The sequence below is a fragment of the Pelobates fuscus genome, chromosome 3 (genome assembly GCF_036172605.1).
Source record: "Pelobates fuscus isolate aPelFus1 chromosome 3, aPelFus1.pri, whole genome shotgun sequence".
In the NCBI taxonomy this organism is placed as follows: Eukaryota; Metazoa; Chordata; class Amphibia; order Anura; family Pelobatidae; genus Pelobates; species Pelobates fuscus.
The window spans coordinates 288,108,025-288,396,382 of NC_086319.1; the positions used below are offsets into that span (position 1 = coordinate 288,108,025).

The window sequence follows — 288,358 nt, forward strand, 5'->3', positions numbered from 1 at the left end:
AGATTGGAAGTTAGCGAATGTTGTGCCCATTCACAAGAAAGGTAATAGGGAGGAGTCGGGCAACTATAGGCCAGTAAGCCTAACTTCAGTAGTGGGGAAAGTGATGGAAACCATGTTAAAGGATAGGATTGTTGAACATCTAAAAACACATGGATTTCAAGATCAGAGACAACATGGGTTTACTTCAGGGAGATCATGCCAAACTAATCTTATTGATTTTTTTGATTGGGTAACTAAAATTATAGATCAGGGTGGTGCAGTAGACATTGCTTACCTCGATTTCAGTAAGGCTTTTGACACTGTTGCACATAGAAGGCTTATCAACAAACTACAATCTTTGAGTTTGGATTCCAATATTGTTGAATGGGTAAGGCAGTGGCTGAGTGACAGGCAACAGAGGGTTGTAGTCAATGGAGTATATTCGAAGCTTGGGCTTGTCACCAGTGGGGTACCTCAGGGATCTGTACTTGGACCTATTCTCTTTAATATTTTTATTAGTGATATTGCAGAAGGTCTTGATGGTAAGGTGTGTCTTTTTGCGGATGATACTAAGATATGTAACAGGGTTGATGTTCCAGGAGGGATAAGCCAAATGGAAAATGATTTAGGTAGACTAGAAAAATGGTCAGAGTTGTGGCAACTGACATTTAATGTGGATAAGTGCAAGATAATGCATCTTGGACGTAAAAACCCAAGGGCAGAGTACAGAATATTTGATAGAGTCCTAACCTCAACATCTGAGGAAAGGGATTTAGGGGTGATTATTTCTGATGACTTAAAGGTAGGCAGACAATGTAATAGAGCAGCAGGAAATGCTAGCAGAATGCTTGGTTGTATAGGGAGAGGTATTAGCAGTAGAAAGAGGGAAGTGCTCATGCCATTGTACAGAACACTGGTGAGACCTCACTTGGAGTACTGTACACAGTACTGGAGACCCTATCTTCAGAAGGATATTGATACCTTAGAGAGAGTTCAAAGAAGGGCTACTAAACTGGTTCATGGATTGCAGGATAAAACTTACCAGGAAAGGTTAAAGGATCTTAACATGTATAGCATGGAGGAAAGACGAGACGGGGGGATATGATAGAAACATTTAAATACATAAAGGGAATCAACACAGTAAAGGAGGAGACTATATTTAAAAGAAGAAAAACTACCACAACAAGAGGACATAGTCTTAAATTAGAGGGACAAAGGTTTAAAAATAATATCAGGAAGTATTACTTTACTGAGAGGGTAGTGGATGCATGGAATAGCCTTCCAGCTGAAGTGGTAGAGGTTAACACAGTAAAGGAGTTTAAGCATGCGTGGGATAGGCATAAGGCTATCCTAACTATAAGATAAGGCCAGGGACTAATGAAAGTATTTAGAAAACTGGGCAGACTAGATGGGCCGAATGGTTCTTATCTGCCGTCACATTCTATGTTTCTATGTTTACAACAGGCAGGGTTAATCCTAGATGGACCTGGCACCCAGACCACTTCATTAAGCTGAAGTGGTCTGGGTGCCTATAGTGATCCTTTAATGTTTATAATAATGGAACACACATGACCGTCAATAATAAAAATAAAACATGAAATTACTAGCCAGCTTTAAAAGTAAGTCAATATAAGTCACATAAGCTAGCCTCCCACAAAGAACAGACAAATTATTCCCTTCAGATTTTCGATTAAACAAAGGGTCACTGCAGAAGCTGCAGCTTTGGGGAATTTTCTGACAAAATTAGAGGTGAGTATAAATTATTACTTTTTTATATACTTGGAGGTATTGATAGAAAGAGAGAGTCCATTACCGCGAGCAGAGTAAAGTATCTGCAGATCAATCCAAGTATAGACGAAGGTACAGCAGGCCTTGGCGGACTCTGGAGAGTTAAAGGGACATTATAGTCACCAGAAAAACTACAGCTTGTTTTATTTGTTCTGGCGAGTATAATCAGTCCCTGCAGGCTTTTTAATGAAACACTGTTTTTAGAGAAAAGCCAGTGTTTACATTACTGCATAGGGATTCCACCACTGGCCACTCCTCAGATGTCTCCTAGAGTTGTTTCTTGGGGCAGCAGCACTGACAGTCAGTGTATCCACTCTCGGCATGGAGACACTGAACTTTCCTCATAGAGATTCAATGATTCATTACATCTCTCTGAGGAGATGCTGATAGGCTGATTCCTATGGGAAAGCATTGTGATTGGCTAGGATGATCACTTCTGATGATATCAGCCAAGGAGGAAGATCAGGGGCAGACCCAGCAACAGCATACTGGAATAAAGATAGCATTTTACTATATTAAGGGGGGTCTAGATGGAGTTTTTAACACTAGGGGTCTGGAATACATATTTGTGACCCTATATTGTTCCTTTAACAGTGAACTCGTCTGTTATTCGAGAAGACTGTCAAATTAGACCAAGGTACAGTTGGGATTAAAGAGATCATAGTCTGGAAAACCGAGCCAAAGTCAGGAACCGGTAAAGCAGAATCGGATCACTTTGGAGAAACTGGAACAGTAGCTGAAATAAGCAATGAGAGTTCACAGGCACCACAGACAATGGTGAAAACTCAATAATATAGTTATTACTAGATGGAGGTCTGGGGTTTAATTTAGGAATTATGGGTTTGTACCTGAGTAAAATTAACATTTTATGGAGATATTCTGACAGCAAGTTATTAAATTATAATTTTTGCAACATTTAGTATAAATGACAAAACTGGTAATTATTTTTGAATGTAAAATCTTTGATATTATGAATAAATAAATGCTAAGCACTGTTGATGATTCATGAATTATTATGCATTTCGGCTGTTTAGATTACATTTTACATGCATATGTATTTAATTATCCTACTTTATGTCCTTTAGTACAGCAGCTTTTGTCTAAAGCTACTCTATATCACAGTGTTATTTTACTTAGCTTATGTAAGCTTTGAGATGCAAAAGTACCACACACTTTGACTTAAATTTTGTGAAAATATGTATTTTCCATTTAATGTTTTTGTTAACATTTATATAACCTGCTTATGATTTATTTCAGAATGACTGCTATTATCATGGTCATGTTTTAGAATCACCAGGATCCTCTGTCACTTTGAGAACGTGTTTTGGACTTCGGTATTTTATATATTTATTTTTTCATATTTTCCAGTTAATAACATATTTTGATGTACACAAGTTTACATAGGGATGAACACAATTTTATCACATGACAGGAGGCTTCATATTTTGCATTACTCTTTACTGTAAAATCCAGCAGCACAGATCATAACAGACAACCAATCAGAAACAAGTTTCCAACTCTATAAAAGGCCCTGCCAGCCAGAGCACTTCCTCTTTGTTTGCTGCTCCAGTCTGCACAGGTCAGAGTATTTTACTTTGTGATTCTCTTACTTGTTGCATGTCTTCTATACCTTATTTGTTTGAGTTTTTCATTAGTAGCTTTATTAAAAGTTATGTACTATTGATAAGGCCAGAGACTAATGAAAGTATTTAGAAAATTGGGCAGACTAGATGGGCCGAATGGTTCTTATCTGCCGTCACATTCTATGTTTCTATGATATTAATGCGATCTGGAATCTAGGATTACTTACCTGCTGCAAACGTATCCTGGAAACTCCTGCAAAGTGCTCCTCATTCTTACCAGGTACATGCTTCTGAACTGGAACTGTCCTATATGGTGAAGTTATTATTATTATTATCGCCATTTATATAGCGCCAACAGCATAGCGCTTTACAATAATATGAAAGGGGTATTTTACTATAAATAGGACAATTACAAGAAAACTTACAGGAACAATAGGATGAAGAGGACCCTGCTCATAGAGCTTACAGTCTATAGGGTGTGGGGTATAAAGCACATTAGGACAGAAATATCAATAAAATAAGCTGGGAGTGAAGCAGAGTTGGAGGAGAGAGTAGAGTGCTGCCCTTTAGGAGAGAGCAAGCGACAGGTGTTTAAGGTAGAAGTTACTCTGCGAGGCCATAAGCTTTCCTAAAGAGATGGATTTTAAGGCACTTCTTAAAGGATTGAAGACTAGGGGAGAGTCTGATGGGGGTAGGCAGGCTATTCCATAGGAAATGAGCCGCCCGCGAGAAGTCCTGCAAACGGCCGTACGGGTGCGAGCAGTACGGGTGCGAGCAGTGGACAGGAGAAGGTCACGGGCAGAGCGGAGGGACCGAGAAGGGGCATGCCTATGCAGATGTAAGAGGGGCAAACCATGAGAGGACATAGTCACAGAGACTGAGTGATTGAAGAGTTTGAAGAAACATGACCAACGGTTTCAAAGGCAGCGAGAGGTCAAGAAGAATTAGTATGAAGTAGTGGCCTTTGGATTTAGCTGCGATTAGGTCGATAGTAACTTAGTAGTCTTAGTAGAGTGGAGAGGGCGAAAGCCAGACTTAAGAGGGTCAAGGAGAGAGTTGGAATTGAGGAAGTGAGACACACGGGCAAAGACGAGTCTTTCCAGAAGCTTTAAGTAAAAAGGGAGCAGGGATATGGGGAGATAGTTGGAGGGAGAGGACAGGTCAAGAGATATTTTTTTCAGGATAGGTACTACAGTGGCATGTTTAAGATTTGCAAGGACAATGCTAGAAGAGAGAGAGCAGTTGAAGAAGATGTGTGTTAAGGAAGGCACAAGACAAGGGGAGAGAGACCTGATGAGGTGAGATGGGACGAGATCGAGCGGGCAAGTGGTGGGGCGAGAGGAAAGGAGAAGCGCAGCCACCTTTGTTCAGTAGCCAGGGAGAAAGTCTGAAGGGTAAGAAAGGCATGATCTATGTGTGGTTGAGAAGGAGAACGGCAAGGTGGGGAGAATTCTTTCCTTAGCTGTTCAATCTTGTCGGTAAATTAGCATGCAAAGCGATCGGCTGTATGGTTAGTTTGGGGGATGGTCACAGCAGGGCGAAGAAGAGACTTAAACGTGTCAAAAAGACGCCTGGGATTGTGGAAGTGCTTTATATATACCTGCACAAATACTGTGTGACATACCAATTACTGGGGATTTAACCTGATTACACTCTACTGAATTAGTTTATCATACAAGTCACTGTGCCAAAGTTGCCATATGTGGGTGTCCTCTGTTTTACATGGCACACCACCTGGGGTGAGCCCCCAGTTATCTACGAGCTGGACTCTGCACAGGCAGACGCTACAGGGGTGAGCCCCCTCTCATGGTACCCATATAACCCAGTTCAGCAAATGCTGTCTATATATACATTACTTGTGCCTGACCACGGAGGTACAACTCTGACTTACAACTGGGGTGAACCCTCTTTTCATACACGTCACCTGGCAACTCTACAGAGGTTGCAAACCTCAGTGGTACCACCTCCCAGGCCAGTAGTTTCAGGGGTATCCCCCCTATATATATATATATATATAGAGAGAGAGAGATATGAGTAGAGATGTCGCGAACATAACATTTTCCGTTAGCAAATGGCGAATGCGAATTTCCGCAAATGTTCGCGAACTGGGCGAACCGCCATAGACTTCAATGGGCAGGCGAATTTAAAACCCATAGGGACTCTTTCTGGCCACAATAGTGATGGAAAAGTTGTTTCAAGGGGACTAACACCTGGACTGTGGCATGCCAGAGGGGGATCCATGGCAAAACTCCCATGGAAAATTACATAGTTGATGCAGAGTCTGGTTTTAATCCATAAAGGGCATAAATCACCTAACATTCCTAAATTGTTTGGAATAACGTGCTTTAAAACATCAGGTATGATGTTGTATCGATCAGGTAGTGTAAGGGTTACGCCCGCTTCACAGTGACAGACCAAACTCCCCGTTTAACGCACCGCAAACACCGCAAACTGTTGTCAGAGGCAGACACACCAAAAAAATGCCATACTGCTGAGCTCTGCAATGACGGCATTCTGGTGGTGGCAACAGCATGCGTTGATTGGCGTGCTGTCTGGCTGACCCCGGGTGCCGATGCATGCTTTCTGACTGTGCCACTAGCTCCTTGCGACAACCTCCCCCTGCTTCCAACTTGTCTCCTCCTCCTCTCTGTCTCCCCATCTGAACTTTCCCCCTGTTCTTCTTCTCTTCTAGCGTGCACCCACGTGACATCCACGGACGCATCGTCATCATGAACCGCTTCATCAACCGCTTGTATCTGACAACTCAGCAAAGGAAGCAGCAGCGGGTACAACATCATCATCACACCGTACGTCCATGTGTGTAATGCTGCCTGACAGAGACATATCCCTGTTATCTACATCATCTGGCAATAATGGTTGCGCATCACTCATTTCTTCCAACTGATGTGTAAATAACTCCTCTGACAGATCAAGTGAAGCGGCTGTGGTGCTAATGTTGGTGGTGGCGGCAGGCAGGCGAGTAGTAACTTGAGAGGTGCCCGAAGCTAAGCTGGAGGAGGATGGTGCATCAAGGTTCCGAGCGGAAGCTGTAGAAGATTGGGTGTCCTGTGTTAGCCAGTCAACTATGTCCTCAGAACTTTTCGAGTTCAGGGTACGTGGCCTCTGAACACTGGGCATTATTCTAGGGCCAAAGGGAATCACAGCACCACGACCACGATGGCCCCTGCGGGGTGGCCTGCCTCTGCCTGTAATTTTTTTTTGATTAGTGGTATTATGCGTACAAGCTACTCTGACAACAGATATGAGTGGCACTGTGCACTGGCAGAAGTTGGCAGAGTAGACGCTGTAGGTCTGACACACACGCTTGCAGACAACTAACTTTCCTATCAATCTATTACAGTCAAAATTGTATTTTTTTTTTTTTTTTTTTAAATGTACACTACTGTTACACCAGATATGAATTGCACTGGTGTGACACTGTGCCCTGGCAGACCCTGAAACGCACACGTGTGAAGGAAACTGACTGCTATTATATTACAGTCAAAAAAGTTTTTTTTTTTGTTTTTTTTAAATGCAAGCTATTGTGACACCAAAAAAAAAAAAAAGCAGACTGATGTTCTAGCCCTAAAAAGGGCTTTTTGGGGTGCTGTCCTTACATCAGAGATCACATGAGTCCTTCAGGACTGTAGTGGACACTGAATACACTAGCCTAGCTATCGATTTCCCTATTAAATCAGCAGCAGCTACACTGTCCCTCCTCTCACTAAGAATGCAGCTTCCGGGGGGCGGGGCCTAGCTGTCATGGAGAAAAGACGCACTTCGTGTGAGCTCCCTCAATATCTCACTTTAAGCAGCTATCAACAAGCGAATTGCACCCCAGAAGGGGATGACCCAGCAATGTTGCTCCTACCTGACCGACCCGACATGCTTAATAGCGGTCAGCAACTCGATAGAGTCTTACCTCCGCGTGGCAAGTGTGGCCTGGTGCTCACCGGGCGGGAGAGGCAGCCAATCTCCCGATCCCGGGATGCCCAGGAGCAGCTACTTCCCGGCAGGACCGGTGGGGGTTATCCCGGTCCACCCCTAAGAGGCTGTCTGGAGCTAACGGACGCACAGAGCACAGCCGCCCAGGCTGACATACTCATCTGCGACTCTCCCAATATGGCGGCAGCCGCGTGTCCTCCTGGTACCAGCAAAGCATGGCAGGATATTGAGTCTAAGCTGGACAGACTCTTTAATCAATTTTGGAAGCAAGTAACAAGCAGGAAGCCCCAACAAGCTCCACCACAGCCCCAACAAGCTCCACCACAGCTAAGCGAAGCAGTCCCCATTAAACTCCACCAACGGAAAAGGCGTCGAAGACGGGACAGGAGGCACAAACAGAAATGCAGAGCCTGCCCCACGTCAAGCACTCGCCTCCACCTTAAGCCACCACAATCCGGCACCGGACGTGAAGCCCCACCGGGACAGATCCAACCACCCGACAAAACAAGCTTCCACCACCTCAAGCCGCGAACCCGGCACTCAGCCAGAGACTTGCCTTTGTTGTTCCAGGTATCAGGGACTCCCAGGGTCTGCACCTGGCGCCCAGAAGGGATCGGATGAGCACAAGCAGTAAACAGCAGCCTGCCAACCATGTCCCACTATAGCCGATCCTCCACACCATGCCTTTGATCACATGAACTGCTCTCTGCACATTAACTAATCGTAAAGTAGCAAGCGTTTAAACATGTCATTATTTCACCTCCTAAAGAGTTTATTGTCGTAGTTCCTTACATGCCTTTACCTTAACCGTTCATGTATTATGTTATTCACTAGTCTCATCTCATGGGGCGACTCACACTTGATTTATAACTAGTGGTGGAGCTGCTGATATAAATACAGTTGATAACGTGCAAGCTACACCCTAAACATGACAGCCATCTTTCACAACAATGTGTACTGCTGTATACTCATACCCTCAGTGCAACTAGCCATGATATACGCACGTTCAGCCTAGCATGCTCAAATATAACACACTTCTGTCTAAAAAAAAAAAAAGAAGCATGCAGCTTCCAAATGAATCTAAAATGGATGCTGTCCAGGAGGTGGGAGGGTCTGCTGCTGATTGGCTGGAATGTGTCTGCTGTCTGTAAGGTACAGGGTCAAAGTTTACTCAATGATGACGAATAGGGGGCGGACCGAACATCGCATATGTTCGCCGTCCTTGGCGAACGCGAACAAGCTATGTTCGCCGGGAACTATTCGCCTGCGAACTATTCGGTACATCTCTAAATATGAGACTTCCACGTATCCCAGATCACGAAACCCTTTTCCGTACATTAGAGAGTGAGCCTCTCTCATATTGGCACTGACATCTAGGAATTGTCACTGAGTGACACCCAACATTGACCAATTTCTGGCCAAGCCCCAGTTGTACCTGAAGCCTGGCACCCCATGGCGTGTATTTTATGCATATAACTCAAGCCCACTGTCTGTCACTGTTCCCCAACATGATTACTCTCCCAACATGAGTTACACCCCCCCACCGACGCAAGACCTACAGGCACTGATCAAAGCCGGTGTAGCCGCCGTAGAAAAAGCTGTCATGAAGGTGCTGCCACAAACCTCAGACACGGTCAACAGACAAGGAAGCCCTCACAGAACCGGAAGCTTCCAGAGAGCTGGCAGGTCCTAAACGCCATTGGAAAGGGACAACTTACCTAGCAGCTAGAGTTAAGGGCAAAGCTCTGGTAAAAAAGAACCGAAAGACTTGAACCCCCCTCCAGTCCACTCCTCAGACGAGGACTCCTACCCATCACCATCATTGGCAGTGGTGGATGAATGGCAAGCGGAGAGATGCGCCTCAGAAGGTGAGGATTGGTAGGACTTACCTCAGTCGGATTCCTGTTACGTGAGGAAATAGTGTTGGGGGACGACTTCCGAATGACGGTTATACACGCCCGACAGACCAAGCGCATGGAAGAAGATGTCTTCTTGACCCGGGTGAACCTTTGTTCGATCATCGCACCATCAGACACCCTAGGTCCTTGGAGTGCACATTTAGTGCAGTGTGTTGACTAGCACAATTAGTGCATTTTTTGCTGCGCAAACTCAGGGCCAAATGCCCTCGACCACTCCTTCCCGACAAGGTCGCACTCACACCCGAGTTCGATACAGTTGTGGTGTTTATGTCCCGATCAGGCTGGGACCCACGTAAGGGCATCGAGAAAGGCCTGAAGTCGGCACAGGATAAGCTACTAGACCTACTCGACCCGTTGGCAAACTATGTTACATTTCGCAGACTCAAGGCACTCAGTTGGATCCCAACAACAGGTACCATTGGGCTCAACGTGCCATATGCATGTTGGGAAACACTAATGCAGCGCTCTGCTCAGAAAGACGGAAGTCGGCACTACTGAGAATCAACTCCAAATTATTGGACGTAGACTCCAAGGAATTGAAACCCCTCGTGAATTGCCTTCTTTTCACAGAGCCTTTCATAGCGGAGTTGAAGAAACACGTAAATTTATTCACCACCTTGAACAAGGCACAAACTTCACTCAAGCAAGTCTTCCGCTCCACTCCTACAAGAGGTGTTTTTGGGTGCCGAGCCACCAGCCATTTTTCGTCCATGGGCTGCAGGTCCTATCCGCAGTCTTCATCATTCTTCCCGACTTCCTTGTCAATACCCTCATTCCACAGAGGCTCGGAAAGAGCGAGAGGTGCTAGAGGACGAGGCCATGGTCGCTTCTCGACAGGTGAGCCTTGCTTTGTCGGCTCCTGTTTCTACTGTTACTGAAGACAAGTTGTCCCTCTTTATCCCAGGTGGTCCTGGAGACCGTTCAAGGATACACCATTGAATTTTGTGTGCCACAGTCCCGCCCTGTTCCTCAGACTTCCCGCCATCCTCCGCTACAAGAAACACAGTCATCTGTGGACAAAGAAATTCGTTCCCTCTTCGACAAAGGTGCTGTCCAATTCGCTCCAAACAGAAGTGGATTCTTCTGCAACATCTTCCTGGTCAAGAAAAAGATCGGAGACTATCGACCAGTCATCAACCTTCGTCAACTCAATGGTTAATTGGTCTACCGACACTTTAAGATGGAAGTTATCCACCTGCCTCGAGACCTCCTTCTGGCCAACGACTGGTTCACCCGACTCGACCTCCAAGATGTGCATCTCTCGGTGTCATGGTACCTGCCACTCACACCTCCTTCTCCTCCAGCAATTTCGGCACTTTGGACGCCGGCAGCGATAGCCCCGCCCCCTTTTATGACGCGGCGCAACTCCGCCGACGTCATGACGTCAATGACGTCACGACCCGCGGGAAATCTCAAACCAGGACGTTCTGGGGACGTGGATATCAATTAAAGAGACAGGGTATAAAGGGTACTCACTTACTGTGAGTCATTGCCCTGTCGGGGTTTCAGCTTGTCTGTTCCCTCAGTGCGTTTATATCTCTTAGTGTTCTACGGTTTTGACTTGGCTTGTTTCTTTACTTTGCTTCCCTCTCCTACCCTTGTACTCGGCTCGGTTTACGCTTACCTGTCTTCTCGTTCCCTCGACCTCGGCTTGTCCCTGACCATTCCTTGTTTGCTTGACGTTAGTCCGGCCACTCTAAGGTCCGGTATACGTCTTTATAGTTTTATTACACTGCGTGTTGGATCCCTGTCTTGATCCTGACACTCGGTGCCTATCGCATCAGAGAGTCAATGATTTCTACGGTTCATTTGTTGGCGCCTGGCTTGCCAGTTCATGTGTCTGCCGTACGGCCTCAGCACAGCTCCATGTTGCTTCCCAAAGCCGGTCGTGGAACATTTTCGAGCAAAAGGCATCCGTTGCCTTATTTCCTTGGTTGATTTGCTGATCTTCTGCGACGCAGTGTCCAGACTGCGCTCTCAGATGCAATTTGTCGTTCACTTTCTAGAGTCCTTGGGCTTTGTCGTGAACAGATAAAAGTCAGCACTCGTTCTGTCCCAAATTGTTCAATTCCTTGTTTTTGAGATTCTCTGTGAAATGCGTCCTACGCCTACCAACCTCAAAGATTATCTTGATACGGAAGAAATTACGCACAGTGGTACGCAAGGATTTTGTTCCTCTGCGGCTCCTCATAGTGTGCCTCATCTCCTCCTCGATTCAAGCGATCTTTCCAGGCCCCCTACACTACCGGCCATGCAATGGTTGAAGGCGACTTACGTTCGGTCCGACCACTCTTACGACCATTGGATACTCCTGTCAGAAGAGGTACGGTCAGAACTCCGCTGGTGGTTACTACACATGCAAGCTTGGAATGACAATGTGATATTTGGCTCCTCTCCGGACTTCGTGGTAGAATCGGACGCCAGCCTCTGGGACTGTGGTGCTCACTGCTCACACCGCTCCATGGGGGGCCCCTGGTTGGACGAGGAAGCAGGGTTACACATAAACTGCCTGGAATTGATAGCTGGATCATTCGCCAATCGCAGCCTCTCCGATTGCTGCATACTACTTCGCATGGACAATATTTCGGCAGTACAATAAATCAACCACCTCGGTGGAGCCCCATCCCGAGCCCTGACGTAGGTGACATAGGGCATCTACAAGTTCTGCCTCTCCCGCAACATCACCCTTCAGGTGGAATATCTGCCTGGGACCTCAAGCCTCATAGCGGATTGGTTCTCTCGCCTCTGGCAGGACACCAGTGACTAGATGGCTCGATTTTCCTCAGAGGACTGCTAAGGGTCGATCTATTTGCCTCCTGGACCAACCGACAACTTCAGAGGTACTTCAGTTGACTCCCGGAGCCTGAATGTGAGGCGGTGGATGCATTCCTTCAACCTTGGCCGAATCAGGGATCCTATGCCTTCCTACCTTTCTCCATGCTGGCAAGAGTACCCCACTACACAAGGCTACACAGAGTAACCCTACTACTCATCACTCCACTGTGGCAGAGCCAACCGTGGTTCCCGGATCTTCTGGAACACTCTTACGACCATCCACTTCTACTACCCTCGTTTTTCTTTCCCCTCACGGGACCCTGCGGGAAGCCACACCCTCGAATGGTAGAGGAAAGAATGGATCTAGTGGCTTGGACGATTTCTGGGGATCCTGGTTGGTCCACAGATTATCGCGAGCAGCATAAGACCTTCTTTGAGACCCCTGTGCTCCCGGCACTAGGAGATGCTACATCTGTGCCTGGGTTGCTTGGTGTAGTTGGTGTTTTAAGAGGGATTCCGATCCCTTTACAATGCCTATCCAGTCGTACTGAACTACCTGTCTCACCTGTTTTCCTCAATAGATCGGTAAGACCAATGTCTTAACGATCAATTAATGGGGTACACTCTGCTATTTCGTCGGCTCATGTTCCACTCCAAGGCATTCCAGTGGAGCAAGAACCCCTGGTGTGTCGCCTTCCAAGAAGCATTATGTTGACCAGACCTCCGGCACCTAAATATTCTTGTCTCTGGGATGTGGATTTAGTTCTACGTTGCCTAAAGGACTATAAGCTAAACTGACACTTTTGTTGTCGCATTTCGTTCCATCAGATTTAGGACGTTCGACGTTAACAGTTTTTTCCTTCTAGCTAGACGGCGTCACCTTTTCTATTTCATGACGTACCAAGTCCGACTCTAATTCTGTTTTCTATCTGTTTTTCCGGGTGACTCTATCTGTTTTTCCGGGTGGCTATGCGTTGTGGGTGCTTTATTTTTATTTTTTCAATTCTTTATTTTTGTAGTGCAAAAGATTACAACAAGTTCACAATGCCACAACAGCCAATGCAAGCACTTTGAAATAGACAATGTTTAGGCATTTGATATAAATGCACATTTTTATGCTAAATAAACAGTGAGATTGAAAATGTCGACGAGACTGCACATTTTTGAAGCATATGGTGCATGGGTGAAGCATGATTCAGCATATGAATCGAAAAGGTTTGGCTTAACACAATCAAGTTAAATCTTATAGTTAACATTGAGTAGCGTGAGTTTCTTGTAAGGCTCCTTTTATTTTCTATTGAGTGGGAAAGGGGAGAATAAGCCAGGAAAATTAAGCTAAGTAGCCTAAATAGACTACGGCTGGCCAGACAGCGTGTGGTAATAGAGCACCAGAACAAAAAACAAATATTCAGTTCTGTCTTAAATGCTGTGTGTGGGAGATGGTGCCTGGAATTGGAAGGGATCGTTGACCCTCGCGGTTCATACCCTAGATCCAGTCAGCCGATGCCTGCTACGGGCACCACACAGTCCTGCAGCTCTGCTAGGTGTTTCAAGCCTTTGGGTACAGGTAGGGTCTTGCGGAGCAGTTCAGTCCCATGGGTAGGAGTTCCTGGGAGTACTGTAGACCTTCGGAAAGGTTCTGCATCAGGTGCCGTCGGCTTTTGTCTTGCACTGGGCTGAGGTGCGTGGCCTGTTCTGCTTTCCCCATAAAACCCTCTTCTTAGCTACAGGCTCGGGGGGCTTCATAGTGCATGGAGAGTGCCGTTCAGGTGAGTGGCTGCTGGTCTGCGGTAGGGCTTGTTGAAGTGCCAGGCTTTCCAGCTTTAGCCAAAAAGCAGCAAAGATAGCTTTCAGCTTGGTCTGTAGCACAGTATTGTAATTCTGATGTCAGAGGAGGCACGTGGTGTCCGCTATGACTGGAGAGGCGACAGCTGAGTTAGCAGGTGGTGTGCTTGGGTTCGCGTCTCCCCTTCTCCGGGTGAGTGTAGTCCTCCCGGGTTTGACCATGATTACCCCCATCGGTCAGGGGGTTGGGGGTTACGGGGTGTCTGCGTCACTGAAGCATTCGCTGAGTAACTTAGGTGTGGAGATCGGTCGCCTCTCCCGCCCAGTGCACACAAGGCTGCGTTTTGACACAAGCGTAGCGATTCGCCTCCCAGCGGGTCTCCGACCCCTGCAACAGGTCCTATCAAGGTCAGGCGACTGAGTGGGCTCTAGTTGCTGCTAAAGTCAAGTTGTATGGGGCCTCGTAGTGCGTTAAATGCCAAAATTGTGGAGGAGCTCAAGAGAAACACGTCTTTCCTCCATGACAGTTAGGCCCCGCGGACGCTCTTTTGAAGTACGTAGTGATTACTTCTTCGCTACGTACTACACCATCAGGACAACTTCTGATTTCCTATGTTAAGCCCCACAAACCGGTCATGACCATGACTTTGGCTAGGTGGATTCGCTGGTTGTTGACGATGCCTGGGGTAGAACCTTGTTTTGGTGCCCACTCGGTCCGCGGTACAGCTGTGTCGCAGACTTTTTCGGTGGGTGCATCTCTCTCGGACATTATGAGATGTGCGGATTGGACATGGGAACATACTTTCCTTGTTTTTTACTTTAGACAGTCTTCTCACGCTTTTTTCACTTTTCTAAATTCTCTGGGTTAAAAATGCAAAATGTGAAGCCTTCTGTCATGTGATAAAATTGTAGATTATGCTAACGTAGTGTACCTATAATCTTAATTGTATTAATGACAAGAGGCTTTATTTATTGCACTGTTCTTATTGTCAACACTAGTTGTCATTTATGGTTAGATATATATGTACATTAGGAATATCAGTCAGTAAGGGGAAACTTGAAGGTTAAATCGATTTAAATTAGTACTGTAATTCATTATGGCACTTGAATTTATTATGTTAGTTATTAATGTGGACATCTTGTCACTTCAGATGCCTTTCATTTCTTTTTGTTTCTATTCAGTGTAATCGACTTCTCCTCGTGGCTGGATTCACGTTTTGTTTCCGGGCATCTATTTTTGAATTATAGATGTTATTGGCTTGTTCTAGACTGTGTAAATTAGTTCGCTACAAAGAAAGAGGAAGTGCTCTGGCTGGCAGGGCCTTTTATAGAGTTGGATACTTGTTTCTGATTGGTTGTTTCTGTTATGATCTTTGCTGCTGAGTTTTACAGTTAAGAGAGTAATGCAAAATATTCGCCTTCTGTCATTACTAAAATTAAGATTATAGGTACACTACGTTAGCATAATCTACAATTTCCCATCAACCTACAAAACGTAAAGAATTGGCATGTCACCTATGACTACATTTCCATTTTTTCATTCCTTACTGTAAAGGGTCATCACTTTAGTGTATACACAATATTTCTTTATTTTTCTTATTGTATTTGAACTAATGTTTTGATTAGTCAGCCTGCATGTTCCATTCCTGGTCTCCTCATGACAGTTTTTGCCAGCATTATGCTAGCTTCATGCCAGCATATACACATTTATTAATGCCCCGCACGTTTTTTTATGGTTATTAAACTGTAAGACAAGATGTGCTGAAAAGGCACTGTTTGCATGAAAATGCCTGCAGGAAATGATTATATTTACCAGAACAACTACATTTGGCTGTAGTTGTTCTGGTGACTATAGTGTTCTTTTAGGCAAATTCTTTGTTTGTTTATGATATAGTAAATTAAAGTAAAATGGATCATTACTACTTAGTACGAGGCTGTAAAGGCTATTTGCATTCATTAAATGTAATTTTGTGTCCTGTATCCATTTGCCTGTATTTCCAGGGGGATACTGGAATTTAATAATGAAAGTTTCATTATTCAACCTTATGAGCTTGTTTCTGGATTTCAGCATCTGGTTTCTAAAATTGAAAGTTATAAAGGCATAAGCATAATATCAGATAACGATACTGATCTCAACAATCAACACTATCAACAAAGGCTTCTTCACCAGTTTAAGTCTGCTGCAAAGGTATAAGAGTTGGCTGTGTAGTAGATTAGTTGATAGAATTGTTATTCTAGACTTGCCATGTCCTAGGTAAGAGCATATTTGAATTCAACATAACAGTTATTACTCTCTTTATAAATTATGTAAATGTGCATATCAGCATGTATAAATATATACAGTGCCTTGCAAAAGTATTCACCCCCCCCCCCCCCCCCCCCTTGACATTTTACCTATTTTGTTACATTACAGCCTTAAGTTCAATGTTTTATTAATCTGAATTTTATGTGATGGATCAGAACACAATAGTCAAAGTTAAAATATATAGATAAAACTATTTTTTAGAAATAGAAAACAGAAAATTGGCATGTGCGTATGTATTCATCCCCTTTGTTATGAAGCCCATAAAAAGCTCTGGTGCAACCAATTACCTTTAGAAGTCACATAATTAGTGAAATGATGTCCATCTGTGTGCAATCTAAGTGTCACATGATCTGTCATTACATATACACACCTTTTTTGAAAGGCCCCAGAGGCTGCAACACCTAAGCAAGAGGCACCACTAACCAAACTCTTCCGTGAAGACCAAGGAACTCTCCAAACAAGTAAGGGACAATGTTGTTGAGTTGTACAAGTCAGAGTTAGGTTATAACAAAATATCCAAATCGTTGGTGATCCCCAGGAGCACCATCAAATCTATCATAACCAAATGGAAAGAACATGGCACAACAGCAAACCTGCCAAGAGACGGCCGCCCACCAAAACTCAGAGACCGGGCAAGGAGGGCATTAATCAGAGAGGCAGCACAGAGACCTAAGGTAACCCTGGAGGAGCTTCAGAGTTCCACAGCAGAGACTGTAGTATCTGTACACAGGACGACAATAAGCCTTATAGAGTTGGGCTTCATGGCAGAGTGGCCAGAAAAAAAGCCATTGCTTTCAGCAAAAAAAATGGCACGTTTTGAGTTTGTGAAAAGGCATGTGGGGGACTCCCAAAATGTATGGAGGAAGGTGCTCTGGTCTGATGAGACAAAAATGTAACTTTTCGGCCATCAAAGCAAACGCTATGTCTGGCGCAAACCCAACACATCACATCACCTAAAGAACACAATCCCCACAGTGAAACATGGTGGTGGCAGCATCATGCTGTGGCGATGTTCTTCAACAGCAGGGACTGGGAAACTGGTCAGAGTTGAGGGTAAGATGGATGGTGCTAAATACAGGGATATTCTTGAACAAAGCCTGTACCAATCTGTGCGTGATTTCAGGCTAGGACGGAGGTTCACCTTCCAGCAGGACAATGACCCCAAACACACTGCTAAAGCAACACTTGAATGGTGGTTTAAGCGGAAACATGTAAATGTCTTGGAATGGCCTAGTCAAAGCCCAGACAGAAAATCTGTGGTCAGACTTAAAGATTGCTGTTCACAAGCGCAAACCATCCAATTTGAAGGAGCTGGAGCAGTTTTGCAAGGAGGAATGGGCACAAATTCCAGTAGTAAGATGTGGCAAGCTCATAGAGATTTATCCAAAGCGACTTGGAGCTGTGATTGCCGCAAAAGGTGGCTCTACAAAGTATTGACTTTAGGGGGGTGAATAGTTATGCACATTGACCTTTTCTCTTATTTTGTCCTATTTGTTGTTTGCTTCACAATAAAAAGATAAATAAAAAACATCTTCAGAGTTCTACGTATATATACGTATTCTATGTATATATTTATGTAAAATTTTTACATAATTAGGTCATTGTATTAATTACAATTTGCGGGACCTGCCTGACAACCCAGGCCGAAAGTCCAGGAAATGTAATTTGTTAGCACTATATTTAACCCTGAAACTTTCCAAGACACTATAAAACCTGTACATGGGGGTACTGTTTTACTCGGAAGACTTCACTGAACACAAATATTAGTGTTTCAAAACAGTAAAATGTATTAACATTGCCTATCAATGGTTGTTATCCACTTCATCTATATATAAATTGTAGTGTGTCTTTAAAAAGAAGAGAGACAATACCTAAAGGTTTGCTAATCTATATAGATCAAACATGCGTAACAGAAAACACAGCTAGAACTCAAATATTAAAACTCGCACTTACTACCCGGAAAATGCTAAATATCAGATTGGCATTTTAATGACAGGGGTAAACTTTGAATAAAGTTGCATTCACAAATAAGTATCTGCTTCATTATTTATCCAGTGCATTTATTTATATTCTCATTTAAATCGACAAAGGAAAACTAAATTGTATAAATAAAATCTCTCCGTCTTTTTAAGTCACGTAAATGGTTATCATAGCATTAGCCACACTGCTAAAACTCCAGGAGTCTGAAATGTTTCTAAGATGTCTGGCCATATGTGCCACAAGCAGTATTGTACAGCACCACTCATTCTTAGTGTGTACTTAATTGTGTAATTGAATAACTGATAACTAGCTAAAATGTTAAATTAATGGTAGTGCGGTAAATATGCAGTTCCTTTCAGTATGTTATGATATTTAAAAGGGTTTATTTGTAATAATTGCATATTGCAGCCAAGAATATCCATATTTGGACCAAGGCGACACTTGGAAATTGCAATATTTGTAACAGTAGAAGTGGTAAGAAATATTTTCCATTTTCTCCTTTTCTCAATAGCTTTAGATACAAAACGATGCTTAGCTACCTTAATAATAACATAGCCTTTAATGTTATAAAATGGTACTCATCCTCAGCCACAATGTGCTTTTTTTTTTTTTCTTTCTCTGGTTGCAGTATAAGGCACTGGGTTCCAGCCCATCAAACACCATTTCAAAGTTCACCCAGTTGTTTAGCTATCTTATACCAGTAAGTAATACAACTGTTTAATTTTTAGTTTCTATTATCGTTTTAAAAGTAAAATATTTTGATAACAACGTTATTTATAAACTTAAGTTGCTTCTGTATGTTTTCTTATTCTAAGTTTCTTAAATGGAACCACCCGTGTTTATGTTTATTTATTTATTTTTTGTTTAGAAATTTGTGCCATTAAACCTACACAGCTTTTTAACTCAAATCAATATCTGGACAGTGTCAGACTTTGTACCAGAAGAAGAAAACCTTAGTGGTACATTAGAGAAATTTGTCAATTGGCTATCGGAAGTGCCTGCTCATTTAAAAAAATATGATATCCCTTTATTAGTAGTGTAAGTATAAAATAAGAGAAAATGCAGTGTTTAATATAGTGTTTATTTATTATGCAATCTAAGTGTATTGTACTTTCATAAAGTGTGTATTTACCAGCTGTTACACTTGTCATTGTTATTTCTATATTCTGAATTGCTGCAAATTTGAATGCAAACTAAAATACTAAGGCTAAAAAAGGCAATATAACTATCACTGAGATTAATATTTCTAGTCTTAAGTTTGCAATTTGGATTTTAATTATCTGCCATTCTAAATAATACATATATCTTTCTTATCTTTTGCACACAAAATAATTATTATAAATATTACTATTATATTTTCAACTCATTATCACACATTTATAGAAACATATTCAGTGTTTAAAGGGTTACTCTAGGCATCATTGTTAGTTGCACAAAATTGGCATTAGGACTGGGCTGGCTGATGACACCCCTATGATGCTGCAAGAGATTTAGTAACATCTCCTGCATTTAATGGGATAATCTCTGTATGTGTAGCATTTCAAAGTCAATGTAAATTATTTGGAATTGACCAATGAATTACACATTATCTTAGTACTAGAAATGTGCTTCCTGTATTTAACAATATATATACCTGTCTACCTCAATAATATCATCAATCAGGCTCGGACTGGCCATCGGACAAACCGGGCAAATGCCTGGTGGGCTGCAATGGCCATGGGCCGAGGCGGGCAGGAGAGATCAAGGAATTTCCTCTGCAGGGCAGCAAGGCCGCCATCAGGGGGTGACAACCATAATGGTTGTCACGGGCCCGGCGGCCCTGGGGGGCCCGGCCCCACGTGTAGCGGTGGAACTGCCACCGGTGCAGTTGCACCGGCACCCGCACGCTGATGGGGCCCATCGGGTGGCCCATGCACTTAGGGCCACCCGATGGGCCCCATATCTTCAGGGGCCCGGTCAGCGCTGCGGCCGTGGTATGGCGCGACCGGGCCCCTTTAACCCCTTAAGGACCAAACTTCTGGAATAAAAGGGAATCATGACATGTCACACATGTCATGTGTCCTTAAGGGGTTAAAAAAAAAATGCCGCCGCAGTGCAAGTGCTGCTGGGAGGAAGTGGTCACTTCCTCCCAGCTCACTCCGCGCGGGAGGAGCGCCCGCCCGCCAATGAAGAGGGAGAGCCAGCCGACTGCCAGTCCCATCAGCCCCAGCCAGCCACCCTCCTGCAAAGACAAGGTAAGAAACAGGAGGGTGGATGGAAAATGAGCTGTGTGTATGTATGTATGTCTGTCTGTGTGTATGTCTGTCTGTCTGTCTGTGTGTATGTCTGTCTGTATGTATGTCTGTCTGTGTGTATGTCTGTCTGTATGTTTGTCTGTATGTCTGTCTGTGTGTGTCTGTCTGTCTGTGTGTATGTATGTCTGTCTGTGTGTATGTCTGTGTGTGTGTATGTATGTCTGTGTGTGTGTATGTCTGTCTGTATGTGTGTATGTCTGTCTGTGTGTGTGTTTGTCTGTGTGTATGTCTGTGTGTGTGTTTGTCTGTATGTATGTCTGTGTGTATGTATGTCTGTGTGTGTGTTTGTCTGTATGTATGTCTGTCTGTGTGTATTTCTGCATGTTATTATGTGTGTATGAATGTCAGTGTATGTATGTCTGCATGTCATTATGAATGTGTGTATGTCTGTCTATGAATGTATGTCTGTATGCATGTATGTCTATCTGTATGCATGTCATTATGTGTGTATGAATGTCAGTGTATGTATGTCTGCATGTCATTATGAATGTGTGTATGTATGTATGTATGTATGTCAGTGTCTGTATGAATGTATGTATGCCAGTATGAATGTATGTATGTAACTATGTATATCTGTATGTATGTCTGTATGCATGTCTGTATGTCTGAATGCATGTATGTCTATCTGTATGCATGTCATTATGTGTGTATGAATGTCAGTGTATGTATGTATACATGTCATTATGAATGTGTGTATGTCTGTATGAATGTATGTTTGCGAGTATAAATGTATATCTGTATGTCATGAATGTGTGTATGTATGGATGTCAGTGTCTGTATGAATGTATGTCGGTATGCATGTATGTATGCATGTATGTCTATCTGTATGCATGTCATTATGTGTGTATGAATGTCAGTGTATGTATGTCTGCATGTCAGTATGAATGTGTGTATGTCAGTATGTCATTATGAATGTGTCTGTGTCTGTATGTCCTTATGCATGTGTGTCTGTATGTATGTTAGTATGTGTCTGTCACTATGTACGCCTGTGTGTCTGTATATGTGTGTATGTCTCAGTATGTGTGTGTCAGTATGTATGCCTATATGCGGATCAGTATGTGTGTCTGATAGTATTTATCAGTGTGTGTATCTGTGTCCTTTTGTATCAGTGAATGTGTTTGTGTCTATGTGTGTATTCCTGTGGGCGGGATTTGGAGGCGGTATCTGTGGGCGGTTTTGGAGGCGGGCCCCCAGGGGCCCAGTCCCTGAGCTCAGTTAGGGCCCCCAAAATTTCTGGTGGCGGCCCTGCAGGGCAGCACCGGCCCTAGTAGGGAGTTCCAGCCCCTCATGGGCCAGTGGAGGGGAGATTGGACAGTGACCACCACGCTCCGTGTATGCAGGGAAATCAGCCTGTCTTCTCGCCAGCACCTATATTAGCAGAGCGTTGCCATAGTAACCCGTGGCAATGCTCTGAAAAAAAAAGGCCCCCACGAGAGACAGAGTACCCCTGCTGGCTGGATCACCAGGGATTATCTTGCGGCGTACCTCTTCTCATTGGACAACCAGGGATCTGTGTACTCCCTCTCCCCCTGCAAGTTAATAAGGGGAAGGGGGGGTAAATGTGATTTTAATTTTTTTTATCTTTTTATTTTGTTTATTTTTTAATTATTACATTATTACATAATTATTTAAGCCCCTTTCCTACCAACTATATACACACACCCTTACATTCTTACACACACTCTATACCCCTACATACACACTACAGCCCCTGCACTATCACACTACACACACTCTATACCCACACACTACAGCCCATGCAGCACTAACACACAAACACTCTATACACACTACAGCCCCTGCACTAACACAGTACACACACTTTATACCCATATATACCCACTACAGCCCATGCACTAACACAAAAACACACTCTATACTAGACATGTCCGAATTGCTGATGTTCCGAAATTACCGAAGTGCCGAAGTTCCGAAGCACAGTATTGCCTAAGTTCTAATATACTAACCCAGTGAAAGAAGAAGAATGTTACATTGTATACAATTTTAAATAAAAAGTATACAAACATAGACAGGATTCAACTGTAAGCATTTGCAACACTTACAACAATCAAGTAACATACATTCATATAAAAATGTAAGTTACTTGGCCAGTCAGTTTAATGACAGGAATGAATAAGTAGATAACTCCCTAATTCCCACGGTATTAGGGAGCTATCTACTAAAAGGCTGAAAGACCTAAATTGGTCTTTCAGCCAAATTTACTAATACTAATTAAAGATTACTTAGTATTAGTAAATTATGCCCCTACTCGCTATAGCGCGAGTAGGGGCATGTCTATTAAACAGTGAGCAGCCTATGGCTGCTCACTGTAACCAAAAAGAAAAATAAGCCCACCCCTGAGCGGCGGGTGGGGGCCCTAATGTAAAATAATAGGGGGGGATCTATTGTCCTCCCCCCGGGCCCCCACCCCTGAGCGGTGGGTGGGGGCCCTAAATCGGAATAAGGGGGGGACCTAATGTCCTCCCCCCGGGCCCTCATCCCTGAGCGGTGGGTGGGGGCCCTACATCAGAATAAGGGGGGGGACCTAATGTCCTCCCCCCGGGCCCCCACCCCTGAGCGTTGGGTGGGGGCCCTAAATCAGAATAACGGGGGGGGACCTAATGTCCTCCCCCCGGGTCCCCACCCCTGAGCGGTGGGTGGGTGCCTAAATCAGAATAACGGGGGGGGGGGGGACCTAATGTCCTGGCCCCCACCCCTGAGCGGTGGGTGGGGGCCCTAAATCAGAATAAGGGGGGACCTAATGTCCTGGCCCCCACCCCTGAGCAGTGGGTGGGGGCCCTAAATCAGAATAGGGGGGGACCTAATGTCCTCCCCCCTGGCCCCCACCCCTGAGCGGTGGGTGGGCGCCCTAAATTATAATAAGGGGGGGACCTAATGTCCTCCCCTCTGGCCCACACCCCTGAGCTGTAGGTGGGGGCCCTAAATCAGAATAAGGGGGGGACTTATTGTCCTGGCCCCCACCCCTGAGCGGTGGGTGGGGGCCCTAAATCAGAATAAGGGGGGCCTAATGTCCTCCCCCCTGGCCCCCACCCCTGAGCGGTGGGTGGGGGCCCTAAATCAGAATAAGGGGGGGACCTATTGTCCTCCTTCCTGGCCCCCACCCCTGAGCGGTGGGTGGGGGCCCTAAATCAGAATAAGGGGGGGGGACCTATTGTCCTCCCCCTGGCCCCCACCCCTGAGCGGTGGGTGGGGGCCCTAAATCAGAATAAGGGGGGGACCTAATGTCCTGGCCCCCACCCCTAAGAGGTGGGTTTTGGCCCTAAATCAGAATAAGTGGGGGGACCTAATGTCCTCCCCCCTGGCCCCCACCCCTGAGCGGTGGGTGGGGGCCCTAAATTATAATAAGGGGGGGACCTAATGTCCTCCCCCCGGCCCCCACCCCTGAGCTGTGGGTGGGGGCCCTAAACAAGAATAAGGGGGGGGATCTAATGTCCTCCCTCCTGGCCCCCACCCCTGAACGGCGGGTGGGGGCTCTAAATTGGAATAAGGGGGACCTAATGTCCTCCCCCCGGCCCCCACCCCTGAGTGGTGGGTGGGGGCCCTACAGTAAAATAAGGGGGGGACCTAGTGTCCTCCCCATGGCCCCTAAATACTAATAAGGAGGGGGACCTAAGGTCCTGGCCCCCACCCTTGAGTGGCGGGTGGGGGCCCTAAAAAATGTCCCCTCCCCCCAGGTGACTAGGGGTCACCAAACCCCTAGTCACCCCCTCCCCCCCAATAAAAATTATCCCCCTACCTACCCCCCTCACCCTAAAAATAATGAGGGGGGCAATTATTAAATTATTAAAAAAAAAAAAAAAAAAGATCGCCCAAAAAAAATCCATCTTCACCCATGGAGGGCTCCGCGCAGACTGAGCTCTGCAGGGCGGGGGAAGGCTTATAAAGCCTTGCCCGCCCTGCAATTAGGCTCAGAGCACTCTGATTGGTGGGTTTAAGCCATCCAATCAGAGTGCTCTGACAGGTAAATGAAGAGACTGACAGGTAAGTCTCTACATTTACCTGTCACAGCACTCTGATTGGTTGGTTTGAAATCCACCAATCAGAGTGCACTGTGTAATTTTACACAGCGTGGGAAAGTTCTTTGGAATTTTCCCACGCTGTGTAATTTGACTCATAACTCTCTGATTGGTGGATTAAGTAACCAATCAGAGAGTTATGAGTCAAATTACACAGGGTGGGAAAATTCTAAAGAACTTTCCCACACTGTGTAAAATGACACAGAGCACTCTGATTGGTGGATTTCAAACCAACCAATCAGAGTGCTGTGACAGGTAAATGTAGAGACTTACCTGTCAGTCTCTTCATTTACCTGTCAGAGCACTCTGATTGGATGGCTTAAACCCATTATTTTATTTGCCCTTTTTTGGGGCTGAAAAAAGAAGATTTTAGAAGAAAGAAAACATCGAATGGTAAGTTTTATTTATTTTTTTACAGGTACTTAGTTAAAGGTCCCCCCCTCATTAGTTTTTAGGGTGAGGGGGGTAGGTAGGGGGATAAGTTTTATTGGGGGGGAGGAGGTGACTAGGGGTTTGTCACCCCTTATTAGGTCCCCCCTTATTAGTTTTTAGGGCCCCCACCTGCCGCTCAGGGGTGGGGGCCAGGGGGGAGGACATTAGGTGTCCCCCCCCCCCCTTATTAGTATTTAGGGCCCCCACCCGCCGCTCAGGGGTGTGGGGCCGGGGGGGCACTATATATATATATATTTCTTTTTAAAACAGTGAGCAGTCACAGGCTGCTCACTGTTTACTAGACATGCCCCTACTCGCGGTATAGCGAGTAGGGGCAAAATGTACTAATACTAAGTAATTTTTACTTAGTATTAGTAAATTTGGCTGAAAGACCAATTTAGGTCTTTCAGTCTTTTGGTAGATAACTCCCTGATACCGTACGAATTAGGGAGTTATCTACCAAGCGGCTGCAAGAGAAGTCCCGAAGTGCTGAAGTTCCGAAGTTGCCGAATTTCCGAAGTGCCGAAGTTCCAAAGTCTTGAAGTGCCGAAGTCCCGAATTGTGAAAATCACGAATTTCGGAATGCCGAACTGAACCAATTTTTTTTCCCATGCCTACTCTATACCCTATATACACACTACAGCCCCTGCACTAACAAACAAACACACTATATACACTCTATACCCTTATACACACACTACAGCCCCTGCACTAACAGAAATACACACTACACACACACTATAACCCTATATACAAACTACAGCCCCTGCACTAACACACTCTCTACCCCATTTACACACTATATCCCCTGTACTAACACAGAAACACACATTCTACCTATATACATATATACACACACACACTAAACACACTCTATAGCCCCTAAACACTACAATTCCTGCACTCACACACTCCATATGCCTATAAACACACACATTACACCCCCTGCACTTACACACACTCTATATCCCCTATGCATTCACACAATATTGTAAGTTAGGGCCCCCACCCTCTGTTCATGGGTGGGGGCTGGGGCGGAGGACAATAGGTTCCCCTCCCCCCTTATTTTCCTTTAGAGCCCCCACCTGCCGCTCATGGGTGGGGGCCAAGGGGGACCCTATGTCCCCTGTTTAGTTGAATAGCCCCCACTCGCGAACCATGGGTGGGGGCTCGGGGGGGCCACTGGCTACTCACTGTTTAGTAAAGATGTCAATCTCTCTTATGCTATTATGGGGGTCATATTGACCCCCAAAGAGTGAGGGAGGACATTGGGGCTTAGGAAGTGGTGGGGATTACTAATTGATCCAACACGTAGAATTGTATCACACCTAGGACTAAAAGGTAACGTTTTACGGGGCCTTAGAATGGCCGGACTTAATGTACCAAATAATAGTCAGAATACTTGCCGAGGTCGGGGACACAGAATGGGACACAACGATAAGCCAAAAGTCACGGATACCAGAATACAGCAAAGTCAAAACGAAGCCAAAGTCAATAACCAGAAATAAACGCTCAGGAACACACTCTCGGACAACCACTAAGGGAAACCACAACAGGGCAATGAGGAAAAGGCAAAAGGAGTTTAAATAAGCCTCCTTCAAATCCCATTGGCTGTACCTGACCTTTGACCCCAGAACGTGTGTGCGCGTCCTTTGCGTGACGTCACATACACGCCGACGTCGTCAATGCCGTGGGCGGACGTGGGGTTACAAATTAGTGTGGATCCGCAGCGGCCGGCGTCCACCAACATGCTTCAGGAGTCAGACACATTGATGCATGGCGGCTGAACGGTACTACTGCTTTTGTTAGCAAGGCAATTACTGCAGATACCGAAAGGTGAGGATTAATATGTTACAGGAGCTGCGCGCCGGTAGCTCTCTCCTTGTAATAAACTAAACAAATTAACACCGATATTCAGTGTTTGTTCGTCTGACATTTCTATTCATTCGTCTTTCTGAGGAATGAATAGATGAAATTCGCGTTCGCATGTCCAAGTGATTAACTTGACATGCGCGGGAATTTCACAGCGCTATCTAGTGTGGGCAGATGACGTGTCCTACAGGGACTTCATCTACCCACACAAAGATGGTGGCACCCAGGACCTAAGTCCTGGCAGAATATAAAGATTAAAAAATAGGTAATATGGTAGGCTTAGGGGCATTTGGAGGTGACCAGGGGGACAATTAGATGTAGTTGAGTTGGGAGGGGGGGGGAGTTAAAAAAAAAAACAAGGAGGGAGCTGTCCGGATTACTAATTGATCCAGCACTTAGATTTGAATCACACCTAGGACTAAAAGGTAAGGTTTTACCGGGCCTTAGAATGGCCGGACTTAACGAACCAAAGAATAGTCAGAATACTTACCGAGGTCGGGGACACAGAATGGGACACAACGATAAGGGAAAGACAAAAGTCACGGATACCAGAATACAGCAAAGTCAAAACGAAGCCAAAGTCAATAACCAGAAATAAACGCTCAGTAACACACTAAGGGAAACCACGACAGGGCAATGAGGCATAAGGAGTTTAAATAAGCCTCCTTCAAATCCGATTGGCTGTACCCGACCTTTGACCCCAGAACGTGTGTGCGCGTCCTTTGCGTGACGTCACATGCACGCCGACGTCGTCAATGCTTTGGTCGGACGTGGGGTTACAAATTAGTGTGGATCGGCAGTGGCCGGCGTCCACCAACATGCTGCAGGAGTCAGACACATTGATGCATGGCGGCTGAACGGTACTACCGTGTCTGTTAGCAAGGCAATTACTGCAGATGCCGAAAGGTGAGGATTAATATGTTACAGGAGCTGCGCGCCGGTAGCTCTCTCCTTGTAATAAACTAAACAAATGAACACCGATATTCAGTGTTTGTTTGTTCGTCTGACATTTCTATTCATTCATTCGTCTTTCTGAGGAATAAATAGATGAAATTCCCGTTCGCATGCCCAAGTGATTAACTGGGCATGAGCGGGAATTTCACAGCGCTATCTAGTGTGGGCAGATGACGTGTCCTACAGGGACTTCATCTACCAACACAAAGATGGTGGCGCCCAGGACCTAAGTCCTGGCAGAATATAAAGATTAAAAAATAGGTTATATGGGAGGCTTAGGGGCATTTGGGTGACTTGGGGGACAATTAGATGTAGTGGAGTTGCGAGGGGGGGGGGGGGGGTTAAAAAAAACAAACCAGGATTCTCCCATGACAGTGCCGCTTTAAGATCTTATGCATTTTTTTTTTACTTTCCTTTGACAGTCTGTAGTCTGTAGTCTTTGTGGATAATCTCCTTCTGTCTTAATGTATCCATACATTTTATATACTCTAAATATAATAGTTCTATCATAATGTTTCCACTATGCTTTCTCTTTAATTTAATATAAATGGCAACATAAGTACACCTATTAGCAGTATATAATTACAATATAATTCATATGAGATGATTATTAAATATAAAGTTAATTTTACCAGTTAGTTTGTCTGTCTACACTTTATATTGACATTTTACACCATGTTTTTGTAAAATAATTAATGTCAACTTTCCTTTTTTCTCTGTTTTGCGTTAGTGCTGGCCATCCTTCAGAAGTTGGTACAACTTATTTTGCACGGGTGTGCTCTTCAAGTAATGGAGCAGTGGTGACGGTATAAAAGTTAAATTCAGTTTTTTAAAGGGAACACTCATAAGACAAAATCTGTTTGTTTTTTTTTCAACATGCATTTAGTGTGAGTTTATTTGCTTTGTTGTTTTAACACATTCCTCTTGTCCCTGCATTTACACCCTGTTAAAGGGGAGCACTAAGCAACATAAACACTACAGGTGATACTTGAAAAATTAGAATATCGTGCAAAAGTTAATTTATTTCAGTAATGCAGCGTAAAAGGGGAAACTAATATTTGAGATAGACGCATAACATGCAAAGCAAGATAGTTCAAGCCGTGATTTGTCATCAGTGCGATGATTATGGCTTACAGCTCATGAAAACCCCAAATCCACAATCTCAGTAAATTAGAATATTGTGAAAAGGTGCAATATTCTAGGCTCACAGTGTCCCACTCTAATCAGCGAAGTAAGCCATAACACATGCAAAGGGTTTCTGAGCCTTTAAATGGTCTCTCAGTCTGGTTTAGTAGGAATCACAATCATGGGCAAGACTGCTGACCTGACAGTTGTGCAGAAAACCATCATTGACACCCTCCATAAGGAGGGAAAACCTCAAAAGGTAATTGCGAAGGAAGTTGGATGTTCCCAAAGTGCTGTATCAAACCACATTAATAGAAAGTTATGTGGAAGGGAAAAGTGTGGAAGAGTGTGGAGTGAGTGCATCAAGAGCTACCACACACAGACGGATCCTGGACATGGGCTTCAGATGTTGTATTCCTCTTGTCAAGCCGCTCCTGAACAACAAACAACGTCAGAAGCATCTTTCTTGGGCTAAAGATAAACAGGCCTGGTCTGTTTCTCAGTGGTCCAAGTCCTCTTTTCTGATGAGAGCAACTTTTGCATCTCATTTGGAAACCAAGGACCCAGAGTCTGGAGGAAGAATGGAGAGGCACACACTGCAAGATGCTTGAAGTCCAGTGTGAAGTTTCCACAGTCTCTGTTGATTTGGGGAGCCATGTCATCTGCTGGTGTTGGTCCACTGTGCTTCATTAAGTCCAGGGTCAAAGCAGCCATCTACCAGGAGAATTTGGAGCACTTCATGCTTCCTTCCGCAGACGAGCTTTATGGGGATGCTGACTTAATTTTCCAGCAGGACTTCATTTTCCACTGCCAAAAGCACCAAAGCCTGGTTCAATGACCGTGGGATTACTGTGCTTGATTGGCCAGCAAACTCGCTTGGCCTGAACTATGGGGCATTGCCAAGAGAAAGATGAGAGACATGAGACCGAACAATGCAGAAGAGCTGAAGGCCGATATTGAAGCATCCTGGTCTTCCATAACACCTCAGCAGTGCCACAGGCAGATAGTTCCCATGCCACGCCGCATTGAGGCAGTAATTGCTGCAAAAGGGGCCCAAACTAAGTACTGAGTCCATATGAATGCTTTTACTATACAGAGGTCCGATATTGTTCTATGTACACTCCTTGTTTTATTGATTGCATGTAATATTCTAATTTACTGAGATTGTGGATTTGGGGTTTTCATGAGTTGTAAGCCATAATCATCGCACTTATGACAAATCACGGCTTGAACTATCTTGCTTTGCATGTAATGCGTCTATCTCATAGATTAGTTTCCCCTTTTACGTTGCATTACTGAAATAAATTACCTTTTGCACGATATTCTAATTTTTCGAGTGTCACCTGTACATATAGAATTCCAAAGTGCCATTCAGGGGTCATTTGATAAAACAAAAACAGTTGACTGTCTGTATCTGTCTATCTGACACAAGGGAAAACTCACATATTTTAGAGGAACAAATCACACTGGGATTTAGTGGTGACTAATAAAGGTAATTATTTTATCCATCTCTTAGATTGTAAGCTCATTTGGGCAGGGCCCTCTTCACCTACTGTTCTAGTATCTCAATCATGTTTTGCTAGAATTCAGTGTCTGTTTTGTTTACCTATTGTATAGCGCTGTGGAATATGTTTGGTGCTATATAAATTCTAATTGTAATCCAACCTGTATTGTTACAGTTCTGAGCCAACTCAATATAAATATAACTTGCAACAAACGTACACCTGTTAGCAGTATATCATTGCAATATAATTCATATTAGATGTTATTAAACTTAGCTAAAGTTATTTTTAGGTAATAAGGTAACAAGAGAGTTGTTACCATTTTTAGAAAATGTATTATACGCTTTTTTACAGTATTACACTGGGAGACCTCTTCTTGCAGTGTAGACGATACCTTGTGTTGACATGTGACTTGTGAAAGGAAAAGTTTGATTAACTTTTGTAGTCCAACTATGTGCACCACTACGCCTGGTTTTATTTGTGGCTGTTATCTATGTCTCATATTTCCCCAGCGATAATTTACAATTACTAAACTATTAGTGTTTTTGCTATTTTATCTCTTTTGAGTATATAGGGCAGAGGTTCCCAAAAGGTAAGATCTCAAGATGTTTTAGGACTACAGCTTCCATGATGCTTTGTCATTGTAAAGGCATTCTAAAGGCATGCAAAGCATCAAGGGAGTTGTAATTCTACAATATCTGGGGATACCTTTTGGGCACCCCTACTCACCATATACCATATAGGAGAACTGCATCTATCTTTTGTATTTTTTTTAATTAGCACATGAATAGAACTAACAGATTCTACTGCTGACCTAGGAATTTATTTATCTTAATATTTCTTTTTAGGGGTGTATGCTCTTTTTTGAGTATTATTTCCCAAGTTTTACTCAGAGATAATTTCTGTTAATATTTTATTATCTGACTTATTATGTTATAAGCATGTATGCATGTATATAGTAGTAAAAACTCGTTAAGAGGTCATACTAGATTTAGTGTTAACAAATGGAGATTTGGTATCAGATATTACTGTAAGTGAAAGTTTAGGATCCAGTGATCATCAGTCAGTGTGGTTTAATATAAGTACAGTGACTGAGTCACACCACACAAAAACAGTGTTAACAAAAGTGTTAACAAATGGAGATTATTTAAAAGTCGCACTGCTGAAGGAAACAGAAATTTGCATTAGGCTTGTCAGTAAAAGCAAATAATTCAAGAAACCACTGTGGTACTCTGCAGATGTGGCCAAAATAGTAAAAAACTAAAAGTTAGCATTAAGTAATTGTAAAAAATGATTAGTTAGATTAAAAACAAAAGAAAGTCTTTGTTCAGTATTTACAGATGAAAATTAAGGAGAGGGGCCTCAGTTAGGAAAAAGTGCAAATGAGTAATTTGTTACATGTGAGTTTACAGAGGAAGAGGTTCTATTTCAACTGTCAAAAGTAAAGACAAATAAGTCAATGGGACCCTATTGGAATACACCCAAAGTTATTAAAAGAGCTTAGTGGTGTACTAGCAAAACCATTAATAGATTTATTTAACCAATCATTGTTAACAGGAGTAGTCCCACAAGATTGGAAGTTAGCAAATGTTGTGCCCATTTACAAGAAAGGTAGTAGGGAGGAGTCGGGCAACTATCGGCCTGTAAGCCTTACTTCAGTAGTGGGGAAAGTAATGGAAACCATGTTAAAGGAAAGGATTGTTAAACATCTAAAATCACATGGATTTCAAGATCAGAGACAACATGGGTTTACTTCAGGGAGATCATGCCAAACTAATCTTATTGATTTTTTTGATTGTGTAACTAAAATAATAGATCAGTGTAGTGCAGTAGTCATTGCTTACCTAGATTTCAGTAAGGCTTTTGACACTGTTGCACATAGAAGGCTAATCAATAAACTGCAATATTTAAGTTTGGATTCCAATATTGTTGAATCGGTAAAGCAGTGGCTGAGTGACAGGCATCAGAGGGTTGTAGTCAATGGAGTATATTCGAAGCATGGAATTGTCACCAGTGGGGTACCTCAGGGATCTGTACTTGGACACATTCTATTTAATATTTTTATTAGTGATATTGCAGAAGGTCTTGATGGTAAGGTATGTCTTTTTGCTGATACTAAGATATGTAACAGGGTTGATGTTCCAGGAAGGATAAGCCAAATGGCAAATGATTTAGGTAAACTAGAAATATAGACAGCGTTGTGGCAACTGACATTTAATGTGGATAAGTGCAAGATAATCCATCTTGGACGTAAAAACCCAAGGGCAGAGGACAGAATATTTGATTCTAACCTCAACATCTGAGGAAAGGGATTTAGGAGTGATTATTTCTGATGACTTAAAGGTAGGCAGACAATGTAATAGAGCAGCAGGAAATGCTAGCAGAATTCTTGGTTGTATAGGGAGAGGTATTAGCAGTAGAAAGAGGGAAGTGCTCATGCCATTGTACAGAACACTGGTGAGACCTCATTTGGAGTATTGTACGCAGTACTGGCGACCGTATCTCCAAAAGGATATTGATACTTTAGAGAGAGTTCAGAGAAGGGCTACTAAACTGGTTCATGGATTGTAGGATAAAATTTACAAGGAAGGGTTAAAGGATCTTAACATGTATAGCTTGGAGGAAAGATGAGACAGGGGCGATATGATTTAAATACACAAAGGGAATCAACACAGTAAAGGAGGAGACTATATTTAAAAGAAGAAAAACTACCACAACAAGAGGACATAGTCTTAAATTAGGGACAAAGGTTTAAAATTAATATCAGGAAGTATTATTTTTATGAAACCAGGGGGCTGCACTCACCTGAACATGCATAAATGGGGTGCTGCTGGGGGCCAACTTATACAATACACATGATCCAGCGCACTCACCTATCCACTAAACAGCAACTTCAATGTTGACAGATTTTTTTTTTTTTTTTTTAAAACACCTAATCTAGGCAAAAATAATGGGGGTTTAGTTACATCATATGATCATACATTGCATAATCCTGCTACAATGTCAATGTACCCCGTCCCTTGCAGGTCCTAGCCAAACAGCCTAATGTCTGCTCTCATGAGATTAAACCACTTACTTGGGGGAAAAGATTCCATCTTACCTTACTGAAAGGGTAGTGGATGCATGGAATAGACTTCCAGCTGAAGTGGTAGAGGTTAACACAGTAAAAGAGTTTAAGCATGCGTGTGATAGACATAAAACTACCCTAACTATAAAATAAGGCCAGGGACTAATGAAAGTATTTAGAAAATTGGGCAGACTAGATGGTCCGAATGGCTCTTATCTGCTGTCACATTCTATGTTTCTATGTCATATGGCTGAAACCAATATATCTTTCACAATTTTATTCCTAGTTCCCTAAAGGACTGTCTCTAGAAAAATACTCCAACCTTTTTGCACATATCTTGGGTCACAATCTAGGAATGTTACATGACAACTTCAGGGAATGTAAATGTCCAACTCCTGTTTGCATAATGGACACGCAGATGATGTAAGTTTCAGCTCATGTTTATTACAGGTTATGTATATTACCTGTTTATGTTAAAAAGGAATAGTCTGCAGCCAAATGGATGGCTGTCCACGTCATAAAGGGGGAATACATTGTCAGGGTTATTCAGTAAATTGAGCATTGTCAGGAGTTCAAAAGGGATTTAACATTTTAGGTCATTATTGCAAAACTGGAAAAATTCTCCATGTCAGCTATACTTCCAGTTTGTGCTACTTCATAATTTTGAAACTCACTTTGAATTCCCAACAGATCTCACTTTAGTGCATAAGTCTATTTATCTTCAAAAGCCTTCTGTGACCTTTTAACATGTACACAGTGTACACCATGAACGTGATATGAAAAAAATCAGTAATAGTGTGTAAAGTCTGGATATATTAGATATAAGCTATACAAATTAAAAGTAAAAAAAATAAATAATATTTTATAGAACAAAATGAGAAAACACAGAATTTCCAGAGCAATACAGTTGCTCTGATTTTAAATGCTTGATGGTGAATAATCTCAGTGGGAGGTGCTAGATCCACTTATAGATGCTGGAAAACCTTCACAGTTATAAACAGGTTTGTGTTTAAAGGGACACTATAAGCACCCAGACCACTTCAGCTCATTGAAGTTGTCTGGGTGCAGTTTCCCAGATCCCTTAACCCTGCAAAGCTAATTATTGCAGTTTTTAATAAACTGTAATAGTTACCTGCTAGGGTTAACTCCACCTCTAGTGGCGGTCTACCAGAGAGCCACTGGAGGGACTTACGGGTCGAACTGACACTGGATGTCCTCATGCTATGCATGAGAACTTCCAATGTCATGTAAAACCCCATAGGAAAGCATTATACATGCTTTCCTATAGGGGAAGTACTAATTCCAGCGTGGCTATTTGCTTGCATGCGCATTAGCTCTAAGCCAGCAGGGGAGGAGCAGAGGCAGTCCCGAGGGATATCGCCACTGGACTCAGGTAAGTGACAGAAGGCATCTTTAACCCCTTTTGCACCATTTTGATTTCAGTCCCGAGGGATATCGCCACTGGACTCAGGTAAGTGACAGAAGGCATCTTTAACCCCTTTTGCACCATTTTGATTTCAACGTTATAAATGTTCGTATTGTATAGATCTTGCAGTGGATAATGTGCCCTGTAAAATGTATATTCTTGGACAAATTCATATTTGAAAACTCTAATTATAGATTGTGCAGATTATTTTGGCTAAATGTTGTTTATTTTGTTATAGGGCTTTTGCTGATGTGAAAAGCTTTAGCAGTTGCAGTATCAAGGATTTTGAAGCATTAGTTATGAAAACTGGTGCTAATTGCCTCGTGCCACTACCATATAAAAAGTCATTTGCTGACCCTTCCGTGTGTGGTAACAGAATGTTGGATCCTGGGGAAATCTGTGATTGTGGCACAGAAGCTGTTAGTATTCTAGAGATATTATCTTTATGTATATTGTTATTTTTTCGGTAAAATGGGAAACCGTTTTCATGTTTACCGTGCATCCTCATGTTTTTTTTTTATTTGGGAGGGGTGGGCAAATTAAGGTTTGCTACAAACCTTGTTAAAAATTAATCACTCATACTGAAAGAACACTGCTGTTACATTCTGACTGTAAATGCAAATGTACGTTCCAAATAACTTCTTCAGTTCCTCTTCAGCGGTAAAGAGATGCTCATCAGTAGTCTTAGCTTTCAGTAATGACTCGCATATAAACAATAATGATAATAACACTTCAACCTGTGTGGTGTAAGAAGATAGGCAGAATCCAGGGCCATCATCAGGAGTTAATAGCCCATGATGCGTGAAGAGCCCTGACAGCAATATGCAAGAGCCTTCAGTTGTGGTTTTATGTGACTGGAGGGACTGGGCCCTGGTTGCCAACCCTTTGATAAATAATCAAGTTACCTTCTCTTCTGGCAAGTTAATGTCCATTTTGCTTCATTAGGCCGTCAATTTGCATGTTAGTCCTGCATAACACCACATAAAGTAATATCTTGAAGGTAACAATAAATCTGACTGCCTCTGCCTTTCTAATTTGAAATTTGTGTTAATGTGATATGACTGTGTAGGCACTTTTCACCCAGTGAGATAGGTGTCCCTTTATTTTTATACCCTATTTCAATAGTAAGGATATTTATGACTGAGCTGTCCCTGACTAGTCATAATTTAGAGGACTTACCCCCAGTGGCATGTATGATGTTAGTCAAGGGAAAATAAAATCCCCCTTATAGTTATTTTTATACCCAATAATGCACATTTTTAATTATTATTATTGCCATTTATATAGCGCCAACAGATTCCGTAGCGCTTTACAATAATATGAGAGGGGGGGATTTAACTATAAATAGGGCAATTACAAGAAAACTTACAGGAACGATTGAATGTAATAAACTGTGTTGGCTGTTTGGGGGCAAAGTTGTGGTTTTGGAAGGAGTTGATTCGTATGGTAAATTTTATTAGTTAGCTAATTTAATTCTCAATTTTAAATACATTTTGCTTATTGACAAAGTTGATTTATTTTCCTTTAGAAATTTATTTTTTGTTTTAGGATTGTGTAAATGATCCGTGTTGTGACCACAAGACCTGTTCTTTGAAGTCTGGTGCTACTTGTGCACATGGGCCGTGCTGTGCAAACTGCCAGGTATAAATTACATACCTATATAAATTACAAACCTTTATATTTCATTCTGTTTATATATACAGGGAATGTAGCCCATTTTCAGCTCGTGCTCATATAAATGTAGCTGATGTTTTTTTGGTAAATCTATAATGTTTTAGTGTATATAAATGAAATACTTTATATTAAGATATATTCCAGTTCCATTTGTTATTCATAATAAGTGTAACAGAAGCCAGAATGTGTTGATTCTGCTTGTTCTCTAATTGGCTAGTATAAACATTGCTTTTCTTTAAAGGGACACTATAGTCACCACAACAACTACTGCTTATTGTATTTGTTCTGGTGAGTATAGCTTGTCCCTGCAGGCTTTTTGCTGTAAACACTGCCTTTTCTCTTTACATTCCAGCCTAGGAACACCACTAGAGGTGCTTTCTGGGTAAGTGGCGCACAGTGTGCAGCACTGATGTTTAGTGTCTCCATGCTCTGCATGGAGATGCTGAACTTTCCCCATAGAGATGCATTGATTGAAATAGCAAGTGCTTTATGTGTTTAGAGTGTTTCTTTAAGGTGCATCCATGTAATATATAGTCAGTTTTACATCCACACGTATATATTTTAAACTTGGCTTTAACCAGCAAATTCCCATCAAGTATTGCTAGTTTATTTGGACAAGTGGTTGAGAATTACTAGTGCACAAAATTACAAATAGCAAATTCCCATCAAGTATTGCTAGTTTATTTGGACAAGTAGTTGAGAATTACTAGTGCACAAAATTACAAATAGTGAATGCTGTTGAATATTGCAAGAACACTTTAACTGTTTATTTAAATCACATAAAAATCACATTTAAAAAATGGTGGAAGACATTAAGATAAGAGATGAGTAGGAGATGGCTTGAAAGAAACTGAAAAGGGGAATGTTGGAGACACATATAATCTTATTATACTAAAGCACATGCTGCAAAGTTACGCTGAAATTAAAACAACACATATTTTGCACCGTTCTCCATCTTAAAAGAACACTGTGGCGGTCTGTCAAGGTATCACCGCCATGAATACCATTTTCCCATAATATTCATACGCCAGTTCACAGGTTAAAATATCGCCGGTGTTGCATAATCCCCCACACATGAGCCAGGTAAGACTCATTTTAATGGAGAGCAGGCAAGAAAATGTATACAGTCAGTAAACTCCTCCTCTGAGCCTGGGAGATAATTGAGTCAGAGAATGGACTAAATTCAATTATCTCCAGGTACAGAAAAAGGTACAGTATTACAACACCCCAAAAATACCCCCAACATACATGGGGACCTCACAAAAGTAACATCCCTGGGTAGCCTGGATCTGGGGGAACAATATATCCGAACAATTACCCAGATCTGTTAGGTAGTTTGTGATTGTCATTGCAGGGATAATTTGACCGGTGTGCCACGAGGTCGAAGCCCAGAAATAGTTCCATGGAAAGGGTGGCAAGAGCCGGTCTCCATTTGTGGGGTTTTGCATGAAAACCAAATAAGATGTAGTCAAGCTGGTTCGTGGAGAATGCTCCCTGTGTTTGGTATTCTGGAACTCCTGAACGCCGTTCGTCTAGGTGAATGGAAACAAGAACGGAGAGTAGATCAATAGAGACCGGTGTTCGTAAGAAAGCCTGGTCGAAATGAGTTCCCGCTGGCAGCGTTCAGAAGACAAGTTGGACGCCATCCATTGTCCCAACCACGTGTATTCGTATGCACGAAATGGCGGCCACCCAGTGGAGCATTCTATTAATGATTTCCTCTGTGGTTTTCGTACAAGATACATTACGTTCCATGTTCTAATTGGTCTCTGGGGTGGTCTCGGTTCGGGAACTGAACAAAATAAGGAACAAAACTGATGTTAACATAATGATAAAACATAATGATAACCGAAGGTAAATAGCCGAAAAGTGATGGGGTATTCCTTCACAAACACCATAAGCACTTTAACATCTTCATCTTAGTAAGTTGTTTTGGTGCTCGCCACACTGTCCTACTAACCAAAAGCCAATATTAAACTTTCAGCCACGGCTCCAAGCCCTCTGCGTATGAGAGCCGGGAATCTTATTTCCTGACTCTCATATCGTAGCATACCGTGACGTAACAGTGATGTTACGGTCACAATAGAAAACAATTTTCTTTTTCTAAAACAGTTGGGGGGACCTATTTGACCGGGGCAACAGAGTGAAGTGTTAAGAATACAGTTATGCAGGTATGCTACAGTGTTCTCTTGAAGCTTCCTCCTCTTTCCCGCCACTCCCATTCTAAAATGCTTCCTTCTTGCTTCTTAATGTATCTATGTACAGCTCTCTTTCTGTTCCTCCTGTCTAAAATGCAATGTCCACTAACTCACTCACTAACTAAGTTGTATATTTTATCAAGAAGTACAGCAAAACGTTTGTTTGGCTTGTAGTACAATTACCCACTTTTGAAAGTAGTAAAATGATACAAGTCCAAACTATGCTGTGAGCAGAAATTAGATTTTGCATAGAGAGCTTGAAAATCTTCTAGTCAGCATCCCATTGTGTTTTAACCCTTGCTTTGCTTAGTTAAACATGTGTAGCAGGCTCTTGATTTATCAAGCTTCTTCCTGAAGTGGGGATTTGCACAAATGAATGCACTTTAAAAGTGTGTATATATATATATATATATATATAATATACAATATACACAAACCAGTGCACTCGCTTATTAACTAAACAGTGATTTCAAATCCTACATAGTACTATTTAAAAACACCTCACCTAGGTAACAATTAATGGGGGTTTGGTTACATTATATGATCATACATTGCATAAGCCTGCCAACTGCATCAAAGTACCCCATTCTTGGCAGGTCCTACTCTAGCAGCCTAATGCTTGCTCTTATGAGATTAATCCACTTACTTGGGAAATGTTTCCTTACTGGGACTCTCTGCAAGTCAAGGCTAAATAGGATCCTGGAATGAGACACCTGTGGCAGGGAGGGGTGCAAAACCCAGGGGTTGGCCTAGACCCCTATAATTATAAACAAGGTCAGGAGGGCTGCACTCACCTAAACATGCATGTATTCACGGATTTATATTATACATATATATACAGTGAGGGGAAAAAGTATTTGATCCCCTGCTGATTTTGAATGTTTGCCCACTGACAAAGAAATGATCAGTCTATAATTTTAATGGTAGGTGTATTTAAACAGTGAAAGGCGGAATAACAAAAAATAAATCCAGAAAAACGCATGTCAAAAAAGTTATAAATTGATTTGCATGTCATTGAGTGAAATAAGTATTTGGCCCCTTCGACTTAGCACTTAGTGGCAAAACCCTTGTTGGCAACCAAAAGGTCAGACGTTTCAGGTTTGCACACATCTCAGGAGGGATTTTGTCCCACTCCTCTTTGCAGATCCTCTCCAAGTCAATAAGGTTTCGAGGTTGACGTTTGGCAAATTGAATCTTCAGCTCCCTCAACAGATTTTCTATGGGATTAAGGTCTGGAAACTGGCTAGGCCACTCCACTACCTTTATGTGCTTCTTCTTGAGCCACTCCTTTGTTGCCTTGGCTGTGTGTTTTGGGTCATTGTCATGCTGGAATACCCATCAACGATCCTTTTTTAATGCCCTGGCTGGGGGAAGTATGTTCATACCCAAGATTTGATGGTACATGGCCCGTCCATCGTCCCTTTAATGTGATGCAGTTGTCCTGTCCCCTTAGCAGAAAAATACCCCAATGCACAATGTTTTCCCATCCATGTTTGATGGTGGGGATGGTGTTCTTGGGGTCACAGGCAGCATTCCTCTTCCTCCAAACACGGCGAGTTGAGATGATGCCAAAAAGCTCGATTTGGTCTCATCTGACCACAACACTTTCAACCAGTTCTCCTCTGAATCATTCAGATATTCATTGACAAACTTCCGATGGCCTGTACATGTGCTTTTTTGAGCAGGGGACCTTGCAGCCGCTGCAGGAATTCAGTCCTTCACGGCGTAGTGTGTTACCAATTATTTTCTTGGTGACTATAGTCCCAGCTGCCTTGAGATCATTAACAAGAACCTCCCATGTTCTGGGCTGATTCCTCACCATCCTCATGATCATTGAAACTCCACGAGGTAAGATCTGCATGGAGAACCAGACCGAGTGAGACTGACAGTTAATTTGTGTTTCTTCCGTTTGCAAATAATTGCATCAACTGTTTTCACCTTCTCACCAAGCTGCTTGGCGATGGTCTTGTAGCCCATTCCAGCTTTGTGTAGGTCTACAATCTTGTCCCTGACATCCTTGGACAGCTCTTTGGTCTTAGCCATGGTAGATAGTTTGAAATCTGATTGATTGCTTCTTTGGACAGGTGTCTTCTATATAACGAGCTGAGATTAGGAGCACTCCCTTTAAGAGGGTGCTCCTAATCTCAGCTCGTTACCTATATAAAAGACACCTGGGAGCCAGAAATCTTGCTGATTGATGGGGGATCAAATACTTATTTCACTCATTGTCATGCAAATTCATTTATACCTTTTGTAACAGACCGTTTTGCTCACCAGAGGTTAAAACCGTTTAGGCGATATTCCCCTTTCCAGATGCACAGGCAGCAACTGTAAGCACCAATCTCCCGAACTGCAAACTCTACGAATCCTGGAAACAGCCGAACAAGAAAACCATACAAAAGTGTTACACTCCTGGCAGTCTGCATACAATCCAATTCCCCCAATAACGAGACGACACTTCGTTTTGAGGGTTAAGCAGAATCTGACTGTCCTGGCACATACAGTCTCTTTTATTCCCAATTCACAACCATAGTACAGCCCACAGGGTTTTACAGAACAACCAATCAATTCATACAATACACACAGACACTCCCACACAAAATCCTCCCCTCTGCCTGTGATATAATTACTGAACACAATGGGTAACATAATTATCACAGGCAGAGAAAAACAGTTTTTACACAATATTTATAACTTCTAAAATATACATGTCACAAACATAAAACACATTTTCATAATCAGCATGCGAGAAATAAACACATACTCAAAAATCAGGGCAATCGGTTCAGGGGTTAAAAAGTTAGGTGGAAGTCCTTTATGACCGACGCAAGCACATTTTCCTGCCCAAAACAGTTCCATAGATTTTGGCTGTGCGGTCGGTCTATTTCAGGCTGAAAAAATGATTAAGTCCCATTCGAACGAGCGTTCGAATCTTCGAACAGGACTTAGTCTCTGCGGCTGCAAAATCATTGTGGGAGAAGGTAAGGCTCAGTGGTGTTCGCGGAACTGTGTAGCCGATTTCAGTTCCATGAATTTGGCTACACATACCGCTGACCGCATAGACTGAACCAAGATGGCCGCCGCCACGTGTTCGTTTTTTGAATGGCGGCCACTTCGACTACTTTGGCACTTCGACGGCATTCGAAGTGCCAATTTAAAAGTACAAACCCTTTCTCGGGGAGTTAAAGGGCCAGCAGCAGCACAACAAAAATCCATTATGCCCAAATCTGCTATTTCAAGGGCCAAACCTCACAGGGACCATAATCACAGGGCAAGAGGCTGGCAAGCAGTTCTCTCCAGACACAAGTGGCGGGTCTGGTTCCGCCACAACTTTTTTGACATGTGTTTTTCTGGAATTTTGTTTTGTTATTCTGTCTTTCACTGTTAAAATACACCTACCATTATTGTCATCATTTTTTACATCTGATGACTAATACTCTTTTTTCATATAGCAGTGAACTGCCTAATCTTTTACCACTCTGTATCTTATAATAAATGATTTTAGATGGTTCCTGCTGGTGTGGTTTGTAGAACAGCTGCAGATGAATGTGACCTTCCTGAATTTTGCTCTGGAATGGAAGCAGCCTGCCCTGATGATGTATTCCAGCAAAATGGCAATCTGTGCAATCAAGGAATTAATATTTGTTTCAATGGGAAATGTCAAAGTGCTGATTTACAGTGCAAACACATTTTTGGTCCAGGTAAGCATGTTAATCCTTTCCCGGCAATAGGATGTTCCATGCCGTACTACACGGAGAAAGCTTTATTGCCGTTAGTACGGCATGGAATGTCATGCAGATTGATACCTAGGACTCCCCTCTGTCACTTGGGGCTCCGCTCTGTCAGATGTGCTAAATATTAGAACACTGAAGCTGAGTGATTGCACTCAGCAACGATGAGCACAGATCACAGTGTAATCAGCTGAGAACACAAAAACTATAGCGTAAATCCCAGTCCTGCACCTACACCCTGGTTTACTCCAAAAAAATGGGAAATACAGAAAAAACATGCAAAATTGGTGTGGTATACTGCACACACGTGTTAAAATCACCAACTAGGTGGTATACATATGAAGCAAACAAAAGTTATATACACACTAAAGAAAGATATTGGACATACGTGAAAACTAAGTGTTCCCAGGTGTACCTCACGGACACCTAACTAATGAGTAAGAAGCAAAGAAAGTGGAACCAAACCACCCAGTACACGTATAAAAATTAAATATAACCTGGGGAAATTAACCAGGATAATAAGATCAATGGAGATCTATAATAATGATAAACGTAATACAGTTACAATAAAAACGGAGTGAATGGTGTTTGGTATTGAACTCACAAACATATGAAAAAAAACAGAGCTGGTAGATCTCAGCATTGGAAATCTTCATAAATTCCTTGGGTAAATGGAGGAAAGAGAACCATACATGGGGAAGTACAGTTAAAATAAAAAAAAAGATTTATTTAGATTGCACTTACAAGCAGGTAGACAATCTGGGCATGTCTCCACACAATGTGGAACCAGGTAGCAGCATGGTAGATTGGTTGTACCAAAATACAGCAATAAAAACAGAAACAAATGGACTATAAAACAAATAAAATTTAAAAAGTCCTTATAGAGTCCAAGGGGAGTTGTCCAACGCGTTTCGTCCGATAGGGGACTTCCTCAGGGATCTGTGGTGACTCTGCTTTGAAGAGACTTTTTATAACGCTAGAAATTACATCCATTTGCTTCACCTGATGGCGTTTCACCCGTGGAACGCACTGATGTATACTCTGTGCGCCTCAGGAAAGGGTAAATGACGTGGTAATAAGAGATCATTATACGAATACGAGCATGAAGTATGTGCACATGTGTGAAGGGAAAATACCGAACGCCATGCGCACGTACAAAACGTACAAATTATAAAATCCAAGTAGAAACAAGAATAAACAGGCGAACAACCGTCTAACGTACGAATTCAAACGGGACAAGATATAGATGACACATATTGAACAATACACTATACTGAGGGGAAGATGAATAACCCCGAATGAATTTTAATTAAATTAAATATTAGAGATAGAGGTCTTTGCAAGTTAGTGTAGCCCCAAATATAATAAGGGGAAAGTTAATATAGCCCCAAATCTAATGATTATATATATTATATATGATTATGTATATATATATATAATCATTAGATTTGGGGCTATATTAACTTTGCCCTTATTATATTTCCCCTTATTAATATATATATATATATATTAAGCCCAATACTTAGTTGTTTCTAAGATTTACATCTTTTCAGATATATCAATGAGTATATAAAATGAAAATTAAAATTAATATTTATAAATAATGGTGCAAAAAAAGCTCCAGAGAATTGCCAATTTAGTATATGTTTATACATGTGTCATATATTGACATATATATATATATACAATCAATCTACATTATTTCATCTATAGAGAATTGAAAGGAAAATGATGTTATAAGAGACCCTGGAGGTCTATTTCTGCATTTAGGCCTTGATGTAAAGTTTTTAGGTTATAAATCCAGAAGGCTTCCTGACGCACGAGTTCTTGTAGTTTATTACCTCCCCTCCTACCCAAATCAATTTTATCTATACCGTATGCCAAAAAATTCTCCCAACAAAATTAAGGACAAGCATTACAATGCTGTGGGACATTATGATCAATATTTTTATAATATGGGCTTGTTGAAGGAAAATGTGATCATCAGTACAATTTCTTCTTAGACGAACCAATTGACTTTTGGGGATGTTGGTAAGCCAAGAATGATGGTGGGAGCTAGAGTGTTCTATGGCAGTGTTACAGTCGTTGGGTTTAAAATACGTTTTTGTTTTTAGTTGATTCTGATCAATGTAAATAGTGAGGTCTAAAAAATCTGTGGACGTTATATCTGATTTAAAAGTAAAATGTAAGTTATATTCATTTTGATTAACCTCTTTAAAGAAATTATTCAGACCCTCAGCATCGCCCTCCCAGATCAACAACACGTCATCTATGTAGCGTCGCCATAGGACCAGTTTGCCCCCCGTATGATATCCCAGAGAAATAGGATGTTGTTCCCAGTGGGATACATATAAATTGGCAAAACTGGGGGCAAACTTAGTACCTATGGCGACGCCACACAGCTGGAGGAAATATTGTTCATCAAACCAAAAAAAGGTTTTGAGTAAGCACAAAATTGATGCAGTCTATAAGAAAATGAATTTGTATATCTTGCACGAGTTCATGTGAATTGAGAATATTTTTTAATACCATTATCCCTTTATGACGCTACATAGATGACGTGTTGTTGATCTGGGAGGGAAATGCTGAGGGTCTGAATAATTTCTTTAAAGAGGTTAATCAAAATGAATATAACTTATACTTTACTTTTAAATCAGATATAACATCCATAGATGTTTTTAGACCTCACTATTTACATTGATCAGAATTAACTAAAAACATATTTTAAACCCACCGACTAATACTGCCATAGAACACTCTAGCTCCCAACATCCTTCTTGGCTTACCAACATCCCCAAAAGTCAATTGGTTCGCCTGAGAAGAAATTGTACTGATGATCACATTTTCCTTCAACAAGCCCATATTATAAAAAAACGTTATGCAGAGAAGGGTTATACTCAAACTAAATTGCAAACTGATGAGCAAATAGTTTTGAAAACGGATAGATCCCTTCTATCTTCAACAACATAATAAAAAAATCTAACAACAACAGCAACAATAAATTTCAATTTGCTTTTATAACACAATTTAATGCGCAAGCCAAAATAATTTAAAAAGTTCTTAAGAAATATTGGTACATCTTGAAGAAGGATGATGTTCTTGGAGAAATTATACCAGAATTTCCAACAGTAATATACAGACTAGCAAACAATCTCAAGAATAAATTGGCTCCCAGCCTTCTTCCTAATAATTCTCCAGCTTCAAATAATTGGCTTAAAACTCCTATATGTGGCTTTTTTCGTTGTGGTCACTGTGCTACATGTAAACATCAGAAAAGAAAAATTGAAAATGTTATTGGTACTTACAACAACAAAAAACATACAAAATAAAAAAGCATATTCAATGCTTGCCTTTGTAATTTATTTATTGCAATGTGGATGCGGAGCCCAATATGTGGGTCGCACCACACGCAAGCTCCATGTTAGACTTTCAGAGCATTTTTATAATATCAAAAAGGGAAAAATTGATCATAATGTCCCAAAGCATTGTAATGCTTGCCCTCAATTTTGTTGGGAGATTTTTCAGCATTCGGTATAGATAAAATTGATTTGGGTTGGAGGGGAGGTAATAAACTACAAGAACTCATCCGTCAGGAAGCCTTCTGGATTTATAACCTAAACACTTTACATCAAGGCCTAAATGCAGAAATAGACCTCCAGGGTCTCTTATAACATAATTTTCATTTCAATTCTCTATAGATGAAATACTGTATATTAATTGTATATATATGTCAATATATGACACATGTATAAACATATTCTAGGTCAGCAATTCTCTGGAGCTTTTTTCTCCATTATTTATAAATATTAATTTAAATTTTCATTTTATATACTCATTGATATATCTGAAAAGAGATGTCTCCTTCTAATACCCCTGTATATCTTAGAAACAACTAAGTATTAGGCTTAATATATATATATATATACATTAGATTTGGGGCTATAATAACTTCCCCTTATTAGATTTGGGGCTACACTAACTTGCAAAGACCTCTATCTCTAACATTTAATTTAATTAAAATTAATTTGGGGTTATTCATCTTCCCCTCAGCTTAGTGTATTGTTCAATATGTGTCTTGTCCCGTTTGAATTCGTACGTTAGACGGCTGTTCACCTGTTTATTCTTATGTTTCTATTTGGATCTTATAAATCATGTTTTGTACGTGCACTTGGCATTCGGTCTTTTCCCTTCGCACATGCGCACATACTTCATGCTCGTATTCGTCTAATGATCTCTTATTACCATGTCATTTACCCTTTCATGAGGCGCACAGAGTATACGTCATTGCGTTCCACGGGTGAAACGCACGCCATCAGGTGAAGCAAATGGATGTAATTTCCAGCGTTATAAAAAGTCTCTTCAAAGAAGAGTCACCCCAGATCCCTATCGGACACAATGCGTTGGACAACTCAGCATTGGACTCTATAAGGACTTTTTTAAATTGTATTTGTTTGATAGTCCATTTGTTTCTGTTTTTATTGCTGTATTTTGGCACAACCAATCTACCACGCTGCTACCTGGTTTCACATTGTGTGGAGACATGCCCAGATTGTCTACCTGCTTGTAAGTGCAATCTAAATAAATCTTTTTTTGATTTTAACTGTACTTCCCCATGTATGGTTCTCTTTCCTCCACTTACCCAAGGAATTTATGAGGATTTCCAATGCTGAGATCTACCAGCTCTCTGATTTGTTTAAACCCCTAGTGGGGTGAGAAGCCTATTTACACCTTATGTTTGTGAGTTCAATACCAAACACCATTCACTCTGTTTTTATTGTAACTGTATTACACTATGTTATGTTTATCATTATTATAGATCTCCATTGATCTTATTATCCTGGTCCATTTCCCCAGGTTATTTTTAATTTTTATACGTGTACTGGGTGGGTTTTGTCCCACTTTCTTTGCTTTTTAGGTGGTATACATACACTGGTATTGAGTCTCCTGGAACGTACTGGTGTAACAATAATCCCAGTTTGGAACAGAAATTTTCCAGCTTTAATCACTTAAAAAACATAAGGAACATAACAGTGTAAAAATATACACAAAAACTTACAGAATGACAATATAAAAAAAGAGGATCTTATTGCAGTCAGTGGCAGAGTTACATAGTTGCATAGCTGAAAAGAGACTTGCGTCCATCAAGTTCAGCCTTCCTCACATATGTTTTTGCTGTTGATCCAAAAGAAGGCAAAAAACCTAGTCTGAAGCGCCTCCAATTTTGTAACAAACTAGGAAAATATTCCTTCTTGACCCCAAAATAGCAGTCAGATGTCTCCTTGGATCAAGCAGCTATTACCCCACTAATTAGAAATTATATCCCTGTATGTTATGTTTTTGCAAGTATTTATCCAATTGCAGTTTAAACATCTGTATAGACTCTGGCAAAACCACCTCTTCAGGCAGAGAATTCCATGTCCTTATTGCTCTTACTGTAAAAAAAAACTTTTCTTTGCCTTAGAGGAAATCTCCTTTCTTGCAGCCTAATTGTGTGACCTTGTGTCCAATGTATAGCCCTGTTTATGAAAAGATTTCCAGATAAAGGTTTGTACTGGCCCCGAATATATTTGTATAATGTTATCATATCCCCTGTCAGGCGCTGTTTTTCCAAACTAAACAGATTTAATTTTTTATTTTTTTGTGTAAATTCTTTATTTTCAGTCGTTTTTCATTATTGGTGTTTGGTGGGGTACAGAATGTAGGAAAAAAAAAAGGGAGGGGGGTAACAAGCATTACATTGTCAATCGTACATATAAACAACCAGTAGTATTCTATAAGCAGTAACATTTGGCTTAATTTGCCTTGGGTAGCCACATTTTGAGTTAGCGTTGGAGTTGTTTAGAGAGTGCTCTAAGACCTTTGGGGTTTAGAGGTGTTTTTCGGTTATGCCGGGTTGCGGGGTGTAGAGTGGGGGGTTAGGTTTCTTCTGTGTGAGCAATGGTATTGTTGTTTTGTAATGTTGTGTTGTTGGTGGTCTTGGAGTGGGGGTTGTGAGTTGATCTCCTTAGGGTGAGTGAGTTTGGGTGGTGGGTGTCATTTCTTTGCAGGAGTGAAGTTTGTTGGTACGTTTTGCTTGTCATGGTTCAGCGTGGGTCGAAAGTGGTGTGTGTTGTTGATGTGAGGGGTGAGAATATTGTGTCAGGTGCGGGATGGGTTGTGGGAGGGGGGTGGGATGATTGTCCCTGGGGAGCAGGGAGTTGCAGGAAGGGGGGTCTGGTGAGGTTTGGGTTGCGAGATCTTGTGGGGGGTGGGCAGAGGGGGTAGGTGTTCGGTGGGTGAGCTGTTAAATGTGGGACTTTTTAGTTGTGGGTGAGATGGTGTATGACCCATGGGCAGGGCCAGTGCAAGGATTTTTGACTACACATGCAAAGATAAATTTTGGCACCCCCCTCCCCGTCAAATTTTTCTTTATCTTAGCCTGTGTGTCTTTTATCCCCCTTTTGACTAACTTACCCCCTTTAGTGTTTTATATCCCATTTTGTATATCTTGCCCCCCCTTTTATCCTGTGTGTCCCCATTGCTGTATTTTATCTCTCCTGTGTCTCTTACAACCCTCCTTGTGTATTTTTTACTTCCCCCAGCCCCTTTGCCTTTCTCTTTCTTCCCCCCAGCCCTTTTGTGTGTTTTTCGTCCCCCAGCCCCATTTGCCTTTCTCTTTCTCCCCCAGCCCTTTTGTGTGTCTTTCGTCCCCCTGCCCTTTTGTGTGGCTCTTTCTCCCCAACATATTTGTGCGTCTTTTTATCCCAGTACCTTTGTGCATCTCTTTCTCCCCCTAGCCCCTTTGTGCTTTGTTCTCCCCCACAGGCCCTCTGTGCTTCATTCTTCCCCACAGCCCCTCTGTGCATCTTTCCCCCAGCCCCTCACCCTTATGTGCGACTCTTTCTCCCCTAGCCCCTTTGTGTTTGTCGCCCCTCAACCCCACTGTATGTTTCTTTGTGCCACCCAGCCCTCCTGTGTCTTTTAATATTCTCCCGTACCTTTTATTGCCCCCCCCTCCCCTCCTGTACCTTTTATTGTCCCTCCTGTACCTTTTATTGTCTCACCTCCTCCCCTCCTGAACCTTTCATAGTTGACCTTTCCCTCCTGCTTCTTTCAATGCCCCCGTACCTTTTATTGTCCCCCCTTCTTCTTCTGTACCTTTCATTGTCCCCCCTCCGGTATCTTTCATAATCCCCCTAATGTTGCTTTTACTGTCTCAACTCCTGAACCTTTCATAGTCCCCCTCCCTACCTGTGCCTTTTCTTGTCCCCCCATCCTGTACCTTTTATTGTACTCCCACCCTCCTATACCCTTTCCCCCCTCCTGTCCTGTATCTTTTATTGTCCCCCACTCCTCTATTCTACCTTTTATTATTGTTCCCCCTCCTGTACTGTATCTTTTTTTTGTCCCCCTCCCATTTTGTACCTTTTATTGTTGTCCCCTGTATATTTTAGTGTCCCCCACTCCCCTGATCTACCTTTTATTATTGTTCCCCCTCCTGTACCTTTTATTGTCTTCCCTCTTGAACCTTTCATAGTCCCCCCCCCTTCCTGTACCTTTTATTGTCCCCTTACACTCCTGTTCCTTTTATTGTCCCCCCTCTTCTCATGTCTCTTTTATTGCCCCCCATTCCTGTATCTTTTATTGTCTCCTTCCTCTCCCCTCTGCACCTCCATCCATGTGACTGAGCTGGAGGTCCGCGGCGAAGGATCCGTTTTCCTGTTCTGGTCTGACAGGAAGCAGTTTGTTGCATTTCCTGTCAGACCGGGTAAGTAGCGTTCCGCCCGCTCAGCCACGCACCACGCAGTGACAGACAGGAGGGGAGCGATGCGAATGGCGTTCTCCTCCTTCTGTTCACCAGAGATCGCGCCCCCTGGACCCGCGCGCCCTAAGGCGGCCGCCTGGGCCTCCTTAGGGGAGCGCCGGCCCTGCCCATGGGTCCCATATCTTGTTGTGATTGTGTGTAGTATCATGGACTAGGGCCGAGAGCTTGTCCATTTCTTTGGTGTCTTCCATTTTATGGAGCACGGTCCCCAAGGTGGGTATATTTTGATTACCCCATTGTTCCGCGATGGTGCGTCTGGTGGCCAGTGCTAGCTTTGCAAGTAGTTTGTTTTGTGCTCTGATTAGGGGGGCGTGAGGTTTAGAGAGCAGCCAGACCCACGGGTCTAGGGGGAGGTCAGTGTGTAGGACTTTAGAGGCGAGATCCGTTACTTCGGTCCACAGGGGAGATATGTTAGGGCATTCCCACCATGAATGGATGTAGGTGCCTTGGGCTCCGCACCCCTTCCAGCAGGCATCCGAGGTTGCGCAGCCCATCTGTTTGAGCCTTAGGGGCGTTAGATACCAGCGGAGGAGCGTCTTGTACGCCTGCTCCTTGTGGTTTACGCAAATCGTGAGGGATGCGGTTGCTTCCCAGATATCGGCGGGGTCCGAGGGGGGGCCTATATCTTTCCCATGTCTTGGTATATAAGAGTGCTTCTGCCGGGGAGGCAGAGTTCAGTTGTGAGTATATGGAGGAGATTTGGCCCTTATGGATAGGGTTGTGGATGCATCCGTGTTCAAAGTGGGTCAACGACTTGGTGGCTGTGGTGATGTGTCTGGGGTCGTTTAGGAAGCTGCGGATTTGCAGATATCGGAATTGGTCAAAGGTGGTCAGTGGTGAGTGTCTGGGCAGGTCCGGGAGCTGGAGAAGTTGATTAGATCGAAAGAAGTGGAAAATTCTAGCAAGTATATTATCTTCAAAGTGTGCAAAGTGTTGGGGTGTCATGCCTGGGGGGAATTGTTTGTTTCGAAGGAGTGGGGTGAGTGTTTATGAGGGTAGTCTTGCAAGTGATTTTGTCCCACACGAGAAAGGACGTTTGTAGGGCTGGGTTAGTCTGTGGGGTTTCCGGCCTGTTGTGTTTTGGGAGCCAGAAGAGTAGGGAGGGGTGGTCCCCGCCAAGGAGGTCACGCTGAGAGGGCGAAAAGGAGTGGGGATAGGGGGCATCCCTGTCTGGTACCGTTCTGGATCGTGAATTCTGGAGGTTTTTCATTGGGTATAAGGAGTGTGGCTCTCGGATGGTCGTAGAGGGTGGTCAGGGCCTTGATAATTTTTCCAGGGTGGCAAAGAGAAAGGGCCAGAGAAGGCGATGAAATGCCTTCTCAGCGTCCATTGAGAGAAGGAGGGTTGGGATCTTTCTGTGTAGGGCTGTCCATATTAGGTCTATTAAGCGTCTAGTATTGTCACTTGCTTGTCTGGTTTGAATAAATCCTACCTGGTCAGGGTGAACTAATTTTGGGTGGTGTGGTTGTATGCGGTTTGCCAGTAATTTGGTAAATATTTTGATGTCTACATTGAGGAGGGATATGGTCCGATAGTGTCCAGGGTCTAGATGGGTTTTGTCGGGCTTTGGGATAAGGCAGATGTTGGATCTTAGCATGTCTCCGGGTATTTTTTCTCCTTGTATTAGTGAGTTGTATAGCGTGGAGAGGTGGGGTAGGAGGGTGTCCGAGAATGTTTTATAATATAGGCCTGTGTAGCCATCTGGTCCTGGGCATTTATGTGGTTTAATCGCCTTCAGTGTTTGAGCTATTTCTTCTGTTGTGATGGGGGCAGCTATTTGAGCTCTCGCCGTGTCTGATAGTGCTGGGAGGAGGATATCATTTAGGTAGGCTTGTGTGTCCTCTTGTGTTTGTTGATGTCTTCGGTGTTGGCGGGCCTCTGGTTTGTGGTCGTATAGCTTTGTAAAGTAGTTGGAGAATGTTGTGGCTATTTGGTCTGGGGTGGTATAGGTGCTCCCTTTGGGTGAGTTGATTTTGTGTATATGCTTGGCTTGAGTTTTGTGACGGAGTTTGCGGGCTAGAAAGTAGTCTGCTTTGTTAGATTTGTCATAAAAGAGTTGCATGGTCCATAGTAATGCCTTTTGGGAGTCTTTGGACATGAATGTTTTAATGGCTTGTTGGTGGGTTTTGATTTGTTGGAGCAAGTCGGGGGTGAAGTGTTGTGAGGTGTTGAGTATGAGGAGTGTGGGTTCGAGTAAAATGTGAAGTCTGGTGTCATGGGGGGCTGTAGCCTCCAGATGTCCTGTAGGCCCGTAAGGTTTGTAAAGTTCGAGAGCGATTTATCTAAAGTCATGGGGTGGGTTATATTCCTAGTGTTGTTTTTTTTTGTTGCGGTCCACTTTGGGGGCCATTACTGCGTTAAAATCTCCCCCCAGTATTATGTGGTGGGAGGTGATTAGCTTTAGGTGGGCCCTAATGGTTGTCCAAAATTGTGGATCTGAGGTGTTAGGAGCGTATATGGATGTAATGGCGTATTTGTGGTTACCCATGTGGCCCGCAATGGTCAGGAATCTGCCTTGGGGGTCTGCTATAGTGCGTGTGAAACGGACTGGGCAGGACTTGGCTACCCCGTTGTGTTTTCCGTAATGGGAGTTAGCTAGATGGCATGTGGTGTAGTTTTGTTCTTGAGGGGGTGTCGTAGTGTGTCTCCTGGAGAAGGACGAGCTCCGCTTTTGTGCGGTTTGCCCATCTGAGTAGTTGATGCCTTTTGGCCGGGTTATTAAGGCCTTTGCAGTTGAGTGTCTGTTAGGCTTCTGGTGTCTCTGGTAGGTCTTCTCTGGTAGGTCTAGGGGATTTCGTCTAGCCGTTTCAGATACGTCTATGTGGGTTGTTCAGTTGGGTAAGGTAGGCGGGGGGGGGGGGGGTGGAGAGGGCGGTCGTGGTCGTCAAGAGGTTAGTATGTGTACCCCCCTCGTAAGGGGGGGGGGCATTTTTCCCCCCTCCCCACCCCCCCTTTTCTTTTTTTCTTTTCATTATTAATTGTAATAAACGTTCGATATGGGTACTGTCGGTGGTTTGTGGGGTAGGGGTCTGTTGGTCTGGTCCAATTTATGTCTTGTTGCGGGTGGATGGATGGGGGAGTCTGGGGGGTACCTCTTCATCTCCCATGTACCTGTCTGGTCGTAGGGGTTGTGGGTGATAGTGGGTTGCCCCTTGTGGCGGGTTCAGGTTATGGTGAGTCCCAAAAAACGTCCATGGTTCTCGTTTGAGTGTCCCTGTGTCCTGGGGGGGAGTTGTAAAGGCTGATAATGATCTTGTCCCCCTCAGGTGGTTGGTGGAGGATGTGCGGTCTGGTGGCGTCATGTTGAAGGGTATCCGATGATGCCCGCTCTTTGCAGGTGAGTTGGGGATAGCCAGAGGTGGTTGGTGAGTACTTGTCTGGTCCCTTTCTCCTCCAGATGGAGTACTTGCTTTGCCCCCTTCGCTCTTGTGGGTGCATGTTGTATGATACTTTTCTAGGAGTCCTGGGAGGAAGCGGGGAGAGGGCCTGAGGGTTCCTCCGTCGTGTCCGGAAGGGTAAGTCCAAAGGGCTCGGTTCGGGAGTAAGTGTGCATGGGGAGGTTTGTGCATCTCTGTTCGGGAGAGTGATAAAGTAGAAGAGGGACACGGCTATGGGGTGTGAGTGGGAATGTTGCCAGTGAGAGGAGGCCTGGTTCCATTGTCGGGGACGCAAGATGAGTGCTTGATCATTAGCTGTTGTAGGGGCAGAGGTGAATGTCCGCAAGGTGTTTAGGCGTACCTGGTGTTCCACGGCGCGCCGGGATCAACTTGGTGTTGCGCTCAGTGTTCTGTTCTGGAGTCGGCAAAAGGGTGTCAGGGACAGGAACCAGACAGAGACAGAAGTAGATGCAAACACACCTTTAATAATAAATAACAAATAAATAACAAAAGCAAAGTCCAGAAATCAAGCAGGGGTCAGTCACCAGAGCGGGTAGTCAGACAAGCCAGGATCAGGAGCACGGAGAGCAGCGGAGTCAGGAACAAGGCCGGAGTCAGGAACCAGGAGCAAACAGGAAACACAGGAACAAGGAGACTTCTGGGAAACAGGAAACCCTGACAAAGGGCCCATGTCTGCGGTCGACAGCAGGACATGGGTCTTGTCATCTTTTCTAACTAGCAATGTGAAGGGGTATCCCCAGGTGTATCGCAGGCCTTGTTGTTGGAGGGCTTCAGGTCCTGTCTTTTCTTTAGTGTTGATGGGGCCAGGTCCTGGAAAGAGGTAAGAGGTAAGGTGGACGGTCCCTGGCGGCATGTAGCAGTTTTTCTTTAGCCTGAAAATAATGTAGCCGGGTGATAACATCCCTGGGGGTGGACAGGTTGAGATTCGGAGGCCTTAAGGCCCGGTGCGCCCTGTGTGTTTCCCAGTCCCGTTCTGTGAGGTCCGGCACTGCTACTTTGAAGATGGCTTTTAGAGTGGGGACCAATTGTTCAGTGAAAACTGATCTATTATTGAGATCCTCCAGTGCAGTCATCCGGCCGTAGAAGTAGGCTATTTCTTGGGTGTGTGCTGTGGTGGTTGCTGTCAACGTGGATATGTGGGTTTCCGTTTGGTCAGTCCGTGTGGATAGTGCGGTCACGTCCGCTTTGAGGCCTGCTAGCTGTTTATTGATTTCGGACGCCACATGGGATTTTATGTCGGCCGTGGCTTCGGTTAACATTCCTCTCAGGATCCCTATGGTGAGGGGGGCCATGGGGTCTGATGTGTATGTACCTTCCTCCGGACCCGAGTCCTCGTCCTCCGTGCGTTGGGAGTCGCTGGGCCTCTGCATGGATCCCTGCATGCGGAACATGGAGGCTACCGATGGGGTTTGTTCTTTTTTTTTTTTTTTTTTTTCGCTGCGAATGGTGCCAGGAGCCAGGTACGTTGCGAGTGCGGATACTTATGTGTTAAGGGCACAAAGGATATTGCGGATGTTAGCAGATTTTAGTGCTTAGGGGAGAGGGAGCTGAGGATTCGAGCGTCCATCTTTCCTCGAGGTCAGGCTCCGCCCCCAGATTTACATTTTTTAACCGTTCTTCGTAACTAAAATGCTCCATTCCTTTTATCAGTTTTGTATCTTGTCTCTGCACTTTTTCTAGTGCCATGATATCTTTCTTTAGAACGGTTGTCCAAAATTGCACAGCATATTCAAGGTGTGGTCTTACCAGCGATTTATAAAGAGGCAAAATAATATTTTCATCCCGAGAATTTATGCCCCTATTTACACATGACAAAACATTACTGGCCTTAGCAACTGCAGATTGACATTGCATATTGCTGTTTAATTTGTTGTCTATAACAATTCCTAAATCCTTCTCGTGTGTGGTTATCCCTAATTCACTACCATAAGGGGGGTAAATTGCTTGTGCGTTCTTAACCCCGAAGTGCATTTCTCTACATTAAATTTCATCTGCCATTTTAGTGCCCAGTCCCCCAATCTATCCAAATCCCTCTGCAGCAAAGCAATATCGTGCTCACATTTTATTACTTTACAAAGTTTTGTGTCATCTGCAAACACTGATCAATGCCTATTTCAAGATCATTTATAAATATGTTAAATAAAAGTGGTCCCAAAACAGAACCCTGAGGGTGTTTGTGAGTGCAATAATACCCTCTTTTTATATATTGTCATTCTGTAAGGTTTTGGCCGGGATCCAGTCGAATCCAGTCGAATCGGTGGGAGGGGATGGAGGACGGCCAAGGATTTCACCAATCAGCAGTGGGGGCGGGGACCTCCTGCGGTCAATCACTGAGTGGTGTGCTTGGAGAGATGGACCTGCCCATCGGATTTAAGTCCAGCCCATAAACCGCCTACCAAGGCGGCTCTCTTGTATTTGTATTTTAATCTCTGGGGGGATAGCCCATTACCACAGACACTTGGTCCAACCCACATGTCAGACACAGGCAAGGAAGGCGGGCCGAAACAGAAGGGTCCAACCCCTTAGTGATTGACCGCAGATCCCCGCCCCCATTGCTGATTGGTAAAATCCTTGGCGGTCCTCCTCCCCCTCCCACCGATTTGATTGGATAATTACAAGGGAAGGTATTTAATTACACCACACTGGGGAGCGCTCGTCTAGTGTTTTGCAATTGTTTTACTTTTTTTATTTTTTATTCACACTTTGGTAGCACTATGTGTACGTTATAGTTACATCTTCTTGGTAGTTCTAGGGTTTGCTGATTTCAGGTAGGCACTAACTTTGTGTGGTGCCAAGGTAATTAGGGATAGTACAAGGATACATACTGTTGTTTATTTTTCCTATTAATGTGCTATGTATAGCTTCATGTTTCTTTTCCATTAGATCAGCCTGTACACAAGGGGCTGTTTGGCATCTCCTGACCTGGACCTCTCTCTGCCCATAAGTAGAAACAAGTGGGCGGTTATTTTTTTACATACCAGATAATCCTATTTATCTTTCCCACTGTCCTCCTCTCTTCCCTAAACATCTATTTAACTATGACCACATCTATATTGGGCTGTCCACAGTTTCATTTTTAAACATTAGATTAATTAAAGTAAGGGTTCTCATTTTGCTTCTAATCTTTACTCTACTGTGCTCTCTCCCGTTGCGAACCCCTTTGGAGTAACGTACTGGGATTTACTTTGCTTCTTGTAGTAAGCTTTCGTGGGTTTCCCCCTCTTGGAGAGCACAGCTTAGGTGACCATCCTCCATATAGGTGGTTAGATGTTGTGACACCCTCCCCTTTGGGAATAGAGTGTAGTCCCTGTATCTTATTTCTAGCTATTGTTTGTTGCACCTTGTTTTTTTGTGTGTCTATTGTGGATGTAGCAGGTGTCTGGAAGTCTGGTGAAACTGTGTCAAGTTAGTCACATCCAAGCAATGGTTATGATAATACTATTTTTTTATAGAAATATATAATTTCTGTCTGTCTCTGAATTTTATAGTGCCTAAACAAGTTGAACTTATTCTATTAGTGTGAAAGGCACCTCTAATGGGAAAGAAAATGAAGTGATTGACATATACAAGAAATCTTCATGGGAAATTTGAACAAATGCCTTGTCCAAATGCCAAATCTTTAAATGGACACTATAATCACCAGAACAGCTACAGCTTAATGTAGTTGTTCTGGTGAGTATAATAGCTCCCTCCAGGCATTTTCATGTAAACACTGCCTTTTCCTTAGATGGCCCCTGGAGGGGCTTCCTGACTCACAATAAGCAGCCCTCCCATTCAGCGTCCCCAGGCTCTGAATGAAGATGCTGAATTTTCCTCATAGAGATGCATCGATTTAATGCATCTCTATTAGATGGTCCTGATTCGCCAAAACGGCATTTGGCCCCGTGCCGATTTGAGCCAATCCAATGCTTTCCCCATGGGAAAGCATTGGATTGGCAAAAAATCTGCCATTTCATTGATGTCACGCGGTGCTGGAAATAAGGTGAGCTTTAAACTTTTATATGGGGGCTAAGGGGGTGCAAGCCACGTAAATGGTGGGTTTAGCACTAAAGGATAAGGAATACATGTTTGTGTTCCTGACCCTATAGTGATCCTTTAAGTCATTTCTGAAAGTGGATATATGATTTATGTACTGATGAGAATGTTCAAGAACCATTTGCTTAGTGTATAAGATGACTGGCTTCCTTATTTTTCCTTGCAGTGTGGCCTGTTTGTTGCAAGGGCAACTGAACTGAGGTCTCTGGTGGAAGGTGAAGATATACTGGAACATGTTTGGCCTCTCTTGTTTGATTAGATGTGGTTATTTGGTCTGTGTACACATACCAAATGTTGTAGTGTAGGAGCAGTGATGTAATTACATTTCTAGGGCCCTTTTTGTCTAGGTGTGCTATTGTTCAAACCAATACTGATCTGTGATTTAACAGTTGATTATTTTGCATGGTTACTCCTAGGTTTCTTATTTATTGAGATGGGAAGAAGCTGTTAGAGCGCAGACTGTGAATTTTATTTTCAGCTGTTTCATTGTTGTTGAATTTGAGTAGTTTAGTTGCTTTTCCAGTTCTCTGACAACCAGGAATGAACAGTATATCAAAACACATTCCAAAATAGCATTTGTGGTGGAGTGTAGACATGTAGATAGAGGAAATTCAAAAGTTAATCAATAAAAGACATTACAATAATTAACTGAACTCACATGTGCTTGTATAAATATAATCAAAAAAGGCAATTGTATTTTGTATGTGCTCGTTTAAAGAAATATGCTATTCAAATGTTTTTGCAGATTCCAAAAGTGCCAGTTATGAATGCTACCAAGAACTAAATGTAATAGGTGATAGATTTGGAAACTGTGGTGGTGTCCAGGGATATTACGCCAAATGTGACAAAGAGTAAGTCATTCTGCTTTGAATCCAAAATACAATTTAATTTATGTGGTATAAATAGAAAACTAAGAGGGGATGTAGTGATGCAGTCTTAGAATATAATTGCTAATAGTACATTTGTTCACTTGTCCATTTCCAAAGCTTTCTTTAAAGGTACACTCAGGGGCGTACCTAGAGCATTTGGCACCCGGGGCGGACCCTGAGTGTGGCACCCTCCCCCCCCTCCTCCCCCCCCCCCATAATAAAAATGTAAGAAAACACCCACATATTTTTTCAATATTTTCAATACCAGTGCTTTTGTAGAAAAGGGCTGGTGAGAACCTTCTAGAAAACTCCTGCCCCTTTCTACAAAGCCCCTGGTCTCGCCCTTCATGTAAAAACCCTGCACCCCGATCACATAAATTTCATACACTCCCTACACATAAAACCCTGCACCCCGATCACATAAATTTCATTCACTCCCTACACATAAAAATCCTGCACACCCCCTTAATAAAAAACCCTGCACACCCCCTTAATAAAAAAACAAAAACGTGCACAACCCCTCTTAATAACAAAAAACCTGCACACCCCCCTTATAAAAACCCTGCACACCCCCTTAACAAAAAACAAAAATCTGCAGTGCACATCCTCCCTTAATAAAAAGAATACTGCAACCCCCTTAATCAAAAAAACCCTGCACCCCCATTATTTAAACCTCCCCCTTTAATTCTTTAATCCACAGCCCCCTTTAATTAATCCACACCCCCCTTAATTAATACACCCCCCTTAATAAATCCTCACCCCCCTTAATTAATACACCCCCTTAATTAATCCTCACTCCCCCTTAATTAATACACCCCCTTAATTAATCAACACACCCCTTTATTAATACACCGCCCTTAATTAATCCACACACCCCTTAATTAATACACCCCCTTAACTAATCCACACACCCCTTAATTAATACACCCCCTTAATTAATTCTCACTCCCCCTTAATACACCCCACTTAATTACTCCACCCCCTTAATTAATCCACACCCCCTTAATTAATACACCCCCCTTAATTAATCCACACACCCCTTAATTATTACACCCCCTTAATTAATCCACTCACCCCTTAATTAATCCACTCACCCCTTAATTAATCCTCACTCCCCCTTAATACACCACCCTTAATTAATACTCACTCTCCCCTTAATTAATAAACGCCCCTTAATTAATCCACTCACCCCTTAATTAATCCTCACTCCCCCTTAATACACCACCCTTAATTAATACTCACTCTCCCCTTAATTAATAAACCCCCTTAATTAATCCACACCCCCCTTCATTAATACACCCCCCTTAATACACCCCCCTTAATCCACACCCCCCTTAGTTAATACTCACTCCCCCCTAATTAATACTCCCCCCTTAATTAATCAATACACCCCCCTTAATTAATACACCCCCTTAATTAATAAACCCCCTTAATTAATCCTCACTCCCCCTTAATTAATACACCCCCTTAATTAATCAACACACCCCTTAATTAATACACCCCCCTTAATTAATCCACACACCCCTTAATTATTACACCCCCTTAATTAATCCACTCACCCCTTAATTAATCCACTCACCCCTTAATTAATCCTCACTCCCCCTTAATACACCACCCTTAATTAATACTCACTCTCCCCTTAATTACTAAACCCCCCTTAATTAATCCACACCCCCCTTAATTAATACACCCCCCTTAATTAACCCACACCCCCTTAATACACCCCCCTTAATCCACACACCCCTTAATTAATACTCACTCCCCCCTTAATTAATACCCCCCTTAATTAATCAATACACCCCCCTTAATTAATACACCCCCCTTAATTAATACACCCCCTTAATTAATACACCCCCCTTAATTAATATCACTCCCCCCTTAATTAATACACCCCCCTTAATTAATACACCCCCTTAATTAATACACCCCCTTAATTAATACTCACTCCCCCCTTAATTAATACACCCCCTTAATTAATACACCCCCTTAATTAATACTCACTCCCCCCTTAATTAATACACCCCCCTTAATTAATACACCCCCTTAATTAATACTCACTCCCCCCTAAATTAATACATCCCCCTTAATTAATCCACTCACCCCTTAATTAATCCAATCACCCCTTAATTAATCCTCACTCCCCCTTAATACACCACCCTTAATTAATACTCACTCTCCCCTTAATTAATCCACACCCCCTTAATTAATCCACACCCCCTTAATTAATACACCCCCCTTAATTAACCCACACACCCTTAATACACCCCCCTTAATTAATACTCACTCCCCCCTTAATTAATACTCCCCCTTAATTAATCAATACACCCCCCTTAATTAATACTCCCCCCTTAATTAATACACCCCCTTAATTAATACACCCCCCTTAATACTCACTCCCCCCTTAATTAATACACCCCCTTAATTAATACACCCCCTTAATTAATACACCCCCCTTAATTAATACTCACTCAAACCTTAATTAATACACCCCCCTTAATTAATACACCCCCTTAATTAATACTCACTCCCCCCTTAATTAATACACCCCCCTTAATTAATACAACCCTCTTAATTAATACTCACTCCCCCCTTAATTAATACACCCCCCTTAATTAATACACCCCCTTAATTAATACTCACTCCCCCTTAATTAATACATCCCCCTTAATTAATCCGTTCACCCCTTAATTAATCCAATCACCCCTTAATTAATCCTCACTCCCCCTTAATACACCACCCTTAATTAATACTCACTCTCCCCTTAATTAATCCACACCCCCTTAATTAATCCACACCCCCCTAATTAATACATCCCCCTTAATTAACCCACACCCCCTTAATACACCCCCCTTAATTAATACTCACTCCCCCCTTAATTAATACTCCCCCTTAATTAATTAATACACCCCCCTTAATTAATACACCCCCTTAATTAATACACCCCCTTAATTAATACACCCCCCTTAATACTCACTCCCCCTTAATTAATACACCCCCTTAATTAATACACCCCCTTAATTAATACTCACTCCCCCCTTAATTAATACACCCCCTTAATTAATACTCACTCCCCCCTTAATTAATACACCCCCTTAATTAATACAGCCTCCTTAATTAATACTCACTCCCCCTTAATTAATACACCCCCCTTAATTAATACACACCCCCCTTAATTAAACCTCCCTCCCCTTTAATTCTTTAATCCATTATCCACCCCCCCCCCCCCCCCCCCCCTTTAATTAATTTAGCCCCATCACATAAAATTACTACTTACATTTTATTGATGCCTTGACCGACTGGGTGCCTCACCGCCCGGATCCTTCCGCTGAAGATCCGTGAAGGCGGGCTGACGGCGCTGCGCACGACGTCATCACGTTGCGCGACGCCGCGGCCTGCAACACTCCTCCCCTTCTCATCCTTGTAGTAAGTCCTGCCGGGCCGCAAAGGTGCTGCGGCTGTGCGCAGCGTAATGATGGGGGCCGGGGGGTGACACATGACACCGGACGTCATGACACCCCCCTAGTCAGTGGCACCCGGGGCGGGCCGCCCCCCCCACCCCCCCCTTAGTACGCCACTGGGTACACTATAGTGCTAGAAATACAAACTTGTACTCCTAACGCAACAGTGCCCCTGTCCCTACTTGTGTTAAGATTCCCCCCTTTTACGTTTTGTAGATGCTCTGACCCAGTCAGCTAGCCATCACCAAACCCCCCTTGACAGGTGCCAATGTAACTATATAATCAATATTATTCACTTTATCTGTTAGTGGTTTTAATGTTGTAGCTGATTAGTATATTACACACTGCCAGCCAAACACGCCACACATACACCTATTACTTATAGCCAACACATTACACACAGCCAGCACACACCAGAGATGCACACATTACACATAGCCAACACACAAATTACATACCGCTATCCAGGGCCTGCCTTAGGCCTTCAGTCGCCCTGTGTGCGAAAAATCTTAACAGCTTCTCCCCCAGCCATGTGTATGGGGGATTTATTAAATGAAAATTTAAAAATTAACAAATATTTATCCCCTCTTCCCTGTCATTACCTTGCATGAAGGGGGGCATGCTGTTCTCTGGTGATCCAATTTGCTGGGAATCTGGTCGGTGCCTTCACTGGGTGCAGGCCATCAGCAACTGTCTCATGAGCTGAGGCACTTACAGTATCAGAGCTTTCCTGTAGTAATCCGCGGCAACGTTCTGATTGGCCGGAACTTGGAAGACAGCTTACATTTATCATGTGTGTGTCAGACGTGATTGTGTGATGTGTTGGCTGTGTGCCATATTTATAATGGGTGTATTGACTGTGTCTGATATGTGTGTGTACTGACCGTGTGTGATTTTTGTGCACCATGCACTGGGGTAGATGGGGGAGAAATGCACTATAGCAGTAGATAAGGGGAGCAGTGGCACTAGGGTAGATGGGGAACAATGGCAATATAGGGGTAGATGGGAAGGCACTATATGGGTAGTTGGGGAGCAGGGGCACTATAGGGGTAGATAGGGGGCACTATAAGTGTAGATAGGGAGCAGGGGCACTATAGGGGTAGATGGGGAGCAGGGGCACTATAGGGATAAATGGGGGGTATTATAGGGGTAGTTGGGGGAACAGTGGCACTATAGGGGTAGATGGGGACACTATAGGGGTAGATGGGGAACAGGGGCACTATAGGGGTAGATGGGGAGCAGTGGCACTATAGGGGTAGATGTGGGCACTATAGGGGTAGATGTGGGCACTATAGGGGCAGATTAGGAACAGGGGCACTATAGGGGTAAACGGGGAACAGTGGCACTATTGGGGTAGATGGGGAGGCACTATAGGGGTAGATGGGGGTCACTATAGGGGTAGTTGGGGGAGCAGGGGCACTATAGGGGTAGATAGGATGAGCATGGACACTAAAGGGGTAGATGGGGGTACTATAGGGGTAGATGGGGAACAGGGGCACAAAAGGGGTAGATGGGGAGCAGTGGCACAATAGGGGTAGATGGGGAGAGCATTGGCACTATAGGGGTAGATGGGGGCACTATAAGGATAGATGGGGAACAGGGGCACTATAGGGGTAGATGGGGGCACTATAGGAATAGATGGAGAATAGGGGTAGTATAGGGGGAGCAGGGGCACTATAGGGGTAGAGGGGGGCACTATAGGGATAGATGGGGAACAGGGGTACTATAGGGGGAACAGGGGCACTATAGGGCTACTATAGGGGTAGATGGGGAACAGGGGCACAATACGGATAGATAGGGGGAGCATGGGCACTATAGGGGTAGATGGGGAACACTATAGGGATAGATGGGTTTAAATGGGGAACAGGGGTACTATAGGGGGAGCAGGGGTAGAGGGGGTACTATAGGGGTGGAGGGGGAACAAAGGTACTATAGGGGGAGCAGGGGCACTATAGGGGTAGATGGGGGACTATAATGGTAGATGGGAAACAGGGGTACTATAGGGGCAGCAGAGGCACTATAGGGGCAACATTTTGCCTCGGTTTTTCCATTTGGATTTAATTTCCCAAAAAATGGAATTTAGTGAATAATCCTGTCAATGTCCAGTTACCTCCCTGAGCAGGGGGCCTAATTTAAAATTGTGTGTTACTACAAATAGATTGGGCTACTGCTTTAGTCCCTTGAACAAGTAGATTTTTTAATTTTATTTCCACTCCCCTTTCAGCAATCTAAAATAACACTGGATCAAATCTTATTAAAAGAAAAATAAGTTGTGTGTGTATTTATTTATTTTTATTAGATTTCCCTTTTAAGGAATTTGAAATACGTGGGTTTGAAATCAAAACAAGACAAAATGGGTTTAGAAGTATATACTCTTACTATTTTTCATAGATGGTGTGCGAGCTCATAGCCATTACATATGCATACACTTGGACATTATGAGATTTATTAACTGATTGCTCTATGGACAGTCTCTACAACCATAAATATTCTTTAACATTCACTCATACCTCTTATCAATCCAGAGAGAATCAGGATGGGGTTGGTGACCCACTTCACTAGTGATGCCCGTGACGGGTGGTCCAACCACGGATAGGCTGCCTGGCCAGACCCCAGCCTTTAGGACTATGTAGGGAGAGCTGCTAACTAACTTCCTGCCTTATCCTAGTGCCCACTGCTCAATTAGATGTGCTTGTGTTGCACTGCCTGTGAACACTTCCCTGCTGTCCCCAGATACGAGACATCAGAGAGCCAAGGTGGGACAAGACCCCGAAATGGGATGTATTAGAGAAGAAATGCTCAGAGTTACCAGCGATGGTTACATTTTCAAATTTAGAATTATGGCAATATTTCTTTTATATCTATGTAATCGCTTGCCAGCTGAAAGATTTTGAAGAACATGTCTATGAAACCTTTACAGGTGATATGAAATGAGAGCTAGATTCAGTAAAGATTAAATATAGTCAGTCAAGTATTAGTCATATCTATGCAGGCTTGTTTGACATTTAACTCAATATTTTATTTAAATTATATTCCAGTGATGTACTGTGTGGCAAGATCCAATGTGCAATCACAGGAGAAGTAAAGATAAATATAAAAAATGCAGCTGTGTCTTTCTACACTCCTAAAAATGAAACTTGTGTAAACGCTGACTTTTTCACAAGTGATTTTGTTGATCCTGTACAAGTTAGAGATGGTACAAAGTGTGGTGAGAATAAGGTTAGTAAACGTTTAGAGTCCAAACATGCTTGGTGTGTCTGTCATTAATCCTACTTTAACTTCTGATTTGTCCTGATTTTAGTAAGCATAGGTATATTATTTAAATTAAACAAAAACAAGCATTTTGGAAGCCAAGAAAAATATTTCAAAGTAGTTTACTAAATAATGACATAACATATAAAACACATATACATGTTATATGCACACAATAATAATATTAATAATTTTGAATTTTTTATTTTATTATTTTTCACTGTTGCCACCCTTCTGCTTATCTTTTGGGCAGGAGAAGTAGAATTAATTTCACTGGTTAACAATTTAGCTCTCTTGTGGTCCATCAGCTTAGCTGCAGGTCTGCATCTCCGGTTAGGTGCCTGTCTTGACTGGGAGGTAGCATAGAGATGTGCGCCCAGCAGAGCACAGGACTGGTCAGAGAGATCTCCTCACTGGCCCATGCAGCTGCAAGTGATCTCAGGAAAGCCAGTGATTTAATGGTGCTCTAGGACCCCAAACGGCAACAGTTGCAAACAAAATTTGGTTGCAATAATAAAGTTCTTTTGTAATTGTTAAAATTGTGTATATACAGTTCTAGGGTATTTAACCCCTTAAGGACCAAACTTCTGGAATAAAAGGGAATCATGACATGTCACACATGTCATGTGTCCTTAAGGGGTTAAACATACCCTGCAGTTTGCATATACAATTCTCGTATTAAAAGAGCTAAGGACTGTCTTTTTTAGGATTGTAGTGATGCATTCATTTTTAATTTCAGACCTAAATATATGCCTAAATTGTGCAATAGTTAGTGACAATTGCAGATTATGTTAACGTAGTGTACGTATAATCTTAATTTTAATAATGACAGGAGGCGAGTATTTTGCATAACTTTCTTTACTTATGCCTCCAGCAGCACAAGTCAATCAATCAAAAAACTTTAACCAATCCTAGGCCAACATAGCCTGCATATAAGTCTTTGGTGGGCGTGTCTATTCCTCTTTCTTTGATGTGAGAAGTCCTGTAACGTCAGGTTGTGAGGTATCTTTTAAACTGGAACTCTGTAACTTGAACGAACGTAGCTTGGATTGGAGCTTGATGGATATTGTTGTCCGGCTCCCAAGTCATCTTATGCTGGAAAAAAACGGAAATAGGTGAAAGATGTGGAAGTGAACTATTGTCCGCATGCAACCTAGACCTGATTCAGTTACTAAACATGACTAAGTATTAGGTTATAGTATTGACAGTACTATGAGTTGTTAACTAGTAAGTTCTATACTGTTTACGTGAGGTTTATGCTAGGAATGTAACAGTCTGTCATGAAGTCACAATTGTCTGTAAAATGCTATGAACAGCGAGTATCAAGGGGGGGAACAATCTCGAGATCTATGGGGGGGAAAATACTCGCCTCCTGTCATTATTAAAATTAAGATTATACGTACACTACGTTAACATAATCTGCAATTTTATTACATGACAGGAGGCTTCCTATTTTGCATTTTTAACGCTGCGGTAACAACGAAAAAGATGCGTGAGATGTCTGTCGAAAGTAGAAAACTCGGAAGGTGTTTTCTCTAGTCCAATCTGCCGAGCGCAGGATGTCCGTGAGTGAAGCTCCCGCCGAGTATGCACGCGAAGCCGCCGCCCCGCGTACCGAGTGGGCCCCGAAATTCGGTTCTACCCCTGCAAGGGATAAGAGCCATCGTACCCATCTGGCCAACGTAGTGGTAGTTACTGGTTTGTATGGTTTGGTATAAGATACCAGAAGTTGACCTGATCGGTAAAAACGGAGTGGTTCGGTAACTTCTACGTACCGAAGCAAAGTGGTCACGACGCATAGCCACGGAACCGTCGGAAAAAATGGATAAGACACGGATGTGGAGTCCGTCTTAGTCCTGCGAGATACCGAGAAGGTAACCCCTACTGGTGTAATAGTGAAACCATCTATGTCAAAAGCCCTAACGTCTGCGACCCTACGAAACGAAACTAAACATAGGAGGAGAGTTAGTTTGGCTGATAGTTGTCTCAGTGACAAGGTCTCGTTGTCAGGCCAGTTCCTAAGGAATCGGATAACTATATCAACGTCCCAAAGAGTGTTATACTTCGGTACCGGAGGTCTGGCTAGTCTGATGCCCCGCAGTAGCCGGCATACCAGAGTGTTCTGACCCACTGGTGTACCGTCTATCGGGGTGTGGGCCGCCGAGATGGCGGATCTGGTGATATTAATTGAGCGGAATGCTCTGCCTTCTGAGAACAGGTTTGACAGGAAATTTAGAATGCAGGGAATAGGTGCTGTAAAGGGATCAAGGTCCCTTTCCATGCACCAGCGGTTCCATGTGTTCCATGCGGATAGGTAGCTACGTCTAGTGCCCGGTGCCCAGGAGTCCCATAACAGGTCTCTAGTCGTCTGCGATAGGCCTGAGACGTTCCAGGATCCCCGGAAAGACTCCAGGCTACCAGTTCCAGCCGGTCTTGTGTAATCAACGGATGAGGTTCCCCGTCTGGGTTCACCAGGAGGAAAGGGAACACTGGTAATAGTAGCGGATGGTCCTGTGATAGAGCTAGTAGGTCCGGGAACCATGCTTGGCTCTTCCATAACGGTGTGATCAGAATCAGAGAGGTCCCCGCTCTGCGTAGGTGGTGGAGGACTCTCGCCAGCATCGAGAAAGGTGGGAATGCGTAAGCTCCTGACTGTGGCCATTGTTGCAGGAACGCATCCACTGCTTCGCTTTGAGGGTCCGGGAGCCAACTGTAATATCTCGGTAGTTGAGTGTTCGTCCGTGATGCGAAGAGGTCTATGTGTAGCGGACCTCGTATCTGCCTTATCCTGCGGAAGATGGTGGTGTCCAGGCGCCAGTCGCTGCTGTCTCTCCAGTGTCGAGAGAACCAGTCTGCAGTGAGGTTGTTGGCACCCGGTAGATATTCTGCCTTGATCGTGATGTTGCGGGGTAGGCAGAATCGATAGATGTCCCTCGTCGCTTCCGTCAGGGCCTGTGATCTGGCTCCGCCCAGGTGGTTTATGTACTGGACTGCCGAAATGTTGTCCATGCGCAGGAGTATGCAGCAATTGGACATGTTCTTGGCCAAACTCCGGATCGCGAAGGAGCCCGCTATCAACTCCAGGCAGTTGATGTGTAGGAGTTTTTCTTCCTCCGACCATGGCCCTCCGGTGGACGCCTGTGTGCAGTGGGCTCCCCAGCCCCATAGGCTGGCGTCTGACTCCAAGACAAAGTCCGGATTCGGACCGAATATGGCTCTGCCGTTCCAGGCTTCCATGTGCAGGAGCCACCATCTGAGTTCCGTCCGTATTTCTGCTGACACTGGGATCCAGTGGTCGTATGTCTGACCTTGTCTCAAGTGATATGCCTTCGCCCGTTGCATGGCCCGGTAGTGTAGCGGTCCCGGGAAGATCGCTTGTATGGAGGACGATAAAAGGCCTACCATTCGGGCTAGGAGGCGAAGCGGTATTGAGTCTTTTCGAAGTACCCGGCGTATCTCTTTCCGTATTGCCGCAATCTTCGTAGTGGGTAAACGGAGGGTACATGTCCCCGAGTCTATTTCGAATCCCAGGAACTGAACCACCTTGGCAGGTTGTAGAGAAGATTTTTCTCTGTTTATGATGAAGCCCAAAGATTCCAGCAAGAGCACTATGAATCTCGTTTGAGAGTGAAGCCTGGGCGCTGATTCGCAGAAAATCAAAATATCGTCCAGGTATATTAGGCAGCGGATGCCTTTCTCCCTTAGGTAAGCCATTACCGGCTTCATGAGTTTCGTAAAGCACCATGGTGCTGAGCTGAGGCCGAATGGGAGACAGGTGAATTGGTAGGAAAGGTGGTTCCATGTGAAGCGGAGGAAAGGACGGCTGACGCAGGCTATCGGTACCGATAGGTAGGCGTCCTTTAAGTCTAGTCCAGTGAACCAGTCGTGTTGCAATAGTAGGTCTCTTAGAAGGTGGATTCCCTCCATTTTGAAATGCCTGTATGTGACGAAAACGTTCAGTTGCCGTAGGTTGATGACTGGTCTGTAGTCTCCTGTTTTCTTTTGGACTACGAAGATGTTGCTGAAGAAACCCGTATCGTCCGGGGCGACCTCCACCGCCCCTTTGTCGAAGAGGGTTTGAATCTCCTTGTCTATGATTCCTGTGAGTGTTGCCGACGCTCTTATTGGAGGTGGGCGTCGGTCTTGTACCGGGGTGTCTGAGAACTCGATCTCGTAGCCGGTTACCGTATTGAGGATCCAGCTGTCCGAAGATATCTTCTCCCATTCCTGTGAAAAGAGAGACAGTCTGCCTGCAGTTATGTGGGGAAAAAGACAGGGTGTGTCGGGGATGCTCACCTGTATTGAAACGTCCGCGTCCGCGGGTGCGGGTACCTCTGGAACGGAAAGATCCTCTCTGGAAGTTGGTTCTTGAGGTTGGGAAGAAGGCTTGAGATGACTGGTATCTGGGGCCTGTAGGCCAGAAGCGGCTGGTGGCTCGGCCCCTTTGGCGACCAGCCCTGCCAAAAACTCCACGGCGTGGTGTGGTGGTGCGAAAAACTTGCCTGATGGAGGTCTGAGCCTTATTCAGAGTGGTGAAGATGCTTACATGTTTCTTGAGTTCAGTTATGAAAGAGTCACCGAAAAGTTGACCGTTCGCCAGCGGTCCCATTTCTTTTTTACCCAGCTCCATCAGTTTTGGGTCCATCTTGAGTAATGCAGTTCTGCGGCGTTCTGCGCACATTGCCGCGTTGGTGTTACCCAGCATACAGATGGCCCGTTGCGCCCATTCACGTATAGTGTGGGCATCCAGTGTGGTGCCCTGGGATAGGGCTAAGTCGGCCAAGTATAGCATTTTTGCTAGAGGGCCCAGGATGTCTAAGAGTTTGTCTTGGGATTCCCTAAGGCCCTTCTCTATCCCTTTTCGCGGGTCCCGACCTGCACGGGACATGAACAGGGATACGGTAGTATCAAATTCCGGGGTTAGTGCGATTTTATCTGGTAGTGTGGGTCTTGGGCATTCTGCCCGTAGTCTCGCCCTTACTTCTTTGTCCATTGGCTTTCTCAGCCAGAAATGGACGAACTGAGTCAGGTGTTCTGGCAATCCCCATTCCGTCGATCTTGGATGTCGGATCGTGCGGGGGTCGAACATGGTTGCTCCTTGGGGGTCTATGAAGGTGCCCTCTTCCTGAGGGAATTCCTGTTCAAGGTATGAGTCTTGATCATAGTCTCTGTCGTTTCCCTGGAGGTCTAGCCATTCCTCGTCTTCCGAGTGTGAATCTCCCGCCTTCCATTCATCCATGATGTCAGGTGATGGTGGGGGGATGTGATCATCGTCCTCCGAGGACGGAGAATATGGAGGGGAAGTTCCTCTCTTCATTGTCTGGCGGCTCTTCTTCAGCGGTGTTTTTCCTTTCTTTCCTTGGGTGTTCGATATGGTGCCCTTCCGTTGCCGTTTTGTAGCGTGGTAATCTCCGAGAAGGGCATCGTCAGTAAAAACCGTGGGTTGTTCAATAGCCGTGTCCGGTTTTGGGTTCTGCATAAGCAGTTTGTCGATAGCTTTCTCCACGGAGGCGGCTACCGCCGAGTTAATGAGTGCCTGCCAATCTGATGGTGGTAACTGTGGTGAATCACTCATCTTGTGTTGTGTGTTGGGTCTGTCTGTGGAAGACAGGAAAGTGTTAGGAACTGAAATGCGTGGATTGCCGTATGATACAGTTCATGTATAGAGTCACATATATATGATAGTATGGCAGGGGACGAGCCTGCTGTTATTGAGTCACTAGATTTAATAGCAGGGGTAAGTCTGCTTGTATCGGTTCAGTTAATATATATATATAGCAGGGGATGAGCCTGCTATCACTTGTTTGAGGCTGTTTGCAGCTAGGCACTTATATATATATATATGTAGCAGGGGATGAGCCTGCTGGCACTATGTCACTTGATTATAGCAGGGGATGAGCCTGCTGGCACTATGTCACTTGATTATAGCAGGGGATGAGCCTGCTGGCACTATGTCACTTGATTATAGCAGGGGATGAGCCTGCTGGCACTGGCACTTAGTTAAATCAGATGATGGGTCTGTTTATATAGTGACTCTTTGACTCTTCTGCGTATAACAGGGTATGAGCCTGTTGCACTAGTGACTCTAGATGTAATGCAGGGAATGAGCCTGCTTGAGCTGTGACTTTGAGAAATACAGCAGGGGATGAGCCTGTCTGTACTGTGCCTTTAAAAGTATAGCAGGGGATGAGCCTGCTAAAACTGTGCCTTTAAGATGTACAGCAGGGGATGAGCCTGTCTGTACTGTGCCTTTAAAGTAAAACAGGGGATGAGCCTGTTTAAACTGTGCCTATAAGATGTACAGCAGGGGATGAGTTTGTCTGTACTGTGCCTTTAAAAGTATAGCAGGGGATGAGCCTGCTTAAGCTGTGTCTGTAAGATATGCAGCAGGGGATGAGCCTGTATGCACTGAGCCTTTAATATGTCTTAGCAAGGGGAAGTCTTAGGATACTGATATCACCAAATATACACAGTGTAGGTAAACCAAAATGACATATTGACATAAACCTGTGAGGAGAAAGAAGGACGGGTCGTTTGAATCACGACCGTTAGGAGCGCTAATGGCCGTCGTGGGTCTCGCGGAAGCGAGATCCAAGATGGCCGCCGTTCGCGCCAAAATGACAGTGCGGTCCGCGATCGTGATCGCGGTCCGCTGTCAAGCCTCTAAATGCCGCACAAATAAGCGGAATGCCCCTCCAACCCCACACCCACCTCCCAAAGGGTCCCTAAGCGAGCTCCATACCCAGAAAAAAAGCGCTGTCGCGGAAAAACGCCGCGGGTAGGAGACAGTAAAGGGTGAGAGGAGAGGTAGGGCAGAGGGGGAGAAAAAATAAAGGACTAGTAAAATAAACATATACAAATAAACATTAGGTAATGGAAAACAATGAATATTATCCTAGCAATATGCATGAATATAAAATAAATAAGCTCTGAAGGTAGTACTCTGACCTGTGCCTTCTGGAAGCAGCAAAGAAAGAGGTATAGACACGCCCACCAAAGACTTATATGCAGGCTATGTTGGCCTAGGATTGGTTAAAGTTTTTTGATTGATTGACTTGTGCTGCTGGAGGCATAAGTAAAGAAAGTTATGCAAAATAGGAAGCCTCCTGTCATGTAATAAAATTACATTCCATCCAAACTGTAAATATGTTTGTCCATTAAGGACAAACATATTTACAGTTATGTGTCCGAAGGACCAGAGATTTGTTGTTATTTTTGATGTGTTTATATTCAACTATGATTCCCTTTTTTATATTTAGTACACCCACACGTCCCTTTTTTCTATTTAGTGCATTTTCAAAGACCGACAGGGCTTCACATGATGTGAAATATATCAAAGTGATTTAAGTCCTACAGGGCAGAGAATTGAGCATTGACAGAGCAGGGACATGGTCTACACACCAACACTACTTCATAAGGTTAAAGCTATTTTGGTATTTGGAGTGTCCTTTTAATTACATTTTAGACAGCGCAAACTTCAAGCAGGAATCTTTTAAATATTCTTTTATACCCTTCCAATGCTATATAGAAGTGGTCTCATTGAAGTTGTCTGCGTGCAATTTTCCTTTCCCCTTGACCCAGCAATGTAAAATATTGCTGTTTTAGAGAAACTGCAATGTTTACATTACAAGGTTACTATCTCTAGTAGCTGTCTATGCTATAGGATGTCCAGTATCTTCAAAATCCCCATAGGACAGAATTGATTCTGTTCAGATATATCGGTAAACAATTCCAGCACTTTGGTTGTGCCTCTCAGTGTATGCTGAGTCCCTGCTTACATCTTGCACCCAGCTACTATGTGCTGAATTGTCTCAGAGGTCTCTTTTCACAGTCTGCACCTTGGGACTTGCCTGGTGTGGTAGACCCCCATTTCTATTGATCTGGTGCTGAGTGCCTGTTCCTGGATTAGTGTCTCAGTGCTGCATTTTCCAACCACTGGTAGCATTTTTCAATGTGAGCCACATCCACTGTCTGCCAGTGTACACACACATATATATATATATGTATAACAAAGTATTTAACCAGGAAAGGTACATTCAGATTACTCTGGTTACCAAGTACATCCAGGGGTTGTTACTATCACCCAATTTAATGGTACTCATTTTATCTACCTCTGAAGGATGAAGGGCTATATATATATATATATATATATATATATATATATATATATATATATATATTTACTAGATGCTACTAGATAAAGCTGACACTTATTTATGGGTGAGGCGATTTAGGTATTTAGTATGCAATTACAGGTGGATGAATGTGAAGTTTCGAGGAACTTAACCAATAGGTCTTTTGACACACAGATGAGCTTTATTTTTTTTTCTAAATCACATGCAATAATTTGTCAATAAATACACTCTGTTTTCAGATATGCTATAAGCAAAGGTGCACTGATTTCTCCAGGTCTGACTTTACTTGTGAACATGATACAACATGCAATGGCCGAGGCGTAAGTAAAATACAGAAACTAACCAACAGATAGTTATTTTTTTTTCCATTTGATCATTTTATTAATTTCAAAAGATAGGGAGTGGGGCAGATAGTTTCTAATGTCAGTGTTTGACAAAGTAACATCATCTTTTAGTGCGAGTGCACTTTGCATGTACTGTAATATGATTATGATGCTTAATAAAACTAGTATAGAGAGTTCAAACTGTCAAGCATATTACATAACACAACACTATGACATTAAACTGGAGTTATCTGGATTTTTTATTTGAGATTTGCAATAATAAACACAACTGTCGCTGTGACCCAGGCTGGAAACCGCCATTTTGCATTGAACCAAGTGACAGCATTAATTCAAGGAGTCTGGACCCAAACAAAGGTTAGTGGATTTTGCTATTTATTTGAATAAGCAATACATTTTTTTTTCTCATAACATAATCTTTATAATTTTATAATATAAGCTAGATATTTTGTAATGAGATATATATATGAAAACTCTTCGAATAATTGTATTATATTTTATTAATATAAAATAGTAATTCTGTTCCTTACGCTCAAATTTGAAGTCAGTAGTTTTAACATTGTAGTTTTTTGAGATGGAAGCCTAACATTTTCTTTAACAATTATAGAGGATATGAAGCCAAATGTTTTAGTCACTTTCTAATTTTTCAGAATGTTGTACTGTGCTCCAACAAACTGCAAAAGACAGGAATCATTCCATTACTCCCAATATAGTCACTACACTTTCAAGACTTCCATGTTTTTATGTAAGCTGGTTTCTGTTACATATACATTATTCTTTATTAATGTTATACCTCTACAGTGGTCCAAAGTCTTGTGTGTTTGCTGTTTATCAAACAGTGAACCTGACTAAAGTGACATGTAAATTGATAGCAGATGTGATATGGCTGCCATTTGTTTATAAAGCAGTTCCACTAATTCTTTGTGATGAGTGCAGGCCCATACCACTGGACAAACCAAGCAACTGCAAAGAAGACACAAAGGTCCTGGGCCAACTGGTTAAATCAGGGGATCTGCTCTGTTACCAACCTGTCCAGCTACAGTTTTCTTCTGCCACCTCTGTGACTCTTTGTTAGCTGCAACGTAAGGGAGTTATAGATAACCCTTACCAACACATCCAAAGTGAATGATCAGAGGCAAGTTCACCTCTGTGACTCTTTGTTAGCTGCAATGTAAGGGAGTTATAAAAAACCCTTGCCGACACATCCAAATTGAGTGATCAGAGGCAAGTTCAGAAAGCAATATATATCTCTATAGTCCTATATATTGAGATCAATAAAAAGCTACAAGGGGGAGAGGAGGAAACCTTGATTGGCCAACATGGGCTCGAAATGAACCTGGACTTATTTTCTGTTAAACTATTCCGGGATGTGTGGAACTGCTCCTGTGGGATAAACTATATGTCCTATAAAGTACAGACCTAGACCACAACGAGAGAATCTGGATTAGGTAACTTCTTTCCTGTTGAAGTAGGGATCTTTCTGCTAGTGACACTTGCTGTGCTCTGCAAGTGTCATTATAATTAGAAACTATAAAAGTGAATACTTATTTCCCTTCCTTTTTATTTATTTATTTATTTGCACTATTTTTCTAATGCAATATCTATATAAACCTTGGGTCCTTCATCTTGTGCTACCCTACTCTTCTTATCCTCAAGCCTCAATATATTAATAAAAGACATTTCTACAATCTATATAATGCATTAAAAGTTAGAGTTCATATTTACCCCATAATTTCCCTTTAACAAAGCTACTTTTCCTATTATCCTCTGGTCTAATGAAGATTTGTAATTTTACATATAATAAAAGCTTAGATACCTTAAAACAGTTTTGTTGAGTGTGTGTTATCAACTATGGTCTAGAAAAATGGTAAATAAATGTTGTTTTAATGTATCTGAAAACTGGACAGAACATTGTTTGTTTTTCTTCTTTTTTTTAAATTAGGTATATATTCTGACGCAAATGCAGGTGAAAGAAAAACTTCGCTTTTAATAGGATGTTTACTAGGTGTGCCTTTACTGATTATATTAGTTGCCATCCTGATAAAATTATTCAAGAAACAGAGCGAAGGAAAAAAATCCCAGTGAGTATAGCTTTGGAATTATCTTATAAAGAAAATATTCTAACACTTTAAAACAGTTGTCGTGGACATTACAGTTTACGTCAAAAGCGTAAGTCAAGAGTTTGCATATAATCTCCACTGTCTAGCTTCTATAATTTTGTTGAGTGTTTTTCAACATTAACCTCCGTGACAGATATTAACTAATTAGCTATTAAAATGTATTTTTTACATGTAGGAGGCATCCTGATAATCAGTTGCCACAGAGAGGTCTAACGAAAACCAATTACTGTTTTGTGGTGACAAATAAAAACAATTGTGGAAATCAAATTATGAGATATGATAAACATTCTGATGTGTATATTTATTATTGTGCAATGAGTAATAGAAAAGTGTAGATATGGTGGTAAAAATAACGTAATCTTATACACTATACACCATTCTTCCCTCGGTGTAGAACTCCCAAGAATTTGTAGAATATTATATTAAGAGCAGATACTAGACTTTTGTCATGAAGGATTGGCTTTCAAAAACTAGAGAAAAAAAAATAATTAAAGGAACACATAATAATAGCATAATAATCAGTTTGCAAATTATGATCCTGTAGAAAAATACATTGTGCAACATTAGAAAAAATGTATGGTTGGAATTTTGTCTTGCAATACACTCTCTATATTTTTAAGTAAGATGTATCTATATTTCTAGAGAAAATCACTGCCTGGTAATCAGTCACTAGTCTGTTCATGCCCCAAATATACTACTTTTCCTGTGGTAGATCATTCCTCTTTTAAGGATTCAACAGACAAACATGTTTTTTTGCTGTTGTTGGATGCTCAGGAAAATAGATATTGGTTAAAAATATATCAGATCAGCGTGTCCTGGTTGTACAGGAGAGCAGATGCATGTTGGATTAGCGCTGAACTACTAGAGGCACAAGCGACAAAAATAGATACTAGTCTCCTTAAATTGAGACATGACATCAGGGAGAGTATCAAATAGCACCTTCTAAACACACCAGATCATCAAAAACTCGAAACCACACTGGACTGGACTGGCAAAACGACCAACAAGATGGCATCTATCATGTTGCGCCCTCTCCTAGCTCTGATATGAAACAGATAGAGACAGAACTTAACCCCTTCAGGACGGAGTCAATAGTGCACGTTCTGATCAAAACAAAACGTAAACAAAAACTGGAATTTGCGCTATATGTCTGTTCACCCGTAGTTCCCCTCTTTCATATTATATGCACCCACACTTATTATATATCATTTTGTTCAGGAGAAACAGGGCTTTAATTTACCATTAACTATTCATATATGGAATATAATTTATTATGAATAAAATAAAAAAAATTGTGAGAAATGTATTTATTTTTTAAAAATGTGTAGTTCCGCCTCACATTTTAGCTGTAAATGTCATAATACTGTTAGGTTTTACTGCAACAAAATGCACATATTTGTAATCAGCGATGTCTCACGAGTACAACAGTACCCCCCATTAACAGGTTGTATGTTGTTTTGGAAAGTTACAGGGTCAAATATAGAACGTTCCATTTTCAAATTGAAATTTGCCAGATTAGTAATGTTACCTTTGAGACGGTGTGGTAGCCCAGGAATGAGAATTACCCCCATAATGGCATACCATTTGAAAAAGTAGACAAGCCAAGGTATTGAAAGTGGGGTATGTTTAGTCTTTGTTAGTAGCCACTTAGTCACAAACACTGGCCAAAGTTAGCGTTCATATTTTTTTTGTGTGAAAAAAGCAAAAAACGAATATTTGGCCAGTGTTTGTGACTAAGTGGCTACTAAGAAAGACTGGACATACCCCACTTGCAATACCTCGGGTTGTCTACTTTTGCAAATGGTATGCCATCATGGGGGTAATTCTCATTCCTGGGCTACCATACGCTCTCAAAGGCAACATAACCAATCTAGCAAATTTCAATGTGAAAAAAATGAAACGCAAGCCTTATATGTGACTCTCTAACTTTCCGAAACACCATAAAACCTGTACATGGGGGGTACTGTTATTCTCGGGAGACTTCACTAAACACAAATATTAGTGTTTTAAAACAGTAAAACATATTACAACAATAATATAGTCCATAAAAGTGCCGTTTGTTTGTAAAAAATGCAAAAACCGTCACTTTTACTTAAAATATCATCGTTGTAATACAATTTACCAGTTTGAAACACTAATATTTGAGTTCAGCGAAGTCTCCCGAGTAAAACAGTACCCCCTATGTACAGGTTTTATGGTGTCGTGGAGTATTACAGGGTCAAATATAGTGCTTGCAAATTAAATTCTCTGCACTTTCTCCCTGTGTTGTCAGGCATGTCAATCAAATTTTAATTAATCAAATCACATAATTATGTTAAAAGATTATTTAAATATACATGTAGAATTTTAATATATATACATATATATGTATTTAAATTCTACGTGTATACTAATGTAATCTTTTATGTAATTATATGTATTTATCTATATATATATATTTGCGGTTATTTGTATTTTATATATAGATAGATATATATAGAATGTCATTCTAAGTGTATTTTGTTACCAATATATATATATTAATAACAAAATACAGTTAGAATGAAATTACATATGAATATATAATTTATATTAAATTTTGTTTCAATATTTTATTTATTTATTTTATTATTTTATTTATTTATTATTTTAATTATACGTATATATATATAATATATATATGTACATCTATTATATATATAATATATATACATATTATATATATGTAACATCATTCTAAGTGTATTTTAATGCTAATATATATACTTATATTAGTATTAAAATACACTTTGTATGACGTTACATATATATAATATGTATATATATTATATATATAATATATATACATATTATATATATATATAAATATTTTCAATTTATTTTTTAACATGTTTAATTTCTTTTTTTATACTTTCTTACCAGCAGGGGGACTGTCTGATATTTTAGACAGTCCCCCTGCAGGCAGATCCATAGCCAGCTATAGGGGGCCATGTGATCGCTCTTTGAGAGCGATCACATGGCCCCCGGGGGCCTCATTTGCCGTGGGAGGGCTGCCTGGGCTGTCAGGCAGCCCCCCAGAAGAGGATCGCGGCGGAGGTAAGTATAACTTACCTCCTGGGGCTCAAAGCCGTTACGGCGTTCCATGCCGCCGCAACGGCTTTAAAGCCCATTATAATGGGGACGGCATGGAACGCCGTAACGGCGTTAACGGGTTAAGATACAACACACCTTTATTCATAGTAAATAGTAAAACTACAAACAAAGTCCAGGAGGTGAGCCGAGGTCAGGAACCAATGGCCGGAATCAGGAGAACAGAGATCAGCGAAGTCAGGAACAAAGCGGGAAGTCAGACGAACCAGGTCAACACAGGAATCACAATAAAAGCTCTAGGAAATCAGAAACAATGCAATGCAGCAATGATTTGTTGCACTGATTAGCTTAATGGGCAGGTTAACAGCAACCAGGTTAGTAACCTTGGTAACAGTAATGAAAGGAACTGATAGTTTAAACATGCCCTGAAACAGTATAAAAAAGGGTTGCTGTTTAAAACTGCAGAAAAACCATGACAGATACCGCTTCTGAATTGGAGGTGTTAGGCGAACTCTGGAATCTTCAAATGGAAAATGCATATGTTGCTGCAATCCCTATGTACCACACTCATGGCACTCTTCTAAACCATTACTGCTGACATCCACCCAGACCTCAAGTCCTCGGGGGACAGAACCAACCACTTGGAGGGTAAGATAGATGAGATATACACTGCACACTATGGGCTTGTGGACAAAATCACATATCTTGAGGACTACCACAAAGCTTTACCAAACTGGACACGGAGGACAGGTCCCGAAGGGAATACTCCACTCAATTTCCATAGAGGAACTGACTACATTTGTACAGACCTTTTTCAAAGTTATTGCTCAGAGTGCCTGCTGAACAGGGCAGAATCCGAAAACCCAGAGTGCTTCCAGTAACGGTACCCAGGGTTACCATAGTTAGATTACACTGTTTCCTCTCTAAAAATGCTTTGATGGCCTCTGCATGCACATACAAGTAATTTTTGTAAGCGATTTGCTGACCTGTCACTATATACAGATCTTTCCTCTGTGATCATGGCAAAAGGCAGGAATTCTTACAAATAATGCCCTATGTTCTCAAAGTATTGCTTCAGGTGGGGTTTCCCCATGAAGCTCCTTGAGTGGAGAAACGGAGTGGTTCAAGTGTTTGCTACCCCTGAGGTCAGCATGAAAGAGTTTCAATTGTGGAACATTCCTCGGGACCGGAGACAGAAAAAGGAAGGCCTCCCTCATCTGCCATGTTACCAACTGTGAGAGAGAAGGCTTCACCACACCCTGAATGATCACAGAGCGAAGTTCCTTTGGTAACCCACAAGACCCGAGAGGGCTCACTTGGTTCACAAAACTATAAATATTTTAGTTTCTGTTTTCCTTTATATAGATCCCTCCCCCCCTTTTGGATCAATGGGGGATATCCTAGTCACCACTGAAGTGCTCCCGTGTACTTAGATGAAAGAAGCAGAAGACTGCTGTGTTAATCTGCACAATCTAAGCCACGCACTTGAGGCCTGTATTCTAAGATAACTGCCATAGCAGCACTCATGGCCCGGGCTATCTACGAGAAACGGATATAGAGGGCTTTTGTTTTAAATATTTTTATTGTCGTCTCAGTTTAAACGCGGATATCAAACATATTACTGTTAAAGCAATTAGTCGCCTACGCAGAGGCTTGTTGATCAGGGCATGTAAATGAGAGCAGATATTCACCCGCGCAGAGGCGTGTATGTCGCATCATGTGTTAGTGCATTGTTGCCTTCACAGAGGCATAATAGGTCATATAACAAACATAAAATGCGTGCGGTCGCCCGCGTAGAGGCATATATGGCTAATGATATTGGCATCTCTAAATCAGTTGTATTTAACCATTGTTGGTATAGCTTACTGCACAGAAGTGTTTTGGTCTGGTTTAATTGCCAGCAATTTTCAAACTCATAACTGTAACGCTAACAATAACCTGTATGTCCTTAGGGCTATATTGTAGAGAGAAGCGGTTAGTGCACATCAAGCTGTATTGTGTGCTACACTGCGTCCGCCTATTATAGGTATCTGTCCGGGACTCATTTAGACTGAGCTGTACTCCGTCATTAAACGTTAGCAGTCAGCTAATGTCGTAGGCTGCCTGCCCTCCTCATGGCTATATGGCAAGGCAATATGGTAGTATGCAAGTTAGTAGGGTCTGTAGTAACAATGTTTAACCAGGTTTTAAGTCAGTACTGTAGAGTACTCCTCTATCAACACTACCTTGTACAATTATGTCGGATCAATGCTAGAAAGGTAAAGCATGCTTGGGTAGGCTCTTCGAGTGTCTCCTTTTATCGTCAGTGAAGTAATGTAAGATGTGTAGAACATGCAGGGCATATTCTATTTTAAGCTAAAGTGTGGACATGTAGAAATTCATCATAATGCAGTGATCAGGTTATTATGTAAGCAATAATTAACGGCATTAAACTTTAGCCCATGGGGGCACAGTAGTATAAACTGCGTATTCGTTTCTAGATTGGTTTATAAGTATGTTTCACGTATTGTTACGCCAAGCTAATCCGTGTTAGTTCTCAGCTTTTGGTATTATAACTGCACCTCTGCCATTGAGTAATCATCTAACATTAACATTAATCTCTATCATACTTTGCACGTTCAAGCAGTAATAAAGGGTGTGACCAGAAACATATTATAACGTGTGCGCTTTTAAGCTAAACAAATTATGTAGAGTGCATATGGGCTCCCCCAAGAAGGAGAGGTGACATAGTTAGCTCAAACAAAGCGCCCTTAATACAGAAATGTGAGTCACTTCGCTGGAGGGGGGCTAGATGGCGCCTGGCGCTAGGGAGCCATCCAGCTCGGAGTTCTGAACCTCCCAGGACCTCTCTCCGGTTTTGCTTCGCCATGTGTTTTCACGGGGTAGGAGTCCGCTCGGTGAGCCTATGGTTCCCTTTCCAGTCCCCTAGGCTTCCCCAGTCACAGCAGGCCCCCGTCCTTTCCCCCCCCCCAATGCTTTCGTCCGTGCCCTTGGTAGGGTCCACCGTGCTGTGGGCACTCAGGGACTGCAGCTGTCCCCCCCCCTGTAGAGTCCGCCAGGGCTCCTGCCTCCTGCACCTCCCCAGCTCTGGTAGGGCCTCCCTGGAGCTCCAGCCCCGTCTTGCCTCACCCTCCTCCGGTCTCTTACTTGGTGCCGGCACGCATTCTCCCGGCCACCGGTCCACCGAGGGGTCTGCGCACCCCAGCTACACAGGGCTTGCAGATTTGGGGCACTTCTCCGGACCACCACCAGATCTGAAGAACAGGGCCTGCCCGTGCCGGTCGGTTCGCCGCCCAGGGGGGGTCTAGTCGTGGGACCCGCCACCCCGGGGGGCCAAGACGTCCTAGTCTGGGTTTCTGTTGCGTGCGTGGGGTGCCCTCCCCGTTGCTGTGCAGGCGCGGAGTGTCTACCTGCCATTTTGGCTCCATGAGGGAAGACATCCCTCGCCGGATGGGCTCCCTCCTCCAGCCTTCGAAGCTTGGACTCTTCGGCCGGGATCACCCCCACCAGCCATGAGGGAGGGGGGAGCGGGGCCAGATCCGATCCCCTGCATGTACCTTGCGTGTTGCGGTTCCCGCTCATGCGGCGTGTCACAGGCCTTGTGTGCTTTTTGTGCTCCGTTAGCGGTGCCAGCTGGGTTTGTGTCGCAGCTCCTCGCTCCCAGGTTCCTCACCACCCGACCACCTGTCTTTTCTTCGGTGTTTAGTGTGATTTTGGGTCAGATTGCAAGTATTTTATACAGCTTGTAGCCGGAGCCAGCAAGGATGGCTGCCGCTCGGCTCGGCGGCCCGGCCCCGCCCACTAGAGAGGGCTTTTGCACAACTGTGGGCAACATTTTGGACCAAGATCTGCCTAAAGGTGGAGAGGTCTGCAGACTACAGAGAGTGCCCGGGATATGCTTCCTAAGCGAGCCCCCACGTTCCGCACTGCCGCAACACCAACACCCGGGAGGCACTTTTTCCAAATTGGGGCAGCATCTATAGCATCTGCTAATCACGTACCCACTCACATTATCAAGGCAATTGGACGCTGGAAGTCCTCCGCCTACACACTCGACATACCTAATCCCATTAAAGAATAAGACAAGCTTTATGTGACTTATCTAAATAAATAAAGTTGGTTAACCGTATTACGTTTTATGGTATTTTCTTTTGCTTGCTTTTATTACAGGCCTACTGCTTTGTCGGTTCCGGCACACCACAACCGACTGGTTCCAACTCATTGATGTTATGGTTATTATATGCTAGATTTCTGTATGCGGCTATATTGCCCCGACTACAAATTTGAGGCTTGGCCTGTGGGAGGGGCTTGAATTCTCTTTAAAAGGCCTACCTATCCACTCCCACCTTACTGTTGCTGATCTGGCGAGTCACCCCTCCCACCACTCCCTCTACTCATAAACACCCTCTAAGGTGGGCCCACTTTTATTACAGGCCTACTGCTTTGTCGGTTCCGGCACACCACAACCGACTGGTTCCAACTCATTGATGTTATGGTTATTATATGCTAGATTTCTGTATACGGCTATATTGCCCCACTCTAAATTGATTGACTAGAAGTTCAAACTGAAATTGGCCTGAGAGTAAAAAAATGGACTACATGGGTAAGGAAAGGGGCATAACCCCATATAAAATTCAAAATATAGAGAAAAAGAACAATACCTGCGTAACTGTGAGATAGAGAAAAGGCACCAAAGAGACTACAGGTGCCACTAGCCTTTCTATCTTCACCACTAGCCTTTTGGAGCAGGGTTTACTTAGATCCACTGGATTGCCTATATGTAATAATATAGCCTGTATTTGATGCATTCACTGTTCCATTTAGACATTTACCTATATGACATAGGATATTTCCTGTAGGTACATACTGATCCATACCGTTTAACTAGCTAGTATTTGGATCATTGCTAGTAAGTTTCGTTAGATCCCCCTTTTTTAATCATGTATACACTCTACACGATTTTTTCACTTTGCGTGTTTTTTCACATTTGTCTTTTAATGTCGGATGACGTAATAAAGGTTTTCCATTTTTTCTTCCTTTAGCTTTTTGCCCTTTTTTAGCTGATTACTGTACTTGGGTAACACCTGCGTCTATGCGTTGAGATTTGGCACCTGTAGTCTCTTTGGTGCCTTTTCTCTATCTCACAGTTACGCAGGTATTGTTCTTTTTCTCTATATATATATATATTTAAACCTGATTGCTTTATTAACTTTTTTGAAATCTTTCCTAACCAGCAAGGGGACTGCCTGTCAGTTTAAGCAGTCCCCCAGAAGAGGATTGCGGCGGAGGTGAGTAGGAGCTGGGAGCTGGGGCTTAAAGCCGTTAGGGCGTTATATGCCGCCGTAACGGCTTTAAAGACCATTATAATAGGGATGTCATAGAACTCCCTAATGGCGTTAAGGGGTTTAACTAAGGGAGAGCAAAAAACAAGTTGCAAGAGAGTACTGAGAATGGACATCAGCTCAAAAAGCCTGCCCTTCGGTGGGTCCTTGCTCAGATCTCAAGCTGGTTTTAGCTTATCTTGGCACTATAGTATCCCTTTAGCAATATATATTTTTCCTGGCTAATCATGGCAGCATATACACGTGGGTTAGCTCCTCCCCTTACAGCTGATAGGACAGGAATAAAACAAAACCTTTAAATTAGTATCCCTGCATAGGTCCTTCAGTCTTTTTCCTGTCCTACAGCCCTTAGGATGTGAGCAGTTTTGCTCCCTTTACTAATGGACATGTAGGTTTTTTCTCTTCATTACTGTATTTGTTTTTGCGATTTTAGGGTGCCTTTTTATTATGGTGCCTTTATACTGTGGTACTATGGTACTTTTACACTGTGATTCCTTTAAACTGGGGTGCATTATGCCGTAATGCATTTCAACTGTAATGCATTTCAACTGTGATGTCTTTAAACTGTGGTGCATTATGCAGCTGTGCCTTTACTGCCTTATGCTGTGATGCCTTTTTACTGGGATGCCTTTAACTTTGGTTATTTTTTTGCACCTTGCTGCCTTTTTATCACCTTGCAGGCACTTTTACTTTATGCTTCCCCTTGGTCCCGGAGATTTATTCCCGATTCCCTGGGTGTTCAGGAGCTATGTATGCTGCAGACCGAGCTCTCTTCCCGGTTCCCTTCTGGACGAAGATGTGATTTATTTGGTCCCTTAACAAGAGCAGTTCCTGGGACAATGTTCGCCTCTCTTCTGATGCTAAAAGTAAAGGCACATGGAAGTCTATACTGGACCTAAGAAGGGCCAACAATAGGCTGAATGACAGAGCCTTCGGGATGGAGTCAATCAGAACCATATCCCCAGCAATTTGGAAGGACAAGTTCCTTATCTCTATATATCTCAAGGATGCTTACTATCATTCCAATCGGCTAGATCTTCAGCATTATTTTAGAAGAGAACTTCCAATTCGTGCCCTACCATTTGGCCTCACTGCAGCCCCAAGAACCTTATGTGTGCTTATAGTGATATTGAGAGTCCAAAACACCACCTGGTTCCATTATCTGGATGATTTACTACTGGTAGCCTCAGACCCACTGAAGACAGGCGCACAGAATGATAGAGTTCTTTCAGAACGCCTGAAGTTTGACTGCTTGATGAATACCAAAAAGAGCAGTGTCACGCCAGCTCAGAGGATTCTGGACTTTTCTGGGTGGAGTATGCTATACTCTGCTTTTCCCTATCCCAGGAATAGTTCCACAGATGGTGGAAGTTTTCTCTTCCAGTTTTTTTGCTGTACTGAACATTCCATCTGTTTAATTTGGAAAATCTGTCAAATGTACATTACAAAATCTAATTTACTTATATCGTTATTCTTATTTTTTTTATTTTTTTTTATTTTTGAACTTATCACCATAATTTCACTTATACAAAAAGTATTTAAAAATTCATATTCATACACATAAGCACTTAGACAAAAAAAGACAAAAACACAAAACAACCCACCCCCCCACGAGAGCTCTACATACTTCCAGCTTCTACTTCTTATTTCAAATGGTATCGATATTACATTTGTAGTATTTTTTTTTCCCAATTTGCCCATAGGCTCAAATTATCATTCAGAAACTTGCAGTGATCCTTCTCCATTTTAATTTGGTATATCAACTGTATTGTTATTAATTTGATGTTTAATGCGGTATCTCCCTTCCAGTTCCTTGCTATTATTATTTTACAGGCTATTAAACAATGAGTACCGTATATACTCGTGTATAAGTCGATCTCATGTATAAGTCGAGGGCAGTTTTGTGACCAACAATTGTGAAATATGCTATGCCTCGTGGATAAGTCGAGGGTAAAACTTGGGGCTATGAAATTCTGTGATTTTTAGAATTATATACACACTCATACAAACACACTCTGCATTATACACACACACACACTCATACAAACAATCTGCATTCTACACACACACTTATACAAACACACACACTCTGCATTATATACGCACACACTGTGTGTATATAATGCAGTGTGTGTGTGTGTTTGTATGAGTGTGTGTAGAATGCAGATTGTTTGTATGAGTGTGTGTGTGTATAATGCAGAGTGTGTGTTTGTATGAGTGTGTGTGTATATAATGCAGAGTGTGTGTTTGTATGAGTGTGTGTAGAATGCAGATTGTTTGTAGGAGTGTGTGTGTATATAATGCAGAGTGTGTGTGTTTGTACGAGTGTGTGTGTATATAATGCAGTGTGTGTTTGTTTGTATGAGTGTGTGTAGAATGCAGATTGTTTGTATGAGTGTGTGTGTATATAATGCAGAGTGTGTGTTTGTACGAGTGTGTGTGTATATAATGCAGTGTGTGTTTGTTTGTATGAGTGTGTGTAGAATGCAGATTGTTTGTATGAGTGTGTGTGTATATAATGCAGAGTGTGTGTGTTTGTATGAGTGTGTGTAGAATGCAGATTGTTTGTATGAGTGTGTGTGTATATAATGCAGAGTGTGTGTGTTTGTATGAGTGTGTGTAGAATGCAGATTGTTTGTACGAGTGTGTGTGTATATAATACAGTGTGTGTGTTTGTATGAGTGTGTGCAGAATGCAGATTGTTTGTACGAGTGTGTGTGTATATAATGCAGAGTGTGTGTTTGTATGAGTGTGTGTAGAATGCAGAGTGTGTGTGTGTGTGTGTGTGTGTGTGTGAGAGAGAGAACTGGGTGGGAGGAGGGCATTTTTATTATACATTTTTTATTTTAATATTTTAAGTTTTTTATTTTATTTTAATATATATAATTTTTTTTTGTATTTTTTTTTTTTTTTTTAATGTTTGATTTAATTTTCGTCCCCCCTCCCTGCTTGTTAGCTTGCCAGGGAGGGGGGCTCTCACTCCCTGGTGGTCCAGTGTATGGGCTGTGTAGGAGGGGGGGCTGGCAGAGAGCATTAACTTACCTTCCTGCAGCTCCTGTCAGCTCCCTTCTCCTCCGTGCAGCTCCTCTGTCAGCTCCCACTGTAAGTCTCGCGAGAGCCGCGGACCCGGCTCTCGCGAGACTTACAGTGGGAGCTGACAGAGGAGCTGCACGGAGGAGAAGGGAGCTGACAGGAGCTGCAGGAAGGTAAGTTAATGCTCTCTGCCAGCCCCCAACAGGACCGCCGGGCTTGTAATGAGCCCGGCGGTCCTTGTCTGTATTAGGGCAATGTAAGTTGCCATAATACAGACATTAACTCGAGTATAAGTCGAGTGAGGGTTTTTCAGCACAAAAAATGTGCTGAAAAACTCGACTTATACTCGAGTATATACGGTAATTAAAAATTGATTTATTTTGTTTAATTTTGGCCATTGATAGTGTAATAGCATTGTTTCAGGTTTTCGGAATATTTTTACACCACACAGTGTATGGATGATAAATTGAGCCCACTGCCATACAACAATCACTTGTTTACATGACCACCACATGTGGATTTAACCCCTTAAGGACACAACTTCTGGAATAAAAGGGAATCATGATGGAATATATCCGTCATGTGTCCTTAAGGGGATAATTTCCTTTTTCCTCTCTACACTTCCAACACTTTGTGTCCATGGATGTATCAAATTTAGCTATTTTAGTTGGTGTCATACACCATTGATAAGCCAACTTAAAGTGTGTTTCTATCAATATAAAAGAATGGACATATTTATTGATTTTTTTGTAGAGTAGCTAACCATTCATTTAATTCTATATTTATTTTTAATTCAGTGTTCCATTTTTTGATAGCACTGGATAGGACTGAATCATTCATTGGGTCTAGCATTCTAGCACATCTAGAGAACAACTGCTTTGTTTTATTCTGGTATATTATTGATTTTAAAATATCATACGTCTTACCCTCTATTACTATCTCAACTTACTCCAAAAAGTGTTTTACTCTGAGGTAAGTATATACATCTTTAGCAGAGAACTTAAACTCCTCTATCAGCGTTTTATAAGGTTTAATTTTGACATCTTTGGTCAGATCTTTTAAAGTGCTTATTCCTTTTTCCTTCCATAATTTTAAGGAAATATTCTTCATATTTAATTATATTACCGTATATACTCGAGTATAAGATGAGTTTTTCAGCACATTTTTTGTGCTGAAAAACACTCACTCGTCTTATACTCGAGTCAGTTGTCTGTATTATGGCAATTTTCATTGCCATAATACAGACAAGGACCGGGGGCTGTCAGGAAGCTGTAACTTACCTTCACCGCAGCTCCTGTCAGCTCCCTTCTCTCTCCTCCGTCCGTGCAGCTCCCAGGTCAGCTTCCTCTGCAACTCTCGCGAGAGCCGCGGGGTCAGAACCCGTGGCAACGCTCCGCGCGGCCGCGAGAGTTGCAGAGGAAGCTGACTTGGGAGCTGCACGGACGGAGGAGAGAGAAGGGAGCTGCGGTGAAGGTAAGTTACAGCCCCCTCCTACAGCCCATCCACTGGACCACCAGGGAGTGAGAGCCCCCCTCCCTGGCCAGCTAACAAGCAGGGAGGGGGGACGAAAAAAAATAAAAAAAAAATAATAATAATAAAAAAATAATAACAACATTAAAAAAAATATATATTACAATAATAATTAAATAATAATAATTAATAAAATGCCCACCCCCACAAATGCTCTGCACTCACACACACACACACTGCACTCACACACACTGCATTCATACACACACTGCACTGCATTCATACACACTGCATACACACTGCATACACACTGCATTCATACATACACACACACTGCACTCATACACACACTGCATACACACTGCATTCATACATATACACACACTGCATTCACACTGCACTCATACACACACTGCACTGCATTCATTATATACACACTGCACTCACACACTGCACTCATATACACACACTGCACTGCATTCATTATATACACACTGCACTCATACACACACACTGCACTCATATACACACACTGCACTCCATTCATTATATACACACTGCATTCATACACACACTGCACTCATACATACACACTGCATTCATTATATACACACTGCACTGCATTCATTATATACACACTGCATACACACTGCACTCATACACACACTGCACTCATACACACACACTGCACTCCATTCATTATATACACACTGCATTCATACACACACTGCATTCATATACACATTGCATTCATACACACACTGCATTCATTATATACACACACTGTAAATAAATATTACATTAATATAATTTTTTTAGGATCTAATTTTATTTAGAAATTTACCAGTAGCTGCTGCATTTTCCACCCTAGTCTTATACTCGAGTCAATAAGTTTTCCCAGTTTTTTGGGGTAAAATTAGGGGCCTCGGCTTATATTCGGGTCGGCTTATACTCGAGTATATACGGTATATATAGGTTTTGACTAAATCATTTTTTTTCCTTATTTTTTGCCATATTGGAATAATCTGTCCTAAGATATATGATCTGGATGAATTACATTTTTTTATTTTCCAGAATAAGTCTAGGGGATCTCTTAATTGGCTAGATTCTAATTCTGACCACCACCATATCTCCTCTTTATTTTGTTTTATCTGGCCAGCCATAACATGCATTATAATCCCAGCTTCATAATATTTTCTTATGTTTGGATATCCTAAGCCTCCCTTCTTTATTCCTCTTGATAGTACTTCGTTTTTAATTCTGGGTTTTTTCCCTCGCCATACAAAGTTAGAAAAAGCGTTGTTGATCATTGTTAACCATGCATTCGGGATTTCTAATGGGAACATTCTAAACATATAAACAGTGGTGTATCCTGGTTTTGTGCTGCCCTAGGCAGAACAAAACTCAGGCGCCCCCCCCCCCCCCGCGCGCGCCACCCCCACCCAACCTTTACCCCGCCCCGCATTCTAAATACACACACATTCACTGACAGATACGCATACACTAGCTAACAGAAACACACACTAGCTAACAGAAACACACACTAGCTAACAGAAACACACACTAGCTAACAGAAACACACACTAGCTAACAGAAACACACACTAGCTAATAGACAAACTCACACTCCTTAACTAACAGACACACACTAACAGACACACACTAACAGACACACACTAACAGACACACACTAACAGACACACACTAACAGACACACACTAACAGACACACACTAACAGACACACACTAACAGACACACACTAACAGACACACACTAACAGACACACACTAACAGACACACACTAACAGACACACACTAACAGACACACACTAACAGACACACACTAACAGACACACACTAACAGACACACACTAACAGACACACACTAACAGACACACACTAACAGACACACACTAACAGACACACACTAACAGACACACACTAACAGACACACACTAACAGACACACACTAACAGACACACACTAACAGACACACACTAACAGACACACACTAACAGACACACACTAACAGACACACACTAACAGACACACACTAACAGACACACACTAACAGACACACACTAACAGACACACACTAACAGACACACACTAACAGACACACACTAACAGACACACACTAACAGACACACACTAACAGACACACACTAACAGACACACACTAACAGACACACACTAACAGACACACACTAACAGACACACACTAACAGACACACACTAACAGACACACACTAACAGACACACACTAACAGACACACTAACAGACACACACTAACAGACACACACTAACAGACACACACTAACAGACACACTCACACTCACACTCACACTCACACTCACTCACACTCACTCACACTCACTCACACTCACTCACACTCACTCACACTCACTCACACTCACTCACACTCACTCACACTCACTCACACTCACTCACACTCACTCACACTCACTCACACTCACTCACTAGCAGACAAACTAGCAGACACACACACTCACTAACATACACACACACTCACAGGCAAACACACACACTAATAGACACACACAGTCAGACACACACACACACACTAACAGACACACACTAACAGACACACACACTCACTCACTAACAGACACACACACTCACTCACTAACAGACACACACACTCACTCACTAACAGACACACACACTCACTCACTAACAGACACACACACTCACTCACTAACAGACACTCACATTAACCCTTTTTTTTTTTTTACTTTAACCCCCCCCCAGCCTCCTTACCTTTGGGAATGCTGGGGGGGGGGGGGCTTCTTTTTTCCCTGGTGGTCCAGTGGCTTTTTTTTTTACTTTAACCCCCCCAGCCTCCTTACCTTTGGGAATGCTGGGGGGGGCCTTCTTTTTTCCCTGGTGGTCCAGTGGCTGCTGGGTGGTCGGGCGGCGCTGCTGGGCGGGCGGCGAGGGAGCACTTCCTTTGAGCTGTCTGCTCAGCTCCCTCGCGCGCCGCACAGTGAGGCTGGGAGGCGGAGCCGGAATATGACGCGAGGGAGCTGAGCAGACAGCTCAAAGGAAGTGCTCCCTCGCCGCCAGCCCAGCAGCGCCGCCCGACCGCCCAGCAGCAGCCCGGCATGTCTGTTAGCCGCAAGGCTAACAAGACATTTGCCTTGGGCATTTGGGGGGGCGGCTATTTTTGCCGCCCCCTGGAAAATGCCGCCCAAGGCAAATGCCTTGTTAGCCTCGCGGCTAATACGCCCCTGCATATAAATCCATTTTGGCAAAACATATGATTTCAAAATATTAATTCTTCCTCCTCAAGATACTTCTAATTTTCTCCATTCTTTCAAATTCTTATTGGTTTCTTTTAAGAGATCCATAAAGTTTATTCGCATAATGTTTTCTACTTTTCTGCTAATTTTAATTCCTAGGTATGGGAACGTTTTAGCTTTAATAAAATTGTATGTTTCTTGATATGAATCTATTTCTTGATTCGACATATTGATATATATAGCAATTGATTTTGTTTTATTTAATTTGTAATTTGATACTTCACTATACATTTCAATTTCTGACATTGCGTTTGATATAGATGTTGACGCGTTACTTAAAAATAGAATAGTATCATCAGCGTAAAGAGATATTTTCAGTTCTTTCTGACTTGCTATGAATCCCTTAATATTTTCGTTATTTCTAATTCTATTAGCTAGAACCTCTATAGTTAATATAAACAGTAAAGGGGACAACGGGCACCCTTGTCTGGTCCCGTTGTTCAATTTGAACCATTCTGAGCATATGCCAGGACCAATTGTTCTTGCCGTTGGATCTTTGTATAAAGCAGCCAACCTTGTATGCCTATGTCTTCTAATGTGAACTTCATAAAGTCCCAGCTGACCCTGTCAAAGGCTTTCTCAGCATCTAAAGACAGGATCAGCATGGGACTTTCTTTACGTTGTGATATATCTAGTGCATCTATCAAACGTCTAATATTATTGCTTGACATTCTGTCTGAGATAAAACCTGTTTGATCAGGATGGATTAGTTGTTTCATAACTTTTTAATCTGCTAGCTATAATCGCAGAAAATATCTTAATATCTACATTTATTAGTGATATTGGGCGATAGCTCTGAACTTTAGTTGGATCCTTCCCTGGTTTAAGTATAGGTAGAATGTTTGCTTTAAGCATTTCTTCTGGGAATCTGCCCTTTTTAACTGCAGTATTAAAAATATTTTTTAGGTGGCCTATCAATAGGTGTTTCATTGTTTAATAGAATTTGTTCCCAAACCCATCCGGACCTGGCGTTTTATGAGTTTCTAATCTATTATTGTGTTAATCTCTCCTTCCGTGATTTCTTTGTTTAGATTATTTATTTGTGTTTCTGTTATTTTATTCAATTTTGCTGATTTTATATATTTTTTTATTATTTCTGAAGGAGTAGTTACTGAATGACTATATAAGTTGGCATAATACTCATTAAATGCTTTCCCTATTTGTTCTGGAAAAAGGGAGATGGAATCGTTAGTTATTATTTTATCAACCTTATTGGATGTATTTCTTTTTTTCAGCATATTCGACATTATTTTATCAGCTCTATTAGATTTATGATAATATTTAATTTTAAGTTTATGCATATTTATTCTGACGTTTTCATAAGTTTTTTCCTGTATCTCAGATTTAATGTTATCTATTTTTACCTGATTTTCCTTGGTTGGGTTTGTATTATTTTTCTTATTTAAATTATATAGTTCAATGTAAAGATCTTGTACATTTGCGCCTTTTTCTTTTTTCTTTAATTTGTTAAGAATTATACAGTGTCCCCTTATTACTGCTTTAAATGAGCACCTGTCATGACATGAAGGGGTGCTGCCCTGCAACAGCACTGTCCCTTTAAGTGTGGGAACCAACTTAGCAGAGAAATAATTCTAGGACACGATAAATGGAGTAATAAAGAAAATGTATTAATGCAAACCAAAAGGATATAGATATATATAATATATACAAAACAAAATATGACAATGCCACAAATATATAAATATATACAATAACCCAATATATACACAATAGAGCAGGCAGAGTCCACGATAGTCCTAGGCAAAGGTAAAGGCTTAGTCAGGTTAGTGCAGCCACCAAGTACAAAATGAACATCAAGGGGCAAAGTCCTAAGCAGGTCACACAGAAATAATGCAGCAAGGTCAGAATCACTGGAGAAGGGGGGCGTGGCCTGACAAGCGAAGCGGATGGTCGCACGGCGCTGAGCTCCGCGCACCGAAAAGCCCGACAACGCATATATTCAGCGGTACCGGCTCCACAAAACCTCGCCCGCAGGTCTCCTAACATGGCATCACAAAAAGCCAAGAAGCAGGTGGAAAAAAATGACCGCGCTGGCTTCTTTGCGACCCGAGCGTCGACGCCAAAAGCCCTGGGCCTAGCCGATCAGGAACAAGATGGCGACGGAGGTAATGACACGCTGCCACTACCATCCTCCCCGGGGGGGCAAAACCTACCAGTGACCCAGGATTTCTTGCAGAAATGCCTAGACAGTATGTCCAGCAGGATCCTGGAATCCCTGCAAGGTACACTGAGAGAAATTAAGAGAGAGATGCAGGAGCTGGGCGACAGGACGGCACACATGGAAAACCGCATGGAGGAACAGGTTACAGTGCATAATATAATGGCAGATCAAGTGAAAGACCTGCAGCAGCAACTTGACCTCACACAGAGGAAGGTCATGGACCTAGAGGACCGCTCACGCCGCCAAAACCTACGCATCAGAGGCATCCCAGAAGAAGTGAGGCAACAGGATCTACACGAGTACCTCATGGGGTACTTTAAGGCGCTGGCACCAGACATACCGGCTGAAATTCTGCTGCTGGACAGACATCACAGGGTGCAAAAACCGGCGTTCCTACCACAAGACACCCCCAGAGATGTACTAACACACCTACACTACTTCCACGCTAAGGAAGCACTACTCCAAGCGACCAGAGCAGGTGCAGAGCTCCCACAGAAGTATAAAAACATCAAAATGTTCACAGACCTCTCTGCAGCCACGTTACAGAAACGAAAAGAATTTAAGGAAACAACGGAAACCCTCCGCTACAACAACATACAGTACAGATGGGGATTCCCAATCCGCCTCCTGATCAGAAGAAATGGTACGGTGACTACAGTGAACACACCAGAAGAAGGCCGCAAACTGCTGCGCAGCTGGAATGTCCTGCCAAATCCGGAGAGGAAAGACATGTCCACAGCGCCGAGAATGCCTCCAGAATGGAAAAAATCCAGAAAATGAACTAGCACAGAAACGTTTTTCCTTCTGCTGCTCCCACCATGACAGCGCATGACATCTGGCAGACAACGAGGCGCAAGTATTCCTAGCACTATATGCCTCACTATAAACATTTGAGACCACAAGCACAACACACACAAATAAGCCACGAAGGCTTGACGAGCACATAGTCCACAAACAATCCCAGACACAAACTTCCACACACGTACACACACACAGGAAAAAAAAAAAAAAAACATAAATAAATAAAAAGAAAAAATATACAAACGAAAACCACACCAGTACGCCTTACGCCACAGCCATAGCCGGTAAATACACAGCACACTCCGCATACCACACATGAGAATACCGATGGAATGATTCGGGCACTTCGGGTGCATACAACCGTCCTACACCTTAGAAGTCAACACAGTAACCACGCTCACACCTGGCACTATCACGGTAGTGCAATACCCTTCAGTGGGAAATGTATACTAAAATGTTTGTTAATGTATGCATTGTTTTGTTATACTCGAATGTTATGTATGATGTTTGTATAGCTGACACCTTGACCCCACCTCCCACCCCCCCGATCCCTATCCCAGGCATTACAGGGCCCTGCTGTGGGGACCACAGGGACAGCAAACGCATGGACCCCCTGGGGAGACAGCATACCACCATGATGACACACTCAATGACAGAAACACCCAGAATCCGTATACACTGCCCATTAGAATATGAAAATATACAGCCATAATGTTAAGGGGTTGAACACCCCAGTAAAGAGATACTGCCTAACTAGAGATCTACGCAAAGCACGCCCAGACATAGTATGTTTACAGGAAACGCACTTTAAACAAGCGTCCAACCTAGCACAAGCACAGTACCCAGTCCAATATCATAGTACAGCCACATCCAAAACTAAAGGGGTCTCTATACTGATCAGCAAGGATGTTTCCTTTAAGCTCCTGTACGAAGACACAGATAAGCAGGGGAGGTACATCATCTTGGCGTGTGAGATCAATAACTTAGAACACACGATCGTAAACATTTACGCACCAAATGCAAACCAGAGAAACTTCCTGCACAAAATTATAACGCGCCTCGCGCAAGTCCAAAGAGGAGTCACGATCATATGTGGGGACCTGAACCACATATTAGACCCCAAAAAAGACTCCACAGTGGAGCCAAAGACACCCAGACACACAACCCTCACACGGGAATGCAAACCCTTAGTGAACATGATCTATATGATGCATGGAGGGTACTACACCCGGAAGAAAGGGACTTTACTTTTTTCTCCCAGGTCCACAATACTTACTCCCGGATAGACGGGTTCTATATAAAAGGTATGTTCCTGAACCAACTAACCGCATGCTCGATAGGTACTATCACATGGTCTGACCATGCCCCGATTACTCTTGAATTGCAAAACGCATATGATTATAAACACAGGAGCCCCTGGAGACTGAACGAGACCCTTCTGCATGACTCTCAATTCTGTGCAAACCTCACCACTGACATGAACCGATACTTTGCTAACAATCAGACACTGGGAATAACACCGGAGACCCTATGGCAGGCACACAAGCCGGTTATTAGGGGCTTCTTCATAGGTAAAGCATGTGCACTAAAACGTGAGTCCCAAACTAAAACAAAATACTGGCTAAAAACACTGTATACTCTAAACAAGCAAAACCAACTGACCCCAACTCCAGAACTAAAAAGACAGATTCAGGAGAAACTAGGGGAAATTAAAACACATGAACTGGCAAAAACAGGGTACCACCTTAGAAAACTTAGGGCCACACACTACGTACAGGGAAATAGGGCAAGCAAATTGCTAGCTAGGAGACTGTCACACAGGAATGCGAACACAAAGATCCCATACATTCTAAACCAAACAGGGGAGAAGAAGGTGACACCCAAGGACATAGGGGATGTCTTTGCAGATTACTACTCATCCTTATATAATCTTGGGAACGACGCTAACACATGTCAACCTACTACGGCCAGTATTGAGAAATACCTGGAAGGGGTCCCCCTACCGTCACTGACTGAGGAACAAATAGCTACAGTGCAAGCCGCTATCACAGTAGAAGAGGTGCTCCAGGCCATATCACGCCTACCGAGTGGGAAAGCACCGGGCCCAGACGGGTTCCCCAACAATTATTACAATCAATTCGCACACACCCTAGCCCCGCACCTCGCAAACTTATTTAATGCAATAACTCTCAAAGCTGACGCACCTGGAGAGATGTTGGGCGCACACATAGTTACACTGCCCAAACCGGGGAAACCACCCACATGTAGCCAAAACTTCAGACCCATCTCACTTCTTAATACAGACATTAAACTCTACGCAAAAGTACAAGCCAACAGAATAACCAGCATACTCCCGACCCTAATTCACGATGACCAGGTGGGCTTCACAAAAGGCAGACAAGGGTCGGACAACACTAGGAAAGTACTCGACTTGTTGTATAGTCTGCTCCAAGGAAGGGAGGGGGGAGTACTGCTCTCATTGGATGCCGAAAAGGCCTTTGACAGGCTCAGCTGGCCTTTTCTGCAGGCAGTACTTGGTAAATACAGGTTCCCCACAACCTTCATAAATGCCGTCCGAGCACTGTACTCGCATCCTACGGCCAGGGTCCTCAACTCTGGATTCGTATCCAAACAAATACAAATCACTAACAGTTCGAGACAGGGGTGCCCCCTATCACCGTTACTCTATATCCTAGCACTGGAACCCCTGGCAGCGGTCATCAGGGCAGACCCAGACATACAAGGCATACACCTGGGGGACAACGAATACAAGCTTAACTTGTTCGCGGATGATATCCTGGTAACATTGACACACCCCATAATATCCCTACCAAAGCTGATGGCAAGAATCCAAGAGTACGGAGCAGTGTCTTATTATAAGTTAAATGTTACGAAAACACAGGCTCTGGGTATAACATTAGGCGACGACCTTGCAGACAGACTGGAGAGGGCATTTCCCCTGGACTGGAGACATGACCACCTGACATTCCTGGGCATAAAGCTAACCAAAAACCCTGCCCACCTGTTTCGGCACAATTATGCCCGACTGCTGAAAGAATTCTCAGACACACTACACACTTGGAGGGGTAGATACTTGTCGTGGCTGGGCCGCATTGCGGCAGTCAAAATGACGCTCATCCCTAAAATACAGTATCTTTTCCGGACACTTCAAATACCCATACCGAAACAATTCTTGAAAAACATGCAACACATTATCAACTCCTTCATTTGGGAAGGGAAAAAGGCAAGAGTAGCAGCAGGGACACTATACCGTTCAGTCAAAAATGGGGGGTTAGGCCTACCCAACCTAACGACATACTACAGGGCGGCCTACTTACACAACATTACCCAAATTAATCGTCTGACAGACGTCCCGCAGTGGGTGACGATTGAAGCAAGCAAAGCCCCGCACAGCGATCTCCGATCACTAATGTGGAAACAGTCAGACAACAACCGGGCGCTGGACGCTCTCTTACCCACTACCCAAACTCTGCTGCGAGTATGGAGTAAAATGAAACATGAATTAGTGTCAATACAGACGTTACCCTTGGCCACCCCAATGCGAACTATTGGACTGGAGATCCCCACATTCCCGTGGGAGACTTGGGTGAAGGGAGGTGTACAACATATATACCAAGTCATAGACAGGGGTCGCATACTACCATTCCCTGACATACAGGACAAGTACAACCTTCCCACCAGAGCTGCATTCTCCTACCTCCAGCTCAAATCTTATGTGATAAACAGATTAGGGAAACGAACGGACGACACGGTAACGACACACATGACAGTATTCGAAAAACAATGCACAGGGACTACACCACTTCAAAAAATAATGTCCTGGGGATACCAAAAACTATTGGCGCAACAAACGCACAAGTTAGGAGAGCTAAAAGAGTCATGGCAGCGAGATATAGGGAGGACAATACCAGATGGGGACTGGGACAGAGCCTACATGGCTCACCAGGGGCTCACGGCATGTGCCACACACCTGGAACTACAGCGCAAAATCCTATACCGCTGGTATCTAGTACCGGACAAATTACACAAAATATGGCCAACAACCAGCAACACCTGCTGGAGGTGTGGGGGGGAGGTGGGTACAATGATACACGTTTGGTGGACATGCGCCAAACTCAGACCATTTTGGGAAGCGGTAGCAAATCTAATACAGAAGATACTACCCAACCCGAGGATAGATGACCCACAGGTATGTCTCCTGTTCATCTTACCAGAAAATCTATCAAAACGAGTCAAGATGATAGTATACCACACACTAATTTCAGCTAACCTAGTAATATCCAGACACTGGAAAAAAGCGGTGACCCCGCCTATAGAGGATCTCATACAGCAGGTAGACCGAAACTGGGCGTATGAAAGAATGGCGTACATGCAATTTGGAACACGAAAAGGGGTGCTGGAGGCGCATGACCTGTGGGTAACACATATTACGAACCCACGCACCACACACTCAACCATAACTGAGCAAGCATGACCTAACGTGACCTAGAGGTACCACGAGGAGTACCAACATACAAACCTTAGCACACAACCAAGGCATAGATGACCCATAGTACGCCACCCAGAAGTAGCCATACTACTACGACTTGGTTAACAACGCACGCAAATAATACATGCTTTGCCTGTAAATGTAAAACCCATGTGAAATATCAAAATGTCGATGACTCTCTGACACCGGGGAAACCCAGGTATCACATGTATGTAAATATCTACACGTAGCTGATCTCTGTATATTCAGCCTGTAATGTACCCCTACCCCTCCTTTCCTGTTCTGTATCCCAATGTTTTGACTTATGACTTATGACAAAATAAAAAATTGTCAATTGGAAAAAAAAAAGAATCACTGGAGAAGGAGTCTAGACAGGAACATTGCAGGCGAACACTGGAACAGGAGGCACAGGACACAGGACCATAAGGACATCGGAACACCAGATCAGGAAACACAAGATACTCAGGATACTCAGGAAACAAGACACAGGAGACAGGAGACAGGAGCCAGAATCACGGGAGCCAGGAAACAGCAGGTACAGGGTCAAGGATAGATGATAATGATCTGACCGGGAGTGAGGGGAGAAACCAGAATATATAGGTGCTAAACAAGGGCCAGGTGTAGTGCCTAACGAAAGGAAATGAGAACAGTGCCAAACAGAAAGAGTGGTGAGTGCGAGTACTGCACGAGGGCATGTCGACTAAGGAGTGTCGTGACAGTACCCCCCCCTTAAGGAGCGACTCCCGGCGCTCCAAAACCCTAAGATCCCCCACGGGTGACAGAAGAAAATCAGGGCCACCCAACCAGTAGAGGAAAACGAGGAGGCTTAGGAGGAATGAGAGGTGGACAATCCCATGGGAGAAACCAACGAGGCAGAATAGAAACATACAAAAGCAAGGACTGTAGAGTAACATTTAGCAATAGAAGGGCAGACACAGAAACAGAAGGTAAAGGCACATAAGATAAGAAACACTCCATACCAGTGACCGACAAGTGTGTTAACCCACTAGATCTGGGACTATTACTAGTAACAGGTTCATCACTCAGAAGTCTTGGGTCTGACTTGGTTTCTGGCTTGTGGGATCCTCGGAACAAAGACTGCGATGCAACTTCAGTCGAAGGGAGAACAGTCTCTGCGTAATCTTGGGTAGGTACCACTGGAACCAAACAAGGAGAATCCCCTAAATTAATAGGTACAGGACCAAGAACATTCTGCGAGCCTTCCTCCACAGACCGCAGATATGCATCAAGGAACGGTTCCCCAAATTTCTCCGAGCACGGGGCTAACCGAAGCAGAGACGACTCTCTCTCAAATTGACATTTTTCTGTAGCGGCTAGAGATACCTGGTTAATGAAATCATTCTCTTCTTCCCTTGTGAACTCAGCTCGAGGTAGTTCTTTATTTGTCGTAGATAGACTTTCAACTGAAGGCAAGTCTTCATTTAATACTTGCTGGAGTTTAGGTGGAGTGATAGACATCATGGTAACTGAAATGTCATAGAAGGAGCTTCCTTCATCATGGGAACAGGTACCTCCTTGTTCGGTTACACTCCTTTCCTTTGGCGTTTGGTTAAGCGGCTGATTAGAATAATCTTCGGCGCTTGGTTCAGGTACAAGCTTGGTAGTTGGGGTTTCCTCTTGCAGCAGAGAAATTGTTCTACCAGAGCATGTAACTTGAAGAACTGTAGAGTCTTCTTCAGGCTGTGGGTTTAGAACAAGCCTGGTCTCATTTAGATTCTTCTCTTGGGCTTGATCCATCACGGGTTTGTCACGTTGCACCCAGTCTGAGTCTTTGTCTTCTATTTGAAGATAACTGTCTTTTTTACTTGGCGACAACTCATTTTCCACAGTTGCGGTTGTGAGAGGGGTGCCAATCTTCAAACCCCCAGAGGTAGAAGGGTTAAAATTGGAATCATCAAGCCTCCCCACATCAAAGTCATGAGCTGCCTTTGGCACAATAGCCTCTTCTTCCACTGGTTGTTCTGAAGTTTTCACCTTTGGTTCTTCAGCCTTCTCAGCCAGTGTCTTGAAAGAAGTAGGTCGTTTACCACGTCTCCTACGTGGTGACTTTTTGACAGGAGATTCACCTTCAACGAGATTGATCCCCAATTTCAATGGTCCAACCTTGTCGTCACTTGCATCACCCGGAGCACATTTTATAGGTGACTCTTCTAGTTCGGATGCATTGTCCTTTGTGGGACAGGCCTTCAGATCAGATCCCGTTACCTGGTTAAGGTCACTGGTGGTCTCCTCAATTGGCACGGTGAGGTAGGAATTCGTATCTCTAGTTGCAGACTCAGGGGAGTCTGTTTCTGCTTCGTGGTTGGGCAGAGTTTGCTTGAGACTTTCTCTGACCAGACTTGTACCCTCTTGAACGGTGTTGAGATCGTTCATCTTGGTAGCCGGTAGCTTCACCTTGGGAATAGGCGAGTGGATCTTGCAGAAAAGAGACGGTAATATATGGGTACTATGGGTCTCTGGTACTGAGACAACATTAGGAAACTGCGTACTGGTACTACCTTCCCATTCAGACTGCTCGTCCTCTAAAGCTGCTATGCAACGAGCACCCAGTTCATCAAAGACTTGGTCCATGAGGGGATCGCCAGTGCTGTATAACCCCTCAACATCTTCGTCTTTTGTTTGGGCAGGAAGGCATTCAGCTTTAATTTCCAGAGGGACTTCGGTTTTGCAGTCGGGAGGACCAACAAGCCATTTTCCCAAGTCAGAGTCAGGAGGATTTGTTATGCTATGTACATCAGAAAAGGGAATACCATCATTATTATCAGGCATAAAGACAGTCATTCTTTCTTGTACAAGATCAATAATAAATTGCACTTCAGGTAACAAGGCAACAAGATTATTGTGCATTACGCTCACTTGTCTCTGCAAATATGATAAAGATTTTTTATGTGATATCTCTTTAAGAGACATACGGATAAGTGTATACACCCTACTTATCACAGGAGGCTCTCAACCATATATCGCAATTAGGTAACTGAAAAAGCAATGAATCACATATGTTTTTGTGAAAAGTTTGAAGTTCATAGATAAATCCACATAATACAGATTTCTGGATTTGACAGGAGACATCTATAATAGATAAGCATAAATTAGAGGCCTTTCCAATCTGCCGCTGAATTTTTCCTAACTGATTACAACAAGTCTCAATGAGAGCACACTCTTGCTGTGAATCAGCGTGAATACCAACAAGGTTCTTCATGGTGATCCTAGACATTATACTCTGCCGGTTCCAAGTGGTCAGATCATTCTGTCATGACATGAAGGGGTGCTGCCCTGCAACAGCACTGTCCCTTTAAGTGTGGGAACCAACTTAGCAGAGAAATAATTCTAGGACACGATAAATGGAGTAATAAAGAAAATGTATTAATGCAAACCAAAAGGATATAGATATATATAATATATACAAAACAAAATATGACAATGCCACAAATATATAAATATATACAATAACCCAATATATACACAATAGAGCAGGCAGAGTCCACGATAGTCCTAGGCAAAGGTAAAGGCTTAGTCAGGTTAGTGCAGCCACCAAGTACAAAATGAACATCAAGGGGCAAAGTCCTAAGCAGGTCACACAGAAATAATGCAGCAAGGTCAGAATCACTGGAGGAGGAGTCTAGACAGGAACATTGCAGGCGAACACTGGAACAGGAGGCACAGGACACAGGACCATAAGGACATCGGAACACCAGATCAGGAAACACAGGATACTCAGGATACTCAGGAAACAAGACACAGGAGACAGGAGCCAGAATCACGGGAGCCAGGAAACAGCAGGTACAGGGTCAAGGATAGAGGATAATGATCTGACCGGGAGTGAGGGGAGAAACCAGAATATATAGGAATATATATGTGTTCCCTATTAAGGGTTAATAAGTAAAGGGGTGTATATAAAAAATACCCCTTTCTGTCTCATTAGAGATATCTTTGCCAGAAGCTCAAGGAAGCAGGCTGAAGGGTCAGTGTTAGGACCCGCTTAGGGGGGGTCTGCCTTGACGTTGGCAGGCGGGCATCCCTCCAATGGCCATTGGAGCAACTAAATGACCTCCATTTGTCTAAATATACATAGGGATTAAGGAAAAAGCGCAAGTAACATTTTCTTTTCTTAGGTGCTAAACAAGGGCCAGGTGTAGTACCTAACGAAAGGAAATGAGAACAGTGCCAAACAGAAAGAGTGGTGAGTGCGAGTACTGCACGAGGGCATGTCGACTAAGGAGTGTCGTGACAGCACCATAGAGTATCATTCTCCACTTGTCCATTATTATTTTCTTCAAAATAACAAATGGTCATTTTATCTATATAGTCTTTATATTCTTTATTTAATAATAATGATTCATTATTCAGGTTGTATTCTTACTGCACTTTAATCTATTACTATTTAGTTCCAGGCACACACTATCATGGTCTGACCATATTACTGGCTTGATCTCTATTTTATCTGTTCTTTTTTTGAATTCTTTATTTTTGTTATGCAGGGTGTTACATGGTAGAGACATACGCCACATCAGCGTAATAAAAGATGTACTTGAGTTTGACAGTGGCATGAGGAATTGCACATTTTTTACAGTTTTAAGCATAGCTAAACAATGAAATTAGCAATAGTAAAATAAAATAAAGTAGGACGGTCAACGCTTAACAGTTCTAGATTAATTATATTAATAATAACAATATTTAAACAGTTACAGTCAAGAGGTGCTGCACTTTTTTGTTTTGAAAGAAAAAGGAACAATCTTATTCACAGTAAGCTAGTATGTGAGCAGTGAGGTAATAACGACATGTAAATTGCCAACAGGTTTATACGTAGATGAAGGTAGGCTTGCTGATTTTTTTATTTTTTTTCCCTTTCATATTGAAGCCGTTTGAAAACTTTGCAAAACGAACAATGTTATTTATACAAACTCCAAGTTGCACAGTCTGCGCTACCCATCTCAACAGCATGCTAAAACTCTGCAATATCATTTCTAACTAATTATGTTTTTTATGTATTTATGGTTTGTTGAAACTGGATCTTTATTGTTTTTTCTCTTGAGAATGTGACATTTTGGCTCGTGCTTAAGTAAGCAGATTGTCAAAATATATCATGCAATAATTAAGCAATGGGAGTTTAAGGGCTTAATTGGTTGCTGTATAGCTGCCTCTCCACATGCTTAAACTGGTCAGTATGTTGTAAGGCTTTAGTTCGTGCCCTCAGGTTACACAACTAGGGAATAAGCTAAGGACGGTGAAACTGTATGCAAGCCATTCCTTAACCTTAAGTGACACGATGGGGGTATAAACCTCCGGCTTTAGATCTGCGGAACATTACAGATATGAAAAAATAATCAAATATGGATTATAGTAGCACAGGACGTTATATTAGTCGGGCAAGGGCCGTCTATGGCACAGCAGCTATATGTCCCCCAGCCCGCCGAGTCTCCATCCGTCTCCCCCAGGCAAGTCTCATCCCGTCAGCAGGACTCTCCATGGCTCTGTGGGCACTCAGAGGCAGGAACCGTCCACATGACCCCCACACCTAGAGTCTACGGACCGTCCGCCTCCTGCACCTCCCCATCACCTCTCAAGCCTCTGCGGAGTGTGTGCCCCTATGTCTCTCCCAGCGCCGGCCACACTCTTGGGGATGGTGTACGTCAGTCACGGCCACCGGTCCGCCGGACCGTCCGCCACCACCTGGTCCACAGGGCTCACGGCATCAGGGACAAGTGTCTCCGGGGACCCCTCAGACCCGGAGGCCAGGGCACCTACCCCTCTCGCGGGCTGGCTGCCGGGGAATCCATCCGGAGGCCCGCAGCACCGAAGGCCACTTGTACTGCCCATGCCGGGCCCTCACGATAGGTGAGTATTTTTCGCGGTTTGGAGCGCAGTTAACGGGGTTCTAAGTAGCCTTTTGTAAGGAATCCGCTGTGACTGTCCCCATTGCAGTATAGTCCAATCCTCTGACAGGCTGTTCTGCGTGCAGCCCTTGCCAGTGCAGGCGATCGGCACAACACCAGCCCGGGGATTCCCTCGCCGACCCCGCCGACCCGCCGACCATGAGGGGGGGGGAGCGGGGCCGTGCCGCCGGCAAGCACCGGCCGTGTATTGTCAGTCTCTTATCGTTGGCGTATAGGGCTCTCTCACGCTACCGGCCCCGCTCAACTGCCGCTCGAGGCTCCCAGCCACGAGAAGGCCGGAGATATCAACGCCCGCCTTCCAGTTTGCTATTCGTGGTTTAACGGGTGTCTGTCTGATGCTGAGGTTATGCTCACCGCCGGTATTACGGATTTGTCGATTTTGGGGTGTTCAGCACCCACTTTTGATGCCTTTTTCATGTGCTCAGGTCAGGAGCTTTTACTCATGGATGCCAGTCGGCCCGGCGGCCCGGCCCCGCCCCCCTTATCTGTTCTTTTTATCAGTTTAGAGTCTCCAAAAAACAGATCTATTCGCGAGTACGAATTATGAGGCCAGGAATAGAACGTGAATTCTTTCTCTGCAGGATTATTAAGTCTCCATATGTCAAATAGACCTTCTCTTTTCATCAAGTTATTAAAAGTCCTTGCGTTTTTTAAGACTTGTTTATCCCAACTAGTTTGTTTTTCAGAGAACTTGTCTAATAAGGGGTCTTGTATACTGTTAAAGTCTCCTGCATATATCTTAATTCCTACTCCTACTTTCTCAACCTTATTTAATACTTTTCTCTATAGACATATGGGGTTTTTATTGGGCAAATAAACATTAATTAGGGTGAATAGTTCATCATTAATTGTAGCTACTAGGATGATAAATCTCCCCTCTTGATCTATTTCCATAAATTTTATATTTATTTTTAAATCTTTTTCAAAAAATATTGCTACTCCTTCCTTTTTTCCCTCCTCTCTAGAGGAACAAATTTTTAAGGGAAAGGATCTGCTATTCCATCTTTTTTCATCCTGTTTACGCCAGTGTGTCTCTTGGATCATAGCAATTTGAACATGTTCCTTTTTTAAATACTCTTGAAAAGCTTGTCTTTTTTGAGGAATATTTAAACCCTGAATATTTAACGTTATTATTTTAACCATTCTCGTAAATTTTTTATTTTTTTTTTGGTTAATCTAGAGAGCTCTCGTGAACAATACAACACATTAACATCACAATACATAAATGAAACAACTACAAGTATATTTAGTACTTGGAGTATATTTCCACTCTTTCCACAGACTCTAAAAAGAGTCGAAAAACACTTTCCTTGGTGGGTCTTAATGCCCACTTTTAACCTTTTTCAGGTTACAGCAGGGGAGGCTATCTCGGACATGGAGGAACCAAATCTAAATTTTTCTTCCCTTTTTCCATCTCTCTCTAGTCCCTCTCTCTCGTCTACTCTATGTAGTATATTCTTCTTCTCCACTCTTATTCCTCTGAGACGGAGAGAAGAGATTTAGCAGCAGAGGTTGGGGAGGGGAGAGAGAGAGAGAGGAGGAGAGAGAGAGAGAAGAAAAAAAACAATTTAAAAGCAAAGCACTGGCGATTATCTTAAATACATTCTAATATTTTGTTTTCCTATAAATCTCTTGGATCTCCTCTCTTAATTTCTTTGATCATTTGATCCCTTTAGTTTATCTCTATTACCACTTAAACCATTGATGAGCACAAGAGATAGAAGGAGAAACTATCAATACTTACAAAAAAAAAAAAATCCTGACTTTAACCATAAGACTTGTCAGATGGCATCTCAGGATTCCTCGAAGGTCCTTCCTACCTCAGTTCAACAAGGGAAAGATGACTTGGAGCCAGCCACTGACGATGTAACCATCAGGGGAGTTACACCTTACCTGGTAGCTAAAAGAGAGCATATGTCTCTTGGTTTCCTATGAACATAATTTCATTGGGCAATTGTATGCTCAGATTCCAGTTTTCAAGGATTGGATACACATTGTCTGGACCATGTTACGCAAGGTCTGTGGATAAGGGAAGGAACAATATTTCCATCCTGTGTTATGGAATGTGTCATTTTCAGGGCTCTTCTTCATTTCGGAAGTCTGCTGAAGAACAAGTGGGTTCGAATTTGCCGAATTAGCCACTTATTGATGAAGCAATTACAGCCCATGATGTGCATGGCAAAGGAGAACAACCAGTGGCACAGAATACAATGGCTGATTATCTGAGCCAAGTAACAGTGGTCAAGGTGGAATGGCAACTTTGTCCCGACATATCCTCAGGGTTTACTCAGATTTAGCTGATACCCTATGTAGATCTGATGGCCACTTCTCGGAACTACCAGATCCAGAAGCTTTTTTCTCGTTTTTAGGACCAGTATGCTAAAGGTCAGGATACTCTGACTAAAATTTGGATTCTCAGTCTGATGTACATATTTTCCCTGTCTTCAACGTTCCTAAAGGAAATTCAAAGGAGAAAGTGGAAGGCCACGAAGACTCTAAACTCCTATGATGAGTAAGATGAATCTGGAACCTCCATTTGAAATTCCAGTACGTCCAGACCTATTATTACAAGGTCCCTTGACACACCAAGATCCTTAAGCTATGGTGTTGAGGCTGGTGTCTCTAGACGGTCATTAAGATCCTCTTATAGTCCTATAAATACTGTATGTACAGATTACAAACTTGGCATGCATTTGTCTGTTGGTCTCAAGAATAGAGGTTTTAATTACTCCTCAATGATGGTCTGAATTACAAAACTCTAGAGGAGAACAGATTGGCAGTTTCCACATGGATGGGTACATAGCCTCTTGATGGTTTATATTTAAGAAGGAATATTCTTTCCACTTAGCACTTTTATATCATGTATTTTAGTTTTTATATATTTCATCCATTATGTATTGATCACTCTACCTTTAGTTGTAAATAGTGGTAGTTTATATCACCATGGTGACGGAATTTAGAGACACCGCGTTGCCATAACAACGCTGGTAAACGTGACGTGATGACGTCACGTTGGAGGCGGGCACAATGACGTGCGTGCGCACATGACCGGACAGGATGCCGGCAACATATGAATGACACCTGGGGTGATTCACATGTGTAAGTGATAGTTCACATGACTAGAGAGGTGGGATTTGATTAGCCGCGTTCCCATGACTACGCCGGTAGCGTAGCGTGATTACGTCACGGAGGGGGCGAGTACACTGGTGCACATGCGCACTTGGTCGGGGAGGACGCTGGCAATGCACGAACATCACCTGGGGTGAGTTACACATGTTTGTTCAATTAATGTATTACTATGATTGTATGCCTATATATACAGCAATGTTCTTAATGATGACATATCCTGATGAAAGTCCACAGGCTGGACTGAAATGTCGATTTTTTTATGTGATTCCATTAAAAGTTATATTTTAACCTGAAGAAATTCCGTGAGTGCAGCCATTCTATTTTGAATTTGGATATTTTGAGCCCTGGTAATGCACCCGGTTTACTGCAAGGACTAAAGGACAGCTTGAGTGCAAGGTATTATATATGTTTTTGTATTAGGAGTGTGGGCTTTTTCACTCCAACCTATGCACCAGCCAGCTTAAATTATATGCATTTGTGCAATAATTTCAGCAATATACTTGCATTTAAAGCCATCAGAAGCAATTTGGCCAATTTTTTAGTAATATTTTTCTTTCATTATGGATGTATTTTTGGAGCAAGCGGGAGCATATTGTACAGAAGCAGAGACTTTATATTTTTCACAAGAGGAGGCTGCAACTATTTTATGGCAACAGTCTGGCACTGACCTACCCCATAATTTGTCTATCAAGGATGTCTATTTTAAGCTCTTACGTCTATATACGTCTATATAGAAAACAAGTGGATCTGGACTTGCATGGTACTTTTCTATCTGATTATTTCAAGGATCCCAAGAGGCTTTAGAATCCACAATATACCAACGATAGGAAGAGCCAAAGCAACGGTCTGCAGAGACTGGACTCATGTCCTCAATAAGGCGTCTCTGGACCTTATGCTTATCATCATTAAAGACGTTAAGACGGATTTAACAGACACCAACTTGAAGATTACTCAATTAGAGACTGAACATGCTGTACTATTGGCATCATCGGAGGGTATCAAAGCGGTACATAAACTCAAGGAGGAAATCCTAAAATACAAGACAGACTTAATACGATTCAAGAAGCAGAAATTTGAAAGAGTAACCCAGGACTACTTGGATCACAGAGATCTGATGGCGTTGTTTTGCACGTTATTGTAAACCTGATGGTATAGATTTTGTTACTATGTGGGTTATTGAATTGTTTGGCCGGAATCATGTGACTACATGTGACGCATCCAAGGCATCTAACTGATCCCCATATCTGTTCTTTAGATGTACCCTGGTAACTTGCTACGGGATCTGTGCGCACTAGCAAGTCCTTTAAATTTTGATTTCTTTTAAAACAGATTAATGGTGCTTTTTTAAATTCCTTTGGCAATGTTGTATCACTTGTCAGAATTTTCCAGTTTTTCTTGACCGACGCTGCTACTTGTGGTGACACGGGTTGATACATCATGGGAAAAACTAGTTGTGTAGACTCCTGTTTCTTCCTCTCATCGGCGCGTGCACTCTGTGCTTCTTGAAGCGCTCTGTCGAGAATACGGCTATTATAGCCTCTTTGTAAGAACCTGGTCTTCATTTCTAGTAGTTGATTTCCCATGATTTGAGCATCCGAGTTGTTTCTAATCACTCTCAAAAACTGTGCCTTTGGTAGCGAGTCCTTGAGGGCTTTGGGATGTGCACTCTGGTAATGCAAGGTAGTGTTTCTATCTGTTGGTTTCGTATAGAGTGAATACTGCAAGCTTATTTCTCCCACCTCAATCTGAAGATCCAGGTAGTGTATTCTATCACTGCTCATCTCTGCCGTAAACCTAACTGGTGATGGTAGTTGGTTAAGGTTCTCAATCATCTCTTCTGCATCCTCTCTTGATTTATTCCATATAATGAGCAGGTCATCTATAAATCTATGGTATGATGTAATACTGCTACCATATCGATCTAAAATATGTGTCTCTTCATAGATGAACATGTACGCGTTGGCGTACATGGGTGCCATGGGTGACCCCATTGAAGTTCCTGCTATTTGGAGGTACCACATGTCTTCAAATCTGAAGTAGTTGTTCTGAAGCACAAAGGTAAGGAGTTCCAGCACAAACTCTATGGGCGGGCCTCTATATACTGTAGATCGTATCAACACTTGTCGCATGGCTTCTACGCCTTCTTCATGCGGTATAATAGTATATAGGCTTTGTACATCCATAGTGATAAGGATGGGCTTGTGCTCTTCAAAATGTATCTCCTTGATGTTCGAGATGAGAGATGGAGTATCTTTGATGCAGGTATGCAGTTGTCTTACTGGATCCTGAAAGAGGTGGTCTAACCACTTGGCAATAGGTTCTAGAGCGCCCCCTATTGCCGAGACTATGGGGCGGCCTGGTGGTTGGTTTGCGTTTTTGTGAATCTTAGGGATCGTATATATGATGGGCGTGCGTGGATGTTGCCTAGCCAGGTACTGTCGCAACTTTAAATCAATATGGCCTGCCATCAGGCCCATATTCAGAATTTCATCAATCTTATTTTGGATACTCCTAGTCGGATCCCCTTCCAATAGCTTGTAGGTGTTCCGGTCAGCCAATTGGGATTTTAATTCTGTGGCGTAGTAGGTATAATCCATCACCACAATACCTCCCCCTTTATCTGCTGAACGTATTATTATTGAGGGGTCTTCAGCTAATTTTTTGATGATCATTCTCTGTTGTTTTGTTACGTTCTGTTTCCTTTTAGTATCCTGCTGCATGTATCCAATTGCATCCTGATTCACAACCGACAAGAAGGTTTTAATGGAGGCTTTATTTGATACTGGGTCGAAGTTGGATTTCTTCTGAAATGTCCCTCCAGTGTTACCTGTACTGTTTTCCGTAATTGTACGTGGGGCTGAAAAAAAATCTTTTAATCTCATTGTTCTCCCGAATTTGTGCAGTTCAATCTTCCATTTGAACTGGTCCGGCCTTGATGTTGGCACAAACGATAGACCCCTACTGAGGAGGTCTATTTCAGCTGCATCCAAAGGCCTGTGCTCCCCTTCTTCCCTTTATGCCCCCTCCTTGTTCTAGATCTCCGCTTCCTCTGTCCTGGCTCCTCGTTACTGCGCCACTCCCTGTGGTGTCTAAAAAAGGTGCTGTATGGCTCTGGTGTTGGGTATCTGTATCTGAGGCTGACTCACCCGAAGTTATATCAATAGTATGAATTGGAGGGCGTTGTATCCTCCTACGTTGCCTCCTAGGTCTCTGAGTATTCATCCTACCGGTCAGCCACCCATAAACTCTGTGATCCAAGTAGTCCTGGGTTACTCTTTCAAATTTCTGCTTCTTGAATCGTATTAAGTCTGTCTTGTATTTTAGGATTTCCTCCTTGAGTTTATGTACCGCTTTGATACCCTCCGATGATGCCAATAGTACAGCATGTTCAGTCTCTAATTGAGTAATCTTCAAGTTGGTGTCTGTTAAATCCGTCTTAACGTCTTTAATGATGATAAGCATAAGGTCCAGAGACGCCTTATTGAGGACATGAGTCCAGTCTCTGCAGACCGTTGCTTTGGCTCTTCCTATCGTTGGTATATTGTGGATTCTAAAGCCTCTTGGGATCCTTTTAGACTTGAAATAATCAGATAGAAAAGTACCATGCAAGTCCAGATCCACTTGTTTTCTATATAGACGTAAGAGCTTAAAATAGACATCCTTGATAGACAAATTATGGGGTAGGTCAGTGCCAGACTGTTGCCATAAAATAGTTGCAGCCTCCTCTTGTGAAAAATATAAAGTCTCTGCTTCTGTACAATATGCTCCCGCTTGCTCCAAAAATACATCCATAATGAAAGAAAAATATTACTAAAAAATTGGCCAAATTGCTTCTGATGGCTTTAAATGCAAGTATATTGCTGAAATTATTGCACAAATGCATATAATTTAAGCTGGCTGGTGCATAGGTTGGAGTGAAAAAGCCCACACTCCTAATACAAAAACATATATAATACCTTGCACTCAAGCTGTCCTTTAGTCCTTGCAGTAAACCGGGTGCATTACCAGGGCTCAAAATATCCAAATTCAAAATAGAATGGCTGCACTCACGGAATTTCTTCAGGTTAAAATATAACTTTTAATGGAATCACATAAAAAATCGACGTTTCAGTCCAGCCTGTGGACTTTCATCAGGATATGTCATCATTAAGAACATTGCTGTATATATAGGCATACAATCATAGTAATACATTAATTGAACAAACATGTGTAACTCACCCCAGGTGATGTTCGTGCATTGCCAGCGTCCTCCCAGACCAAGGTGGGATTTGATTAGCCGCGTTCCCATGACTACGCCGGTAGCGTAGCGTGATTACGTCACGGAGGGGGCGAGTACACTGGTGCACCAGTGTACTCGCCCCCTCCGTGACGTAATCACGCTACGCTACCGGCGTAGTCATGGGAACGCGGCTAATCAAATCCCACCTCTCTAGTCATGTGAACTATCACTTACACATGTGAATCACCCCAGGTGTCATTCATATGTTGCCGGCATCCTGTCCGGTCATGTGCGCACGCGCGTCATTGTGCCCGCCTCCAACGTGACGTCATCACGTCACGTTTACCAGCGTTGTTATGGCAACGCGGTGTCTCTAAATTCCGTCACCATGGTGATATAAACTACCACTATTTACAACTAAAGGTAGAGTGATCAATACATAATGGATGAAATATATAAAAACTAAAATACATGATATAAAAGTGCTAAGTGGAAAGAATATTCCTTCTTAAATATAAACCATCAAGTGCATAGTATTAAGGGCAATTTTTAAATTGCTACTATAGTGTTTCCCAGCAATCCTGCATAGAAACAACATGTGATTAAGCCTCCATTGCAGAGGTCTATGAATATAAATACTGTGTGTATTTAAAGTGACAAGTGCAGAAATAAAACAAACCAAACAAAAGTGAATACCAAAGTGACAAAGTGAAAAAACATAATGATCCTATCCTTATATACATGCCAGCACATAAATTTACCCATTGAGCATTGGAACCCCTGGTGCTTTGCTTCATGCAAGCAGCAATTAAATTCAAGCCTCCACTGAAGGTGTTGAAGTCCATATGTGACCTACCTCTGATCTTACAGGCTCTGACTAAACCACCATTCGAACCTCTAGCAGGAGCTTCCATGGGGTCACCACAGAAAGTACTGTTGCTGGTGGCTGGTACCTCAGCAAGGTGAATGTGTGAATGTGAACTCTAGGCTTGATCCTGTGTACCTCCATTCACTAATTTACAACAGAATATGGTTGTCTTCCATTTAGCACCAAAAATCCTGCCTAAGGTGAATGCTTATCAATGTCATTCTCTACCTGTACTGAAGGGTACCCATTGAGTATTGGAGCCTCTGGTGCTTTGCTTCATGTAAGCAGCAATTAAACTCAAGCCTTCACTGAGGGTGTTGAAGTCCACTTATGACCTACCACTGGTCTTACAGGCTCTGACTAAACCATCATTCAAACCTCTAGCAGGACCTTCCATGATGATAGCACAGACAGTGCTGTTGCTGGTGGCTGGTACCTCAGCTAGGTGAATGTGTGAACTCCAGGCTAGATCCTGTGTACCCCCATTCACTGAATTTTAACAGGATATGGTTGTCCAGCATTTAGCACCAGAGATCCTGGCTAAAGTGAATGCTTTTCAATGCCATTCTTTACCTGTACCACAGGTTTTCGGGACACTCTCCACTTGCAGCATTGTGGGCTTCCATGGCAATGGTCTCTGCTGGAACTTTGTAAAGTTAGCATTTGGACATCTTTGAACTCATTTGTCCTGCATTACATATTGGACATTGAAGCAATCAATGAGGCGCAATTTGGACGTTACATCCTTAACTCAGTTCAATCTTCTTAGCTAATGTTGAATTGTTCTGATTATTTGATTGCCAGTTATGTTTCTGTTCCTCCCTGGTAAGCTGGGTATTCCCATGTGTATATGCTGCCATGATTGCCAGGAAAGAGGAAAATTTATTCATACTTACCGTAATTTTCTTTTCCTGGTTATTATTCATGGCAGCATATACTACCCACCCAGTGTTGGTTTTGCTTCTTCTGTAGGAGCTTGTTACTGACTGAGGGACCTATGCAGGGATACTCTTTTTAAAGGTTTTTATTTTTTTTATTCCTGTCCTATCAGCTGTAATGGGAGGAGCTAACCCATGTGTATATGCTGCCAGGAAAAGACAATTACTGTAAGTATGAATACATTTTCCTCTTTATTACTTTGCTTGTTTTTCACTTCTGTCTTTATATTCCTATTCTTTATGTTGCTATCCATAAAACTAAGTACTCTAAATGGGAGTAGTGGAAACTAGGAAGAGCAGACTTCTGGTGGTTCTGCCTTTTCCCTTTTTTTTATTAGAGGAAAAATATATACCATCATTTTGGGCTTTCTGGACTTTTAAAGCCCCCCCCCCCCCCCCCCCCCCCCAAACACCCAAAAAGCACTTCAGCTTAGCATTTGAGACAACCCATGGTATTCAAAATGGGGTGTGTCCAGTGGTTTTTGTAGCCACTTAGTCACAAATGCTGGCTAAAGTTAGCGTTCATATTAGTTCTTTGCATTTTTTAAACAAAAACTGCACTTCTACTGGTGATATAATCGCCGTGATAAGTTTTACTGTTTTATAACACACATATTTGTGTTCAGCAAAGTCTTCCAAGTACAATATTACCCCCCCCCCCCCTCCCCTGTCCAGGTTTTATGGTGTTTTGGAAAGTTACAGGGATAAAAATAGAACTTGCAAATTCAATTCTCTGGACTTGCTGCCTGGGTTGCCAGGCTGGTCCCTCAAATTATAATTAAGAAAATGACTTAATTATGTTAAAAGATTACATAAATATACACATAAATTTAAATATATATATACATATATATGTATTTAAATCTTACGTGTGTATTTATGTAATTATATCTATTTATATGTATATACTTTATATATATATATATCATTTCATTCTAAGCGTATTTTGATTATATATATAATATTTTAAGAAGGAAATTGCATATATATATATATATATTTTATTTATTTAATTTTAATGTGTTTATTAATAAAATGTTATTAAAATACATATATATATAATATTTACAATTACTGTATGTATATATTATATATATGTAACTCCATAATACATATATATATATAATATAAAATATATATACATGTAGAACTATATGTAAGTGTGTGTATGTATATATATATATATATATGTATATATATATATATATACATATAGAATTATCAATATAAAAATTAATTTATGGGATTTTATATATATATATATATATATATATATATATATATATGAAAATGTATTCGTACTTACCGTAATTTTCTTTTCCATGGAAGCACAACAATGGGTAATATCCAAGCAATAACCAAGGGAGGGAAAGAAATAAACAATATTTCCAAATTATGAATGCAAAGTGAAAACACACACACCTCATAAGGACATTGGAAATTAAAAACTGATTGCCCACTATTGCCACATTACCAGATTGACCTACTCAAATGTACCAAAGAAAATGTATGAAAAAAGTATTGGTTGAGGACCAAGCAGGCATTTAGCCTATAAGTTGCAGGGAAACCTGGCCACTGATTCTAAAGAGGGAAAACAGATCTAGTGGAGAGCTATCAGACATTTAGGTACTGTAAGCCCTAGGGCTCAGTAGCCTGAAAATAGCCAAGACTATTCCTCTGCTGATGGCTTATATAGAGGCATGAAGACATCTTATGGTGCATTAGTTAAGATAAATAGACTATCAGTAGAAAGCCAGATAATGAATATATAAAAATAGATCTTAAGACATCTATCTAGGACAAGAGAAGAAAGTTTAATTTTGGAGTCTTCTTTCCAATCAATAGGCCTTTAGAGCTGGAAGAATAATTTCTTCATTTATATGGAGAGAATAAGCCACTTTATGACTAAATTCAGTAACAGATTTAGGATTATTCTATATTTACAAAAGACAGTAAAGAGTTTTATGCCAAATAGTGCTTGAAGATCTGATATCCTAATGTCACCGATAGAGCTAACTTAATATTAAGCAGATGTGGAGAGATAGTCTCATGGTTAAAAGGGGTGTGAAGTCCACAGGAGCACTGGTTAACTGAGGGATCAAATAAATAATGCCGACACATATTTAGATACCTACATATCAAAGCCCCTTCACAAAAAGAGAGATCAGAGAGTGCTAAGACATGTACCTCTGAAGTGATGTGGCTAAGTCCTAGATGAGTCTTGGATTGAAGAACTTGGAACCTCCTTGGAAGAAGGAATTTGAATGATTACTTAATTAGAAAAGACCAGGGGAAAAAAGCAGGGGTTCCCAATAAATTTTTCCTGTGGAACCCTTTGACATAGTGTATCAACATCGAGTTTGAAACCTATTGTCCTCCCCCCAGGCCCCCACCCCTGAGCAGCGGGTGGGGGCCCTAAAAAATGTTAACCCCCCCCCCCCCCCAGGTGACTAGGGGTCCCCAAACCCCTAGTCACCCCCCCAAAAAAAAATTAACCCCTACCTATCCCCCTCACCTTAAAAATAATGAGGGGGGGGACCTTTAACTAAGTACCTGTAAAAAAAAAAAAAAAAAAACTTACCATTCAATGTTTTCTTTCTTCTAAAATCTTCTTTTTAACCATAATAACCGACGCAATTAAAAAAAAAAGCAGAATTTCCGAAGCACAGTATTGCCTAAGTACTAATATACTTACCCAGTGAAAGAAGAAGAATGTTACATTGTATACAATTTTAAATAAAAAGTATACAAACATAGCCAGGATTCACCTGTCAGCATTTGCAACACTTACAACAATCAATAACACACATTCATATAAAATGTAAGTTACTTGGCCAGTCAATGTAATGACAGGAATGAATAAGTAGATAACTCCCTAATTCTCACGGTATTAGGGAGCTATCTACTAAAAGGCTGAAAGACCTGAATTGGTCTTTCATCTAAATTTACTAATACTAAGTTGCCTCCTAGGTCTCTGAGTATTCATCCTACCGGTCAGCCACCCATAAACTCTGTGATCCAAGTAGTCCTGGGTTACTCTTTCAAATTTCTGCTTCTTGAATCGTATTAAGTCTGTCTTGTATTTTAGGATTTCCTCCTTGAGTTTATGTACCGCTTTGATACCCTCCGATGATGCCAATAGTACAGCATGTTCAGTCTCTAATTGAGTAATCTTCAAGTTGGTGTCTGTTAAATCCGTCTTAACGTCTTTAATGATGATAAGCATAAGGTCCAGAGACGCCTTATTGAGGACATGAGTCCAGTCTCTGCAGACCGTTGCTTTGGCTCTTCCTATCGTTGGTATATTGTGGATTCTAAAGCCTCTTGGGATCCTTTTAGACTTGAAATAATCAGATAGAAAAGTACCATGCAAGTCCAGATCCACTTGTTTTCTATATAGACGTAAGAGCTTAAAATAGACATCCTTGATAGACAAATTATGGGGTAGGTCAGTGCCAGACTGTTGCCATAAAATAGTTGCAGCCTCCTCTTGTGAAAAATATAAAGTCTCTGCTTCTGTACAATATGCTCCCGCTTGCTCCAAAAATACATCCATAATGAAAGAAAAATATTACTAAAAAATTGGCCAAATTGCTTCTGATGGCTTTAAATGCAAGTATATTGCTGAAATTATTGCACAAATGCATATAATTTAAGCTGGCTGGTGCATAGGTTGGAGTGAAAAAGCCCACACTCCTAATACAAAAACATATATAATACCTTGCACTCAAGCTGTCCTTTAGTCCTTGCAGTAAACCGGGTGCATTACCAGGGCTCAAAATATCCAAATTCAAAATAGAATGGCTGCACTCACGGAATTTCTTCAGGTTAAAATATAACTTTTAATGGAATCACATAAAAAATCGACGTTTCAGTCCAGCCTGTGGACTTTCATCAGGATATGTCATCATTAAGAACATTGCTGTATATATAGGCATACAATCATAGTAATACATTAATTGAACAAACATGTGTAACTCACCCCAGGTGATGTTCGTGCATTGCCAGCGTCCTCCCAGACCAAGGTGGGATTTGATTAGCCGCGTTCCCATGACTACGCCGGTAGCGTAGCGTGATTACGTCACGGAGGGGGCGAGTACACTGGTGCACCAGTGTACTCGCCCCCTCCGTGACGTAATCACGCTACGCTACCGGCGTAGTCATGGGAACGCGGCTAATCAAATCCCACCTCTCTAGTCATGTGAACTATCACTTACACATGTGAATCACCCCAGGTGTCATTCATATGTTGCCGGCATCCTGTCCGGTCATGTGCACACGCGCGTCATTGTGCCCGCCTCCAACGTGACGTCATCACGTCACGTTTACCAGCGTTGTTATGGCAACGCGGTGTCTCTAAATTCCGTCACCATGGTGATATAAACTACCACTATTTACAACTAAAGGTAGAGTGATCAATACATAATGGATGAAATATATAAAAACTAAAATACATGATATAAAAGTGCTAAGTGGAAAGAATATTCCTTCTTAAATATAAACCATCAAGTGCATAGTATTAAGGGCAATTTTTAAATTGCTACTATAGTGTTTCCCAGCAATCCTGCATAGAAACAACATGTGATTAAGCCTCCATTGCAGAGGTCTATGAATATAAATACTGTGTGTATTTAAAGTGACAAGTGCAGAAATAAAACAAACCAAACAAAAGTGAATACCAAAGTGACAAAGTGAAAAAACATAATGATCCTATCCTTATATACATGCCAGCACATAAATTTACCCATTGAGCATTGGAACCCCTGGTGCTTTGCTTCATGCAAGCAGCAATTAAATTCAAGCCTCCACTGAAGGTGTTGAAGTCCATATGTGACCTACCTCTGATCTTACAGGCTCTGACTAAACCACCATTCGAACCTCTAGCAGGAGCTTCCATGGGGTCACCACAGAAAGTACTGTTGCTGGTGGCTGGTACCTCAGCAAGGTGAATGTGTGAATGTGAACTCTAGGCTTGATCCTGTGTACCTCCATTCACTAATTTACAACAGAATATGGTTGTCTTCCATTTAGCACCAAAAATCCTGCCTAAGGTGAATGCTTATCAATGTCATTCTCTACCTGTACTGAAGGGTACCCATTGAGTATTGGAGCCTCTGGTGCTTTGCTTCATGTAAGCAGCAATTAAACTCAAGCCTTCACTGAGGGTGTTGAAGTCCACTTATGACCTACCACTGGTCTTACAGGCTCTGACTAAACCATCATTCAAACCTCTAGCAGGACCTTCCATGATGATAGCACAGACAGTGCTGTTGCTGGTGGCTGGTACCTCAGCTAGGTGAATGTGTGAACTCCAGGCTAGATCCTGTGTACCCCCATTCACTGAATTTTAACAGGATATGGTTGTCCAGCATTTAGCACCAGAGATCCTGGCTAAAGTGAATGCTTTTCAATGCCATTCTTTACCTGTACCACAGGTTTTCGGGACACTCTCCACTTGCAGCATTGTGGGCTTCCATGGCAATGGTCTCTGCTGGAACTTTGTAAAGTTAGCATTTGGACATCTTTGAACTCATTTGTCCTGCATTACATATTGGACATTGAAGCAATCAATGAGGCGCAATTTGGACGTTACATCCTTAACTCAGTTCAATCTTCTTAGCTAATGTTGAATTGTTCTGATTATTTGATTGCCAGTTATGTTTCTGTTCCTCCCTGGTAAGCTGGGTATTCCCATGTGTATATGCTGCCATGATTGCCAGGAAAGAGGAAAATTTATTCATACTTACCGTAATTTTCTTTTCCTGGTTATTATTCATGGCAGCATATACTACCCACCCAGTGTTGGTTTTGCTTCTTCTGTAGGAGCTTGTTACTGACTGAGGGACCTATGCAGGGATACTCTTTTTAAAGGTTTTTATTTTTTTTATTCCTGTCCTATCAGCTGTAATGGGAGGAGCTAACCCATGTGTATATGCTGCCAGGAAAAGACAATTACTGTAAGTATGAATACATTTTCCTCTTTATTACTTTGCTTGTTTTTCACTTCTGTCTTTATATTCCTATTCTTTATGTTGCTATCCATAAAACTAAGTACTCTAAATGGGAGTAGTGGAAACTAGGAAGAGCAGACTTCTGGTGGTTCTGCCTTTTCCCTTTTTTTTATTAGAGGAAAAATATATACCATCATTTTGGGCTTTCTGGACTTTTAAAGCCCCCCCCCCCCCCCCCCCCCAAACACCCAAAAAGCACTTCAGCTTAGCATTTGAGACAACCCATGGTATTCAAAATGGGGTGTGTCCAGTGGTTTTTGTAGCCACTTAGTCACAAATGCTGGCTAAAGTTAGCGTTCATATTAGTTCTTTGCATTTTTTAAACAAAAACTGCACTTCTACTGGTGATATAATCGCCGTGATAAGTTTTACTGTTTTATAACACACATATTTGTGTTCAGCAAAGTCTTCCAAGTACAATATTACCCCCCCCCCCCCCCCCTCCCCTGTCCAGGTTTTATGGTGTTTTGGAAAGTTACAGGGATAAAAATAGAACTTGCAAATTCAATTCTCTGGACTTGCTGCCTGGGTTGCCAGGCTGGTCCCTCAAATTATAATTAAGAAAATGACTTAATTATGTTAAAAGATTACATAAATATACACATAAATTTAAATATATATATACATATATATGTATTTAAATCTTACGTGTGTATTTATGTAATTATATCTATTTATATGTATATACTTTATATATATATATATATATCATTTCATTCTAAGCGTATTTTGATTATATATATAATATTTTAAGAAGGAAATTGCATATATATATATATATATTTTATTTATTTAATTTTAATGTGTTTATTAATAAAATGTTATTAAAATACATATATATATAATATTTACAATTACTGTATGTATATATTATATATATGTAACTCCATAATACATATATATATATATAATATAAAATATATATACATGTAGAACTATATGTAAGTGTGTGTATGTATATATATATATATATATATATGTATATATATATTCAAATGGAAAGAGTGCACTCAAAGGTCTTCTTAATGATATAAACGATTTATTTTGCCAAAATTTCAAAAGACATACAAGTCGACGTTTCAGTCCTCGTGGGACTTTTTTCAAGACAATGAAAGGCAGGAAAACAGTGATTTAAATATGCATTACAGGTGATTTGATTGGAGAGTAGATTATATGAAAGAGAGGCTGTGCAAACGTGAAAAAGATTGTTCAACTTTGAAAGTAGGGATTAACCCCTTGAGTGCCTAAAGTAAAAAAAGGCCTGACAGTGATTGTGGTTACGGCCAAACATCTAATAATCTGCGCTCGCAGACATATTTTAAAATTCAAGGATAAGAAATAAGAAATACCAAGGCCTCGGGACCTACCAGTATCTACTGAACCTCGGGACGTTATTAGAAATCTGCTTAAACTTAAACAAAGACAAATTGATCTCGAACTACATGCCACCTACTTATCCGACTATTACCGCATGAAAAAAATCCCTAGAGGTTTTCGGATCAAGAACGTTCCAACTATTGGAAGAAACAACCCTGAAGTGTGTCGGAAGTGGATTGGTATACTAAACAAGTGTTCCCTGGACCTGATGCTGGTGGTGATCGAGGAGGTAGGTCGTGAATTAAAAATTACTAAATTCAAAATTTCAAATTATGAAGTATTGCATACAACTACAATAACAGCACCCAACTGTGATACATTGATTCAGAAACTAACAGAAGATCTGAAACAATATAAAAACGATTTGGTTAGGTTCAAAAGAGAAAAACTCACCAAAGTACAAGCTGATTACTCAGAGCACAGAGTATACAGGTGGCTATCAGGAGACAACACCAGACCCGCATATAGAACCTACAAGCCTAGAATTAGAAAACCAATTGCATCTACTGTCGACTTTACTTCGGGAGAGTCGGCCTCTGACTCTGATTACAAGGATTCGCAAAGAGAGGGGGCTTACTCCAATACCACAGCATCATACAATACGTCTTTTTTAGAACCGGGACTTGGTCTGGTGAGAGAAACCGCAAGTGGGAACCACCAAGGCACAGAGCGCCCCCCAAACACCAAAATTACACCAGGAGGGGACAGAAAGGGAAAAGGCACTGGACACAGGGGACGACCGCCAAGGAGACGCTAGTTAACCCTATTATCAATCTATCCACCAGGAACCTTACCACTACAGAAATTATGCTTCTAAATAAAGGACTTTCATTTGTTCCGACTGCTAATATTAATAAATTCCAATGGGAAATTGAGCAATTTCAATTTAACAGAAAACTCAGTTTAGCAGATTTCTTCAAAAGTTCTAATCAACAACATCAAAGTGAGGAGAACAGTGAAAAGTTCAAAATGAGAAGCACCTTTGACCCCTCCAATCTAAATCCTACATTAAAAACGTTCTCACAAATGTTAAAATTTGATACTATGAAAGTTACAACTACCCGGAACCAAAGACGTCCGAATTTATCTAAAGACGAAAGAGAAGCCTTAAATAGCCTGGCTAAAGACATGTCCATTACCATACGTCCAGCGGACAAGGGAGGCGCAATAGTCGTCCAACAATATGACGACTATAAGGAGGAAATCCTTAAACAACTAAAAGATACCAGAGTCTATGAATATACGCAAATAGATCCCACCTACGAATTCAGTAAAGTTGTCCAACAGACGCTGCAAAGAGGCTTAGAAGCAGGTTTCCTCACCACCACGGAATATGAATATTTGTTTGAAACCCACCCTCGGTGCCCGATCATATATACAGTGCCTAAGGTTCATAAAAATCTGGAGTGCCCACCAGGACGTCCGATTGTATCGGCGATCGGGGGACTATTAGAACCCATAGGGAAATGGTTAGACGCAAAATTTAAAAAACCAGTAATGTCATTACCTACCTATGTCAAGGACTCTGCGCAAGTCATAGCAGCCTTAAACTCTATAGAACTCCCCCCACAAGGAGTCTACTTAGCAGCCATCGACGTAAGCAGTTTATACACCATAATTCCCCATGAGGAGGGAATCCAGGCGATGCGCCAAGTACTAACACAGTACCAAGAACGTATAGAGCCCCCGATTGAATATATACTTGAATTATTGGAACTATGCCTCACACTTAATTATTTTCGATTCGAAAAAGCATTCTATATACAAATATCCGGAACATCGATGGGTGCCCCTATGGCACCCATGTATGCCAATGCATATATGCATGCATACGAACAGATACACATACTCCAAAAATATGGTCATTATATCTTGAAATACCTAAGATACATCGATGACGTGCTCATCATATGGACAGGTGATGAACAAAGCCTCCATGATATGATAGGGTCATTGAATCAACTGGACTCACCAGTAAGACTTACCCATCAAATTAACAACCAACAAATTGACTTCTTGGATCTCCGAATTTTCATAGAAGATAACAAGCTGGGGTATACTTTATTTGCCAAGGAAACTGACCGCAATACGCTACTACACGCCAGCAGTCACCATCCACCCAACCTTATAAAATCTTTACCGGTATCTCAGTTTATGAGAATACTGAGGAATAACTCTGATTCTACAAAAGCAGCAAACCAGGTACAAGAAATGTTTGAAAAGTTTGCACAACGTGGATACCCAAGACAACTGCTGGAGTGTGCATATTCAAAAGCACTTAAAAATTACACAGACGGTCCTGAAATCAAAAATAAACAAAATAGAATGATTTTCCCTCAAATGTTCCATTCACTTTCGGGAGAGATGTCCCAGAAAATAAGACACAATTGGGAGGTTCTCAAAAAAGATAAAACACTACCGACGATATTTCAAAACACCCCTATGATTAGTTATAGGAGAAATAGGAACCTAAGAGACTATCTGGTTCATACGGATATATCTATGGCGCATCAGTCTGTTCAAAACCCAGGCTGTTATCGTTGTCTGAAATGCATGGCTTGCAATAGTATGACCCCGGGCAAAGTGTTTTACCACCCTCGATCAGGCAAAGAATACAAGATAAGGCAAAGGATCATGTGTACCACTACACATGTAATATATCGTATCATCTGCCCATGTGGACTCATGTATATCGGTAAAACGTCTAATGACCTCAGGGAGCGCATGAGGGGACACAGATCCACTATCAGGACTGCGTTATCTAGTGGCATAGCAACCACCCCCATAGCCAAACATTTTTTGGAAGCAGGACACACACTGCCCACATTGAAATTCATGGGCATTGAACATGTTCCGGCCCCGAACAGGGGGGGTGACAGAGATGTCTTACTTCTTCAAAGAGAAGCCTTCTGGATCTTTACATTAGGAACTTTGTCCCCGGGGGGACTTAATGAAATTAACCCACTCAGTTGCTTCACCCCGAAAAGATAAAGAAGAGCACAGTAATTGATATATTGATATATTTGTACTAAAGGTTAAAGAAAAATCATAACTGGTGATTTATTCATGAGACTTTTTTCAACTATATATTATCCAAATTATTATTTTTTACTAGAATATTTTTTTACTAGAATATGTTGGCTGATGGTGGCTCCTGCTAGACTCTATAGACTGTATGGCCGTAAGTCTGTAATATAATTAAGTATATACATAGTAACCTGGCGGGGCATTCAAACATACTTTGAAGTTTTGTTAAAATGTTTCGTTCTATATTGGGAATTCCAATTTATACGCAGCCACCGTATGTTAGTGTTAAAAATGTAGCAAATGTAAAATATTGTCTAACACAGTTTAACAAATTTGTTAAAATATTCAAAAAGATCCTTAAACTCTTAGCCATTTTAAGGTGGCCTTGGTATTTCTTATTTCTTATCCTTGAATTTTAAAATATGTCTGCGAGCGCAGATTATTAGATGTTTGGCCGTAACCACAATCACTGTCAGGCCTTTTTTTACTTTAGGCACTCAAGGGGTTAATCCCTACTTTCAAAGTTGAACAATCTTTTTCACGTTTGCACAGCCTCTCTTTCATATAATCTACTCTCCAATCAAATCACCTGTAATGCATATTTAAATCACTGTTTTCCTGCCTTTCATTGTCTTGAAAAAAGTCCCACGAGGACTGAAACGTCGACTTGTATGTCTTTTGAAATTTTGGCAAAATAAATCGTTTATATCATTAAGAAGACCTTTGAGTGCACTCTTTCCATTTGAATATATTGAAGGCTGAGGCAGCACCGAGGCAAGCACAAGACCGGTACATTGAGTGCGGGACATTTGCAGTTTGTATGTATATATATATATACATATAGAATTATCAATATAAAAATTAATTTATGGGATTATATATATATATATATATATATATATATATATATATATATATATATATATATATATATATATATATATATATATGAAAATGTATTCGTACTTACCGTAATTTTCTTTTCCATGGAAGCACAACAATGGGTAATATCCAAGCAATAACCAAGGGAGGGAAAGAAATAAACAATATTTCCAAATTATGAATGCAAAGTGAAAACACACACACCTCATAAGGACATTGGAAATTAAAAACTGATTGCCCACTATTGCCACATTACCAGATTGACCTACTCAAATGTACCAAAGAAAATGTATGAAAAAAGTATTGGTTGAGGACCAAGCAGGCATTTAGCCTATAAGTTGCAGGGAAACCTGGCCACTGATTCTGAAGAGGGAAAACAGATCTAGTGGAGAGCTATCAGACATTTAGGTACTGTAAGCCCTAGGGCTCAGTAGCCTGAAAATAGCCAAGACTATTCCTCTGCTGATGGCTTATATAGAGGCATGAAGACATCTTATGGTGCATTAGTTAAGATAAATAGACTATCAGTAGAAAGCCAGATAATGAATATATAAAAATAGATCTTAAGACATCTATCTAGGACAAGAGAAGAAAGTTTAATTTTGGAGTCTTCTTTCCAATCAATAGGCCTTTAGAGCTGGAAGAATAATTTCTTCATTTATATGGAGAGAATAAGCCACTTTATGACTAAATTCAGTAACAGATTTAGGATTATTCTATATTTACAAAAGACAGTAAAGGGTTTTATGCCAAATAGTGCTTGAAGATCTGATATCCTAATGTCACCGATAGAGCTAACTTAATATTAAGCAGATGTGGAGAGATAGTCTCATGGTTAAAAGGGGTGTGAAGTCCACAGGAGCACTGGTTAACTGAGGGATCAAATAAATAATGCCGACACATATTTAGATACCTACATATCAAAGCCCCTTCACAAAAAGAGAGATCAGAGAGTGCTAAGACATGTACCTCTGAAGTGATGTGGCTAAGTCCTAGATGAGTCTTGGATTGAAGAACTTGGAACCTCCTTGGAAGAAGGAATTTGAATGATTACTTAATTAGAAAAGACCAGGGGAAAAAAGCAGGGGTTCCCAATAAATTTTTCCTGTGGAACCCTTTGACATAGTGTATCAACATCGAGTTTGAAACCTATTGTCCTCCCCCCAGGCCCCCACCCCTGAGCAGCGGGTGGGGGCCCTAAAAAATGTTAACCCCCCCCCCCCCAGGTGACTAGGGGTCCCCAAACCCCTAGTCACCCCCCCAAAAAAAAATTAACCCCTACCTATCCCCCTCACCTTAAAAATAATGAGGGGGGGGACCTTTAACTAAGTACCTGTAAAAAAAAAACAAAAAAACTTACCATTCAATGTTTTCTTTCTTCTAAAATCTTCTTTTTAACCATAATAACCGACGCAATTAAAAAAAAAAGCAGAATTTCCGAAGCACAGTATTGCCTAAGTACTAATATACTTACCCAGTGAAAGAAGAAGAATGTTACATTGTATACAATTTTAAATAAAAAGTATACAAACATAGCCAGGATTCACCTGTCAGCATTTGCAACACTTACAACAATCAATAACACACATTCATATAAAATGTAAGTTACTTGGCCAGTCAATGTAATGACAGGAATGAATAAGTAGATAACTCCCTAATTCTCACGGTATTAGGGAGCTATCTACTAAAAGGCTGAAAGACCTGAATTGGTCTTTCATCTAAATTTACTAATACTAAGTAAAGATTACTTAGTATTAGTAAATTATGCCCCTACTCGCTATACTCCGCGTAGGGGCATGTCTATTAAACAGTGAGCAGCCTGTTCACTGTTAAAAAAGAAAAAAAGCTCCCCCTTCCTGAGCCCCCACCCGCGCTTTTAAACTAAAGTGGGGAGCAATTGCCCCGCCCACACCCCTGAGCGGCAGGTGGGGGCCCTAATGTAAAATAATGGGGGGGGACCTATTGTCCTCTCCCCGGGCCCCCACCCCTGAGCGGTGGGTGGGGGCCCTAAATACTAAAAAGGGGGGGGGGGACCTAATGTCCTCCTACCCTCACCCCTGAGCGGTGGGTGGGGGCCCTACAGTAAAATAAGGGGGGAGGACCTAATTTCCTCCCCCCTTGCCCCCACCCCTGAGCGTTGGGTGGGGGCCCTAAATACCAATAGGGGGGGAACCTGTTGTCCTCCCCCCCAGGCCCTCACTCAGGTCCCCAAACCCCTAGTCACTCCCTCCCCCCCCCAAAAAAAATTAACCCCCTACCTATCCCCCTCACCCTAAAAATAATGAGGGGGGGACCTTTAACTAAGTACCTGTAAAATAAACTTACCATTCGATGTTTTCTTTCTTCTAAAATCTTTTTTTCAGCCCCAAAAAAGGCCAAATAAAAAACCATAATAACCGACGCAATAAAAAAAAAAAAAAGAGCGCAAAAAAAAAAAATCCTTCTTCACCCATGGAGGGCTCCGCACAGACTGAGCTCTGCAGGGCGGGGGAAAGCTTATAAAACCTTGCCCCACCCTGCAATTAGGCTCAGAGCACTCTGATTGGTGGGTTTAATCCATCCAATCAGAGTGCTTTGACAGGTAAATGAAGAGACTGACAGGTAAGTCTCTACATTTACCTGTCACAGCACTCTGATTGGTTGGTTTGGAATCCACCAATCAGAGTGCTCTGTGTCATTTTACACAGCGTGGGAAAGTTCTTTGGAATTTTCCCACGCTGTGTAATTTGACTCATAACGCTCTGATTTGTTACTTAACTAGAACTAGAACTTTCCCACGGTATAGCGAGTAGGTATAGCGAGTAGGGGCAAAATTTACTAATACTAAGTCATTTTTACTTAGTATTAGTAAATGTATCTGAAATACCAATTTAGGTCTTTCAGCCTTTTGGTAGATAACTCCCTAATACCGTGGGAATTATGGAGTTATCTACTAAGGGGCTGCAATAGAAGTCCCGAAGTGCCCAAGTGTCGAAGTGCTGCAGTGCCGAAGTTGCCGAATTGCCAAAGTCCCGAATTGTGAAAATCCCGAATTTCGGAATGCCGAACCGAACCAAAAATTTTCCCCATGCACATGCCTAGTAGACAAACTTACCTCTGCCATTCTCTTAATTCATTCATCTCAGAGGATGCAAACTCGGACCAGGTACTGAACCAAAGAGCCCGACTAGTAGACAAAGAGAGTCATATTTCTGGTATAACACAACCTATGGAAGCTTCTTAGCTGAAGACTATTTCTGGCTTAATGACTTATAATGTCAACAGACAAAAGGATTATCTATCCATACCAATCTTAGATCCTTATAGATTGAGGTAAGAGTTTGCAGCAGGATGAAAGCATGTGCCAGCTTTTACATAGGTTATTAGAGAGGATCAAGACCATCTATGCTCCATGGAGTCTCAGAGAGATTGTGCATTGTTGAACAGGCAGAGTTGAACATTTAGCCAGTCTAAGTACTTCATCATCCACTTAGGAGCAAAGTCCCAGGTACAAACATCTGATATCCCAATGGATGAAGACACAAGATACTCCCTTGTGTTTAAAATGTCAGTGTAGAATCATTCCTCCATAATAAGGATCTTAATATCTTAATGGTACTGGGAACTTGAAAAGATGCTCTGCTCTTTCTGACATCCGAAAGAAAGGCTAGAGGTAGAAGGCTTGACCTTAGAAGATTCTTTCAGATATAAGGACCAACGGAATCTGAAAATCGTTTGGTCAACTTGAGTGGATTCTGGAGGCACTGGAATAGGCAGAACATCCTTATCCGAAGATGATACCATATCTCTGAATGTCTCCAATTGCCAAGGATTCCTCAAAATATACATTCTGGGAATTGCTTTAACAGCTTCTTTGGTGTCTTGAGATACCTCCTGTTTGATATTTCATAATATACGGCACAGGGGTAGATTAGCCTGTAGCCACTTTCAGACAGTCTGCACAGTCTTTTACAAGGCTCACTTCTCATATGCCTCACAAAGGATCCTTTAGGGCAACTCCCCTTTTATGATACGGATGATTTTCTTCCCCTAGAACTATCATCGTAAGAAATTCCATTTATTAATAGGCACTCTTTTGTTTGGAAACCACAGAAAAAAATTAGAATGGCTTATCTATGTCTCTTAGACTGTGACCTATTTTCTGGGAGCAGAGGGATCTGAATCCATAACTGCATAAGATTCCTATTTTATCCTTAGCAAAGCAAAATAGCAGAGATTGATAGATACATAAAAAGATGTAATATAACTTTAATATGGGGGGGGGGGGAAAGTGTTTTTGGTGCTTAAAAGGGGAAGCCAATATGACACTACAACTATACTAACATTACAGAATACACATGCGCAAATTGTATTTTCGTGCATGCATGTAAATGGCATGGCGCAATCGGTTGATTCCCCCCTGTGCATTCTCAGGGATTTTAGCACCGAGAAACCAACCCTAGAGCAAAAAACAAAGCAGCGAAGAGCCGTGAAATAAAATGAAAGGCTGGGATAGAAAATCAGAGTGGCGAATAGCCGAGAATGCCCATTATCAAGTACAGAGGCATAGAAATAAGTTAATAAAGCGGCAAATAAGCGTTAATGTTTAAAACCAAATATAGAGGCATAGAATATTGTAATAATAGTGGCAGATAGCAGAGAATGCATAAGAGAAATCACAAGGTATAAAATCAGTGAATAGCCACACATGTATTTTACAAGTCACAGAGGCACTAAATAAAGCTGCGAATGACCAGGAATACGTATTAAAATACAAAGATAATAAGTGATGTTTAACCAATAAAGGTTACCCAAATAAATCATTCTTATTTAATCTACCTCAGTTGGGAATTGAACCTTCAAATCACAAGAGATGAACATTTTCTGATAAGGGCTTAGCCCACTAAGCTATCTCACCAGACTTAGGTAAATCCAGCGGCTATACAAAAGGCATAACACAGACCTAGGAATAAGAGAATCCAATGGCTTAATAAAAAAGCACAACCGAGACCTAGGAAAAAGTGAAACCAGTGGCTGTATTAAAAGCCATATAGGCCCAGAAATAAGAAAATCCAGCTGCTACATTAGGAGGTATAACAGAGGCCTAGGAATAAGTGGATCCAGCAGCTAAATAAAAGACACAGAAGCCTAGTAATAAAAGGCATAACTGAGGCCTAAGAGTAACAAAATCCAGCTGCCAAATTAAGAAGCATAACAAAGGCCTAGAAATAAGTGAACCCAGTGGCTGTATTAAAAGACACAGAAGTCTATTTATAAGAGAATCCAGCGGCTGTAAATAAATCCAGCGGCTGTATAAAAAGGCATAACAGTAACAGAGGCCTAGTATGAGGTGAATCCAGTGGCTATATTAAAGGGCATAACAGAGGCCTAGGAACAGTGGCGGCTCTAGACTTTGTGAAGCCTTAGGCGAAACTCAAACATGAGGCCCCGACTAACACCCAAAGTGGGAAAAAAAAAATAGGGGTTGCATTGTGTGTATAAGGTGCTGTAGCTGTATTGGACAAGCTTGCAGCACTGGATACAGAGAGCTAGTCTCTGTATTTGAAAAAAAGGAAAAAACCCAAAAAGGATATCTTACAAGAAGACAGCCAAAAGGGTGAAAACCCAGTCCAATCTCAGCAGTAATATAGTAGCCAAAATAACAAAACTTTATTGAAATCTATTTAAAAATACTGGGAAAAAACAGTGATAGACAGGATCACATAAGGAGGAACATGTATGGTAGAAAAACGGCTCATCATAAGCCCAATAACAAAAAAGGACCTCACAAGAAAAAGAGAGGGGGGAGACAGTATGTACCACCATACATAACTCTGGGTACAAAGGCAGTAGGAGAAATAAAGGGAAAGGAGAGAAACATACTCCCAACAAATACCTTACTCACTGTGCTAACCCACTATCTCCTATGTAACACCTTCGTGGGTGTTCTAATCTAAAGACTGTCTAAACATCTGAAGCCCCAGATACAAAAAAACGCAGACGTGCTCAAAGCAAAGTGCTTTAAAACAAGGCTAAACCCGACGCGCGTTTCGGCGTGACCGCACGCCGTCCTCAGGGGTATCAAAAAAGAGGAGAAACTGTCCCGGCGGTAAATTTTATATCCAGAGCTTATTCAAAGCTTATTTCAATCACCTGTGTGCCTGCAATCCCTGTGCTCAGACCAACCCGGTCATCCCGCGAATGGGGCTGTGGGGGCGTGGTATAACGCACCACAATACCAACCCACATTACCACGTCATAGGTGGCCGGAAAAAAACGAACACATACAGGATCGAGTATAAGGGGATTAACCCTTAGAGTGCCCAAACATTGTATCGCACAGATCAAGTGTGAGGGAATTAACTCTTAAGGTGCCCAAATGACTATATCCATTGCCTAACAATACACTGCAGTACGATGGAAGAAGCAACTCATATAAGTTGTAACCAATAAGTAATGAGTGAAATAGCCATATGGGCAAATGTTTGTGAGAACGAGGATAGAAAACATCAGATACTCTGTTTCCACTCTAAATGTATCAGAGTGTTCCATATATAGGGTATTTAAGTAACTTAACAATGTGTATATTCAGACATAAAGATGATCAACCTAAACACTTAGCTCTAAACAGGGATATATAATAAGCACACAAGTAAAGTAGGATATCACACCATCGCTGCATGATGGACATATTGACACCGGGAAACTAATAGAAATTAATAAAGAAATATATACATATATGTACAGGCTTAACTTGAGATATAATTTCTTATCAGAATTTTAGGCAGTACATTAAATAAACGGGGAGTATGAAAAACCTTCATTCAGCCCCAGTGAAGACAGCGTTTTGAGATGATAAATCCAAAATGCCTCTCTTTGTCTTAATCTTAGGTCCCAATTCCCTTTCCTAGGGGGTTGTGGTACGTGTTCCAGACCCATGAACCGAATACCTGCCGAAGAATGGTTGTGATGTAGATGTAAATGCCTTGAGACAGGCGTTTCCATATGTCTCTTGACAGAATTAACATGTTCTCGTATCCTGAGTCTAAAATGACGAAAAGTCTTGCCTACATATTTTAGGCCACAGGAACAAGACAACAAATAGACTACTCCTGTTGTATTGCAGTTGAAAAAGGAACGAGGTTTGAAATTCTTCAAATCATTACTGTCAGAGGCCCTCTTAGATTGTCTACTGATGAACGGGCACGCACTACAATGGCCACATTGAAACGTACCCATTGGTAAGTATTTTTGGAAGTAACCTGAAGGAGAGGTAGTCGAGAGATGACTGGGTGCTAAAATATCTCTCAGGTTTTTTCCTCTCCGTGCAGTAATCAAAGGAAATGATGGCAAAATTCCCTTTAAATGCTTATCTGATTGTATGGATTGCCCTAAGATAGGCTATTTTCAAAACCCTATTAGGGTAACCCTTGGCCTTGAACATATGACGCAAATCATTTGCTTTTAATTTAAACTCTTCCATAGTAGAGCAGTTTCGGCGAAGTCTCAAATATTGGCCTATTGGGATACCGGATTTGAGGGATATGGGGTGGTGACTAGACCAACATAACAGGTTATTTGAGGCTGTCTTTTTTCTATACAGTGTTGTTTCAATTTTGCCTCCTTTAGATACCTGTAATGTTAGATCCAGAAAACAAAGGTTTTGACCCCCTACTTCACTGGTGAATCGTAAGTTGAAATCATTGATGTTTAACAGACATACAAATTCATTAAATCTTTCTGATGTGTCTAGCCAAATCAGGAACACATTGTCGATGTATCTTTTCCAATAAAAGATCTGATCGATGTATGATTTCAGCTTAGGGTCTGCCCTAATACACCTCTCCCACCAGCCTAGATGGAGATTAGCTTATGAGGGCGCGCAAGACGTCCCCATAGCTGTACCAGTGGTCTGATGGAAGATTTTTCCATTGAACAGAAAGATGTTCTGAGTTAGAATAAATTCAAGTAATTCCATCACAAAGTTCACATAATGTTCAGGTAAGTCAGTTTCAAGTTTCAACAGTTCACGGGTATGTTTGATGCCTAGGTTATGGGGAATAGAACTATAAAGGGCCTCCACGTCTAGGCTACACAGGATAGCATTTGGAGGTAAGGTAAGGTTGGTCAATAGATTCAGCATTTGTTTAGTATCTCTAAGGAAAGATGGTAGCTTCTGTACTACTGGAGACAAGATTTTATCCACATAAATGCTTACATTTTGAGTTAAATTATCACAGCCGGAGACAATCGGCCTACCGGTTGGATCTGTTAGGGATTTGTGCACTTTAGGCAAACAATAAAAAGTAGATAGACATGGTTGTTTGGTGCACATAAATTCAAACTCATCTTGATTGATGAGTTGATAATTCACAGCTTTAGTAAGTATAGTTCTTAACTCAACTTGGAATGCTTTTGTAGGATCTTTTGCTAGTATGTGGTAAGTATTTTTATCGGATAATAGTCTTTCAGCTATACGAATGTAGTGGTCTCTGTCAAGTATCACCACATTACCCCCTTTATCAGAGGGTTTAAAAATCAAATTCGTATAGCCCTGTAGTTTTTTCAGAGCTATTAATTCCTGAGTATTGAGATTACCACTAGGGGATAGATCAAAATCATCCACTTTTGTCTTTTCTATTTCCCTGGTCACCATTTCAAGAAATACCTCCAATTTTTTATAATCCTGAAAATGAGGGGTAAACTTACTCTTGGGTTTCAAATTAGTATATGGAATATCATGATGTATAGTTCCATCCCCAGAGTTAAGTAACTCCACAAGAGTGTTTAGGCACTCCAGGTCTTTTGGTGATAGACCCAAACTTTGTGTCTTTGTTTCTTTTCATACTGCATGGTATTTATATAAGGCCAACCTTCTCACAAAAAGATTTACATCCTTAGTCCAGTTGAACTTGCTAAATGTCGGAATGGGTACAAATGAAAGCCCCTTCTCCAACACGCTAAGCTCAGTCGGACCAAGGATAGTGTCTGAGAGGTTAATAATGCGCAGAGAGGATGCTTTCATTCCCTGTGTCGTCTCTGACCCCTGCCTCTGTATCTGGTGTGCGGACCCTGAGTTAAATCCGCTTGTCTTAGGCCTAAAAAATCCACCCCCTTTTTAAGAATACTTTTTGTTGGATTCCTAGGAATAGGAGTTTGGGATTTTTCAGTTTCAGTATGTCAGGGTTTCTTTGCTGTTTTAAACAGCAACCCTTTTCTGTTTCAGTGATTGAGTTTCAGTTGCAATTACTATCAGCTCCTTCTGCTTGTTGCCACGGTTACTCACCTGTGAGTAGTAATCAACCCTTCTGCTAATCAGTTCTGCCTATTTAAGCAGCTAAGCCCAGAACCTCCTTGCCCTTGCGTGGTTTCCTGTTTCCCAGAAGTCTCCTTGTTCCTGTGTTTCCTGTTTGCTCCTGGTTCCTGACTCCGGCCTTGTTCCTGACTCCGCTGCTCTCCGTGCTCCTGATCCTGGCTTGTCTGACTACCCGCTCTGGTGACTGACCCCTGCTTGATTCCTGGACTTTGCTTTTGTTTATTATTTGTTATTTATTAATAAAGGTGTGTTTGCATCTACTTCTGTCTCTGTCTGGTTCCTGGTCCCTGACATTACGCAAGGGCCATGAATACAGATGGTACAGGCAAGACACCTATACCTAACCTGCTTACCCAGTGGGACCAGCAGAACCACCATTTGGACCAGTATGCCCATCTGGATCCAGTACCCGGCCAGCCTGCGATTGCGGCCGCCTCTGCCTCACTTCCTGTTCTAGCACCGGTTGTAGCCTCCAAACCTGTAGCGGCTAGAGAAATGACTGGGTCTGTCCCGCTCCCTCAGTATTTTGGGGGCAACCCAGCTCAGTGCAGAGAATTTATAAATCAAGTTAAAGGATACCTTAAAATCCTGTCCCAGGCATTTCCTACAGACAGTGACAAAGTTCACTTCATGATTTCTTTGCTGTCTGGAAAGGCCCTAGCTTGGGCAAAACCTCTCTGGGAGGCAGAGAGGCCTATTATTTACAATTACCCTGAATTTGTTGCGTCCTTTAAAAGGGTTTTTGATATTCCAGCTCGCTCCACCCCTACTGCCGAACTACTCATGCCTAATGCTCAGGGCACAAAAACTATTGTCGAGTATGCCAGTGAATTCCGTACCATGGCAGCAGAGGGTGACTGGAACAACGAGACTCTCGTGGCTGCCTTTGCACAGGGTCTCTCCGATGTGTTTAAAAATGAGATTGCAGCCAGAGAGTTACCTAAAGATCTCGAACTGATCTCATTTGTCACCCTCATTGACATCAGACTCCGAGAGAGATCCTCATCCAGGGAGCGCCGGCGGAGGCCTCCTGTATATTTGGCACCAAGCTTTTCTTGCCCACCCAAACCTCCCTCACCTCCTATGCCTCCTGGGCCTGAGTCCTCTGTCTGTGTGGAGCCAAGGCGGTTAGGCTTCTCACGCCTCTCGGTCGAGGAGAGAGCCTTTAGGAGGAGGGTGGGCCTGTGCCTATACTGCGGACACCACGGTCACATGTTAAAGTTTTGCCCGATCCGTCCGGCAAAGGGTCCGCACCCAAGATACTGTCAGGGGCAGATCTTGGGTGGTCTTTCTGCAGACCCAGAGATATGTGTGGGCAAACCCTTGGTGCCTATTATCCTCTCCTGGCCTGATTCATCCATTGAGACCCGGGCATTTCTTGATTCTGGGGCCGCAGGCTTGTTTATAGATTGTGCATTTGCAGCAAAGCACTCTATACCCTTACAGTCTCGCAACTTCCCACTAACCTTCGAAGCCATCGATGGCAGACCAATACAGCCAACCCACGTGACCCAAGAAACCGTGCCCATATCTCTGGCTGTAGGGGCTCTACATCATGAGACGATCCAATTCCAGGTCATTTCCTCTCCATATTACCAGGTTGTTTTGGGATACCCTTGGTTACAGAAGCATAACCCCACAATTGATTGGCGCAAAGCTGAGATATTATCATGGTCCCAGCAATGCACATTGTCCTGTCTCCAGAAACCGGTCAAAGTTTTGGGCGCATGTTCTTCCTCTTCCTTACCCGCTGAGTACCAAGAATTCCAAGATGTATTTGACAAGGGTCAAGCCAGCGTTCTGCCACCACACCGTCCGTATGACTGTGGTATCGAACTCCAACCGGGTACCAATCCTCCCCGGGGCCGGATTTACCCACTGTCTGTAGCAGAGAATCGAGCCATGGAGGAGTATGTTACCGATGCACTGTCTAAGGGTTTTATTCGGAAGTCATCTTCTCCTGCCGGGGCCGGCTTTTTCTTTGTAAAGAAAAAAGATGGCGAGTTGAGACCCTGTATCGACTATAGGGGTCTCAATCGCATTACTATTAAGAATGCCTACCCCATTCCATTAATCACGGAGTTATTTGACCGCCTCAAGGGAGCAACGGTCTTCACCAAACTTGATCTGAGAGGGGCATATAATCTCGTCCGGATAAAAGAGGACCACGAATGGAAAACCGCATTTAACACCAGGAGCGGCCATTACGAATACCTAGTAATGCCCTTTGGTCTTTGCAATGCTCCGGCGGTTTTCCAAGAATTTATAAATGACGTCCTGCGAGATATGCTGCAGCAATGCGTGGTGGTTTATCTTGATGATATTCTGATCCATTCCACATCTCTCGAGAACCATCACGCAGACGTTTCTCGTGTTCTACAGAGACTTAGAGAGAATAATCTGTTCTGCAAATTGGAGAAATGTGAGTTTCACTGCAAACAGGTCACATTCTTGGGATATGTTATCTCAGATGCTGGATTCTCTATGGATCCGGAGAAACTTTCAGCTGTACTAAAATGGCCTCGACCTACGGGTCTTCGCTCTATACAACGTTTTCTGGGCTTCGCCAATTATTATCGGAAGTTCATACGCAACTTTTCTTCCTTGGTTAAACCTCTCACGGACATGACCAGGAGAGATGCTGATCCACAGCATTGGTCACAGGAAGCCATTACTGCCTTTGAGTCTCTCAAAGTCGCCTTTGCTGCTGCTCCTATACTGGCACACCCTAACCCTGCCTTACCATTCATTCTTGAGGTCGATGCGTCTGAGACAGGAGTGGGCGCCCTCCTGTCTCAACGTCCTAACCCAGAGAGCTCCAGGCATCCGTGCGGGTATTTCTCGAGGAAATTGAACCCGGCGGAATGCAATTACCAGATTGGTGATAGAGAACTTCTAGCCATAATTTTAGCTCTCAAAGAATGGAGGCACCTTCTTGAGGGTACTTCAGTGCCAATCCTCATACTCACAGACCACAAGAATCTAACATATCTTTCGGAAGCTAAGCGACTTTCCCCCCGGCAAGCTAGATGGGCTCTCTTCCTATCAAGATTCAATTATGTGGTTTCTTACTTGCCCGGTACAAAAAACATTCGGGCTGATGCCTTGTCTCGACAGTTCTCCCCTCCATCTAGAGAGGAGATAACCCCTACTCCTGTGATTCCTCCGGACCATATACTGGCAACCATCCGTACTAACCTCACCTCACCCCTAGGCGAGGAGATTCTGGCTGCACAAAGTAATGCTCCTCCAGAGAAGCCTAATGGCCGTTGTTTTGTACTATTAACCTCCGTACGAAACTATTGAGTACATACCACGACCCCAAAGCAGCTGGACATCCAGGCAAAAAACAGTTAATCTGGTCCGTATCCTGGCAATTTTGGTGGCCTGGTCTCCGTTCAGATGTCACCGCTTTTGTAGCTGCCTGTCCTGTGTGCGCTCAAAATAAAACCCCACGGGGCCGGGCCGCCGAGCCGAGCGGTCGCAGGACAGCTCGGCTCCTGCGAACAGGGTCACAAATAACCTAAAAATCGAGACTTTCTGGCAGAATCCCTGGCAACTTACTGCGACCCTCGAAGTGATCGGGTCACCTGAGCTGGGGAGAGGCTTGCTCCCGAAGTTGTAGTCCCTCGGAGGATGGGGCCTGCTGTAACTGGCGGAACCTATGCTGGCGGTGAGTGAAGCGGACGGCCGCCGCAACACTATCCCGCCCGACGGAGCCCGACACACGACGGCCGGCGGACCCGGTCCTGTTCCCCCCCCACTGGACCGGGGGGGTGATCCCGGTCCAAGCCAAGCTGAGCTAAACCAAGCCAGACCAGCCAGACCAAGCAGCTCTCCGAGTCATCACCGACTTGTGGGCTGAGTCCCACGCGCAAGATGGCGGAGACCAAGAGCACGGAACATGCAATCTCGAACGCAGGTCTGCCCACAGCCATCACTTACCCGGGGTTATACCAGGCAACGACCCACACAACCGGAGAAGCACCGGGCACCTGCTGCACACCAGTTACCACACCGGTGGATACCTCTGCCGAGTGGCCTGCTCACCCTTCTTCTGAGCCGGGCGCTCACAGGGTGGAATCACCCCCCCACACAGCCTGCCATACACCCAGGGGGAAACATGGGATCCGGCGGAACCCTGGGCCCACGGACTTGATGACGGGTCCAATGGCGAAGGGCGCGAGCGCCCACACAGGCCTCAGGCCGAAGACAAGCGGCCCTCAGGCGCAGAGGAGACACTGCAGGCAATATGGCGTTGTACCACACGCCCACAGCAACCGCCAGAGAAACCGAGGCACCGACCATGCCTATCACTTTACCTGTCTTTGCCCCGGAATGCCGGCGACCACCCACCTACACTTGCATCACACCAGACCCGCCTCTCTGCTCGCCTCTAAAGCACAGACTCCAGCGACTACCAAACCTGAAACACGAGGCCGCACACCTGCACACGGACTCAGGACTAGGGAGTCACTCCCGCCTACACCTTTCTTACAGCGAGGCACAGCTTACCAGCGACAGACACGCACAGCAAGCAGCCTGTTGTTAATTTAATATGTTTTGCCAAACTATGTCTAGCTTTTGAAACGCCTAATACCGCTGACGCGTTGTGCTGTGTTACATGGTTGATCTGCCTTAGCCTGACCTAACTGAACCACACCGCAGCAATCACAGTATGTCTCACTTCAGCCTGTCTGTACTGTTTCTCACCTTGGCATATTTTCTTTTCTTTAAATTGTACATTTTACGTTAAGCTGGACCTGTTATTCTTAAATTTTGAGTTTACTTGTTAACCGACACAAAATAAGCCTGAAATTTCTATGTATTTACGTGACGAAATTTGGCAAAACACCTGTGCGCACATGTTTTAAAAATGTCGTAGCTTGTGCATAGCTTAACTTACCTGTCCAGTGTCACTAATGCTGAACTAGCCAGACCTGCTTGCATATTGCAGTTAGCATGTACCTAGCATAAGTAACTAATGGTTTTTTGTTTATTTTTATCTATGTGAAATCTGTCGCCTGACTAGCATGACCTAGCGAGATATTAATCCGGATCTTACGATCCTTAGCTTGTAATTTCAACTTGGAGTTTAACTACGTTACTTTAAAAAAAAAAATTAGGCACTGAAAATCTGGAAATGTACTTTAACTTTGTATATTGTTGTACCGACCCTATAATGTAACTCGCTTTAACGTTTCCTCCGCCTTCTCTTCTGTACCCCGTACTATATGCCTTAATAAAAATCAGATTGACAAAAAAATAAAACCCCACGACGCCCTCCAGTGGGTCTCCTGCAAACCATACCTAATGGTGAACGACCCTGGACCCACTTGTCCATGGATTTTATCGTAGATCTTCCGGTCTCCCGTGGCAATACAGTCGTTCTCATGGTTGTTGACCGATTCTCGAAGATGTCGCATTGCATTCCCTTGAAAAAACTACCAACTTCCCAGGAACTTGCAACAATTTTTGGTCGGGAGATCTTTCGTTTGCATGGGTTACCCAAAGTGATAGTCTCAGATAGGGGTAGCCAGTTCGTGTCCAGATTTTGGAGAGCTTTTTGTAAGCAAATGGGAATTCAGCTTTCCATCTCCTCGGCCTACCACCCGCAATCCAATGGTGCAGCGGAACGAGCTAACCAAACACTGGAACAGTTTCTGCGTTGCTACATTTCTGACCACCAGAACAACTGGTCTGATCTGCTACCCTGGGCGGAGTTTGCCCACAATAGTGCGATTAATGCCTCCTCCCGGCTATCCCCATTCCTGGCAAACTATGGGTTTCAACCGTCCATGTTGCCTGATACGTTCTTGCCACAGGAGATACCGGCATTGGAGGAACATCTCAGGGAACTCCGTTCCACTTGGGTGCAGGTCCAGAGTTCTTTGCAACGCGCAATGCAGAACTACAAACTCCAGGCCGACCGCAGACGCCTTCCTGCACCTACCTATCAGGTCGGAGAGAGGGTCTGGCTGTCTTCCCGCAACCTACGCCTCCGTGTTCCCTCACAAAAACTGGCACCCCGATACGTTGGCCCATTTCGTATACTTCAAAGGGTTAACCCTGTAGCTTACGCACTTGACCTTCCTGCTAACATGCGCATCTCAAATGTTTTCCATGTTTCCCTCTTGAAACCGTTGGTTTGTAATCGCTACACCACCTCAGTGCCACGTCCACGTCCTGTTCTGATTGACAATCATGAGGAATATGAAATACGCAGCATCATTGACTCACGGGTCTTCAGAGGACAGATCCAATACTTGGTGCACTGGAAAGGATACGGTCCAGAGGAACGCTCCTGGGTTCCTGCCTCTGATGTCCATGCACCATCCCTCCTTCGTTCATATCACGCCCGCTTCCCCATGAAGCCCGGACCCACCAACAGAGATGGGGGGAGTCGTTGAGGGGGAGGAACTGTCAGGGTTTCTTTGCTGTTTTAAACAGCAACCCTTTTCTGTTTCAGTGATTGAGTTTCAGTTGCAATTACTATCAGCTCCTTCTGCTTGTTGCCACGGTTACTCACCTGTGAGTAGTAATCAACCCTGCTGCTAATCAGTTCTGCCTATTTAAGCAGCTAAGCCCAGAACCTCCTTGCCCTTGCGTGGTTTCCTGTTTCCCAGAAGTCTCCTTGTTCCTGTGTTTCCTGTTTGCTCCTGGTTCCTGACTCCGGCCTTGTTCCTGACTCCGCTGCTCTCCGTGCTCCTGATCCTGGCTTTTCTGACTACCCGCTCTGGTGACTGACCCCTGCTTGATTCCTGGACTTTGCTTTTGTTTATTATTTGTTATTTATTAATAAAGGTGTGTTTGCATCTACTTCTGTCTCTGTCTGGTTCCTGGTCCCTGACACAGTATCAGTTGATTCATATTCCGATGTACTGAATTGATCAGAGTCTACTTTAGACCTCTTTTTAAAGGAACGGTAGACTCTGCCTTGTTCAAAATCCTTTATGTCTCTCATATATTTCTGGTGTTTCCTCACTTTTATTATATGAGAGAATTTGTCCAGATTGGATTTAAGTTTTATCTCTAGTGTTTCAAATTGTGGTTCTACTTTAAATCCCTGGACCACCTCAATCTCTTTATCCAATTCTAGTTGGACATTGGATAGTTTAATAGACTCGTATTTACAAATAATACTCATAGAGGTATTTGAGCATTTAGTGGCTGCATCATCCCATTATTTAAAAAATTCTTCCATCTCAACTTGTCTTGCTGGAGAAATCTGAACTCTTAACCCTCTAGGTATAATATTTTTGGAGATATACTTTTCGAGGGTAGAGACTTCCCAGCTTATCTTGATCTGTTGTTTGAAGAGTTTAGTAAGTTTATTAAAACTAGTGTGGATGTTTGGGGGAGACAGTGTATCTAGTGTACTTTCAGTACTGAAGACAGAATCAACGTCCGCACACCAGGTGCTTGCACTAGGCTTATTGGATAGAAAGCCAGCCATTATAGTTTAGAAAAAAGTTACAAAACTGATAAATAATAATGGTGGTGACCATACGGTGAATAACACCAGTACAATAAAATAACGAGAATAGAGAACTCAAGGGGCTGAAAGATGGGGAGGGAAGAACCCCCCCCCCCCCCCCTTACCCCACTCCCGTGCCTCAAGAGAACAAAGGTCACCTAGACTGGGTTATAGGGGATAACCCAGTCCAATCTCAGCAGTAATATAGTAGTTTTGTTATTTTGGCTACTATATTACTGCTGAGATTGGACTGGGTTTTCACCCTTTTGGCTGTCTTCTTGTAAGATATCCTTTTTGGGTTTTTTCCTTTTTTCATTCACAATTTCTAGGGTTATCCCCTATAACCCAGTCTAGGTGACCTTTGTTCTCTTGAGGCACGGGAGTGGGGTACGGGGGGGGGGGGTTTCTTCCCTCCCCATCTTCCGGCCCCTTGAGTTCTTTATTCTCGTTAGTTTAGTCTCTGTATTCATTGTTCAGAGGCCTGAAGAGCCGTCGAAACGCGCGTCAGGGCTCATAAACTCTTGGACTGCCACCACAATACCTCTTTCACACAGTATCTTAATCACGATTTGCAGAGGGTGGATCAGAAGAATCTCTGTTCTCCCGTTCAGGCTCTACGAGATATACAAGTGTTACATGTACTCCAGACATGGAGTTAGCACAAACAGTTGAATTGTATGACTTAGGTGCCCTTGAAGGCACAGATCAATTAAAGAAACACTATAGTCACCTTAATTACTTTAGCTAAATAAAGCAGTTTTAGTGTATAGATCATTCCCCTGCAATTTCATTGCTCAATTCACTGTCATTTAGGAGTTAAATCACTTTGTTTCTGTTTATGCAGCCCTAGCCACACCTCCCCTAGCAATGATTGGCAGAGCCTGCATGAAAAAAAATCTGGTTTCACTTTCAAACAGATGTAATTTACCTTAAATAATTGTATCTCAATCTCTAAATTGAACTTTAATCACATACAGGAGGCTCTTGCAGGGTCTAGCAAGCTATTAACCTAGCAGGGGATAAGAAAATCTTAGTTAAACAGAAGGAAGGCTGTGCAAGTCACATGCAGGGAGGTGTGACTAGGGTTCATAAACAAAGGGATTTAACTCCTAAATGGCAGAGGATTGAGCAGTGAGGCTGCAGGGGCATGTTCTATACACCAAAACTGCTTCATAATGCTAAAGTTGTTCAGGTGACTGTAGTGTCCCTTTAAAGGACCACTCTAGTGCCAGGAAAACATACTCGTTTTTCTGGCACTAGAGTGCCCTGAGGGTGCCCCCACCCTCAGGGACCCCCTCCCGCCCGGCTCTGGAAAGGGGAAAAGGGTTAAAACGTACCTTTTTCCAGCGCTGGGCCGGGAGCTCTCCTCCTCCTCTCCGCCCCGTCGGCTGAATGCACACGCGCGGCAAGAGCTGCGCGCGCATTCAGCCGGTCGCATAGGAAAGCATTGTAAATGCTTTCCTATAGACGCTTGCGTGCTCTCACTGTGATTTTCACAGTGAGAATCACGCAAGCGCCTCTAGCGGCTGTCAATGAGACAGCCACTAGAGGATTAGGGGGAAGGCTTAACCCATTTATAAACATAGCAGTTTCTCTGAAACTGCTATGTTTATAAAAAAAAATGAGTTAACCCTAGCTGGACCTGGCACCCAGACCACTTCATTAAGCTGAAGTGGTCTGGGTGCCTAGAGTGGTCCTTTAAGTTTTTTTCTCTCTGGCCGATAAGGGCAGAACCTATCAGTTTCCTGCCGTCTGGGCAGGGTTAATTTTTGTACCACTAGATCAAGACAGTTAATTTTGGCTTACTTAGTGAGTCCAGGTGCCCTTGAAGGCACAGTTCAGACATTTATATATCCAGCGTGTGCTAAACTAATCTGATCACTGTTATAATATTGAGACAATATAGAGGCAGTTAATTTTGGCTCACTTAGTGAGTCCAGGTGCCCCAGAAGGCACAGTTTAGACATTTATTTATCCTTTTCAGTGTGTGCTAAACTAACGGGAGCAACGAAAAAATTCTGAAACACTATAGGAGATACACCAAGTCTCTGACAGCAACAGTAATAGGTCCATATTGAGTAATTGCAAGAGACCAACATTTAACTAGTCTCTTCCATCAAGGACCAGTTTGCTGCATGAGTCTTATATATAACAGTCTCTCACAGTAACAATAATTGAAAGAGACTATTATCCCATTGTTCACCCTCAACAGTGATCCAGCTTACTGCACAGGTCTGTGAAGTTTCCCTCCCGTGCTGATAAGTGCAGTGTTCATCAGTTCCCTGCTGTTTAGGCCGGACCAAAAAATCTTTTGCAGTACTCATCCAGACAGTTAGTTTTGGCTCATTTATTGAGTCCAGGTGCCCCAGAAGGCACAGCTTAGACATTGATATATCTTTATATATAGCCTTTCAGTGAATGCTTTACTTATTGGATTAATATTTGGAGACTGCTGGAGATACATAACCTTAAGTCTCTGCCAGTAATAATAATAGGTCCAAATTGAGCAATTGCAAGAGGCCAACATTTAACTTGTCTCTTCCATCAAGGACCAGTTTTGCTGCATGAGATTTATACATAATAATCATTCAGCACAGTGACCAAGCTTTCCGTCAGTAACAACAATATTAAACTGTGTGTGATAAGCAACCCGTGCTGCACATATATCTACTAGTCTCTGCCAGCAATAGTAACAGTTTCTGACAAACTAGTTGCAGAACAGTTTACTGCATGAGATTTATACATAATAATCATTTAGCACAGTGACCAAGCTTTCTGTCAGTAACAACAATATTAAACTGTGTGTGATAAGCAACCCGTGCTGCACATATATATCCACTAGTCTCTGCCAGCAGCAGTAACAGTTTCTGACAAACTAGTTGCATCATCAGCAAGCTGAACAAGAGAAACATTGTTTCATCTCTGCTAGAAACAGCAGTCATTTTTCAACAAAAGTGCCATAGACAATATAGTACCTTATCTTGCACCCTCTAAGGCAGTGATGGTGAACCTTTTTCAGCCCAAGTGCCCAAACCACAATACATGCCAACTTTTTTTCCTCAAAGTGCCAACACGGCAATTAAACCTGAATACTGAGGTTTAAGTTTAGAAAAAACAACTCGTACAGTTGTCCAAACTATATTAACAACTTTTGTTTTAAAAGAATGCAACAACAGAGAGTTGAATGATACAAATTTTAAATAATAATATAAATAGATATAATTAAGCTTATATTTATTAGTTTCTCCAACAAATGCACAGACTGCTGAACACATTCACACACCGACTGCTAAACACACAGTCCACTGAATACACACACACAGTCCACTGAATACACATACAGACAGACTGCTGAACACACAACAAAAAGACTGCTGAATACATACACACAGTCTGCTGAATACATACACTGCTAAATACACATACAGACAGACTGCCGAATACACACACACAGCCAGGGAGGATTAATTCCCACAGAAGTGGCAGACACGCTCTACTTGAGTGCGCCTGCCTCCCCCACCCTCCCTCTCTCACAGACCTCAGACCAGTTCGACAACTTCATCCGTGCACATGCAACATGGTGCGCGCGCTTGCAAGCACAGCCGCGTGTGCATGGTCCAGTATACTCAGCTGGCACGCGTGCACTTTGGGGACCAAGTCAGAGGCTTCTCAATTGGAAGCCTCTGATTGGTTATTTCCTGACTGAAAATCTCTTCTGGTGAAAAGGGGGAGGGGCTTACAAAGGCTGCATTCATAAGAACTGCAGCCGCCTTAGCTATTTTAAGCTATATTCATTTGAGATATATCTACTAAACAATGTTTTTTTTTTGGTGGGAGGTTTGGAAGTGTGAAGTGGTCCTTTAAGCTTAGAAAATGGATTTACACAGCAGAGTAGAAGATACACTTCTCTTCCTTTTATGTACGGAGACCAGGTTTATTACAGCCATGGTTAAAGAAATATCTTTCAAATTAAGGACAAAAAGGTTTCCAGACTAATCATGGCAGCATCACTCGTGGGTAGCTCATCCCCCAGCCAGCACAGGAGAGGAGTAATAAACTAATTAAATTAATCAGACTATAGGTACCAAAGGTCCCTCCTACCTTTATACCCCAGTCTTTTTTCCTGTCCTCAGCCAGACAAACAGGAATTTTCTTTCGTAAAATATTTTTTTGGCCACCTTCCTGTGTTTCCGTAGGTATACCAAACGAAGTTCAGCCTCTCTTAGTATGAAGAACTCAGTAAACAACCTGCACGGGCAGGAATAACTAAGTTAGGCTCAGGATACACCTAAACCACTGGACATAAGAGATTGGATCCATGTCATTTTATACTTATGGAGAAGGGGTTGGTGAATACCTTAAACATTTCCCCTACAACAAAATACCCCTCTTTTCTCATCTTGGTAATAATGATCTCTAAGGGCAGCAGTTTTAGGGAAGCCATAACAGTCTGTATTCTTAGATTGCTCCTCTGTGGGAGCCAAAATTCTTTATTATATTATCTCTGTTAGTGCTGTTGGTAATCCTGTGGCAAGTTTGGGCTAAGATCTACTTTTGGGGGTCATGTCTCCTATATTTGAATGTTTTGCATGGTTGCTGGGAAACAGTAGCTACACGAGTTACCTGGGGCGAGAGAGCCCTCTTTTTGAGTTCAGTATTCTTTTTCCCTGAGTGGAGCCATGGGGGCGCGGCTGCAGTAGCTTTGCTTTCCGACGGTTCGCGGGATTATGACGTGATCATTCCTCTGCTGGAATGCATAGAGTGCGTTTTAGCGCATTATGCATGCACGAATCCCGGCATTTAAAGGAATATCGTACCAAAATGTAAAATTGCTCATTTTGGCTAGGAATTTGGCAGACATTTCCTGTGTGCCTCAGAGACTGTTCCCAGCTTGGTTTTCTTGTGGGTTTCCTGCCCTGGGCATTGATATCAACTTTTTCAGGTATTGTGAGCTCAATTTCTTTCTTATCTTAAATCTTGTAAGTTATAATAGGAATACTTTAAAAGATTCTTATTTTAGCATTTTGCTTTATAGTATAGCTTCTACCTCTAGAAGATCAGACTCTAGAAAACATAGGTGAGCCAAATACTTTTTTCATAAGGGGGTTCTCAAAAGAGTGCAAAATTGGGCTAATAAAATTTATATTTGTGGCCTTCTATTTCAGTCCCAGAAAAACTTGTGACACTCCACCCAGGAAGTGCAAAGAAAAAGCCAATAGATGCATAAATTGCAATTTATCTGCTCTTGAAGGGAAACACTTGTGTAGATTATGCCTAATGGAAGTAGCGGAAGAATCTTGCAGAATGAGATCCCCTCGGGAAGAGATGTGGATATCTCAAGCTATAGCCGAGGGCTTTAGAAGTACAACTGAGAAAAGACCGTCCTGAAAAAGATCTAGAACTGAACACCAGTCTTCAGAATTAGAAGAAGACTCAGATGTTTTGGCGTTTACGGCCGATGAGGAAGAGGAGTCCCAGCATTCTCCTAAATCCTTATATGCTAGGTCCATTGACAAGCTGATCATGCTCCTGAGGAACACCTTGAGACTTCGGGAAGAAAGACTTGATTCGCAGGAAGCAGACAGATATTTTGAAGACTTGAAATCAACTAGACCCACTTTCCCAGTCCATTCGGCAATCAAAGATGTGATATTTAAAAAATGGAACAAACCAGAGAAAAAAATCCACTATGAAGTATAAAATCTCCAGGATGTACAGGAGAACTACCTTGCTAATCGAGTCTATGGCGTATCTGAGAGAGCCGATGGAGAAACGTTTAGACGCAGACTTGATAAAAGCTTATTTGTCTTTGGGTTCAGCTCTACACCCGGCAGTAGCCTTGGCTCTCAAGGTCTGGCTGGAAAACCTTGAGGAGGATATTGAGAGGGAAGTACATAGAGAAAACTTGGTGGAAAGCCTGAAAGAATGAAGTACACCGAGAAAACTTGGTGGAAAGGCTAAAAGAATGTAAGATTGCTAATGAGTTTTGCTCAGAGGCGTCATTGGATATTACAAAATGCTGTCAAAAAGTATCGCATTGACAGTAGCCTCAAGAAGGGCTGTATGGTTGTGGTCTCCTGTACCAAGGGGATTTATTATTTGGCAAAGTTTTGGACGAGACTATACAGAAGGCAGCCAATGGCAAAAAGCCTCCCTACCTCAGGAGAGAAGGAAACCATCCTCTTCCTCCTGGAGGAATAAGAAGTATGAGGATCGGTCCTTTTGGGAGATCAAAGCCTTCAGATCAGGGAGAGAATATTCTAGAAATTCAAACTAAAGGAGTTATTAGCAGACATCTTCTGCCAAATACACAAGAGGAAAAGAGCCAGGCCTTCAAATAAGAACTTCTGACGGTCGGCAGGTTCATATAGGGCAGATTGGAGGGAGACTTTGGAAGTTCTATCTTATCTGGAACCTAAACATCGCAGACACATTGGTTCTTTCCATTATAAAGGCTACAGGAGTTCAAGACATTTCCAAGAAAAAATACCTTCATAAGATCAAGAGTATCAAAAGGCAAAAAAGAACAAGCAATGAAAGAATGCATCCACAAACTTCTAGTCCAAGGTGTTATAGAGGAAGTTCCAAGAGAAGGCCGATACAAATATACTCTACGGTATTCCTAGCTCCAAAACCTCAGGGGAAGTGGAGACTAGACAAGTGCAATTCAGTTTGTTCCAAATTGAAACTCTGAAGTGCCGAATTTCTGAAGTCCGACCCAAACCAAATTGCCGAATTTCGGAAGTGCCGAACCTAAGTGCCGAATTTCTGAAGTGCTTCGGACTTCTGAAATGTGGCAAAACGGATAGGGGTAGGGTTAGGTTAGGAGTAGGGTTAGGTTAGGAGTAGGGTTAGGGTATGGTTAAGGGTAGGGTTGGGTTAGGAGTAGGGTTAGGGTTGGGCTTGGAGTAGGGTTAGGGTATGGTTAGGGTAAGGAGTAGGGTTAGGGTACCTCTAACCCTACTCCTAAACCTACCATAACACTAATCCTAACCCTACTCCTAACCCTACTCCTATCCCAACCCTAACACCCTACACCTAACCCTACTCCCAACCCTAACCCTACACCTAACCCTACTCCTATCCCAACCCTAACACCTACTCCTAACCCTACTCCTAACCCAACCTTAACCCTACTCCTAACCCTAATCCTTACCCAAACCTAACCCGCCTCCTGACCCAACCCTAATCTTAACCCTACTCCTAACCTAACCCTACTCCTAACCCAACTCTAATCCTAACCCAACCCTAACCCTACTCTTTACCATACCCCAACCCTAACCCTTCTCCTAACCCTACACTTATCCGAAGTCCCGAATTTCGTAAGTGCCAAACCAAAGTGCCGAATTTCGAAGAAAATAACTTTCAAGATGGAATCCATTTCTACCATCATAAAAAAATAAAGGAAGGAGAGTGGATGGCGCCAATCAATTTAAAAGACGCGTACTATCAGATACCCGTCCATCAGAACCACCTCAACTTTCTAAGATTTTGGGTGCTGGGAAAGCACTTCCAGTTCAAGTGCCTTCCTTTCGGCCTGAGTCTAGCCCCGAGAACATTCACCAAAACTCTCATCACCTTGATAGCATTCTTAAGAAAACAAGGCATTCTAATTTTCCACTATCCAGATGATATTCTGATAGTGGGTCCTTCTTGTCAGACAGTTGCTCGTCACACTCAATCTGTTATGAGCATATTACAAGACCACGGATTGCTGATAAATACAGAAAAGAGGGCGCTTACGCCTTCCCAAATAATTATTTTTATAGGGGCTGTGATAGATACCTCAAAGGCTCAAGTCAACTTATCTCCATAAAGAATTACCAAGATACAAGACAAAGTCAGAAAAACTTTACGGATCAATCTAATTTCAGCAAGCGATCTTATGAGCTTGATGGGCTCAGTGACCTCTACAATAGGTCTGGTGAAGTGGGCGCAATGGAGATTCAGACCAATCCAGAACTGTTTTCTTTATCAGTTCAGCAAAGAAAGTGCAGACTGGGAACAGAGAATTTATATTTCTCCTCAGGTGAAGCAACAGTTGAGATGGTGGAAAGAAGACAGAAACTTAAGCTAATGATTCCCTCTGGAAGAACCACCTAGGCAAACCATAACGACGGACGCAAGTTCGTATGGATAGGGTGCCCACTTTGATTCCCTATGGAAACAAGGGAACAGGAAACACAAAGAGAGTCGCCTACATTCCAACCTGAGGGAATTGCAGGCAATTCAAAAGGCAATTCTGAGTTTCTTTCCTTTTATCACAAACTCATGGGTCCTTGAAAAGAAAGACACCAGGGCTGTAGCTTCTTATGTAAACTACCAAGGGGGCACCCGCAGCAGACTCCTGCTAGAAGAATTGTCTCCAAATATGACACTGGCCCAAACCAATCTTCTGGGTCTGAAAGCAGTATTTCCCGGGAACAGAAAAGAAGGTGGTGGATCAGAAATTCGTCCAGGAGAATGGAGACTTCATCCGAAGGTATTCAGAGAAATCACTATCCGGTGGGGGATACCACAGATAAATCTTATGGCGTCAACAGAAAATGGTCAAATTCAGAGGTTTTACTCTCTCTATCCACATTATCTGTCGGCAGGGCAAGATGTCCTATCGCAACTGTGGACCTTCAATCTGGGGTATGCATTCCCTCCTCTACCGATGATTCACCATTTCCTCCGCTGAGTGCCCTCAGAGCACTCAAACCTCCCAGGGGGGATGGTCAGCCTAGAGACACGATAGGCTGCCTAATCTTGTTCTCCCTAAAGGACTCCATCATGAAGGCGGCAAGACCACTCCAAACCATCCCCTACATGGGCTTTGAGACCGTTGGCCCGCATGTTACAAGATAAGCGCATTCCATACAAATGGGGATTCCCCTTCAGTTTACAGGCAAGAGTCTGTAACTCATGGCACATCATCCGATGTCCCAAGGTTCTCCCAACGGTAGGCGTACCCAAATGTATACTCAATGGATACTCAAGGACCCCAACCCCGCCCAGAGACCCTGGTGCAACCCGGAACCCATCCAGGAGCGAACCAGGTAGACTTGGAACGTAGAAGTGGTGGACCCAACGGAACAGAAGAGTAACTGAGCATGAGTTGACAGGGGCCTCTTGGTATCCCCACTCCCTGGTTATTAACCGTGACTGACCCTCCCTGCCTTCCACCACCTGCCCACAGTGCGCTCGGACCCGCAGGCAGTGGCTGCTTAGTTCCCGGGTGACCTGGCCCCAGATTTGGTTCGTACTGTCTGGATGCTACAGGTACTGAGCATGGGTTGACATGGGCTGTTTTGCTTAGGAGCAGCTCGGGTGAAGCCTAGGCCATTGCCGACCCAAAGAGACCCCGGGGCAAACCTTGACACGCCTTCCATGGCCCAGGCTCGTGACCTTTCACTTTGGGTGGGTCTTTTTCATTGAGTTTAGGGGGGACTTATCTGTTCTGTGGGAAGGTCCCCTTACCCACTCCAGCTTTGATATGGCAAAAGCCACCCTTGCTACAATTGTGTCCTTCACAGGGCACCCGGGCACCCCCAGCACCAGTTCCTGGTAGACATCTCGGCCGCCTGCCTATATTGCCCTCAGGAGTGGCCCCAGAGATGGACTGACTCAAACCCGGATCATTTCGAGAAAGAGAACAGGTTTAAGGCTATCGCTGTAACTGCTTATTCTGTTTAAATGTTGAGTACGGGGCTTGCCTCTCCCTGCGGGGCCCCTTGGGCCTCACCCCAGGATCCCCCAGGGAGCTGGCGGTGGGGGAGAGGAGATTGCCGGTGTGTAGGGATGCCCTACTGCTCCAAAGATGCAAGAAACGGGGGGGAACTCCGAGGGGGGGAGGGAATGGAAGGTCCGTAGGACTCAAGCCTGGATCATTTTAAGAATTAAGACAGGTTTAGTGCTAGTGATGCAAATGATTATTCTGTTTAAATGTTGGGTACGGGGCTTGTCTCTCCCTGCGGGGCCCCTTGGGCTTTGCTCCGGGAGCTGGCTGTGAGGGAGGGGGAAATTGCCAGGGGTGTTGCTCCAAAGATGCAAGAAATGGGGGGCACAACCGGGGAGGGGGGAGAAGGGGAGGTTTCACCCAGAAGGGAAATATCACTTCAGATGACGCGGGTTCCACTGCCGTTAGAGACAGAATGCCCCACTGCTACATTGACTCTGGTTAGACAGGGTGAGGCAGAGTGGGAATGGGGAGAGCAGGATTTTGTGGGGTAGGGGGGAGAGGGGCGCGGAGGGAATCTGGGAGTGGAGTGTCAGAGGTCCTTAAATGTTACTATACGCGGCAAGCTGCCAGGTTCTATGTTATTGTTAATGTAGAATGGACCACAGTTGGGTCAAGATTAAGTAATAGTTGACAAAAGTTGTAATGTATTAATCACCTGCCTAATAATGGTTGTGACCACACGTCCAGTAAGCAACGGGCGATAGCCACACACACGGATGCCTTGCAGGCACAGTTGAAATGACTTGGTGGTGGACTTAGGGCACCAGACTGCACGGCAAGGACTTAGCACATATGGGGTTCTAGACAAATTTTGGTCTGTCACTGACCCTCACGTAACTGACTCTCATTGTGTATACTATCAGAACCAGTAGAGGTGACTGGGGACCTTTAGGCTCCGCCATCATTGACTATACACGCCCTATATAGTCATAGTTGCCATTTGAGTTTTTGAACTCTTATCTTTGTTCTATACCTAGCTTTCTTCACTTTACCCTTTTTGCCCCTCCTCCCCCATCTCCTCTTCCTTATTTTTTTTTTCTCTTCCCCTCCTGCCCCTCCCGCCCCACCATTACACACAACAACAACATGGGCTCAGGTTTCACATCGGCTCCCCTGAAGTTTTGGACGAATAATGTACAGGGCTTAAACATTCCGGAGAAGCGCACTCAACTACTCTGTACCTTATGGTTTGTACGGGCCTCGGTGGCGTTCCTTCCTAACGCAACGCCCCTACTCTTTAAAACCACCGATTCCCCCTAGGCTATTTTGCAAATCATGTAGAAGCCAGAAGGGCGGGAGTAGCAATCCTATTTGCACACTCTGTACCATTCATTTGCAAAGACACACAGACCGATCCACAGGGCAGATACCGCTTTCTTAAGGGAACCATAGCTGATCACATGTGTACGTTTACTTGTATATATGTAGTCCGAACTACAACCAACATGTTTTTCTGGCAAGAACGTTATCTCTGCTGGAAAAATTCAGAGAGGGTCTACTCCTGGCTGCAGGTGACATCAATATTCCCCTGATCTCTCAACAGGACTCCTCCAGAAGAGGTAGGTTCACCCCCGCAGCATTGCATCCGCTCGACCAAGCAGTCCCTAGGACGATTGGGGATGGTAGATTGCTGGAGGGTGGTGTATCCTGATGCCAGGGATTTCATGTTTTACTCAGCAATGCACAAACATTATAGCCAGATTGACTACTTCTTCCTGGCCCAAGAATTTCTGCTCCTTCTCGTACACTCTGAAATTGGGTTAATTTCGTTTCCCTTACGCTGAACCCCCCCTTATTTAAACCGAGGGAATGCCAGTGGAAGCTTAATGAAAACTTACTGACTGGACTTGAGGACATCGAAGCAGCAAGACAAGAACTGACTCACTATTTTGAGACTAATGACTTCCTAGACCCCCCCTCCCGACAGGGTGGGAAACACACAAATGTGTTATCAGGGGGCACTGCGTCAAAGTATGCACTTACCGCAAGAAGGACCAAGCCAGACGCATGTCCTCTTTGATACGCTTACCACTGTTTTGGAAGACACACATAAACAGACTCTGGCAGATGACATATACCTCTGGCTGACTGATACACGTAGGATACTGAAAGACATCCTAGCGCAGGGTCTCCTGCTTACCCTCAAGAAGTCCGCCAGATTCTTTTTTGAACATTCCAATAAGACTGGTAGACTATTAGACTGACAGTTACGAGACAGACGACGACTGTGCCATACAAAATCAGACCCAATGGGAAAGGGGAGGGTATCTTGCAAGTGTTCTAAGCCTACTACACTGAATTGTACAATGTAGCCCAGTCCCACCAGGGAGCAGCCTCCCATCCGCGACGGCGCATGGTCTCCAACATCCTGGACCCGAACGTCTCAAAGAGACTGTCAATTGAGGCGGCAGACGAATTAGACCAGCCACTGACCGTAGAAGAGCTGAATGAGGAACTAAAGCTCTCTAAAACCGACTGGGCCCGAGGGCCGGATGGCCTCCCCTTGGTATACTTACACACGTTTCGAGACATCCTCCTCCCTCAGATCCTGAAGGGCATAAACTCCAACCATAAAGATGGACAATTCCCAACAGACTCATTGGCCGCAATAGTGACAGTCATCCCCAAAGACTGCAAAGACCCATGCAACTGCGCTAGTTACTGACCTATGTCACTCTTGAATGCGGACCCCAAATTATACGTGAAAGCAATGACCCTACAGCTCTCAAGGGTCCTCCCCGGTATGATCCACTCAGACCAGGTGGGCTTTATCCAAGGAAGAGAGGGTCGCGATAACACCATTAGAGCCCTTAACATCATCCACGCGGCCCGGTCATCTAGGAGGGAGGTGGTGCTGCAGTCCACTGACGCAGAGAAAGCGTTCGACCAGGTGGACTGGCTTACATAACCTCCATGCTCCAGCAGATGGGCTTCGGCCCGAATATGCGAGCGTGGGTGCAATCGTTATATACTACCCCAACAGCCCGTATACGAGTTAACGGCACGCTGACATCCACATTTCTGATTTGAAATGGTACGCGGCAGGGAGATATTCAAGGTGTTGTGTTACCAGCGATTTATAAAGCGGCAAAATTATATTTTCATCCCAAGAATTTATACCCCTATTTATACATGACAAAACCTTACTGGCCTTAGCAACTGCAGATTGATATTGCATATTGCTGCCTAATTTGTTGCCTATAACAATTCCCAAATTCTTCTGGTGTGTGGTTATCCCGAATTCACTACCATTTAGGGTGTAAGTTGCATGTGCATTCTTGACCCCGAAGTGCATAACTTTGCATTTCTCTACATTAAATTTCATCTGCCATTTTAGTGCCTCGTCCCCCAATCTAACTAAATCCCTCTGCAGCAAAGCAATATCCTGCTCACATTTTATTACTTTGCAAAGTTTTGTGTCATCTGCAAACACTGAAACATGGCTTTCGATCCCGATCATTTATAAATATGTTAAAAAGAAGCGGTCCCAAAATAGAACCCTGAGGGACACAACTTACCACTTTCATACAGCCTGAAAATTTCCCATTAATGACAACTCGTTGTACTCTATCCTTAAGCCAATGTTCTACCCAAGAACAAGAATATTCATCTAGACCAATTTCTTTTAGTTTGAAGACTAACCTATTGTGAGGAACCGTATCAAATGCCTTGGCAAAATTCAAGTAGATCACACCCACTGCAACACCCTGATCTATACTTCTACTTACTTCTTCTTAGAATGCAATTAGGTCAGCTTGACATGACCTATGTTTCATAAAACCATGCTGATTTTTGCTAATAACAAAGCTCTTCCCAATGAATTCCTGATTATTATCCCTTAGTAGCCCTTCAAATATTTTCCCAGTAACAGAAGTTAAGCTCACAGGTCTATAATTTCCAGGCAAGGATTTTAAACTCTTTTTAAATATAGGAACGACATCTCTCTTCCTTCAATCCTCCGGTACAATACCTGAAACAAAAGAATCTTGAAAGGTTAAATACAGAGGTTCACTTATTTCCCCACTTAGCTCCTTAAGTACTCGTGGGTGTGTACCAAAAGCCCTGTCGTGGATTACAATATTGTTGCTGTTGAAACTCTTGTTGCAATATCCTGCACCTAATCATACCATACGAATGTAAAAACGAACAAACTATGTCTAATCTGTTCGTATACCGAACAATTTGTCGAACGTTAGACCACCCAATAAAGTCGTGTGTCGCCAATTGACTCATTTGACTCTGTGCCAAACCATTTTGGAATAACCGGACCAATCTTTAAAGCAATATCGGCTTTATATAGTGCTCCATCGGCTAAGGTCACAGGGTCAGGAGTCACATTGCATTCCTTTAGTATAAAAAATGGAACCAGACAGGGATGTCCACTCTCGCCTTTATTATACATAATGGTATTAGAGCCCCTCACCATCCTAATCAGACAAAACAATAAAATTAAGGGGTTTACAAATACTACAGGACAGACCAAACTTAGTATCTATGCAGATGACATCCTGCTAACACTTGAAGATCCAATTAGGTCGCTACCAGAACTCCATAAAGATATAAATAGCTATTCTAAAATATCTGGCTATAAGATAAATATGGAAAAATCAACATTCATAGTGAAAAATATGAATAAAAGATCTCAAACAAAATAATGGTCTAGCCGGAAATACGGACAAGTTGAAGTACCTGGGCATTATCATAACCCCACTATTAAAAGACATGGTAGAAACCAATTTCCTTCCATTGCTGAAAGACACAAACAAAACATTGAAAAACTGGAAAAATTTGGGATTCTCATGGTCAGGAAGGATTAACATATTAAAATCATATGTCCTACCAAAGTGGATATCCAATCAACTGCCCAGAAAACTGGTTGTTGTTACTGCATAGATCCTTTGTTAAATTTACCTGGAGTGATAAGAAACCAAGAGTAAAGATGAAATTACTGGCTAGAGCAAAGCAGGACGGAGGGCTGGGATGCCCAGAAATCTTCCAGTACTACCAGGCCAGCAGACTGTTCCACATAATGCTTACACAGAACAGAGTGGCTATCAAAGAAAATTGGTATAAGATGGAACTAGCAAAGACCGGTGTAAGGAATTCAGCCTCACTATTCTGGACGGTTGATACAAACAGAAATATCATGAGAGAGGCGTCTAGCAAATCCCGGATACTCGAAGAACTGACGAGATGGTGGAGCAAATTTACAAGTAAGAATGGCCTTAGAAATAAAATAATAACTGCCCTCCCTTTTACAACTATTGAATATAGGTTGGAAAATCTAAGAATAGATTCATGGTCTGAGAAAGGGGTGGGGGATTATGGAGATCATGGCAGAAGGTAAATTGAAATCCTTTTCTCAAATCGTGACTAGTTTTAACATCTCCTATTACCAAAGGTTTAACTATTTACGAATGAAAAGCTTTCTAATAAAACATGTATATACAAGAAATTAAGAGGGCACTAGCAACCTTATACATTTATTTGAACTAAAGAATTATAAAAACCTAATGACTAAATGTGTAAAAATTATATATGTCTGGAGACATGATAAAACAGGAAATGGGAAAAAGATCTACAAACGAATATAGAAGTACATCAATGGAAAAATTCCTTAAATAAATTGAATAAGAATATTCATTGTTTAAACATAATTGAGACCCAGTTTAAGTTATCAAATAGATGGTATCTAACACCCCAACGTCTGAAGAAGATCTTCCACACAACATTGGGTGAATGCTGGAAATGTAAAACCACTGAAGGGAACTTGGTACACGTCTGGTGGCATTGCTCGCCTGTCAAACAATTTTGGAAAGAAATAATTACGTTAATTCAGCAAATAACAGGAATTAAAATGCCTTGTAAGCCAGAAGTGATTTTGCTAAACACACACTGGCCCACAATGACCCAGAAAACATTATTGATAATACTACACATAGTTACGGCGGCTAAGTTACTTCTCGCAAGAGAGTGGAAAACAGAGAGAATCCCAAACATAGATGAAGTGACAAAGCAAGTGGTCTGGCAAGCAAGAATGGAAAGAGGAATACAGGGAGTGCAGAATTATTAGGTAAGTTGTATTTTTGAGGATTAATTTTATTATTGAACAACAACCATGTTCTCAATGAACCCAAAAAACTCATTAATATCAAAGCTGAATATTTTTGGAAGTAGTTTTTAGTTTGTTTTTAGTTTTAGCTATTTTAGGGGGATATCTGTGTGTGCAGGTGACTATTACTGTGCATAATTATTAGGCAACTTAACAAAAAACTAATATATACCCATTTCAATTATTTATTTTTACCAGTGAAACCAATATAACATCTCAACATTCACAAATATACATTTCTGACATTCAAAAACAAAACAAAAACAAATCAGTGACCAATATAGCCACCTTTCTTTGCAAGGACACTCAAAAGCCTGCCATCCATGGATTCTGTCAGTGTTTTTTTTTTTTTTATTATATTTTTATGAAGTACAAACAGGAATTATTCTGCATCAATGTGTACATAGATTCAGGTTACAATTGAGAGGTTAAGTACAATATCTTTTGTCATTTCTGCATTTTTTTTTTTTCCATTCCAGAGTTTACATTACAGTATTTACAGTACATTACTTGTAAGCTTTCCCATGTTTAGTACGTAGAGGAGAGTACTTGTCACCTTTCCTCTTTCAGTCTAGCATGACAGTGTTTGTATCTTGCTAGGTCACATCTCCCCTTAATTTAGGTTAAGTGATGTACATATCAACCCAGACGATAGCGGTCTCTTATTATTGGGCGCTGTGACTTACTATTGTGTCGTCTGTGGTTGGACAATATATTCTTGTCGGAGGTATTGACATTGCAGATTTGTATCCTGTGTATTGCCATCTTCCCGTCTGTACTGATTTATATTTCTTTTAACGGGGGGGGTGTTAATAACTGGGTAACATACGGGAAAGAGGGGAGGGGGGGGGGGGAGGTAGGGAGAGAACAGAGGTTCCCGGTATGGGTTCCTTGAGTTATTTACTTATTTTCAGCATATTTTAACCAATATTTGTCTTATGTCTTTGCGTGTCTGTTAGCATCCCACATATCCCATGCGTCCATCCAAAATTTCCGTGGTGCCCTACGTGCTCGGACAGTGTATTCATATAATCTAATATCGTCTACATGTGAGATTATCATGTCTAATGGTGGAAGGTCTATTTTTAGCCACGCTCTGGCTACCGCTGTTATTACTGCCATGGTTATATGGAAAAATAGGTATTTATGGGATTTTAAGAGGTCCTGCGGCAAATGTTGTAAGAGATATACCTCTGGCTTAAGTTCCACATCGATCTTCCCTATTCGTTGCACCAGGGATTGAACGTCTCTCCATAATTTTGCTACAACAACTCCCTGTATTAGCAAACTTAGGCAATAGATACAGGGAGTGCAGAATTATTAGGCAAATGAGTATTTTGACCACATCATCCTCTTTATGCGTGTTGTCTTACTCCAAGCTGTATAGGCTCGAAAGCCTACTACCAATTAAGCATATTAGGTGATGTGCATCTCTGTAATGAGAAGGGGTGTGGTTTAATGACATCAACACCCTATATCAGGTGTGCATAATTATTAGGCAACTTCCTTTCCTTTGGCAAAATGGGTCAAAAGAAGGACTTGACAGGCTCAGAAAAGTCAAAAATAGTGAGATATCTTGCAGAGGGATGCAGCACTCTTAAAATGGCAAAGCTTCTGAAGCGTGATCATCGAACAATCAAGCGTTTCATTCAAAATAGTCAACAGGGTCGCAAGAAGCGTGTGGAGAAACCAAGGCGCAAAATAACTGCCCATGAACTGAGAAAAGTCAAGCGTGCAGCTGCCAAGATGCCACTTGCCACCAGTTTGGCCATATTTCAGAGCTGCAACATCACTGGAGTGCCCAAAAGCACAAGGTGTGCAATACTCAGAGACATGGCCAAGGTAAGAAAGGCTGAAAGACGACCACCACTGAACAAGACACACAAGCTGAAACGTCAAGACTGGGCCAAGAAATATCTCAAGACTGATTTTTCTAAGGTTTTATGGACTGATGAAATGAGAGTGAGTCTTGATGGGCCAGATGGATGGGCCCGTGGCTGGACTGGTAAAGGGCAGAGAGCTCCAGTCCGACTCAGACGCCAACAAGGTGGAGGTGGAGTACTGGTTTGGGCTGGTATCATCAAAGATGAGCTTGTGGGGCCTTTTCGGGTTGAGGATGGAGTCAAGCTCAACTCCCAGTCCTACTGCCAGTTTCTGGAAGACACCTTCTTCAAGCAGTGGTACAGGAAGAAGTCTGCATCCTTCAAGAAAAACATGATTTTCATGCAGGACAATGCTCCATCACACGCGTCCAAGTACTCCACAGCGTGGCTGGCAAGAAAGGGTATAAAAGAAGAAAATCTAATGACATGGCCTCCTTGTTCACCTGATCTGAACCCCATTGAGAACCTGTGGTCCATCCTCAAATGTGAGATTTACAAGGAGGGAAAACAGTACACCTCTCTGAACAGTGTCTGGGAGGCTGTGGTTGCTGCTGCACGCAATGCTGATGGTGAACAGATCAAAACACTGACAGAATCCATGGATGGCAGGCTTTTGAGTGTCCTTGCAAAGAAAGGTGGCTATATTGGTCACTGATTTGTTTTTGTTTTGTTTTTGAATGTCAGAAATGTATATTTGTGAATGTTGAGATGTTATATTGGTTTCACTGGTAAAAATAAATAATTGAAATGGGTATATATTAGTTTTTTGTTAAGTTGCCTAATAATTATGCACAGTAATAGTCACCTGCACACACAGATATCCCCCTAAAATAGCTAAAACTAAAAACAAACTAAAAACTACTTCCAAAAATATTCAGCTTTGATATTAATGAGTTTTTTGGGTTCATTGAGAACATGGTTGTTGTTCAATAATAAATTAATCCTCAAAAATACAACTTGCCTAATAATTCTGCACTCCCTGTATACCCAAATAGAGGCTTGGGTTACTTGGATAAGTATGCTGAAGGACCCCACAAGATCCGGGAATACCTAATAAAGTAACATATAAGAAAGCGATTCCCTGAACCGGGTTGATAATAAAACAATTTAAAAAGGATACGTAGATTAAATATGTGGATAGGCTCTCACAATATTAGAGAATTAAAAAAAGAAAAAAACAACAACAAGGACGAGAAGTTTGACAAGGAGGGATTCGGGGAAGTGTGGGGGGGGGGGCATAATAGCATAAGATATAAAAGATAAAATAGGAAAGAAGAGACACTTTGATGATGACAGTTTACCATGCCCAAAGACTGGTTTAAGTGTACTCCATACACGAAGGGCTGGTGCAAGTCTTAAAAAAAAAAAAAAAGGACTCTGTGCCAAACCACAACTTCAACGTTCTAAGTGGTTCACTGGGTGGCCGTCGATTCGTTTGCACAAACACATGGCGGCGGCCATCTTGTTTTGTCAAACGCGTCCAGCGGGATTTGGTTGTCGAGTGTCTGGAATTATTTTCGGACACTCGATCTCCTGAACACTGCTGAGACTTCCAGAACCACTTAGATTTATGATAATCCATCCGAAGAAGGCGGCATTAGGTAGAAACGATATACAAATAAGGCGGCACACGACCATCAAACGCACAAACGATTATGTGAACTGTTGTTCGACATTTTATAATGCACAAAAGAGACCGGCCGCACCAGCTGAATGCATGGAACTATTTTGGGCAGGAGCCTCGTGTGCGGCCGGGGAGAAATGGGACTTCCATCTATCTCCCGAACTCCTGAACTGATTCGTATGATTTTTCGATATGTTGTTCCCCTAACTATGGACTATCAGAAAATATATGTTTTATGGGGTTTGGATGTGATTTTGGGGTATTTTAAAAAATATTTTTTTGTTTGGAGAATATTGAGTTGATACAGAAACAAAATTATCTCCCAAGCAGAGGGGATGAATTTTGTATAATTAATGGGAGTGTTTCATTATGTGACTGTATGTTTATTGGCTGTTGACTGTATTTCCCTGTGGGAATGTCTGCTTAACCCTCAACACTTAGCCTTGTCTCGTGCTTGTAGGGAACCTGCTTCACAACTAATCAATAGCTCTTGTAAGAGCTCTATTACACCTTCAACTACTGGTTCGTCTGAGATGACATCTGGAGGATACTGCAGCACAGCTCCTCTCGAGGGAAAAGGACGTCTCTAACGGCATACACACCTCTGATACTCAGGGTGGCTGTTACAGGGTGAATACCGTCAGGCCCCGGATCTGAATTACATTAATTTTCTTTAACTGTTGTAGGGTTCACCATGGGTCGAAGGGAACACTGTGTGGCAGCATATGCAGACAATATGCTCTTTTTCCGAGAACAACATATGGTCTCACTGCCCAACTTACTAGAGTCCTTTAGGCGATTCAGGATACTTTCAAACTTAAAACTGAATATGGATAAGTTGGAAGCACTACACCTGTCACGGGACCCCAAATCCACAGCTCACCTCTGCGCACAATACTCCTTAACTTGGTGCACAGATAAATTACGATATCTGGCTAACGCAGGACCTGAACAGGTTGTATCAGCTCAACGTCCTCCTGTTACTCTCTACTCTGCAATACAGACATGCAATGTTCGACCCCCCAATACATCTCCTGGTCCGGCCGCATAAGATGAATATTTAGATTAATATTTTACCCTGCATACTGTACTTGTTTCAGACCATACCCATTACAGTCCCGCAAGCATTTTTTAATTCCATCGGCGATAAGGCGGTTCGTGTGGAACCAACCCCCCACCCGACTCTGAGAAACGCTTCTAGAACAATCCAAGCAGGCTGGTGGTACAGGACTCCTGTCCATAGTGAAATATTACCAGCCCCGCCACTTACATAGATTTCTGGATTGGCACGCTTGCCCTTCTAAGAAACAACGGGTAGGAATGGAGATCCAACAGGCTGATGGCAAAATATAATCTGCGTTGTGCCTGGATAACCTGACGATATGCACCCTATGAACTAATATCCCCATGACTGACACTACATTAGGTATCTGGTGCTCGCTCCGTTACCGACCCGCTAACCCCCATCACACACAACCCGGACTTGGCCGGCAGACTGGGTGCTGGTTACCTGGCGGGCTTTGGGGCCGCTGACTGGGTGTACATGCACCAATTGTGCTCTACGAACCAACTTAAACCCTTAGAAACACTACTACCTGACAGACAGCCTACACCACTAGACCAGTTCCGCTATCATCAGATTAAAACATACTACATGTCCATCCAGGGACAAAGGCAGCAGCACAGATCCCTAAATCACTTTGAACATCTCTGCACCAGGAGAGGACATGTCTCGCGGGGCGTTTCTACCATGTATACGATGCTACTGATGGACGACTGCGACGCTCCACTTGGGTTCACAAGTAGATGGAAAAAGGAAACGGGAGTCGCACTCACGCAACAGGACTGGGATAAAATCTTTACCCTCACACACAAAGGTTCAATCAGCTCCAAGTTTCAAGAGCTCAGCTACAAATTACTAACATTCTGGTACAGAACCCCAGACGTGCTGAATCGAATGTACACGGAAATCCCTAGGGAATCGTTTCCTTCTGGAAGATGGTACACGCCAAGATCCAGGACATCACGGGCACTACATTACCATTCCAACCCCTGACTATGTTACTGCATCACACCACAGTACCACTGAAAACATACAAAAAGTCTTTGACCCTCCCCTTGTTAACCGCAGCGAAGTCCCTGATCCTTGTACTCTGTAAACAGGCTAGTGCACCCAACTAACAGCAATGGGTAACTAGAGTAGAGGAGATCCACAGCATGGAATCACTGACGGTGGTCTTGTGGGGAAACACGGAGCAGTGTGTCCAAACTTGGATGTCTTGGCTAACCTACATCTCGGGAATCCGGGCAGGAGTGTGAGAAGCCCGGTCTCTGTACAGGACAGACTAAGGAGTTTGGCTTTCGATACCTCAGGGTAATGGGACTGGGGGGGAATGGCGAAGGGGGACGTGGCAGTCCTCTATACACTTACACCAGAAGTTCCACACTACACGTGCCCCCCTCACCCTCTTTTTTTTATTTTTATCCTCTCACCTTATCCCACTTTTACTTTCTTCTTTTTTGTGTCTACTCCAACCCCCCTTTTCTCTCTCCTCTTCTAGCTTTTCTCAGAAGCGCAACACGCCCACGACTTCATAGACCACGAGGAGGGAACGGGATCCCCACCTAGACACAGACACCCCCGTTGACAAGCACCACCACTATGGTAAACACCAACTAGCTTACCTCTTATCTGTGTTATGGGTTAAACGACCCAACTAATGGGTTACGCCACTCTGAACCACCACTGGTAACGCCACACATCCGCAGTACAACCGAGCAGTGGCACAGTTGTGGTAGCCTATGCAGGGGTTCCCGACACGATGTCTAGTCCCAAGTGTCTCGTATGCAAGTTCCTCTAAGTCATATGACCTCGCCGATATACAATAGCCTAATGTATAACACAAATGTAACATCTATATTGCTTATATTTTATTCTGTACTACTTCTTAACTGAAAAAGTATGTTGGCTGGTGCCTATGCAGGGGTTCCCAACATGATGTCTAGTCCCAAGTGTCTTGTATGCCAAACCCTCAAAGCAATATCATATCTCCGATATACAATGGCTTAATGTATAACACAAACGCCAAAGCTATATTGCTTATATTCTATTTTGTACTGCTTCCTAACTGAGAATCGATGAAGACTTGTGCCTAGTATCCCGTACGCAAGTTCCTCTACGTAATACCACATTCCCGTTATGCAATGGTTTAATATATAGCACAAATGTAACAGCTATACTGCTTACTTTTTATTCTATACTATTTCTTTCCTGGAAAACGAAAAAACAAAGATTGTAAAAAAATAAATAAATGGACACCATGAAGCCGTGACCCAGACATCCTCACATTACGTCCATTAAAGCGCCAGTTGGCACAATACGCACATCCCCAAACGATATAGCCCAAGTCTTCATGGCCTTTTATAAGACTCCCCTGCACACGGTACCTCGGATGACACACAATTTCCCAAGATAAATAAATTTCATTCTAATATTACACTTCCCAAGCTATACACGAAAGCCATAGGCACTAGGGGCCCCAATCTCCCAAGAGGACATCAATCTGACCATCTCGGCGCTAAAGGGGGGAAAAGCCCCGGTCCCTGATGGTTTTGAGAGTTGATACTACAAAGTTTTCCATGAAGAACTGATCCCACACCTACAATCCCTCTTTCACTAAATAATGGCTGGAAACTTACCTGACAGAGACATGACAAGGGCTAATATCATCCTACTTAAAACCATAGGCATAGGGGCCTATTTTTCTAATCAACCACGATGGCAAAATCCTGGCCAAAATATTTGCAGAGAGATTAAATCCTTTTCTGATCCACGCTGACCAGTTTATACTGGGAAGGCACTCGCGGCAACATAGGTGTTATGTGGAAGTTAGCATCTTTACAAACTATCCCTTGAAGCAGATTAAGCATTTGATCATGTCAAATGGCCCTACATGTTTAAACTCCTAAGACATCTGGAATTCCCACCCCCCTTTATTACGGCGGTAAGGGCCCTTTACACCAACGTTACAGCACAAATTAATATTGCAGGCGCCGCCGCACAACTCTTTTCTCTGGGAAACGGCACCCAACAGGGCTGACCCCTGTCCCCCTTACTATTCGTCTTGACACTAGAACCCCACCTGCAGGTGATTAGTGAACACCCTCATATACAAGGAGCGACCATAGGGAACTAACAATTCCTAGTATTGGGGTACTCAAATGATGTACTCCTCACATTAACCAGCCCAGTAGCATCCATGCAGGCATTGATCCCTTTCCTCGGCTCTTTCAGGACTATCTCAGGCTACAAAGTAAACATGAGTAAATCTAGCGCTCTCTCCATAACGCTATCGGCAGTGGACATAGCACAAATTGAAGGCTCCTATCATATTCAAACTTCTTCACTTCTATTAAGTATCTCAGCATCAACCTCCCGGCAGATCCTACTCAGCTGCATCAATTGAACTACACACCCATGATTTACACTTTGATCACTGACATGGAGAACTGGGCAGACCTGGATGGGCAGAATTTACTCCATAAAGATGAACATTCTCCCTCGTATACCATTCCTCTTTCAAGCCCTACCTCTCCCTATAACGTAACATGACCTGGCTCCCCTTCAGAAAGCAATAGGCCACTACATATAGCATGACAAAAGACACAGAGTCTCATGTAACACACTCTATAGACCCAAAATCAGAGGGGGACTAGGATCACCCCATCTACACTTTTACTACTTAGCAGCCCAACTGTTGCAAATAGCTCTCTGGCACTCCCTCCTCCCCACCGACAGCAGACGTTGGGTAGATCTGGAATGCCTTTTGATGGGATCAGACCTCCCACAATTCTACATATGGACCCCAGAGACAAAAGAGCAAACCTGCAAACAGATTGTCTATCAGTAACTAACTCCATCCAATTATGGGATAAAATGGCACATAAATTCAGGCTGATATCCTCCTCTTCACCACTTACTCCCATATATCGAAACAGGGCTTTTACTCCGGGTATAAGGGCCAGAGACTTTCGGGGCATGGGAAATGCCGGACTACAGCGGGTAAATCATCTGTACAACGGTGGCACCATAATTCCCTTTGCTGAACTGCAAAGTAGGACCACCCTGATGCTATATTATTTCTTTAGATGCCTTCAAATTTGCAGCCCAACTAGCCATCAAAACGTCAGCACACAACCGACATTCTTCGAACGCATATGTAACGTTGAAACCTACCAAAAAGCCATGATCACTCGGCTATACTCCCACCTTTGCTCCAATGCCAAAGAATGGGGAGAATACATAGACAAGTGGGAATCCGAATTAGGCGAAACCTTATAAGGGGTTGACTGACAGGATATCTGGGAAGCAAACTCTAAAACCTCCATATGTGTCACTATGTAAGAACAATCTTACAAACTAATGTTCGGATGGTACACCACTCCTGTGAAATCACATGAAAAAGACCCCCACGGATCTCTGTTGGAGAAACTGCAGGTACAGGGGAACTTATACACACGTGATTGTAGCTGCCTGAAAGTCTAAAAATGTTGGAGAGAAGTCAATGCTCTCATCTCTCAAATTATCCCTAAACAGACCGATGTGAACCCATCGGTTTTCCTGCTCGCTAAGCCACTGGACAATTGGACCAGAGCTAAACAACAACTCTTTAACAAAATGACTCTAGTGGTCAGGAGAGGACTGGATGAAATTCACTACACCTTCCACCAACACAGTCATTCTTAAATTTAAAGAACAATATCTCATGGATAAACTAACGTCCCAAGTACGAGGGTCCCTGAAGACCTTCACCAGAGTGTGGGAACCTTGGTGGAATATACGTGAACACCTGAGGGGAAACACAACTCTCCCACACCCCCCTCCCCTCTTCCCCCTGCCAGGAAGGCTAATTATTGTCCCACAAGTAGGCGCAAACCGGAACTCCCCTCCTCCTCCCTCTTTATACTCCCTTCCTTACTTTTCTCACCTACTCCTCTACTCTCTCTCACCCCATCTTCTGGGATTATTTCAGCATTCAGAAATCCTTGAAAACCGTGAACAAAATACTAAGTGCATTCTATCTTGGCATGACTATATACATTGTAAGGTATATCGCTGGCACCCTGAAATCTGCTTCTGTTAAAGCATCACTAGCGACCTAGACCATATACAGTACCCTTAACCGGGGATACCGGAACACTGCCCAACTACTGAAGTGCTTGTATCTGGTGTCTGTTGCCTTGCACATGTTCCTCTACGTATTTTCTTTATGCAACTCTGTATCTTATTAGTCCATGCTGAAAATGTTAATCCTCTGTAATGCCTCTGTTTTTTTCTGAGACAAAATAAATAGAAAAAAATTAAAATAAAAAAGGTGAAATAAAAGCAGACTTTTGAGATTAAATATAAATAAGAATCTTAAATTGTTTTATCTCGAAGATCAATTTATCATTGTGATTAATGGAATGCTACAGCAAGCTAACAAAAGTATAATTTTATGTCTTGTATTGAGATATATTTTTAGTAATATGGCATTGGGAAGAAACTATATAAGTAATGAATAAATCTATTTATAAAAGAAGAAAAATATCAAAATGTTGTTTCTAAAAAGCTAGATTAATGCTTGTAGGAATATTTTTTAACGGGTTACTGCATCTCAAGTGGTCTAGCATAGGTTACTTGACCATTTTGAATTTTGCTAGTTTTTGAGTGATTATCTCTATGTATTGGTATTGCAAAACCAACTTTTTAATTTATATTTTACTCAGTTTAATCACAGCAGCCATCTTCCTGTCACGGCATACAACTCATTCTCACTATAAAGATGTTTATGGTAACCTTAATTTCTACATTCAGTATGGTCCTGGCTCCTTGGACCAAAAATTGATGTCTCGTGCACATTACAAGGTGCATGTGTATATATAATTAAACATTTTGCTTATTCTTGTTCCTTAGACTTAGAACTTAATGCAACGCTGTAGGAATACTATAGGATCAGGAACACTTAACCCCTTAAGGACACAGCTTCAGAAGCTTGTCTTACGCTTAATGACACAAGCAATTTTTGCCTTTTCTTGCTGTATGCGTTCAACTTCAATTTGCATCTCTCTCGTTTATTGCACCGACGCATATTATATACTGTTTTTTAGAGGACAGAAAGGGCTTTAATTTGATGTAACATATATATATATAAATACTTATTTATTATTAAAAAAATACAGAAAAATGCAAAAAAAAAAGAAAAAAATTGTGTTTTTTGTACAATTTTTGCAATAATAATGTGTGCCTAATTAGTGCAGGTTAACCCCTTAAGGACACATGACATGTGTGACATGTCATGATTCCCTTTAATTCCAGAAGTTTGGTCCTTAAGGGGTTAAAGAAAGTAATTAAAAATAAATTTATTTAGTTGTTCTGATTTACAGAATATATAATGTGTCTGGGATTTTCAGGTTTTTTTGGTAGTTACAGGTCACAAAGCACAAGGAGTAAAATAAACTTTTAATATGGAGCGATTTTAGAATTTGGTATGTTTGTCTTGTAAGCTTAATAGCCATAAAAGAAAACAAAATTGCCACACAAAAGTATATATTTATATAAAGTAGACATCACAGGCTACTGACCTAAGGTTGTTTGACACTTTCTAAGTAGCCATTTCACCGCCAATCTCTGCTAAATATTGGAGTAAAATTTTGTATCTTGGGGTTTTTGGCACACAAACTCATGTGTATTTTGTAAAGTTGGTGGGTGCTATTCCTGTACAAGGTTTTATTATGTGTTCAGTTACTTCTGCTGAGTACAACGGTACCCCCATTGTATGTCTTTGGCACTATTTCGTGAAGCTACAGTGCCATATAGGAGACCTGTCCGTTTCAACATTTACAGTAGAATTTTGAGAGGCGGATTTAATGGGCCTATGCTTCAATTTGGGGTATTATAGCAGTTTGACTGTTCAAAAAAACCTCACAAAGGCCTACCATTTGTAAAAGTAGACACCTCAGGGTATCTCATATGGTGCATATTGTGCTTTAACATGCCCCCATTTTTTCACCAATATATGCCAAAGTATGTGGTAAAATATCATTTTGGGCATTTTTTACATATGGATTACAGTTTTGCTGGGCATTTTGTACATTTCATATGTGCCACTAAGTTCAAACCCCCTAAATTATGCTCAGCTAAGCATTCTGAGTAAAACAATATGCCCAAATGTATGACCTAGACACTATTTTCTGAAGTTACACTGCTGTAAAAGAGACATAACAAGTTAAGTTTTTTAAGTGTGAATTTTCATGGAGGGTTTTGATGCTTCCGTGTCCCACTTTGGAGCACTTGAGCAGGCTACATATTACAACTACACTATAAAGGCATACCATTTCTTAAAGAAGACATCCCAGGGCAATTCAAAAGGCATTTTTTGAACCTTAGCGTGGGATCATTTTTCCGCTAGCTTGTACCAAGTGTAGTGGTAATACGCATTTTTTCTGCCTTTTTGACACACAAAATTTCTGCCTTTTTGACACACAAAGTGAGTTTGCGCAGTATATTTTTCAAACCTTATGTGTACTACGACTGTATAATATTTCATATGTTGCTCAACTATGTCGGCTGAGTACAGCAATACCCCCGTATGTACCTTTGCCAGGTATATGTGGACATTGAAGGGGCACATTTGAGACACAGCCATTCCAATTGTTTTCAAACTTTGAATTTTTACGCTGTGTCCATGTCCCATTTTAGAGTATTTTACAAGGCTATATAATCCAATTACCCCATAAAGGCATACCATTTCTTAAAGAAGACATCCCAGGGCAATTCAAAAGGCATATTTTGAACCTTAGCGTGGGATATTTTTTCCGCTAGCTTGTACCTAGTGTAGTGGTAAAAAGCATTTTTTCTGCCTTTTTGACACACAAAGTGAGTTTGCGCAGTATATTTTGCAAACCTTATGTGTACTACGACTGTATAATACTTAATATGTTGCTCAGCTATGTCGGCTGAGTACAGCAATATCCCCGTATGTACCTTTGCCAGGTATATGTGGACATTGAAGGGGCACATTTGAGACACAGCCATTCCAGTTTTTTTTCAAACTTTGAATTTTTACGCTGTGTCCATGTCCCATTTTAGAGTATTTTACAAGGCTATATAATCCAATTACTCCATAAAGGCATACCATTTCTTAAAGAAGACATCCCAGGGTAATTCAAAAGGCATATTTTGAACCTTAGCGTGGGATCATTTTTCCGCTAGCTTGTACCAAGTGTAGTTGTAATGAGCATTTTGTATGTATTTTTTACTTTGTAAATCTTTTTTTACTTTGTAAAACTTTTTTTACTTTGTAAAACCCGTTTTTAAACTTTTTTTTACTTATTAAATGTTTTACATTTTCTTAACCTTTTTTACACTTTTACATTTTTTTCTAAACTTTTCTTTTACCGTTAACCCCTAACTAGCAGTAAGCAGCACTAACAGTAAATTCCCCATTTTCCCATAACTCCCACCCACCCCAGCTAGCAAAATATATAATTATAAAATATTTAAATGAATTAATTAAATAAATTGAACCCCTGAGGGTTAAAAAAATAAATAAAAGTTAATCCTCAGGGGTTAAAAAAAATTAGATCACAGTATAATACTGCGATCTGTATGTTGATCACTGTAGGCAGTGATCAACTGGCAGGGGGTTAATTTTTATTTAGACTGGGTAAAAGGGGGTGGTATTTTTTTTTTTTTACTTAAACGTTACTAAAACAGTTAAAAATAATTATTTTTTTACCTTTTTAAAGCTTATTTTAAAAATAAAATAATGTTAACCCCTAGTTAGCCTAACACCTAATTCCCCAATTCCCCACTAACTTCCACCCATCCCAGCTAGCTAAATATATAATTTTTAAATATTTAAATTAATTAATACAATAAATTTAACCCCTGAGGGTTAAAAAAAATTATAATTAACCCTCAGGGTTTAAAAAAAAAAAACAGATGACATTAAAATGTATACCCTGCCAATTGATCACTGTAGTCAGTGATCAATTGGCAGGGAAGGGGTTAATTTTATTAAAACAGGGGAAAGGGGGGGTGGGATTTAACTGTAATTTTTTTTTTTTTTACACTAGGGGGCAAGATCATTGAAGATCCGTCTCCCTGCACTTCACACAGAACCCGGAAGTGCAGGGAGGGGGAAGGTGAGTATTTGGAGCACATGTGCTCGCTCTGACATGCTGTCAGAGCGAGCACCGGTGCTGGGGCAGCCCGATCGGGTGCTCCCGGTCTGCCTCTAATACAGAGGCAGACCGGAGCACCGTTAACCCCGCGATCGCCGCGATTGCAGCGATCTGGGGTTAACTTTAGTAAATTACGGAAATTTTCCGTCAACGGTCCTTAACTGAAGGACAAGGTTGACGGAAAATTTCCGTCACCGGTCGGGAAGGGGTTAAAGGAACACTATAGGGTCAGGAACACAAACCTGTATTCCTGACCCTATAGTGTTAAAACCACCCTTTACGTGGCTTGCACCTTCCCCCCTCGCGCCCACCCCCCCACCTTAGAAAGGGTTAAAACGTACTTTATTTCCAGCTCTCTGTGGGTCTGCAGGTGCTGGCCCTGCCCCAATCTGTCTCTTTGGCTGACTATCAAAATTGATGATTTCAGCCAATCCAATGGTTTCCCACAGGGAGGATCTCCTAGGAGGTGGGTTGAGGCAAAACACCACCCTGGCCAATCAGTATATCCTCAAACAATGCAGGAGGAAAGTTCAGCGTCTCTGTGCAGAGCGTGGAGACGCTGAACATCTGCCCCAGGAAGCATCTCCAGTGTGATGCAATCTGAGGAGTGGCCACTGGAGGTGTCCCTAGGCTTAAATGTAAACACTGCCTTTCCTATGAAACGTTAAAAACAATAGCACTTTAAAAACAATTTCTTGCCCTCATAAAAAAAAGTCTGAAACTTAAAATATTCTGAATGCACAGTAAACGTATCCCCTAAATAAATAAGGACTAAGATTGAACCCTTCCTGTTATAAATTGACCTTAAAAATTAACTTTCAGTGGACTTAAGCATTACCATAGGACTTAAAAGGACACTGTAGTCATCAACAGAACTTTAGCTTAATGAACCCTTTTTGGTGAATAGATTATGCCTCTGAAATCTTACTGTACAATCATCTGCTATTCAAGAGTTAGAATACTTTTGATTTCAAATTTCTTATCATCTGCTAGAGCTTGCAGGAGCTTTATGTGTTCGATTAAAGTTCAATTAACAGAGCAGGGAATACAAACTTCTAAAGTAAGTAAAATCTGAAACCTTTATTTAATGAAAGCTGTGTGAGTCACATCCAGGGCAGCTAGGGCTGCATAAACAGAAACAAAAGTGATTTAACTCCTAAATACCAGAGAACTGAGCAGTGAGACTGCAGGGGCACAATCTATACATCAAAACTGCCTCATTAAGCTAAACTGTTTTGGCGCCTATTAGTATTAAGTTCTAAATCTAAGGAACAACTTTTGTTGTTTTAGATTTGGATACTCTTGGAAACATTCACTATCTGTTGATCACCATTTTCCTTTTATACTGAAATCCTTGTATTTCTACTTTTTATTAATATTGATGTTGTACAGGAACTATCAACCCGGCCTTCTTTCCCGATTTTTAATTACATTTCCTTTCTTTATTTCAAATTTCTTTTCTTTTTTTTCCCCTTATTTTTCCTTTAATTAAATTTTGTTTTATTTTTAATTTTATATTTATTTTTATTAAATTTATATTTATATGTGATTTTTGAAAATTTGTATTTTAAATCATACATTTTATTTTTACTTATCATTCTTTCACTTCTTACAATTGAATTTCTTATTTTCTTATATCTAAATAATCTTTCCTTTTTTGGTTTTATCTCCCCCTGCCCCCCCCCCCCCCCCTTTTGTAGTTCTATTTAGTTTTATATTATATTATTTTTAAGTTCTTATTTTGCTCCTTTTTTTTCTCCCAGGTTGGCTGGGTGGACAAATTTAAACAGAACAAATTATAATTTGTAAGTGTATGTGAAAATGTGTGTGTGAGAGAGAGAGAGAGTTGCAGTATCAGTGTGTATCAGTGAGTATGTGCGTATTGCAGTATCAGTGAGTGTGTATGTTTGTGTCAGTGAGTGTGTGTGTGTCTGTCTGTCAATGCGTGCGTGTGTGTGTGTGTCTGTCAGTGAGTGTGTTTGTGTATGTTTAGGTGAACTGCTCCAATTATATTGTAAATGTGTTTCTACTCACCTTTTTCCCCATGCCATGCTTTTTTCGCAGCGGCTGGCTCCACCTGCATGACTGAGTTAATCAATTTTGACGATCTCAGCCAATCCATTGCCTCTCCCTTGTAGGAAAGCATTGGGAGCCTATTGTGCCTGTGTGGCAAAACACCATGCTGCACAAATCAACTTCTCCTCATCGAGGTGCTTTGAAGCAATGCACCCCTATCGAGAGCATTGAGTGCCTCCATACAGAGCATGGAGATGCTGAACATAGGTGCTTCACACATTGCCTTTTGTCTGAAAAGACAGTGTTTTTATTGGAAAGTGTGCACGGACAGGCTATAGACTTCAGAACAACTACATTAAGCAGTAGTTGTTCTGGTGACTATAGTGTCCATTTAAGAATTGTATTTTTGATGTTCAAAAACCTGGCTCCTAGAATCCAAGCAAATGTGTACACTATGCCTCCAAGAGAAGAAAGCCTTAGCGCTTTCACTACTTGTCCTGTAAATAAAATTCAGTGAGATAACCCAATTTTCCCACTGAATAATGCAACACTTCAGGAATTATGAAAGTCATTAATAAATGTTTTATATTATTTATTATCTCACTGCCTGATCTGATATCAGGATAGAATTTATGTAGTGGGCAAATATCAATGTTCTGTTTCGTAATTCATGAAATGTCTCTGCCTTAGTGTTGTGCCTTTTTAGTGATACAATGTGGAACAAGGTTGCTACATGTAATACTGTAAAAAATGTAAAAACAAAACTGTATAAAATCATGCCGTAAAAATAATTAAAGCTTTAACCCCTTAAGGACCAAACTTCTGGAATAAAAGGGAATCATGACATGTCACACATGTCATGTGTCCTTAAGGGGTTAAAGAATATAGAACCCCAAAAAAGGAAAAAAAATGATTAAGATGGGTGCAGTCAGGTGAATGATGAAATTATTGAAATTCTCAATATTATCTTAAAAATACCTATCTGCTCAATATCCTGCAAAATATAGTACTACTAGAGAAAGAGTGTCATACAGGTTTCAGACAGGATAAGAGTTTACAATTGTTGATGAGGCAAATAAGCCCGGGACAACATATAAGTGAATCTTCAAAGGCATGACTGTGCATCGCTGTGTATGACTTAGACTAGGAAATGTACAAAAATAAACCTGAACTGTTGACAGTGTTTAAAATGATGCAGTTAAATAATAGTATTGTTCAATAAATAATTTTATCTTAAATAGTTCAAAGTTTTTTTGTTTGGTGTAGGGATGATGAGACAGAAAATGACGAAGATGAGGGAAGTAGAGAGGAGGATGAGACTGAAATGGAGACATCAGAAAGGTACATTTTATTGCAGGCATCCAACTCCAATGATTTTTGTCAATATTACCTTTTATCACTTTTTAGTCATGTAAATTGCTTGAATTGTGAGAGATCATGATTTGTAACATATGGGTTAAATGATTACTAATACTAATTTTCACTGTGTTTTATAGTTTATAATGCCCTATTGGACATTATAAATAATGTGCAGCCTATTTTACACAATTAACCCTTATTAACTAATATAAAACTTGAATTTAGCGCTAGGATATGTCTTTTCAAGCTTCCACTAGACTCATGCTGCATCACTCACAGTGCATTTGCGTGCTCTGAGCCAGCATGGGAGTGGAGGGAGAGGGGTTGGCAAGGGAGGTAAGGAGGAGGATTTAAAAAAATAATTTTTTTACCAAAAAGGAGAGCTGAGCTTTCAGTGCCAGGAGGGATGGAGGGAGTGTACAAAGGAAGGGAGGGCAGACTCAAGCTTCCTCTTAAGATGCGCTTCCAGTGCTGCCTGCAAGTGTAGAAGCTCACTATGTCTGTTACCAGTGCAAAGACAGGCATCATTTGTGCACAGAATTTACATTAGGCAACCCAAGTCATTTGTACCGGGGGTGCAACTTTTCCCCAGCACAAAAGTGCAAATATCCCTGGATTGAAATGCTATGGAAGAAAATAAATATACAGTATACCCGAGGTTTCTTCTACAAGGCAGTCTTTTTTTACTTGAAACAAGGAAGTGGAGACAACGTTTCGGTTCCTCTCTAAGCCTTTATCAAGCGAAGTCAGAGAGGATCCGAAACATTGTCTCCACTTCCTTGTTTCAAATAAAAAAGACTGTATTTTAGAAGCTACCTCAGGTGTGCCTGGCTATATATTTTCTTCCATTTGATGTCTTTAGGGATTGGCCCTCCCTTTCTGGAGCACCCTGCAGGAAGTATTCCCCATTTTTTAGTGTGTGCGTTACACTCGTGTTTTTTTTTTTTTGTTTGTTTTGTTTTTTTTAAAAACTGTACTTCAATTAAAACTCTGGACATACAGAGTCCTACCTAAAAGCAGAAGTAGTCATTGTGATTTGGCTAATCCTTTACGGTCTCTGCCATGTGCAAGTATGTCACTTGTTCTCTAGCCCTTCCTCTAGAATTCTCAGTTCCTGGAGTAACATGAATTCATTGAAGCTCTGACTGAAGTTAGTCAAGTTGATGCTGCATTCCCTATTGAGTGACACCTTGTCTCCCTGCCAAATAAGGTTGGCAATATTCTCATAGTGGGCTTTTTAGAAAAATATAATAGAACAATATATCTTAATTTTTTTTCTTCAGTTAATGAGTTTATATCAGGCAGTTTACTTGTTTAAATTATGAGCAATGCATTTGGTTAATACTGGTTGTTGCCCTGAATGCCTGTGTGAACAGTCAACATTATGTTCACAGTGTATTGAGGAATGTTTTAAAGGAACATCCAGTAATACTTATGGTGCCAAGAGTGTTCAATATAACTAGTCAAACAGATTGCTAAACTGGGGTCTGCTTGGAGCCAATCATCTCCTCAACAAGAAACTTAAACTGGGCTTAGTTCAATGAGCTGGCCCTGCACTGCAGAGTTTAGCTGCTGCGCGGAGCTAACTGAAGCTCCATGCAGGACCTGCAGGCTCTTAGTGGAGGAACACTGTCACCAAATGAAGCCCAGGTAAATTGTCAAACCTTTAGCTAGCAGTTTCAATACTTACATTGGGAAGGTGGTGCCAGGACATGTTGTAAGGTATTCAGAGTTGGGCTTGGAATGTTCCTTTAAGCACACATGCAAATTAGCTACTAGTGCTCCTATCGGTGTGTACATACATATTTGATGCATTTCAAAATAAGAACAGTAGCAGTAGGTTTCAATAGCAAGCAAATTAAGCTGTAATTCTAGTATACAAAAGGAGCTTCATATACTACTCACATTTTTTTCCATGAAGAAGTTGGCAGGAGTGCTCATGATATGCAAAGAGCTTTAACGAGAAAATGTCATTTACATACCTACCAACCCACCCATCACCAGCAATGCTGATAATGAATGGATCCACCCAGAAGAAGAAGCATGTCTGTCTACTGAAAGGGGCATAAGAGCCTGCCTGGCCGGTCCCTTACTGACAGGATCATGCCTGTAGCGCTGCTGAAGCTCTCTCCGGATGGTGGATTGCACATCTGATGATGCGCTTGGGCTGTGCTACCAAGTGACATTTCCTTGGTGTCACCAGATGTGGGATACCAGGGACCTAAAGTGGGACAGGACAGTCTTGCCAAATGTGGGACTGTTGGAAGGCATGCATTTCCAAGAATTTGTGTTATGTTTCTTATCCCCTCTATTTTACATACATGAGATTGTAAGGTATGAAAAATAGAATTAAATGTAGCTATCCCTACCATTGTATTTAGTTCAATCCTAAACTGAAAGCTTCCAATCAAACTCTCTGTCAACCATTGTTATAAGTTCTACGCTTTTCTGTTATTGAACATATTATGTAAAGGTGTGGACATTTATTGACATTTTGCAGACAGTTTTGTGCTTTTTTGGTGTCATTTATTTTGCAACCTGTCAAATGTGGGTGTATGCCAACACAATGGATTTCAATCTTTTCAATATCTTTTCCACTGGAAAAGTGCTCGGTTTCACATTCCTTCTATTTTGTCTCTTTCAATTTGGGTGACATCTGAAACAGATACTCCTGCGTAAATTGATTTATTTTGAGTGCATTCCAAATTTAAGTTCAAAATAGCCGAACTGTAAAAATTTTGTAAATCTGTTATGCTTTCCATTCAGCTACTCTGGCTTTAAATTCACATTGAAGTATGTTTTTAGTAAATAACACAGGTCACAGGCTAAATTCAGTCAGTGCACACAAGTGTAAGAGTGAAGATCCTAGGCACCTTTTTAGCTAGAAATGATCATTTGAAATTATGTATGTGTATCCTTTATGGCAGCATGTAAGCTGTGGCACCATATATACTTTGGTATCTAACTATCGCCCGATATCATTGCTCCAAGTATTGTCAAAAATCTTGGAAAAATGCATCCGCACGCAACTATGTGAATATTATCAATGATTAAATTATCTGATCCATGATCAATCAGGCTTTTGTCCAAATTACTCAACTTCGACTGCCCTCTTAAAAGTTTGCAATGACATCCAAATTGGCATGGAACAAGGAGACTTAACTGGAGCTATTTTCCTTGATTTTGCCAGGGCCTTTGACACAGTAGACCATGGCATTATTTTGCTGAAACTTAAAAACTCAGGCATTGATGATCGTCCGCTTACCTGGTTTCGATCATATGTTTCAGACCGATTGCAATATATGGCCATTTCTGATAGAGCTTCCCTCCCTCTTCAAGTCACATGTGTTGTTCCCCAAAGCTCCATACATATCCCCCTACTATTCACATTATTTATAAATGATCTGCCTAACATCTGCAAATCCTCAAATGTACACATGTATGCAGACGACACCGTAAGCTGCGCTAGATAACCCAAGCTACTGCAGCTTGAGACTGTGCTCCAAAACCAATTCACAGAGGTAGAAAAATGGATAGCGGATAACAAACTTCTTAAACACTGACAAAACTGTTACAATGATCTTTGGAACTGTACCTAAATTACATAAACTACAAAATCAACAACTGTGGATCAGAACAAATTCTAGACCCCAATCTATCCTTTGGCCTTCATGTTAAAAAACATCTCTTCAAAACTTTACCCAAAACTAGGTGCCATGTACAGAAACAAATTCTGCTTAAGCCCTACAATAAGAAAACAGTGCAACAAATGCTAATGCCGGTCATTGATTATGGGGATGTAGTGTATGCACCCGCACCACAAACCCACCTTAATAAAAAACGTAATAAGTTGTATAATTAATTCTGCCGCTTTGTACTAGAATGAAATTACTTTACCCACCACTGTGACATGTTAAAAGAGCTAAACTGGCTATCGCTGGAAACCCGACACACTCTTCATCTTTCCAGCCTTGTGCATAAGAGCATTTCTGGGAAGCTCCCAACCTACCTGAGCAGAATGCTCTCCCCAGCTGTTCCCACCACCTATAACCTCTGATCCAGTACTAGCACGATATTTAGCATACCGCAATACAAAAATAAAGTGGCTCGATCCTCCTATTCCTACAGAGCACCGCAATTATGGAATAACTTCAGGGACACAGTCAAATCTTCATTCAATCTTAAAAAAAGATCTTAAGAGATCTATGGCAATATACCTCAGCAGAGAATGCACCTGTCATGGTTGAATATATTTATTACCTGTTATATATATATATATATATATATATATATATATATATATATATATATATATATTATATTGTATCCTATTGTAACAATGCAATGTTTTGTGGACCCTGGACATACTTGAAAACAAGAGAAATCTCAATGAATCTATCCTGGTAAAATATTTTTGAAATTATATATATATATATATATATATATATTATAGGTAGAGCTAGAAATCATAAGATTTTTATCTATGAAGCGAGACACGTATACACAATGTCACAGCATTCAAGTAAATTGATACCTGCTTGTCTCTAAGTTTAGACACTACTTGCTTTGTAGCTGTTTTTATTGAAAAGAATCACTGTATATGAGTAAGGTTCCCTAACTGTTATATCTTTTTTTTTCTAGTTTACAGACTTAGAAGCCAGAAGCTCCTTGTCATGTATGACCCTTCAACTTCATTGTTTTAAATGGGTTATATGTTCCCTAGTTATTGTTTAGATTACGTTATACTTGCTTCTTTCTTATCATTTTTGTTCCCCATAATCCATTTTAAGTTATTAATATATGTATTGAATACAAATACAATATTTATATGATTACCAATGTTAAACTGCGCATTAAAGATCAGATTGTGTGTTGATAAATTTAAGGTTATGTGCAAACTGATGTTTCATGAATACTTGACAATTTAAGTAAAATTTATTGAGATGGCAATACAATACAATAAAGGAGCAGAATGAAAAACGTCACAAACAAAGCTGCTTGATGTGCTTCATTTGATTGTAGAGTATATCCCATCTGCTTCAATGCTGCACACTTCAGGTATCTGAATGCATTTACCTTGCCAACTTTGTGCTAGTTGATTCTCAGTCTGTGTATCAATTGATTCAAACAATCAAAAGGAATGCCAGTCTATTCTTCTTTTGATTTTGCATTAATCTATTAGAAAGTAAAAGTTTTATTGGGTCTACAGAACAGCAATTTAATGCATGAAAATGTGATCGTTAATGGCTCAAATTTGTTAACCTCTTCAATTTAAACATGTGATATGAAGAACTCTGCTAATGTGCAATAATCTGTGAGCTTTTATATGGAATTAGTAGTCAAGATGGAAGTTAAATAGCATTTTTTTTAAATATAGAATTGTTAAACTCGTAAGCTTCATTTAGTTTGACAACAAATGCCAGCCACAAAATTAAAATAGCACATTTATTGAATCTTAGTGATACTGTTTCCTAAAATCAGAAGACTACATATATTAAATGTCTAATAACTGGTATTTAATTTAAAAACAAACAAAAACTTTTTAGTGTATTTTACATGCCCCTACATTTAAATCATAGACTGTGATATGTATTGCATTAGTACATTGTAATTTAGAATTAATGTAATTGGTGATTAGATTAAGGGCTCAATAAAATTAGCCCATAATTGAATAGATAAGAAGTTATATTGAGATCAACGATTCTGCATTAAGGTATTGTCCAGATTTATTAATTGACGTAGAAATCCTCGGTTGGGAATGATTCCTCTGCGGTCTTTTACTGTAGTAATGGCTTCTACCAAATTCATGTGTTGATGTATCATAAGATATGCAAGAACTAAAGTTGCAGATCTGCTTACTCCCACAGCACAGTGGACCAAAATCTTACCTATAAAACAAAACAAAATCACTGTTAACCTAGCATTTTCCTCATTACATTTGGCAATGAACTTCAGCTCAATATGTAAACCTACAAAAGTGTTTACTACAAAGCCAAAAGACTTGTGGGGAATTGTACTGTGTCCCATTTTTAGTTCTCTGGTTATCTTGTCCCAAATTCCCTCATATTGAATGGAGTAATTTAAACATTACTCACTTTAGCATTCAAAGTGGATTTGTTGTTCACTATTCTGTGGATGATAACGACCACTTGAAGTTTTAATGCGCAACACATTCCCACCTTATTTGATTGCTATTTCCTGTCCTAATGTGTTTTATACTCCACCTCATATAGACAGTAAGCTCGTTTGAGCAGGGTCCTCTTCAACCTATCGTTCCTGTAAGTTTTCTTGTAATTTTCCTATTTATAGTTAATACTCCCTCTCATAATATTGTAAAGCGCTACGGAATCTGTTGGCGCTATCTAAATGGCAATAATAAATAAATAAATAACAATCATTTGTTCCTTAGCAGGTTTGAAAATTAGGTAAATTCAACCTCAGATGAACAACAACACACATTATTACACAGTGTCATGATTTATTTAATAAAATACATTTTAAGACCTGCTACAAAACAGATGATTGTTATTATGCCTTGATAATTAAAGTCATAGAATTCAAAGAGGATGTACTTTCTTTTTCCAATAAAGGTAGTTACTTTAGATTTAGATCTAAGCATCTGCTGAGGGCTCAGTGTGCCTCTGTTTGTTCTCACTATGTCATGATGGAAGACACATAGTAACACAAAACGGCAAGCCTTGTGAGGTGTTCCCATTATGCAGTGGTTGGTACCTACCAAAAGTGGTGCAAGGAAGGACAACTGGTAAAACCAGGTCATGGGTGCACAAGGCTCTTTGATGCATGTGGGGAGCAAAGGCTAGGCCGTCTGGTCTGATCTCACAGAAGAGCTACTGTAGCTCACATTGATGAAAAACGTAATGCTGGCCATAATAAAAAGTTGTGAGAATACATAGTGCATCTAAGGCAAAGAAAAGGTTTGTTTACAGTAAGAGCAATAAGGATATGGAATTCTCTGCCTGAAGAGGTGGTTTCAGAGTCTATACAGATGTTTAAACTGCAATTGGATAAATACTTGCAAAAACATAACATACAGGGATATAATTTCTAATTAGTGGGGTAATAGCTGCTTGATCCAAGGAGACATCTGACTGCTATTTTGGGGTCAAGAAGGAATTTTTTCCTAGTTTGTTGCAAAATTGAAAGCGCTTTAGACTAGGTTTTTTGCCTTCTTTTGGATCAATAGCAAAAACATATGTGACGAAGGCTGAACTTGATGGACGCAAGTCTCTTAAGCTATGTAACTATGTAATTTTGCTTTCAATAGGGATGGGTACCCACAACCCGGTCAAAGTACCTGTGATAATCCATGTCAAAAGCACATTCAATAGGGACGTGAGTGTCAGAACTGGACCATGGAGCAATGTTAGAAGGTTACAGCTACAATACTGCAAATTTGATAAGGAGCAATCGTGAAAAGAGTGCTGCCAAAAGATGGAACTGGCTCTCACAATTCCAAATAACAAAAAGAAAATGTCTTCGGAGCAAAATATGTACACATATGTGCAGTTTGACATGACATATCACACAATAAAGTGCAGTGCAGTGCAAATAAGTATTTTATTGTGTGATCACGTGTCATACTGCACATATATTATTATTATTTTGGGCCAATGAAAAATCTCTGATTTTTAATAAAACTGAGCTGTTAGCGATTGCCCTTTATCCTCAACTCAACACCTGAAATCTCCCATATCATAGATAACACCATCATCTCAATAAAGTAACACTATAGCGTTAGAACTAAAAATCTGTATTCCTAATGCAACAGTATTCCTGTCCCTATTTGTAGGCAGGTATCCCCCATCCTCCCATCCATCCGGTGCAAAAAAAAAAAAAAAATGTAAAAAAAGATATACTTACCTTGTTACCACTTCTTCCTCCAGTGCTATCACAGAGGAGGCATGGCTTCCTCTGGTGTGGTCCAATCCAATGGTCCTCATAGAGGAGCACTGGTGACGTAATGTGCATAAACCACATGTGCATAATGTGTGAGAAACCAGGTAGGTTCGGGGAAAGGAAAGGAAACAGAAGGTAAAGGCAACCGTATATACTGGGGAATAGGGGTAGAAAATCCCAATGGGCTTCCTAGTAAGAACTGTAAAGTATATATAACCCTCTACCTACGAAGACATAGTCCACCTACCCTCCTACAAATAGCAAAAACGTTCAAAGAGTATAAGTTATGCTGAGACACCAAGGGTAGAAAAAGCTAGCCCTAATGGTAATCCTATAACACATAAAACTCAGCTAGTCTCACAAATGCCACAAATCCCCCTGCACCTGGTAGAACAAATTGCTAAGTCTGAAGACAAACTAATTAAATCATAATTAGTGCTACCCAGTGCCCAAAATAAAAAAGTGATTTAGAAACGCTGAACGCGGGTTTCGGCGTGTCTACATGCCGTCGTCAGGAGTGCATGGAAGTAGAATCAGACCCTCAACCTCGCAAATACAGCTGAACTTCCATCCCCGCCTGTGTTTGTTTCTATACATCCTCGGAGAACACTGTTCGATGGTATCATCCCCACGAATAAGGTGAACACTATCTGCTGACCGGCTCAAGCATACGTTCAGTATTTTGTGTGTTTTCGTACTGCCGAAAGAGACCGACCGCTACCACTGATTCTATGGAACTATTTTGGGCAGGAGTCTCAGTGCGGTCAGTCAAATCCTTACCCCAGTGGCATTTTGTCTGTATTCGTGGTATCTGAGTGCTTTTTGGATATACTGTGCGTTCAGATCCAGGCTACCCGGGGATATAATACTTGAGGGGGTATATGGTTGTTTGCTGTATGTTTTGGGGTGTTATAGAAATTGTAGATTTTCTGTACCTGAGAGGGAACTGAATTCTCTCTCAGGCACAGAGGATCATGGGATCGATGACCCAGTAATGTTGTGTTGGAAACCCCTTGCAGGGGGCTTTTGCATGTGTGGCCATGAATAATACAGTTCACTCCCAGCTATACCTACTCTGAAGTTTTACCACTTGGGAAATTCTACTCTTGATTGCTATTATTACTAGAGTGGCTGCAGCAGAGTTCTGGAAAGAGGAAAAAGACATTCTTGGCGGCGAAACCCGTGTTCCTATCCGGGTGGCCGTCACATCTGGTGGCAGCGGTGGGATGGTGTATTTTCCCAGGAACAGATGCTGACCCATGCAACAGTGGCAGAATAACGGATGGAGAACGGATACGAATGGCTAAAACGATCTACACTAAAAGATTTCCTAAAGAGATGAATTGCCAGTAACCGTAGGAAAAGAGATTTAATCAACGAACTGATGGAGCAGGACCGAACCAACCCCCTTGCCGAAAAGATTTACGCAAACCTGGAGGAAGACTAACAGATGCGACAGTTCGGCTGCGTCTAGCCTTTTTCGGGCCAAACCCTCCAGCGGAAATCACATTGCAAGTGCTGGCCACTGCTAGTGCTGAGGCACGAGATAAGCGGGAGTACCAGCTATGCTTGGCGGAGATCCAGGAAGCCCTGCAGCTGAAAGCCCCTCCACCCCACCAGAACGGAAAAAGGTTACGTTCTCCGCCTTCAAAAACTTCCAAGAGGCAGAGGGGGAAATTGATGGATACCTTGCAGACTTTGAGAGGCAATGTGCTTTCCATAAGGTACCAGAAAAGGAATGGGTACCGATCTTGGCCGGGAAGCTATCAGGCAAAGCAGCCGAGGCGTTCAGAGCTATACTTGATGGAGAAATCCATCACTACTACAGCGTTAAGGAAGAATTGCTCACCAGGTATGCAGTTACCCCAGAAGCATACCACAGGCGGTTTAGAGAGTTAAGGAAGCCAAATAATGACTCTTATGGTGAATGGGCTTGCCGCCTCCACAGAACTCCATCTCACTGGGTAAGAGGGTGCAAAGCAGTGTCGGGAGAAAAGGTGTTGCAGTTATTTCTACTGGAACATTTTTTTAATCTGCTAATCCCAGAGTATACAGACACCCGGAAGACTGACAGACCACCACTAAGGTCCCCTCCCAGCGACCCCTCACCAACCTCGACCTTCTTACCTGGGGCCACCCAGGCAACCCAAAGATAGGCCCCCGAAACTTCCGATGCCAACAGCTGGGACATCCCAAAGGCCCCTAGAATCCCCAATGCTGCACTATCCCTGGCCACAACCCACTGCATAGAAACCAAGGCTAAACCCGACGAAGGTGTTACATGACGCTGACCCTGTTCAGGCTGCTACTCCAGACAACCGACAACAACACAGCAAATTAGGCAATTGAACCTCTGAGTTTGACAGTAGGTCCGACCCCGTAAGCTTGGGATACCTTAGAGGAGTTTAGGAGGGAGGCCCGGGAAGACCCCACACTACACAAGCATAGGACCAAGGCAGACACCCAGGGCCGGATTAACATAGGGGCTGATGGAGCTGCATCTCCAGCCCCATGGAATAGGCCCATTTAAAAAAAAAAAAAAAAACTTTATTTTTATTTATTTTTTACACACACGCTACTCTTGGTTTTGCCACCTGACTGGTATTTTACCAGCACAGCTGGTATTTGAGGCTGCCTGGCCGTGCCGGTATTGCAGTAATAACGGCAATACAAATGCAAGTATTTTTCTCAGTATAAATGGAGATTACTCTGCATTACCAGCACCAGCCAGTAGGGATCACTGTGTGAGGAGAGAGGCAGGGATAGGAAATTATAGCATATACCTCTCTCTACTCACTGATCTGCAGGGGAGCAGCTACACAGCACAGAGAGTTCAGACAGCAGCTCCCAGTCTGCAGAGACTACAGCTCAGGGAAGTGAAGGATGGGGGGAAAGGCAGAAGGGAAACATGGGGACACTGAGACACTAGGGGACACATTGGAACACTGAGACACTAGGGGACACTTGGACACTTGGGGACACTGTGAGACATGGGGATGCTTAGACACATGGGGACGCTGTGAGACATAGGGACATTGGGACATACAGACACGAGGGATACGGTGTCTCCATGTCTCCCAGCCAATGTCCAGTGTCTCAGTGTCCCCACGGCTCCCAGTGTCCCCTAATCTCCCAGTGTCTGTGTCCCCTTGTCTCTCAGTATCCCTAGTGTCCCAGTGTCCACATGTCTCCTAGCCAGTGTCTCAGTGTCCCCTTGTCTCCCAGTGTCCCTATATCTCCCATTCAGTGTCCCTAGTGTCTTAGTGTCCCCATGTCTCCCAGTGTCCCCAAATGTTTGTGTCCCCATGTCTCCCAGTGTCCCCAAGTGTCTGTGTCCCCATGCCTCCCAGCCAGTGTCCCTAGTGTCTCAGTGTCCCCATGTCTCCCAGTGTCTGTGTCCCCATGTCTCCCATAAGAAGGAAAGTCGAGGCACTCCAAGGTACAAATCAGGCAATTTTATTGAACCCACTCCATCGCAACGTTTCGACCTACACGGTCTTTGACAGCTTGATAAAGACCGTGTAGGTCGAAACGTTGCGATGGAGTTGGTTCAATAAAATTGCCTGATTTGTACCTTGGAGTGCCTCGACTTTCCTTCTATTTTGTTATTCAGCATTTTGGTTTCTGGTACTGAGACTGTCTGAGTCGCACCCAGCTACATACTGCTTAAAGGGATAGAGTGCAGTTCCACACCCTACCATAACTACCCATGTCTCCCATTGTCCCCTAGTCTCCCAGTGCCACCTAGTCTCCCAGTGTCTGTGTCCCCATGTCTCCCAGTGTCTGTGTCCCCATGTCTCCCAGTGTCTCCATGTCTCCCAGTGTCCCCATGTCTGTATCCACAAGTGCCCCCATGTCTCCAAGTGTCTCAGTGTCCCCAAGTGTCTCAGTGTCCTCTGGTGTCTCAGTGTCCCCATGTCTCACTGTGTCCACATGTCTCTCAGTGTCCCCTAGTATCCTAGTGACACAGGAAACTCTGAGACATGGGGACACAGGGAGAAATGACGACACTGAGACACTGGGAGACTAAGGGACTGGGCGACATGGGACACTGACACTGTGATACATAGGGACACTGATGCCAAGCTGGCCTCCCAATTCTTTGGACAGACATGCCCCCTTTTTGGGCCTGTTAGCCCCTTTTGGCAGTTCTGGTCATGTGATTTGCGTCAGTATCCTACCCTTTTACCCCGCCCATTGACTTCCTGCTTCACTGGATACTGCTGTTAGGGGGTATGGATTTACTTGAAAGATGAAAGCATAAATTAGAGAGAGATTAGCATAGAGTATGGTTTTTTTCTTATAGCTGCATTATTTGAGTTTCCCTCCAACACCATTTCCATCAGATAAATAACGCTTGGGAGGTATGATTGTTTTAGTGTTTTTGGTCGATAATTAGGCCCATCATAATTGTCAGCACCATGCCCACTGGGCTCTGAATCTGGCCCTGCAGACACCGAACAAAGGGGGTTTTGAGAGCGAAAGGTTTATCTGGGAACAGGACCGGTTATACAGGATAACGAAACACACATTAGAGGGGCAGCCCCATCCCAGAAGCACCAGCTTTTAGTTCCAAGCAAGTACAGGTTGGAACTTCTCCGGATTGGGCACATGTACCTTTAGCGGGGCATCTGGGCATATGCCGGACATCTCATAGAGTGACCCAGAACTTCTTTTGGCCAGGGATCTCTAGGCTGTGCTGGCAAACTTGTGATATTTGTCAGTGAGTAGGTAAGAGCGGGGACCACCACAAAGCTCGGCTGATCTTTGCCAATTATCGAGGAGCCCTTCAGTCGGGTAGTGGTGTACATAGTAGGACCCCTAGTTAGGCCCAATCTGGCAGATTTCCCTGGCCGAGGAGGCTATCCCCAAGTTGGCCTTCGTCATCCCGCTTGGCGTGTACTAGCCCCTGCTTACCTGTCGGCTACGATCTTGGAAGTGATTCTGTTTACTTCCGGTTCACAGGACCCTGACGTCATTTTCCTGCCTGCCGGCAGTCCGTTTCAAACTTTCTGTTCTAAACTAAGTTTGTGAGTATAACAAGGAAGCCAGCATACGAACGGCTAACTGTAAGTTATACTCTTATCATTCCAACGCACCCTTATACTTATGATTGATCACTCGTTCGTCTAAACATTTCCGTTCGACTGTAACGCTGATAATAACCATTTATTCACAAACCATTAACCGATTACTCTTTGTTTAATCTGGCGTTCGTTTAAACTATCGTCTGTTTCCTTGCACACTTCATTCTTACATTGTCAGAAATACGTTTGCCTAAAAAATCTTTTGTTTGACCATTCGTATATATATGTATATATAATGGAAAATTTATTCATACTTACCGTAATTTTCTTTTCCTGGTTATATGCCATGGCAGCACAACATTGGGTAGCTCCTCCCTATCCCCATTGGACAGGAATAATAATTAAGCCGTATAAGTACCACCTCCTGCCCCTCCTTCCCCAGTCACGTGTTCCAGCAATATCCCCGGGCGGGACCCTTGTGCTGCCATGGCATATAACCAGGAAAAGAAAATTACGGTAAGTATGAATAAATTTTCCATTTTCCTGGCCATATCCATGGCAGCACAACATTGGGTAATACCCAAGCAATAAAACCAGGGAGGGAAAGAGACACAGACTCAAAAAATTTCATAAATGCAAAGTGTATTAACACCACAACAAGTGACAGACACAGAGATCAGGAATTAGATACAGACAGGACTGATTTAGCAAATTGATCAGACAACCCTGCTCTAACATCAATCTGGTAGCTCCTAATGAAAGTGTTAGAGGAAGACCATGTAGCCGCCTTACAAATGAGTTCAGGGGAGACATTAGCAGCGGCTGCCCAGGAAGAAGAGAGAGCCCTAGTGGAATGGGCTTTAAGACCCACAGGGACCGGATATCCGGCGGACTGATAAGCCAGAATGATAGCCGCTACTATCCATCGGCTAATGGCAGATTTGGGAGCTTGAGAGCCCTTTTTACAGCCGCTATGAAGAACGAAGAGACTGTCAGAAGAACGCCAATCAGAAGTCCTATCAATATACATCCGGAGGCATCTCACTAGATCCAGAGAGGACAGGTCAGCAGAATTCCCCATTCCATGGGCGTCCGACCTCAGAGATGGAAGAACAATATCCTCGTTGATGTGGAAGGAGGAAGTAACTTTGGGTCGAAACACTGGAACAGTACGGAGGACCACTCTGTCCTTGTGGAAGATAGTAAAAGGCTCTTTGATGGACAGAGCACTGAGCTCAGAAACTCTCCTGCCAGAGGCTAGGGCCACCAGCAAGGCAGTCTTAATAGAGAGAACCTGTAGGGAAACTGAATCAAATGGTTCAAAAGGTTTCAACTTCATGGCATCCAGAACCAGAGGGAGACTCCAGGAAGGGACAAACGGTTTAATAGGAGGTTTCATGTGAAGGACACCCTTGATGAATCTGATGATATCCGAGTCCAGCGCCCATCTATGACTGGTCAGGGCGGACAAGGCTGAAATGTGTACCTTGAGAGTGTTATAGCTCAGACCTTTCTCAAGGCCAGATTGCAAGAAATCCAAAATATGGGAGGAGGAGGGATCTCGGACATCCACATTACTGTGAAGGGCCCAGTTGGAGAAAACTTCCCATACTCTATAATAAGTGGCCGAAGTGGAATGCTTACGCGCCCTCAGCATAGTATCAATCACGGTCTGGGAGAATCCTCTATTCAACAGCCGGTTCCTTTCAGTTTCCAAGCCATAAGGTTGAGAGAGACAGGGTCTGGATGAATGACAGGACCCTGGAACAGAAGATCCGCAACTTTGGGGAGTGGGAGAGGAGGTTCCACCGAAAGACTCAGAAGCAGAGGAAACCAAGGTCTCCGAGGCCAATAAGGCGCAATCAGGATGAGAGACACCCGCTCCGATCTCAGCTTCCTCAGGAGCGGTAGGATTAGTGGAAACGGGGGGAACGCATAGCCCATTGAGAACCTCCAGGGGCTTGATAAGGCATCTCTTCCCAGTGCCAGGTGGTCCTCTTCCTTTGTGAAGAAAAGGGCTACCTTTCTGTTGGCCCGAGAGGCTAGAAGGTCCACTTGAGGCAGACCCCACTTGTCCACAATCATGCGGAACACCCTGTGAGCCAGGCACCATTCCCCCGGATTTACTCTGGACCTGCTGAGGAAATCTGCCAGTTGATTCCGTTTCCCTGGGAGATGAATGGCTACAATGCCCGCCAGGTTTCTCTGAACCCACCACATCAGGTGATTCATCAGTACCATCATCTTGCAGCTCCTGGTACCCCCTTGGTGATTGACATAGGATACTACGGTGGAGTTGTCCGTCCTTATCTTTACCCATTGACCCTTGAGCTGGATCGAGAAGTGTTTCAAAGCTTTGAGGACAGCCAGAAGTTCCAGCAGATTGGAATGAACCTTGCTTGTCTTGAAATTCCATTCTTCCTGCGCAAAGTCGTGGAGATAATGAGCGCCCCAACCCCACTGGCTGGCGTCCGTTGTCACGGTCCTCCATGCGATGTCCCCTAATGGAAAGCCTTTGGCTAGGTGCTTTCTGTTCAGCCACCAGATCAGAGAATGGCGTACCTTCAGGGGAAGCTTGATGGGCCGGAACAGGTTCCCGGATAAGAAACGACTCAGGAAGTTGGCCTGGAATGGTCTCATTCTCCACTGAGCCCATCTCGTCAGACCTATTGTGGAGGACATAGAACCAAGGAGGCTCATTACCGCCTTTGCAGGGGCAACCGGGGAATTCAGCATTCTCCTCAATAACTTTCTGAGTTTCAGAATTCTCACTGATGAGAGCTGGACAGTACCCTTTAGGGTGTCGAAATGGGCACCTAAGTAAACCATAGATTGAGTCGGGTGGAGGTGGCTTTTCTTGGTGTTGATCTTCCAGCCGTGGGCTTGCAGAAACTGAATGCTGGTGATAGCTTGGGATGTCACAGAATCCACGTCGTTTCCCAAGATTAAAACGTCGTCCAGATAATGGTAAATAGCAATGTTTTGCTTTCTGAGCTCCGCGATGAGAACAACCAGGACCTTTGTAAACATCCTCGGAGCTGTGCTCAGTCCAAAGGGGAGGGCCCTGAACTGGAAGTGACCTTCCTCTACAGCAAACCTCAGGAACTTCTGATGGATTCGGGCAATGGGTATGTGAAAATATGCGTCTAGTAGATCTATAGACAGCATCCATTGGTTGGGTGACACAACCTTTATTATAGACTGCAGAGATTCCATCTTGAATCTGCGAATGTGCAGATGCTTGTTCAGCCTGTGCAGATCCAGAATGGGTCTCCAACCCCCTGAGGATTTCCTTGTCAAAAAGATGTGAGAATAAAATCCTTGAGTTCTTTCGCCTGCCGGTACTTGGACGATGACCTTCTCCTTCTGCAAGGAATGGACGAAATTTCGTAGAGCCATGCACTTTTCCCTGTCCCCTGGCCATTTTGTGAGGTGAAAGGATCGGTTGGGAGGATGCTTGAAGAATTCCAGTAGGTAACCTCTCCGAATAATATCCAGCACCCAAACGTCGCTTGTGGAAATGGTCCATCTCGAAAGATACTGGAGAAGACAAGCCCCAACACCTTCGGTTTTGGGCCGTACGTAGTCATAGATTCTTCGGGTCCTTAGAGGAAGACGACCCGCGAGACCTGCCTCCTCTGTACCCAGAAGGGGCACCTCTCCTCGGTTGGAATCGGGAGTATTCCCTACCCGGCTTGTAGGACCTACTGTCACGAAAGGAATGGTACTCTTTCCGGGCGCGAAAGGATCCTTTATACTTCCTCTCTTGGGGTAGAAAGGCTTTATTCCCTTCAGCCGCCCTCTTGATGCACTCATCCAAATTCTTGCCGAATAACATGTTTCCGTGAAATGGCAGAGAACACAAACTATTCTTGGAGGAAGCATCGGCCGCCCAAGATCTGAGCCAGAGCGCCCGCCTGGAGGAAACCGAGAAGGACATATTTCTAGCAAGGTTTCTCACCAGATCCACTGCGGCCTCCGAAGAGAAATCAATCGCTAGACGCATATCCTTCAGGGCATCAACAATAGAGGAACGGCTCCTGCCCCTCTTGATGTCCCCTTCCAGCTCCTGTAGCCAAACCTTCATAGCTCTTGAAACAGACGTGAGAGCAACGGCAGGGTGGAGACTCGTGCCTGAGGCTACATAGGACTTAGACAGGCAGTATTCCATCTTACGATCCATTGGATCCCTGAAGGAGCCTGCATCATCCACTGGCAGGGTAGTGCGCTTGGCTAGCCTAACCACCGCAGCATCAACCTTGGGTGGAAGATCCCATGTTTCAGCATCTTTGGGATCAAACGGATATAATCTGGAGAATTTCCCTTTTGCAGAGGATCTCCTATCAGACCTGGACCATTCTTCTTTAATAAGGTCACTAATAGTGGTATGCACAGGGAAGGCCGCTCTTTTCTTTCTAAGATCTGAGAAATAGCGGTTAGATGTAGAGGGTTCCTCCTCCGAGGGCTCTTTCAAAGTAAGGGTTTCTCTGACCCGAGCAATCAAATGATCCACCTCCGCAGGTATCAGGAAGTCAGGATCAGGCAAAGCATCCTCCTCCGAGGAAAAAGCCAAGTCTCTCAGCGAAGCCGTGTCCATAAACTCATCCTCCGAGTTATCAGGAGACCAATCTGATGGCTCAGAATATCTAGGTCGCGTGTGGGTCTTACCAACCTCTTTGATGCCCCGGGCAACTGCATGCTTGATAAGCTGCTTAAAGTCTGGTGTTAACTGAGAAGGTCCAGCGGCTGCTGAGAGACAATTCGAACAGAGACGTTTCCCTTCTATGGCTCTGTTATCACAGGATACACACAGCGTCCTTTTGGGCGACTTCCCTTTGGACGATCCTGAAGTCTTTGTACTTTTATCACTGAAATACACCAAACGTGAATATTAGTACATTACCCCTCTTTTAGATATCAAAATATCAATAAGTTCCAAAAATGGATGGCTTACCTATATCGCTTAGATTGTGACCTATTATGATGAGAAGATTCTGATTCTCTAGATCCTGAGCGCGAATCCATCTATAAATAATAGATGAAACAGCGAAACTAGAACCCAGAAGAAAAACTACAGGAAACCAAACAAAAGAAAAAAGAGAAAGGAAAAAGAACTTACTTTAGAAGAAAAAAGACGAAGAATCAACAATCCACAGAACTCAACGGTGCCAGAAACTCTCCAGGAAGCAGAAAATCCAAACTGACAAAAAAGGAGGCCTGGCGCTTTAAGAAGGCGTCTGACGTCATCGCGCATGCGCAGATGACCGAAAAGACGCGCGAAACGGCCAGATTTGCGCGCGAATTCCGCGCATGCGTCCCAGAGTCCCCAGAACCGCGCAGGCGCCCAGGAGACCCATACACGCCGCGCAGGCGCGCAGGAGACGCCAACACGCCGCGCGGGCGCACAGGAGACGCCTACACGCCGCGCGGGCGCACAGGAGGCTCCCGAAAGCCATGCAGGGAAACCCCAGAACGCTTAACAAAAAAACTTTCCAAAAGAAAGAAAAACCAACAGGTAAAATAAAACAATATTACCTTGAGCCTGGTGGGAGGATACCAAACCGGAAACCAGTCACATTCCATGTACCTTTCCATGTCATCACTGGAAATGGAGAGAAAAAACCCCCGGTCACTAAAGGGGTTTTCTCCAGGGGGACACCTTTGCGCAGGGCCGTATACTGGAGACTTCCCAGGGGAGAGAGGGTGAACTCCCCAAGGGCCAGAGGAACTAATCCTCAGGTAAGCCATAAAAGAAAAATTTAGCAGTCTGAAAAGACCGACATGTCCTAGGGATAGGACAGGAAAAAAAGACTGGGGAAGGAGGGGCAGGAGGTGGTACTTATACGGCTTAATTATTATTCCTGTCCAATGGGGATAGGGAGGAGCTACCCAATGTTGTGCTGCCATGGATATGGCCAGGAAATATATATATAGCTGCCGTTCCTGTAAAACACACTTTCATATATATCTTTCGTTTTTATTTCGTGTAAACTTTAGTTTTTTTTCATGTAAACATTTGTTTATTTGCCACGCTGGCAATTCACTCATACAGATCAGTAGAAGTTCAATTAGTTTAAACAGAGTTGTTAAACATTGTTTATTCATTTTAAACAGCATTTCGTGTTAAAATTCGTATGGTTACTATATCTTTCATTAAACGTCCTTTCCACTTTATTCATGTCAAATTAAACGAACGGCGCTATATCCTTAAACAGAATGTATATTAATGGCAGCTAAGTTCATACATTCACTAAAGTACTTTTTCTTAAAGCCCTAGCTAATGTATTTATATGAATATAAGTATGTTAAATAGGTTAATATTTATGCTCCGCTTCTGTCTTATGCATTTCATGTTTAAAAAATGTTTTCAGTTTCATCCTAACTATGCCATACAGTGTATAAATTAAATAACAATTAAGCACGTTTATTTTCCCTCCTGTTTAAAGATCATACAATTACTGACATTGCTTGCAACGGTGCCTTCTTGGTTAAATACAACCGCATTATTTAAAGAGGTAGGCCTCTAAATTACCTACCTACTAATAATTTTATGTATTTCTTTCTGATAAACAAGTACCATAAATAAATAAGACACGTTTTTCCCACATTAGTTCAAGATATCGCCCTACCAGGACAAGCCAAATCTTCCTAACATAAGTCAAGATATACGGTTAGTATCTGCTCTTATGCTTAACGGTGCAATCTCAATAGTCTTCACCTGGGGGTTAGGTGGTAACTTAATTATTATGACATGTTTTAGGATCAAGTAGGGATATTCTTTCCACTACCGAATACGTTATAGAGGGCAAATAGCAGGTACGTTAAATAATTAACCCAGTTAGGTTATTTGTTATGGGTTAATAAAGCTCTCGCCAATTAGGTATATTCCCATAGGCCTCTTTGTCTATAGTCAAGTGGTCCAGCAAGGCCTACAATCATTCCTTCCATCAGAGGTTCGAGCCCAATCGGCCCAACGCATAGTCATAGCCTTGCATCAAATCATAGTTAGGGCCTCACTCGTCACGGCCAATCGATATTACAATCTTTTACGTGTCACCGAGAGGCCAACACCCCGCCACCCACCTCAGTGGCACAAAAGCCCCACAAGCCAAATCATAGGTAAAGCCTCTCAAAGCCACTTGGCAAGTAGTCAGGGCGTCACCTGTCACCCAAGATAGTAAGTTAATACAATTTCGCCTTAGAGCACTAATCTAGTAATCTGGGTTACTGCAGATCTATATAATACCATACTAACCAAGCTATCTGCCTCACACCCTTAGCATGTCTAACCCTCCCATTCAAGGAGATGACCTGTCGGTTACCAGCACCCCAACCAGATCAGGCTTGCAGAGAAGGCAACCCATACCGGCAAGCCCAGCTTCCAGCTGTAGATCTTGGACTATCCTCAAAATCACCTTGGAATTCAAAAAGAGGAATATCCCATTCCCGGTTACAGCCAGGAAAGCTGAACTCTTTCGTTTGTTAAACACTACTGAGGACAACGAAAGGCCTGGCCCTAGTTCAGAGTTTAATGTGAAAAACAGCTTGGCAGAACTGCACGTTATGATGGCCTCCCTAGTGTCTTCTGTAGCTACTATTAATAATAGGTTGGCTAATCTGGAGTCCAATAATACTCCAACCATTCCAGAGGTTCCAGTACCTATAGCCCAGCCTGAACCTAACCCAGCAGGTAACAATAACCCTTTACCCACTAAAACTACCAACATCATAAACCCTATTCAACTCATACCTCAGAATCTCAAATGTGACATAATAGAGGGGAAAAACATAAATCTGGCTTCACTACTGATAGCTTCTCAAGATGTAGTCGAGAACAGGTCATATACATTTGATGATCTGTCAGTAGTCATGAAGTCTAGAGATCGAAGACTAAATAGGAAACTTAACATCCCTGAATTTGTCCTAGCATTCAGTCTATACAGAGACGGTATCTGTATAGCTTTTCCCCTCCATAGAGAAGAACTTGACCTATACCTACACAAAGTCATTGACTTAGCATATAAGTACGGAGGATATGCCTTTTATGACTACCACAAATCATTCGGATCCAGATCTGCCGCATCACTGTCCCAATACAATACAAACACCGACTGGGGTCAGTTAGACACCGAACTGTTTCTAAGACATTTTGCGGGCCTCAAAACACCTTCCTGCGCCATATGCTCATCAGCAGCCCATACGATAAATTTTTGTCCTGAAAACGAACAATTCCCTCTACCAGTAACGCCTACGCTGATTATCAATCCAACACAACCCAGAGAGAATTGAGAGACAAATTAGGCAGGCCAATTGTTTTTCTGGGTAAAGCACAAGTCTGCAATAATTTCAACGCCGGTGGTTGTAGTTATAGTGCATGCAGGCTTCTTCACGTGTGCTCACTTTGTTACAGAGCGCATGCTAAAACAATGTGCCCAAACAGGCTGTACCCTAAAAAATCTTCTACTCCAATAAACGTTCCTAATTTGCAACGCTCCCTGTCTAATCATCCTTCTTTACATCTGGTAGAATTTCTCACATCGGGTTTTACTAATTGGTTTCACACAGGGTTTGTTACACTCCCCACAGGTATTTTGGAATGCCCCAACCTACAGTCAGCACTCACATATCCCAGTAGCATACAAGAACTCCTACTTAAAGAAATCACTAACGGTTTCATGATAGGATCGTTCACAACACCACCTTTCACCTTCTGGAGGACAAACCTCCTAGGAATCGCCACAGGGAAATTTAATAATAAAAAGAGACTCATTATTGATTTTCTGCACCTCACTCTTCCACTACACCTAGCTTAAATGCACTGATCCTGTTAGAAGATTTCTCCCTTCAGCCGCAAGAATTGACGACGCCATACAAGCCATCATTTATTCCAGGAAGGCTGCCTGGTTAAGTAAATCCGACATTACTAACGCATTTAAATTACTACCCATTCATCAGTCACTCTGGCATCTGCATGGAGTTAAGTGGGAAGACAGGTATTATTTTGCTACCAGACTAACTTTCGGCTCCAAAAGTAGCCCCAAGATATTCGATATCTTCGCCGAAACTTTAACCTGGCTGCTATTGAACAAATGCAGATGTCCAATAGTCATACACTATTTGGACGACTTCCTCCCTATCGAACCACACCACTGCACACCACACAGCCTAAATCACATGCTCACTCTGTTCAAAGATTTAGGAGTCCCTGAAGCCCCGGACAAAACAGAAGGTCCCAACACAGAGATTACATTCCTGGGGATAACACTCAATTATGTTTCTATGCAAGCCAGCCTGCCCCAAGAGAAAGTAGACAGAATTCTTTCTTACATCAACATCTGCACGTCACAGGGCACTTGCACCAGGAAACAACTACAGTCACTACTCAGTTCACTCATTTTTGCAATGAGAATAATTCCACAGGACAGGTCTTTCATTTCCAGAATCCTCTCTCTCTTGCACGGTCTCCCTGACGACGACTCCACAACCCTCTTAGACGAACCAGCTAGAGCAGATCTTAAAATGTGGCATCTATTTCTGTCATCTTGGAATGGCAGGTCGCTATTCTTCCCCCCTATTTCTGACGACTACCCGGTAGTTTGGACTGTCGCATCGGGTGCCATAGGCTAGGCAGCTATTTTTGGTAACGAATAGGTGTACGACTCTTGGCCACTAGAGACTACCACACTAGAGAACTTCAATACCATCTCAGCACTATTCAAAGTCTTCCCAATCGTAGCTGCTGCACACATATGGGGTAAGGAATGGAGTGGGCAGTCTGTCAGGTGCTTCTCAGATAACGTGGCGGCATGTGATATTATTAACAAAGGCCGCTCTCAGTCCCTTACCATTATGAAATTGGTAAGGAGACTTACCTGGCTAGCAGCAAACCTACAATTCTGTGTTTATTGCATTCACGTGCCCGGTGTTCAGACAACGCAGCTGACGCTCTCTCACGCTCTAATTTACAGGAGTTTTTCTGAATCCATCAGTCGGCAAACGCACAACCCAGACAACCTCCGAGCTTTACAGACCTAATCGTGCTCTAAATACCCTGTTACTCCAAAGTAGGTCGCTCGCACAGGCTGGCTTATCTCTTAAAGGAACACTATAGTCACCTAAATTACTTTAGCTAAATAAAGCAGTTTTAGTTTATAGATCATTCCCCTGCAATTTCACTGCTCAATTCACTGTAATTTAGGAGTTAAATCACTTTGTTTCTGTTTATGCAGCCGTAGCCACACCTCACCTGGCTATGATTGACAGAGCCTGCATGAAAAAAACTGGTTTCACTTTCAAACAGATGTAATTTACCTTAAATAATTGTATCTCAATCTCTAAATTGAACTTTAATTACATACAGGAGGCTCTTGCAGGGTCTAGCAAGCTAATAACATAGCAGGGGATAAGAAAATCTTAATTAAACAGAACTTGCAATAAAGAAAGCCTAAATAGGGCTCTCTTTACAGGAAGAGTTTATGGAAGGCTGTGCAAGTCACTTGCAGGGAGGTGTGACTAGGGTTCGTAAACAAAGGGATTTAACTCCTAAATGGCAGAGGATTGAGCAGTGAGGCTGCAGGGGCATGTTCTATACACCAAAACTGCTTCATTAAGCTAAAGTTGTTCAGGTGACTATAGTGTCCCTTTAATACAAAAAAGCATATTCAAGAGCATAAGATTTGTTTAAAAAGTTTGTTCGTGATTATTGTATAATAAATGTTTTTTCCATAGAAACCATGGTCACATTTACAACTTTTTGCCACATTTCTCTTAAATTAGCTTACGATACAATGAAACTTTACTTAACAGGCATACAACACTACATGTTAACCAGTTATCCCAACAAAACTCAATTTCTAGCCTCCTACCCAGTTAAAAGTATCCTTAAAGGTATTCAGAGACTAACAGTACATAATCCCATTAAGAGACTTCCCATAGACAGTACACTGTTTAGGAGTATCTCTGATGTACTAGACAAGTCCCCTTTTGAACAAACCACGAACCTAATTATCAAGTCCGCGGCTTACATAGCCTTCAATGGTTTCTTAAGACCTAAAGAATTCTCTGTGGAAAAGGCGTCCGACTTTAAGTCATGCCTTCAGCTAAAACACCTAATTAAAAACCGGGACCACTAAATTTTGTCAATTTCCCATACCAAAATGAGCCAAACTGGTCCACCAGTAGAGATTAAATATTATCCTACCTCTCCCAAATGGTGTCCAATCCACGTTTTGGATGAACTAGTGGAATCCCAACAAACTTCCAACCCTGATTCCCCACTATTGGCCATTCATGGAAAACCCCTAACCACCAAACAAGTCATACTTTACATTTGTACGTTATTACTCCTACTCCAGCTAGGACATAACCCACATTCATTGTCGGGCCAGCCACAGCCACCTCCGGAAATCACATACCAACACATATCATTAAAAATATAGGTCGGTGGAAATCATCTTCTTTCTTTTTATTTCATCCGTCCTCTAAATGTGCCGTACACAAATAGAAGGCTTGGCCTGTAATTGTGGGAGGCACTATGAACCCTATTTAAACCCAGTAAGCCCCTGCTTACCTGTCGGCTACGATCTCGGAAGTGCCCCTCCCACCACACCCTCTATTTATTCTCACTTCAACTAGGCGGGCCCTCTTTTACAGGTCTAACCTCACGTCAGTTTCGGCACACATCAACTGACTTTGCTCTTACTACATTTTGCTTCTTTCTTATTACTTCATACGTCCTCTAAATGTGTCGTACACAAATATACATATATATATATATATATATATATATATATATATATATATATATATATATATATATATATATACAGTTTGTAGGTTTAGCACTCCAGCTTCCCAGTCTTATTGCCCAGTGTTCAACTGCACTGCATACACCAAAAATTATGAAGGTAGTCAGTACTCTCTTTTCACTATATTAAGGATCACATACCAGATCATTTTGAGATGATTTACATTATCCATCATCTGCACCATGCACTTTATTATCTGTTTAGATTTGCTCACTCATTTATTCGAGTATATTAGACTGTTCGTCGATCGATTACCGATCCTGCACGGCGGCGTTGTTTCTCTGCATGCCACAATGTGTATCAACATTGTAGATGGGTCTAGGATGTTGAAAACCAATCATACAATGGTTTTAACAGAATGGGGCTTCTCTTTAGGCACATCAGCTTTGTGTATGTTTATCACCATGGTGACGGATTCACCGGCACCTACGGCGTGACATCAAAGGGGGAGGTCTCATAGAGCAAGCAGACGCATTGAGGAGAAGAGGGACGTTCACACACAGGTGATGGGGTTTGGTAAGTTTGTTTTCTCTTATATATAACGATCTTGTTAATGTATGTGATACTATGTCCTGATGAAAGTTCCTAAGTGAACTGAAACGTTTTGGGATCTTCAATAAAAAATATCTTCCTTTTTTCACAAGACCTAGAGTGCTGACTACCTTTATCATTTTTGGTATATATTTATATATATAGACACATATACGTCATATACATATTTGCAGGGATTAAACGCAAAGGAAAAAACCTGAATGGACCCAAAAGTATGGAAACTTAGGGACTTATAATAAAACAGGTCAAAAGGCCGAGATAGAGGAACAGAACAGCAAATAGCCTATTACCAAGTACAGAGACATAGAAATAGGATAATAAAGTTAGTGAATGCCTAAAACCAAACATAGAGGCATATAATAATGTAACAAAAATGGCAGATAGCAGTGAATGCACAAGAGAAAACACCAGATATATAAATCACAGAGGCCTAGAGAAAGTGAATTACGTGGCAAATGCATATTAAAAGGCACAATAAATGAACCCAGCAGCTGTATTAAAATGCACTAGGTAAAATTACAACAAGATGTTGAACCAGGAAAGAGACATTCAGATGTTTTCTGGTTTCCAAGTGCATCAGATGTTACTTTTACCCAATTTAACCCCTTAACCCCTTAAGGACAGACGACGGATATATTCCGTCATGATTCCCTTTTATTCCAGAAGTTGTGTCATTAAGGGGTTTTAAGGACCAAACTTCTGGAATAAAAGGGAATCATGACACATCATGTGTCCTTAAGGGGTTAATGACACTCAATTTATCTACATGAAGGGAATTAAAGACTGAGTCAGTCCTGTTGATAATTGAACACATAACCCCCAAGAGATGAACAGATTATGATGAAGCATTAGCCCACTGAGCTATCTCACAACACTTAGCTGAATTGCCTGCAATAAAAGGTTTAACAGAGGCCTAGGAATAAGTGAATCAAGAGGCTATAATAAAAGGCCCAACAGAGGCCTATTAAAAAGTTAATCTAGTTGCTATATTAAAAGGCATATATGATTATATTATCAGTGTATTTTGAGATATATGTGTATATATCTCAAAGTACAATTATAATGAAATCATATATATGCTATATATGTATAATATATTATAAAATGCTTTAATTATTTTATAATATATTATACATATATAATGTATGTATAATATATATTGTAACGAACGCTGGCATTGCAGATAGCCGTTCGTCTGTTTCCTCCAAAATTGCTAGAGGCTGAGTGATTATAGCTCGCAGTTCGGGTGTTGATTTGAACATTCTCCAGACGAAGTACAGCATCCAAGTATATTCCCCATGCAAATTAGACGGATACCCAATGTGGCGGACTCAGTGGCGTACACACACTCCATGGGGCCCCGGTGCGAAACTGATCCGTGGGCTTCCCCCCCTCTCCCCCCTGACTGTGGGCCCCTCCCCCCGCCATCACATACATACAGACACAAACACATACACACACCCCCGACAGACACATACATACATACACACATGCAGACACATACATACAGAGACACACACGCAGACACATACATACAGAGACACACACATACATACACACATACAGAGACACAGACACAAACATACATATACAGACATACAGATACACACACACACACACATACAGAGACAGACACACAATCATACACACATACAGAGACACAGACATACATACACACAGAGACACAGACACACATACATACGGATACACACACACACACACACACACACAGACAGACACACACATACAGAGACACAGACACACACATACATACACAGACATACATACAGATACACACACAGAGACACAGACACACACATACATACACACATACAGAGACACAGACACACATACATACACACATACAAACACACAGACATACATACACACATACAGAGACACAGGCACAGACATACACACATACAGAGACACAGACATACATACACACATACAGAGACACAGACATACATACAGAGACACAAATACACAAAATGTTTCCTACCATGTGTGACCTTCCCTGGGGTCCAGTGGTGGCTCAGCCTGATGGGAGTCAGAGTTCCCACTCTGACTCCCTCCTCTTTTCTGTTTCCTCCCGCGCGGGCTCTCAGTATGCTGGGAGGAGTGACGTGCGGTCACTTCCTCCCAGCAGTGATGATGTAATCACAGGGGGCCCGGTCGCGCTCTTAAAGTGCCCAGCGCAGACCGGGCCCCCTTACAATCCATGTCCATCGGGTGGCCCTGACAGCATGGGCCACCCGATGGACCCCTTAACATGCGGCCTCGGCGGTTTGCCGCACGGGCCGGGGTCGCAAAGCGTGGCAGCTGCTACCCGGTCGTGGGGGCCGCAGGGCGGCCGGGCCCCCTGGAGTGCCAGACCCGGTCGCAGCTGTGACCCCTGCAACCGCGGTACGTACGCCACTGGGCGGACTCCCTGATGAGAAGAAGGGTTTCGCCACCAGAGATGTTCTTTTCAACCTATTAAGAGGAATGCTTAAAAGAGCTAGTGATTATAACACTCCAAAGAGCAATCCCAAGAGCAGCGATTATAGCAGGTAAAGCTTTCCTCTACAAGCACGTGACAAGGCTCTGTGTTGAGGGTAAACAGGAACTGAATTTTAATGGTGCCATGCTGGTCTTTTATGACAATCCCCATGCAAGGGGTACGCCCACATGGACCTTGTTGGGGACTCCAACACAAAGACACAGACCAATAAGAATAGTGATTAAACGAAACTCCCATAACAAACATAGAATCCCTCCCCCTCTGCCTGGGAGATAATTGAGTCAGATACTGTATCAATTCAACTATCTCCAGGCAGAAAAAACACAAATCACCCAGATCAGTTATGGGGTTCAAGATTTCTATGGAAGTCATATTTTGACCGACCACACGCCTGGTCCCATGCCCAAAACAGTTCCAGATAATCAGGCTGTCTGGCCGGTCTGCTTTGGGGATTCGAAGTACAGTTCGAAATTCCAAACTTAGCCGTTTGTGGATAAAGTCAGTGTATGTCTCTTGTTCGTGAGTTTCTTTTTACCGAACGCTGTTCGACTCCCGTTCGAATAGCCAAACATCCATGGAAGGTAAAGTTTAGCTCTGTTCGATTTGAGTTCCTTGAACTCGGCGACCAAACACCGCTCATTGTACTCGCGGCTTAAGGTGGCCACCACCACATGGTCAAATAGCCCTACGAATGGCTTTGGGAGTTACTTCGAACTGCTTCACAAACAGTATTTCTTTACCACAGAGGCCATAGTCACAGGGTGATCCGTCACACCCAAACATCAGCCTAAACTAGATGAAGGGTACAACAGGCATGGTTATTCAGGCTAACCGCCCGGTTTATATGCAGTTACAAATGTACAGGGTTTACGTTGACATATTCCAGGGGCATCCCCCACTGGACCGGAGAAAGGACAGTGACAAAATACATTCTGCAGTTACATTGGCTCTCAGTTCCAGGACACTCCTACATACAATAATATAATCCTTCCCCATGTCCTAGGGAGATAATTGAGTCAAGCACTATTCTAAACTTAATTTTCTCCAAACACAAAAAACACACATTTCCACAAAACCCAGAAAGTACCCCAAACTCCATGGAAACCCCACAAAGTCATATCCCCTGATAGCCCTGATCTGGGGGACCAACATATTCAAAAATCACCCAATCAGGGGTTTGGGAGTTCCACGGAAGTCTTAATTTGACCGACCGCACACGAGGCTCCTGCCCAGAAATAGCTCCATGAAATTAGGCTGTGCGGTCGGTCTATTTAGAAAAGTCTAAAAACTGAACAAATACAAAGTTCGCAAAGTTGACTGGCGTTCAGGGAGACGAGTGTCCGATTTTAGTTCCAGACACTCGACAACCAAATCCATTCGTACGAACAATATGGCCACCGTTTTCTCCTGCACGTGGCGTTCAGCTATACGAAAGGCGGCCACACAGAGAGAGCACTTAACTTGCGGTCTGCTTTATCGTTAATGAGCCAGGGGGGTGCCTGGGGAACTGCTTGACAGTTCAGGCTGTGCCCCTGCTGGCAGCTCAATAGACTCCTATCATGGTGATCACATTGCCCTGAAAGGCCACGGTGGCCGGAGCTGCTGCAGGTGGACTGCTGGGGTCTCGGCAGTTCCCCCTGACCGGGATCACCAGTCCAGGTAAGTCCAGGGGTCATTTTTGCTGCGGACGTACTGGGTACATCCGCGGTCATTGACAGACGTTTTCTGTCGGACGTACCCAGTATGTCCATGGTAGGGAAGGGGTTAAGTGTGCCCATACATAATATAGAGGCATGTGTTTTTTGTTTTTTTTAAATGAACGATATCCCCTATGTTATCTTATATTTTTATGTAATGTGAAACTGTCATGCTGGGTATAGGTTTGCAGTTTTCTACCATGTGGCTTGAATCATGTTACAGAATTTCCCTAAATAGTATTAAAATATCATATTTTAATTAATTCCTATAACTCCTGTCTCCTGCTGAGAGCATCAATCTTGTTTTCATTGGGTGTTAAACTTGCTCTAAGACACACCTCTCCTGCATACCCATATTTGGAAAGCACAGACTTGCTTTCCATAGCAGGTCAAAAGTCCCCAACACATTATGTTGGCTTTTTGTACCTAAACCTCATCTGTTGTCTCTCTTCCGTCTCAGATTGATTGTTCAACACTGCTGTAATAAATCATTCTGGCTGTTTTCCCCCTCTCTCCTTGCTGCTGTTGGTGGTGCTGCTCTGCACCACACACACACGTACACACATACTGCTATCCAATATACACAAACACACACGCACACTGCCCCTCAATACACACACACCCTTCCTAAATACACACACACACAAACTGCCCTCAATACACACACACATACACACTCACACTGCCCCCAATACACACCCACTGCCCCCCAATACACACACTGCCCCCAATACATTCACAAACACACTTCCCCCAATACACACACACTGCACCCGAATAGACATACACACACACACACTGCCTTCCCATACACACACACTGCACCCCTCACACACACTACTGCCCCTATTTCCTACTACTACTGGGAGGGCACCATGGCACCATAACTACTACAGCGAGCTGTGGTGGTTATTGTGCCTGGATTGTTTCTTTAAATAATCTACCAGTGCCCCTCCCGAGATTAGGTTCTGGACCTGCCCCTGGGTATTTAACACAATACTCAAAAAATGTAAAATATTTTGCTCATAACTTCTACAAAGCTATTGCAACTAAAGAAAAACAACTCAAAATAGATTCACTTATTAGTCCCGATTCCAAAAATTCCCTTTGTGTCTAGAATTTCAATCTATTTTTGAAAGCTATACGGCAAGCAGTGAATTGTGGTTTCAAAACTAATGCTTACCCAAATTAGGCATGCTAGCAATTAAAGTTGATAGCAGTTGCAGAATCCAAAATCGCTATACATAAATATAATGTTGTAGAAAGTAAGCTTATCAGGGCACTAAAACTATCAGCATTTTGACAGTGTTCATCAAACCATTACATCGTCAACCCAGCCAAAACTGCTGGGTATACTTAATCTTTTGTGACTTTTGCAAATGTGTCATCTTCAGAGTTCATTTCACAGACCATGTATGTCTCACTACTGTAAAGACTACTGATTTGTATTCTGCTACTGCCACAGAGTACAGCAACACCCCACATGTATATATTTGCCCAATTTTGGAGGCTATAGGGATAGGGTCATGCCTTAATTTTGCCAAGCCTCTTTAAATGCTTCATAGATATGCTATTTGGTGGTGACATCTTAGTGCAACCTTTGGACTCAGTCAAGAAAGGCGTAATATACTGTGAAGTTGCACATGAGTTTGGAATTTTGGTCTTTGGAGCATTCATACTTCAATTTCATTACTTCTGGTAGAGGGAATTATATTTCCTGATTTTTTTTCTATAACATGCAGTGACAAAATTAAAGGTAAATACAGGAAAAACTGTATTGAAGCTGTAGTTGTGTCTTAACAAATGTGGCAATCTGGGTCTTGACAGTCCAAGCTAAAATACACTATTGTTTTAAAATGCAAATAAAACGATTCAAATTTTCCCAAATCTGTTTATTTAAGGAAGTTTCAAACATGCCTGTGAGTTAAGCCAATCAATTTACTGCCCTTTGTCCCAAGGACAGGGTCTGTGGAGTTTTTTTTTTTTCACCATGAACTTTTTGCCTGACTAAATCTTAGCCCACCCATCTGCTAGCTAACAATGCCTATTCTCTTATGCCTTTCATCCTAATAAACAGGGAAGTAAATTATCTGTGTATATTCTTTCTTCCTTGTTTTTTTTTTTTCTTCATTGTGTTTTTGCCAGGCATTAGGATAAATCCAATCACACTCCTTACCTTTTTCTCTTAGGGCATTATTAATAAAATCTGCTGCAGGATAGAAATAGACACTCATATCAAAAGTTGGTGAATCCTGAGCTTCTATACCCATGTATGAAATATTCATTCCTTTGTAATCTTCACCCCCTCTCCAGCGACTATGCGAGGCATTTAGAACATGCGTGATGCACTTTTTCAACAATTCACCTTTGTTGGCTGCAATTTCCCTGGAAAGAGAGGCACTTAAATAAAAAAAATGCTGGTTTACGTTGTGCATATCATACTGTCTGTTTTCTTTTTATATATGCTCTGTATATTGTATGCAATATTGCATGAGGCTCTGAAATGTGTGCTTTGATGTTTATGTATGTAGTTTTCTTAGCTTGTCATCTACGAGGAAACATAATAGTAACTCATGTATAAATAAAGCCAACTCTGGCTTCATACAACCTCATTATAAACCACCAGATTGAAAGGTTATAAACCACAAGATTGACCACCTCCTGTCCGTTGTCCGCACCCGTATGGCCAACTCGCGCTTACAGGACTTCTCGTGGAATAGCCTGCCTACTGCCATCAGACTCTCCCCTAGTCTTGCATCTTTTAAGAAGTGCCTTAAGACCCATCTCTTTAGGAAAGCTTATAGCCTCCAAGACTAACCCTTACCTCACATACCTGTCTCTTGCCCTCTCCTAAAGGGCAGCCCACCTTATTTGATTGCAAATTCCTGTCCTAATGTGTTTTACACCCCACCTCGTATAGAATGTAAGCTCGATTGAGCAGGGTCCTCTTCAACCTATTGTTCCTGTAAGTTTATTTGTAATTTCCTATTTATAGTTAAATCCCATCTCATAATATTGTAAAGCGCTACGGAATCTTTTACAAATTTTTTTTTTTTTTTATACTTTTGTTTTTACCAATTAGGCTAGTACCAGGACTTACATTCTGGTCATCCCCAAATTAGCAGGAGTTACACTATCAAACAGTGGACTACTATTTGCTGTTCTTAATAACAATAACATTTGATGTTCTTAACCCCTTAAGGACCGCTGACGGTTCAGGACCGTCAGCGGTAAAACGTGCGTTTGGACCGCTGACGGTCCTGAACCGTCATAACGGTTTTGGGCAACTTACCTGATCGCCGTCGGTCCCACGGCGGCAATCAGCTCTCCTCCCGTTCCAGGGGGGTTGCCTGTCTGCCCGGGCAGTCCCCCCTCGGCAGATCAGGACCCCACGGCCATGTGATCACTCGATCACATGACCGCAATAGGTGTCTGTGTATCTGCCTGCAGGGGGACTGTCTGTGCTGACAGGCAGTCTCCCTGCAAGTAAAAAATCATAAAATAAAGTGTAAAAAAAAAGAAATCAGTGTAAAAAAAAATAAAAATAATATGTGTATATATATATGATATATATACATGTATTATATCTATATATACCTATATATAATATATGTATATATAATATATATAATGTCACACTTTTATATATTAATATAAAAATACACTTATATTTAAATTACACACGAATATATACAATATATATAATAACTATATATATGGTATATATATATATTATTATAAAATACAAATAATATGTTAATAAAAATAAATAACAAAAAATAAAAATAATTTTTAATAATTAAAAAACATTATATATATATTCAATTTTATTCTAACAGTATTTTGATATTGATATATATATATTTATATCAAAATACACTTAGAATGTAATGATATATATATCTATGTATAAATAAATAAATAAAAATAATACAAAATATACATATGTCCACATACATAATTACATAAATAATTTCATAAATATACACGTAGACGTCAAAAACATAAATATGTATATATATTAAAATTCTACGTGCATATTTATGTAATATTTTTACCTAATTAAGTAATTTTAATGATTGCAATTTGAGGGACCTGCCTGCCAACCCAGGCCAAAAGTCCAGATAATTTAATTTGCTAGCACTGTGTTTAACCCTGTAACTTTCTATGACACCCTAAATCCTGTACATGGGGGTACTGTTTTACTCGGGAGACTTCGCTGAACACAAATATTAGTGTTTCAAAACAGTAAAACATATCACAGCGATGATATTGTCAGTGAAAGTGAAGTTTTTTGCATTTTTCACACACAAACAGCTCTTTCACTGAGGATATTATTGCTGTGATATATTTTACTGTTCTGATACACTAATATTTGTGTTCAGCGAAGTCTCCTGAGTATAACAGTACCCCACATGTAGAGGTTTTATAGTGTTTGTGAAAGTTACAGGGTCAAATATAAGGCTTGATTTTACTTTTTTTTTTTTTATTGAAATTTGTCAGATTGGTTAGGTTGCCTTTGAGAGCGTATGGTAGCCAAGGAATGAGAATTAGCCCCATGATGGCATACCATTTGCAAAAGAAGACAACCCTAGGTATTGCAAATGGGGTATGTTCAGCCTTTTTTAGTAGCCACTTAGTCACAAACACCGGCCAAAGTTAGCGTTTTTTGCATTTTTAACACACAAACAAATATAAATGCTAACTTTGGCCAGTGTTTGTGACTAGGTGGCTACTAAAAAAGACTGGACATACCCCATTTTGAATACCCTGGGTTGTCTTCTTTAAAAAATATGTACATGTTAGGTGTGTTTCGGGGATTTATGACAGATAACGGTGTAACAATGTCACTATTGATACATTAAAAATATATATATATTGAAACAGCAATTTCCTACTTGTATTTATAGGCCTATAACTTGCAAAAAAAAGCAATAAAGCATGTAAACACTGGGTGTTTTTAAACTCGGGACAAAATTTTGAATCTATTTAGCAGTTTTTTTCATTAGCTTTTGTAGATAAGTAAAAGATTTTTCAAGTAAAAGTCCAAAAACATGTTTTTTTTTTATTTTTCACCATATTTTTTTTTTTTTTTTAAATACAATATATGTCATAATATAAATACTGGTATGTAAAGAAAGCCCTTCTTGTCGTGAAAAAAACAATATATAACTTGTATGGGAACCGTAAATGAGAGAGCGGAAAATTACAGCTAAACACAAACACCACAAAAGTGTCAAAACTGCTCTGGTCCTTAACGTACAAACATCGCAAAAACAGGCCGGTCCTTAAGGGGTTAATAGAACAATCCAGTGCACTAAAGCTTTAGGGGTAAACTGACTTTCCCTTTTTCTTATTTTCAAAAGCTCCAATTTCAATAGCAATCAGCACTTTTATAAATTATCTTAGCTGCAACTACCTGATGTTTTAGATAGTAATTAGATTCAGTGCTGAGATTCTATTGGCTGAGTGAATGAATGTGTGCCCTATATCCACAATGTTTCTCAAAGAGAAGCATTGGATTGACCTGGATATCATCAGCATTAATCAGGGGTCAAGTCCTGGGGAATAAAGTGTGGGAACTCTCCCAAGATTCCCTCTCCCCCCCAAAAAAATAATAAAATACACTCTTGTATTCATGTATATACACACACGCGTGCACACACAGAGACACACATATACATATACGCCTGCACACACACACTCAGACACATGCACATACACTCACACACAGACATACATTCACAGAGACACACACACACATACATTCACAGACACATACATTCACAGACACATACACTCAAACACACTCACACTCAGACACACACACACAGACACACACATGCACGCAGACACACACACAGACACACACACACAGACACACATACTCAGACACACACACTCACAGACACACACACTCACAGACACACATACTCAGACACACATACTCAGACACACACACTCACAGACACACACACACTCACAGAACACATACATACACTCAGACACACACATTTACAGACACACACATACTCAGACACATACACTCACAGACACATGCACATACACTCACACACTCACACTCAGACACACACACACACACACTCAGACACACACACACACACTCAGAAACACACATATTCACAGACACAAACACATTCACAGACACACACACATTCCCAGACACGTTCACAGACACACACATGCATTCACAGACACACACACACATACATTCACAGGCACACACACATTCACAGACACACACACATTCACAGACACGCACACTTACATTCAGTCACACACACACACACATACATGCACAGTCACAGACACACACATACATTCACAGACACACACATACATTCCGACACACACAAACATTCACAGACACACACATACATTCAGACACACACAAACATTCACAGACACACATACATTCACAGTCACACACACACACACACATACATTCACAGACACACAGATACTCAGACACTCACACACACACACAGAAATTGTTTGTTTGTTTTTTAACAAAAAAATGTCCACCCAGCCTCCCTACCTGGAGAGCTGGCGTGGACGTGGTGTTCCTGGGGTCCAGTGGGGCAGGCGTCTGTCTCCATATCACACGCGGCGAGGGAGCTGTGTCCTCTCTGCTCCCTCGCGCCGCGCAGGCTGTCTGCTGATGCTGGGAGCCGGAATATGACGTCATATTCCGGCTCCCAGCATCAGCAAACAGCGCGCAGCGAGAGGGAGCAGAGAGGACACAGCTCCCTCGCCGCGTGTGACAGAGAGAGAGCCGCCCGCTGGGGGGGGGGGGGGGGGGTCCAGCAGGTGGCCATTAGGCCACCTCTTGGGCCCCCCCATGACAGAGGGAACACGGGGGGGCATTTGGGAGCAGCATGAGTCCTGCAGCAACAGCGGGAACGGCGTTCCTGCTCAAAAGAAAGTGCAGGAACGCCGTTCCCACGCATTCCTGCAGGACTCGAGCCCTGGCATTAATGATCTGACAGGGGTGAAGCACAACTGTGTCATGAAAACAGTTTCCTCTCTCAAAATATTTATTTATTAAAAAAATTGAGGGCCCTTAATCTTAACCCCGCTCCTCCACAAAAGAAACAAAAGCCCAAAACATTCCAATGTTAAAAATGTATTTTTAATGTTACAGTGTTCCTTTAATTCATCTCCTATCGCCTATTCCCTTTATCTCGTGTAACTTGCATACTCTAGTAACATCCCGGTTGTATCACAACTCTTGTGTCATACTAATGTAGCATAAGCTTACTCTTTTACACTCACCATGTCTTGCCTATCCTTCTGCTCGGAGAATAGCATATATATTTCATTAAGACTTGTTAGTTTACAATGTCGGGGGGTGGAGCGATGACGTAGCGTACGTTGCATGCGTCCTCGTGGAAGGCGGTTGAGGGGGCGATCCAGGGAGCCGACCAAGAGCTGAGGGGATGGCTCAATCTACCCGGTGTATTACCTGGGGTGCTTCATGGATCCCCACATAATGGTCAAAAAGGACCAGATGCTGGGCTGAGAAGTAGGGAGCTACTCACCTTTCTGCCGGACAGAGTTATGTACTTCAGCCAGCTTCTCCACTGATAAGGTTACCAAGGGAGTACAATTAGCAAGAACCTAACACATTGATATCAGGAGAAAACAGCAATTTGCAATAAAGCAGATCTGGAGTACATCTCCAAAAGCTAAGTGCCCAATGTTAGAAAAATGGATGCACATAGTCTGTAGGAGATTGTACAAATATAATAGCATAAATATTTGGTCATTTGATTACTAAAGGGTGCTTGAGAAAGAGGGGAAAATATAGGACATTATAAAGAGCAGAATTCAGGGAGCAATATACATTTAATTTTGCTCACTGTGTTGACTGCCTGACAGTCTTAAGTGGGTCGGGTAAATACTTTCTGTGGTGTCTTTTGTTTGTTTGTTTGATTTATTTTTTCTCTATTGCTGTTCCTTCCAGCCCCCTCTCATCCATCCCTATTCTTTCTATTTTTTTGCATTAAATTCACTACTCCATTAAAATAGGAATAAGTGAATGTGAAATAGAATAAGAAAGAAAAAATATAACTGGGCACAAAAGCGGAGATGTGAAGGAAATGTTTAATACAAAAGGAATATCATAACAAGCAAAAGATATCTTTATTCCAAAAAGTTTACAATCTCTAGAGAGGGATTAAACAAACCCAAGAAACAAAATGGCTACTCAAAAGATACAAAATGGCAAGCATTTGAAAAAAGAAAAAAAACAGGAAACAGCCTTTCCTTTTTTTCACGACATCCCCCGGGTAATAAGTCAAACCTGGAGGAATCTCTCCTATCAAATATCCCACTGTAGGGAGATATTAACAAAGGACAAACAGAGGAAAATCAAGAGTCAAGAGAAGGGGGGAGGGGGGAGGGGCGGAGCTGACAGCCGAACTGACTGGTCGCACTCACTGTGAGCTCCATAAGTTTCCAGCACAAACTACTAATAAAAATGACTATATTTAACTCCAACTCACTTAACCAAGCCGTGCTCACCGGGTACGATTGGCAGAGATGGTCAGGAAAAACTAAAAGCAGAAACCTGAGCAGCCCCGACCTGGCACAAGCATTGGGGATCTGTGGCAGCGCGCACATGGCGCCCCGGAGCCTGACATGGCCACATACATCGACTACTTTGAGGAGTCAGATGAACAACTTTCGGACCCCGAGGAACCATGCTCACCCACTAAGCAGACGCCACCGCAGCCCAAACAGCAGCCGGACTCAACCCCGGTCACGAAGGCAGTAATGTAAGAACTGCTGGCGGAACTCCGTCGACACATACAGACAGACGTGGCGGACATACGAAGGGACATACAGGGCATGACAGGCCGCATGGTCTCCCTTGAACAGGACACCCGAAACCACACGCAGCAAATAACCGGGTTGCAGCAGAAAATAAAGTCACTGCGACAACAGCACATGGTCTTAGACGTAAAGATGGTGGCAATGGAGGACACACGCTGTGCTCAAAATATTAAAATAAGAGGCATAGCAGACTCAATATTGGACACTGAACTTCCACACTACCTGAGGCGCCTGATGAACGCACTGCTCCCACCGAGGCAGGCCAAAGGACTGTGCCTAGATGGGGTATTCAGAATCCCCAAACCGTCAACTGCCCCAGCAGCGGCACCAAGGGACCTGATTGTTAGGTTCCAGAAGCGACAAGATAAAATGGCTGAAATGACCGCCATTAAGGACAACACACCATATGTTTTTGAGGGCATGGCCCTCACTTTTTATGCAGACTTGTCCAGGGGAACCATGGCCTGGCGAGCATCCCTTAGATCTTTTACTTCCCACTTCCCTGCTACGCATGCATAACATCACCTACCAGTGGCGCTCGTCCCACAAGCTCCAGGTGACCCACGGAGCAGCTACAATCTTGATAACAGACCTGCTAGAAGCGAAGACGCACCTCTCAACACTAGGCCTTCCAGCAGACCCGATGCAGCAACCCCGCTCAACTTCTCACCCTCACCAGTGGAACCCGGCAACCTTTAGAGACATTTGTTCCAAGGGGGTTCAATCACGCGACACAGAAGACGGCCCCGGCCTGAATATCCCTTGCGGGCCAGCAGAGCCACGCCAACCACTCCAACTGCAACCCTGGGGTTGCCAGAGGACTGAACATATTTCGCTGTTAATCTGTTTTGTTTGTACCTTTTTCACTGAGGCACCCACACACCCTCAGAGACACCCCTGCAGCCATATAGCACTTAGCCACACATAGCCCTCCCGCACCCATGACCTCCCACGATGCCAGGACAGTGGCCCTCACTCAACACCATCACCTACCGATACTGGTTCCCACTGCCGAACCCCAAAGGGAGAGGCTGGGGGACACGTAGAATACATCTCACGGACAAGGCAGTTCGCCCCCCCCACCCCCCCAGTGCAGCTAACACCAGGCTACACAATGGAGTACTAAGCAAATGTCTATTAACCTTCTAACATTCCTCTAGCAGACTGCCACCCTATTGTTAAGACACCTCGCCTTTTACACACCCATGGCTTACTCTGCGACACGACCATATAAGAGTTGAACCTGCTGTCAGCCATACTTATAGCACATGTGCATAGTTGGTCCTTAAAACGTTTATTTTTTAATCTTTAAGAGTAGCACTAGTTGTCCGTCATACTAACAGCATGCATGTATTGTAAATCTCTACAACCTTTATTCTTTCACCTTGTGGTTACTACAAAACATCATAGTCGTTAGCTAGGATGTGCTGTTAAACAAAGCATGCTATGTATGATAAAACCACTAAATGAGTCAAGCAATTAACCTCGCATCTCACATTGTTGCGCCATACATGTTTAACCTGAATACCTAACCTTAAAAAATGTGCATTGTCTCAACTGCCATAATGTTGTTGTTGTTTTTTTGTGGACCACCTAGTTTGCTTCAGCTATTGTGGCAGAGCAAACACGCTTGTTATTCACTTGCATGAACAAAATAAAGAATTTAAAAAAATAAAAAGAGTCAAGCGAAGGAAGAAACGAATGTGACCATCTACTCAGACACCAAGATACACAATTTTGGAAATTGAGAGAAGAAATACAAATTAATACCCTGGATATTAAGAAAGAACTGCTGACTCTTTTTATTTTATTTTTTTTAATTATTTATTTGTGTGTGCTTGGTTTATCACGTTATCAGAATCATACGGAGACAGTGGTATGACTTAATTTCAAGCGGAACAATGAAGTAGCGTTAACAGTGGTGTTTCAAAGTTGTAAGCACATTTTCATATAGCAAGCAAGTTGGGTGACATACCAGGGGTCGACAAGGTTGCAACAGGTATGGTGGCATGTACGTTATTCCCCTGGTTTACTCCAAGTGTGAGAGTGTAAGTATGCTTCCTAGTTCGGCTACGATGTGTCAGTGTGTGTGGGAGCATGTGTATAAGTGTTACAGGCTGTTTCAAGTGTGTGGGTTTGGATGCTTGTGTGTACTCATCTGTGGAGCTTTTAATAGTTCCAGGCTAGCTGGGATAACATGTGTGCAGGGTGCTCCGGTGTGTGTTGTACCTTGTGTGGCATCTCGTCTATCCCCTTATCCCTGGGGGTGGCGTGGGTGGGCGGAGTGGCATTAACCAGAGTGGGCGCCAGTGTTTTATCAGTCGTGGGGGGCTGTCTGCCGCTTTTGTGAGAGAGGGGGCCCCCAGACTGCGGTTGCATTAAAATAAAAGAGATACCAAAGAAAAGAAAAAGAGAAGAAAAAAACAAACAAAAAGGAAAGGAACACAGAGACTTGCATGCAGTGTAACGTGGGATGAGAGAGTTGCAATAGTACAATTTAAAAGTAAACATGGGAGTTAGTGGTCAGGGGATTTACTACCCCTCATCATATGAGGTCTAGGTCCTCCTTTTGGAAGCTGTAACCATGCCATGCATATTGTCTCTGGGTTCAGTCCTTGTGCAGGGTCAGATGGTTAGAGTCTGTGGATCTCGTTGATTGTTCAGGAGTGGTGATGTCATCTGGGTCCATGCTCTCCAGTTGGCTTGCGGTCCTGGAGGTGAGTTGTGGGGGCTGTAGTCCCACTGCCCTTAGGAAGGTGGGGGCTCCGGATGGGGATGCAAAGTGGTGTGCACTCCCGTTGTGATGGACGAGCAGTGCGCCCATATTCCCCCATCTGGAGGCTATGCCTGCTTTGTCACGGATCCAAAGGTCTTTCGCCTCAGCAATGTGGCTCTAGTAATGTCCTGGAAGAAGGAGAGCTGGGCGCCCTCAAAAGCCAGCGGTGTTTTACCTTTTATGGCAGTCATTTTTTGTATCTTGTCGGATACCGTCACCAAGCACAGAATAACATCTCTGGGTGTGCTGGGTGGTAGGTGTACGGAGTTCGTCACTCTGTAGATCCCGTCCAGAGCTATTTTCTTGGTGGTTGCCTGGGGTAATATTGTTGTGAGCATCTGCCGTGTGTAGTGTGGTAGCTCCTCAGTCGTGACCGCGGTGGGGATACCCCTGATTTTGATATGCGTCCGACGTTGTTTGTCCTCCAGGGACATAATTTGACCAGCGAGTACATGTTGCTCTGCTTGGAGTCGTTGGACCGAGTCCTTGAGGGTGGACACTGTGTCCTGGATGTTTGTGATGTCTGCCTCCACAGTTCCAACCCTTTCCGTTACGCTTTGTATGTCAGCTTTAACCATCGCAACGTCTGATGCCAGCAATTTTTGTATGTTAATCAGGAGGGCTTTTAGGTCCCCTTTAGTAGTGGGGGCAGAGTCCTCTTGGGGTTCAGGTGTCAGCGGGTGGTCCACCGGGGGAGCCGTTATCATGGCTGGCTCAACTCGGTCGGGTTCGGGTGACGGGCCAGCGGGGGATCGATGTGTGGTATGTGTACTGGCTCTGATTGTGCAGGCCGAAGCCACAGCTTCCCTATATCTCTGCCTTGCGTGTTGGGGCCAGCTGTGGCTTTGCGTGAACGGCGGCCCATGGCAGTGGTACCCGTGTCCGGGTTGGATGTGTAGTGCTCTAGGAGGCTTCTGCCGAGGTAGGCCTCTAGGCCCTGGATTGGCGTTGCGCGGTAGGCCGCGGATTTGCGCCTCTGCCTGAGCTGCTTGGGTTCCTGAAAAAAAGGCATCAATCAGTGTGGTACGTATTGCTGGTCAGTGCTGGGTGCCTGTCGAGGCACAATGAGGCTTTGCTTGGGGGATTTTTTGCAGATTATCTCCGGGTTCGGGAGAGCAGGTTTAGATGGGGTCTGAACAGAATGGCTGCCAGGCTCCGCCCCAGAATTGCTGACTCTTAACCTATGAATACAAGGGATTACAAATTAAACGAGATGGAATACAAGGAAAAAGCCCATAAAGAAGAACATCTGGCACTAGAAAAGAAAATGGCTGACATGGAGAACAAGTTAATAGATGGAGGACCGGTACAGACGGAACAACTTAAGAATCAGAGGAGTATCAGAACAAATAATTGCAACACGTGGATGTGGAATGGGACACCAGAATTTCTATGATGGAGAGATGCCATAGAGTGAATAAACCTAAATGTGTCTCAGACCACCTTCCAAGAGATGTACTGATATGCTGCGCCTCTTCCAAACTTAAGACACAAATATTGAGAGCTACAAGAGGTAACAAATGTGCAGAAGAATACAAAACCCTGAAAATATTCCAGGACCTGTCATGGCCAACCAGACAAAAGAGGAAAACCTTTTCTGATGGTACATTAATTCTGAGACGTAATAATATTAATTACCGATGGGTGTACCCCACAAAAATTATTACATCACATGAACGAAAAATCACTCCAACAGACTGAGTAGAAGATCTAAAAAGCTGGCTAACTGCAAACAAAATTGAAAGCAGCTCCAATCAACAGTTAATAAACAGCTAGGCCCCAACTAACTAAAGAAAAAACATATAAAAAAGAGAGCAAGGGAAGAAAAATTGGCACTAGCGAAACTTAACTCCTCAAGTATGAGACGAAAGAGAAGAATATAGGAAATCAGAAGAATCACAGAAAAAATATACATATACACAGGAGTGCTTTGTGTTTTTTTTTTTTGGGGGGTTCTCTTTTTTTGGGGGGAGCTTAGAAGCACAGGGGAAGAATGAGGAAAGGTCAGCAAGTAAAAGTAGGAACTTTTAAGTAAAGAAATATAAGTAAAGAATATGGAAAAAGTCTAAATATATTAGGAAATTGATTAAGTACACAGGAAATAAGTCAAGCAATGTACAAAGTGAAGTATAATTATCCTCATATAAAGGTCCACAATGATTAAGAATGAAATGACACAAAATGCACATTTAATATACACTAAGAATAAAGGGAAGATAGAGCAACACAGAAAGGTACACACCTATAGAAAAAAAAAGAAAGGAAAGGAAAATAGAAAATAAACAAAAAGACAAGAAAAGAAGGGGAGTGGTCAAGGATAGGGGTTTAGTGTAACACCCTCGTCCCGTACCTAACCCACAAAAAAGGTCACCTAGACTGCAAAAATAGGGGATGACTCTAGGGAATACAATAAATAGTAGAGAACCAAAGGTGTCACTAGAATAGAAAGTGACCACAAGGTTACATTTCCAATCCACTCCAATAAGATCCTAATGGAGAAAATAATAATAAATAACAAAATAATTTTATTAGCAACTCTAAAAAGTACTAGGACAAACAGTGTAGCCTGATAGGAGGGGGAACAGCCCTGAGTGAGATACTCAATAATAGTCAATAATAAAGCTATACCACACTAGTTCCAAACGTTGGCAGTACGAGAACTAACTGAAGAGGTAGCAATCTCCAAGCAGATATTTACCTATAAAGCTTCCACATTTTCCTCATCGCATTCCATTTGCTTAAGATTTGGCTTTAAATCATGGTTGACATACAAACATACCCCACCACCCTTCTTGTTTTTCCTATCCTTCCTAAATAACATGTACCCATTTAAGTTAACTGCCCAGTCATGTGTCTCATCCCACCATGTTTCAGTTATGCCTATTATATCATATTGTTTAGTGTATACTAATGCCTCTAGTTCCCCCATTTTGTTATTTAGGCTCTTTGCATTAGTAAACATACATTTAATATCATGCGTCACTTGTATATTTTGTGAATTATTAACATTACATAGCTTCTCTGTTCTGAGCTTGCCCCTCCCCCGTCTCCACCCCCCTTATACTGTGCTAAAGCCCATCTCCTTTCTGTCCTATGACCCTCCCCCCTACTACTAGTTTAAAATCTCCTCCAACCTTCTAGCCATCCTATCCCCCAGCACTGCAGACCCTCTCCCGTTTAGGTGCAATCCATCACTACTATAAAGGTTGTACCCAATCGCAAAGTTGGCCCAGTGCTCTAAAAACCCCAAACCCTCCTTCCTGCACCAAGACTTAAGCCACGCATTGACCTCTCTAATCTCCCGCTGCCTTTCCACTGTAGTGCGTGGCACAGGTAATATCTCAGAGAATACCACATTAGAGGTCTTTTCTTAAGTTTGCTACCTAATTCCCTGAAATCATTCTTTAGGACCTTCCATCTTCCTCTTACTTTGTCATTGGTACCAACATGGACCATGACCGCTGGGTCATCCCCAGCCCCTCCCAATAATCCATCCACTCTGTCAGCAACATGCCGGACCCGAGCACCCGGGAGACAGCAAACTGTCCGGTTGAGCCGATCAGAGTGGCAGATTGCCCTATCTGCTCTCCTAATGATAGAGTCCCCTACCACCACAACCTGTCTTGCCTTCCTAACATTTTGATCCCCACCCGTACTAGAGGAGCTGTTAGCTCAGCTGTTAGAAGTAACAGCTTCCTCTAATACAGCTACTCCTGAGCTGATGCTCCCAACATCTTCCCTCAAACGGGCAAATCTGCTAGCTTGCACCAAATCAGGACTAGCTAGCCCTTTCCTCTTCCCTCCCCCCTGCTTCCTCGCCCCACTGTCACCCAGCTACATGCCTGTTCCCCATCTGTCTTATCTCCTCCCTCTCCACTACCTGTCCCTACTAAACTCTGCTCAGTGAGCAGCAGACTCCTCTCAAGATTGTCAATCTCCCTCAAAGTTGCGATTTGCTTCTCGAGATCTCCAATCTGAGCTTTCAGAGAAGCCACTCGCACACAACCGTCACAGAGGTATGGACCCTGGACGGGTACATCCAGGCATCCATACATGCAACAAGATTGAGTTAAACCAGCAATCTTGCTAACACTAATTTCCCCAGGTATAGAACAATCAAACAATTACCTTATTAGCTTAAACCCCTTGTTAGTTGTAACTCCGTGTTTTCTAACTCCTACTTGAAAGAGTCTACTTAATAGAGTCTGCTTTCAAGTAATCTGAGCAAGCTCAGTGAGTTAGGGGTGTGCCTTTATGGGGATACAATTAATGAACACTCCCCCCCAATCAATCAAGCAGCAGCACAAAAGAGGGGGAAAAAACAGAACACAGAAAAAACTTATAATGCACTGCTCCAAATTATTTTGCACAGTAAGTTTCAAAACACTTTATAGGTTGTAAAGAACTGAAAATTTTAATTTGTCGTGTTTGCAGCATATTTACTGAAATCAAAAGCTATTTCAATCAAACTTATAACAACATTTTAACTTTTTAAATATTTTAACAGGTCACGTTACATTTTAACATAGGACCCCTTATTTGATAACAGCTTCACAAGTCTTGCATCCATTGAACTTGTGAGTTTTTGGACAGTTTCTGCTTGAATTTGTTTGCAAGATGTCAGAATAGCCTCCCAGAGCTGATGTTTGGATGTAAACTGCCTCCCACCCTCATAGATCTTTTGCTTGAGGATGCTCCAAAGGTTCTCAATAGGATTGAGGTCAGGGGAGGATGGAGGCCACACCATTACTTTCTCTCCTTTTATCCCCATAGCAGCCATTGATGCAGAGGTATTCTTTGCAGCATTAGATGGTGCATTGTCATGCATGAAGATGATTTTATTACGGAAAGCATAGTTCTTCCGTCTGTACTAGGGAAGAAAGTGGTCAGTCAGAAACTCCACATACTTTGCAGAGGTCATCTTTACACCTTCGGGGACCCTAAAGGGGCCGACCAGCTCTCTTCCCATGATTCCGGCCCAAAATATGACTCCACCACCGCCTTGCTGACTTCGCAGCCTTGTTGGAACAGGGTGGCCGTCCACCAACCATCCACTACTCCATCCATCTGGACCATCCAGGGTTGCACAGCACTCATCAGTGAAAAGGACTGTTTGAAAATTAGTCTTCATGTATTTTTCTGCCCAATGCAGCCGTTTCTGCTTGTGAGCATTGGTTGGTGGTTGCCGAATAGAAGGTTTATGCACAGTTGCAAGACTCTGGAGGACTCTACACCTTGATGTCCGTGGGACTCCAGAGGCACCAGCAGCTTCAAATATCTGTTTGCTGCTATGTAATGGTATTTTAGCAGCTGCTCACTTGATCCGATGCATGGATCTGGCTGAAATCTTCCTCAATGTGCCTTTATCTGCACAAACCCGTCTGTGCTCTGAATCAGCCTAATAGTGCGATGATCACGCTTAAGTTTTTGTGAAATATCTAATGTTTTCATACCTCGTTTAAGGCATTGAACTATTTCACTCTTTTCGGCAGCAGAGAGATCCTTTTTCTTCCCCATATTGCATGAAAATGGTGCTCTGCTTAATAATGTGGAACACCCTCCTTTAGTAGTTTTTCCTTAAATTGGGCTCACCTGGCCATCTAATTATCACAGGTGTCCGAGATTGTTTTCAGTGATCAAAAGAGCCCTGAGACACAATGCCATCCATGAGTTAAACTGAAAAACAAAATATTTAATCTTTGTGACACTTAAATAGAATTTGCATAATAATTTGGAACATGGTGTACATGTATGAATGTGCATTGGAATTATAAAAATGTAAAAAAAAATGTGGTGGATACTTTGTACATATACTTATAAGTCATGCTTTCATAGTATCACCCGTTTCCTGAAAAAATGACCTGTCCAAAGGTTCATGTGTTTTTTTTTTGTTGAATATTCCCTTGAGTTTTTAATTTAAACCATATCACCAGGAAGTTGAATTATTTTGAGAGTGTTTATGTCTGTCTGATGTGTAGACCTTTTAACCACAAGTCATGAACATTGAACGAAGGCAGATTATATATAAAGATGGAAACAACCTACTGTCCTCCCAGATACAGTCTTGGCCATACTTCATCTACATGACTCCATCCTGCCTTTCCTGTGTACAAAAGCTTCTCTAGCTCATATACGCATAGCAACGGCTCTCTTGTTCTTTCTAAAGATCGTCTGAGTAATGGATCACGACAAAAAAATCCAGATGTTGCCATGAAGTCCTGGATTTTCTTATGATTTCTGCCATGGGTAGAAAAAAACAAAACATTTTAGTGAAGTTTGTATTTAGTAAGTAGTAGACTCTACTGGTTAACATAAATGCATAGTCACATGGTCCCTATGACATTACACACAGTAAGCGCACAAGTGATTTTAAAGCTTGTAAGATCAAATACAACACAGACGGAAGCAGCTACATTCGATTCACAAAGCTCCCCATTAAGTAAAAGGTCTCTGAAGAACCTGCAAGAGACAACCTAAGGATTGGCTTAGTTTTATTATCATGTCCAGAGCAGGACCTATAGTTGCCTATACATGCACATACACTACTGATTATGGAATTCTCTCCAGTAAAATGTATTTATTTATAAAATATTTTACCAGGAAAAATACATTGAGATTTCTCTTGAATTCATGATGCAGGGCATCACCTTCAAGGTCACTGGAGGCGATATGTACCAGAGCCAGTTTTAAGACTATGCCACGTGAATGCAACTAGTATTGTAAAAAATTATCACAGTTTTTTATAAATTTCTGTGTTACACTACATAGCAGGTTTATTCGCTATGGTCCGGTTTCACACGGGCCTTTTGGAAAAATCCAAACATTGTTGATGGAATTAATCAATAACTTGATTTTGTAAATCAGGTCCCAAACAGGCCTCTATTTGGTCCAGATTTGAGGTGGACTGAAAGCCACCAGAAAAAATAAATGAAATTCAGGGCTTCAACTCCAGTCAAAACAAATCTGAACTATTGACAGTGCTAACAGCCAGTGGGAAAAGAGTTGAAAAACCTTGTCGAGAGGGTTAATTATGTGGCAGCTGGAAGCTGGCTAGTGTTTCAATACCAAATGCCACATTAAACAGTTTAACATATATATATATATATATATATATATATATATATATATATATATATATATATATATCCCAGGGGGATCAATAAGACCCTTGTATTACTGCAATGAAGGCTATAAATTCCTTTTGATTTGTGGTGGCATATCTACTAAACATTAAAAACTGGTCATTGGATGGCCATTGCTGCCTAGTCCCTATATAAGGTTTGGGATACAGCCTGTGAAATAATGGGGGGGGGGGGGGGGGCATAGACCTCCTCCCCCATGTCCTCACCTGATGCCCATATTCATTGGGAAGGACCTAGTGGGAACCATAATATTAATAATATGAAAGTGGGACCTATTGTCCCCTCCCTCGACCTCCTCCCATGTACAGCAGGTGGGGGTCCTATTGTTCCTTCCAATGGACGGGCTGGAGGGAGCCCTTATGTCAGCAATGAAGGAGAGGGGGACCTATAGTACCCCTGGTCCTCCCCAATGGGCTGTAATAGCTGTCATAGTGCTCAGTCTGCAGCAAGCCCTCACAGGGCAAAAATAATTCCATTTGTTGCATAGCATTTTAAAAAATGTTTTCATATTTTTCTAAAATATATTAGTTGTGTCGGGAAATATATTAGTTGTGTGGGGAACTGTGACACTAGGTCTTCCTCCTGAATTTTATTATTGGGGTCCACCCACTGCTATTGCACTTAAATGGTTACTCCAACCTCCATGACCACTTCTTATTTTAGAAGTGTTCATGGTAGTAGAAATCTGTTTCAGCTTGAACTGGAAGTGTGTCTCCATTTGAGCCCTCTGTGCCTTTCCTGCCTCCCATTTATAGTCCTCTGTTTTGTTTTTTTGTAATGCCCTCTCTCAGTGGTGTAGCTAGAGCTTTTTCCACCTGGGGCTGTTCCTGAGTTTGCTGCCTCTCTCAGCCCGGCCTTATCACTAAGGCACCGCCGCTCTGTGACGAATACAGGAAGCAGGGATATGACGTGACTCATATCTCCGCCCCCTCCACACAGCCTGTAGCATGCTTCAGAGTCGGTTGGGCGTACCGAGGTGCTGGTCGAATTGTACAGCATAGTGCTCCTCTCTTGCTGGTCAATTCATGTAGCATGGCTGAGCTCCACCAGCACCTCTGCCCGGTCCACCAGCTCTGGAGCATGCCAGGCCCACTAAAGTGCTGCACCCAAAAAAGTGTCATCCGGGGTGGACCGCTCACTTTGCCCCCCCAGCTACACCACTACCCTCCGTCACTCACTCACTCACTAATTCTTCTAGTCCCCCCACTCCCTCTCCTCCCTGGCTCAGAGCATGTACATGCTACCTAAGCTAGAGAAAATGGTCCAATTAAATACTACACTGTGAGAAGCATTTTATTGGACAATAGAGAGGGAAGAAGTGATGCAGTGTGACATTGGATGGGCTTTAGAAACGCTCTGGCGCTGGATTCAAGGTACGTTTTTACTTAATTTACAGGATTTGGGATTACAAAAGATAGGTGGACATAGTAGTGCCCACTAGGGCAGTATAAATAAAAAAATAGTAGTAAAAGGGTTCTAGGGGGGGGGGGGGGCATAGACCTCCTCCCCCATGTCCTCACCTGATGCCCATATTCATTGGGAAGGACCTAGTGGGAACCATAATATTAATAATATGAAAGTGGGACCTATTGTCCCCTCCCTCGACCTCCTCCCATGTACAGCAGGTGGGGGTCCTATTGTTCCTTACAATGGACGGGCTGGAGGGAGCCCTTATGTCAGCAATGAAGGAGAGGGGGACCTATAGTACCCCTGGTCCTCCCCAATGGGCTGTAATTGTGGGCCTAATTAATTAGAAAATAGTGGGGTGAACATACCATTGCCCACCCGCTAATTAATAGAATGCTTTCCATCCCCTAACCACCCCTTACAATAAATTCAACTCTCTACCTATCCCCCTCACCTTAATATATATATATAAAAAAGTTGCAGCAATGTCTGCTCAGTACCTATTTTTAAACATTTACAAGACATGCTCCCATCTGTTAGATGGCAGGTTAGGGCATATGGAGGCAAAATGCCTCCATTTAACCCCCCAAAAATTCTTATTTATTTTAACTTTTAAACTGTGATGACTGGCTAGTACGCAGAATGGACATGCTATTGACCACACTCCCAAATAGTGGCATGTCCCTCTCACTTCTCTCAAGTTTTCAACCAACAATTATTACACTCTTACTAATTTTTACACATAATTTAATAGCTGTCATAGTGCTCAGTCTGCAGCAAGCCCTCACAGGGCAAAAATAATTCAATTTGTTGCATAGCATTTTAAAAAATGTTTTCATATTTTTCTAAAATATATTAGTTGTGTCGGGAATTATGGATTTTTTTGTGAAGGGGGCTGACGAAAAGAAGGTAGAAGAAAGAAAACTACGTATGGTAAGTATATATTTTTAGATTTTTACAGGTATTTTAGTTTAGTGGCCCCCTGTTCACTCTTATTTGGGAGATCGGGTAGGTATGGTTCTTTACTTTTTGTTTAATTATTTAGTGCCCCCATCCACCGCCCACACCAGCCTGGGGAGCCCATGGGTGGGGAACTGTGACACTAGGTCTTCCTCCTGAATTTTATTATTGGGGTCCACCCACTGCTATTGCACTTAAATGGTTACTCCAACCTCCATGACCACTTCTGATTTTAGAAGTGGTCATGGTAGTAGAAATCTGTTTCAGCTTGAACTGGAAGTGTGTCTCCATTTGAGCCCTCTGTGCCTTTCCTGCCTCCCATTTATAGTCCTCTGTTTTGTTTTTTTGTAATGCCCTCTCTCAGTGGTGTAGCTAGAGCTTTTTCCACCTGGGGCTGTTCCTGAGTTTGCTGCCTCTCTCAGCCCGGCCTTATCACTAAGGCACCGCCGCTCTGTGACGAATACAGGAAGCAGGGATATGACGTGACTCATATCTCCGCCCCCTCCACACAGCCTGTAGCATGCTTCAGAGTCGGTTGGGCGTACCGAGGTGCTGGTCGAATTGTACAGCATAGTGCTCCTCTCTTGCTGGTCAATTCATGTAGCATGGCTGAGCTCCACCAGCACCTCTGCCCGGTCCACCAGCTCTGGAGCATGCCAGGCCCACTAAAGTGCTGCACCCAAAAAAGTGTCATCCGGGGTGGACCGCTCACTTTGCCCCCCCAGCTACACCACTACCCTCCGTCACTCACTCACTAATTCTTCTAGTCCCCCCACTCCATCTCCTCCCTGGCTCAGAGCATGTACATGCTACCTAAGCTAGAGAAAATGGTCCAATTAAATACTACACTGTGAGAAGCATTTTATTGGACAATAGAGAGGGAAGAAGTGATGCAGTGTGACATTGGATGGGCTTTAGAAACGCTCTGGCGCTGGATTCAAGGTACGTTTTTACTTCAGTTACAGGATTTGGGATTACAAAAGATAGGTGGACATAGTAGTGCCCACTAGGGCAGTATAAATAAAAAAAATAGTAGTAAAAGGGTTCTAGTAACCTTTCATAATAATAATAATAATAAGAAGAAGAAGAAGAAGAAAAACAAAAAACAATTCCCTTTTTATCTTTTTAATATTGTTTACCAGCCCAACAGCATTATGTGCTGTTCATGCAAACTTCAGCTAAAAGAAAGCAAAATCAGCCGAAGTGACTACACAAGTCTGTAATTCAAATCTTGCTTTTTAATCATATTTTTATTGCATTAACACTTATTTAAAGTATAAGTAAAGTTGGAAATTGCAAATTGGTGCTTTAAATGAGTAAGCTGCACAACTAATCTGTTGTGAGGATTTGTTCATTTGCACATAAACCACTTTTTCTGTAAATTCCCCCAGGTTTCTCATTGTCCACAGCATGACGTAGTGTTCTAATACTTTCCAATGTTCTTTCCCTTGCTGCATATCTATTTAATTTGTGTTATGAGTCACCCACTTGAAAACATATATGCTAGGAACAGTAATATGAGTTGTAATATTAGTAAGATCTTGCGGCAAGTGGATGTCAGGACCAGAGAACTGTTCCAGCACGTCATTTTCAACACAGTGTCCTTTCATTAAAGGGACACTAGAGTCACCAGAACAACTACAGCTTAACATAGTTGTTCTGGTGTGTATTTTAATGTAAACAGTGTTTACCTTACTGCCTAAGGACACCTCTAGTGGCAGTCACTCAGATGCCTACTGGATGTGCTTCCTGGGTCAGTGCTGCACAGTGCGCACCACAGTACAAAGAGAGGTAGGGACCAGGAGGGGAGGGAGAGAGGGGCACTAAGGGATGGTTGGGGGAGTGTTAAGAAAGAACACTATGGGGGGAGGAGAGGTGTCGTAAGGAGAACACTATGGGATGGGGGTTGGTAAGGAGAACACTATGGGGCAGGGGTGGATGAACAATATGGGACGGGGAGGGGATTTGGTAAGAAAGAACACTATGGGAGCGGGGTGGTAAGGAGAACACTATGGGACAGGGGAGGGAGGAAAGAACACTATGGGACAGGGAAGGGGGTGTGGTAAGGAACACTATGGGACAGGGGAGGGAGGTTGTAAGGAACATTTTGGTATGGGGAGGGAGGTGGTAAGGAACACAATGAGATAGGGGTGGAAGAACACTATGGGGGACGGTAAGTAACACAATAAGATGGGTGGGTGGAAGAACACTATTGGGCAGGGGAAGGGGGGAGACTATGGGACGGGGGAGGGGGTGGTAAGGAGAACACTATGGGATGGGGCAGAGGGTGGAAGAACACTATGGGACAGAGGGAGGGGGGAAAGAACACTATGGGACAGGGGAGGGGTTTTGGTAAGGAACACTATGGGACAGAGGAGGGGGTGGTAAGGAACACTATAGGACAGGGGAGGGTGTGTGTGGTAAAGAACACTATGGGACGGGGAAGGGGTGGTGGTAAGGGACACTTTGGTATGGGGTAGGGTGTGGTAAGGAACACAATGAGAGGGGGTGGTAAGGAACACTATGGGGCAGAGAGGGGGAAACAATGGGGCAGGGGAGGGGGGAAAGAACACTATGTGACAGGGAAGGGGGGTAAAGAACACTATGGGACAGGGGTAAGGTGAACACTATGGGACAGGGGATGGGTTGTGGTAAGGAACACTATGGGACAGAGGAGGGGGTGGTAAGGAACACTATAGGACAGGGGAGGGTGTGTGGTAAAGAACACTATGGGACAGTGGAAGGGGTGGTGGTAAGGGACACTTTGGTATGGGGTAGGGGGTGGTAAGGGACACAATGAGAGGGGGATGGTAAGGAACACTATGGGGCAGAGAGGGGGGAAACTATGGGACAGGGGAGGGGGAAAAGAACACTATGGGAAAGGGGAGGGGGAAAAGAACACTATGGGACAGGGGAGGGGGTGGTAAGGAACACTATGGGACAGGGGAGGGGGGTGGTAAGGAACACAATGGGACAGGGGAGGTGTGGAAAGGAACACTATGAGATGGGGAAGGGAGAGGAAAGAACACTATGGGACAGGGGAGGGGGAAATAACACTATGGGACAGGGGAGGGGGGAAGAACACTATGGGAGGGAGAACACCATGGGACAGGGGAGGGGGGGGGGAATGGGAAAGAACACTCTGGGACAGGGTATGGGGGAGTACACTAAAAAAGAGGAGGGGGCACTAATGTACAGGGGAGGGAAGGGAAAAGAAACACTGGGGTAGGGGGGATCACTAAAAGAGAATGGAGAGGAACATTTAGGGGGATGGGGGCACTAAGAGACAGGTAAGGGGGGGGGGGACACTAATGGACCTGGAGGGGAGGAGAGAGGAACACTAAAGGACATGGAGGGGAGAGTGGCACATAGGGGGGCCTGAGTGGGGAGAAAGATACACAGAGAGACATGAGGAGGGAGAAAGACACACAGAGGGACTGAGGATTAAAGCGACACACAGAAGGGCCTGGGGTGGAAATACAAAGGGGATGGGGGTGAAAGAGACACAGAGGGGCTAGAGAACAGGAAATAGAGACACACAGGGGCTGGGGGGAGATGGACTGGCTGGTGGTAAAAGAGAAACACACAAATGAGCTGGTAAAAGTAAAAGACACAAAGGGGCTGGGAGAGAAGGATACACACAAGGGGGGGAGGGGTTTGTAAGAGATACACAAGGAAGGTGTAAAACACACAACAATGGGAAAAAATAATGGATAAGATACACTAAAGGGGGTAAGATATTTTAAAAATGGCATAAGAAACAAAATGCGGATTAAGAGGTACACAGGTGAAGATGCTTTTGGGTGGGGGGTGGATCTTGGGTGAGTTTCCACACTTTTTTCCCCAGGACTTGACCCCTGTTTAAAACACAAGGGGAGAAAAAAATCAAATAACAAAACTAAATAAAACAGCATGTTTTTTTTCTTGTCTAGTTAGATAGTAAACAAATTATATAAATGTTGTATCTACTTTGAAGAACCCTTTTAATTAAGTTTACAATGTTAGTTGTGAAAATTCTTAAAGCCTGAAGACTCAAGGGAAGTTTTCTAAAGTCAGTCACATAATTATGATGTGTATACTCATTTCATGTGACAGATTTTCCCTTGATCAATAATAATAGTTAGCAAACTGCTCATCTGCTTCATATAGCCAAGATAATCTTCCAGATATCAAGTATCTACCTTTAGAACCAAGCCAAATGACACACAGCATTGGCAGAGGGCCACTGATCAAGGTCAATTATAGAAACATGCAGCTAGTGCAGTAACATTCAACAGATCTACTATTTGTAGACTCAACTGTAATAGACAATTTATAAATTTTATTTTCTGACTTCTGTTCCATTTCATGTCATCAATTATAACGGGTTCTGTTGATCACAATCCTATTATGGTAGGCATGTAACTATGTTGTGCTAAATCCGATTTCTTTCACACTGCTGTTTATCAATAGCAGTATGCTAGCTAATAGCTGTATAAAATAAAGTGAATATATCATAGTAACCAATATGTTAAATTCTACTGTAGTAACAAAAGTTTCAAAACATTTAGCGCTCAGCAGGCTTTTTGTGTTAATGGCAACAAAATAATAGCAAATAACTGGTATGTCTAAGGAAAGCGAAAGTATGCTTGTGGCAATAGCGGTTTTATCAAAGGGATTTTACCTATAGAAGGCAAATAAAAGTCATTCTTGTCTATAAAAAAAATCTGAAAAGGCATTCATGGAATTCTTACCTTGAATCCAGCACAGGGAGAAGCTCTCCTTTTCATGTCCAGTTTGGTGTCATTTCTTCCCTCTCAGTGGTCCAATGAAATGCATCTCAAAGAGAACATTTAATTGAACCATTCTCATCAGCTCAGAGCAAATAGTAAGGTTTTGCTGAATCAACAAAATGTTTGATGGTTCCATTAAAGTGTCAACTATCCTTCCATAGGATTGTGATCGCTTAAACACGAGTACTTAACGTAATGCATCTGTGACTTTTTCACTTAATTCATAATGTCAAAAGTTGTTCAAATGTAACAGCAGTGGAATTGCTTTGACATTGTTAACAGCTCATCGCCAGTCATTGATGTGTCAATAAACCTAACACAATACATTGTAATTTACCCCATAATTAGGAGACCAATTCTTGAAAGATCTTGGGTCTCTGTTTAAATTAAAGGACTTAACAGTCTGGAAATTTTCCTATAAACCATTTGGCAATCAGTTTATAGATGAATTTCTGGTAATTAGGTATCCATATTTAATTGTACATTTAAGACAAAAGGTAAAGGGTTTCAATATATATTTTTTATTTTTCACCTTCACCACTTAGCAGCAAAATTAGGAGCCAAAACAAGAAATATAGGCAACATTCATATTAAAATGCAGCAACTTTGGCAGAAAATCATGTAACTTTTCTTGGCACCATTATGAAGAAGTGACATTGTAACCTTACTAGGCGGTGATCCAAATTATTACCATTGCTCACTGTACTCATCTAACACTGAATTAATGTTTTTTTAACTGACACTAAAAGGCTTTTCACAAGGTAAACTGGACATTTTTTGAAATCCACAGCAATAAATGTAAAAAAAAAAAACTGTGCCAGAATTAAGATAAATTACTCTTTCCAAACCCATTCACTTAGCTTGTACTAAATGCAAGGGCTGTCCTTTCCTCCAAGTCCAATTTATCATGATTATTTAATTTTATATGTAGGGGGCATACAGTGTTTTTATGTGAAGGTGGGTGCAGTGTTTTTGGAAAGGGGTGCAGGTTTTTATGTGAAGAGGGGTGCATTAATGTTAAGGAAGATGGAGTGCAAGGGTTTTGTATAAGGGGGCAGGACAGGATTTTTCAAGAATCGGGAAAGGCAAAGTTCATTTATTTTTCATAGTTTTAGTGTTTTCGAGTTGATATACAATTTACAAATTTGTGCAATAAATATTCTTGAAAACATTTAAAAAAAAATGTGTGGGTGTTTTTTTACATTTTAAAGAGGGGAGGGAAGGGGGTGTGCCAAACACAGGATCCGCCCCGGGTGCCAAATGCTCTAGATACGCCCCTGGAAGCTAGTATCTTTCTTTCCAGGAGAAAGTCACATTAGATTAGTATGATCTTAAAAGGAATTTTGTCTGCCTCAAAAAAATAAAATAATGAATTTACACTGCAAGTCTAGTCAGAGCGCTCTAGTTGATTGGCTTTACAACTATCTGACTAACATTTCCTTTATAAAAGTTTTTCAGCGGGGATATTGCACCCTCAACCAGTGCCCAAGAAATTTGCATGTCTGCCAATTAACTTAATAATGGCACACATCCGCAGAACATAATGGAGCGGGGAGGGCACACTGGCATATTCCCTCCAGTGATATTATAGTATTTGCCACTTACTAAACATGGGTGGCAGCATGGGCAGACAATGGTATGTATTTAAATTAAGACCCTACCAACAGGCTATGGGTGGGAGCCTAGACCTGTGCTTGTTCCTTGTTTGTTGTTTCTTTTTATCTTAAGCACTGCTGGGATTTTAATGGTGAGCATCCATTTTTATACATGTTGCCATCTGCAGCATGTCGGGTGTCAACCTAAGGTATTTACTAAATCTTCCTATTGCTAGATGGGGATACACTGCAGCCAAACTAGGGGGGGTTGGGGTAGCATGTACCCTGGGCAGCAGATGAAGAGGGGCACAGCACCGGTGCTGCCATGTCCACTGAAGCAGCAGCGTCAGGGGCTTGATCTACTGGCTTCCTGGAATGGCTACATGTTGAAGGGTGAGCAGTAAACAGTCTCTGCTTCTCCAACCATGTGAATACGCTCCTCTGACACAATCTGTAATTTGTGCCCAAAGAGATAGGACCCCGGAGGAAAATTTGGATGCTGTGTGTATGTGAGTGAGTGACTGTAAATTTGTGTGTCTCTGTGTGTGAGTGACTGTAATTATTTGTGTGCCTGTGTATGTAGCTGTGTTTGTAAGTGTATGTGTGCCTGTGACTATTTGTGTATGGCTGTGACTGTAACTAAGTGTGTGTCTGTAGACACATAAGAAAGTGAAAGGGTTCAAGATACACACAAGGTTGAAAGAGGTATTAAGATAAACACACAAGAATGGACAGTTGATACACACATATGTGCAGAAGCGACACACAAATGTTTACATTTGGGAAGGGGGTTGCCAACAAGTCACCTAGCTATGCCTCCGAGGATGCATAGTGATTGGCATTTGGCAAGTGAGCACTGACTAGTTGCCAGATAACTTAATGGGACACTGTAGGCACAATAACTACTCTATATCATTGGAGTGGTTATAGTTTATGGGGTGTGATGGTGCCGTCCTTGCATTCTGCATTAAGCTACTTTTAATATTTAAATGGGTACTATAGTGCTAGGAATACAAAGCATGATGACTGTAGTGGTAGACAGCCACTACAGGCAGTGTTAACCCTGCAAGGTAATTATTGAAGTTTTTCAGTAATTACAATTACAGGGTTAACGGGACAGGGACAGTGTACCCAGACCACTTCAATGAGATGAAGTGGTCTGGGTGCTTTAGTGTTCATTTTAATGCTAAACAAGAGTCTTCAGCTTCTCATACCCCCTCTACTGCTTTTGGTAATGAAGAAATATGAGCATGAGCAGCAATGGGTAGCTGTGATTGGCTAGAGGTGTCAGTTGACCACTTTCAGTTTATTACAGCGACTATTCCAGGTATGAATTGATATGGCTAGAAGGAAGTGTGTAACCTGTGTCTTATCCATACTTCCAGTAGGGACTGTACTGGTTTATTGGTGGCCAGGGACCATTATTTAATGTTAAAGTGCCTGACAATTCTATAACACCGAATAGAGTGGCAGTGCCAGTGGACCCCATGCAGTAAAACCAATTTAATGAGATGAAATGGTTATAGTGCCTACAGTGTCCCTTTAACCGTTACAACGCTGGCATTACTAGCAGGAAAGTAGCATTGAAACGTAAAGCACGGGATTTCATGCAGCAGGCTCTAGATTTGAGTTACCTAGCAGCATTCAGAGCCATTTCTGGCTCATTAAGCACAAGCATTGCAACCATTTGGATATTGTTAAATGCTATTAACAATGTCCGGATTTTAAAGCCCCAATGGTCCCATACCCAAGGCTCTGTATCAAACTTTAGTAAATAATCCAGATACTCAAGTTTCAGTTCAATAAACCTACTTAAATTAAGGATCCGTGTCCTTGAATTCGACTTATGCATTACTTAAAATTTTCAGCAAACTGTCTCTGTGAGGCCCTTTTTCTCCAAAGTTACCTCTTTATTTCCACTCTTATTTTTTCTTCTGTGCTTCTTATCCCCTCCCTGTGTCTCATAATCTCTGTCGTATATATTGTGACTCATTGTGTGTCTTCACCGACAATGCTTCATACCGCTAATATCTAGAGCAACATGCAGTACTTACTACGGGCATCAATAATACTTTCTGAGTCTTTAATGTATCTGTCCTGAAGTGCTGACCTCCCCCAAAACACACACAGAAGTTGATGAAGTCATAACTTAGCAAGGACTATTGTGAAGGTGTCTAGTTTTACTCAAGACCTGATATTAAAGGACCACTATAGGCACCCAGACCACTTCAGCTTAATGAAGTGGTCTGGGTGCTAGGTCCATCTAGGTTCAACTCTTTTTGCAGTAAACATAGCTGTTTCAGAGAAACTGCTATGTTTACCTATGGGTTAATCCAGCCTCTAGTTGCTGTCTCATTGACAGCCGCTAGAGGCGCTTCCGCGCTTCTCACTGTGATTTTCACAGTGAGAAGACGCCAGCGTCCATAGGAAAGCATTGAGAATGCTTTCCTATGGACTGGCTGAATGCGCGTGCAACTCTTGCCGCGCATGCACATTCAGCCAGGGACGTCAGAAGAGGGAGGAGAGTCCCAGCGCCGAGGGAGCCTGGCGCTGGAAAATAGGTAAGCTATTAACCCCTTCCTTCCCCTCCCCCCCCCCCCCCCAGCGCCACGGAAGTTTGTTTTCCTGGCACTATAGTGGTCCTTTAATACTACTGTAGACTGCAACTCCTATTATTCTAATTTTTCCATGAAAAGTCTGTCTGTTAATGCACAGTTGGAATGCTAAGTTCTATACTATATGTATTGTGCCAGACCTGATAAATTGGCAATATCAGAAAATAAACATGGTACTAAACGTGATAGTATTTTCAAATTTCAAAATCACAGAGAAAATGCTTAGCATAATTAAAAAGCTTACAGACTAAACACTTACCTTAAAAAGATTGTAAAGAATTAAAGATTCAGAGTGCTAAGGTTAACCTGTATTGCCGTGTTTGTCTCAGTGAATATAATCTATCTTCTGCCACCCAATGTTGCTGCAGTTAGAAGCTGATCTGTAAACATCTATTTTAAGCCGTGACAAGTTCGTAAGCTCATTGAGCTTGGAATGGGGAGAATGGGGAGAGAAGCTGAGAGCTACATAGTAAAAATCCAGTGATATAAAAAACATATTATAACAGCATTTTTTCCCCTTTTCATTTCCAACTCAGTTTGTGCCACTAATGCATTGTTACTGATTTACAAATGATTTTCTTTTATTTTGTTTCTGATATATTTCAGCAGCATTTTGCATTGGTCCAGAAGAAAATGGTAATGACAAAATAAATATCTGCATTCAAGTATTACAGTGACAACTATTTGTAAAGATTATTTGGTTTACTGTCCAACATTTTAAGCACCGTGTCACAATTATCTTTGAAAGAAAATTCTGCGCCTTTTGAAATGATAATTATCACGTCTTGTATTTTCTTGTTTTTCATCTTTTACAATATTCTTTTGGGGGGTTAAGAGAAAATAGAAACTTCCATGCTTCTTTGTAAAATATACACAGAACCCAAATGTAGTTTGTGTAAAGACAACCTAAAATTAATGTAACATTGCTGCATTACTGCAAAACAACAAGAACAACAATGCACAATGCACAATTATCATGAGTTTCAGAATTTAAAGCTATATTTGTGGTAGAAAAAAAAAATCTGCCACTACACTTCCTAAGGGCACACAAAATTCAAGAACCATTGGATGAGTTGAAATTACGAAGGGTAAAAACAGCAAACAAATATTTACACTAATCAGCCACAACATTAAAATAACTGACAGGTGAAGTGAATAACCTTGATTATATTGTAACATTGGCATCAGTCAAGGGGTGGGCTATATTAGAGAGCACGTGAAAAGTCAGTTCTTGACTTTCATGTGTTGGCAGCAGAAAAAATGGGCAAGCGAAAATATTTGAGTGACTTTGACAAAGGCCAAATAGTGATGGCTATACGACTGGGTCAGATCATCTCTAAAACCGCAAGTCTTGCTGGTCGTAATAGAAAGGTGTCAGACAAGACAGTGCATCATAGTTTGCTGACCAGTAAGAGTGCTCATGATGACCCATGTCCACCACTTAAAGCACCTTCAATTGGGATATGAGCATCAGAACTGGTCCATGGAGTAATGAAAGAAGGTTGCCTGGTCTCATGAATCCCATTTTGTTTTAGATCAGTTGGATGGCTAGGTTCGTGTGCATCGTTTACCTGGGTAGGAGATGGCAGCAGGAAACACTATGGGACAAGGTAGAGGCAATGTATGTTCTAATCGGAAAGCATGGGTCCTGGTATTCATTTAGATGCTACTTTGACAATTACCACCTACCTAGAGATCAGGGCCGGACTGGTCCACCGGGACACCGGGAAATTTCCTGGTGGGCCGCGGCACCTGGGGCTGGGCTGAGCATGTATGTGCCACCGGGTGGCCGGTCCGGTGGCACACACTCTGAGGGGGCCGGCCGCGTTCCACGCTGGAGCTGCCGGACCGGGTGGCAGCCTCGCCGGTCCGGTGGCACTCCTGTCAGGCTGTCACTAATGCTGACTCGCTGAGGTCTGAAGGAGGAGCATGTCTCTCTACCATGCTCCCTCGCGGTTCCCACAATTCCCAGCACAGGAACCGCGAGGGAGCATGGTAGAGAGACATGCTCCTCCCTCCTCCTTCAGCCCTCAGCGAGTCAGCATTAGTGACAGCCTGACAGGAGTGCCGCCGGACCGGCGAGGCTGCCACCCGGTCCGGCGGCTTCAGCGTGGAATGCGGCCAGCCCCACTCACTACTCGCAGGTAAATGAGAGGGGAAGACGGGAATAAAGAGTCACAAGGGGAGGGGGGAGACAGAGGGAGGAGAGTGAGACACAGAGGGAGAAAAAGGGGGAACAGAGAGATGGTGGAGGGAGGAAAAAGAGACAGAGGGGGAGAGAGAGAGGAAGGGGGGAGAGAGACAGAAGGGAAGAGAGAGGAAGGGGGAGAGAGAGACAGAGGGAAGAGAGATGTGGGGGAGAGAGAGACACATGGAAGGGGGAGAAAGAGAGAGACACACAAGGGGAGGGAAAGAGAGAGACAGAGGGAGAAAGGAGAGACACACACAAGGGGAGGGGGAGAAAGAGGCAGAGGGGGAAGAGAGACACTGGGAAGGAGAGGGGAGACTCCTCCCCCTCCCCCCCCACGAGGCTCTCCCCTGCCAGCTGATCTCCCTCCCCGTTCCACAAGCACCGTGCAGGCAGCCGGCTCCTCTGCGTCCTTCTCGCACAAGCACAGAGCGTTGCAGCGGTTACCACGGCAATGCTCCGGCTCTCACAAGAGTGAACTCTAGCCCTGGTGGTCGCAGTGTTGAGAGTGAACTCTAGCCCCCTAGACACACTGCCCATACACATTCACACACTGCCATCATGCACACATTGCCCCCCACATACACAGCCCCCCCACACACACCCACATTCACAGCCCCCCCATACACACACATTTCCCCACACACCCTACGCATTCACACACTACAACCCCCCCACACACATACACTGAACCTTTCACACACATTGCACCATTGCTCTTATACCCTACTACAGCCCCATATCCCAGCAGACCCCAGGTAAGTTGTCAAACTGTTCTTAAACGGTTTGACTACTTACTCTGTGAGGGGGTCCCGGCACTCCTTGCACCATAACCACTACACAGAGCAGTAGTGGTTATTGTGCATGGATTTTTTTCTTTATATAATAATAAATAATAATACATAATCTACAAGTGCTCCTCCCGGGATCAAGCTCTGGATCCTCCACTGGTATATGACATGTATATTAATGTGTGTTTTAGTTATATATATATATAATTACCGTATATACTCGAGTATAAGCCGACCCGAATATAAGCCGAGGCCCCTAATTTTACCCCAAAAAAGTGGGAAAACTTATTGACTCGAGTATAAGACTAGGGTGGGAAATGCAGCAGCTACTGGTAAATTTCTAAATAAAATTAGATCCTAAAAAATATATTAATTGAATATTTATTTACAGTGTGTGTATAATGAATGCAGTGTGTGTGTATAATGAATGCAGTGTGTGTATGAATGCAGTGTGTGCGTATGAATGCAGCGTGTGCGTATGAGTGCAGCGTGTGCGTATGAGTGCAGCGTGTGTAGTAGTGCAGTGTGTGTAGTAGTGCAGTGTGTATGAGTGCAGTGTGTATGAGTGCAGTGTGTATGAGTGCAGTGTGTATGAGTGCAGTGTGTATGAATGCAGTGTGTGTATGAGTGCAGTGTGTGTATGAGTGCAGTGTGTATGAGTGCAGTGTGTATGAGTGCAGTGTGTATGAGTGCAGTGTGTATGAATGCAGTGTGTGTATGAGTGCAGTGTGTGTAGTAGTGCAGTGTGTGTGTGTATGAATGCAGTGTGTGTATGAGTGCAGCGTGTGTAGTAGTGCAGCGTGTGTAGTAGTGCAGCGTGTGTAGTAGTGCAGCGTGTGTAGTAGTGCAGCGTGTGTAGTAGTGCAGTGTGTGTATGAGTGCAGTGTGTATGAGTGCAGTGTGTATGAATGCAGTGTGTGTATGAGTGCAGTGTGTATGAATGCAGTGTGTGTATGAGTGCAGTGTGTATGAGTGCAGTTTGTATGAATGCAATGTGTATGAGTGCAGTGTGTATGAGTGCAGTGTGTATGAATGCAGTGTGTGTGTGTGTGTGTGTGTGTGTGTGTGTTGAAGAGCCTTGGTGGGGGGTGGGCAATTTTATTATTTTGTAAAATATATTATTTTAATTTTTTTTATTTATTATTTCTTATTATTTAATTTAATTAACTTTTTTATTTTATTATTATTCATTTATTTATTTTTTCGTCCCCCCTCCCTGCTTGATTCATGGCAGGGAGGGGGGCTCCTTGCCTGGTGGTCCAGCATTGGCAGTTCAGTGGGGGGAGAAGGGGGCTGTCAGAGCTGTACTTACCTGTCCTGCAGCTCCTGTCAGCTCTCTTCTCCTCCTCTGCGGCGTCCGTGCAGCTCTTCTGTCAGCTCCCAGTGTAAATCTCGCGAGAGCCGCGGCTCTCGCGAGATTTACACTGGGAGCTGACCGAGGTGCTGAACGGACGGCGCAGAGGAGAAGGGAGCTGACAGGAGCTGCAGGAAAGGTAAGTACAGCTCTGCCAGCCCCAGTCTGTATTATGGCAATGTAAATTGCCATAATACAGACTATTGACTCGAGTATAAGCCGAGTTGGGGTTTTTCAGCACAAAAAATGTGCTGAAAAACTCAGCTTATACTCGAGTATATACGGTATGCCTATTATATTTACACATATATTAATGTACATTTATATATGCATAATACACAGAGAAATGTCATTAATATGTACCATATGTAATGAGCAGATATTGGCCGAGTCTTGTTGCTAGGTGCATACTCCAGCACAATAACATATTTAAAGTGAAGAGCTCACCCACAGGACTTCAAAATAAACAAGATAACGTCAATTTTTTACAGTTGTGCCCTACATACATTCACCATTTCAGTCCCATTACCAAGCTTTCCTTAATATGTCAAGGTAGTTGGACTGAAACATTGATTACATGCACGTCTGCTTAAAATAAATCAGCACTTTTGTTTATTTTGAAGCCTATGAGTGCTTTTTTTTTTACGTTGGAGTAATCATTTTTAATTTTAAGTTCTCTTTTCTAACTCTGTATCTGCACACCATGCTGGCGCGACGCATTATCGGGCTGGTAAATATTTTTTTCCAGGGCTGCTTTTAATTCCCAGTCCGGCCCTGCTAGAGATTGCTGTAGACCACGTACACCCCTTCATAGCAATGATATTCCCTGATGGCAGTGACCTCTTTCAGCAGCATAATGCCCCCTGCCACAATGCAAAACTTTTCAGGAATGAGGAACCCAGGTATATGAGGTATTTCCAAAATCAGTAGAAATTGAATAATCTATTTCTATAGATATTTCTTTAGCTGCACTAATTGTCTAAAATTTATATTAAACAAACTGTGAATAAATTTGTGTTTTTCTCTAAATATTTCATTTATTTCTGGTAAATAAGCAATTTTAAATTTACACATTAAAATAAAACCTAAAAGACATAGCAAATAAAAAATATATATATATATATTCTCGTCCACGGTGTACAAAATGGCCCTTGTCATGAAAGCATCTAAAATTTAAAAAAATCTGGTGGACACCATGTTGAAATTAAAGCTGACTGTTAAATTGCTTGTAAATGTATACCTAAAACATTATTATTATATATTTTTTTTACTTTCTTTGTTTTTGGAGATTGCTGTTTTTGTTAAATATTTTCAATCTGAGGAGTTTCCAGCAAAATCAGCTATGATCGGTTGTCCTACTTGTCGGCCATTCAATCTTTTAATTATTCAGAAAAGTGTTTTTTCAATAGTTACTTTTCTTTTTTCTTGTTTATTTTCTTTCCAAACCTCTTTGGCACAAATTAAATAACAAAGTCAGCATCATCTATTACTTTCAAATCAGCAATATATCATATCTCTATCAAATGCTAACCGCAGCCGTGTACAACATAATCGTAACCTGTGACCCTGACTGGAAGGAGAGCTTAAATAATTTGCTTGCAGATTGTGTGTTGTCGCATCTTCTCGTTCCCAGGGCAATGACACAAACTGTCAGTTTATGCAGATGTTAGATTGTCATTTTCATTAGTGTAATGGATTAACGGAACACCAGTCACTATCGGATTTTCTCAGCAATCAAAATTGTGACAGTGGGACATAGATTTTTTTGTCTATGCAATACATATATTTGCTCACCAGATGATGCTGTGGTACTTCAATCCAATCTCTAATTGAGTATTATATACCATTCTTCTCTGTAAGCTTGCATTTAGCGAAACCAAGTAAAACTATATAGGCAACATTACAATAGAATAACCTTGAGCAGCTTTTTAATGTCTGCAGGGTCTGCCATTATCAACACCAGTGGTGTAAAATGTTTTTTTGGAAATCCACATATGTGCGGAGGGCATTTATCTTTTTTTTATTAACTTTATTTAAGTATGTTTGTTCAGAGGAACAGCATGTTACAACACCATGGGGTGCAAACCATCTGTCTCGCCTGTTTGAAGGCCAAAATACATGTCAAGATTGTCTACCTGAAAATCTGAAGAAGTCCAGCATCTCCAAATTTGTTAAATTGTGCTGTAAATAAATAGTTCCTAAATCAAGTAGCTCCTGTTTCCCAGATGCTACTGCTGTAATTTATCGAATAGTAAAGCACAAACCTATACCTACTGACATGTGGAGTGAATTATTGTTTATGTCACTCAACTGAAAACGCAGCCCTCTGTGTTAACTGGCGCTGACCAATAACATGGTACCTGGATGCCTAGAGAGTGCCATACTACAAAGTCAAAGTTAATAGCTCTCATCTGAATTAAATAAAGCAGTCCATGTCTGCAAAACACACTGAAAAGTCATATGGTCTGTTTTCTTGTTTTTTTTTATTAGCAATCACACTCACGAACAAAAATCACATAAACTAGGAATAGAGCCTCCATAAGCAAAACATAAGCAAAAATAAATAAATATATATATATTTTTACCATTAAAATAGTTAGTTTGCCAGGAATTTGATTACTAAGGTCTTGTAGGATATTTTTTTCTTGATTGGAAATATTTAAATTAATGATGTATGCAGCAACTAATCCACAATGTAAAAAAAAAGAGTTTATACCTCGATTACAAATCTACACGGTCCACATTTCCTTTTAGATTGGTCACGTGACAAATGTCTATTCATTCATGTGTGTTTGTTCAACTTCACATTATAAGATGATTAAATGTATATTACTGCAATATCCATGGCAACAGAGCATTAAAGATACTGCTATGGAAGAGAAAATAAATGTAAGTATGGCAAACTTGTCAAACTGTGTCCTTGTACAATCTATCCTTTTTTTTCAAACTGTACATTAAAACAATACAAAGCACTATAACCACTACATCTCCTTTTAGTTGCTATGGTGCAAAAAAATCCCAATCCCAGTTTGTGTCAAACCATTTTCAAGCAGCTTAATGAGAATTTTTTTTTAAATCTTTTACCACCTAAAATCTAGCACCTCTATCCTCCATCATTGCTTGTATACAATAGCATGCCTAACTTTGGTGGAGTGCAGGGGCCCGGTTAATTGGCATGGTGGGTTAGCATAAAATTCTTCCTGTATACAGGTCAAAGCTGGTTCTTGTTCAGCCAGTGTGACATGGTCAAAATATCTAATAATATCATCCTTTGCCTGGCATCTCTGTTGTTGTCAGACTTATCAACTGCTGAGTTGTAGGGAGAAGTCTGTTCTGGATGTGTACCCCAGACGTAATATAATCTCCCAGCCCCCAGAGTTACTAATCCAATCAATAGATGTCTTCTACCTTTTCTGATTAAGTAACTCTGCGTCACAATAACCAAATTCTGCATTTTCAAAGTGGTAATGGTAAAAATCGTAATATAATTTATTTTAATTTGTTGATGTAAGTCTACAAAATCTGGAAATCTCTAAAATATAATTTAATCCTGACTTCATCAATGAATAAACAAACGAGCTGATATCTTATTCCTGAAATTAAATAAACTGAAGCGAATATGGGTTATCCTAGGCAAATTAACCCTATCACTGGCAATAACATTTGTCTAAAATGTGGGGGCGGAGCCTGACCACGGAGCAGTCCAGACGTGTGCTGCATGAGCTCCTGTGTCTGGCACACTAAACTCGACAGTAAAACAAGCTCAATGCCTACTGGGCTGCAGAACCTTACCCAACCTGATCCTGACATGCCGGCGGTTCCGGGGATACCTCTCGCGGGCCGCTCCTCCGCTGGCAAATCTGACTCAAGGCTTTGCGGCCTACCAGTAACTGGGCCAAGGAGAGACGGCCGCTCTCCTACAGCTCTAACTTGAGGTGACACACGACTAAAGAGGTCCCCCCCCCCTGGACCGGCGGGGGTTATCCCGGTCCTACCTGGCAAGCACCCGGGCGGCAGACACCTGCCACAGTCAACAACAGGCTGACTCAGACCAGCAGCAGCTACGTTCCCCTGGGCTGCCCAAGATGGCGGACACACTCACCTCGCACACAGCAGCGGACCACGTGGAGCAAACACTCCAGGGTATCGACGAGCTATTTGCCCGATTCTGGGCCAAGCTGGAGAGGCGAGCGCAACCCACACAACGACCCAGACAAAGGGATACCCAGAGAGGCCTAAGCCCAAACACTGAAGGCTTTCATACAGGCACAAAACCTACCCAGCAATCTACCAAGCCCAGGACCAGCCCACGCAAGCCGAGGGTCAGAGGGGCGCTTACCCAGCAGAGACCACCACGAGGGCGGAAAGAACCCCGCCGCAAGCAACAAACACACAACAGGACCCTCCACTGCCTGCGTGGAAAACAGGACTTAGATACTCTGGGTCATGGGGCCTGGAGCCCGAAGTTGCCAGCCCTTGAACCGACCCAAAGCCAACGAAAGGGTGAGTGCTGCCCAAAACGCACCTTGACCCTGGAGAAGCCAAATGCCCTCAGCAAGAGCATACCGGACATGGGTATCGGTTAAGCCAACACTGGACTGATTACCTGTGGGGGGTAGCCACCGGCTGCACTAAACACTGCGCACTAAGGGCCTTACAGCGCACATGGAACTCGGTGATCTCCCCCCGTTGCCTCTGGAGCGCTGTGCAGTATGCCAGTCGCCGTTTATTGTCTAGCCTACATGTGTTTTTTTTTTTTTTTAAATTCTTTATTTTGTTGTGCAGGTGTTTACAAATCATTTCAAGTACGCCACAACAGCGTTAGCTTTGGTATTGCAATAAGAACAGTGGCATGCAAGACGATGCACATTTTTATATTATTAGTAAGCTTAAACTAGCAAACATGTTACAGGTTGAGAATAAACAGTATGCAATTAGAGTCGCTGAACGTTCTAGGTATCGTGCATGCAAGTTCACTACATTTCTTAATCGTTATTCACAAATTAGGGGAAAATACAAGCGTGTGTGATTATGTAGATGGGTCAAGCTGGGATGATTAGTGCGCACCCCAGACCCAGTTAGATCTACGGTGCGCATATGTGTGGAAACGAAGAGTCACCTGGTGACCTATGGAGTCTATGTGCCGAGCTGGCTGGGCTAACTATCACCAATTGTCGCCAGTTGACATATGCCGTCTGTGTGATGGGCATATAAGTAGGTGTATGGCGTTCGCCGGTTCTAAGGTTAAGTGTGTGGTGAGAGCTTGGCATGCGCTTCACAAGTTTCAATTAACCGGAATGTTAAGACGTGCTACAACAAACTAAAAGTAACGGCAGTGATTGGAGTGCATTTCCAGGAGATACTTCAACTTATTTACAATCTATGGGTAGACTAAAACAGATGAGGATTAACTGTGACATGAAAGTAAAATTGAAAAGTGCGTAAACTGTGCTTCACACCTAAAAGAATACAGGAAGGTAAACATGTTGTACAAGATGTGGGCTCTGTGCTAGCAGCGTTAGCTTGACTACTGGGTCATACATGGGTCCCCCAGCTTATGTCATTATACCTCCATGTCTGCTCAACAAAGATAAATGTACCTATTTAGGTATAACGTACTTTAAGTTTAGTAACTTATCTATTGTAACAAATTAGCATTTGTGGTCAGGTGAAATGATGTTCCCTAGGAGTGCCGCGTCGGGAGGGTGTTGTACCTTAACTCTCACGGGCCCCAGGCATTTGTCGGGTTCTGGTAGTGAGTGGGTGTGTCTTAGTTAAGTTGCGCCATGTCAGCCAGGGTTGTCATCTATGTGCGTGCCCTTATATTGAGTTGTCTGTGCCCATAGCCTTAATCTATGTGTGGTCGCTTGGTGCTTTATGTCCGTTGTGTGTGTGTGTGTCGCTACCTATATTCTGCATTGGGACATTTTATGTGACAATATAACAATATAGGGCCATGGCCAATATGCGGTAAGCAGAGCAATGATAGTCATCTATATACATTCCTGTTATTTGTGATTAGCAGTTCTGACCCCAAAGGGGTTATGTCCCGTGGGTATCCGTGTGGACTGTTCAGCTGTCATCTCGTAGTGGGGAGCTGTCGGCAGTCTAGTGGCCTTGTTAATTACAGTTCCAGGGATGGGTGAGTTGCAACAGTGAGCGCTGATCAATAGTGGTATTCGGGGTTAGATGTGATATCTTTGCGAATCATGCGGTGTGGCCCCAGCCGTTGGGAGCGTGAAACACAGTTCAGGTAGGTTATGATAGGCTGTGTGATGACTGTCCCGACCGTAGCTTGGGTTTGGTATGCTGGAAGTTCAGTGTGCCTATGCCTGCCGTCGGGACCGGTGGGCCGTGCGGCCGCCTAACGCAGGTCAGTTCAGGTGGTGATGGTAGCGTATGGGTCCGGTGTGAGGCCTTGTGGGACAAATGGGACAGTCCTGGTTGGGTCCCATCTGTGTCGCGGGGAAACTTGGCTCGTCTGGCTTTGTAGTTTGAGGCAGTCCATTGTTAGGCCTAAAGACTGTAGGAGTGGAGCCGCGTCACTCAGTTCTCGTATCTGGTGTAATTCAGTACCTTGTTGGACCGTTAGGGTGTGGGATGGCCGCCAGCGGTAGCTGAGGCCTCTTTGACGGATGAGAGTGGTCAGTGGCTGTAGGGATCTTCTCCAGGCCAAGGTGCCGTTGGAGAGGTCCGCGTAGAAGCTCAGAGCCCTGCCATCCAACTGCGGGGGCGTTTTGCCCCGTAGGGCGTCCAGTAGCGCCTTTTTGTCATTGCCGTTCCGGAAAGCAAGTATGGTGTCTCTGGTGGACCCAGCAGGCGCCTTAGGTGACTTGGGGACCCTGAATATGTTTTCTGGGTGAATGTTCTCTGCCTGTGCTAGCGGCAATATCGTTTTGAGCAAGCGGTTGATGACCTGTGGAAGTTCTGCCTCTGCTGTATTCTCTGGGAGCCCCCTGAGCTTCAGATTGTTACGCCGTCTGGCGTCTTCGTTCTCAGCCATGCGGTGGTCCTGAGAGCGTTGCTGTAGTTGGAGCTCCAGGACAGTGCTTTTAAGTTCTTTAATGTCCTTGGTATTTGTGTCGGTTCGGGTCTCCACTGTAGTTAGGCGGCTTGTTACCCCCTTTAGGTCCCCCCTCAGCGCTGTGATCTCCTTGTGGATATCGTCGTGGTGATCCGCTAGCATCTGCCTGAGGATTGCCACTGTTAACGGTGCGGAGTCCTGAGTGGCGTTGGACAGTGGTGAGGGTCGTCCAGCTGTGTGGGTTGGTATGTATTCCTCCCCTGAGAGGTCGTCGGAGAAGTCCGAACAACCTCCGTGGAGTGCCGCCATGTTGGCTTCGTTTGCGCCTCGGGCCTGCCGCCACATGTCTCCTATGGTGAGTCCTGGGTTGTTTTTCCCCGGGTTTTTTGGGTGGTTTTGCGACCCATGTTGTTACAGTGCGGGCCGGGGGCAGTTGCCGTGGTTCTGTAGCCGGTTAGGTGGGTTTTTGTCCGTATTTGCTCGCTTGGGCCTCGGAGCTCCAGAAGAGTGCGACCGTTTGTTTCGGCTGTCAAGCTCCGCCCCCTCAGCCTACATGTGTTTAAACGCTTAGTCAGCCACATTGCAGCCTTAGGCATCTCCACATGTACTGATGCAGCCTCAAATTATATGTCTAGACCCACTGCTTAGCCTGGGTACTATGCCCTTCACCTGCCTCTTATGACTAAAACCCTAGCAAATATATCCTGGTATTGTTAGACTGCATAACTGCATTTTGATAACATAGCTATTTGGTACAGTCTGATAGAGATCGATATATATATATATGACGAAATGCACCCTCATAGCTTGTTAACTTTATTAGGATGATGACCAACTCAGCATGCCACTAACTGCAGCCAGTCATGTTAATCCACTTCTTGTACCCACGATTTTTGCTATTGTGTATCGCTTTAACTAACAACCTGATCTAATCTATATTACTTTAACGTATAAAAATGTGCCAATAATCATAGTGCTTCATCTGTTATGCCTGAAAATGTGCTCGAGGAATGCTGTTGGGGCACAAGAGCTTGTATGTATTGTCACTCAAGGCACACTAAAAATAAAGAATTAAAAAAACAAAAAACATTTGTCTAAAATGAACAAATAGATTATAACACAAACTGTGAATATATATATATATATATATATATATATATATATATATATATAAACAGTGGTCTGGAACTGCACTCACGGTCCTTTAAGTTGAAAAAAAGTTTTCTTTATTTCATGTATACAAAAATCGACGTTTCGGTCCGCACAGGGACCTTCCTCAGGATGGACTGACCTCAGGAAGGTCAGTCCATCCTGAGGAAGGTCCCTGTGCGGACCGAAACGTCGATTTTTGTATACATGAAATAAAGAAAACTTTTTTTCAACTTAAAGGACCGTGAGTGCAGTTCCAGACCACTGTTTATATTATCATCCCCGAAAAAACGAGCAACCGGCAAGTACTAGTCTATTATTGACTTTAAATTCTATTGGGGCTAGAGTGCTAGGAATCTTTGTATTTTGATATATATATATATATATATATATATATTATTTTTTTTATCACAGTGTTTGTGACCAAGTGGCTACTAAAAATGACTGGGCATACCCAATTTGCAATACCTTGGGTTGTCTACTTTTTCAAATGGTATGCCATTATGGGGGTAATTCTCATTCCTGGGCTACCATACGGTCTCAAAGGCAACGTAACCAATCTGGCAAATTTCAATGTGAAAAAACTGAAAAATTTAACATGCTATATTTTACCCTGTAACCTCCCAAAACACCATAAAACCTGTACATAGGGGGTACTGTGTTACACGCGAGACATTGCTGAATACAAATATGTGTAATTTATTGCAGTAAAATCAAACAGTATTATGACATTCACAGTTAGAATGTCACATCGAACTAAACATTTTAAAAAAAAATCTTATTTTCTCCCATTTTTTTATATTTTATTCATATTAAATTATGTTTTATACCTAAATATTTGATGTTAAATGAAAGCACTGTTTCCCCTGAATAAAATGATATATAATAAGTGTGGGTGCAATTAGTATGAAAGAGGTGAATTACGCCTGAACAGACATATAGCGCAAATTCAAGTTTTTTAAGTTTTGTTTTTATCACAACGTGTGCATTTGTCTCAGTCCTTAAGGAGTTAAAAGAAATATACAATCACAATTTAATTTAGATTTATTTTTATATTCCAATACATTACTTGGTTAATCCTTGACCAGTTTTTATAGAACTGTAAAAAATAGTTTTTTCTGAAGCTGTGCCTGTGCATTGTGCGAGATTACATGTATCACTATGGGTAGACATTGTTATATACCTGTCATTTCTTGAAATTCGTTTGCAACTGAACTAAGAAAGGGTTAAACTATCCTTACTACATCAAAACTAAAAATAGATTTATCCCACTGAAAGGAGAAATGCCATCGTTTGTTGCACGAAGGTAGAATGAATCTGGAGAGGGCACCAAAAGGATAAATGGCATCGCGATTTGAAAAGAACTGACCTTTCTGCCAACTCCTTGCACTTCAATTCAAAACCAGGGCCCCGTTTCTATCTCCGTCTATCTATTGTCAATAGCAATGCAAAATGAGGGCAAGGAGGTTATAGCAAAATAAAGGCTTTTTTAAAGGGCAAAAGTGCAGAAATGAAGTCTCATTTAGACTGTAAATGGATACAATACCTCATTGAAAACACATTAAGGGAAAGATTTCATTCGGCTTCAGGGAGTTTTTCTCACTAACTTCACAAAAAGAAAAAGGTGATGGTGGTAGCTTATATGTTGTTGATCAGCGTAGATCTGTTAGCTCCCCCACACTGGAAGCTCTCGGGGGTCAAATTCAGACTTATTGAAGAACACAGCCCTCAGGAAGTAAAGAACTCCATGTCATGTACAGGTTATTTATTGCAGGATTTAAAGGCAAGGAAGTTGTTAAACTGCACTAAAATGGTTTGACTACTTACCTGCGTGACAGCGCTAGAACACTCATGGCACTATAACCACTACAGCAGACTGTAGTGATTATGGTGCATGGGTTGTTCCTTTAACAGACGCACTTCAGGTATTCTGTAAAGAAAAGAACAAAAAAGCACTGTTGTATATGTCACCATGAGTTAAATCATTTGTTGAATCTATCAGCAGATGATTTGGCAAAAATAACATTTAGCAGGTACTCCCCCCACCCTTTACCTCTTGTATTAAAACAGACATTTGTTGTTACGTTGCTTGGCTGGGAGCTGTTTAAGGACTGGCTGTTCTGTCTAAGAGATGGATGCAATGGTTTCTGGAACTTAGTGTCCTGTTTTTCAGAATGTTGGCAGAATATTCACTCTGTAAGGACTTCCACTTAACTCATAATATCGAACATATATAGAGTATGAAGTTACGGTAATCATTCTGCAACATATCCAGCGGGCACGTCTTACTTGGAAAAATATCTGCTTCTGTAACTGTTTCTATTATTCCCTGGATTGCTCCTCTTGGCCGAAAACTGTTAATCTTCCCCCTTTTTTGCCTGAAAAACTACACAGATTGTTTATTTTCTTTTAAGCTCATTTTAGTGGAGTCGGGATAGTTGAAAGTGAGAAGCCATTATCTTAAACTGGAGGGTGCTAGGTTAATGGGGAACGTGAGATGTCACTGAAAGCATGCTTTCTTATAAAAGTACTTACTATATCAAGAAGATTCAGTACTTGTCATGCTGTTGGCAAATACAATAAGGGAATTACAAACTTTATTTGTGTTGTGACGGGCATAAATCTAATCCTAAAATAAAAGAAGGCAGTGAAAAAGCAGGGCCCGAAGTGCTACAAGACACGGGCAAAGGGCACACTGTGTATGACAAATGACTCATGTCTTAAATAGCTGTGCTGTGTTAACGCTAGTGATGTGAAGGTTTGTGTATATGCTTGTTCAGTTTAAGACACTATATATACAAAGGGAGCTGTAAATGTGATGGTGTTACAGAGGGCTATTAAACCGACATCATCTTTTACTACACAGTGCGTGCCATTGACCTGATCATTAAACAGGCATAGGGCTGCAACTGATCAAAACATCTTTCCCACTGCAAAAGTCTGAGTCCATTCCTGCTGTGATGCTGAATTTTTTCCTGTTTTATTTTATATTTGCATCTACCTCTTCTATTTCATAAGTCTTGAACCTTACTTTCCAGTCTATTGTTCTGCGTATTCCCTCCAGGAATTCAGTAAATGGAGAACAGACTTTATGCTCCCAGTGTTTCATAATATGCTTCATAAAAATGTGACATGAGCAATTTATAAAGTAAGACCTTGGGATTCGGTCACAGATATTTTATTCTGCAGTGTTAGCCTTTCATACAGCTCTGAGTTCACTCACTTACTGGTACATTTGGCATAGTTTATAGCAGAACTCCATCTTGCAGCATAAGTCGGTTTTGTAAACATGTATTTAAAGGGACACTATAGTCACCAAAAACAACTTTATCTTAATGAAGCAGTTTTGGTGTATAGAACAGGGGTAGGCAACCTTTTAGCAGCACTGTGCCGAAATATGATTGTGATGTCCCATAGCGTGTCGGTCCTATTTCTTTAAATTGAGGTGTGCATGTTGCCATATACTGCTTGTGTTATTTATACTGCAGTTGCTTTGTATCATTGTATTTGTGAGTATATGAGCTATTATATTGTATATGTTCATTAATAGTTTTTGGTATCATGTATAATACCTATGAATTTGAGCTGTGTATGGGGGCTGCTTGTGGAATTGTGTGTGGATGGATATGTCACATTGTGTATTTGGTAGTGTTTGTATGTGTGGGGCTGTTTGGGGTATTGCATGTGAGAGGCTGCATGTGGGGTTGTGTGCATGTATGTGGATTGTTGGTGGTGTTGTGTTTGTGCGGACTGTGTGTGTGTTTGTATTATTTGTATGAGGGGAGGGTTATTCTGCAGCTCTGACGCTTCCCTGGGTTCCAGTGAGGACCAGGCTGGCCAGGTACAGCTCAAGGACAGAAGCTGCAACAGGAAGCTGTGGGCTGCTTTACTGCAGTGTGGATTCCCATTCATAAGTGCTGGGAGGAAGTGATCTGAGATCACTTCCTCTATGTGCTCCAATGCATAAATTGAGGATTGTCCATCACCACCTTTTCGTATTATAGATATCTGAAGTTTCATTGGGACTCCTGACAAGCCAGAGCCTGTTTGGCTCTTGTAGCCTTGAGTGCCGTGCAAAGGCACCTCGAGTGCCGTGCATGGCACTAGTGCCGTAGGTTGCCTACCCCTGGTATAGAACATGCCCCTGCAGTCTCACTGCTCAATTTCCTGATATTTAGGAGTTAAATAATTTTGTTTATACAGCCCTAGTCACACCTCTCTGCATGTGACTTACAATGCCTTCCTAAACACTTCCTAAAAATTAACCTAAATATTTCTAAAGGTTCCTGTATTGCACACTCTGTGTAATCTAGAATTTATTATCTCCTGCTCTGGTAATAACCTTTTAGACCCCGCCTGTGATTAGAATTTTTTTATCACCTGTCCTGTAAATTGAACTTTAAAGCTGTTTGATTGAAAGGGAAACCATTTTTTGCAGTCTCTGTCAGTCACAACCAGGGTAGATGTAGCTAGGGCTGTATAAACAAAAACAAAAGTAATTTAAAGGAACACTATAGGGTCAGAAACACAAACATGTACCGTATATACTCGAGTATAAGCCGACCCGAATATAAGCCGAGGCCCCTAATTTTACCCCAAAAAACTGGGAAAACTTATTGACTCGAGTATAAGACTAGGGTGGGAAATGCAGCAGCTACTGGTAAATTTCTAAATAAAATTAGATCCTAAAAAAAATATATTAATTGAATATTTATTTACAGTGTGTGTATAATGAATGCAGTGTGTGTATAATGAGTGCAGTGTGTGTGTATGAATGCAGTGTGAGTGTATGAATGCAGTGTGTGTATGAATGCAGTGTGTGTATGAGTGCAGCGTGTGTATGAGTGCAGCATGTGTATATGAATGCAGTGTGTGTGTGTATGAATGCAGTGTGTGTATGAGTGCAGTGTGTGTGTATGAATGCAGTGTGTGTATGAATGCAGTGTGTGTATGAATGCAGTGTGTGTATGTATGAATGCAGTGTGTGTGTACGAGTGCAGTGTGTGTGTATGAATGCAGTGTGTGTATGAATGCAGTGTGTGTGTATGAGTGCAGTGTGTGTGTATGAGTGCAGTGTGTGTGTATGAATGAAGTGTGTGTGTATATGAGTGCAGTGTGTGTGTATGAGTGCAGTGTGTGTGTGTATAAGTGCAGTGTGTGTGTGTGTATGAGTGAAGTGTGTATGTATGAGTGCAGTGTGTGTGTGTGTGTGTGTGTGCGTGTGTTGGAGCATTGGTGGGGGGTGGGCAATTTTTTTAAATTTTTTTAATTTTTTATTATTAGTTATTATTATTTTTTATTTAATTTCATTATTATTATTTTTTTATTATTATTTATTATTATTTTTTATTTAATTTCATTATTATTATTTTTTTATTATTAGTTAATTTAATGATTATTATTAATATATATTTTTTTCGTCCCCCCTCCCTGCTTGATATATGGCAGGGAGGGGGGCTCTCCTTCCCTGGTGGTCCAGCATTGGCAGTTCAGTGGGGGGGAGAGGGGGGCTGGCAGAGAGTTTACTTACCTCTCCTGCAGCTCCTGTCAGCTCCCTTCTCCTCCGCGCCGTCAGTTCAGATCTTCTGTCAGCTTCTGTATTATGGCAATGCAAATTGCCATAATACAGACTATTGACTCGAGTATAAGCCGAGTTGGGGTTTTTCAGCAAAAAAAATGTGCTGAAAAACTTGGCTTATACTCGAGTATATACGGTATTCCTGACCCTATAGTGTAAAACCCACCATTGAGGTGGCTTGCCCCTCCTTAGCTCCCTTTAAAGTTAATAAAACTCACCTTATTTCCAGCGCTGCTGGCCCCGTCCCCCTGATGACATCATCAGAATTGCGGATTTTTAGCCAATCCAATAATTTCCCATGGAGAAAGCATTGGATTGGTTAAAATCGTCAAGGGGCGGGGCCAAACACCGTTTTGGCCAATCAGCACCTTCTCATAGAGATGCATTAAATCAATGCATCTCTGTGAGGAAAATTCAGCGTCCCCATGCAGAACGTGGAAACGCTGAACGGCACTTCTGCCTACTATGCAGCACTGAGCTAGGAAGCACCTCCAGACGCCATCTGAGGAGTGGCCACTTGGAGGTGTCCCTACGGAGCATGTAAACACTGCCTTTTCTCTGAAAAGGCAGTGTTTGCATGAAAATGCCTGCAGGTAATGATTATACTCACCAAAACAACTACATTAAGCTGTAGTTGTTCTGGTGACTATAGTGTCCCTTTAACTCCTAAATGGCAGACAATTGAGCTTTGAGACTACAAGGGCATGCTATATACACAAAAAACTGCTTCATTAAGCTAAAGATATTTTAACCCCTTAAGGACACATGACATGTCATGATTCCCTTTTATTCCAGAAGTTTGGTCCTTAAGGGGTTAAAGCCTATAGTATCCCTTTAAATATGTAAAAGGTCACTCCTACCGACCACAACATGGTAAGGAAATCTATCAAATCCCAGACCGGGCCCCCCAAAGAAACCCGAGATATAGGGACTTTATTGCAAAGGCCCCAGACCCACATGATGGCGGCCGGCCCGGACCTGACACACAGCCCACACGGCCCTGAACTGACCACAGAGGGGCAGGGAAGCCCCCATCACACCCAGCCACCTCCTGAAAATCAAGAAGGGGGGCAGACCCAGCGCCCGCCACAAAACAGGACATCAGACAACTATTGCAGGAGGTGAAACAAATGTTCGACACGGATATGCACTCAGCCCGCACTGAGATACAGGCCGTGACCAAAAGAGTCCAGGCCACGGAGGACGACATCATTAACATTAGACAAGACCGAAAAATAATGGGAGACACCCTACGACAGGTACAAACGTCTGATTCCACACTGCATCTCAGAGTGGACGCCATAGAAGACCGCAACCGGCGGATGAATATTCAAATCCGGGGAATACCGGAATCAGTGGGCCCAACAGAACTGCCCCACTACCTGAGGAGATTAACTGCAACGCTGTTACCCCACACTCAGGCCAAGAAATTGGACTTTGATGGGCACTTTAGAATAAATAAGGCTACACAAGCACCACATGCAGCCCCACGGGACGTTATTGTGCGCTGCCATAACATGATAGACAAACGGCGCCTCCTAACCTCACTAAGGAACGAGTCCCCACTAGACTTTGAGTCAGCCAAACTCACTTTCTTTCAAGATATAACATACGCCACGCTACAATGGCGAAAGTCGCTCGGCCCTATAACAACCCTACTACAGCACGCAAAGGTGGAGTATCGATGGTTGCTACCATGAACCGCAGCGGTGGTACGGAACGACATCTCTATAAAACTTACCTCACTTACAGAAGCCCCTGCTTTTCTGCAGGCCCTGGGACTCTCACAAGGCAAAGGGACCCAAGAAACACCCTCCACTTCCGCGCCACATGCATTGGACCCTGCGACTGTGAGAACTGTTTCATTCACCCCCAGAACAGAGAGTAACCAAACAATGGTGACCTGAACAGACGCCATGGGAGACCACACGGCCCACATAGTGCTACCAACCACTGCTTAACTAGACATGAATCCCCCCTCCCCGTGACCCCCTATAGATAAGGGGTCGTCACTCGTCCTGGCACCGGAGAGACGGAGCCTACCACGAGACACGCGCACACACACATCAGGAGACAGACAGGGCACACGCTGCCGCAAAACACCATATCCCTTACATAGCATGAGATGACGTGACCAGACTGCAAGTAGCGTTAAGATCTACTCTCATAGACGAAACAACCAAGCTGTGCTTGGGGAACCGGTATACACCCCACCCCAGAGCACAATACACAACTCCCATGCCGCATACGGCCTACTTTAACCACAAGCTTCGGTGCAAACCCTAAACAGCCTCACAACACGTATCAATACTCATAGTAGACTACGACTTATATCCTAAATCACCTACTCCTGACACTCCATCATAGACATCACTGTACTGACTCATGGCCCACATGTAGGTCTAATGATGTTTTATGATGTCCTCCACATGTCTTCAAAAAAAACATAAAACGTGCTGTTTAAATGGTCAGGATTGCTATTACACTGCTCGATTCAGCTGTTCTGGCGAAACGAGTCTGTTTATACCATTAAGCACGCAAAATAAAGAATTAAAAAAAAATACATACGTACATAAATAAAAACAAAAATACAAAAATATAATGAAAAAAAAACCAAAGCAAAATGTACATGTCATCGTGGCTCTCATTGGTCCCATGGGTCAGAATAAATTTCTCAGGGAATGTTTAAGTCACAGAGTTTTTTATACCAGATTTGATAATTGTTTTGTTTGTGTGGATCCCCTACTTGTGCTCTATATAGCGCAGATTCCATTTTTTATTGGAACCGTACTTGGGTGTCCAGTGTTTCCAGAATAAAAGGAGCAGAAACCTTCCAGTTTCTTGCTATAATTATTTTGACTGCTGTAATATAATGAATAAATAGACCCGTATCGATAGTGTTCAAACTTCCTAATTTCATATGCAATATAGCATTCTCTGGAGCTTTTAGTATGCTTTTATTTAACATAGTTTCTAAATTAGAAAAGACCTCTCTCCACAGTTATTTTACACCTTGGCAGTTCCACCAGATATGTATAAACGAACCAGCCTGCTTATTAGATCTCCAACACATCGGAGAGTAATGATTAAACATTTTAAACAGCTTAGTCGGTACCAAGAACCATCTATTTATAACCTTGAACACTACTGTAACGGCACCCCCAGGCATAAAAGGGGGTTAAAAGCAGTTTTGTAGATCTTCCTTTCCAGAGACACAGGCACAGCTACTGTAGACACCAATCCACCTGCCATCTGTGGGTCTTCCCAGGACTAGTCTAGGAGGTCTGGTTCTGCTTGTTGGGTAGGTTGGGGCTGCACGAAGCTGAGCAGGTGTTGGTAGTCCTGCTCCAGCTCCCAGTCCCTTGTTACCAGGTGGGTCATGTCTTTGCTCACCTCGCATTCGTCAGCCCAGACATACATGCCCATCCGGTAGTCGTAGATGTCCCAAAACCTAGACCCCTCCGTGCTGCCAAGATCAATGTCGTCCTCCAAGGCATCCCATAATAAACCCGGGCCATCATAATCATCCCCCTCCGGTAAGTTGTGCTCGGCCGTCCAGGGGGTAAGTCAAACGGTATGCCACCAGAGGGCCTGGTATGCGTTGTCTAGCCAGATCTCTTGCCATACCAGGGTCTCTAGTCTTGTCACCCACTCATCCAGGGGCTGCTCTCCCAATAGATACGTCCGCATCGCCACACGCTTCTGTAGCCGCTGCTCATCACTGGGGAGACTCTCACCTCGCTGCCACTGGGCATCTTACCAGAGTTCCTTTCTGTCTGCATCCCTGTAGCCCGCGGCCGCCTCCTCCTCCTCATCATGGAACGCTGTCCGAAAACTAGCCAATTCCATCCTGCTGTAGCCAGGGGCGCTGTACGGATACTAGCGTTGCCCTCAATTTGTAACTCCACACATTACCAGTGTCTCTGAGCTGCTTCTCCTCGCACTAGGACACCATCCCACGGCTGACACCAATGTAACGGCACCCCCAGGCATAAAAGGGGGTTAAAAGACGTTTAGTAGATCTTCCCTTCCAGAGACACAGGCACAGCTACTGTAGACACCAATCCACCTGCCATCTGTGGGTCTTCCCAGGACCAGTCTAGGAGGTCTGTTCACTGCTTGACCCTCAACACAGAGCTTTGTCTCATTCTTGGGGGGATTTACTGTGTGCTGTTCCAGTTTGACTGCTAGGAGTATAAACCTATTTGTATGTTTTTTCCTATTCGGCTGTTTACAGCATTCGTATGTTTCCTGTTCAGCTGTTAACAGCATTCACATGCTTGAGAGCATTCTTATGCTTCTCCAGTTCGGTGGTTGTGGTGTCTGCTGCAGTGTTTGGAGTCCTCAGGAAGCGCTAGGAGCATCCTTCAACGGAGGTACCCAGGCGGGGTGCCGTCGATCCGTTGCAACTACCTCTAACAGGTTTAAGCAATGGATGTTTTTTGATACTTTGGGTAAAACCGAACATCATTCCTCACTTGTAAACTCTATCTTAAGCTCTGTTTTCCATTTATTGATTACCGGATTATTCGCTGTAACCTTTATTTTAAGTAGCCTGTCTCTGAATTTGACTGATACTTTATTAACTCTTTCATTATTAAACAATGCCCATACATCCCTCACTTCGTCTTTAGGCTCAATAATAATATTGTGGAAAAAAAAAGTATTTTAGTCTAATACAAGTGAAATAATAATTATTAGGCAAATTAAACTCGACTCTCACTAAGCCTTTTTGGATCCATTTATTTATAGGCAAATCCTTTATATATGAAGCCAAGTATGATAGTCTGATATTCAATGGTACCTTGTTCACTATTCCACATTTTTTCCTAACCTTTTTCCAACATCCTAATAGTGAGTCTAGAAATATACTGATAGTAATTATTTGTGGGTCATTATTTTGAAACCATAGAAGAGATCCTAAATCAATAATATTACTATTCTCTTGTTCCAAATAATACCACCTTTCATCCTTATCATCCAATTGCGTCATATAAATATTGAAGATTATATTCGAGGCATATGTATATTCTATATTTGGAAATCCTATACCACCATTACACATAGTTTTTCATTCATTCTAGGTCGCTTGCCCTTCCAGATAAAATTTACTAATGCAGATTGTATCAACTCCATCCAAGGTTTAGGTAGATTCAGGGGTATCATTCTAAACAAGTAGGTCAATTTAGGTATTACGTAGGCATTTATTTTATTAATTCTCCCCCACCAAGAGACCTCAGTATTTTTCAATATTCTTAACAGACCATGCATTAACCTTAAAGGATCACTATAGGGTTCAGGAACACAAACATGTATTCCTGACCCTATAGTATTAAAACCACTATCTAGCCCCCCTGTGCCCCTCATGCCTCCATAAATATAGCAAAATCTTACTGCATTCAAGCCAGAAGCTGTAGATCTGCATGCTGTTTGCCTAAAAAAAATCAAGCAGTCTGCTGACATCATCAGAAGTGGTAGCCTGATCCAATCACAGTGCTTTCTCATAGGATTGGCTGAGACTGACAAAGAGGGGCAGAGCCAGCATGATTCAAACACAGCCCTGGCCAATCAGCATCTCCTCATAGAGATGAATTGAATCAATGAATCTCTATGAGGAAAGTTCAGTGTCTGCATGCAGAGGGGGGAGATACTGAATGTTTGGATGCATTTTAGGCAGCCATGACCCAGGAAGGATCTCTAACAGCTATCTGAGGAGTGGCCAGTGAAGTTATCACTAGGCTGTAATATAAACACTGCATTTTCTCTGAAAGGACAGTGTTTACAGCAAAAGCCTACTCACCAGAACAAATTCAATAAGCTGTAGTTGTTCTGGTGACTATAGTGTCAAAAAATTAAACTACATTAAATCAGTCAAATTTCTTAATATGTAAATTCCCAAATATGGTAAGTTATTATCAGCCCATGTAAAATTATACAGGATCTGTTATGGTCAGAAACAAATCATCGGCATATAAGTTTAATTTTAAATCTTTATCTGGAGTGAATTCTCTAATGTTAATTGCTAAGTCCTCCATAGTTAAGATGTATAGAATTGGAGAGAGCGGGCAGCCCTGTCTTGTCCCATTATGCAATTTAAACCATTCCCCACCAATATTTGGTGCAACTGTTCTTGCAGTTTGGCTGGCATATAAGGCCATAATTGCCCTATGCATCCAACCCTGAATACCGAATCTTATTAAGACCTGATTTAAAAATCCCCAACAGACCCTGTCAAAGGCCTTCTCTGCGTCGACCGCTAGAAGTACCACTGGGTTTTTGTTCCTTTTCATCTGATTTATTATGTCAATAATTCTTCTAGTATTATTTGATGCCATTCTACCAGGCACTAAACCGATTTGGTCTCGGTCAATTACAGTATTAAGAATTTCCTTCAATCTACTTGCTACTATCGCAGAAATAAAAATCTTTACATGATTATTAATTAATGAGATTGGTCTATAATTTTCTACCTTTGTAGGATCTTTATCCTGTTTTAGAATTGGGAGGATGTTTGCTCTAAGCATTTCCACTGTGAAGCTACCTGTTATTACAATGTGATTAAAGGCATCTACCATATGGTCTGGCATGACTTTAATATGTTTTGTAAAATAAATTCGAAAATCCATCTGGACCAGGAGTTTTTTTTTGTTTCTTTTTTATGGCATTTATCACCTCTTGAACCAAGATGGGATCATTAAGTTTGTTTCTTTGAATCTCCGTTATTGACAAGATTTTTGAATTCTTCAAGTAAGTGTCTGTATCAACATTGGAAGCAGGCAAATCATATAGCTGACTATAAAATGTATTAAAACGCTTGCCTATCGTGTCTGGTGTAATATGTTCCGCAGTGTCATCTATAATTTTAGTGATTTTATTATCTGCAACTTTATTCCTAAGTCTCTGAGTTAACATTCTGTCCGCTCTATTAGCCTTACTGTAATGTGTTTTTTTTTTCATAGTTTTTTCATTATTTTCTAGGAATTTAAGGTTTATAAGATTTTGAATATTTTTCATTTAAACTAAATTGACCTTTGATGGGGACGTTTGATTCTTAGCAGATGCCTTTGTTAGCTTGGCATATAAGGCCGCTAGCTCAATCTTATTTTTTTTTTATATTGTGAATTTAAATTAATCAGGTTTCCTCTCATAGTCGCTTTAAATGCAGACCAGTTATTATAGGGGGGAAGTATCTTTGGCCATATTCTCCTTAATAAATAATTAAATCAGGTTATTTAGTATCTCCAAGTTTTTAGGATTATAAAGTAAGGCATCATTTATCTTCCAAGTATTTCTCTTACTGTTTGACCATTGATCTTTCATCGACCATATAACAATATTGTGGTCGGACCATGAATTTACCATTATTTTAATATTTTGTAATTGCTCTAACCGCCAAAGCAATGCCCCATACCATATCAATTTGTGAATGCGACAAATAACCTCTTGAAAAGTATGTAAATTCCTGTATACCAGGGTTTGATGATCTCCAACAATCAAAATAATCATATTCATTTATAGTTGCTAGTAAGGGACTTGGACATTTTAATCAGACCTTTATTGATTATCTTATCTCTAGGTACTTTCTTATCATATTTGGTGTCTAAGACACAGTTAAAATCACCTGCATTAAGACAGATATCAGTTTTTATTTGTTCCACTCGTTTAAAAAAAAAAATTTCAATGTAACCACTGGGGAAATATTTTGTAAATACACGTTTACCAGTGTATATTTAATCTCATTATCTCAAACTAATATAAGGAATCTTCCTTCTTGGTCCGCAAATTGATATAGAATATCCAAATTGACTGATCGAGAAAAAATAATTGCAACCCAATGCTTATTTTTATCTTTGATAGACGCATGGATTATTGTAGGAAATCTCACTCCACCCCATTTCACATTCTCAGTTATCCTCCAATGAGTCTCCTGCAAGAAGCCTATGTCTACTTTCTCTCTACTTAGGAAGTTATATACTAAAGCTCTTTTCTGTAACGTATTAAGTCCCTGAGCATTCACTGTTATCATTCTAACCATTTAATTGCTAATCCAAGATCCCCCGAGAGCCACAACAACATGTTTACAAACAATTTAACAAATACACATACAATATCCACAGGACATTGCCAATTGATCAGCTCGATCATATTGGCATAGAAAGGCCTCCCTCCAGCCATAAGGTTGATTGGAGCCAGTCTCTCGAAAATTGAGAAAAGCACTCAATAATTTCAGTCTTTGTGTCTCAAAAATGGACACTTGGTGGGGCATTAGGTGGGCCAACTGGCTGATATTTAAATAATCAGTTTTTTCTATAGGAATATTCCTGTTTACTATCCCACTTAAACTTTTTTTCTAGGCTATTAGGTAGCTACTTTCTCCCCCCTGTCCTAGGCAGAAAATAGTAATGGGATAGGAGGAGAAAAAAAGACCAATATCTGAATGTAACACCCACATCAAAGGCAGAATGCATACCTCTGGATGGTCTGCTAATCACAGATTCATTGATAACATCAATTAGAAGCTATGCAAAAACCTATTTTACCCTCGGGGATACCATATTGTAAAATACTTTTTCTTCCAATTACTTACAAAAGACCATTTTACCCTCGGGGATACCATATTTTAAAATACTTTTTCTTCCCATTACTGACTCTATTATATCTTATCCTAACTGGTATCGCTACCCTTTTTATTTTAGAGAACACAAACTTATACATAATATATATTGTGTGTGCTTATATTTTCGAACTCACTGTAGTGTACTTGTGTTAAAAACAAGTGAATCAAGAAGATACAATGTTTCCTTTGTACTTCTACATCATAGCTTTTGTGCTCTAAAATTAAGTATGATTAGTGTTTAGCATCCCTTCTACTTCTTACAACACTTTATCTTTTAAGAATTAACCCTTAACCTATATGATACCTTTGTGACCTTATATTTTTATATTTTCAGTGCCTAGATCATTCTGCCAAAATATTACTAAAGGCTGTGGTAGACTAGACACCCATTTGTATTCATAATTCATTTAAACCCTATCAATAATCTGTTCTCACATGGGATCACCACATAATAGCAAAAGATAATAAAAAAACAATAAAAAAAATTCCTCCTTAAAGGAACACTATAGTCACCTAAATTACTTTAGCTAAATAAAGCAGTTTTAGTGTATAGATCATTCCCCTGCAATTTCACTGCTCAATAGTGATGTCCCGAACTGTTCGCCAGGAACCATTCGCCAGCGAACATAGCTTGTTCGTGGCGAACATAGCTTGTTCGTGGCGAACGCGGCGGGCGAACATATGCGATGGTCGGTCCGCCCCCTATTCTTCATCATTGAGTAAACTTTGACCCTGTACCTCACAGTCAGCAGACACATTCCAGCCAATCAGCAGCAGACCCTCCCTCCCAGACCCTCCCACCTCCATGACGAATAGGGGGCAGACCGACCATCGCATATGTTCGCCCGCCGTGTTTGCCACAAACAAGCTATGTTCGCCGGCGAACGGTTCCTGGCGAACAGTTCGGAACATCACTACTGCTCAATTCACTGTCATTTAGGAGTTAAATCACTTTGTTTCTGTTTATGCAGCCCTAGCCACACCTCCCCTGGCTATGATTGACAGAGCCTGCATGAAAAAAAACAACTGGTTTCACTTTCAAACATATGTAATTTACCTTAAATAATTGTATCTCAATCTCTAAATTGAACTTTAATCACATACAGGAGGCTCTTGCAGGGTCTAGCAAGCTATTAACATAGCAGGGGATAAGAAAATCTTAATTTTATGACGCTTTTACGTCATACGCACCCCGCAGGAGTGTTTGGGCACATTTTTTTATAATGTACTTTTCTAAATAACTCTATGTTTCTATGAAAACTAAAGTTTTTGTTTTTTTTGCGGCCCACATAAACATAAACCTTGTTTATTTGGCCCGTTTTAGCCTTTGAGTTTGACATGCTTGATCTAGGGCTTTTCATGAACACATACATTCCTTCATATTTATCAAGAAATAAACCAATTCATTTCTTACTAATTTTATAATTTGATAAAATTGAAGGTATGATAACATTGTATACTGGCTGGCATTGTTTCCATGTTGTGCTGGTTTCTAATTGACTTAATACAATTATGTTGGCAGAAGGTCTGTTAATAGGAAATAAATGGGATTTGGAAGTATGTAAAACTAAGAGGTAACAAAAATTGGGAACAAACAAAATGAACAGACCTTAGGTCTTTCCCTCATAAAACTTTAATAGCTAATTAGTAATAGCTAATTATTATGTTCTACACGAGCCAACTTAGAATAATCACAAACTCCCAATTAAACTTTTAATTTCAGTGTGGTATTCTGAGGTTTGCCACTTACCTAATATTTTACCAGTATGCTGAAATGAAAATTGCCAATGGCAATACTAACAGAGCAAAAGCAATGCTGTCAAATGTTTATCACTTTTACCTGGAGCATTTTTTTTATAAAGTAGGTAAAGTATTTGACTCTGCAGGGAAGGTGTAAATAAAGTAGGGCAGAGATTTACTGGTCTATAATAGATAAACTGCCTGATTTTCCAGCAACTACTTTAGAAGATACATCAGCATCACTTCCCTGGCTTAAAAACTGCCGCGGTGGTTGCATCGTTTGAAAGTTCTTCTTTGCAGAGAATTTGGCTTGGTACAGTCGTTAGAATCTGGTCAGATGTGATGATTGTTTCACTGCTATAGGCATCCTTAACTTAAATATTCAGTACTTTCAGATGGCTTCACTACTCACCTCAAGTGTTTAGTCCAAAATTGGTGGACAATATTATTTAACAGGGTCCCATTGCTGGACCAGGACCTGGACCCTTATCTGCTTGAATTCTTCTTTCTTAACAGGAAAGAATGAAAGACAGTGAAGATCCCAGTCAAGAGCTCTCTCATAAAAGCTATCCAAACTTGGCCAAGCTACCTTGGATGGACAAGACCAGGACTGTCCAAATGTTATTTATATACATTGTATTTTTTTCTATGTAGTGGTAACCTGTAGCAAGAACATTAATGATGAAGCTGACACTCCCTTACCCTGTAGAATATGTTCATAGTTTTTGAACAGTGTCTTCTGTATAGCACAGCTGCTTTTTAGTTGTCACTGTGTGTTTCTAAGTGTGACATCTTCACTATAAGATTAGCTTGTGAGTGGCCAACTTAGGGATGAAATACAATGATGGTGCCAAGTGTCAGAAAGAGTAGTGACAGGCTGCTGTGGTATAGATATGTCACTGCCCCAATACTAGATACACCACCAATGGGTAATCTAGAATGAGCTATATTGTTCATATTACTGGAATAAGATGTGCTTGGGAATTTAGAATTAGGAGTGTGGAGATGGATTAAAGAACAGATGGTAAAATTAAATGACGTGGTGGGGAAAAGAGGAGGGTAGAAGGCATATAAAGTGCAGATAGGAGTAGGATGTGATGAGGAGTGATAATGTGATATAGAAAGTAAAGATAATAAAATCTTTTTGGGGTGAGTAAAAAATTACACATGTTAATGTGCCTCGGCAGATTTTTGGTCAACAAAATCTGTCGTTCCACCTGAATGAATCTGGACAGCACTGCACTAGATTAAGTGCTAAGAATGGACCTAATGGGATATTAGCAATAGGCAAATATCATGGATATTTTATATATTTAAGATATACAGCTATATACATTCGCAAGCCTTGCAAAAAGTAAGACGTGTCGTCAGAGTGCTGTCATTGGTTGGCCTAGGGAGGCTTTTATTAGGGCCATTCCCTCCATGAACGCTCAATCTGTGTGGAGCCCTGCATGTATTCAAATGTGTTGTTTTACTCATTGATTTTTGCATTTTTTATTTTTAAACATTTATTGAGTTATTATCGAGGCCGGATTTCCCATTTGACAGAGTAGGCAACTATCCAGTACAGGGCACCTGTTTTCAGCACTTATAATGTTCCCTTTTGAGCTTGAATAGGTTGGTGGGGAGAAATGAGTACCAGGAGCCTTGGCCGGTGTTCTACTTCAGTCAGTTTTGATTGTAGAACTGCAGAAACAGTTATAGAGGCTGTAAAACTGTCCCTGCTCCTCAAGTATCTGTGTGAGAGACTGGAAAGGAAGAGGACCACCTTCCCATCTGCCCCTAACAGCCTGTCACACAGGAAATGTATTGCAGGAGGAGTAGAGAGGTCTAGTGGAAGCTCTGAGTGATGCACACAGTATAACTACTTCTGCAGCTTTATTATTAATCATAGGAGACATAGGAGGGTGTATACTTTGCAAATAAATCTTAAAACTCCACATGTTTTCCTTAAACATACATTTAATCCCTACCAAAACATAAATAAATAATTCCTTAGTCCCAAAAATAAGCACTCAAAGCCGAAACCTGAAACAAACCCTTTACCTTATTCCTTTGTTTCACTACTCTTAAACCACTCATGTTTTCCAACACCATGCATCCCCATGCAGGGCAAATAAATGAAGACCACGGGAGGAGCTTGAGGGACTAGAGGATAATGTTACAAAAGTCTGACACCCACCTCTTTACAGAGATCACTATGGGTGAGTGGGGGTCAGCAAAGTGCCTGACAGATACCCTTTTAAAAACTTGACAATTCGTACCCAATATTAAATTTAACTTAACTCTAACCCTAAATTCAATAATCCTAAAACACCCATTGAATGGCAAAGCTACACACTTTTTCGCCCCAGGGCAGAGACTAATTTGACATCCCTTATTTTTCCTTTCAAGTGCAGGCAGTCGGTACTCACTAGGATCAGTAAGATCCCAGCATGCACCCATCACCAGCTTTCCTATCAGCCACCATGGCTTCTAAATAGATTGTGTTGTATGTAAGAGGCATGTGGACTTTGTGCTGTGCTTATGGTGAGGTGGTGTTTCCTATGTGGGAGATGACTGTTTTTGGTGATCACTTGAGGGGGTGATTGTGATAGGGTGCTTAGTGTAGGTGAGTATGACAGGGTTTGGGTATGACAGGGTGAGGGTGGGTGAACGTGCCAGAGTTAGGGGGTGAGTGTGACATAGTTTGAGGTTAAGGGGAATGTGAGGGGTAAAGTAGGACCAAAGGTCTTGTTTTAATAGTTATCTTAGATACGTTTTTTTATTTTATTTTTTTAAATTATATTTGATATTTTTTATATAATGATTTATTTTTTATAAACATCATAAATATTTATAATTTTAATATTTTGAATCAGCAATTTTAAAAATTATTCCAAAATATTAAATCATCTGAAAAGCTTCTCCAAAAATATTAAATTGAAGTTTTGAGCGAGACTAGGGCTTTAAGGTGTCCTAGTAGCAAGAGTAGGGTCCACTTGAACGGACCAGGAGATAACTTAATTAGGATGGGTTAGTGCTTCACAGGATTTAGAAGACTGGACATCTCCTGGACCCTTCATAGGGGCCAAAACATTTTTGAATGGGGCCTATTTATATCACTGGCTATTGGGTAGACATAGAAGAGAATGACTTGATGAGACTTTTATTTTTTGTTGTTGCTACTTTTAGTGTTTTTATCCACATACAAAAGTGATATAGCAATAAATAAACAAGCTGTTTTCTATACAGTGGTACCTCAGTTTACGAATTGAATGCGTTCTCCGGGACGTTTCTTATTGAGAAATGCACCAAAAACATTCCAAAAGTCCCAAAACCACTGCAAAAAATTTCCAGAATGGCTCCAAAACTAGATGCAAAAGCCGCTCCAACACCTTCACACTCAACACCACATACTACCCACAGACTTCAGCATGCATGGGGGCAGCGCTGAAAAACCTCCAAGGCGCCAAAAAACGACTTACCTCCAAGGCGAAAAAAAACGACTTACGACCGTGGTGAAAAAACTGATAAAAAAAAGTAAAAGACACAACATGATGGCAACCCACTTACCGATTACAAAAAAAACATATTTTCCAGGTAGAGAACATGTCCACAGCCTGTTGACAAAGTTTATTTGGGTATAGAGATTAGATGAAACTGAAATACACAGAGCACAAAGTAACACATGCAGTTAAATCAGTTTTGGTATTGCTATGTTGCCTCCTGCAACATCTTAACACATTCAAACTCTGCTCCAAGTCAAGAGATAATTACGCAAATTAATCACAATTGCCAATCAAGGTGCAATGAGCAAGTCTCTCATTTCTTCCACGAAATTAGTCTCCGGCACATGCAAACATGTTGTTTTCTCTGAGAAAATCAATGGCAGGGAAATTACACCTTTCAGCAAAAGGCACAAACAGCCGTGACATGGCATGACCTGTCTCTCAGCTCAAGTTAGAGGTTAACCCTTCTTTTTCATGTTGTTTTAATATTACCATGACCCATGGAACAGTCTACCTATTTCTAATCTAACACAGGATCAGCACTCTAAACCAAGGGTGGAACGCCTGGCATTAAAACAAAATCTCTTGAAAAATGATTTTACAATTAGCATGTGATCCTCTGTTAAACCTGATCCTGACAGCTTGAGTTTTTCTGGCTTGCTACATGTTACTCACTGTACCTATTGGTCCTATTGGGTTCCATTGCCTTTCAGTATACCTAGCTCAGGCTTCTATTTTACCAGATCATATCTAGAAACATATATATAATGTGACGGCAGATAAGAACCATTCGGCCCATCTAGTCTGCCCAATTTTCTAAATACTCTCATTAGTCCCTGGCCTTATCTTATAGCTAGGATAGCCTTATGTCTATCCCACGCATGCTTAAACTCCTTTACTGTGTTAATCTCTATCACTTCAGCTGGAAGGCTATTCTATGCATCCACTACCCTCGCAGTAAAGTAATACTTCCGGATATTTTTAAAGCTTTGCCCCTCTAATTTAAGACTATGTCCTCTTGTTGTGGTAGTTTTTCTTCTTTTAAATATACTCTCCTCCTTTACGGTGTTGATTCCCTTTATGGATTTAAATGTTTCTAGACTGTCTTATTTCCTGTGGATGACCATGGAGCATACCTTGCTTTGATTCCTACTTAATCTTTGACTTTCTACATCAGCTATGAACATTAAGCTAGAGACTACTTAAACTTTATTGCTCCCTGTCTGACACAAATTTTATAGCTAAGTCCACTGGTCCTGCTTCTGTTCCTCTTTCCAGCTTGTCATCCCATTCCAGGCTCCAGTTAAGTCTAGACTGTTCTGCCATTTTCTGTTGGTTCCTCGGCCATAAGCCTTTGAGTCCAAAGGCTCCACATGTGGACACTGTAACATCCAGGTTTCATCTCACACTGAGAATCTGGCTTCCAGACAGGGACACCTGGCCATCAGGTTAAGCATCATGTTGCCTCAGCTCTGAAGAATTCCCAGGATGGTATGGCCGATACATTGTCCAGCATTAGATATATCTCAATAAATGTAGATTCTATAGTGATGAAGGCTCAATGTTTTTATAATAATCTGGTTTTGAAACCATTTAATTTATCAAGGTGCATGTTATACAGGTTTTCACGTTTAAGAAATACAAGCATGGAAATATATGGTACCTTAGGGAAATAAAGCAAGCAGAAGTCATCTTTAAGATATGAAATATTTTGACAAATTAAAAAGTAAACCTCATAATGTTTATATACAAAATCCATAATTTTATTTTGTACAAATCATATTGCTGGTATTGTCAGGTGTATGCCAGAATGGGGATTCTAAAACTAATATCCTGGCTATCAGATCCATTTCCATGGATTTAATCCAGTCTTGGCAGGATACAAGAAAAACAGATGTTTACATGTTTCCCTTTATTAGTATAATGATAAGCATTTATATAGTGCCAACATATTCCACAGCACTTTATAATTATTGAATTGGAATATTTTCCAACACGTTTCTGACATACAAAAATTAATAAAGACAAGGGGTGAAGAAGACCCGGCTCAAACAAGCTCACAAACTGCGATGTGAGCAGATCTTCTTGCTACAAACATATTTTACCAATTTCTTCTTATTTACATACTGAAACATATTGCCTGCGTTTTAACAGATTTTCTAATATAGCATTAAAGAATTTAATTACAAATGTTGGTCTAACGGTGATAAACTAGATCTAGAGTTTAATTTTCAAGCCATTAATAACCCTGACTGGCTTTTCCCCTCTCTACAAATTCCAATTTATTCATGCATTGCTCATGTTAACGGGAATTTACAAGGAAAGATTTAAATGAACCAATTAGTTCTCATGCTCTCTATTTTCTTCTACGCGTACACATTAATACATTGTGACAAACTGAACCGAGTTAATGTGCTATCCCTCAAGGTCATAGGTCGAGAGATCAGACCAGAAGGTCAAACTGTCCTCCTCTTAGGTAATACCCAGTAAATGATTGTGATAATTTCCATATTTGTAATTATGACAGAAACTGGCAAGGCCAAAATGTGATGCAAGGTATTTGTTATGAAATATTTAAATGATTTTGGTGAAGATGAAATCTCAGAGAATTATTATTTCAGAATAACCACGTTCCTAGAGTGCCCAAAGACAAAATGAAAGAAAGACAAATGGATTATGCTCTCTTGCTGTTATGCAAGCGTCCAGATGCCATTATTTTCATGATTTAATACTCTATCGACTTGATGTAAATGCTCCATGCATAGTGAGTTGGTATCATTAATTACTCGACTCAGGCATTAATCTAGATGTTTGGCCACGCAGCCTGTCAGTGGTCCTGTAATAAACTGATTTTTTTACATAGCTGTGGGTTCTTACATTCTGCAGAACTGTTAACCAGGGAGAGTATTACATATTTAATTTGCAAACTTTTACTGGTGTATGTCTGGGTGCAGTGATGAGGAATATTCTATTGACTTCAATCAAATCTTAATAATGTAATCCCTTCAGGCATATTACCAATAGCTGTCCAAATAAATGCTTTTAACGGGATTGTATAAACAAATTTAATTTACACATACAAGTTTATTTTAAATGAAGACAGCCTGTTTTTTTTCTTTTTTTCTTTAAAGATATATAAACAATAATATGCATAGTACATTTAATCTACTGAATGGTAGTGTACTGACCAAGATTTTGAATAGAATTTAAAACTGACATTCTGATTCTTCACTTACTTAGTGAGTTACCCCTTCAGTATATTATAGTACAAAACCTAGCTGTGTCAGGGCTGCGTCTCCACAAAGGGGTTATTTATCTAACCAGTAGAGGTAGGCCACCTGTATTCTGTTCTCCTTGTTTGTTGGCCTGATGCATCCTTATAGAGGAGGCCACCAGGCTTCCGCCACTAGGTTGCATTTCCTATTAGGCAGAGTGGACATCTGCCTATCTGCGCATGCCTGATGGGGGAGCCTACACTGCCTGTTAAAAGGCTGCTTGGTGACAGAGACTCCTTTTTCTTTTGGATCACTGTATTCAGTCTAAGGGAGTCTGATCTGTTAGCCCCATCCCCTGTACATGCTGCTACTCACTACTGTTACACATGCATAAAGCTACACATAATATTACAGTTCCTAGTACTCACACTGTAAAACACATACACTGCTACTCACACTGTATATATACACACTACTACTCAAACACAGACATTTTGCTACACACATTGCTACACATGCTACTAAACAGACAGACACTGACACACGTACACAGTCATGCATACACATATAGACACACACACACAGACATGCACACTACTACACATGCACACACACTCTATGTGTGCATATTTACAACAATTTCTATCACATTTAGATGATCTATTTTTTTTTTAGTTCGGAAGGGTGGAGAATGGTGAGCTCTTAAGAATTCCATGCCTATAGGAGCTTGTGATGTAAACAAGGCCCTGTTCAATTAATCAATGATGCTCAGCCACATTGGGCCCATGTTAAAGGGACGCTCCACTGCCTAAATACAAAAAATAAATACAAAAATAACATTTTAGCAGATATACCCCCAAGACATTGGGGGTATATCTAAAGGAAGCTTGCAAAAGTTGCAGATCTCTTGTCTGCAACCTCTGCAAGCCCTCCCCGTCTATCCCAGGCCAGACTTTCTTTGGCTGTCCAATCACAGACTCACAGAATCACAGAGAAGTCTTTGCAAGGCAGGTACTCTGAGGAATTGTCTGCTTATTGAGTTTAGCTCCACTGAGCTGAACAAACCAGGAAGTAGCAAGACCAGTTGTCTACTTGACACCAAAGCGGCGTAACAAGTTTAATTTATAAATGTGCCAATTTCAACACTTCTACATTTCTGCACGTTTTTGTAAAATGAGAACACATTCTTTAACCCCTTAAGGACACATGACATGTGTGACATGTCATGATTCCCTTTTATTCCAGAAGTTTGGTCCTTAAGGGGTTAAACAAAAAGCATTTTAGGGGTCAGAAGTGTGTCTTTGGGCTCACGAGAAGGTTTGTATGATGATAGGTACACATTACTAATGAGGCATGCCCAATTCTGCTTTCATATATAGGCTTCGCTATGCGTTCAAATGCTCAGAATATCTTTAGCTTTTCTTCAGTGTGTATGCTGCCAGTATACTCAGTGTACCAACATTTACTTACCATATTACAGACTTTGGAGTACAACACTAATATGGTAAGGTTGCATTAGGATATTATATCTCACTGCTGCCACGTACTGTGTGCTGCTAGACAGTCTATGATCAATTTTCCTATGTTTTTTTTGTTTGTGAATAGGTTCAGTTCTCTAATGGATTTAATTTCACATTTTCTATGAATCTCTGTTTATTTGTAACCTACTATTCTGATTATGTTGTCATAACTACTAACATGTTCTCATATTGTGAAGGTCTGTTTTATGAGAAAAAAAAACTTTGACTTACAGCTAAAAGGTGAACAGATACCAAGTAGATTGATGTTGGAAAATAATACACTAATCTGAAAATGTGTTTGATCAAATATCGTAGTAATTACAAATATCCACAGAAATGCTGCACAGCTCATAGATGCACAGAAATGAAAACATAATAGACAAAAATAACATTAAAGAATACACGAAAGAACAAAGAAGCAAACATTGAAACCTTCCTTATTTGTCATAACAAGGAAATCACCGATTGATCATTACAGAATAGACATTTTGAAAAAGCATCTTCTTAAAATCAATTAAAGTAGCCACACTAATAAAGAAAGAAGCCTAATGATTTTAAAGCCCACATGGCAATAAATATCATAAGCTACTTGCACATAGTTACAGTAGCAATTGGCAATTTGCATATATGAGATGGCATTGTTGAAGTAGCAACATCATTTATTATATACGAACATTTATTATATATAATCTGTGTTGTGGGCAGAATGCTCAAGTAGGTTAAAGGGGTTCTTCACTCCCTTTTTTGCTTTTGTTTTTTCGAAATATAATGCCCGATACTTTAGCCATCCCACCCAAGAAAAAAAAAGATAAAATAAAGTTATAACTCACTTGGATTCCAGCGCCAGGGGGTCTTTGCTTTCCACTCCTCTTTGTGATGTGAGAGCAGCCGCACAAGGTCCAATCAGAGACTTCTCTCAGAAGCCTGTGATTGGACAGTTTTGCTGGTTCAGAGCACATGGCAGGGTGGCAGGGAGGGAGTAAGCAGTTTTTAAAGAAACCAACAACCCTATTCCGGCAATGGCGGGAGGGAGGGGACACAGGGTGGGAGGGAGTATACACAGGGTGGGAGGACAGAGCTAGCTTCCTCTTGGAGGCACTCTGCCTGTAAGGGAGAAGAGCTTGAGGAGGCGGCCAAAGCCTGGCCAGGGAAAGGGCATGTGTGGGTGTAGGGAAAGTATAGATGTAACTGAGGAGGAGTGAGGTAAGGGTGTGGTAAGGGGGGAGTGGGGGCTATATATAGGCCAGCATTTTCCCTTCTTACCTCAGCCATTTTAAAATTTCATTGTGAGTATTCTTCCTTGTCTGGTGTAGCTGGGGGGGGGGGGGGCTTAGTTAGGAGTGCAAGGGGCTTCTTGAATTCGTGGGAATGTAATACTGCGGTTCCTCCTTCACTGCCAAATTCTGTGGATAGCCAACTGCGGGCTGAGTGGGACGCTCTTAGTCCCACAAAGATTGCACCTTCCACATCGATGGGGGTGGGGAGGGGAACTTGGCCAATCGGTTTCCACTCCTGTCTCACCGCAGGGGGCGCCTGTGGTGTCTAAAGGGGTTACAGGGGGGCTACTGAACTGTCTCCGGGGACAAGCAAATCTGTGGGGGGGGGGGAGGTAATGCAGATACATGTGTTGGTTGGGACCTCTGGGCCTTCACTTAAAACAGGAGATGAAAGAAACAATTTGAATGGGGGAGTTTCTGGAAATTTTTTCCCTTTTCCCTATGGAAGACTTACCCACGGTGGAGTCAGAGAAGGACAGGGAGCATTTCTGGTACCTGAAAATCCCAAAAACCTTCGGTAATTGGATCAGGGCTTTTTCAATTTTGCCCAGTGTGATCGGGGTAGAAGGTGCCGGACAAATGTTCGGCTCTTTTTTGCTACCAGGATCTCATTTGGAATGCATGTTGGGTTGACGGCGGCTTAGCCTGGTGGCGTTCTGAATAGCAATTCAGCAAACGGTTGGTGGTGTGCCCGTCCACAGAGTGGGACCAAATGGACATTGGTCTGGCGTCCTTTCTCAGGGGTTCTGGCATGGGTGGGTCCTCCACCACATCAGCGGGCCAGAACAAACTTGGCTGCTGCTGGATATACAATGACAGCCAGTGTAAATGGAGAACAGGGTGTAAGTTCAAGCACGAATGCTCAGTTTGCGGGGATCCCATTCCGCCTCCCGTTGCTTTAAGCAGGGCAAGGACGAGGACAGAAGGGACGCCTTGGGCACTAAGGGCGAGGAAGCCAGTGGACGTCACTGCCGTGCACCCCTGGCTAAGCCAATATAAAAAGAGGAAAGCAGCAGCGCTGCTACTCGCGGGTTTCAACGGTTTTTGGATCCCTCGCCGGGATCAAACAGCGGTCACATCTTGTTGGAACCTTCGTTCAGTGCGGGACCATACGGTGGTGCGGGAGAAGTTGAACAAGGAGGTGACACTGGGATGCATGGGTGGCCCCTTTTGGGAGCCGCCTTTCCCACACCTTCAGGTTTCCCCTTTGGGTTTGGTTCCTAAAAAGGAACGGGGAAGTTTAGGTTAATACATAATTTATCTTACCCCCAAGGGTTTAGGTTAATACATAATTTATCTTACCCCCCGGAATATCATCACCTGTTGGTTGTATATTTGACGGCCAGTATTATGTGGACTTGAGCCTCCTGATGGGGTGCTAAATTTCATGTTTTTATGTTGAATGTTTTAGCTCATTCATGGACTGTGTGGTGAGGGTCGAGTCAGGTCGCGACTCTGTCCTTCACTAACTAGACGATTTCCTATGCGTTGGCCCTGCACAGTCTCTGGTGTGCTCACAGTTGCTTCAGTCGGTTGAGGACATTACTAGTTTCTTCGGGGTTCCCCTTGCGCCGGACAAAATGGTGGGCCCTACCACTTGCTTGAGCTTTTTCTGGATGGAGATTGACTCGGTTGTGGGGGAGTGCTGCTTGCCGGCTGACAAGGTGGGAGACATGCGGGCAGTGGTTGAGACCGCAAAGGATCTCCAGAAGATCGCGCTGCATCGGCTGCAGTTCATGCCAATGGACAGGGTATTCCATAGGAGACTTGCGACCGCGACTTTGGGTGTGCTGAAACCATATCAATTTATGCGTCTGGAATTTGGCATTCCTGGAGCTTTTCCGGATCATAATGGCAGTGTATCTGTGGGGGTCGTTTCTTCAGGATCGGTGTGGGGGTGGTGTTAGCCATTAACCGCTTGTCGGCCTCACCTCCCCCTGCGGTGCGTCTTTTGAGGTGTTTAGCACCACCCTGCTTGGCCTTGAATATCATTTGTAGGGCAGTGCCGGGTGTTAGGAACATCAAGAGTGCCTGGGACGGACGCGGAATGTTGCCCGATGAAGCTGTGGTACCTTGGGCTGAACGAGTGAGGGCGTGGATCTGGTCCTCTCGGATGCCACCTGGGCCCACAATGTAAGGCATGGTGGGAATGGTTGAACTTTGAACAAGCGCTCAGAAGATGATCAAATTCAGGGCCTCCTGCGCCTTTTATGGTTTTGGGAAGCATTGGGGTGTTTGCCATTGGCAGTCTTGGTGAAGTTGTCTGGCTTGAGCTTCTGGTTCAAGTTAACCAGGGTGCCAGATGTCACAAAGTACTACATGGTCATCTTGGCTATGCGGTGTTGGCGAAGGGGCTTAGGGTGGCTGTGGCGGAACCAGCCCCGCCACTTGTGCCTGGAGAGGACTGCTTGCCAGCCTCTTGCCCTGCGACTATGGCCCTGGGATGTATTTCCCTTCTAGGAACTGATTTGGGCATGTTGTATTGTATTATGCTGCTACTGGCCCTTTAAGAACCATCTGGGGACATACTGTGGAGTTACTTGGGGCCACCATTTCATGTATCTGAAGCACATGGTGAGAACAATGGGTGGCGGCCATTTTAACTCACAGACACTGTTGTGACTTTTCTACACGGTGCCATCTCGCCAATCTTTGGCGCACAAAGACATTGTGCAGTAGTTTTAAACTATACAACAGAGGACACATTATACAGTAATTATTTTTTATATAATCTGTATATGTTCTGGGGAATCTGCATTAAACTGTATCTTCCAAACTACTGAACGGATCTGCGTGAATTTTGGATATGTGGTTCACCCAGATCCCCAGATCCCATGGTTCCGAGGATATTTGGGGTTATTGCATTTTTTGGGGTCCCTGTGATATGTTTTATAAAACTGTATTTCTCTGCCTGTGATAATTATATTACCCATGGTGTTCAGTAATCATATCACAGGCAGAGGGGAGGATTTTATGTGGGAGTGTCTGTGTGTATTGTACGGATTGATTGGTTGTATTTAAAAACCCTGTGGGCATTACTATGTTTGTGGATTGTGAATAAAAGAGGCTGTATGTGCCAGTACAGTCAGTTCTGCTTGACCTCAAAATGAAGTGTCGTCTCGTTATTGGGGGAATTGGATTGTATGCTGATTGCCAGGAGTGTAAGCTGATTGTATGCTTTTCCTGTTCAGCTGTTTACAGCATTCACATGCTTGAGAGCATTCGTATGCTTCTCCGGTTCGGTGGTTGTGGTGTCTGCTGCAGTGCTTGGAGTCCTCAGGAAGCGCTAGGAGCATCCTTCAACGGAGGTACCCAGTCGGGGTGCCCGTCGATCCGTTACATTGGTGGCAAGCGAAGGGATCATTCCCACAGCCCAGAAGGACAGCTACAAGACAACACCAGTTCCTGGATTACAACTTGAGGGCAACGCTAGTACAGCGCCCCTATATACAAAGGAACCAACTTCGGCAGAGCAAACATGGCGCCTGACTACACTCAGGAGCAGTTAGACAGAGAGGTTAATGCGGTGCTGTCGCTCTGTGGACCCAACCCCTCGGAGAGTACAGTGCAGATCGCCAAGAAAACAATAGGAGAGTACCTGCAAGCCCTAGCAGAGTTGGCCAGGGGAGAGACACCCCAGCTGCTGAGTAAGTTCCAGAGAGCCAAAAGGTGTCGTCCTTCCTCCCCAGCGGCAATGTGTGGTACAGGGAGCCAAAGGTGTCGTCCTTCCACCCCAGCGCAGTGTGTGGTACAGGTAGGCCCCCACCCGAAGTATGTCCCACAGCGACCAATATAGAGCATCGGCCAGTACATCGTGAAACCCCCGGGATAACACCGCCCAACCTGACACTTCCCAAACTCAAACAGCGCCAAGCCAGGCACCGCAACCAAGTGCCTAAGAGTATGGGCCACCCGATGGGAATAGAGACACACACACACACATAAAACAGGGACACACATGGAATAGAGAGAGAGCAGGAGCCAACCAAGGGAAACAAAAACGGGGGGGGGGGGGGGGAGGGAGAGGGGAGACAAGGACCCAGCCGGAGGGGGTGGGGGCAGAAATGGAAAGAGCCGGAGGGGGCCCCCGAGCAAACGGCCCCCAACTGACACCAGGGAAGCGGTAAGCGACAGAGGGTGGGGGGGGGGCAGGGGAGAGAGATGCAGGGTAGCCTACCTCACCGGCAGAGGAGGCTCCCGGACCACTGGAGGTCCCCCCTGGTCACTAACGGCGGGGCAACGGGGTACCCGCGCTGCCCAGCCGGGCCTCCTTACCATCTGGGCCCTTCACACAGCCCCGACATCCCGCCAGCCGCGGGGGGATCAGAAACGGCCGTCAGGAACGTGCAGCCCGCCTCCCATTGCCCCCGGTCGCGGATGCAGGCCGGGGAGGCCGGGCTTCCCACGCGGCACATGAAGGCCGCGGATCCTGATTAAAAGTTGCAGGCCGCGTGTCTGGAGCCCTCAGACACGCGGGCCTGGTGATGCCTTGGGCCCAGGCTCCCACACCACAACTGGGCCCGAGGAGGAGTGACAGGGTACCCCCAGCAGTGGCAGGGTACCCCCCTGGGGTGGCAGGGTACCCCCTGAAAGGGACAGGGTACCCCCTGAAAGGGACAGGGTACCCCCAGGAGCAGGGGCTACAGGGAAGGCCCCAGAGAGAGACAGGCCACGGGGGGGGGGGACCCACGCTGGCAGCCATAGCTGGGGAGAGGATATCACCTGGATCATGGAGTCGCCGGCCACCATCCACGCTGCAGCAGCCCTGAGGGAAGCCAGGAAGCCTCAAACATCAAGCTGTGTAGGCCCAGCCAAGCATGTAATATGTCTTGCCACCCCAGATGATTGAGTAATATATATATATATATATATATATATATATACATAGCCTTTTCTAATATAAAATATTGGTCCTTTCAGAGTAAAACGTTTAATTATACAGTAAGCATACTCACATGCAGACACAGACAATCTCACTGACACACACAAGCTCATTGATACACAGGCTCATAGACAAACAATCTCACTGATATACATAAGCTCATTGACATACAAACACAAGCTCACTCACTAGCAGGCACACACACACACACACATGCAAGCAAGCGCACTCACTAGCAGGCGCGCACACACACACACAGCTTAATGTAGTGGTTCTGGTGTCTATGGCCTGTCCCTGCAGACTTTTCAATCTAAACACTGACTTTTCATATAAAAGGCAGTGTTTACATTGCTTCCTAGTGACAGACACTCAGACGGTCACTAGAGGTGCTTCCTGTGTCAGTGTGGATTAGCTGAGATCATCAAGCTTGATGATCTAAGCCATTGAGGCAGGGCCAGTTAAGAAGAGACCAGCATGACGTGAGGGGAAAAAAGGTGAGTAAAAATACTACTTTTTAAAACACACAGACACACACACATACCATGACAGACACACACACACACCTTGACACACACACACCATGACAGACACACACACACACCATGACAGACAGAGACACACACACCATGACACAGAAACACACACACCATGACGACAGACACACAGACCATGACAGACACACAACATGACACAGACAGACACACATACACTCAGACTGACACACATAATTGCTACCTGTGTGCAGACAGCTGTCTGGGCTGGCGGCCACAGGGTGAGCTCTTCTTCTGGCTCAAACGTGAGGCCCCCACTAACACCCATAGTGAAAAACATGAGGGATTGTATTGTGTGCATAGAAGGATCTGTAGTTATATTGAAGGGTGGGCTTACAGCGCTGGATACAGAGAGCTAGAGTTTGTATTCATTGTTCAGAGGTTTTCAATGTCATGGCTCCCTGTGTTGTGAGCTCTCTGTCTGTAATTAATACAGAATGAGGAGCACAACCATTAAGAACAAATAACCTTTATTGTATAAATCAAATGTATATGGTGACCATGAAAAACATCAAAAGCAATAATAATAGTAGAAAGATAATGATTTGGACATCACAGAAAGCAATATGTACATAAATAACATGTATTAATGCAAAAAGAAGCACAAAAAAACTCTAATATAACATGGAAAACCAAAACAACATCAAGATATATACCACAAAAAAGCAAGAGCACAAGAGAATAGTGAGTGAAGGGGAAGGACCAGGGAAGTGCCCCCAAGATTTCGTCGGAATAGCCTTTATCAAGGGAGCATGCTGAGAAAATTGTTCACTGATCCCTAATATACTCTTAGAGAAACACATAATGCACAAGACATGAGTAAATGGGTGGCCACCCAATTAGTTGGATCCTCCCAACCATGATCCAATAATCATGGTTGTGAAGGATACCAATGACATAAACATTATCATAAAGAAACCCTGTCAAGCCGCTCGCCGGGTCAGCTCCTGCCAGAGAGCAGTATGGGTCCCAGCGGGCGCTTATCTTTGTGGCGGCATTCCCACATCGCAAGGGGAATGCTGCCAAATACTCACCCGTTCTCCATGAGCGGGCATGAGCGGACTGGGACCCGGCGGGCGCATCTCATTGTGGCAGCATTCCCATGTGGTAATGGGAATGCCACCAATTACTTACCTCCTCCTGCGATGCCTGCTGCCCACTGACAGGCACTCCTCCCCTCACACAGCGGCCGAGTCTGTAATCATTAGAGACGCCAGCCTAACTTTAGAAACGTGTGTGTGATGTCACACACACACGCTCACTGTCACATTCTCCTCTGCAGCCAATCAAGGAGCACCTTAGGCTATTTAAACCATTTCCCTTCATTTATCTGTGCCCTGTCGTGGTTTCCATTCTGACCTTTGGCTTGCCTCCTGACTATTCTGACTTCTATATTCCTCGACCTTTGAATTGCTTCACTGTTTCGTGTTTTCTGTTTTCTTGTCCTCAGCCTGTTTTGTGTTTTTTACTTTTATACGTTAAATCTGGCCGTTCTTAGGCCCTGTAATACATCTTAAGGTTTTCTTTATTTTTTACTTAAGTTCTGCATGTTGGGCATATTAGTATACCCTGACATTACAACAGGACCCTGGACCATGCAGACTTAGGTTGACAAGTGATATCCTGTGAGGTATTTGATGAACCAACTATCCGGTAAAGCCCTAGCATGGGCCAATCCCTTATGGGAGAGTGGTAGGACTATAGCTTACAACTACATGGAATTCATTACTGAATTCAAGAGATCATTTGAACCCCTTGGGAAAGTTAAGAAGGCAGCCAAGGCGTTAATGCGGATTAAACAGGGCAATAGATCTGTTGCGGATTAAACAGGGCCCACTAGCGGCCGAGGTAGATTGGACAAATAGCGGCTTGGTAATAGCTTTATCAGAAGGTCTCTCTGAGGCTTTACTAGATGAAACAGCCGCAAAAGACCTACCAGATCTGTTGAAAGATTATATTATCTACATGATGGATATAGATAATCGCCTTAGGGAGAGGGCAAAGACCAAAACATGAACTGTCCTTTTCTCTGTTTCTCCGGCTCCTTGTATGACTCCTTCTGCTTCTGTAGTTGCTCTCGAGTCCGAACCTATTCAACTGGGAGTGATGAAGCTCTCGGAAGCTGAGAAACAGTATTGTAGGGCTGAAAGTTTATGCCTGTATTGTGGTAAAAAGGGACATTTACGTCTAAACTGCCCTAAACGTCCTGAAAATCTCCACACCAAAGCACCGTTAGAGGACCGGCCTTAGGTGTAATGAAATCATCCTCTTTCATGCCTCACAACAGGTTCCTCCTCTCAGTTATCCTATCATGGGGTGCTCATAATATTCCTTGTAAGGCTCTTGTCGATTCAGGAGCTGCTGAGAACTTCATAGACAAAATGTTCGTTAGCGACCTTCTTATCCCTCTGAAGGAGAGAGCCACACCTTTGGCCATTGAGGCCATAGATGGTAGACCCCTCCAGACACCCATTATAACCCATGAGACCCTTCCATTATCCTTGTCTATAGGGATGCTACATAGAGAGAATATAGCTCTCCAAGTCATTTCAATCCCTAGCTGCAAGGATCAATGTCTTCTCTCCGTCAAACCTATTGGTCGTATTAATGTGCCAACGGCTGATCCATTATCTACAGTAGTTCCTCCACAATATATCAAGGTTAAGGAAGTCTTTAATAAAACCAATGCCGAGACGTTACCCCCACACCGACCTTATGACTGTGCATAGACCTCCTACCAGGTACTATGCCACAAAAAGGCCAGCTGTATCCTTTGTCTCTCCCATGAGAGTGAAATCATGGAAGAGTATATCCAGGACGCTCTTGCCAAGGGTTTCCTCTCCTGCAGGCGCAGGGTTTTTCTTTGTTTCAACAAGCGTTCAATGGCTAAAAATATTCATCTACTAATCATATAGCGCCCAGTGGAAAAAAAGAGGAAAAAATGCAAGGAAGCTTCAGTTTCAGCAGAGAATAAGGAAAGAATAAATGTAGCTGAGCACATAGGTTCAATCAGTTCCACCAGGATCATGCTAAAATCTACCAATAGTTTCCTTGCTTCATCTACCCTCAGGCAGAAACTAGGGCTATTGGGGGAGAGAAAAAGATAAAAAAAAAAAGCTTGACCAAGCTTGACCCCAAAACTGATAAGCCAAACTGTGAGTCAGAGGGGTCAGCAACATTTATAATGGCACCTTATAGTGGCAGACATACGTCTTTAGAGAGGACCCATTAGCAACTTTGCATATGCTATCAGCTGGTACACCAGCCTCTGCAGCCCAAGAAGTAGAAATGGACCTGGTAGAATGTGACCGGACACCCTTAGGTACTGGAAGCCCTTGAGTTTTATAGGCTTTGGAAATCGGTGAAGTGACCCAGGAACGGAGAGTGGCAACCAAGGCTGCTACACCTTTACGAGACCCCCGAGGCATAATATACAATTGATCCGATATCCTCCATGGAGCTGTTTTTTTGGAAATAGACTCAAAGACATCACTTGAGATCCAACTTGTGAAAGAGGGGGTAGGAAAATAGTCTGGCAACACAATTTCCTGGTTGATGTGATATGTCGACACAACTTTAGGAAGGACTGGATCTGGGATGAAGAACCACTCTGTTCTCGCTCCGTTCTCGCGAGAGTGAACTCTAGCCTCAGGAGGTGCAGACTAGAGTTCACTCCCCCACTAGAACTGCCAGGGATTCACCACGAGGACCACCAGGGATTGGAAGTAATATCCCCCCTCCCAGGCAAAGGTAAGAAGGTAGGGGGGATATAAAGAATGTTTTTTCTAATTAAAAAATAAACCAAAACACATTTGTTTTAATCTGCCCCCTCCTTCAACTACACACACATTGCCCCACATACACCCACTTCTCCTCCATACTGCCCCCACTGTACCCCCCACACACACTTCTCCCCATACACTGTACCCCCCCATACACACTGCACCCCCATACACACAGTGCTCCCCCACACAAGCACTGCACCCCCATACACACACTTCCTCAACACACACACTGCCCCCACAGCGCCCCCATATACACACTTCACCCACTGTACCCCCATACACACATTGCCCCCACTGCACCCACATATACACACTTCTCCCCCATACACACACTGCACCCACATACACCAACTTCTCCCCATACACACACTTATCCCCCATACACACAGTGCACCCCCCACACACACACTTCTCCCCCCACACACACTGCACCCCCATACACACAGTGCTCCCCCACACAAGCACTGCACCTCCATCCACACACTTCCCCAACTGCACTCTCATACACACACTGCCCCCACTACACCCTCATACACACACAGTGCTCCCACTGCACCCCACATATACACACTGAACTCCCATGCACACACTACACCCCCACACACACGGCACCCCCATACACACAGTGCTCCCCCACACAAGCACTGCACCCCCATCCACACACTTCCCCAACTGCACTCTCATACACACACTGCCCCCACTACACCCTCATACACACACAGTGCTCCCACTGCACCCCACATATACACACTGCACTCCCATGCACACACTACACCCCTCACACAAACACACACTGCCCTCCTACACACAGTGCTCCCACTGCACCCCCATACACACACTGTCACACATACACACACTGCAGCCCCCTCGCCTCCCGTACACACACACACACACACACACATTCTGCACCCCTTGCACACACACTGCCTCCCATACCCACCCCTCACTCAGTGCCTCCCATACACATACACACACACACACACACACACATTACTAGAGGCCCTATCTTCTACTACAGCCCCTATCCTGGCAGACCACAGATAAATTCTCAAACTGTTCTTAAACAGTTTGAGTATTTACTCTGGGAGGGTGCCACAGCACTCCTGGCACCATAACCACTACAGAGAGCTGTAGTGGTTATTTGATTCTTCAAATAATCTATGAGTGCCCCTCCCGAGATAAGGCTCTGGATCCGCAAGTGCTTCCTTCTGGTCTGGGAGGCTTTTAAACAGAAAGGAGAGGGGCAAGGAGCAGTACGGCACACTGCAGTGGTTATAGTGCTTGCAGTGTTTCTTCAATTAGCAGATCATTGGGTGGAGAAAAACTGATTTAGAGTAGTTTATTCCTGTCACTCCTGAACAGTAAGACATCATTTTGCAAAGACTCATAGCCTGTTATTCCTAACCAAATTTGGATGGATTTGATCAGAAAAAAAATCATTATTAGCTAAATGTCAGCAGAGGGGCAGGTTTTGGGTATTGGCAGGTCTGCTCAAATTTTTTTGACAAAAACTCCTTGCATCTTAACCACTATAATAAGCAGCAATTGTGTGAACCTTAGAGTATCCTTTTAAAGGATTCCATTTAAATGCCGTTATGTCACAAAAGCATTATTCTAAATAAGTTACCATTACCTATATGATATCCTCTGATACTTTTTTGATAATGGAACAACAAATTCTATATACCAGCTAGTACAATTAGGTAATAGGATTCTATAACTGACACAATTGACATTCAGATTACTTCTGTTTTAATTTAGGTAATTAATAAGCAGTATTACAAATAAAATATATGTGAGTATAGCTTTTACCTTTTACAAAAAGGACTTTTTAAAAATATATATTTATGTTTTAAATGTATCAATCTGAATAATCCACACACCTTGCAAGAACTGCAACAGAGATTGATTTAAAAAACAGATCTTGTGAAAAGGACTCAACAAATATTCCACTTGTGTTTTATTTGACCCGTTTAGCTGTTGCCAAATAATTTAATCCACTCTTAGGAGCAGATATGACTAAAAAGGTTTTCTAGATTAAAACATTTAGAAACGTTTGATTCACCTGGCATTACTTCGACTGACTCGATCCTTTCAGTCATTTTTTTAGCATTGGGACTTACTAACTTTCAGAGTTATTTTTTTTTTTTTAATTATTAAAAAAAAAAATAAAAAATTTTTTAATAATAATAAAAAAAACAACTGTTTTATTTACTAAACTGTAAATTGTAGGGAATTCACAGGGAAAAAAAATCTTCAAGTCAGGTATGATTTTAGCTAGGTTATGGTGGCCCAAAATGTAGCATTCACTTTGAATTCTAGACAATACACAGCTTAGTAAATAAATGAATAAACCTGTTATTTGGTGAATTTACCACAGTGAAACGTTGTTGTTTTAGACACCAGAATTGTACGTCCTGTTTTGAGCAGATTCTACATTCCAGAGCGCTTTGTCTTGATTACATTATCTCCTGTAATGTTGAAGTTGCTGATAACCTCGTTAAGTGCATTTTGTTTCCTACTTTGTAATATATTTTTCATTACAGTTACACTTCATAATATTTATTCTGCAAAAAGTCATTAGCTCGTAGTTATTGCTGTGCCTCACTAATCAAAATGTTGCTAAGAACAAAATTGATTTTGTAACTGGGGCACTTTGTACTAAACTGTGCTTCACGATGCGTACACTACATTGAACAGTGAAGCTCCAAAAATAATATTGAATCACCTTTGTGGCATCAACTGTAAGGATGACCGCACATATTTTAGGTGCAATATGCAGGTTAGGAAGGAGGAGGTGACTAGGGGAAAATCCTTGTATTCCTAACACTCTAGAATCCCTATATCCAGAAATTTCCAGTGCAAAATGTGGAGTAGCATTCCATTGATGGCCACAACGTTAAACTGAAGGAAGTCTGGATAAAGAAGACTTGGAGAGACTTAGTTTCAGTAATGGGGCTGAAGTCTAAATAAAGACAGGTGAGAAGCATTTCGTGACATATTCAGAAAGCCATACCATCAGCATACCATACCAGCCATACCATCAGCATACAAATTGTATTAAAAAATATTATATTTTCAGGAGAGGTAGTAGAAGGTGAGACCAGAAACAGAACAAACAAACACTTAAAGGGACACTGTAGTCACTAGAGCCACTACAGCTTAATGTAGTGGTTCTGGTGTCCATAGCATTTCCCTTAAGTCTTAGCACTGTAAATGCTGCCTTTTCTGAGTAAGGGCAATGTTTACATTACTTCCTAGAAACACTTCTATTGGCAATCACTCAGTTTGCCACTAGAGGTGCTTCCTATCTCAGTAATGCAGTGTGTGAAGCACCTATGTTCAGTGTCATGCTGAATGCTCTCCGGAGAGATGCAGAGTCAATGATTCATCATTAATTATCTCCGCTATGGAGGTGTGGCCAGCCAAGGCAAGATTGGTGAAAAAGTAAGTAAAACAACCTTTTAACTCCACAGAGAAAGGGGACGGAAACCTTAACAGCTAGTTTAAAATACTAGTGTTAGGTATACGCGCTCGTATTCAAACAATCAATAGGAAAGCATTTATCAATGCTTTCCTATGGACGTTCTGCACGCTGAATGCAGAGGCTGGATTAAGCCTGCAATGTAAACAGGTTTTAACCCCAGGTTTTAACCCTGCAATGTAAACATAGCAGTTTCTCTGAAATTGCTATGTTTACATCTGAAGGGTTAAAACCTGGGGGACCTGGCACCCAGACCACTTCAATGAGCTGAAGTGGTCTAGGTGACTATAGTTTCCCTTTAACTATAGTATAAATTAAAATTAAAAGAACACTATAGTTACCTGAATTACTTTAGCTAAACAAAGCAGTTTTAGTGTATAGATAATTCCCCTGCAATTTCACTGCTCAATTCACTGTCATTTAGGAGTTAAATCACTTTGTTTCTGTTTACGCAGCCCTAGCCACACCTCCCCTTGCTATGATTGACAGAACCTGCATGAAAAAAAAAACTGGTTTCACTTTCAAACAGATGTAATTTACCTTAAATAATTGTATCTCAATCTCTAAATTGAACTTTAATCACATACAGGAGGCTCTTGCAGGGTCTAGCAAGCTATTAACATAGCAGATGATAAGAAAATCTTAATTAAACAGAACTTGCAATAAAGAAAGCCTAAATAGGGCTCTCTTTACAGGAAGTGTTTATGGAAAGCTGTGCAAGTCACATGCAGGGAGGTGTGACTAGGGTTTATAAACAAAGGGATTTAACTCCTAAATGGTAGAGGATTGAGCAGTGAGGCTGCATGGGCATGTTCTATACACCAAAACTGCGTCATTAAGCTAAAGTTGTTCAGGTGACTATAGTGTCCCTTTAAGTACAGGTGGAAGTCCGCACAGAATTGAAAACCTGATTAAGACGTTTGGAGGCAAAATTTAATGAGGGTGAAATAGAAACTACATTTTTGGAATTAATAAGAAGGTTGGATAGATATGCTGATATGCTGAACATTCTAGTAATACACTTCATTCCATCATTTTGAAGAGACACGAAAGGAGGTGGTAATTATATCAAATGAGAACAACCACTGTTATTAGTCCAAAATATTGTGCCATGTCAAAATATCATTGACATGTTTTGATAACATTTTCGATGTGATATTATTTGTAATAGGAAGATAATTGTTTTTAATGACATTTGATTGCATTAAATGATATATGATGCATTTAGCAGGAAATGTAAGAAATCTAAGTTTATTAAAAAGAAAGAATCCTTGCTAAACCCAGTGGCCGATATTTTTCACAATGCTTTGAGGATATTTCCCTCAAGTGTTGAAAGACGATTTCTCAAATATTATATATTTTATTGTATAGAAAAGCACCAATATTGCTATATTAAATCATTATGTGCATAGGAATATCATCATACTCACTATGATTATTGAGACAATATTTGCAAAGAGCTTAACATTCTAGAAGCCAATCCCCAATTGGTATGTTTTCTAACAATCCTGACAGCATATCAAGAGCTATTTCTGACTTGCTATATACAAGAGGTAGTATTTTTATTTATTGCAAAGGGATGATACAGATTGGCATTAGGAACATTTAACTCAGAACATGGCTATATTAAGCACTTTGAGATAGCTCATTTTGCAATTAATTTATCCATCAATCAATAGCTACACAGTTGCATCAGCGTGTATGTGTGTTTTGTTTGCAACAGGCCCTGAAGCAAACATAGACCTTTAATCCACAGACTGCATTGTTTAGCCATTTTGGGTTTTGAGAAAAATATTTGTTTATCAAATTTCTTTCTTTCTTTTTTTTTTTTATACTGTAATTCAGCCAATTCTTTGCAGTGAAGACCGTGCCCTGATCAGGCATTTACAGATGTTTCCCAGTAACAGAATCTCATTGCTAATAATACATACAAAAAATAGGCCCACTCAGACTAGCAGTGTAATTCATAATTTAGAACTCACAGAAAATGTGTAATTAGTATATTAATTAACAATAATGCAATTATGCTACCATTTTTTTTTCTACTGTGTTACTCAGTTCTGATCTCCCACCTCCCCTCATGGAGTGAGCTGTGTGTTATATCTTCTCTTTGTTTACCTCAAAAGTCAGTCCAAGCATCCAATATAATTAGTGGTTTGTTCTTCTACAAAGTACCAAATGCCAGCTGCATTAGTAAATGCAATACAACGATCAGAATAAACATGGCTTTTATATTATTGTAATAAAAGCTAACCTCTATTTGTTATTACTTTCATAATAATATACCTCCGGCTGGAGTGGATATCACATGCAATTTTCTAAAATTAAAATAACAATATCATCCTACTTCGAAAGCCCACTTTAGGAGAACACTGAGTGCATTGTCAAGTACGTTCACATATATCTTTATTTTTCAACTATAAAACAAAACTGAAGCTGGAATAGAGCAGATTTCCAAGTATGAAACTATTTCTAGAGTGAAATAG

The 288,358-nt window shown here is 42.5% G+C and overlaps 2 protein-coding genes across 2 annotated transcripts; one reads left to right on the forward strand and one right to left on the reverse strand.

Moving 5' to 3' along the window:
• The first annotated feature begins 10,394 nt into the window (after positions 1-10,394).
• On the forward strand, positions 10,395-180,575 carry LOC134601781 (disintegrin and metalloproteinase domain-containing protein 9-like). Its single transcript, XM_063446282.1, has 16 exons — positions 10,395-10,486; positions 15,776-15,962; positions 18,468-18,533; positions 18,688-18,759; positions 18,928-19,018; positions 34,786-34,813; positions 35,007-35,187; positions 36,317-36,409; positions 42,146-42,341; positions 58,354-58,459; positions 64,974-65,154; positions 73,562-73,642; positions 73,915-74,020; positions 75,606-75,744; positions 175,505-175,579; positions 180,239-180,575. The coding sequence occupies exons 1-16, from the start codon at positions 10,395-10,397 to the stop codon at positions 180,249-180,251; spliced, it is 1,707 nt and encodes a 568-aa protein (XP_063302352.1). The 3' UTR covers positions 180,252-180,575.
• Positions 180,576-180,586: 11 nt separating this feature from the next.
• Positions 180,587-235,584, reverse strand: DUSP26 (dual specificity phosphatase 26). Its single transcript, XM_063448677.1, has 5 exons — positions 235,486-235,584; positions 222,781-222,972; positions 207,277-207,485; positions 197,265-197,267; positions 180,587-181,485 (listed from the first exon to the last, which is right to left on the reverse strand). Exons 2-5 carry the CDS (start codon positions 222,945-222,947, stop codon positions 181,292-181,294), a joined length of 573 nt encoding a protein of 190 aa, XP_063304747.1. The 5' UTR covers positions 222,948-222,972; positions 235,486-235,584; the 3' UTR covers positions 180,587-181,291.
• Between the last annotated feature and the right edge of the window lie 52,774 nt (positions 235,585-288,358).

Bases quoted from the DNA above. Each gene is read 5' to 3' on its own strand.
- LOC134601781 (XM_063446282.1), top strand. From the start codon at position 10,395: ATGGAAGTTATCCACCTGCCTCGAGACCTCCTTCTGGCCAACGACTGG. The intron at 34,814-35,006 runs GTAAGTGACAGA...ATTTTGTTATAG, and splicing joins GATATCGCCACTGGACTCAG to GGCTTTTGCTGATGTGAAAA. The intron at 73,643-73,914 runs GTAAGTAAAATA...TTTTTATTTGAG, and splicing joins CAACATGCAATGGCCGAGGC to ATTTGCAATAATAAACACAA.
- DUSP26 (XM_063448677.1), bottom strand. From the start codon at position 222,947: ATGGCAACATCTGGATTTTTTTGTCGTGATCCATTACTCAGACGATCT. The intron at 207,486-222,780 runs GTAGGTTGTTTC...CTCTCTTTCCAG, and splicing joins AGACTGTATCTGGGAGGACA to GGAAATTGCAGCCAACAAAG.